We start from the raw sequence: 280,862 nt of genomic DNA on the forward strand, positions 1-280,862 counted from the left end.
CCTGGGTTCGATCCCTGGATAGGGAAGATCCCCTGGAGAAGGGCATGGTAACCCACTCCAGTATTCTTGCTTAGAGAATCCCCATGGACAGGGAAGCCTGGCATGCTACAGTCCATGGGGTTGCAGAGTTGGACACAGCTGAGCGACTGAACATAGCACAGCATGTCTTCTTAGTAGAAATGTCTATTTAAGTCCTCTGCCCATTTTTTGATTGGGTTGTTTTTCTGTTATTGAGTTATATGAGCTGTTTGCATATTTTGGAAATTAAGCCCTTGTCGATCACATTGTTTGCAAATATTTTCTCCCATTCTGTAGTTTATCTTTTTTTTAATGGCTTCCTTGGCTGTGCAAAAGCTTATAAGTTTGATTAGGCCCCATTGACTTATTTTTGCTTTCATTTCTATTGCTTTTGAGAGACTGATATAAAAAATATTGCTACTATCAAAATTAAGAAAACCATCCGGTCCCATCACTTCATGGCAAATAGATGGGGAAACAGTGGAAACAGTGACTGTTCTCTCTCTCAAAGAGAGAGAGAGTTTGGACCAGGAATACTTGCCAGCAGGATAAAGGCTCACAGGAGATCCTGTTCTTTATGGACAACTGGAGTTGATAATTCTGCTTTTCACATATGAAAATTTAGATTCAGACTAAACTGAGATATACTAATGTGGCTATTATGTTTATTGGAATAGATTATGATTGCTCATAAATGTATAATAATCCCATGAATTAAGTACTAATACCCTCATTTTGCTGATAAGGAAATAGAAGGTCACATACATTAGGTAACTTGACCAAGGTGACATGGTTGATAAGGAGAAGGTAAACAGTCTATTGTCATGTAAGGAGGATGGGCTATGGAGTCAGACAAATCTAAATTAGGATCTGGGCACTGCCATTTACTAGATCTTGATCTTTGGCCCAGGGACCAAATCCTTTAAATCTCAGTTTCCTCACCTGTAAAGTGGGGATTATAATACTATTGACCTCACCTGAATGCTATGAGGTTGAATCAAGACAGTACGTGTAAAGCAGAGTGCCTGGCACGTGGTAAGTGCTCCATAAGTCCTTAGGCACTGCTTGGTAAGTGCCCTGGGAACCCAGAGCCCATAGAGCTCACCCACAGTACTGCCTTAGGGGAAATCTGAATCATCCTCAAGCTCCTTTAGAACACTTCACTGGGCAGTCAAACTTTGGCCTGACAATTTTCTGGGCTATGATTCAAGATAAGAGTCCCAGAAAGGAAACGGAGCAGCCCAGTGCAGACCACCCACACCCTGCTCAACACAGCTGTTTGGGCCAGGACTGGGAATCTGACCCAAAGGCTAGCAACCAGCAGCCTATAAATGTTGCCTGGCTTCTAAAAAACGAGTTGGACAAATCAATATTTCTCTCTCAGGGATTCGAGTTGGGAAACATGAAGTGATTGAGGCCATTAACAGCAATAAAAATTATAACTAAAGAGAGAGGTCATGAGGTTAAGGGTAAGAGTAGGAGAAAATGGAGCCTGGGCTGTGACAAACTAAAGTGATGAGGAAGCAGAAAATACAAGTAAACAGAAGCTATGAAGTTGAAAAAGATATGTCTATTCAACAAATCTTTCTAGAGTTCCTTCTATGAACTAGGCACTGTGTAAGCTCTGAGTACACAAACGTGAGGTAGAAAACAATTTTTTACCAACTAGACACAGCCTTTGCCTTCACAGCACTTCACTTTAGTAGGGAAGAGAGACAAAACAAAATAAAACAAAATTTGTTTTACAAAATAAAACAAAACTTGTTTATTTACAAACAAATAAATAGTTACAAATTGTTTTAAGGGCTAAAAGAAAACAAGAATGGGGCTTCAATAGAACATAGCAGGGAAGGAGCTGTTTAAGAAATATCATGGTGAGGGAAATTCTCTCAGAACAGATCATTCAAGTGAGGTCTGTAGAATGAGAAGGAGCCAGAGAGAAGAGTGGTTGAGGCAGAGGATGCGTAATGCCTGCCAGTAAGAAAGGGCTTATGTTCAAGGAAGCTGGGAAACAACAGAACAAGCCAGGTTGCTGGAGGGAAGTGAAGGAAAGGCAAGCAGCCTGAGATGAGTTTGGAGGGGTAAACAGGAAGCAGGGCACAGGATCAGCAGACCCTGGAATGGAGTTGGGTATTTAGTCCCTGTGTAGAGAGAAGCCATGAAAGTATTTGAGGCTGGGTAGTAACATGACCCAGTAGAATGTTGTAGATAAGCATGACGACTGAAGATTCAGCCTGAGTCCAAGCCTAAGTTCTACTGTTTACCAGCTGTGTGACCTTGGGAAATTACTTAACCTCTCTGGGCTCCAGTTTCCTTTCCTATAGAATTGAGGTAAATTGGTTTTTATCTAATAGAGTGGTTGTAAGGACTAAACACATATGAAGTGCTTACAGCACTTCCTGGCACTTAAGAAACACCTAATAAATATAAACTTGTACTATTATTTTGTTTTTAAAAACATCATGGTAGCTGCTAAATGGAGAATGAATGTGTGGGGAACAAAAGAGAGGCCAATTATGAGACAGTTGAAGAGTCTGAGTGAGAGATGAGTGAAGTGGTGGAAGTAGAGACAGAAAAATGGACGAATTTGACTTATTCTTGGAGGTAAAATTTTCATATATTGTAGAGAGCTTGGACACTGTGGTTGAGGAAAATAGAGAAATCAAGAATGACTCCTAAGTTTCTGGCTAGAGCAGCCAACAGATGGAAGTGATATCTGCTGAAAGGGAGGAGCCTGGGGGAAGCAGTTTTGGCCAGGAAATGAGGAGTTCTATTTTAGACTTGTTAAACTGAAGATGTCAGTGAGATATCCAAGTAGATGTCAATTAGGCAGTTGGTTATAAGCTTGGAGACCAGGAGAGAGGTCTGGGATGAAAATATGAATTTAGAAGTCATTAGCATAATCAGCATTTGAAGGTTTAGAAATGATTGAGATCAGCTAGAAAGAGAATACACAGAGGGAAGTGAAGGGAGCCAAGGGGACTGAGGAGTAACACATTTTATTTAGGGTGGTTGAATAGACAATGGGAATGAGGAGAGGCCTACGAAAAGAAAGGAAAGCCAGAAGAGTAGGATAACAAAAACCAAGAGAAGAGACTGTTTCAAGAATATTGGCGAGGTTTACTTAGAGTGTGGAAAGTCCACTAAGATGAGGATAGAAAAATATTAGTCACTGATGACTTTGACAAGAGCAGTTTCAGTGAAGGATGTGTGTGTGGGTGAAGGGGGTCACACTTCAATAGCATAAAATAGGTTGAAAAATTAATTGGAGGTGTTCTTGCTTTGACAGCATGTATAGTAAGACTGGAACAATTCAGAGAAAATTGGTATAACTCCTACATACAGATGACACACAAATTCGTGAAGTGTTCTGTGTGTTTTGTGTTTGGATTTGACTTTTGGACAATGTCAGCTTTCACATATTCAAAAAAGAAAATTGAATCCACAAGGATGAAAGGGATCCTAAAACTGAACATAAACAGACAGAAATAAACTTAACTATATTTAAATAAGTAATATAACCACTCCGAGGGAAAATAAAAAACTAATCCAGATAACTTTTGAACACAGTATTTTGACTATATTCCTTCAGTCTAAAAACAAAACTGCAGACAAATATTGAGCCATATTTAATAGATTGTTGGGGTTTTTTCTTTAGTGGAACAAATATAGCAATTCTGAAACTATTTGGTGTGTATCACAACCCCGAACAAATGAAAAAAAAGACATCAGTGCTGTTGAGAGCCAGAGTTCTTAACTGTGGGAAAAGGGAGATGCAAATTAGGAATGGGAGAAAGAACCCTGTGGTGTTGTACTGGAGTTAGAGGTACCCAGTACTGAATTCATGATTAAAAATAGTTTAACTATTTTAAGTTACCTTTCCTCCTTGGCTCTGTTAACTTAAAGGGCCTAGAAGAAATTACTCCCCAGTAGCAATGGATACATCTGGTGCCCAGGTCTTGGCTTCTAAATACCATTCCCCACTAAAAGCAGTGCTGTTGCAGAGAGAGGAATGATTTCCAAGGCTAGACAGGGAAAATACAAGATGAATATGGAACACTGTACTGTATTATATCAGAAAGCTAGGAAAAGCTAAAAAGCGAAAAAATGAGCCTGTGTCAAAAGGACACAGAAGCTAGCTTAAAGGGGGTCTCAACAGCCAAATCTAGGACAAGTTGAACAATAAAATGAACAATGACAATAATGGATTAAATAACAATAATCTATTAAGTAAAATAAGAATTGATGAGGTTTTTTTTTTAAACTGATGATAATATATAAATAAATAAGAGATAAGGGAAAGATCTTGCTTACAGTAGAATACTAACTGAAAAAATGAAGATGAACTAATGGAGTTATAGAATCACATTTTTTTTTTTTTTTTTTGCTTAGTAGTTTGTGGATCTTAGTTCCCTGGCCCAGGGGAATGAAAGCATGTAGTTCTTACCACTAGACCACCAGGGAATTCCCTAGAATCACAATTTTGCAACTATCACAGTAATTGATTCAGGCAAGAATTATCAGTGAGTGTTGAAACCTCTGGCACAAGTTTTGAAGAGGAACAAGATATTTACACAGTCTCAGAGATGTTGTTCAGTCACTTAGTTGTGTCTGACTATTTTCAACCCCATGCCAGCCCTCCCTGTCCTTCACTATCTCCCGGAGTTTGCTTAAACTCATGTCCATTGAATTAGTGATGCCATCCAACAATCTCATCCTCTGTCACCCACTTCTCCTGCCCTCAATCTTTCCCAGCATTAGGGTCTTTTCCAATGAGTTGGGTCTTCACATCAGGTGGCTAAAGTATTGGAGCTTCAGCTTCAGCATCAATGAAGTATTCCAATGAATACTCAGGGTTGATTTCCTTTAGGATTGACTGGTTTGATTTCCCTGCAGTCCAAGGGGCTCTCAAGGGTTTTCTCCAGCACCACAATTTGAAAGCATCAATTCGTCGACACTCAGCCTTCTTTATGGTCCAGCTCTCACATCCAACTTGACTTCCGGAAAAACCATAGCTTTGACTGCACAGACCTCTGTCGGCAAAGTGATGTCTCTGCTTTTTTAATGCGCTGTTTAGGTTTGTCATAGCTTTTCTCCCTAGGAGCAAGCATCTTTTAATTTTGTGACTGCAATCACCATCTGCAGTGATTTTGGAGCCCAAGAAAATAAAAGCTGCCACAGTTTCCACTTTTTTCCCATTTATTTACTATGAAGTAATGGGACCAGATGCCATGATCTTAGTCTCAGAGTACCTCTCCACATATTACTCATTATTTATGTAGGAAAAAACCTGCTAACTTTACAGTGAAGACCTAGCAGATACCACTGATCAAAATGAATATCATCAATAATGGGACCAGGTAGCACCATATTTCTCCTCATGTGACACGCTAAGAATACAGCATCCTACAAGTAGTATTCCTGCCCACTCCAAAAAGAAGAAAAATATAAATCTCATCATAAGGAAATAGGACACAAACCCAAAGAGAGGGAAATTCTACAAAAGAGTGACCTGTACTTAAAAAAAAAAAAGTCAGTATCATGAATAGCAATCTATTTTAGATTAAAAGAAACTAAAGACTCATGAGAGTTAAATGCAGTACATGATTAGGGATCAAGACTGGATCAGAATCTGTATTGGAGAGACGACTGCTAGATAGGATATTACTAGGCCAATAAGTTAACTTCGAATGTGAACTATAAGTAAGGATTATATCAATGTTAAATTTCCTGAATTTAACCATCATACCGGGGTTGGGGGTAGGGAGAAAGGTATGTAGGTGTGTAAGATAATGACCTTGTTCTTTGAAAATACACACTGAAATATTTAGAGTGTTAGGTATGAAGGCTACAATTCAAATGGTTCAGAACTCCCCGCTCTATATAGAATATATAAACATCTATATATTTATGTGTGCATGTGTACACATAAACACACATACAGATAAAGAGACTGGCAAAATAATAACTCCTGGTGCACCTGGATGGAAAGTATATGGGAATTCTTTTCACCTCTTCTGAAAGTTTGGAATTACTTTACAGTGAAAAGTTTAAAAATGAGTTGGAGATGATTAAGGAGAAAAAGTATATAGATAACTCTTTTGAGAAATTTGGCTGTGAAGGGGAGTAGAGAAATAGACCCAGAGAGTCAGGGTTTTAAAATATCTCTTCAAAGACAGGAGAAACTAGAATAGGTTTGCATGGTGATGAGAACAATGATGGGCCTCAGCTCCTCCTTCTTAAGAAGAGGGATCTGATTAGATCCTTTCCTTAGGCCCTCTAAGACTCCCCTACCTTTATACAATGTGAGCTCCTCTGAAAATTCATTTTATTGCTTAAACTTCAACCAGGAAAAGGCGTTTGGGCCACCACTGGAGGGCAGTACAAAATGATGCTGCATGGCATTCTGGTGGTTTTATTGTTTTCAGCTGCTGGAACAAAACAAAGCCTTTTACATGATTTTCTCTCAAATGTGTTACATGAAGAAAAACACTACACAATTCATAACAGTAGCTTGGCAGGCAGAGCAAAGGGGTGAGAGGATCCCATGCTTGGAAAAATGCCTGCCACATAAGTTTAATAGTGAATAAATGATAACAAAAAAATCGGAGCATGTCAGAGTTGGAAGGGACCCTAGAGAAGGCTGACTGCAACCCCCTTTTTAAAGACAGCACCTTGGGTCCAGAAGAGAGGAGGGACTTGGCTAAAGCTGCAGTGGCAGATAGAGAACGTAATAGTTTCAACACTTAACTGGTAAGTCTGTGAAGACAGAGATTGTGGTATCTTCAAATCATATCATAAATATAGCTTGCAAAGAGACTGACCCCCATCGTTGGTACTGATACTGAGCTCCTAAAAAAAATTCTGACACCTCAGTTTCGAGGTTGTGCCCCTTTAATCTTCCTAAACTTGGGAAAATATGATTATTTAACCTTCCACTCTGCTGAAAAGTGTTAAAGTGTTAGTTGCTCAGTCATGTCTGCCTCTTTGTGACCCCATGGACTGTTGCCCACCAGGCTCCTCTGTCCATGATTGAATTCCTAGGTAAGAGTACTGGAGTGGGTAACCATTTCCTTCTCCAGGGAATCTTCTAGACCCAGGGATCTAACCCAGGTCTCCCGCACAGTAGGCAGATTCTTTACTGTCTGAGCTACCAGGGAAGGCCCTTATGAGCTGCAACCAGTCTTAATACTCCGGACAGCATAGTTATGATCATATTAAGCCCATTTCAGAGCTACAAGGGATCACGTTAAGCTTTCCTACTAACATTGGGGGTGGATTTGAAGGCCCTTCGAAAGAAAGTAAACGGGCATGTGGCAGTACATTGTTTGGGTAGAAACAGCAGTATCAACACAGTTGAGGGGAAGTGATCTTAAAAGGACAAACAGAAAATCCTAGTGAAATGTAAAAACTCTAAATATGACCTGTGTATATAATGGCTAAGAAAGACTTTAGACTGATCAATCTACAGAAACCAATATGACTTCATACCATGCTTTAAGTGGACTCAACTACATAGAAGGGCCCCTAAGCTCACATTTACCTACAGAAAATATTCAGGCGTTAGCTTGACATTTCAAAGATCTCCTAATCTGGCCCCAGTCTTCTATTTGGCCATAGCGCTCATCCCGCGCTCCAACCACTGTTTCCTGAACACTCGCTGCAGTGGTGCAACTGCTGTGATGTATCAGGCTACGCTCTGCACTTGCTCTATTTTGAGGTTCATCTCAAATGACACTTTTCTTTGCATGCATTCCTTTATCTGACCCTCACACTTACTTGAAATTCTTTTCGGCTACAGCCATTGAATGCATCTGTCGTTAGCATTCATTTCATTCTGCCTTGTCATCCCCACTTCATAGTGAGCACTTTGCTGTCTTACTGTACTATTATTTCAGAGGTTGTTTCCATTTATTAGTAATCTACCAAAAATCTTTCTTATCCTTATATCTCTCCAGTCTTTCCAACTCACTCACTCCAACGGATTTTTGGTTCCCCACCTTGACCCTACAATCCAATGATTCTAACACCTATTCACCATTCCTTACCTATTTCATGTTCTCTCATTTCTCTTTTTATCCACTTCAATTGCAAGTACCAACATTATTATCACTCCCTTGATATGTCCTAGTACCTCTCGTTTCCTCTTTGTTATTTTGCCTTACAAAATCCCTACCCTGGACAATCTAACTGTTCATTTACTCTCCACCTTTGGGAAAGTGGATGAAGAAAAACTTACAACTACATCAATTGACTTTTTAAAATTCATTTACACTAACCTCAAGTGGGCCCTTAGTGCTACCTGGGAATCATTTTATTTTAAAAGTCAATCCACATGATGTAAATCACAGCAAGATCCTCTATGACCCACCTCCTACAGTAATGCAAATAGAAACAAAAATAATCAAGTGGGACCTAATCAAACTTACAAACTTTCACCCAGCAAACTATAAATAAGGTGATACGACAACCCTCAGAATGGAAGAAAATAATAGCAAATGAAACAACTAACAGAGGATTAATCTCCAAAATATACAAGCAGCTCATGAAACTCAATACCAGAAAAACAAATAACCCAATCAAAAAGTGGGCAGAAGACCTAAACAGACATTTCTTCAAAGAAGACATACAGATGGCTAATAAACACATGAAAAGATGCTCATTACCAGAGAAATGCAAATCAAAATTACAATGAGATATCACCTCACACCAGTCAGAATGGACATCATCAAAAATATACAAACAATAAATGCTGGAGAGGGTGTGGGGAGAAAAGAGAACCCTCTTGCACTGTTGGTGGGAACATAAACTGATACAGCCACTATGGAGGACAGTATGGAGATACCTTAAAAAACTAAGAATAAAACTACCATATGACCCAGTAATCCCACTACTGGGCATATGTTCTGAGATAACCATAACTGAAAAAGACAAAAGTACCCCAGTGTTCATTCAGCACTATTTACAATAGCTAGGACATGGAAGCAACCTAGATGTCCATCAACAGATATGGATGGATAGAGAAGCTGGTATATATATATATATATATATATATATATATATATATATATATATATACACAATGGAATATTACTCAGCCATTAAAAGGAACACATTTGAGTCAATTCTAATGAGATGAATGAACCTAGAGCCTATTATACAGAGTGAAGTAAGTCAGAAAGAAAAAAACAAGTATCGTATATTAACACATATATATGGAATCTAGAAAGATTTGAACTGATTGCAGGGCAGCAGTGGAGACACAGACATAGAGAACAGACTTGTGGACACAGGATGGGAAGGAGAGGGTGGGACAAATGGAGCGAGCAGCATGGAAACATGTGTACCATCATATGTAAGATAGACAGGCAGTGGGAATGTGCCGTATGACTCCGCTCAAACAGGTGCTCTGTGACAACACTGTTTCGTGATGGGGCAGGAGGTGGGAGGGAGGCTCACGAGGGAGGGGACACATGTATATCTGTGGCTGATTCATATTGATGTACGGCAAAAACCAACACAATACTGCAAAGCAATTTTTCTTCAATTAAATAAATAAAAGTTCATCCACTTTCTCTAAAGATTATTTCATACATTTTCTCTCCATAAACCTCAACACCTTCCTCTTTCTTTTCCCTCTGACCAAATAGCTCACCCACCTGCATCTATACCCACATACTCAGTCCTCCCTTCAGCACTCAAAATCCTTTCCCCTATGTTCTTGCAACTCTGTCTCTTACCTATATAACCAATACTTCACATTCCAAAGGATCAACCCATCAGCTTAAAAAAGTGTTATGTCTCACTTTAAGATAAGAAGTCTCTCTTAACTTTGTATCCCCTTCTAGCTACCACACTATTTCTCTGCTCTCCATTTCAACTAAACATCTCTAAAGGATTATCAGTATTCCTTGACATCAAGTCCTCTCCTTTCATTCTCTCTTGAGCCCTCTTTAATCAGGCTTTATCCCTTTCCTTAACTGGAACTCTTCTTACCAAGGGCACCAAAGACCTTTGTGTTGATAAATCTGGAGGTTAATTCTCAATCCTCATCTAACTAGCTCTAGAATCAGGTTTGACACATCTGCTCACTCTTTCCTTCCTCATTTCTTCATAAAACACTTTTCTTGATTTGGCTCCAGAGTAGACACCATACTCACCTGGTTTTGCTCTAAGCACACTGCTGCTCCTTTTCAGTCTCCTTTGCTAATTCTTCTTCACTTCCCTGATCTGTAACACTGGAGTGGCCCAGGGCTCAGTAGTTGCACTTCGTGAATTAGTAGACATTTATTGTACAGATGGTCCCACTCAATCTCATGTCTTTAAATGCCACCGTATGCTAAGGAATATTCACTGGAAGCACTGATGCTGAAGCTGAAGCTCCAGTATTTTGGTCACCTCGTGTGAACAGACGACTCATTGGAAAAGTCCCTCATGCTTGGAAAGATCGAGGGCAGAAGGAGAAGAGGGTGTCAGGGGATGAGATGCCTGGACAGCATCACTGATACAATGAACATGAAATTGGGCAAACTCTGGGAGACGGTAAAGGATGCGGAGGCCTGGCATGCTGCAGTCCCTGGGGTTGCAAAGAGTCGGACGTGGCTGGGAGACTGAACAACAGCAACATGCTAATGATATCCAAATTTATATCTCTAACTCAGACCTCTCCCCTGAACTCCAGACTCTTATTCCAATTTCATCTTTGACATTTCAACTTGTATGTCTAGAAGGTATCTTAAACCAATTCCAAGACCAAATTCCTTATGTTTTCCCTGAGTTGGTTTCTTCCACAGTCTCCCCTATCTCAGTAAAAGGCAATTCCATCGCTCTAGCTGCTCAGGCAAAACCTGACATCATCTTTGACTCTTTCCTTCTTCTCATACCTCACAGTTAATTCTTTAGCAAATCCAGTGGGGCTACCTTCATGGGCTTCCCATGTAGTTCAGCTGGTAAAGAAACTCCCTTGCAATGCAGGAGACCCTGGTTCGATTCCTGGGTTGGGAAGATCCGCTGGAGAAGGAATAGGCTACCCACTCCAGTATTCTTGGGCTTCTCTTGTGGCTCAGCTGGTAGTCTGCCTGCAATGCGGGAGGCCTGGGAGTCGGGTTGGGAAGATCCCCTGGAGAAGGAAAAGGCTATCCATTCCAATATTCTGGCCTGGAGAATTCCACAGACTGTATAGTCCATGGGGTCGCAAGGAGTCAGATGCGGCTTTCACTTTTACTTTCTACCTTCAAAATATATACATATCTGACTACTTACCATCTCTTTCCCCAGTGCTACTACCCTGCCCCAATCATCACCTGGATTATTGCAACAATCTCACTTTTTTTTTAAACCAATTTCTCTCTTGTTTATCTATGAACTGTTTCCCACAGTAGTCCAAATAATCTTTTTTAAACCTAAGCTATATCATGTTCTTCCTCTGCTCAAAATTCTCCATCTCATTCAGAGTAAAAGGCAAAGTCTTTTTTTTTTTTTTGAAATGGAAAAGTTATTTAATTAGGTTCTTTGCAAGAAGTTCAGAATACTACTTTGTGAGGATAAATTCCATTTGTGAGAGCAAACACAGAGCAGAGGTAGCCCTGGAGCTGAGGGACAGCTTTGATTCTTCACAGAATTTATGAGTCCACAGCTTTCTGATCAACCTTGCGCTGCTCTGTGATCTCGTATCTCTCTCTGTGTGTTGAAGATCTCACCCTCCTGGTGTCTGGGCTTACAGCAGCTTCTTCTTCTTGAAGTAAGTGTCAGTGAGATGTTCTGGGATTTTCACACCACTGATACCGATTTTGGTGGAGGTGGCAATGACAAATTTCTGGTGTGTTCTATGTAGAGGAACTCAATTGAGGGATAGAGGCCCAGTCACAAGTAGCAAGCCACTGCCCAGCTGCTTCAGGAAAACAACCCTTTTGCCTCTGTGGTGCCCCATGAGGATTTTCAGAACGGCCCCAGGAGTGATGCTGGCACGCAGCTTCCTCACGTGCTTAATGAAGGGTTTCTTGCCGTGACTCAACAGTTTCCGAGGCACGTCTTCAGTAGGGTAATACCTAGGCATTTTGCGAAGTTTGACCACTCGGATACCACCATTCTTGTCGCCACCAACTGGTTTTGTGACAGTAGCAAGAACCCGGACTTTCTTTTTCTTTTCGACCTTTGATTTAGCTGCTGAATACTTTCTCTTGTACAGGGGCTTTCTGGCGTACATGGCTGATCGGGAATATCTGCCAATTCCTCTGACCAGGACAGGGTTTCGGCTACAGTGGGGCTTCCCCTTCTTAACTTTCTTCACCATTTTCACCTTTTTAGCCTTGTTGCCAGCATCAGCCTTTTTGGCTTCAGGTTTTTTCTCCTTAGTATCTGGCTTCTCAGCCTTTTCACCCGCCATCTTGCAAGATAGGAAAGAGCAGACAAAGTCTTTAAAATGACCATATCCCACTTGATATGGGACACCATACTCTCATTCACCCTTTCCCTTGCTCTGCTCCAGCTACATTGCCTTCCTTAATGTTTCTCAAACCATCAGGCATATCCCTGCCTTGTACCTGCTGTTTTTTTTCACCTTGATTGCTACCCATCCTAGATATACTCTTGGTCACTCTCTTAATTTTAAGTCTTTTCTCAAATGTTTACTTGTGAGGACTTTTCTGACCACCCTTAGACTCTCAACCTTTCCCCCTTTCATATAGATTCCCATCTGTTGTTCTTCCTTCCCTAATATACTTTTCTCCTTATCTACTTATGATTATATAGGTATAAATTTATATAATCATATGTATACATATATATGATATATATGTGATACAATGTATACATATATGTGATTGTATATATGTATATAAGTATACAATTGTAACTATATAAGGATAAAAATATATGATTTATGAATTATAAATATATTTTCCTTATGTACTTAGTATATATATTAGATACTGTTACTTATAATTATATGTATTATTATAAATATGAGCATTTATTATATTTATTATGTGTTGTTGTTGTTCAGTACCTCAGTAGTGTCCAATTCTTTGAGACCCCATGGACTGTAGCACACCAGGCTTCCCTGTCCTTCACCATCTCCCAGAGCCTGCTCGAACTCATGTCCATTGAGTTGGTGATGCCATCCAACCATCTTGTCCTCTGTCATCCTGATCTCCTCCTGCCTTCAATCTTTCCCAGCATCAGGGTCTTTTCTAATAAATTGGCTCTTTGCATCAGGTGGCCAAAGTACTGGAGCTTCAGCTTCAGCATCAGGCCTTCCAATGAATATTCAGGTTGATTTCCTTCAGGATTGACCGGTTTGATCTCATTGCAGTCCCAGGGACTCTCAAGAGTATTCTCCAACACCACAGTTCAAAAGCATCAATTCTTTGGCACTCAGTTTTCTTTATGGTCCAACCCTCACGTCCATACAAGACTACTGGAAAAACCATAGCTTTGACTAGATGGACCTTGTCAGCAAGGTAATGTCTCTGCTTTTTAATATGCTGTCTAGGTTGGTCATAGCTTTTCTTCCAAGGAGCAAGTGTCTTTTAATCTCATGGCTGCAGTCACCATCTGCAGTGATTTTGGAGCCCAAGAAAATAAAGTCAGTCACTTTTTCCATTGTTTCCCCATCTATTTGCCATGAAGTGATGGGACTGGATGCCATGAAGTGATGGGACTGGATGCCATGATCTTAGTTTTTTGAATGTTGAGTTTTAAGGCAGCTTTTTCACTCTTCTCTTTCACCTTCATCAAGAGGCTCTTTAGTGCCTCTTCACTTTCTGCCATAAGGGTGATATCATCTGCATATCTGAGGTTATTGATATTTCCCCTGGCAATCTTGATTCCAATTTGTGCTTCATCCAGCCCGGCATTTCGCAAGATGTACTCGGCATATGAGTTAAATAAGCAGGGTCATGATATACAGTCTTGACATACTCCTTTCCCAATTTTGAACCAGTCTGCTGTTCCATGTCCGATTCTAACTGTTGCTTCTTGACCTGCATACAGGTTTCTCAGGAGGCAGGTAAGGTGGTCTGATATTCCCATGATATTCAGATGATACAACTCAGAAGTGGCAGAGATGAGGTTGAAATTAAGGTACACTTTCCTTTAAAGACTACAACTTGGGAACTCCCTGTTGTACCAATGGTTAGGATTCTGCGCTTTCACTGCCAACCACACAAATTCAGTCCCTGGTCAGGGCACTAAGATCCTGCAAATCATGTAATAAGGCCAGTCAAATAAATAAATAAATAAAGCCCACAGCTTTAACCACTGTGGTAAAGTGCCTTCTCTATGTCCTTACAATCAATCTTCTTAAGTCCATCACCACTGCCTCTGCCTCTCTCCAAGAACTCTTACCAGGATCTCCAAAGCTTTTGTGACCCCCAACCCTAACTGCTCTATCCTTTACACAGAGCCAGAGTGACTTTTCTTTGTGTGTGTGTGTGTGTACAGTTAAATGGTTTTTTACTAACTCATAGAGTTGCACAACCATCAGTTCAATCACTCAGTCACGTCCAACTCTTTGCGACCCCATGGACTGCAGCATACCTGGCTTCCCTGTCCATCACCAACTCCCAGAGCCTACTCAAACTCATGTCCATCACATCAGTGATGCCATCCAACCATCTCATCCTCTGTTGTCCCCTTCTCCTCCCTCCTTCAATATTTCCCAGCGTCAAGGCCTTTTCCAAGAGTCGGTTCTTCGCATCAGGTGGCCAAAGTATCACCATTATCTAATTACAGCACATTTTCATCACCCTAGGAAGAAATCCTGTATCTACTAGCAGTCACTCTCCTTTTCCCCTTCCCCCAGGTCCGGGCAACTGCTAATATGCTTTCTGTCTCCATGGCTTGCCTTTTCTGGATATTTCAAATAAATGGAGTCTTAAAATATGTGTTCCTTTGTATCTGGCTTCTTTCACTAAGCATAATATCTTCAAGGTTCGTCCATGTTGCAGCATGTATCAGTACTTCATTCTTCTGCATGTGGCTATCCAGTTGTCCCAGTACCATTTGTTGAAAAGATTATTCTTCCTCCTATTTGAATTGTCTTGGCACTCTTGTGGAAAGTTCAACGGATCATAAATATATAAGCTTATTTTTGAAGTCCCAATTCTAGTCCAATATATGTCTCTCCTTATGCCAGTACCACGTTAACTTGATTATTGTACTTTTGTGGTAAGTTGGAAATCAGAAAGTATGAGCCTTCCAACTCTGCTCTTCATTTTCAAGATTGAAATTGAATTTTTCCTTGAAATTCCATAGAAATTTTAGAATTGTTAGTTTTTTCAAAAATGTTAGGTGGGATTCTGGTAGGAATTACCTTGAATCTATAGATCAGTTTGAGGAGTATTGCCATCTTATGTTTCCTAATCTGTGAATGTGAGTAGTGTTTCCATTTATTTAGGTCTTTTTTAATTTCTTTCAATGAGGTTTTGTAGTTTTCAATTATAAGTCTTATACTTCTTCTTTGGTTGAATATCAGCTGAAATCTTTGGCTTGCAATATAGAGACAATATTGAAAATAACAAAAAACCCACTGAGCACTGAGAGTGTATAATTACATTTATATACAGTTAAATGCAAACATGATGCTACCCTTCTATTTACATACTGATTTTCTGGACTGGGGGACAGAGTGGACAGTGTCTCCAGTGCAAGTATGTGCCTTTGTTGGTATCTCTTAATACCAACTGTTGCTGTTGTTTGAGACAGTTTCCTCAGATTTTTAAAATTTGACAGACTTGCTTCAGATCTCAGTCAGGGATGAACATGGGACTCTTATAAAGATAACCAAATCCTTAATCATCATTATCATAACCATAATGTGATCGTTCCCATTTGTTAGGCACTTATTCCCATTCCCATGTACTACACTGAAAAATGCTTTATAAGCATCAACTATTTATTTATTTTTTTATTAGTTGGAGGCTAATTACTTCACAACATTTCAGTGGGTTTTGTCATACATTGACATGAATTAGCCATGGAAGCATCAACTATTTAATTTTCTTAATACAGTTTGCATAAAACTGAGACTTGAAGACTTTAGATAACTTGTTCATGGTGTTATAATTTTTGCAGAGGACCTTGATTCAGTCTCAAATTTGTCTGATTCCAAAGTCCATCCTCTTAACTACTGTCCTGATGTCAGGGTTCCTGGCCTATAAACCTGAGTTCCTTCTGGAAGGATATAATAAGTTTCTGATTGTGCTTTTAAAAAATCAAGGCCACCAGATTTAAAAATCATGATCAACACAAAGCAGTAGTTTTCAGGACTTCTCTGGCAGTACAGTGATTAAGACTTTGCCTCCTAGTGCAGGAGGTACAGGTTTGACCTCTAGTCGGGGAGCTAAGATCCCACATGCCTGGAAGCAAAAAAACTAAATCACAATAAAAAGAAGCAATATTGTAACAAATTCAATAAAGACTTAAAAAAATCCCAACAATGACTGTCCCATTTGCTTCCACTGGTGATTTTGCATCTCTGGGAGTCTCCAGACAGACACATTACTTTAATTCTGGTCTAGCCATGACTCCCTCCAAGTATTTCCTAACATCCTTTCCTCTGTTTTCATCTGCTAGTTCCTCCCTCTTCCATTCCCAACATGCTCCAGCCCACCAAACATCTCCAGAACATGCTTGTTCTTCTGTGTTTGTTGCCACATACTTCACCTGGAACAACCTGGCCTTGTTCTAGGGCAGTGGTCAGGAGTTTGATGAGAAGTTCCTGGAGATTTTTAAACAGGGAAATGATAAGATCTAATGTACATTTTTAAAAGATCACTCTGCCTGTAAGGATAACAGATGTAGGTGCAAACATGAAATTCGAGAGATTAAGGAGATTTAGCAGTTGTCTAGGAAAAGGTGAAGTGAAGACACACCCAGTGAAGACAGGGAGAAATGGTCAGATATGGAATTTTGAAAATAGAATCGGAATTTCAGATATATACTGAGGGTTGAGCCAGCAAAAATTGCTGATAGTTTGGACTTGGGTTATGAAAGAAAGCATAGAATCAAGAAAGAAAAGCGATGAAGGCCTGAACAAGGCATCTTCTATTTGTGTTATGAGATGTTCAATACACAGTCATCGTTTTACACTGAGACACAACTGTGATTGTGGCTTACAACATCTTTGACTGAAAGAGTTGTCTGTTTGTCCTCATGTGTGCATTTGGGATATCTTAGCTTTCTTCATGTATTAATACATGAACCTTTGAAGTGCAGGATTCTGTGCTAGGTCCATCACAAAAGTTGTCACAAAAGTTTCCACAAATCCTTGGAAGTAGGAGTTAATATCCCTATTTTACAGAGAAGGAAACTAAGACAATTTATGATTTCACTGAGGGTACATATTTAGTAAGGGGCTGAGCTGAGATTTGAAGTCAAATTTTACTAAAAGCCCATGCTTATGTCACTGCAATAATTCAAAGGTACAGAATCAGAATTCCCCAAACTTTTCTCCTCATTAATTGAAGCCTCTGTTGACTCTCATGTGTCCTACTTTAGAGCCCAAGGCTGGCAAACAGGACAGCTTTGTTCTGTCTGTAGCCCATCTGCAGACTTGCCTTGTGATTTAGGGCAAGCTTCTTAATTTGATGGTGTCTCAGCATTCCCACATGTTAAGCAGGACTTGTAATTAGTGATGGAGACAATGCTTTGAAATCTGCAGATGAAAGGACCTGCAGCCTTGAGTGCAAATATTTTCTTTCCCATGGTGTTCGTTTCGTTTCTTATAGCTTCCAGGACCCTTGATAAGGAAAGGAACAAAAAAAGAAAGAAAGAAAAAAAAAAACAAAAGAAAGAAAGAAAGAAAAAGGAAACAGGGCAAATGTAAAACTGTACTTGCTTGCTTGCTAGAAGTCAGTGGAACTTCGGGGTCATTTATGTAGTAATCTCCTTTACTCTTCAGAACTCAATAAAAAAACTTTAAGGTAGACTTTTTTTTAATGTTCCATTTCCTTTAATAACCTCCATTGAAGATCTTCAAAAATGATTTCTATTTTGTTTCTGACTTCTTAAACCTATTCTCCAGGAGGAAGGAAAGGGAGCTAATAATTATCTAGTATTTGTTGTATGCCAGGTATCATGCTAACTGCTTTCACATGAAACCTTGTTTAATCATTATAATAGCACTATCAGATAGGTGCTATTGTTACCTTCAGTTTAAAGGAGAGGAAATGGTGGCTTGGTATGGTTCTTTGACTTGTCCAAGGTCACAAAATTAAGAAGTTGGACCAAGCTGGGTCTTCCCAGTTCTAAATTCAGCCTCTTCCCAGGACACCTCTTTGCCCTGAAAAATTAGCAATGACAATTTTGAACTGTCGCATCACACCCTGGGTGTGTGTGGCATTTGAAAATCTCTTACTGCTTGTTCTTTTCAGTCCCTGGCACAGGGACAGTTATTTGTACAACACAATTGTTATTATTGTGCAGCCTCACATATTTTTTCTGCCCTGGGCAAACATGAACAATAATGGACTATATTTATGAAACCAGCAGCTTGGAAGCATGAGCTCCAGATTACCATTACAATTGTAGTTTAATTTTTTTCTTTTTTGGTAGCTTAGCACCATTTATGTAGAAGGGCTTTCTCAAAGTCTCATGCCAATATTCTGGTTCTTTGTATATTCAGACAGCCCCTCACAGTTGTTTTTTTTTTCTCTCATAGTTACGATCAATCATCCTGCATTTCTAAAAGCTGACATCACAGATGTGCAGTGTTCACGAAGAGCTGATATGATAGTCACCTCCCAAAGTTGGAAAACAAAGAAATAAAAGCAGCAATCATTGGCTATCAGTATCCAAATGTAAGTAATAACACATAACTTTACCTAGGGAAACAAAGACAAGGATATGTGTGTTAGCTGTTCAAGGCACTCCTAATAGTTAACGTGGCTCAGAGAGTAAAGAGTCTGCCTGCAATGTGGAGACCGGGGTTCAGTCCCTGGCTCGGGAAGATCCCCTGGAGAAGGGAATGGCAACCCACTCCAGTATTCTTGCCTGAAAAATCCCAAGGATGGAGGAGCCTGGTGGGCCCCAATCCATGGGGTTACAAAGAGTCAGACACAACTGAGCGACTAACATACAATAGTTAATGTATCTGCAAAACTGGCTTAGTAATTGGAGGGTTGTTTGCTACTGCTGCTGCTAAGTTGCTTCAGTCATGTCCGACTCTGTGTGACCCCATAGATGGAAGCCCACCAGGCTCCCCCATCCCTGAGGTTCTCCAGGCAAGAACACTGGAGTGGGTTGCCATTTCCTTCTCCAATGCATGAAAGTGAAAAGTGAAAATGAAGTCGCTCAGTCATCTCCAACTCTTAGTGACCCTTGGATTGCAGCCTACCAGGCTCCTCTGTCCATGGGATTTTCCAGGCAAGAGTACTGGAGTCGGGTGCCATTGCCTTCTCCGGGAGGGTTGTTTGACAGAGGGTTAAAGGGTGATCTTGAAGAATGGCATTCTTAAGAGCTGCCACTTCAGGCCAGGTTCTTTAATAAGGCATTTATGCATAATTTCCAGTCCTTACAACATCTCTACACGGTAGGTATTATTGTCTCCAATGTACACATAAGGAATATGAAGGTTAAAGACCCAGAGACATTAAGTTGCCTTAAAAAAATAGGTAAGTCCTTTTTGTCTGCTCCATGAAATTCATTCTCTTTACAACAAATTAGATCATATCTTCCATTAGCTACATTTTATTCTCCTAAAATAGATTTGTGATATGACCCAGTGCTTTGATGAGATCTGGGACACGAATTTGCAAACTGTCACTGGTGTGTCATCTAAAAAAATCCAGTCCCGGAAGTTCTAGGCCTTTTTGGGAGTTTGGACCATCACTCCCACCCCCTACTTTGTCAAGTTTTTGATTTAAGCCAGAACCAATGGACAAAAAAGGAAGCCAGTGCAAATTATTGATGGTCTGGAAGGGAGCATGGGGGCAATTCTCATACAAGCAGTCTTCCCTTGCTTAGGGGTCTGATCATCACTATTACTGTTTTAACCAAGGTCCAGATCTGCTCTAACTAGTCCTTACTTAAACAAGTTATTTATAAAATATTTGTTTCTTGGTTTTTCTAATTTGTGAAATGGAGATAGAATGAGGATTCAAATATTAACTACACATGAGACTATGCATTCATTCAGTTCAACAAACTTCTACCACATACCAATTTGACTCTAGTTGTTAGATGCTATATATAAAAACATTCATAAACTGTGAAAAGCAATATTGTGCAAAGACAATATGCTGTTTTTGACTTAATATAAATCACACAATAATTATAACAATAAATAATTCCTTATATTTCCTCAACATTTTCCAAATCTATTTGCTCTTTTTTTTTTTTTAATATGTGGGAAATGGAGTCTCAAACAGGTTGAATGATTAGTCTGAGGTCACATATTGACTCGAATACTCTCCTTACTATCCCATGTTGAGTTCTAGGAAACTATACACCAGGGACTCCCAAGAGTCCCTGTCCCCCAAGAGTAATATCTTGTATCTCATATGGTTTGGTGGAGTCTTCTTGAATAGCAAGTGCATTTGTACTCTATGAAATTAAAAGACACTGACTTCTTGGAAGAAAAACTATGACAAACCTAAATAGTGTATTAAAAAGCAGAGACATCATTTTGCTGACAAAAGTCCATGTAGTCAAAGCCATGGTTTTTCCGGTAGTCTTGTGTGGATCTGAGAGCTGGACCATAAACAAGGCTGAGCGCTGAAGAATTAGTGCCTTTGAACTGTGGCGCTGGAGAAGACTCTTAAGAGTCCCTTGGACAGCAAGGAGATCAAACCAGTCAATCCTACAGGAAATCAACCCTGAATATTCATTGGAAGGACTGATGCTGAAGCTGAAGCTCCAATACTTTGGTCACATGTACTGCAGTTTCAGCTTCAGTGAGCCAGCTTATTAGAAAAGACCCTGATGCTGGGAAAGATTGAAGGCAAAAGGAGAAGGCGGCAGCAGAGGATGAGATGGTTAGAAAGCATCACCAACTCAATGGACATGAATTTGAGGAAACTCCAGGAGATAGTGGAGGATAGAGGAGCCTGGTGTGCTGCAGTCCATGGGGTCTCAAAGAGTTAGACATGACTTAGCTACTGAACAACAACAATTGTATTTCCCAATAGCAATTTATTCTATGACTTTAAGATTTCTTAACTAAATCTGTGTATCTACAACTTTAGATATTTCCATGTGTTATCTCATTCATCCTCACAATAACTCTAAGGTTGTACAAGTAATAAATAGTTGAGACAGGATTGGAATGTGGATGTTTCTCATGTCCAAGCCCTGTTTATTCCACTACGGTATACTGTTTTGGTTACTGGATGTATAACCTTGGGAAAAATCACTTAATATCTGTGACCTTCAGTTACCTCATCTGTAGAGTGGATATGATGATTACTACCTTTCAGAGTTGTTGAGTTCAAAAGTGATAATGTAAATTAGAAAATCAAAGTAGAAACATCAGTGGTGGTTACAGCTGATAAATATACCAGGTGGGAAAGGAGTAATTTAATACATTATCTCCCCTTCTCCCTCAAGTTAAAAAGAATAACAGCAGAAGGAGGTCAAAGGAGACTCTCTTGAATAAGTGGTTGCTCACCAGACTTGCATGGCTGGCTCTTCATTGCCTGGACTTTGTAAAAAGGGGTGTGAGAAGAGTCAGGAATTTCTGAGGGCATTTTGGGGATGGTTCGCCTGTGGTGGCAAAGGTCTAAAACCTTATGTGAGGTTAATTCCATTCTTGGCTTGTTCATTTGATTCTCCTTGTGTGTCAAATGGGGATTACTACGATAATGCTAAGAGTGTGTGGGTCTGATAGAGCTATGGTTCGTTGTTGTGGGAAGCCACCATGACTAAGAAAGGAAGACCAGTTCTAGGCAAAAACATTTATTGAGGTCTAGTCTGTGCTAGGCTAAACTGTGAGAGGGAGGTAGTTGTGAGACAGCCCTCTCTTCTCATGGATTTTGCAATCTGTTTGGGGTATAGAAAAAGTCCTCTAACTCCAAGGCAGAGGGTAGGGATAATATCAGAGCAACTAAAGGGTGGGGTGGGATTTCCTAGAAGGCTTCCTGAAGTAGATGGCATGTAAGCCAAGCCTTTAAAGATGAGGATTTCAAGTTACTGGTTATTTCAACTGAAGAAGGCAGCATGAGAAAGTATAGGCTGTGTTATGTTTAATTTGGCAGGAAGTAAGACCTTATACTAGTACAAAACACATTCCAGGATCTGAGGATATAGATATACATCAGAAAGAGTCCTTGCCATTGAGGAGCTCTCAGCCTAGAGGGTCGGTTCAGTTCAGTCGCTCAGTCGTGTCCAACTCTTTGTGACCCCATGGACTGCAGCACACCAGGTTTCCCTGTCCATCACCACCTCCTGGAGCTGGCTCAAACTCATGTCTATCGAGTTGGTGAGGCCATCCAACCATCTCATCTAGAGGGAAGACAGATGTAAAGAGCCATTAGGGTGATGATGACTTCATAAGGCAGAGAAGAAATGTAAAGATAAGTGTGTAAATCTGATTTGGGGAAGTCAGGAGATATTTTGTAAAGGCGGTGGTACTTTGGTGGTGTCTTGAGAGAGAGCAGGAGGAGTTTGCCAGGGGGACTAAGGAGGGAGTTAGGAGTGCTGCAGCCCCTGAGGAGGCCCCAGTGCTCTTTTACTGAACTGGGGTCTAAGTGTGGCAGGCAGCCAGTGAACCTGGAGAGTATTTATTTCCCTTCCTACCTAGAATTTGACTTAAGATAGTCTTTTCTTTTGACATCACCCCCTAATGTTGTTGTTCAATAGCTCAGTCACGTCTGACTCTTTGTGACCTCATGGACTGTAGCATGCCAGGCTTCCCTGTCCATTATCATCTCTTGGAGTTTGCTCAAACTCATGTCTATTGAGTCAGTGATGCCATTCAACCAAATCTTCTTTGTCCTTCCCCTCTCCTCCTGCCTTCAATCTTTTCCAGCATCAGGGTATTTTCTCATGAATTGGCTTTTTGCATCAGGTGGCCAAAGTATTGGAGCTTTAGCTTCAGCATCAGTCCTTCCAAAGAATATTCAGGGTTGATTTCCTTTAGGGTGGACTGGTTTGCTCTCCTTGGAGTCCAAGGGACTCTCAAGAGTCTTCTCCAGCACCACAGTTTGAAAGCATCAGTTCTTCAGGTGCTCACCCTAATCAGTTCAGTTCAGTTCAGTTCAGTCGCTCAGTTGTGTCCGACTCTTTGCGACCCCATGAACTGCAGCATGCCAGGCCTCCCTGTCTATCACCAACTGCTGGAGTCTACCCAAACCCATGTCCATTGAGTCAGTAATGCCATCCAGCCATCTCATCCTCTGTCCTCTCCTTCTCCTCCTGCCCTCAATCTTTCCCAGCATCAGGGTGTTTTCAAATGAGTCAGCTCTTCGCATTAGGTGGCCAAAGTATTGGAGTTTCACCCTACTAGCAGACGGCTAAATGAAAAGTTTTGGAGTCAGACTTGCATTCTAACCCACCAGCTATCTGATCAGTTGTAGGCCCTTACATATGACATTTATTTGTGTTTCAGTTTCATTTGTACAATTTATTTATGTCTCAGTTCCTTCATTTACACAATTTAAAAATAAAAGTGTCCAACATAGATTCTGGCATATAAAAAGTACCGTTATTATTTCCTATCATTATCTCACTTAATCCTCGCAAGCAACTTGGACTCTGGGTATAGTTCTTCCCATTTTTCAGAAGCAGAGGCTTAGCGTGGGTAGGTGATCCGCTGAAGTTCTCAGGACAATCTGGAGTTGCCTCTGTCTCCACAGCCCGTCCACCTTAATTACTTGTCCGAGCCGGGTTTTCTCAGGCGGCCCCGGGGCAGGCTCCGATCCGGCAGCAAAAACTCCGGCGCCAGGATTTGGGCGTCTCCGAGGCCTGTGCCGGGCGGGCGGGGCCAGGCGAGGCGGGGTGGACGAGAGGAGGGAAGTTGTCGAAGTTAGGGGAGACGCCCGCCAGCCCGCTCGGGCCTCGCCTCTGGCCGCTCCCTCCGCCTCCTCCCCGCCCCGAGCCCCCGTCCGCCCGTCCTTCCTTCCCCTCCCGTGCATGATGGAAACACCATGGCTGCGGCGGCCCAGCTCTCCCTGACACAGGTAACGCCGCCCGCCGGTCCGTCGGGCTCGGCGGCCGGTGTCCCCGGCCCCCTCCCCCACCGCCCTACGGTTCACCGACCCGGGCAGTTTCTCTCCGCCCCGGGCGGGGCGGCCGATACTGAGAGCGCGCGCGGGCGCGCCTGTGAATGTGTCTGTGAGTGTGACTGCGGGAGGACGCCATCCTGAGCCGGTACCTCCGCCGCTCGCGCTTCGGCCCCGCCCCACGCGGCGCCCCCTCCTCCCGACCCCTCGGTGCCCCAGCCCCGCCGGATGGGAGCCCGACCCTCTCCTGTCCGCCTTCACCCACCCGGGAAGTTTTCTCCTTCCAGGCCAGACGCACCCCAGGTGAGCTCCTGTTGAGCTCGCGCGGTTCAGCCCCACCGCCGGGTCAGCCCTCGCCCCGCACGAGGCTCACCCTCGGGACAGGCAGCGTCACCTTCCCGAGCCAGGCGCTCAGGGCCCCCTCCCAGCCAGGCTTTTTAAACCTCGCTAAACCGGCCTTTTCCCACTGGAGTCCGACGAAAGCCCTCCCTTTCCCAGCAGTTTCCTCCAGTCAGCCTGTCTTCCAAATAAGTCTCATCCTACCCGAGCGCATTCTTACCCCGCTAGCCCCTTCCTGGCTTCAGCCTCTTCTGCTGATCAGGTTTCCTGCTGGGTGAGATCCTCCGATTCAGTCTTTCCCTCCTCAGTTCTGCTACCACTCCTACTGGGTGGGCTGTCTATCGCTGTCCATGGGGATGGCGGGGAAACATCCTTTCACAGGTGTGATGGTTCCGCCCGTCTTGGTGCTGGGAAGGACCTAAGAGATCACTCGTCCTGGGGGAACCGTCACCAAAACCTGTGTGCTCTGTCTGTCTTGCCTTTCTGCTTCCTTCAGAGTCAGTCCTCGTGCTTCCCAGAAAACCGCTCAGCATCAGTCACCCTGGGAAGCTCGTTCCTCCCTCTCCGTTGGGAAAACCAATTGCAATCTTGCGGGGATGTCCTGGATGGAGAGGGGTTGTACACCTGTCAGTCCCTTGGCGCTTCTCTGACCAAATCTCACCCTAACCTCACCTTCTCAGCCTGTTCTCTCCAGAACCGGGGGCCACGGACCTTCCCCTTGGGGCCCACGCCAGCCTCCCTGCCACCTTGTATTCTCCTTGGCCTGGATTTCTCAGCGTTTCTGAGGCAAAACATTGGGATAGGTTATACATTTCGGCTGGAAAGTTTTCTGTCTGAGGAGGAAGAGACTTTGGGGGTGTTTCGCCTAGCATCCTAGGATAAACTGAGTGAAAAATGTTCCCCTCAGTAACCAGGAGTCACATATAAACATGTGCCTTAGGTAAAGTACCTTCAGCTTGTAGGAATTTTCAGCTTCGTAAGTGCGAAGTCTGTTATTTTCCAGTTTATTTAGTCTTGCTTATCCTGTTTTGACAAGCAGATAAATGGGGAGGAAGACTTGGAATGTGGTGATTGAGTCTTGGTAGTGAATCTCTTTGGAAGGGTCCTCCTGAAACTCAAACTTGAGGAATGGCAACATTGACTTATGCATGTTCACTCTTTAATAGTCTAGTTAGTGATATGCATTAAACAAGATCCTGTTGGCAAACTGTTGCTCTTCCGCTCAGCTGGCCAACTCCAGCGAGAGTTCTCCCCTTGAAGATTTTGCTCTCCTGAGAACTTCTACAAATTTGCTTCTTAGTTGTGTGCCCGTAGTTTATTTTCTTCCTGGATAAGGCTATGCTTTTAGTTTCTATTTACTGTCATTCCTCTCTGAATATTTTCTTCCGGCTCTGTCAGTTTTATAGATAGCTAAATAATTTAAATGTGTTCTTGTGGCTATATATTTAAATATTAACATGTACACAGAGTAAATACTGAATCAGGAGTATTATCATTCAGTGTTTCACATATGAGAGAACAAACATTGATGGTTCATTTATATTGAATATCCAGATAAGTCAAGTTAGAGCAATTTGATTTTAAGACGTTTTTGTTTAGTCGCTAAGTTGTGTCTGACTCTATTGCAACCCCGTGGACTGTTAGCTGGCCAGACTACTCTGTCCATGGGATTTCCCAGGCAAGAATACTGGAGCAGGCTGCCATTTCCTTCTCCAGAGGATCCTTCTCACCCAGGGATCAAACCTGCATCTCCTGCAGTGACAGGCAGGTTCTTTATTGCTGAGCCACCAGGGAAGCCCTTTAAGACATTAGGAGGCAATAAGATATATTGTAAAGGCACAGGAAAGAGAACATTCCCAAGTATTTAAATACCTAATGTGCCTCCTTGTTATTTTAAAATTTGGCTGATTTGTGTTTTTTAATTGACTTTTTAACTGCTTGAGGCAAATAAACTGAGATAACAATGCAGCCTGGTTTCATATTTATTATTGATCTGTTTATGTCACTATAACCCCCTCAAGACACACTCAGACATAGGCATACTCAAGTGAGATCCTGCACGGCAGGGACATCTTTCATCTCTTTCCCTCAGCACATGTCTGGAAGAAAGTTATTAATAATATTTGTCTTATGAATGACTCAAAATTCTGAAGAACTCTGTGACAGTTACAAAGATTAAACAGATGCTGAAGTTAGTTTCTGCCCCTGGTTATTAAATAGTAATAGTTTTGCAGTAGGTTGATTCATTCAGCCAGTATTTGTTAAGTACCTATTATGTGCCCTGCTCTATGCTGGAATTGTCTTGAGTAGAATTTTTGGCCTCTATCAATTAAGCAAAACTGACAGTTGGGAAAAACACCTGAAAACTAGGTTAATTTTCTCCTTCCGCTTTCTCCTGCCTGCCAGCAAACCCTCCAATTCCCCAACCACCAATATAAGTTATCTAAATTATCATAGTCTAGCCACTGATGCAAAGAGCTGACTCATTTGAAAAGACCCTGATTCTGGGAAAGATTGAGGGCAGAAGGAGAAGGGGATGACAGAGGATGAGATGGTTGGATGGCATCACCGACTCAATGGACATGGGTTTGGGTGAACTCTGGGAGTTGGTGATGGACAGGGAGGCCTGGCAGCATGCTGCGGTTCATGGGGTCGCAAAGACAGGACTGAGCAACTGAAATGAACTGAACTGAGCTTCTAAACAGGATAGAATGCTAGAATAGTAAAATGTTTCAGTTCCAGCTCTGCCGGGAGGTAACTGTCATTGAGTTAAATCTCCAGGTCTCAGTTTTCTTGCTTTTAATATTCATCCAACAAATATGTACTGATCATTTATTATGTACTAGGATTTATTCTAGGTGCTGAAGATATGCTTATGAACAAGATGACAATTCTTGGCACTCAGACAGAAGAAAGCATGGAGCTTAATTCTGGAGAGTTGGAGAGTTTGAATTAGATGATCTAAAGACCTTTCCAAAGAACATTTTTTTTAATAGATCATATTCTGTGATTTGGAGTTCTAGTGGTGACTTTCCTAGGGTACTTTATAGGCTTTATAGGCATCGTGTTTTCTGGTTTCAATTTTCTTTACCAGGTGTTCTATTTTCTTTTTGGCAATAAGAAGTAAAACTTGAATGAGAAAGATCTTGTGATTTTTGCTATGGTAGTAGATGACAAAAAGTTATTAATACTTCCTCTTTTTAAACTTTGCTGGTTGCTCATTTCTTCTTTAAGTCTGCATCTCTACTAATAATAATACTGTTAACTTCCCTTTAAGTGTTACTATATGCTAAGAATTTTACTTCACTTAACACTCCATTTTACAAATAAGGGAAATAATTTACATAAATTCGTAAGTAAGATCTAAGATTTGAACTGAAGTCTGTAGGACTTCAAAAGCTGTCTACTATACTTGTCTGTATACTAGATGCTTGGCATATCCATTGCTCCCTTGTATTTTTTTATTTTCTTTTTCAGTATTTGCCTTGTTTTCCTAGTTAGGTACTGAACTTCACAAGTATGGAAGCAATGTCCTTTGCCTCTGAATCTGTAGTTACCTTTAATGGTATCTTAATAATACAACTCTGGATGCACAAATAGTGCTTTTGATGATGAGAAAGGTTTTACTTTGTTGAAAGATGGCATAATGGGAGTATTTTAAATAATACTCTGTCAGTTCAGCTTTATGCTGAAGTTTTCTTGTTTTAATTTAGCAAGGATTTTTTTTTTAATACTAAAAAGACCCTTTAGAATGGGACTTAAAACAATCTTAATATATGGTCAAAAACAATAAATGCTATAAGGATACTTTTTCTTTTAATGCTTTTTTAAGATTGCAAGAGTGATATAACTGCATTATAGAAAATTTGAAAATTGGAGGGAAAAAAAAATCTCCCATAATTTCAGTTTTTGGTATTTATTTTCAATTTCATTTAAAAAGTAGGCAATATGTATTAATATGTGTATCCCCTTTGTGGTTTGGTATAACAATCATGATGGTAAATTACAGGGTAGAGTGTGAAAATTACATGTTCTCAGAAACAGAAAAGAAGTATTTATTCAGTATGACTTATTTGAGTTCCTACTATGGGAAAGGCACAATAATGATACTTTTGTCCAGTATACTCAGGAAATCTTTGCTTCCCTGAACAATATCAAACAGTTTTCAAAAATGGCTTGGAATGTTCAGCATTTGGGAGGAGCTGTCATAGTTAAAATTAATTAGGAACAGTTGGTTTAGAGTCTCCTAGGAATAACCTGAGTGTATTTTTTTGTTTTCACTGTTTGCAGACAGAACAATAATATTGTAGAAAACAATACATTTCTACAACAATAAATGTTGTAGAAAAAGATTGAGCATCTTTATTTAGTAACAAATCATAGTTCTGATTTCCCTTTCACTAATAATCTCAATTAAGGTCTCAATTTAGGGTGTTTTACTTGCTCTTCAATGGGCATGGCAACCCAGTCCAGTATTCTTGCCTGGAGAATCCCCATGGACAGAGGAACCTAGAGGGGTAGAATCCATGGGTTGCAAAGAGTGGGACATGACTGAGCGACTAAGCACAGCACTTGTTCTTCAAAGATTTATAAACATAGTTATATGCTTCTTTGTTTTGTGAATTTTAGACTTAATAAAATTGGATCTATGGAAGCCAAAATTAGGAAGATGCCTTGAGAGAGAGAAAGAGTGGGAGAAGAAGAGAGGGAGGGAGGGAGGAGGGGGAAATCATCATTGATCTGGATAATTTGGAGAATTGGTGGAAATAAATGAAAAAGTAATCCAGACAGAGTTCATTAGGTAAACCCATATATGGGAATTTCATTTTAAATAGTTGAACTCTCATCACCAAGATAAAATATGATTATCTTCATTAAAAATTATGTTTATTAGGAGCTTTTAATCTGAGGGATGTTATAATGTGAATGCTGTTTTACAGTAAAGTAGAAACATTTTATTTAAATTAATCTACTTAAGCATACATAGAAAAAAGACTGGAAGGAAAAAAAACCCAAATTTATGATAGCATGGTTATAATTTTTACTTTTTTTCAATAGTAAGCATGAATTTCTTCTGTAATAGCTGACTTAACATTTCTATATGACAATATTTTTGAAAATTTACCCTTTTACATTGATACCAGTAATTAATATTAATTACAACTATAGTTTAATTACAAAATAAATAGCTATATGGGAAGTAAAAATGTGTGTTCTAAGATAGCATCTGCATTTACATTCCATCTTAAACATTCCTATCTTCGGGTTTGGAGAAATTGGTTAGAATGATAATTATTATTATTATAGTTGGTTTGGAGAATTCAGTTAGAAGACTAATTTATAATTTTGTATGCTGCTTTATAATTTATGAAGCAATTTAAGCTCTCATTTGATCTTCACAATAACTAATAGCTAAGGCTGTTATTATCATTATTTCAAACTGGAGAATACCAAGGCTCATAATTTGTGACTTATGTATTATAGTCAGTAAATGAAAGAACCAGAATAAAGGTCTGTTTAAAAAAAAAAAAAACTCAGGGACTTCCTTGGTGGTCCAGTGGTTAAGAATCTGCCTTGCAGTGCTGGGAATGTGGGTTCGATCCCTGGTACGGGAACTGAGATCATACATGCTGTGAAGCAGCTAAGCTCATGGGATGCAGCTGTCGAACCTGTGTGCTCTGGAGTCCATGTGCCACATCTGGAGAGCCTGTGCACCACAACAGCTGAAGCCTACATGCTCTGCAGCCCAAGTGCTGCAACCAGAGAGTCTTTGCACCACAACAAAAGATCTTGCATGATGCAACTAAGACCCAATGCAGCAAATAAATAAATAAAAATAATAAAAGAAAAAAAATCCTCACACATACCAGTGAAAATCTCCATCATGCTCTTGGCCCTCTCCTAGGGCAATCATTCTTGCTGTTTCTTGTGTGTGTTTCCAGCAATAGTGTGTGCTAAGTCGCTTCAGTCGTGTCCACATCTTTGTGACCCTATGGACTTTAGCCTGCCAGGCTCTTTTGTCCATGGGATTCTCCATGTAAGAATACTGGAGTTGGATTGCCATGCCCTCCTCCTGGGGATCTTCCCAACCCAGGATTCGAACCCATATCTCTTACATCTCCTGCATTGACAGGTGGGTTCTTTACCACTAGCGCCACCTGGGATGCCCCAATTCTGTGTGATATGTATGCAAATATGTGTGTGTATGTTATACACCTGAGTATAACATATGTGATATATACTGTGTGTGTATATTTCTTTTGAATAAGCTGCATATTTTGTGACTTACTGTTATTTTTAGCTTAATTTATCTAGGAGATTGTTCTATACAAGCACATACAGATTCCCTCATTATTTCCAAAATTTGAGAATATTCTTTGATATGAATATACCCTGGTGGCTCAGACAGTAAAGCGTCTGCCTACAATGTGGGAGACCCAGGTTCAATCCCTGGGTCGGGAAGATCTCTTGGAGAAGGAAATGGCAACCCACTCCAGTATTCTTGCCTGGAAAACCCCATGGACGGAGGAGCCTGGTAGGCTACAGTCCATGGATCGCAAAGAGTCAGACAGAACTGAGCGACTTCACTTTCACTTTCCCTAAATAGCCACTTAATGATGGATTTCTGTATTGTTTCTAATCTTTTGTTGTTATAATACAGACAGTGCTGCAGGGAATATTCTTTCTCACATCTTCATATACGTGTTCACTTCAGTTCAGTCTCTCAGTCGTGTCTGACTCTTTGCGACCCCATGAACCGCAGCATGCCAGGCCTCCCTGTCCATCACCAACTCCGGGTGTCCACCCAAACCCATGTCCACTGAGTTGGTGATGCCATACAGCCATCTCATCCTCTGTCGTCTCCTTCTCCTCCTGCCCTCAATCTTTCCCAGCATCAGGGTCTTTTTCAATGAGTCAGCTCTTCGCATCAGGTGGCCAAGGTGTTGGAGTTTCAGCTTCAGCATCAGTCCTTCCAATGAACACCCAGGACTGATCTCCTTTAGGATGGACTGGTTGGATCTCCTTGCAATCGAAGGGACTCTCAAGAGTCTTCTCCAACACCACAGTTCAAAAGCATCAATTCTTCGGCGCTCAGCTTTCTTCACAGTCCAACTCTCACATCCATACATGACTACTGGAAAAACCATAGCCTTGACTAGACGGACCTTTGTTGACAAAGTAATGTCTCTGCTTTTTAGTATGCTATCTAGGTTGGTCATAACTTTCCTTCCAAGGAGTAAGCGTCTTTTCATTTCATGGCTGCAATCATCATCTGCAGTGATTTTGGAGCCCAAAAAAATAAAATCTGACACTGTTTCCACTATTTCCCCATCTATTTGCCATGAAGTGATGGGACCGGATGCCATGATCTTAGTTTTCTGGATGTTGAGCTTTAAGCCAACTTTTTCACTCTCCTCTTTTCACTTTCATCAAGAGGCTCTTTAGTTGTTCTTCATTTTCTGCCATAAGGGTGGTGTCATCTGCATATCTGAGCTTATTGATATTTCTCCCAGCAATCATTCCAGCTTGTGCTTCATTCAGCCCAGCGTTTCTCTTTTTTTTTTTCCAGCGTTTCTCTTGATGTACTCTGTATATAAGTGTGTTTGTGCATTAATTTTTAGTAGGTATAATTTAGGGCTAAGAGATATTTTTAATTTGGATAGATACTGCTAATTTGCATTCAGAAAGTTTATACCAGCAACAGTGTTTGTGCTTTTCCCCCGTCAACATAGTATATTATCAAATTTTGATTGTTGTTAACCTGGCATATAATAATGATATCTGTTGAAAGTTGGCCTCATGTACTGTGCTTCTGTATCACAAAAATGTGAGCTTTTTAATATTTTGTATGAAAGTAAGATAGAAGTGAGGTATAAGAAGCTTTGTAATAAAAAAAAAAGCTTTGTAATATAAATAATACTTTAACAAATCACCTGTTTAATTAAAAAATAATGGTTGGTACTACAGAGCTACAGTAATCAAAACAGTATGTACTGGCACAAAAACAGGCACACAGATCAATGGAACAGAATAGAAAGCCCAGAAATAAACCCATGCATTTATGGTCAATTAATCTGTGACAAAGGAGGCAAGAATATACAATGGATAAAAGATAGCTCTTTCAATAAATGGTGCTGGTAAAACTGGACAGCTACATGTAAAAGAATTAAACTAGAACATTCTCTAACATGATACACAAAAACTCAAAATGATTAAATACATATAGGATTAAAGACCTATATGTAAGACCTAAAACCAAAAGCTCCTAGAGGAAAACATAGGCAGAACACTGTTTGACATAAATCATAGCAACGTTTTTTAAAAATCCATCTCCTAAAGCAAAGGAAATAAAAGCAAAAATAAACAAATGGACCTAATTAAACGTAAAAGCTTTTGCACAGCAAAGAAGAACATCAACAAAACAAAAAGACAGCCTACTGAGTGTGAGAAGGTATTTGCAAATAATGACTGATAAGGTGTTAATATCCAAATATTTAGACAGCTTATACAACTCAACGTCAGAAAACCAAACAACCTGATTAAAAAATAGGCAGAAAAACGGAATACATTTTTCCAAAAAGGACATGCAGCTGCCCAACAGGCACATGAAAAGATGCTCAGTATTGCTAATCATCAGGGAAAGGCAAATCAAAACCATAATGAGATCACTCACCTGTCAGAATGACTGTCTTCAAGAAGAACACAAATGCTGAGGATGTGGAGAAAAGGGAACTCTTGTACACTGTTGGTGAGGTTGTAAATTGATGTTGCCATTGTGGAAAACAGTATGGAGGTCTCACAGAAAACTAAAAATAACACTACCATGTGACCCAGCAATTCCACTCCTGTGCATATAGCCAAAAAAGCAAAACAAAACAAAATACTAATTTTAAAAGATACATGTACCCCAGTGTTAATAGTAGCATTATTTACAGTTGTCAAGATACAGAAGCAACCTAAGTGTCCATCAACAGGTGAATGGATTAAGAAGATGTGGTGTATATGTGTATATATTAATACAATGGAAATGCTACTCAGCCCTAAAAAAAAATGACATTTTGCTATTTGTAGGAAGATGGATGGACTTGAAGAGTATTATGCTAAGAGAAATAAGTCAGAGAAAAACAAATACTATGTGATAGCACTTACACATGGAATCTAAAAAAATGTACCAAACTAGTAAATCTATAGTAAACTGGTAAATATATAGTAAACAAACTAGTCAATATATAAAAAATATAACAAACTAGTAAATCCCCATGGACAGAGGAGCCTGAGGTCCATGGGGTCACAAAGTCAGACACAACTGAGTGACTAAGCACAGCACAGTAAATATAAAAGAAGCAGAGTCACAGATGTAAAAATGAAACTAGTGGTTACCAGTGAGGAGAGGAAAGGGGGAGAGGCAACATAGTGGTAGAGGATTAACAGGAACAAACTATTATGTATTAATATAAAATATGCTACAAGAGTATATAACATGGGGAATATAGCCAACATTTTATAACTATAAATGGAGTGTAACCTTTAATTATGAATCACTATATTGTTCACCTTAACTATATAATATTGTACATCAGTTACAGTTCAATTAAAAAAAAAAGGTTGGAGCACTTTTAAAAATTTAAAGCACAACTATGCAAAGAAAGGTAAGCCTCACTTCCTCTTTAGACTGGGAATTTTGTAATGGGTATTTAGCAGTACTAGGAGTTTCCCATCTGAGATATTCAAGCTGCTTATTTCTTGTTATGTCTTCAATGAAAATTTGGCGAAGAACATACTTTTGGGGAGAAAGCTTCTATATTATAATACTTTGGTTTTTTAAAGATCATGGTTTCTCACTGTTGACATTTTGGGCCTGTTAATTCTATGGTGTGGACGGGGGCCTGTCTTTTGCATTGTGGGATGTTTTGCATCCTTATCCACAAGATGCTGGTAGCACTGTTCCCAGCTGGGGCAATCAAAAATACTTCCAGACATTGCCAGATATTTCCTGGGGGATGAAATTGCTTCAATTTGAGAATCGCTGATTTAAATATACTTTTTAAAGTTAGTGATCCACTAAGTCCTTTGGGAGTTAGAGAAGTATGTGTGTTCTTGGGATAGGGACAGAGGGAATGGTTTATCTTCATAGTTTAATTTCTAAATCTGCCACGAGCCCTGAATGCCTAATTGTGCATGGATATTGAACTTAAAAAACTTAAATGATAAGACAATTGAACATTGTGAGCTTAATTTTACGTGTGATTTCACTGCCTTTCTTATTGTGGTCTTACTTTAATTGTAGAACAATTCTGTCTAGTGGGCTAAATATTAATGCAAAGATCTTGGAAGGAAAACATTCTTATGCAGCCATTGAGAAGGAAGAAGACTGATGTTACTTAAACTCCTAATAAGCAGTAGGTATTTTTAGATGATTTACATATATTATTTCACTTAATATTCACAACCTCTCTACAAGTAGAAATTAATCTTCTGTATTATTTACTCAGGTTGTGTTGTAACAGACTTGAGATTCAAATCTGGGCACATCTGATCTAAAGCACATTTGCTATACGTTACTTCCTGCAGACAGTCATTGACAATATTTCAGACAAATTTTAGGGATAAAAATGAACATTCACGTGATATTGCATTCCTCTGTTGTTATGTAAACGGAACAAATCACTCAGAGTGGAATTTGTGTGTGCGCGCATGTGTGTGTGTGTGAGAGAGAGAGAGCGAGCAAGAGAAAGAGGTCAATTTGGGGAAAATAATCAGTTCAGTTACTCTGTCATGTCCAACTCTTTGCAACTGTAGTAATTATTAATACTTATTGAATACATGATTTATCAGGTATGATTTTTCAGTAATCCTTACAACCTGATAACCAGGTCATCCTTATTCCTGTTTTAGAAAGAGAAAACTCAGGCACAGAGGTGAAGTAACTTGTTCAAGATCAAACTACTGTTAAGTGGTAGAGCCAATGTTATAACTTAGGCAGTGTAAACAACTCATAAATTGAATGAGTCTGTATTTCTGAGTGCAAAATAGCTCTGACAGAACTAATTATAGTGCCATTCCTTGGTTATAACTGAACATATGTTCTAGGTGCAACATCTTATGTAAAAATCAACTTTTCGTTAAATAGACCACATCTCTAGAAAATAATTGTACCAAGTTATAGTGGAGGGTTTTGGTAGACATGATAGAATGTAGTTTTACATTTTGCAACCTCTAGGAATTTATTACTTATAAAACCTAAGCTTCTCTGGGTTAGTGTATGTCATGTCAGTATTTGCTTTTAAGCTAATATTTTCTTGAATGTGGTAATTTGGACTTGGAATTCCTTCAATATCTTATTACTGAAGATCATACTGTATATCAGAGAAAATTTTCCCTAAAAAGCAGACTATTTACTAAGAAAAACTTAAAGAACTGCTATGTGTAGAAATTTCTTATGCTCCAGATTTGAACATTGTCGAGAGCTAGGATGAAATACTGGGAGATCTTGGACTTTGCAGTCAGAATGTCTTAGGTTTAAATCTTTTGTTTGACTCTGTAACAAGTTTCTTAGTCTCTTTCTTTTTTAGCTTATAAAATGGAGAATAAACTTAACCTGCAGGATTTGTTGTGATGAATATGTGAAATAATGGTTATAAATGTCTGGGATCAGTTTAAATGGTGGTAGCTATTAATAACAACAATAACTATTACTACTGCCATCTCTAGCCAAATACTTAAAACAGCTAGATTTTATTATAGGGCTGTTAATTTTTATGAAATGTTACACTTTATTAAAATTTTCATAAATCACTGATACCAGGGATTATTGGTAACTTCTTTCCATCTTGTATTCACTACGTGCAACACATTTACATCATTATGCATATATTAAAAATATGAAGATTACATATACTAAAGGTGCTTCCTTTATTGCCATTCCATCCTCTTTTATTTCAGAAAACATTTGTTGAATGACTCCTGTGTCCCCCGCTATATTAGGCCTTGGACATACAAGGAGACTAAGACCTCGATTCATGCCCTAAAGTACCTTTTAGTCTTCTAGGGAGATACCTTCTAGTCTTCTGGGGTGATGAGTACTGTGATGCAGGATAAGAAGAAAGGCACTTGAGTGCTGTGGCGTGTCCTGTGATTATAATGGAATTTTTTGGTGGTAATTTAGTTCTTAAATTTTTTATTGTTTTACAGTGCCCAAGATTGATACTGTAGGTGACATTTTAAACTGTAATTAAAAGGATAACATAAAATCGTAGGAGTATTTGATCCAAGTTAAATAGTGTTTTGGTGCATTGGGTCCACATTGTGGGATATCATATCTGTTTTCTTACGATTTATTCCCTTTGTAATAAAGCAAGAATTTTTAACCTAGAGCACAAGGCATTAGGCAGGGGTTTCAAGGATAGGCTTAAAGGATCTTTGATCAGTTCTGAAATAGTATGTACAATAACGAGTATCACAATTTAGATAGTGGGAAGGACACTAAGTACAGACCAAATTGGATTTGAATTCTCCCTCTGCCACTTGTGCTCTCTCTGGGTGACCATGACAAGTTATTTAGACTCTCTGACTGCCTTTTGCTTGTGTATGATGTATACACATTGTTGCAATGTAAGAATCATTGAATCCCTTTGCCAGTTTCTACAAAGAACTAATTTGGAATTCTCATAGAGATTGAGTTGACTTTGTGGTTAGTGGGAGTGTTGCTGTTTAACAGTGTTAACCCTTCTGAATCCATGAACATGGGATTTTGCAACTTTCTTGAACTCAGTTAGTTATAATAGTTCTTTAGTAGACAGCTTGGGATTGTTTTTAATATTAGAGCATGTCATCTGTGAATAGTGATAGTTTTACCTCCTCTTTTTCCAGTCTGATGCTTTTTATTTATTTATTGCTCTTGTGTAATTTCCCTGGCTAGTCTCTAATACAGTGTTGGATAGAAGTGTTGAGAATGGACTCTTTTTCTTATCCCTTATATTTGGGGAAAAGCATGCATATATATATCCCTGGAGGAGGCCACAGCAACCCACTCCAGTATTCTTGCCTGGAGAATTCCATGGACAGAGGAGCCTGGGCGGGCTACAGCCATGGGGTTGCAAAGAGACACGAGTGAGTGATAACAGTAAGTATATGAAGCATGTAATATTCTAAAGACTGCTTATAATAGGTTTTTCTTTCCTTCCTCCCTCCCTCCCTCCCTCCCTCCTTCCTTCCTTCCATGAAAACAGCCCAGAGAGGTTGTCAGTTTCCTGTGTTTGGAGGCCAGTGGTCAAAAGAGTGAGCTCTGGCCTTGTACTGCATTGCTTGGAATTCTAGTTCTGCCATCTGCTAGCTTTGAGTTTGGGCAAGTCATTTACTCTTTTTGTGTTTTTCTTCATATGTAAGGTATGAGTAAGAGTATGTACTTTAAAGAGTTGTGAACGTTAGATGAGATTGTACAAGTAAAGTGCTGAGAATAAATAGTGCCTGGTCCATGGTAAATCCTTAATGAATATAAGTATTTGCTACTACAGCTATTATTGGTCAGGAGCACCCAGCCATCACCCGTTTCTCAAAATTTTGTGCTACAGATTTCTTGCTCTACCTGAAATTCATTGCTTCCCTTGGCTTCATTCAATTAATACTCGGTGCCTACTGTTTGCAAAGTACTGTATAATTAAAGACAACACATGGTGAGCAAGACAAGTCACAGGCCCCATGGGTTAATATTTCTAGTCAGGGAGACCAACAGAAATAAATAGATAATGAAAATTGGCTTTCATTGTGCTCAGATGGTAAAGAATCCACTTGCAACGTGGGAGCCCTGGGTTCGATCCCTGGATAGGGAAGATCCCCTGGAGGAGGGCATGGCAACCTACTCCGGTATTCTTGCCTGGAGAATCCCATGGACAGAGGAGCCTGGCGGGCTACAGTCCATGGGGTTGCAGAGAGTTGGACATGACTGAGCAACTAAGCACTGAGTACCCTGAGGTGTGAGATAGTGATAAGAGCTAGGAAGAACAATAGAACAGATTAGGTAAGAGTGCCATGAGGTGACACTTCAGATAGCGTGTCAGAAAGGCCTCTCTGAGGATGTTACATTTGATCGGAGATCTGAATGAAATAAAAAGTGAGCCATATGATTATCTGTGGAGATATTCCAGGTGGAGGCAACAGCAAGTACAGGAATCTTGAGATAGGAGTGCTCTTTGCAGTTGCTTGACTGGCTCCTTTGATTTAGTTTAGGTGTCACTTGTGTCTTCCTCAGCTTTTTCTTAGTTTCTTATGAAATAATTCAGACATGACTTTTATTGACTTTTCTGATTATGTCTCTCTTAGATATCACTGATCCCATGGCAATAGTGTTTGTTCCCTCTTGATGTACTTACTACAGTCAAGATATACTTATTACAATGGATTGTTGTTGCTGTCTTTTTCCCCCCACTGAACTGACTTCTCAATGTCAGGGACTATAGTTTCTTATTTATTTTATTATTCCCAGTATCTAGGCATATAGATGTACAGAGATGTCTAAATGAATCAATGTCTAAATGAATACAATGTCTAAACGAACACAAGAGATGTCTAAATGAGTAATGAATGAACAGCCAAGTTTTTTACTTTTTATTTCCTCAGTATATTTCTGTTTGTACTTGTTTCTGCCTGATATAATGATACTAAGTACAGTTTATTTGGATAATTTTTTGTCTGACAGTCAGCTTAGTGCATCAGATACATTTTTGTATTTGACCATTGTGTTATAATTTCTTTTTTTCCTCTATCTGAAGACTAAGGCCCAGGAGGGCAAAAACGTTGTTTTATTTGTTCGTCTCCGTCAGAAGTGCCTGGTATAACAACGTATCAGCAGTTGTTTGAATGGATGATACGTCAGTATGTTAACCTTGAGTCTTCTACTGAATCACATGGATGATACAGTGTAAACCATATTTGTATAATACTCTGATAGACCATGACCTAGGAGCTTTAAGCAAAACAGGTCATATTAGATGTTCTTACCCCCCTAACTGCTTTCCCTCAGCAGTACCACATCAAGTCTAATTTTCCTATAAGTGCTCTGACTAGAGCTACATTTTCTCAACTAGAGGCTGAGACATACGGCCTAATAATTACACTGAATACTTGAAATTCAGACTGGATAAGTATTATCTCTATACACATGTGCCAAAATTATCCCTTCCTCCAACTCCATAGTAGAAATTCTTATTCCTGCTATCTTCCAGCTAGATGTTAAGCAATTGCAAATCCTGGTCTAGATAATTCTCTACATAGTCTGCATGAATGATCAGTAGACAACCTCTAGAGCAATATTTGCATTTTTTTTTTTTAAATTGAAGGATAATTACTTTATGGTCTTCTCTTGTGGCTCAGTGGTAAAGAATCTGCTTGCCAATGCAGGATACACGGGTTCAGTTCCTAGGTCAGGAAGATCCTCTAGAGAGGGATATGGCAACCCACTGCAGTATTCTTTCCCGGGACATCCCATGGACAGAGGAGCCTGGTAGGCTACAGTCCATGGGGTCACAAAAGAGTCAGACACGACTTAATAACTAAACAACAACAACAATTACTTTATAATGTTGTATTGGTTTCTGCCAATATTTATACATTTTAAAAGAGAAGTTTGCTTTGTTGTTGTTTAGTTGTTCAGTTGTGTCCAACTCTTGCATCCCCATGGACTGTAGCCCTTAAGGCTCCAGTTTGCTAAGTAGGCCAAATAACAGATGGGTGGAATGTGTATGGTTGAAGGTAACATACTGCTACTATTTTACTAAACTATGGATTGAAAAGCAAGAAATCTTTTCATGATATGGTATAGGTAAGCTGACCATATTTTTCCAGTCAAAGATTCAGTTTGGCTGAAAAAGGATGCTTTGTATTTCCTGACTTTTCAGTTTATTTCCAGGAAAAGACAATGAAATAGTTGTCAGGATGGTTCATCATATGAAAGTCAGTCAATACAGCAGTTTAATAGAATGAAGGGAAAAAAATCTTGATAATCTTGATGCAGAAATGCACTGACAAAATTCAGCACTCCTTGATGAAAATACTTAGCAAACTAGAAATAGAAGGGAACATCCTCCACGTGATAAAGGTCACATGTGAAAAACCCACAGCTAGCATCATACTAAACAGTGAAAGACTAAAAGCTTTTACCCTGTGATCAGGAGCACAATGAGGATGCCTGCTTTTCCAACTTCTTTTCAGCGTGGTACTGGAAGTTCTAACCATAGCAGTTAGTCAAGGAAAAGAAACAAAAAACGTTCGCATTAGAAAGGGAAAAGTAAAATAGTGTGTTTGTAGATAACATGATTTAAAAAAAATATATCGTGGTAATAACATGAGATCTGTCTCCTTAACAAGATTTTAAGTGTGTGTTACAGTGTTGTTAACACACAATGTTGTATAGGAGATCTCTGGTATGTGGTTTCTTTGAAAACCCAATATCAATTCTTGTGGATAAACACCGAGAAGTGGGATTGATGGCTCATATGGCAGTTCTATTTTTAATTTTTGAGGACCCTCCATACTATTATGAATTTTTTTTTTTTATGAATTTTTTATATGTAGAAAATCCTGAAGATTCCATGAAAACATTCTTAGAGCTGATAGACAAATTTAGCAAAGTTGCAGAATACAAAATCAACACATAGCTGCATTTTTATACAGTAGCAGTAAACAATTCAGAAGGGAAATTAAGAAAACAATTCCAAGGACTTCTTTGGCAGTCTGTTGGTTAGAACTCCCTGCTTCCAGTGCTGGGGGCATGGGTTCAATCTCTGGTTGGGGAAGTAAGATCCCATATGCTGTATGGTACAATAAAAAAATAAAAATTAAAAAAAAAAAACAAGTACATTTATACTACCATCAAAAAGTATAAAATGCTTAGGAATAAATTTAACCAAGGAGGTGAAGGACTTGTACAGTGAAAACTGCAAAACACTGCTTTGACTTAATGTTTGTGATACTAGAGGGAAAATAGTGGATAAATATGTGCAATTGTAGATTCATAATAAAAATTGTTCTTTTAAGTTATCTTTATTTTGATATTAAGTTGTCTTAAAGCTTCCCTGGTGGCTCAGCTGGTGAAGAATCTGCCTACAATGTGGGAGACCTGGGTTCGATCCCTGGGTTGGGAAGATCTTTTGGAGAAGGGAAAGGCTACCCACTCCAGTATTCCGGCCTGGAGAATTCCATGGACTATACAGTCCATGGGGTCAAAAAAAGTCGGACAGGACTGCGTGACTTTCACTTTCACTTTGTCTTACATGGAAGGTGGGCCTTAAAACTAAAGGTGTCTTAGAATTGGAAAATACAGTAATACTACTCTGTTATGAAGATTCAAATTATAGAATGCATATGAAAGATGCTGTTAAATGATGGTAAAGATAATAACTTGATAATAGAGGCAACAGCCTAACAATTAAGGGTTAAAGTTCTGCAATCAGACTTCTTAGATTTGAATACTGGTGCTAACTCTTAAATAGATATGTGCCTTTGAGTCACTCAACTTATTAATGTCTCATTTTCCTCATCTGTAAAATGAATATAATTTTATGTGCCTTGTCAGTTTAAATGAACTCAGTGGGTAAAGTGGTTAAGACTACTACCTGATGTATAGGAAATGCTCAAAAAGGATTCAGTATATGTTATTTACTGTGAAGCTGTAAAACGACAATGTTTGTATATATATGATTTTAAAATGTTGTGTTTTTAAGTCTGTACTTTATAATTTAACTTGCCTTTTAAAAACATTTAATTTTATTATTTTTTGGCCACACTGCATGGCATGTGGGATCTCAGTTCCCTGACCAGGAATTGAACTCATGCCCCCTGCATTGGAAGTAAGTCCTAACCACTGGACTACCTGGGAAGTCCCTAACTTACCTTTTTTAAAAGCAGCATTTCATTGCTGATTCTTTTGGGTCTCTTGGGGTGCCATTAACTGTGAAAAATTTTTTTTGTCTCATTTGTGCAAAGCTTATATTTTTTTTCCCTATCTAATCTACTTTTCATTTGACTGTATTAAATTTTAGCATGCTTGTTTACCTTCAGCTTAGTACAGGTCAGTGTTACTAATCTAATCTATTAGTTCTGGCCTGTTAAATATCCCACCCAACTGGATCAACAGTAAACTCTTGAGAGTTTGCCCTCTCCTATTTTGTAAATTATTACATTGATGAAAATTCTTTTTTTTAAATTTTTTTAATTTTTTTATTAGTTGGAGGTGATGAAAATTCTTTTTACCAAATTCTTTGCTGTTTTGGAAATGAGAAATGAAACAACTAATAAACATGCAAAAAAATGTTTCTTAATTCATTTTAAGAAACTGATTTATTTAGCAAGTGGTGTTTATTTCAAATTATGCTTGAGATAAAAAAAAAAAAAGGCTGTGTGGATATATTTTTGAAAATGTTAGCTCTGTAATATGTAAGGAATTGACCAGCATTTCTGTTGGTTTATATTCTTTGGTTGAATCTCTGTGGGACCAAATACCAGTCAGGAAGTATAAAACTCACTTTATTAGCCAGTTTTATTCATTCTTACATCAGAATTCTTTTCGTGCAAGTGGCAATTGCATGGAATGGTAATTCTGTCTTAAGTGGGAAGGAAGTATGTTAGTTTATCTAATTGATAGGTCTAAGAGTAGAGCTGGCTTTAGATGTATTTGGGTCATAGTGATACCACTACTCAGTTTTTCCTTCATATCTTGTCTCCAGTCTTAGGTAGGCTTTCCCATTGTAGCACTAAAATAAGCACGAAAAGCTTCAGGTTTATACACTTTATAACTCCAAGTGTGGTGGAAAAGAGGGCCTCTCTTCTGGTAGCTCCCACAAAGGAACTGTGATTTTTTTCTGGTTGGAGTAAAGTCACATATCTTCTTGGAATAGTCATTATGGAAAGTGGGTTGAAGAGTATATTTGGCAGAAGAATTTGAGGTTACTAATTGTTGTGGGTTGAATTGTGTCCCCCTCCCCCAATTTATATGTTGAAATCCTAACCCCCCAATACTTCAGAAATATGACTTTACTTGGAAATAGAGTCATTATGAATGTAATTATTTAAGATGAGGTCATAAAGGAGTAGGGTGGGCTGCTGATCCAAAATCACTGACGTCTACATCAAAAGGAGAAATTTGGACACAGACACACATGCAGGCAGAATGTCATGTGGAGGTTGGACTTGAGCTGCCACATGCCAAGGAACTACCAGAAATAGAGAAGCCTAGAGCTGATCCTTCCCTAGTACCCTCAGAGGGAGTTTGGCCCTGCCAGTATCTTGTTTTGGACTTCTGGCTTCCAGACTGTGAGACAATAAATTTCTGTTCTCCAAAGCAACTCAGTTTTTGGTACTTCATTATGGCAGCCCTAGCAAATTAATACAGTGGTCATGAATTTATAGTTATACCAATCTGTCCTGTTGAGTGACTTTTTTAGGCTCAGCCTCAAAGAAAGAAGATAGTTGGGTTCATCCAGGTTTGGAGTTTTGCTGTACTTGTGTGTTCTAAAAGAGGAACAAGAGAATTTAAGATTAATGACAAGAGGATTATTGAAATGATGCACCACAGGCTATAAACTGAATGATGAGGGACATAAAGCAAAGAGATGGTCTGGTGATGTTCAGTTCAGTTCAGTTGCTCAGTCATGTCTGACTCCTTGCGACCCCATGCACTGCAGCACGCCAGGCCTCCCTGTCCATCACCAACCCCTGGAGTCCACCCAAACCCATGTCCATTGAGTCGGTGATGCCATACAACCATCTCATCCTCTGTCACCCCCTTCTCCTCCTGCCCTCAATCTTTCCCAGCATCAGGGTCTTTTCCAATGAGTCAGCTCTTCGCATCAGGTGGCCAAGGTATTGAGTTTCAGCTTCAGCATCAGTCCTTCCAATGAACACCCAGGACTGATCTCCTTTAGGATGGACTGGTTGGATCTCCTTGCAATCGAAGGGACTCTCAAGAGTCTTCTCCAACACCACAGTTCAAAAACATCAATTCTTCAGTGCTTAGCTTTCTTTATAGTCCAACTCTCACATCCATACATGACCACTGGAAAAACCATCGCCTTGACTAGACGGACCTTTGACTGATGGGTCACAGTCAAAATGAAAGGGTCCATGGATAAGAAGTCTTATAAAGGTCAAAGGAAGATCACTTGAAAGAGAAGGTTATGGTTGGAGAACAAGATGCTTGAAATAGTGGTTTGGGATATAGAGCAGTTTGGATAAAGGTAGAAGAGCCAGGAGTGAGGTTACTATGGGAGTAACAGGATGACTGGGCCGTAATATATCCACATTGGTGGTACCTTGTAAAACTCTGTTTTGAAGAGACCATTGGTGTTAAGGGCGTCAAGGAAGTAAAAATCCAGGTTGTTGGATGGGTTATCCAAGTCTATGTTGAAGTCATCCAGTTGATGGAGGTTTAGGGTGGAGAAGAATACAATGAGTCATGTGCCTTAGCCTTAGGTGAGTGAGGTGGAGGGAACCAGGAGGTTAAAATATAACAGTGATAAGGAAAGGGAGATAGTAATTTTGCTGAAAAGGAAACACCTCAAGAGAGCAGAGTTTTATTTTGCCTTTGTTTTAAAAACAAAGACAATGTGGACAAGCTTCACAGGGAAGCAGAGGGTTTTAATCCTGTTTCTGGAACCTGAGATAGTCAGGAAGTTAAAACTGGACAGCAGCCATTTGAGAGGGCTTCAAGGGAGGTTAAGAGATTGTTTCAATTAGAGCAGGGGGTTGGAGGTACCATTCTGAGAAAAGGCTGACTTTTCTCTTCAGGAGAGGGCCAGGTGTTATTTAGAGAGAACATTCTCAGAAGTTGAGGAAAAAGGGACTTGCTTACTTTTTTCTTTCTGTACTAGACTAGTAAAGCCCTTGAGAGCAAGGACTGTATAATTCATCATGGTGCCTGTCTCAATCTTTGGCAAGTATTAGGTTATGAATAAATGTGAAATTAATTTATACTCCCAGCAGTATTTGAGAATGTACTGCAAGAAGGAATTTCACTAATTCATTCACCTCATAAACTTATATTTTTTGAGGGCTTTCATATGTAGGTATTGTGGATTTGATGGTGAATAAGATAGACATGATTTTCTACTCTCATGGAGCAAATATTATAGTGAGGGCAAAAATAATGAAAAAGCAAACAGACAAAAACAATATGTAACAGGTCTCTGAAGGAAACAAGCAAAGCTGAAGTAGAAAATTTTAAAAAGGGCCTATTTTATGATGATCCAGAAAGGACTCTGAGTGGGTAACATTTAAGCTGAGTCCTAAAGAAAATGAAGACACCACCTATGTTTGCAGGAACAAAGAATGACATGTGGAAAGACTGAGTTGAGACAGAACTTGCTCTTTTAGAAGAACTGAAATATCAGTAAAGTTAGTGGCCCTAAGTGTATCTGGAGAGGTGAGCAGAAGCTGAATCATGCAGGGACTCAAAGCCCTGTCAAGGAGTTTAGATTTAACTTTTTGTCAAATGAGAAGCCATTGAGGGATTTAAACAGAAGAATGTTATGTGCTTATTTATATTTACATACACTCTGCAATCTGTGTGAAGAGAAGTAGATAATAAAAGCAGAGAGGATGGATTAAATGTTCTAATAGTCAAGTTGAGATATGAACTGCAGTACAGAGAGAGGTGAATGAGTTCAATGTATGTTCTGGAATTTGAGTTGATAGTATTTGCATATGATTGTAAAATTGAGAATGAGGGACATGCTGACAGATTATTTGGTTTGTGCATCAGTGGTTCGTGGTAGGAGAGGAATAGATTCTTGGAGAAAAAAAAAATATACAAGTTCTGTTATGTGTTTGGGAGACATCCAAGTGGAGATATAAAGTAGATGGTATATAAGTTTAGAGTTCAGAGATGAGATCAGAACTGAAGATAGGATGTTCACCAACTTGAGTGTCGTATTTGAACCGGGGGGATTGCTGTGATCGTCCGGTTGCCCAGATGTGTAGGAAAAGGACATGAGAGAGGAGGCTGTGCATGTCCTTTGTAGAAGGTGAAGTGCTGCACAAGTGCAGAAAGGGGTTGTTTTGTTCCACTTGTTCCTTATGTGAATTTTTATAAATCCACATACCATTCATGCTTAAAGATAACGCCTCTCCCAGTGATTTCTGTTTATTTGGGGCTGGCTAGCTAGAATAGGACTCACTGTCTTCTGATGAGAGACCCAAAACTGGTCTTTGTATTCATTCTTTGTCACTCTGCCACCCAGATTTTTTGGTCAGGTTGAATTGGATTTGTCAAAAGCTACTCCATTACTGGTTTGAGTTGCTGGTATGGTCTCTTTACATCCATTGTTTTTCAGTAGTATGTAGCTGTACTTCTTTTGAAATTCTTTTGTCTATTTAAAGTCCCTGTAATCTTTTATTTCTGATAACCTCCAAAGCAGATGTATTCTTGGATTCAGATTTTGAAAACTTTCTTTAGAATACTGTTCTTAGAGTGTTCCTAGGTCTTTGCTTGCTGACTCTTATCAATTTATAATGATTTGTTGTGGAACAAACATGAGATGTTTGCAGAAGAGAGCATTGCAGATTTTATTAGAATATAAGCAGTTTCGAGGGCAGAGGCCCTATATAATTTTTGTAACCCCAGGTACCTAAACCTATTGTTCTGTCTCTAAAAGGTCTCCAGTCCATGTGTATTAAATTATTAAATGAGTTACAAGTAACAGAATTGAGGGTTATACTGTATGTTCTCTAAGGGAACTGCTTGGATGGCGGCTTGTGTTTTCTTGGGCCCCGCCCCACCAGCTCTAAAGCGAGGACTGCTCAGATGACTTGCTTCTCTCTACCCTCTATACCCAGCTCCTTTTAAGTTTCTTTTTTACTGACTTGCTTTTGACTCTTCAGACAGCTTCTGATTGCTATTTCCTTTGTCAGTTTGGATTGCTGTTGATCACTACTGCTGTTTATTTTTTTTATTCTTGTCCTCTTCCTTTTACTGTTTGTTTCCAGCCTGTTTTCCTTTATATTGTGAAATGCATAAGTTTTTTTAAAAAGACATCGCGAACCTTCAGAAGGTTTTAGTCTGCTTCCCTGTGGGTCAGTCACATGTGAAGATAGGTGTGTAAAAGCACACACTCTTCTGGTTGTATTCATTTGGTACTTTGGTTGTAGGAGTTGCTGTTCCATTATTTGAGGGGTGGAGGTGGTGGTTGTGGTGGAGTAGTTAAAAGGATGTAGGGGTTAGTTCTTCTGGTTCCTCAGATCTCTTGAAAATGGAGTATTAATTAGATGGCTGAATTAAAAATAACTGAAATTTTTGGTGTTAATATGTCAAATATACTTGCATGGCAAGTTACTCAGAAAATCATGTGCTTTATCACACTTTTAGAAAATGTTCACGAGTGCTAAATTGTTAATCATTCCTTAAATTTTTATAGAGAATAAAAATAAAAAGATTTTGAATGGCACTTTGCCTGCAAGGGTCCGTATAGTCAAAGGTATGGTTTTTCCAGCAGTCATGTATGGATGTGAGAGTTGAACCATATAGAAGGCTGAGCACCGAAGAATTGGTGCTTTTGAACTGTAGTGTTGGAGAAGACTCTTGAGAGTCCCTTGAACTGCAAGGAGATCCAACCAGTCCATCCTAAAGGAAATTAGTCCTGAATGTTCATTGGAAGGACTGATGCTGAAGCTGATGCAAAGCTCCAATCCTTTGGCCACCTGATGCGAAGTACTGACTCATTGGAAAAGACCCTGATCCTGGGAAAGATTGAAGGCAAGGAGGAAAAGGAGACGAGAGAGGATGAGATGGTTGGATGGCATCACCAGTTCAATGGACATGAGTTTGAGCAAGCTCTGGGAGATGGTGAAGGACAGGGAGGCCTGGTGTGCTGCGGTCCATGGGGTTACAAAGAGTCGGATACGACTGAGCGACTGAACAACAACAAATTGGAAGGTTACAGGTTCCCTAAGTAGTCAGCTATGGTACTATTCCATGATTCTTTTTCATTTTAAGATCCAGGCCGAAGGAGTACCCCCTCTTTATGACTTACTGTTCTCTTGGCAAAGGGAAAAGAGCAAGAGCTGGTGGAAACACACAATAGCCCTTAAAACTTCATCTGTAACTGGAACTTCCTCATATTTCATCGGCCAAAGTAAGTCACATGGGCAAGTCAATAGTAGGGTATTCACAGAGAGGTGCTGTAAGTCACATGGCAACAGGCAGGCCTGTTAATATTCTTGTAAGAGGAGAATAAATGAGAATTATAATACAACCTACCATACGTTAGGATGATGTAACAGTTTTGTAACAACTTTTTTCTTAGTAAAATTTATTTTATTCAATTTTTCTGTAATAAAAATAGCAGCCACCTCCCCTTTTTTTGGTTTTCATTGCATTAGTTAGGATATTGGTTTAAGCCAAAATCTCAGTGGCTTAAACAGGAGAGAATTTACCTCTCTCAAGTAACTGTCCAAGTAAGATAAGTAATAGAGGGCTGATATGGCAGCTTCATGATAGTGTCAGAGACATAGACCCTTTTTCTCGATTGCTCTTTTATTTTCAACCATGTTTTCCATCTCACAGTCCGGGTAGGTCCTCCACGTTTCACAGCCATATCTACCTTCTGGAGAGCTGGAAGAAACAGCTGGGAGGTAGAAGACATTCTCCTTCCCTGTGGTGCACAGCCTGGGAGTTGGGCATGTTATTTCCTTTCACATTTCATTTAGAGAAACTGAGATTGCGAAAGATGAGAAATGTACATTTCGATAGGTGTCTGCATGTTCGAGTAAGGTTTAGGGGTTTTATTATTAAAGAAAGAAAAGATTAAAGGATATTAGGGAACAGTTAGCCATCTCTTTTTAATTCAGTTAGTTTAATTGGAAACCTATGAAGAATAGATATTATTAGCACTTTAAAGATAAGTGGACAGGCTTTTCAAAGAGGAAATAATTTGCTCATGATCTACCTAAGTATTGGTGGAATGGGCTTTGAATTTAGGCCTATCTGATACCAAAATGTGAGGTTTTTTTTTTTTTTTTTAATAACATTTTGTTGGCTTCCTAATGTCTTTATTTTCAAGCACTTACCATTTTTTTCAGAGTAGTAATAAATAGCTATTGACTCTTTAGAAGGGATTCTTCATATATTTATGAATATTTTACTTTGTGAAAAATGATGAGTGTTTATTAACTAGCCAATGAATAAATAATTGCTTCAAATGATAATAGTATTAGAAATTTTAACTCAGGTTTTGACTTTTGATAACTTTAGTTTAAAAAGTTTTCTTTTAGAAATTAGTTACTAAGTATTCATATATAATTTCTCATTCTGATGGCACAGTTTTGGATTTTACATTTTTTCCTAAGCTAAAAATATCTTAATTGTTTTGTTCTACAGAATTAGGGAAGTGCTTATTATAAAAAAATATTTTCAGAGAACACAGAGTAGTATAAAGAGGAGTATAAAAATCGTTTGTAATTCCATTATCCAGAGAGCATCACTGTTACCACTTTAGCTATGCCTTTCAAAATTTTTCGCTGTGCATTCATTATGTGTGTTATATCTATGTGACTTTTTTTTTAATCTAAAATGATCATATTTCAGTAAAAAAAAAAAAAGATGATTTTACCAAGATGCACCAAACACACTCTTTGATCATCTTACTTGATGAGTGAATTGGCAATTTGGATGACTTTTTTCCATTCTCACTTAGCTGTATTGTATTAGTATAGTTGATCAGCACAGGATATACTTAATCACTTACTGAGCTAATGCCTTCTCAAATGTATTTATGTAGTAACTAATGAAGCTGTTTTCTTTAGCAGAGTATTTATGCATTTCTTTGGGAGTAGGGTGAATATATAATTTTTTATTCATACTGGGACATGTTTGAGAATGAAAGGGACATTACAAGTATTTAAAGTTTTTTGAAAATTTTTTTGCCATCAAAGTGGTTTTATTATACTGAAATGTAATATAGATCAGTAAAATAGTTCTGTTTTCAAAAATAAAAGGTTATAAAACACTTGTTTTATAGTACAACAAAATAAAGTCTTTATCAGATACACAGATGACACCACCCTTATGGCAGAAAGCAAAGAACTAAAGAGCCTCTTGATGAAAGTGAAAGAGGAGAGTGAAAAAGTTGGCGTAGAACTCAACATTCAAAAAACTAAGATCGTGGCTTCCAGTCCCATCACTTCATGGCAAATAGATGGGGAAACAGTGGAATCAGTGACAGACTTTATTTTTGGGTGCTCCAAAATCACTGCAGGTGGTGACTGCAGCCATGAAATTAAAAGACGCTTGCTCCTTGGAAGAAAAGCTATGACAAACCTAGACAGCATATTAAAAAGCAGAGATATTACTTTGCGAACAAAGGTCTGTCTAGTCAAAGCTATGGTTTTTCCAGTAGTCATGTATGGATGTGAGAGTTGGACCAAAAAGAAAGCTGAGTGCTGAAGAATGATGCTTTTGAACTGTGGTGTTGGTAGAAGACTCTTCAGAGACCCTTGGACAGCAAGGAGATCCAACCTGTCCATCCTAAAGGAAATCAGTTCTGAGTATTCATTGGAAGAACGGATACTGAAGCTGAAACTCCAATACTTTGGCCACCTGATGTGAAGAATTGACCTAAGACCCTGATGCTGGGAAAGATTGAAGGCAGGAGGAGAAGGAGAGGACAGAGGATGAGATGGATGGATGGCATCACCAACTCGATGGCCATGAGTTTGAGCAAACTCCCTGAGTTGGTGATGGACAGGGAAACCTGGCGTGCTACAGTCCATGGGGTCACAAAGAGTTAGACATGACTGAGTGACTGAATTGAATTGACATTGATTATGAGAATATTTAGAAACAAAAGCAGGAAAGTTATTCTGGGTAATAGTGATATTTTTTGCCAGCTTCCTAGATGTGTCTGTCTCTAATATGTTGTTAGAAACAGATATATAACCATTATTCTACATGTTTCTCTAAATTTAGATGCTGTAAAATCATGCTCTCTCTTTAATTTCACTTCATTCCAGTACAGAATATAAATTTATATAGTTAAAAATAGGAAGACTTCTGATGGAACTTCTAGAATTCATTACTTTAATTAAATCTCATGTTCTGTTTGAACTCATTCAATTTGTTCAGTACTTAACATTGCTTTTGAGGGATGTTTCAGTGCCTTGGTAAATTTTCTTTCTGCTGCTGCTGCTAAGTTGCTTCAGTCATGTCCAACTTTGTGCGACCCCATAGACGGAAGCCAACCAGGCTCCTCCATCCCTGGGATTCTCTAGGCAAGAACACTGGAGTGGGTTGCTATTTCCTTCTCCAATGCATGAAAGTGAAAAGTGAAAGTGAAGTCGCTCAGCTGTGTCCCACTCTTAGCGATCCTTGGACTGCTGCCTACCAGACTCCGCCGTCCATGGGATTTTCCAGGCAAGAGTACTGGAGTGGGGTGCCATTGCCTTCTCTGAATTTTTCTTTCTAATAATTGCTATTTTCTAAAAGCTTCAATGGCTGAAGTTTTTTTTTTTTTATCTTTTTTCATTGAACTTTAGTCTTCGATTAAAGATTTCCCACTGATTTTGAACAATATGCAACCAATCATTAAAGGACTTGGCCTTCAAAAAGATTCAGTAGTGAGACACTTAGGTTGGGTTTATAAAGTCAGTCTGAAAGATTCCAGCCTTTAAAATCTGATGACAGGTTGCAAGTAGGGAACACATATTTCCACGTTTAAGTATATTTTTGTTTTGTTTTCAGTACCATTTTTATCCTTAAAATTTTAACTGTGGTTATATGTAAACATTTATAAGTTTTGGCAATTGCAGCTAACTCATTAATACTGATTCCACTAGAGTGCCATGATAAATAGAAGTAGCCTCAAAAGTTTTATGCAATTATCTATTTTCTAGAGAAATTTTAGTACGTAATTTTGTATTAAATGTATAATTTCTTCTCTTTAGCTCATTGTTCTTGAAAGGATTTATCGGGTGATAGTAAAGATTGTCAAGCAACAAAATAAACAGTTCTAAAATTATACCATACAATAAATGGCAAAACCACCTCGAGGTTTTAGACTATTGACTCCTCACACATACTTCATTTGCACCTCGCCTGTAGTTTCTCGCTTACTTCGCTGGCTAGTGGCCTGGTGCATGTTGCAGGCCATTGCACATCTCACTGTATCAACTGTGTCAGCAGGAGCACCAGCATTAAATATTCCTTCTACTGTCTCAAAAGGATATAAAGAGTTAGCTGTCCATGGTTGCTTGTGTCTGAGGATACTTTTCACTGTCTTCTGTATGATGTCCTTGAAAAGGTGTTATGTTTTATCTGTAAAGAGTTAGGGGAAAGATGGAATTATCACTGGTCTTTTTTACGATTTCATCACTTGTTCAAGTGGTTAGAACACTTAAGACACTGTTAGCTTGGCCAGAAAATAGGTGAATGCAGTAGAGGTGTTCTAAATTCATTTTGATTTATTTTAATGTGGTGATTAATGAAAAATACTTCATTCAAGGAAGTGAAAACTGTGAGACAAGTGGTAAACCACATGGGATGTTGAGACAAGAGATTGTACTGTCCTGAGCAAACCAGGGCATATGAGAAACAGCATGGTAATGTGGAAGAGTATGGAACTTAGAGTAGGACAGACCTGCATTCAAGTCCAGGCTCTGCCATTTAAAAGCTTGGACAAGGAACCTGTCTGAAACTTGGTGTATTAGGGTTCTCAGAGAAACAGAACCAGTAGGACAGCCACTCACACTGACCAATTTAAATTTTAAAGAATTGACTCATGTCTTTGTGGAGACTGGCAAGTCCTAAATCTGCAGGGCCTGTTGGGGACTGAGGGGAGAGTTGATGTTGCAGTCGAGCCTGAAGGTGATCTCGAGGCAGAATTACTTCTTCCTTTGGGGAGATCAGTCTCTCTTAGGACTTTCAACTGCTTGGATGAGACCTCCCCACATTACGGAGGATAATCTGCTTTATGGCTTTAAATGTTAATCACATCTAAAAAAAATACCTTTACAGTAACATGTAGACTGGTATTTGACCAAACAACGGGGTTCTATTGCTTCACCAATTGACAAGTGAAACTAACTTTCACATGACATTTCTTTATTTACTTATTGGTAAGATAATATATGACTCACAGGATTAAGTGTGGTAGTATTTATAAAGCACTTAGTATAATGTGTTCTCAGAATAGGCACTGAGTGCATGTTGGCCCATTAAGACTATAGGCCCAACTTTGATGCTTGAAGATCTTTTTCCCTGTTTATCTTCGTATTTCTTACTAAACTTCTCCTGTCTCTTCATCTACTTAATAAGTCTTGTCAAATCTGTCTTAAAAACTTTTTCTTCAAACCAAACCCTTCTTTTTCACCCTTGCCAGTGTTTAGGTCCTCTACAGGGCCATTAAAATTTTGTCCTAAGTAACCCTCTGCATGCCATCCTACTTTCCCTCTTCACGTACAAATAATCACTTAGTTAATTAGTATTAACTAATATTAGGCTCTTGAGTGTGTCCTCTTTTCCATCCTTATTTTCTTTACTTTTACCATGGGAGTTGAAGCCCTTCATCAGTTGTCTTTTGTAACAGCGGTCCCTAACCTTTTTGGCACCAGGGACCAGTTTCATGGAAGATAGTTTTTCCATGGACTGTGGGGTTGGGTGGAGGGGACAGTTTTGGGATGATTCAAGTACATTATATTTATTGTGAACTTTATTATTACTACATTGTGTTATATAATAAGGTAATAATACAACTCACCATAATGCCTAATTAGTAGGACCCTTGAGCTTGTTTTCCTGCAACTAGAGTGATTGTAAATACAGATGAAATTTCGCTCCCTTGCCTGCCCCTCACCACCTGCTGTGCAGCCTAGTTCGTAATAGGCCATGGACCAGAATGTGGTTGGGGACCCCTTATAATCTTATCTCTAATCCTTATCACCGTTTAGAACTCCTTACTATTCTCGACAAATGTAACTGAGATTTCTGTTGATTGCATTTATACCTTTGTGTGGAATCACTGTCTCCCCTACTCCCCTACACCTCAGATTTCTGCACTGGTGTCACCCTCATGAAACCTTCCTGTATTTCCTCCCAATTCCAGAACATTCTTACACATTCATGTACAATGAACCTGAGCCTTCAAACATTGATACTCCTTAGCTGCCTTTCAGATGAGACAATATATCTGTTCATCAGCTGACCTAGGAACCGTTTAGACTGTATTATGAATTGAATGGACTTCCCAGGTAGTGCAGTGGTAAAGAATCTGCCTGCCAGTATAAGAGATGCAGGTTCCATCCCTGGGTTGGGAAGATCCCCTGGAGGAGGAAATGGCAACCCACTCTAGTATTCTTGCCTGGAAAATTCCATGGATGGAGGAGCCTGGTGGGTACAGCCCATGGAGTTGAAAAGAGCCACACACACACGTGAATTGAACACCACTTCCTGCTACAAGCATTTCAGATCTGATATTAATATCATTTTTTGTTCATTAGTTTGTATATTCACTTGATTATTTTATTGAAGTGGTTTTTTAATTTTGTTCATAGGTACTTTGGGGACTTGGGTAGAGGATGAACTCTTAAGGTTTTGGGCTTCTCAGTTGCTTTTTAACCAAATCATTTCACCATAATTTGTTATATGTTGAGTTTCTGAGTAAAATTTTAGGAGAGGAAAAGAGTTCTGATATCAAAAACAATTTTAAAATTCCTGTTTTGTTTCTTGTCTACCTAATTCTTGGTAATCTACATGGCTGCTTTTATTTACTCTCCCTCCCCCCCGAAAGAAACAAAATTGAAAATTTTGAAATCGTGGATATATTAATTGTATTTATCTTCGTTTCAATTATCTGTTGAATGAATGTAATTATATTAATAAAAGTCATTGAATAGCATTTAATTTCTAATTATTTATTTATTTTAGTTATCAAGTGGAAATCCTCTTTATGAGAAATACTATAGACAGGTAAGATGATTGTTTCTTATAGAATATACTTTCAACTCCTGATTGTATTCAGCCAGCTGAATAAATTTGACATTTCTTGTTTTCATTTTCTTGTGCTTTAATCTCCTGCTTTGATTAATGTGTTTAACAAGTTTTCAGAAAAATTAAGGAAAGATAATTAAGCCCAAACACTTGTCTTAAATATCTGTCTTAAAAATCTATGTAGCATTGGATATATTCATCCAGATACAAACATTCAAATTAATTTAGAAGTTATTTAGAAATGACTTTTATGTTATTTTAAAGACGTTTTAAAGATTAATTTTCATCAAGTTGAAGCCATACACTCATATAAATATAAAATGAACATGTATCAAAGATTTTTCTTCAACTCATTAATTATTGAGAGAACCAGTGAGATATAAAAATGAGAATATGAGTTACAGAGATTTATATTCTCCATCAGAGAAAATTAATTTCATTGGTATGGATAGGAATCATTTGCATTACTATCAGTTTTATATAATTTAACCTCTTCCCCTACAGAGTATAAAATAAATAGCTTAGTTCATAGAAGTCAAAGGTGCAAACTATAGATCAGATAATCTTCTGAAAGCATAGACGGTATTATTTGCCCATTTCCAAATATCAGATCATTTTTATTTATAATTTCTTCACTTTCTGATCATGATTACTGAAAAGGCTGGTCTCATTATATTTGATCCTATTTTCTACATAATTGCAGCAAGTTTTAATGAACCACTGTAGGTCTTCTTGTGTGACTTACAAGCCTAAAGCCGTATACTTTTATATATATACATATATATATATACACACACATATACGTGTATTTAACAACTTCTAAGGCCAGGTAATTAGTTTCTGCTTAAAGCCTTTGTTATTTATACTTCTATTTTGAGGCTAGAATCCAAACTTTAGAAATTCACCTCTTCATATTTCACATGCAGTACATGTAAATTTGAGTGAATTTACCTCATCTTGGGATTTCCCATATTTGCTAAGGTTCCTGGCCTTCTGAGTAACCTTGCTTTAGTGCTTGAGACACTTGGGAGCTTACAAACCATAGCAGGCTGGTCTTCTTGTCGGGGCCTGGTAGACTGGCTCTACATAGAGTCAGCCCCTGATCCTTAATAGTGTCTTGTTCTATCTGAATGAAAGAGAATCATTTCAAATATGGTCTTGTTTTTGTACAATTGGTTTACTCAACTATATCCTGATAAAAAGGAGAATAAATTGTTATTTAGCTTGTAACTACATGGCCATAAAAGATAAGGATATTCATTAAAGGTTTTTGATTTCTGAAGGGTCAGTGCAAATCAGATACCGTTGAAAATTATTTCATTCGGTTTACCAAAGCAGCGCCTGCTAAATTGAGGGATAATTTAGTAAAAAAGGGCTTTTCCACAGATCCATTAGAAAATAGAATAGTAAAAATAATACCAGCAGTATTGCATGTAAAAAATCATAATTGAGTTTTCCTTAACACTTCATTCAGCTCTGTGTGATTAATTTGTGTTCTCCTGCATCTTGGGTCAGGAGTTTGCTTTTATGAGATACATCTACGTCCAGTATGCAGAGTCCTGGAATTTTGACTTGGTCTACTAGTATAGTCTGAAAGTTGTCTAAGTGATGTCAGCCTAGAAGTCTTTACCCAAAAGTCCATATTTTAAAGTGTTAATAGTTCAGAGTATGTGGTATTGTTCTTTCCGTGAGGCTCTGAGACTCTTCCTTTGTTGAAGAGGTGCCCTGTAGCTTATGCCAGAGCCTTTAGGCAGATACCAGAGTACAACAGAAACTGCCTGTAGATGACAAAGACTGAATGGCTGTGTTTGGTTATTATAGTAGCCAAAAGAATGGGAGATAGCAAAATTGTTTACTGGAATAGAGTGCATAACTATTTCTTCAGAGTTTGATCAGTGTTTCCCCTCAGTGCCTCTGTTTTTGGGCTGTCTGGGGAGAGAGATGATTCTTTTCTTCTTCAGCCCTTGTCAGGGAGTAGGCAAAGAAAAGGAGTTGTGGAGAATTCTAGAGGCTGATTTCCTAACCATTTTGTTCTTCCTTGTTACCCAAAATGTGGATTGGGCAATTCTTTCTTGTTTGCTGAGTGCCTGATTTATCCCATGTTCTAGCACTTGAAAGAAAGGATTTCTCTTTTGCTTCTTTGCCTGGTTTGGTCTGTCTGGAATGCTTTGTATATGTTTTAGTAAACTTAATCTTTTAAATAAAGTGGAAAAACAGCTAGCTCACAAATATCCTAGTATCATATTACTCTTCCCATGACTTTTTAAAATTTACTTTTCATTTTTTACAAATAGAACTTTACTTTAGGAAATCTCTACAGAAATGAGAGTCCTTTTTTTGTTGTTTTTCTGTTCTTCGTGACCTCATTCTGTCTTAAAGGAAAGTCCCCATCAGTTAAAATGATGTGTTTCCCTTAATGTGCTTTAGGAACTTAGCAGTTTTTTAAATGTTACTTAAAGTTTATAATAGAATCACTGCTAGTTTTAGAACTGATATTGCTTTGATTTTTTAATAAAGTGTTGCAGTTTCTTAAGAGTAAGTATAAAAGCAGAAGTTTATTATTTAAAGATATTAAAAAAAAAAAAAAAAAACCACCAGGTAACTGTGCAGCTATTCACGTTTATCAGAAGACCTCTTCAGAAATTATTGCTCTTTTTCTCTATTACCATTCAAGTTTATTGGAATTTAAATGGCACCTATAGAAGACTTGGAATTAGAAGAAATGTGTTAATATTATGACTCCACTAATTTTTTTTCTACATCCTCTGAGCTTCAGGGGTTTTTTTGTTGTTTTTGGTTTTGGTTTGGCCACACTGCATAGCTTGTGGGATCTTAGTTCCCTGACCAACATTGAACCCAGGCCCCAGAAATGAAAGCGCCAAGTCCTAGCCACTGGTTCGCCAGGGAATTCCCCGAGCTCCAGTTCTATCATTTGTGTAATGGACATGATAAAAAGCACATTGTAGATGGCCAGTGCTCTCTAGATGGTACTCTTCTCACATGGGTCTCCAGTATTACATTACACCTGATGCAAATATTACACCTGATGCGAAGAACTGACTCATTTGAAAAGACCCTGATGCTGGGAAAGATTGAAGGCAGGAGAAGGGGACAACAGAGGATGAAATAGTTGGATGGCATCACCGACTCAATGGACATGAGTTTGAGTAAACTGTGGGAATTGGTGATAGACAGGGAGGCCTGGCGTGCTACAGTCCATGGGGTCGCAAAGAGTTGGACACGACTGAGTGACTGAACTGAACTGAATATTACATGGCCTTTGTTAGTGAGAGGATTCCTGCTCTCTTTTTGAAAAACTCAGTTCTCAAATCATAGGGAGGAATGCAGGTAAATAATCATAATTTTATCTTTATGTTTTTTGTCAGCTTATGATTTGTATTTTTTCAGGTTGATACGGGCAATACTGGAAGGGTATTGGCTTCTGATGCTGCTGTATTCCTAAAAAAATCAGGACTTCCAGACCTGATACTTGGAAAGGTAGTATTTGTTCATTGTATCCATAACTAGATATAATGAATATTTATTAGTGTAGATAAATTGGATACAAATTCAAAAGACATCTTGAGAAACTTAGAACTGAGTCATGAAAGCAGTTTCAGTAATGCAATGGAGGGAATTTCTGGTGTAGTGATTTATCCTCTTGAAAAATACGGTATTTTTCAGATTTTTAGAAAACAAATTACTTTTTAGTAGAATGAAATGAGGAAGTAATAGTACATTTGAATGTTAGGGGAGAAACAGTGTAGACTGGGAACCTTGCCACTCACTCAGAATTGGCTGTTTCCCTGCTTCCTCTATTAGAACTGTCTCTTAACTGTATTTAGTATGTGGTAAATAGAGTAGGAGATGAGAGGCTTAGGAAAGAGCACAAAGAGGTGGAAAGTCCCTCTCTTGGCTTGATGTCCTTATAAATCCTTATGTATGGTATTGATATATATTCATCCCTGAAAAATAATCATTAATAATTTAATTATTCACAAATAAACATTAACTATTTCAGTTTACCCATAAGAAAGAATATCATCTTAATAAGGATCTAAAATCAAGGTAGCATGTTCTAGTAGAAAGAGCATTGGACTTAGAACCTGGCTTAATAAAAAAGTCATTGGACTGGAAGTTAGAACCTGGGCTTCAGTTCTTTCCCTGATGCCTTGGATGTTCATGAGTTAAGTCACTTAACCTCATTGGACCTTAATATCTTTGTGTAGGGTTACACTAAGTGATCGTCAAAGTTTCTTTCCGCTTTTAATTCTACAATTCTTAAATCTGACTACCAAAGAGCATGAGGTTGTCAGCTGCAGGAATTTTATTTTTCTGTAAGATGATTTTTGTTTTAAATATAGATTGATAACTTTTCTTTTCTTCTTAATTTCAGATCTGGGATTTAGCTGACACAGATGGGAAAGGTATCCTGAACAAACAAGTAAGATTCAGAGACTGACATGAACAACTTTTGAGTGATTCAGAATAAAAAATAGCCAGCAGTTTTTTGTATTTTTAAACTAAAAATTTGTTTTTGCAAAATTAGGGTTTTGTAAGGACAAGTGTCATAATAAGGAAAATACTTCCAATAACTAGACATTAAAGTACCTAATTCCCAAAGATTAGAGTTAGTTTGGTGACATTAGTTCTCCTAGAGTGTCAGTTTGGGCTGCTATAACAAAATACCACAAACAGCAGAAATTTTTTGCTCACAGTTCTGGAAGCTGGAAGTCTGAAATAAATTGCCAGCATGATTCTAGTGAGAGCTAGCTTCTGGATTGCAGAGTTTTTCTTTATCCTTACATGGCAGAATGTGCTAGTGATTTCTCTCAACTCTCTTCTGTAAGGCACTGGGCCCATTTATAAGGGCCCTATCCTAGTGGTCTAAGTACGTCCCAGAGGCTCTGCCATTGTTTTGGGGAGTTTAGCTTTCAATATATGGATTTTGGGGGATACATTCAAATAATAACATGGGACTTATTTTTCCTAGTTATTCAGGGAGACTTTACTCTTTGTATCTTACTCAGTTTCTTATGTGTTCAGGGTTATAAATAAATGTGGATTTTATTATTTATGTGTTTAGATGGTATTGCCTTGTACATTTGAAGGGAATCTCTTGGCTAATCAAATCTAAGTATGGTGTATTCTGGTCTAGGTTCTATTGCTAACATATAAACTAAAAAATGGTTTATAGTCCAGAAGTCAGTCTTGGGCCAGAAATATGTGAAGGGGTTGTGGGTATTAGACATCATTAGAGTACTTTAAAGTTTCACTTGTTGGAGATAGATTTCAGAGTTCTACAGGATTAAATTCAAAGCTTGCTACATGCTGATACATTGGCTGAGTATTACTACTCAAAGTTAATTCCCCCTATAGGGATACCTGAAGCTGACTGAGAAAAAGGATGGAAAAATTAGATGAGGGGTCAGAATACCCAGTCTCTTATTTAAGATTCCAAGGCTAGATTGTGGGTCCTCATTGGACCCCCTGGCCAGAAGAGCCAATTTGGTGCCTTGGAGACATTGGAAAACTAAATTCATGTGAGCATCCAGGGTGCTCTAGACTCAAGTCAGCAGATTATTTGTTGAGTACCTGTTTTGAGCCAGGCTTTGGAGATACAGAAGTAAAATGTGATGGAATGTGATCCCTGTCTTCAGGAACTTAACAGTAAAATAAATTCTTCACTGCTACTCCTAGTCTTTGGATGTTTAGTTTGAATTGCCTTTGTTATATCCAGGTGGTGGGATTTATGGATCTGCAGTTAAACTTTGATGTTTGCATTGAAGGAATAGATTTTTGAATTAACGTATGAAATTAAGGACATAAACCAATACTTACTGAGTTTTTATGAGCCAAAAATGATAGTGCTTTCTTCCTATAGTGTGGTTTTTAATTTTCTTCCTTACAGTACATTGTAAGAAATTAGCCCCCCTTTTAAAGAGGTGTTTTTTTTTTGTTTTTTTTTTTACTTGCCTAAGGCCTCATAATAAGTAGCAGAACTAGAATTCAGTGCAGTAGCATTTCACTTGAGAGCCCATCCATACTACCAGGGATGTGGACTTGATTATCTAAGAGAATTGAATCTCATGCAGAATGACAAGAGAAAAAGGGTTATTTATAGAGTTCAGCATTTAAAGGATGGGAGGAGACAAGACTCCAGAAGATACTTGGAAGGTCAGAGCAGAACTTGGACAGCTTTATGAAGCTGTGCTGGTAGAGGAGAGTTTCAGGGAGGGTCACACTGTCCAGGCCGCCAAAACAAGTAGGTTGAGGTGTTTTCTTTTTTTCTTTTTTTTAAGAGTCTGTTGTATTTTGTAGCTATGAATTTGTGACAGTTGTTTCTCTGGCTAATGGTGGGAGTTGAAGTCAAATTGCATAGAAGCTTGTGTGGTGAATGAAAAGAAAAGGCGAGATCTTGAAATAGCATTTTTTCAAGATATTTATTGGTGAAGGCGAAGTACTGTATAAACAGACAACCTGCAAGTTTCTAGGAGTAGATTACGAATTGAGTAAGAAAGTTGTAGGTGAGAACTGGAGATTTGAGAAAAGCAGTAAAGGGTGGATTGCATCAGCAGCTGTACCTAGAGTATCGGCAAGTTGTAAGTAATCCTGACTGGAGTAAAAAGCTTTTGTTATGCCTATTCTGAGACTTGATTTTAACTGAGAACAGCTGAAAACAAGTTGCTTCAGTGTCTTCCCCACTTACTAATTAAATTTTGAACTGAGGCTTCAAATGCCAAAAATCCAAGGACTTTTGGGAGAGAGAGTATTTTGAAGTCAAGAAGTTATATAATTGTTTCAGATGTTGCATAGTTATTCTTTTTAGCTTTTCTGGAATAACACTGACTGAGTCATTTGAATGATTGATCTAATGTCAAAATTTATAATCTTAAATCCAGATATGACTTTTGATAACCTTTTATTTATTTTCTTCTAGGTGTTATTTTCTTCTAGACTTTTTTCAAAGATTCTTTTTCTTAAGTGATAAAAATAATTTCTTACCATTATTAAATATTCTTTGGAACATGATTATTAATCTTGGTATATTTCCCATATCGTGTATATCAGTTTATTTTCTCATATATACTAATATTTTTTGCTGTTTATTATATCAAGAATATCTTTGTACATAGAGCTCTTCTTGTATTTAGAGCAAGTGTTTTTTAAAGCAAGTGTGCTATTGTATTCACTGAGACATAAAAATTTTGGAGTATTTGTGAATTGTTTTATATTTTCAGATTAAAGATATATGTGTAGATAGATGGATGGGTGGATGAATGGGTAGATGGATAATGCTCTTAACATTCATACTTTTCTTTCTCAGGAATTCTTTGTTGCTTTGCGTCTTGTGGCATGTGCCCAGAATGGATTGGAGGTTTCACTAAGTAGTTTGAACCTGGCTGTTCCTCCACCAAGATTTGTAAGAAATGCTTTTAAATTGTATTTTAAAAACTGATACCACATGATTAGAAAGTAGTATTTCCTTGCTTCTGTTTACTTTTATTTATTTAACTTCCTATTGATAGGCTTTTAGCTTGTTTCCAGTCTTTTATTATTTAAAAATTGCTGCAGTAAATAGAAACCTTGAATCTGTCACTTTGCATGTGCAGAAATATATGTATAAATTCTCAGATGTGGAATTGCTGTTTCAAAAGTTTGTGCGCTGTAATCTTCACTTACAGTAGCTTGTCTTCCACAGTGGTGGTTTTAGTTCATTGTCCCACCAGCAATTGGTTCAGTGTACTTTCGCTAGCTTATTGTGGTCAAACGTTTGTTTCTTGTCAGTTTGGTAGGTGACCAGTGGAATGTAAGTGTGGTCTTAATTTATCCTTTTGGTTTTATGAAGTGAAGTTGAGTAGTTTTTCTCATGCTTATGAGCCACTTACGTTGTCTTTATGTGAAATGTCTGTTAATAACTTTTGCCTATTTTTCTTTGGTTGTTCGTCTTTTTTTTATTGAATTCAAGAGGTTCTTAATATATTAGGGAAACCGTTGTTTGTCTATATGAATCGCAAATATTTTTTCCCAGTTTGCTATTTGTCTTTTGACTTTGTGGTGATTTGTTTTCCCATAAAGAAGGTATTGTATTTAATGTAAATGAATTATTTGAATTTAAGTTTTTTATGGTTTTTTGGTTCACATTGACATTAGTCCTCATGTAAGGTGTGTATGGATTCAAATTTATATTTCTTCAAGATGACTACCATGTTTATTGAATAATCAGTCTTTTCCATACTGATTTGAAATGCCACCTCAATCATGACATTCTCATATGTATTTATTTTTTCTGGATTTTTCTGTTTATATCCATTGATCTGTTTATCCATATGTTGATTTCACATTGTTTCAATGATCGTATTTGATAATTTATATCTGATAGGGCTAGTCCTCCCCATCTTACTGCTTTTTTCAGAAGTTTCATGGCTGTTCTTGTTTTTAAAATTCAGTATCTTAAAAGTATTTGGTCTAAGTATTATGAATTTAACTTCAGTTTTGAGAATTTCTATATTTCTGAGTTTAATTTTGGAGTCAGAGGGTTGATTTAGGGATTTATTGCCTAACTATATACTGTTAGTAAAAATTTTCAAATATATCTGTCCCTACAAGCAAATAAACATAATAACTTGGACGTGCTATTGGTAGGTTCCTATACTTGTCACTTAGAAATCTTAAGTTGTGCTTGTCCCTGTCTGCTTTCCTTAAATATTGTGGGGAAAAGTCATCAGTTAACAGGGCCATAAATATTTTTGTTACATTCAGATAACTGTATCTTCATTTTATTTTGATTTCAGGTGTAATAGGATTTATTCTGTAAGACTTAACATGTTTTAGTTAGTACTCCACAGTCGTTTATGCAGCTAACACAGCTAATTCAGTTTTTGTTTCATTTGTCCTTCAGTCAAAGTCTGAGTTAATGTTAAATAATGTCCTTTGTGTATTGAGATCCAGCATTTTGTCTGAGTGTTTAAATCCAAAGATGATTTCCTCTTCATTTTTTATTGATATGAGGATTTCAGCCCTTCGTGTGTTACATTTTCCTTTTTAGCATGATACCAGTAGTCCTTTGCTAATCAGTGGAACCTCTGCAGCTGAGCTCCCATGGGCTGTAAAAGTAAGTAAACTTTTTGACTGTTCTTTTACCACACTTTGCTTCTTACCTACATAATCCTCTCCGCCTTCTTTCAAAATATATTGCAGGGTGTTTTAGACTTTCATTTTTTACTGTGGAGGAAATGCTGGTACTAGAAATTGCTTGAGTCATGTTATTCTCTGTCAGTCATTTTTTGACCGTATTGGCTTAATCTCATTTCTGTTGTAGTGTAAACTAAAAATGGTGATATCATAATCTGGTATTAACTAAAATATTTGATGAATACGTAGCTTACCCCACTGGTATTATTTCTTATTTGAAAAGTTCTGCCTAACTAAATATTCTGTTCATGACTCTAAAACAATTCTTTATGAAATCTTTTTCTGAAATGGGTATTTTGCCTTATAGTTATTTAGAAGCACCAAAATGGTTATAGCTATCTTAGCAGGTTTTAAAAATTGTAATTTTAAAATCGAATGTAGCAGATCAAATAATCTGTAATAAATGTATAGTTTTGTCAGAAAACCATTTTGGTTTGTATGCCTTGTGTGCTATTGTGTAAGGATCTGGTCTTGGCAAATCATGAATGATAGTTTTTATGTTATACGGATACTTTCTAGGGATTTTAGGAAATACCTTGTTATTGATAAGAAAAAGAAATCTTGCTTTGGAAAAAATGAGGGAAATGATGTTTATTTCTTTGGCAAGGATTTCTTTTAAAAAAATAATAAATTGAGTTTGAAGTGTAATTAATGCCATGTTTAGAAAGTCATAGACACATAAACACATAGCTGTGTGTTCTTATAGAAGTTATTGCTTTGCTTTGGGTCTGTTTGAGAGGGTTGGACTAGGTTCTCTTCTCAGAGTCCTTCAATCCCTGAAATCTTTTGATTTTAAAATCCCTGACTTTAACTTAGCAGTAGAAAAAGCAAAGCCGATGTTTCAGTTACTAAAGGAATGGAAGGGATTCTAAACTTTTGAGTGGAATAACTTAAATTACTATTTACTACAATATATTTGGATGAAAGTGAAATATGTTTTTTAAATGATCATTTTAAAAATGTTGCCTAGTCTTTGAAGACTGTTTATAACTGCAGTTACGTTCCTTTCCCCATTATTTAACTTGCAATCTTTTTTTATATTATAGCCTGAAGATAAGGCCAAATATGATGCAATTTTTGATAGTTTATGCCCAGTGAATGGATTTCTGTCTGGTGATAAAGTGAAACCAGTGTTGCTCAACTCTAAGTTACCTGTGGATATTCTTGGAAGAGTAAGATACTAAATTCTAAGTGTAACTTTTATGTATTTTAATTTTACTTTAAATAGGAACAGTTTTAGTTCAGTTCAGTTGCTCAGTCGTGTCTGACTCTTTACGACCCCATGTTTAGCTCACTGTTAAAGAATACATAGATCCTATTTTGAAGTTGTGGTATTATAGAATTTTTTGTGCTCTCACTTAAAACTATTGCCAACTTCTTTCTTTCTTTGGTTATTCCCTCTAAAATATGAGTGTTTGAAATTATTTGTCATAATCCTCTAGGTAAGGCCTTTTGTCTTTGGGTTGTATGCTCTGACCTCCCAGTTCCTTGATTTAATTTCCAGAGACCATCACTATTCTACATCTCCCTTTACTCCACGACTATATCATGAGGCCTGGTTAAAGGAATAGTTTCATCTCTGAAATCATAAATTCTACTCTCTAAAGAGAACTTCTTGGCTTTCTAGATTTCTTTCCTAGATACTTGCAAGACTAATTCTTTGACATCATTAAGACCTTTATATCAGATTCTTATTTTCTCTGTCCTTTGAATTTACTTTTTCCTTCATCCATCTTGGATTCTTTTGGTTCACAGTTTCATGTCAGTATCCTTAGCTTTCTTTGTCGTGTTTTCTAATCTCTCTCCTGCCTGATGAAAATCTAACCTTACATGAAGTTAATTATTTGCCTTCTCTCTGGTTGCACTTGGACTATTGAGAAAGTCTCATGAGATCAGTATCCTCACAGTTTTGTGATCACCAGCTTCAGCGGGGCTTTCTTTACTGTAGGCTCTCTTGTGCTGTTTGCATAGTGACTTCTTAATACACCTCTTTATATTTCAGACCTCGTCTGCTCTCTTTAAACCTCTAGTCTTTTCTTTTATTTCTTACTTAGACTATATAGGGTTGAATCATAGCTACACCATTTCTTAACTGTGTGACCTTGGGCAGATCATTAGAAAACCATGTCTCAGTTTTCTGATCTTTAAAATTAACCTGTTTTCTAGGGATTCCCTGGTGGCTCAGATGGTAAAGAATCCACCTGCAGTGCAGGAGACCCCGGTTGGATTCCTGGGTTGGGAAGATCCCATGGAGAGGGGATAGGCTGCCTACTCCAGTATTCTTGGGCTTCTGAGGTGGCTCAGACAGTAAAGAATCCTCCTGCAATGAGGGAGACCTGGGTTTGATCCCTGGGTTGGGAAGATCTCCTGGAGAAGGGAATGGCTACCCACTCCAGTATTCTCACCTGGAGAATTCTGTGGACAGAGGAGCCTGGCAGCCTACAGTTCATGGGATCACAAAGAGTCAGACATGACTGAGTGACTTTCATATCACACCATCCTGTTTATAGGGTATACAAATTAAATGGGATAATGTATGTAAAGTACCTAGCACAGAGCCTGGTACATACTCTTTGAATGTTAGCTGCCATGATGATGATGATGACAACAACTTATCGTCACAACACCAGTACTACTGGATCAGTATTGTATAGTTTAGGTGCTAAACTAATTTTCTAGTCTTGTTTTCTACTAATTATTTTTATACTATATGATCAGTATTATATTTTTAAACTATAAATGTAATCTTGTTATTTTTTACTTGAAAGTTACCCTCTTAGGTAGCTTCCTATTGCATTTAGGATAAAGTCTAAACTTCAAGGCCCTCAGCAACCAGACACTTGCTTATATTCACTCCTGTCTCTCATCAGTATACCTTCTCTTTCTGCCCCAAATAAAATTTTGTTGACTAACTTAAATACCTTCATTTCAACAATTTTAAATAGTTTATAGCTGGTCTAAAGCTATGGAAGATACTCTAGTTTTAGACCAAATATACCAGGCCTTTAAGGTTTATCGGGCTTCCCTGGCGGCTCAATGGTAAAGCGTCTGCCCACAGTGCAGGAGACCTGGGTTTGATCCCTGGGTTGGGAAGATCCCCTGGAGAAGGAAATGGCAACCCACTCCAGTATTCTTGCCTGGAGAATTCCATGGACAGAGGAGCCTGGTAGGCTACAGTCCATGGGGTTGCAAAGAGTCGGACACGACTGAGCAACTTCACTTTCTTTCTTTTTTTCTTTCTTTAAGGTTTATTCTCTGTATGCTCTGGACATTAGTTGGCTAATGATTAATAATACAATGTTCATTGAATATCTATTTCAGTTGATTAGCGATTCTGTATTACAGGGAAAACAACTAATGGACTTGGTTGAAAGTCTTCAGATTGATGACTGATTCTGTTACTTAATAAGAGTTACCTGATCCTAGAAAAGTCATGTAGTCTCGGGTTTAAAATAGTTTTATAATACCACATGAAGTTGTTGCATGAAGTAACTGAGATGATGTGTTTTTCAAAAAAAGTAGTTGTTTAAAGTTGTTGTTCAGTGGCTCAGTTTTGTCCGACTCTTTGTGATCCCCATGGACTGTAGCACACCAGGCTTTCCTGTCCTTGACCATCTTCTGGAGCTTGCTTAAATTCATGTCCATTGAACTGGTGATACCATCCAACCATCTCATGTCTGTCGTCCCCTTCTCCTCCTGCCCTCATTCTTTCCGAGCATCAGGGTCTTTTCCAGTGAGTCAGCTCTTCGCATCAGGTGGCCAAAGTATTGGAGCTTCAACTTCAGCATCAGTCCTTCCGATGAATATTTAGGACTGATTTCCTTTAGGATTGACTGGTTTGATGTCCTTGCAGTCCAAGGGATTCTCAAGAGTCTTCTCTAACACCACAGTTCAAGCATCAAAAAGTTGTTTAAAGTACTGTGTTACATAATTGTTTTCTTAGTTGAGAGGAGCAAAATATTTTCTTTAAAAATTTGCAAAGTGATTTCTGTTTAAAACTACTTGGTATTAAGAATTATTATTAATTTTTTTTTTTACAGAAATTCTATTAGTGATGTAATAATATGCTCGGCATAATTGAAATTTCTCAGAAAAATAGATTTTATGTTTAGGAAAAACTTTTCCCTTCAAATGCATATTTGATATATACAATTAGCACATGAAATGATGTTAATCTTACCCAGTTCTTTTCTTTTTAAGGTTTGGGAATTGAGTGATATTGACCATGATGGAATGCTTGACAGAGATGAGTTTGCCGTTGTAAGTAATCTAAAGCTTTTGAAATTTTAAACATCTAAAAAAAAAAAAAAGAAATTTTAAACATCTTAATGGTTTTCTCAAGTGAAAATTTCCCCTTTTTGTTTATCTTTAGAGGAAAATTACATTTCTCTTAAAATTAATGGTATGACTATTTTTACTAGAATTTGTAGTCAATAAATATTATTAAGCAAATGGATAATGGAGAGTGAATGTTTTTGCCCTCTTCGTTTTATTTGACTTTAAGGTACCTAAGAATACATGCTTTGGATAATGCAGTCTAAAGATGCTGAGTATAATCTTTTGAATCCCATCTTGACCAGGCATCTTAGTGCCTACTTCTGCTGTGAAATGTCTTTATTTCAAATATACTCCCAAATTTTCACATCTGTTTCATTAAAGGAAAACATGAATAATACAACAGTTTCACCTCATTTATGAAAGCAGAGAAAGTTGAGACTTCTTATCCAAAGATATATTATCCTTAGTAAATGGATAGTTAATTCTTCAGAGAGCTGTTTTCATGTCTTCCTTAAGGGTTACATGAAATTCTGCTGTGAACTCATGAATGATAAATCTCTAATCCCCCTTTTAATCTCTTATTTGGAAATTAGTCTTTTCAAATTTTCTCTATTTTGCTAGGAAATTGTTTCTTTGACTTTCAGGTTTGCCACAAAATTGCACTATTCTTTATTCTCTTATGGGTTTGTGTTTGGGTGTCTTTCTCTTTCCAAATCTTACTTAGTTTTGCTTCTTGTTTTTTGTTTAACTGAATGTTTGTGTAGCCTATTAATCTTTTTAAAAAGAGTCATCTTTTCTGGTAGTGTCTTTAGGATTTTCTATGTATAGTATTATGTCATTTGCAAACAATGACAGTTTTATTTCTTTTCCAATTTGAATTCCTTTTCTTTTTCTTATTTCTATACTGAATAAAAGTGATGAGAGTGGACATCCTTGTCTTGTTCCTGATTTTAGAGGAAATGCTTTCAGCATTTTACTGTTATGTTACCTGTGAATTTGTTCTATATGGCCTTTATTATGTTGAGGTAGGTTCCTGCTGTGCCCACTTTTTGGATAGGTTTTGTCATAAATAGATGTTGAATCTTGTTAGAGCTATTTTGGCATCTATGAGCTGTTGAATTTTGTCAAGAGCTATTTTGGCATCTATGAGCTGATCATACAGTTCTTATTTTTTGTGTGTGGTGTCTTCATCTGATTTTGGGCTTCCCTGGTGGCTCAGATGGTAAAGAATCTGCAATGCTGGAGACCTGGGTTTGATACCTGGGTTGGGAAGGTCCCCTGGGGGAGGGCTTGGTAACCCACTCCAGTGTTGCCTGGAGAATCGCCATGGACTGAGGAGCCTGGCAGCTTACTTAGCCTGGCAGTCCATGGGTCACAAAGAGTCAGACACAACTGAGCAGCTAAGCACACAGCATCTGATTTTGGTATCAGGGTGATGGTGGCCTCATAGAATAAGTTTAGATGTATTCCTTCCTTTGCGATTTCTTTGAATAGTTTAAGAAGGATTGGTGTTACTTTTTTCTGAATTGTTGGTAGAATTTACAGGTAGAACCTGTAAAGCTATCTGATTCTGAATTTTTGTTTGTTGAGAGTTTTTAAATCACAGTTTCAAGTTCAGTACTTAAAATTGGTCTGTTCATATTTTCTATTTCTCCCTGGTTCAGTCTTGAGAGATTGTATTTTTCTAGTAATTTGTCCATTTCTTCGAGGTTGTACATTTTATTGCCATATAGTTGCTTGTAGTAGTCTTTTATGGTCCTTTAAGTCTCTTTCATTTATTTCTGCTTTGATCTTTATGATTTCTCTCCTCCTACTAACTTTGGGTTTTGTTTGTTCTTATTTCTCTAGTTGCTTTAGCTGTAATATTTGGTTGTTTATTTGAGATTTTTCTTGTTTCCTGAGGTAAGCTTGTGTTGCTATAGACTTCCTTCATAGAACTGCATTTGCTGCATTTGATAGTTTTTAGAGCGTCATGTTTTCATTTTCATTTGTCTCTAGATATTTTATTTCCTGTTTGTTTTCTTCAGTGACCCATTGGTTGTTTAGTAGCAGTGTTACCACGTGTTTGTGGGTTTTGCAGTTTTTTTTCTCTTAGTTGATTTCTAATCTCATAGCATTGTGGTTGGAAAACATACCTGATAAAATTGCAATTTTCTCAAATTTACTGAGGCTTACTTTATGGCTCAGCATGTGTTCTATCCTGGAGAATGTTCCATGTGCACTTGAAAAGAATGTTGTATTCTGCTGCTTTCAGATGGAATGCTCTATTAATATTAGTTCCATCTGTTCTAATGTGCCATTTAAGTCCTGTGTTTCCTTACTGATTTTTTGTCTGGATGATCTGTCCATTGATGTAAGTAGGGTGTTAAAATTCCCTACCATTACTGTGTTACTGTCAGTTTCTCCTTTTATGTCTGTTAACATTTACTATATATATTGACATGCTCCTATGTTGGGTGCATTTATATTTACAGTTGTATCTCCTTGATCCCTTGATCATTACGTAGTGTCCTTTGTTGTCTCTTATAACAGTCTTTATTTTGAAGTCTGTTTTATCTGATTTGAGTATTGGTACTGCAGCTTTCTTCTGATACCCATTTGGCATGGAAGACCTTTTTTCATTCTCTCACTTTCAGTCTGTATGTGTCTCTAGATCTGAAGCGAATCTCTTGTAGACAGCGTATATATGGATCTTGTTTTTGTATCCATTCAGTCAGTCTGTGTCTTTTGGATGGAACATTTAATCTATTTTCATTTAAGGTAATTATTGATATGTATGTTCTTATTGCTGTTTTATTAATTGTTTTGAATTTGTCTTTGTAGGTCTTTTTCTTCCTTTCCTCTTTTGTTCACTTGTGATTTGATGACTTTCTTTAGTGTTGTGTTTGGATTCCTTTTTTTGTTTGTGTATATATGTATTATAGATTTTTTGATTTGCAGTTCCCACAAGGTTTTGATACAGCAGTCTATATATATTTCCATGGTGGTTTTAAGTTGGTGATCTCTATAGTTCAAATGCATTTCAGATACCTTGCCTTTGTATTCTCATCCTGATTTTTGGTTTAGATACCATATTTGTGTGTGAATGATTTCCCACCTTTACTCTAGGTTTGCCTTTACCAGTGAGCTTTCCCATTTCGTAATTTTCTTGTTTCTCATTGTGGCCTTTTCTTATCCACCTAGAGAAGTTCCTTTAGCATTTGTCATAATGCTGGTTTGGTGGTACTGAATTCTTTTTTGCTTTTGCTTGTCTGTAAAGCTTTTGATTTCTCCATCAAATCTGAACAAGAGCCTTGCTGAGCAGAGTATTCTTGGTTGTAGGCTTTTCCCTTTTATCTTTAAATGTATCATGCCACTCTCTTCTGTCTGTAAAGTTTCTACTGAAAACTCAGCTGATAACTTTATGGAGATAGCTTGTATGTTATTTGTTGCTTTTCACCTGTTAGTTTTAATATTTTTTTCTTTCTCTTTAATTTTTGTCAGTTTGATTACTATGTCTCAGCATGTTCCTCCTTGGGTTGATGCGGTATGGTACTCTCTGTGCTTCCTGGACTTGGGTGACAGCTTCCTTTCCCATGTTAGGGGAGTTTTCAGCTGTCATCTCTGTAAGTATTATCTTCTCAGGCCCTTTCTCTCTCTTCTCCTTCTGGGACCCCTATAATGCAAAGTTGCTGTGATTGACATTGTCCCAGAGGTTTCTTAAACTGTCCTCTTTTCTTTTCCGTCTTTTTTTCTTTATTTTGTTCCATGGCAGTGATTTCCAGTACTCTTTCAGCTCCCTTATCCATTCTCATTTATTCTTATGTTGATTCCTTCTAGTTTATTTTTTATTTCAGTTATTGTATTCTTCAACTATCTTTGGTTGTTCTTCATTTTTTCTAATTATTTGTTAAAAACTTATTGTAACTTCTTGCTTTATGCTTGAATTCTTTTCCCAGGTTCTTGGATCATCTTTACGATCATTACTCTGAACTCTCTATTGGGTAGATTGCCTATCTCCATGTCACTTAGTTGTTTTTGTGGGGTTTTATCTTGTTCCTTTGTCTGGAACATAATCCTCTGCCATCTCCTTTTGTCTAAAATTCCATTTGTATTTTTATGTATGTGGAAAGTTAGTTATGTTTCTCGACATTGGAGACGTGGCCTTCTGTAGAGGATGTCCTTTGTGTACCAGCCGTATACTCCCCTCTCATCACCCAGTGACCAGGGATCAGTTGGTCCCAGGGTAAGTTCTGACCTGTGTTTGCAGACTCAGTTGTGTAGGCTGTGGCACTGTATATTTCTTGCTTCCGGTGTTTTCCCCCTGTTGGGTGAGGCTGGTCTAGCTTCCTGGTGGTTAGGGGCAGGTTTCTGCCCACTGATGGGTGGAATTGGATCTTGGTTCTTTGGTGTACAGTGCCATGCCAAGGAGTGTGTCTAGAGGTGGTTGTGGTCTCAGGAAGTCTTTAGGCAGCCTATCTTTTGATGGATGGGACTGTGTTCCTGCCCTGTTGGTTGTTTGGCCTGAGGTATCCCAACACTGGAGCCTACAGGCTATTGGCTCAGTCAGGTCTTGGTGCTAATGTCCCAAGCAAGATATCTTCTGGATGTATTTGAAACTAGCTTTTTCGTTCTAAGAGAGAGCCACACACACCCCCTACCTCGGTGGGAAACCCTCCAAGACCAACAGGTAGGTCTGGCCTAGGCTTCTATGAATTTACTGCTTTTCCTTGGTTCCTGGTGCACATGAGACCTTGGGTGCACCCTCTGAGAGTGTAGTCTGTGTTTCCCCCAGTCCTATAGAGTAAGATCACTGACCTTCTAAGTCAGGGGCTCTGGGGACTCTTGCTACTGATGCCAGACCCACAGACCAGGGATCTTGATGTGGGGCTCAGAGCTCTCTCTCTTTGGCAGATCTGCTATATGATTATATTCAGTTTGTGAGTCTCCCATCCAGAGGTGTGGGATTTGGTTATATAGCAGATGTGCCCCTCCTACTATCTTGTGATTTCCTTTTTGTCTTTGGATGTAGAATATTATTTTTGGTATGTTCCAGTCTTTTTTATTGATGATTGTTCATGTTGATATTCTTGTGGAGGAGTAAGCTCAAGCTCTTCTATTCCAACATCTTGTCTTCTCTTCCTCGCTGGGTGCCCAAGCAGGAACAGAGCACAGAGGTCCTGAGAGCCCTGTTACCAAGTCTTCCTAATGCAACCTAGACACAACTATCTTTGGCAAACCCTGGGAAAGTAGAGAGTAAACCACGTGAGAGTGTTCTGAAAAGGAAGGCTCTGTGCTGCTATTTAAGCAAAAACCATCCCAGATAAAAGTCTGCACGGCCCCTGCTCAGATGTAAGGGTGCAGACTGGAGTGCTTTTCTCCTACACGTGTGGCCACATGCAGGCAATTGTCCCAAAGCCAAAGTGTGTGTTTATTTTTTGAATGGGAAAATGAAGTTCATAAGAAATTCTGATTTGGTTTGTTGAATTACAATATGGATTTTTAAAAACAATAACTTCTTATTTCATTAATGAACCAAAATCTGGTTGAACCCGAGTCTTTATGTTCAAGACTTTAATCTTTAAAATTCTTAACCAAACCAAATTCTTTCTTTCCTTTTATAGCATAGGTGGGATTTTTGGGTTGGTTTACTTTTTTAATTAGAATAAATAAAGTTGAAGATAGTGAGATATTCTAACTTATAACTTCTGTTGTATATGAACCTTTAATCAACAGTACTTATTTCTTTTCAAATGTAAATGCTTTTCATATTCTCTGAAATCTAGTGCTTTAGTTAAAAACCCAGAATCTAGAGTATCTTGGTGGAGTTTTTCTTTTTTTATTTTAACTAAATTTGTAAAGATTAGGCCTTGGCATGCCTTGGGTGTTCTGGCCACAATTAAAATGACTTTGTAAACTACTTTCAGGGGTTATTTCTGTAGTTCATAAAATGACTTTTGAGATGGGTATGTACGTATTGTTGTTGTCGAGTTGCTAAATCATGTCTGATCCTTTGCAACCCCATGAACTACAGCACACCAGGCTTCCCTGTCCTTCACTATCTCCCAGAGTTTGTTCAGATTCATGTCCATTGAGTTGATGATGCTCTCTGGCCAGCTCATCCTCTACCGCCACCTTCTTTCGCCTTTAATCTTTCCCAGCAGCAGGATACTCTTCACATCAGGTGGCCCAAGTACTGTAGCTTCAGCTTCAGCACCCCCCAGTTCCTCTAGTGACTGTTGAGGCTTGATCCCCTTTAGGACGGGCTGGTGGGGTCCCCTTGCGGTCCCAGGGACTCTTGAGAGTCTTCTCCAGCACCACAGTTCGAAGGCATCAGTTCTTCAGTGCCTCGCCGTTTTTATGGACCAACTCTCACATCCATCGCTGACTACTAGAAAAACCACAGCTTTGACTATGTGGACCTTTGTCTGCAAAGTGATGTCTTTGCCTTTCAATACACTGTCTGGGTTTATCATAGCTTTCCTTCCACGGAGCAAGTGTCTCTTCATTTCATGGCTGAAGTGCCAGGCTGCAAGATAATTGCTGACGGTGACTGCAGTCATGTGTGTATGTATACACACAAAAATAAGATGGCAAAAAATAATTTCTACATCCTTGAATGAAAAATTTTTTTAATGTCCATGACTATTATCAGTATTCTGTTTGCTCATGAATGAATTATATGACTAGAGTATAAGGATATTGGAAGTACATCTTCCTGAGTTTTACTTCTGACTTACTTAGCTGATGAGAATATGTCTGATACGGCCTTAAGGGGACATTTTGTGAAAGAGTCAAATTTTCCTCTCTGGTATCTGTTTGAAAACTCAAAATACCATAATATATAAAGTTGTGGGAGCTTCCCTTGTGGTACAGAGAGTAAGAACCTGCCTGCCAATATAGGGGACAACACGTGTTTGATCCCTTGTCCAAGAAGATTCCACATGTCGCAGAGTAACTAAACCCAGGTGCTACAGTTGGGTCTTGCTACTGAGCCCACACTCTAGAACCCATGAGCTGCAACCACTGAGCCTGTGTGCCACAAATCCTGAAGTCCGTGTGCCCTAGAGCCCACATGCTGCACTTACTGAGCCCATGTGCTGCAAAAGATCCAGCCCAACCAAAAATAAATAAAAAATTATGATATTGGGAAATGGCTGATAATTATGTTAAAGTTTATTGTTCCCTTTGTTGGAATGAGTTCTATCAGTGCGCAGTCCTATTCTGTGAAATACTTCTTTGTTTTATTGAGTCTGAAACCATGGCTTTTAAATTTAAAGTGAAGACCCTTAAGTTTAATAATTTAATATTTGGTAAATGAGCTTATGCTTTATCATAGATTTTAGAGTTGAACAAGATCCTGTAAATTAGCGCCTTCAAGCAGATCGGTTAGTGACAGGGCCAGAGCTGAACCTGGGCCTTCTAGATCATGCTGATTTTGATTCTGTTTTTATGTTTGTTAAATTTTAGAATGGCTTTAAATTTATAGAAAAGTTGCAGATAATACAGAGAATTCCTCAATGTCCCTCACCTCACTTCTCTTATAATATTAACGTATTACACTGTCATGGTACTTATATCAAAACTAAAACCAACATTGGTACATTACTGTTAATTGAACTCTAGACTTTATTTGCATTTCACCAGTGTTTCCTTTCAGTCCTTGGATCCCGTCTAGGCTGCCACACTACATTTCATTGCCATATCTTCTCAGTCTCTCTGGTCTTTGATAGTTTATCAGTGTTTCCTTTTTTCCTATAACTTTTAACAGTATCTAAGTGTACTAGCTAGGTATCCTGTGGAATGTCTTCCAACCTAGAAATATGTGTTTTTCTCATAATTAGCCTGAGGGTATGAGTTTTTGAAAAGAATACCACAGATGTAGAATACCTTTCTCATCACTTTTATTGGCAAGTGGGGCATGGGGTACATGATGTCCACATAACATCACTGGTAATATTAACCTTCATCACTTGGTTAAGGCTGTGTTTGTCAAGTTTCTCTACTGTAATTTCCCCCTTATCCTTCTCTCCTCCTTGGAGAGAGAGACTCATGACCCTTTTATCTTATATTCTGTCTTCCTATCTGTTTATTCATTTTTACATTCTTAAAGCCTTAAATTTTTCTGTTAGATAAGTTCTTAGACTGCAAGTGGTGAAATTTTTGTCCGTGTTATTTGTTGGATTATATGAAGTTTTTGGGACTTAGAGAGTTATTAAGAATCTTTCTCAACTTGTTCACATTGCATTGAAATTTACTTTTCACATGTTTGCTCCTTCTTCTGTTGGATTGTTAAAATGAGAGATCCCTTCACTTTTGTATTTGTAATGCCTAGCACAGTGTCTGGTGGCAAGAAATTTTTCAGTAAATGATTTATTGAACTAAATTGATGAGGGAAGCATGTATTACTTGGAAGACATTAAAAAACACCTGACGTTTTCATCCTAGATTGCTGTTATTAGATGTTGGCAGTTCAGCTGATTGAGTAAACCAATGAACAAACAGAACTCCTCAGGAAACTCCTAAAATACTGATTCTCAAAGTATGGTCTCCCATAAAAAACATGTGTCACCAGTAAAATTACTAGAAATGCAAATTCTCAGGTGTTAACCTCAGACTAATTGAATAAGAATCACTGGGGTTGGTTTGAAAAACCTGTGTTTTAACAAACGCTCCAGGTGTGTTTCTGATGGCCACTAAAATTTGAGAAATACCCCCTAAAAGCATAGAGGATGAAAAAAATCAAAGAAAGTGAGCCACTAGTGGTAATTGACTGCAGCAGTGAAACAAAGTACCCTCTTTTCCTGTTGTCTATATCTCTGAGTAAGCTTAGGTTTATTTTTGATGCTTTTACCTTGAAATCATCAAAAAGATGTTTGAAATGCTTCTTAGTTGTCCATCTCTAGCTGTGCAAATGCATTTGCTAGTACCAAGAACTTTTCAGTTTAAAAATTAGTTGCTGGCCAGATTTTGGGGAAAGGAGGTTTTGTTTTTTTGTGTGTGTGGGGTTTTTTGTTTTTGACAAGTGTACATCATTTGATTCAGTTGCCGTGTTTGTTTCAATGATACACTTTGATTAAGATAAAGTACGATATAATAGAAAATCAAACATAATCATAACAGCATACTGTTCACTTTTTCTATTTGGTGGAAAAATTTTTTACTTTAGTTGTCAGGAAAACTATTTTCAAGGCAACATGAACTTAGCAATACTTTTTTTAACTTTAAAAAAATGTGTTGTCTATTGGCAGCAGATGGCTGACGTAAGCTTTTTTGCTTCAAGTGTCCACTTTTCCAGGAAATGACTCCCATCTGTACAAGAGGAATGCTGACCTTTAATGTGCATGTTATTCACTTCTTTTAACTCAGTGCCAAGCTAATATATTCACATATATTGTGAATTTGGTTGGAAGTATGTGCTAGCCAGATTGTTTTGTTTCTGGCGTTTTAAGCTTTTGAAAATAGAAAGTTTGTGGGTTTTTTTTTAATTTTATAATTAAAAATAACTTTTAATAGGTAAAATATTTCATGGTTCATAAATCCATTCAATATAAAAGGATATTCAGTGGAAAAAATCAGTCTCATCCTTGCCCTCAACTGTTCCATTTACACCTACTCTATATATTCTTATTTATCCTGCCTTTGTTGATCCCCCTAGAATTTCTTAATGCAAACTGAGACAAATTTGAGTAACTATTATCCTGTTACTGCAAAGATTATACACTATTATACATACCCACTGTTCAACACTATACTTTTTTTCATGTTAGCATTGTATTTTGGATATCTTTTCACACAGAGTGCTCCATGATTCTTTTTTTCTGATCAGCTTTATTGAGGACTACTTTACGTACAATGAATTGCATTCAATTTAAATATACAATTTGATGAGTTTTGACAATTGTATATTTTTGTGAAGGTACCACTGCAGTTAAGATACAGAATATTTCCCAGGGGTTTGGTGTTTTTTGTTTTTTTAGGGTTTGTTTGATAGTATTTCATTGTATGGATATACCAGTCTTTTAAACCAGTCTTCTGTTTAAGTATTTAAGTGCTGATACAAACAGTTCTTTAATTAATAGCCTGTTTGATACAGCCTTTCCTGTGAAGATAAGTAGAGAATATGTAAGGATAGATTCCCAGATACCAGATTGCTGAGCCAAAAGGGAAGTCAGTATTTTGGTAGATGTTGCCAAAATGCCTTACAGTAGACTTCGTACTAGTGTGAGCTTTCACTAGCCATGTACGAGAGTGTCTGTTTGCCCATTGTAGCTAACAAAATTGTGTTATGATTTTGCTGATAGATGGGAAAGGGTGTTTTCATATAGTTTTAACTTTCTGTTTTCTTGTGAATGAAAGTGAGCGTATTTTTATAAGTTAAAGGATGGGCCATTTGTAGTATTTACTTTTCTATGAAGTATCTGTTAATCCTGTTAATCCGTTTTCCTATTGGATTTTATGGTTTTTTTCTGTTAATTTGTAGGAATTCTTTATATATTGAGAAGTTAGTTCTTTCTTTGCAAATATTTTTTTCCCCAGGTTGTTTTCATTTGACATTACAAGACTTTTAGTTGAAGGGGGTGTGTCTGAGTTTTTACTGCTTAGAATATCTTCCTAAAAGTTGCTTAGTTTTAATTTATTTCCTTTTATCCCTCCTTCCTTTCATCTCTCCCTTTTTTCCTCTTTCTTTCCTTCCCAGCTTAATTTCTTAATAAAAGGATTTGAGGCAGCTTGAAGATGCTTTTTTGTTGAACAGAAATTAATTCGTGGGTGGATTTTGTTAAGTGATTTTAATATATATGACTCTGGTTCATCTGTTTTGAAGGCCATGTTTTTGGTATACTGCGCACTGGAGAAAGAACCTGTGCCAATGTCCTTGCCTCCAGCCTTGGTGCCACCTTCTAAGAGGAAAACGGTCAGTATATCAGGCCCTATGCGGTTGATCCCCTCTTCAGCATCAGCCAAGGAACCTTACCACTCCTTCCCACCAGTAGGCATTTTACCTACCAAAGCACCGTTAAGACAGGTATAGATTTATCATTGTTAAAGGACTTTTTTAAAAAAACAAAGTGCATGGCATTTAACAACTGATCGCTTGATGAAGATAGGAGGAACAATCAAAGGGATCAAACTTCAGGGCTCCCTCCTTTGAGCTTGTCTAATGTGATGTCCTAGAGAAGACAGATAATCCTCTCCTGTATGGCCTTACTTAAGTCATATGGATGTTTCGTTGGCTTTGCCTTGATCTACCTGGAATTCAAGTTGGAGATAGAAGATACACTGTGTTAATCTGGCATGCTTGCCCTGGCATAGTTAATAGATGTTTTGTTTGTTTAATCTCAAGTTAACTCTTGATTCTTTGGGGTCAAATTATCCAATTTTGTGTTGTCCAAGGCCTTTTCCTGTAACCAGCTTCTTATTAGGTTGAGTGAAGGAAAATAATGACAGAATATGCAAATCAGCCCCCTGATTCTTAACTGTTTGGCTACAGTTAAGAATTCAGAATGTAACTGTAAAAAAATGGAGATTTAGAATTTTCTGAGTCTTTTATTTATACAGACTCTCCCAGTTACGTCTATTAATGTGGTCATTCATAAGTCAAGAGTTAACTGTGCTTGAATTCACACATTATTTAAAAAAAATAAAATGGGCATCTGTAAATATAGGCCCTGTAGCTAACCTATATTTTTTTTCTGTAATTTTCTCTTCATCACAGCATTTCAGTTGGGGTGTGATGGAAGTGACACACTGTTGCTATAGTTAGTGGGATAGAGTTGCTGAGAATTTGTGACAGATACTGTCATGACTTGAAAGGGGACACTTGAAAGTTTGTTTCATTTTGGCAGAAATATATATATATATGTATTTTTTTTTTCCTGTAGTGGATTGTATCCCCTGCAGAAAAAGCTAAATATGATGAAATCTTCTTGAAAACTGATAAAGATATGGATGGATTTGTGTCAGGATTGGAAGTCCGTGAAATCTTCCTGAAGACAGGCTTACCTTCTGCCTTACTTGCCCATATTTGGTAAGAGTTTAAGCTGATTTAAAAAACAAATAATGGTTTTGTATCAGCTCTACTTTTGTAATATTTTTAGGCATTAGTAAGTAGGACAGTTTTTGTTTTAGAACTTTATAGTGAAACTTTTGTCTGATGATTTTTTTATTAATAAATTTATTTTTTAATTGGAGAATTGCTTTACAGTGTTGTATTGGTTTCTGCTGTAGGACAATGCAAATCAGCCATAATTATACATATATCCCCTCCCTCTTGATGATTTCTTCTGAGCAGTGGACAAAAACTTGCGGATAGGTTACCTATAATTTTATTAGGTTGACAGTGTCAGTTATTAGAATGTTAAAATCCAGCATTGATTTATATCAACTATTAAACTTCAGCTTTTAAAGGAGAATCCAAAATTCTGAAATTTAAACAGTATTAAAAAGCAGAATCTTGAAAGCATTATTGTATAATTCTGTAGGGTATATGTATACTTATACCTTTACATGGGAACTGCACACTTGGTCCTTAAAAGTGACAAACTTTAGCGTCTTTAGTGAATTTCACATTAAGTGAGGTAATATATAATGAAAATGCTTTATAGTGTGCCTGCCTGCTAATCTGTCTCATTATACTGAGGTTAGTTATCATGAGGTTTCAAGGGGCAGACATCAAAAATGGTACCACATAGCTGCAAAGAGGAACACAGAAAAGAACAAAGGACTGTAGATCTGCCTTAAAAGAATAAGAACTCAAGACTGGAAAAGATTAAATATATGTATAACTAATGGTAGCTTCCACTTTCTAGTGCCTAGGCTAGGCACTATACGGAATAAATGGCAGCTGTCATGGGTTTCCCATTTTGCCCAAACTTCTTATGTATTTTGTCTTTAATTCTCACAGTAACTTTGCAAGATGGATGTTATCTCCACTTTGTAGGTGAAGAAACTTAGACTTCGAGAGGTTAAAAAATACAGCCAATGTCACAAGAAGAAATAGTAGAAAAGTGGAATTCAAGGTTTCTTTGACACCGTAGTCTGTAGTCTTTTTGTCAGGCCACATTGGTTTTCGGTGAATCTCTCAGGTCAGAACTTTAGAAAGCTGAGTTTAAAAAAATAGAAAAAGGAGAAAGCAAATAGAATAAAACATTGCTGTTTCTCTTCAAGTGATTTTGTAAAGGTTTCCAGATTGCTGCTTCCTTTCCACACGTGATCTCCATTTGCAGCTGTTGTTTTTCTTTGACTTGGGGATCCTTATATCCTCCTACTTCAAAAGTTGCAGGAAACAAGCTGACACAGGGTATTCTGCTTGTTTTATAATCATTCTAATGCCATGAACGAACCAAATTTGTCGAAACTTGAGGTTTCATTTGACATCTTTTAATGTTTAAAATGTTGGGAGCAGAGAATATTGGCGCACCACAACTTTTACTCTGTAGTGATTCTGGAAATCAGTAAGAAAGCACAGAGCAAACCCGAATTATAGATCCCCCCCCGCTCAGCACCAGGGTGAATGGTTCTCTTTTTCTTACCATTTTATTAACAGCTAGTATCTCTCTTCTAACATGTTAGTGAGTTTGGGGCTAGCCATGAGTTGGTGTGACTTTCTTTTTTAATTCAAATGATGATGATTTTAGAGCTACATAGTCATATTAATTTTCCCCTGGATTTTTAGAATGTTAGTTGTGGCATTTATATACTGTTCATTTTGTTTATTTGCACAGGGCATTATGTGACACAAAGAACTGTGGGAAGCTTTCAAAAGATCAATTTGCCTTGGCTTTTCACTTAATCAATCAGAAGTTAATAAAGGGCATTGATCCTCCTCACATTCTTACTCCTGAGATGATCCCACCATCAGATAGGGCCACTTTACAAAAGGTAAGACAACGTAAAACCTTAATACAGTTAATAGAAAGAAGCAAATGCTGTGTCAGATGACAAACTCAGTTTGTATGGAATAGTGGAGAAAATGTATCTGGCTAGAAACAGAGCGGTATAGTGTTTGTAGTTTAATTTGTACCTATAAATATGTTCAGTGCCTTGTATGATACCCTTGGGCTATAGCTCATTTTTCCCGCCATTCATTACACGTATTGCAAACTATGTTTTCCAGTCTGAAAATTGGAAAAATTTGATCTTGTTTTTCCCCTTGTGGATTTGTGAATTAATTTTTATTAATAGAGTGTTGATTTTAAATGAAATCTATAAGAATTAAATTATTATGTTTCATTTGATAATTCACACTTGGAGAAAGCAATACAAAGTTGAAAACAAAACCTAAGAGATTATGATTACTTGTTGATTTTACATAAAAAGAAAAGAAAAACTTTTTGAGGAAAAACCTGTGTGGCTTTTGCCATATGGATGACCTCTGTTCCTGAACATACAACCACATTTCATATCTGAACAGTTAGAAACAGGTTTTAGGTACTTTTGGTTCTGGCCAGCAGTGGGGATTTTCAGAACTACATGTTTTAGTAATATTGTATCTTGATTTTTCTTTTCTCATCTAGAAACACTTCCTAATATTGTGGTTTATAATACCTTGGCCTTGTAATAGAGCTTTAAAAGAGCCTGCCTACTCTAGTGGCTATTTGCCTTAAAACTATGTACTTCGTATCTTTAAATTTCTTGTGACCTACAAAGTAACCATGACTGTGGTGATTCTTATTTAAAGTTATATATATAAGGAGTTGTCACGTATTTGATATGAGGAGAGTTCTCTTTAAAATGTCAGTAGACTATTTTGGTTTTGCATTAATTTTGTTGCATAGGTTAAAAAATCCCATTTTAACAAATTGATTAAGTCAAAATTGGATTATTTTCTCTAACTCAACTAAACAGAAATTTATAGCCACTCAGTATAGAAGTTATGTGTAAGAATTTTTATTCTTATTTTCAAGTAAAGTAACTATTTGATAATCTGCTTTGTCAGTGTTTGGGGAGGAGCATTTTGTGAATTTTTGAGATTCATTTTCATGTAGGACATGGATTCCCTAAATTGTAGAGAAGGCTAAAAGTGATGCCACCTGGAAAGATAAAGATTACACACTTGTATTTATGCCCCCTGCTATAACTATACCTCAGTTATGGAATGTTGTGTTGTTTCATCTTCTTTCACCTATAGAGACTGTTTTTTTCCCTTGCCCCCTTCATTTTATACCCACTGAATCTACCACCAACACAAAAAACACATACAGCAGAACTTTCTGAAGCAAATTATGTTTGTTCATCAAAGGCTCTAATTAGTAGACACTTTGAGTTGTGTCTGCTGTACAGAATTTTCAGTTTAGTAGATTTAGTAAAGTCCATTCACTAGAGCATAGGTACTTCTATGTGAGATATCAGTATTCATTAAAATGGGATTTTATCACTGTTGTCTTACCTATAACCAGTAATTTTAACCTTAAAAATTAAAATTTGCATTTGTTTTGTCGTTCAAATAATCTATTTTCTCTTTATAATCTAATTTTTTTAGAACTGCATTTTTGCAGCTTTGACTAATCCTTTTTTGAACGTTGCTTTCCTTTCTGTGTTTTTTCTAGTTTGGACTATTTTTTCCATTCTGCAGCACTCTGCTTTTCGCCTTTCTTGTACTGTCAGTTTCTTAACTCTACTCTCTCAAGGTTAGAGCTTTACTTTATGCCTTTTTTAGCATTACAGTTTTTGGTTTACAAGATACATTTTGAAATTAGAGGTTTTTTTATGCAGCTAAGTTGATGCAGAGAAAATACCTAAACAGCATGCTTTTGTCACGTGTCTATCACTTGGTCCTTGTGTGTGTTTTAACTTGCCTTCCTTAGGCTTTCTGATCCACTTAGAATCACCAAAGTGGAACTTTTCTGTAATGCAGAAAACAGGGTGAGAGAAAGTATTCTGTGACTAGGGAACATAAAAAAGTACGTTTTTCTTCCTGTGCCTTATATGCTGTTAGCTGTACCTTTCCATGCTTCCTGATTGAATGTCATTTTATTGCTCTGGAATGGGAGTTTAATTTTTGTGTCAGTAATTGAGGCACACAAGCACACTAATCTGTGCCAACTAAGTACAGTAATCTTCATTCTGGAGTCATCTGTGGTATCACTTTATAACTTGCTTGACGTTAAACTTACTTATCTCACTCTGATGATATTTTTAATAGTGAAAGACTGTCAAATGTGAGTCACTTTTTTGAGTTAGAGTGACAAGAAGAGGTGTGGGAGTCATGAGTTTCTTGGTTTGCTTGCACCTCTGATAGCAAAGTTCTCAGTAGCTTTTAGGTGATGTATAAGTTACTCTTGGTGATGAAAGTGAGACTAAGTGCTTATTTTTCATTTTGTTCACCTTTTAAATTGTCTGGCCAGGCTTAGCTCATAAGTTAAAATTCTGGTAAATACTTGTCACATTTGGAAACTCACTTTAAAATTTCTAATTTAATATGGAATGATAAGGGTCTGTGTATTAGTGAAACATGTAGTAAAACATTGTAAGAGGCATATTTGGTATAGATCTGTAATTAATATAAAATTGAGACTAGCATTAATTGAATCCTAATTGATCCTAATTTTGGTGTTGATAATCAAAACAAAGCACATGAGGACTGTTATGCAGTGTAGCGTAAAGAAGTATAGAAATGATTATTTGCCACATTTTATGGATGTATCTGTTCATTGAGTTGGCTTTTAGGGTAATAGTTTTATTTAAATGGTCTTAGTTTGCAGGTGCTGAGGGGCATAATGTGAAATAGCACTTGAATTTAATTAGAAGTCTCCTGACAATATTGCCTTATTAGCTGGGCTCAACTTTAAGCAAGTCCTTTAGTATGTTTCCTTAATTCTAAAATGAGATTTATAATAATACCTGCCTCACCTACAGCGCTACTGTTTTCAGATTAATACCTAAGTTATTTGTAAACCTTTATAATTATGAGCAGATAGGATATTGTGAACTTCCAGATTTCTTCTTCTGTTGTGCAAGTTGGTGACATACATTATGTTCATAGCAGCATAAGTATAATAGTTCACCTTTTAGAACATAATTTTATCTTCTGCTAATAAGGTCCTCAATATATCTTAGTTCTACCTGTTTAAATCTTGGTTTTAACATTTCCTAATGGTGATCATCCCGTTATTTGTCAATCTGCTTGTAGCACAGGGTGTAGGTCAAGTGTTTGAAGGAACAATTATCTTTTTTCCCTGACTTCAGCCGGTTATGTAAGGCGACAAAAATGTGGTTCACAAAGGAAATTCAGCCAGAGTGGAAGCAAGTCATTGCAAGGCTTTCTCTCTAAAGAGAGAAATTTAAAGAGCATTTTCTGTTGAGGAAGTTAATTATAATAGCTTATATTTATAAAATATCATGAAGTTTGTAGAGTTACTTCATATGCAATATTTAATTTTTGAAGTGGGCAGGCGAGAGATTATTTCCCTGTTTCACAGTGAAATCATGCAGCTAGTAAAATAGCAGGACCCAGAATAAATCAGCTGGGTTTTCTAAATACAAATACCATTCAGAGACTAATTCTGATATCTTCATTATCAAAAGAAAATCTTATGTAAATGATATCATATGAAGATAGTTTCATGTATGGTGATATTAATATTTACTGTGGAATATGCTGGGTGGTTGGCTTTAGTTTAAATAGAGGAGACACTGAAAGTATTTAATGAAAGTAAATATTTGTTTAATTAAATAAAATCAACCATCATTTATTTGATACAAATAAATCACCATTCATCTCCCCAAGAAATTTATGCTTCAGTGGAGGAATTAGTTTATAAATCTGTTATCTTCTTTATTGCAGTGTTCTAGACAGGCTAAGATCAAGTGATGAAGACATTGAGATCTCAAGTGGTGGTATATATTTAGAACAACAGCTTTTAGAGAGTTTAAGGGAATATATCTTAGTATATAACTCTGTATGTATGTGTGTGAAATTACACTAGATAGTGATAGTTTTCTTAAGTGAATTAAAAGTGTTAGTAATACCATAAAACATGTATCCATATAGTACTTTTAAAGATTTTTAATGCTTTTCCACATGCAATTTTATAGTAATAATGTTGTAATTGTGAACTCTTTGTTTTTAGAACATCATAGGATCAAGTCCTGTTGCAGATTTCTCTGCTATTAAGGAGCTAGATACCCTTAACAATGAAATAGTTGACCTACAGAGGTACGTAAAGTAAAATTATACCTGACTATATAAGTACACACACACTCTTTTCTGTTTCTAATGTAAATCTTGGTAAATACTAATTTATTTGGTTAAGTACTATAGTTCTTAAAATGGGAATCAGTGTACCTTATTAAATCTAAGGCAACCTTTAATTTCAGGATGTACTATTTTCTTGTGTAGCACTGAATAAAGAAAGTCACTTCCAAATAAATAATGGCCTTCCATCAACTATAAGGTACTATTTGATTATGGACAGTGAAATAAGTATATCCTAAAAATTTATTTGTTTTTTTTTTTAAAGTATGGTGGTTGATTTACAATGTTGTATTAGTTTGAGGTGTATAGCAAAATGATTCCTTTTATATATATATATATATATATATTCCTTTTTTATGGAGAAGGAAATGGCAACCCACTCCAGTACTCTTGCCTGGAAAATTCCATGGACGGAGGAGCCTGGAAGGCTACTGTAGTCTCTGGGGTTGCAGAATCGTACACTACTGAGCAACTTCACTTTCACTGTCTTTCCTTTTATATATATATATATTCCTTTTATATATACACACACATATATATACACATACATACACTTGTTCTTTTTCAAATTCTTTTCCCTTATAGGTTATTACAAAATATTGAGTATAGTTTCCTATGCTATACAGTAGGTCCTTGTTGTTTTTCTATTTTAAGTATAGTAGTGTGTATATGTTAATCTCAACCTCCTAACTTTGTCCCTCCGTTTCCCCGAAATAATTTTCCCTCGAACTTTAGGTATTTGAATAACACGTTAGGAAAACATTATTTAATATATTTTATTGAAGGAATTTTGTATGTAGACATCATGCCAAGAGCTTTTATAACTGTTGCCCCATTTGGTCCTCACAGAAACTTTGTAACGAGATAGATATTACTGTTTTACAGGTACAGAGTTAAGATGCTTAGGTTATTTGACTGAAAGTCATACAAACCTATAAGCGGTAGAATTAATACCTGATTTCAAGACTACTTGATTTGGAGTTGAATTTTCTTTCATATGTACTGTGTTGAATTTTCTTTCTACACATGTACTGTGTAGAAATGGACTTGAATACAGTTAGATTTGAATCTAAATATAGCAGGTACTCTTGGTATTTCCTAATCTCCTTGTCCCTAGAAACTTTTATAGTAATGCATATTGTAAAAATGACTTCCTAAAATTTCTTTTTAAAAAGTGAGTGCTTTCCTGGTGGCTCGTTGGTAAAGAATCTGCCTGCTAATGCAGGAAACATGGGTTCAATCCCTGATCTGGAAAGACCTCCACATGCCGCAAAGCAACAAAACCCATGTGCCACAACTTTAGAGCCTGTGCTTTACACCCTGGGAGCTACGACTACTGAGCCCATGGGCTGCAACTCCTGAAGCCCCCCTTACCCTAGAGCTTTTGCTCAACAGCAAGAGATGCCACCTAAATGAGAATCCCATGCACTGCAACTAGAGACCGGCTCCTGCTTGCCTCAACTAAAGAAAAGCCCGCGCAACAACAAAAGATCCATCATAGCCCAAAATAAAAAATAAATAAATAAAATTATAATTTTTTAAAAAGTGAGACCACTTTTCCATCTATAGGGCGTTGGATTTAAATGTCATTTTACTTACACAAACTTTTTTTCAACCTTCACAACACTTTAAAGCAGATAATGACTGATACTTTTATCTTGATGATACTGAGACATAAGGGAATTAAATGATGCAGCCGGGCTATATGGCAAGAACTTGGGAAAGATCTTTCCTCATCCATGAGACTACATTGAGATTATTGTAGAGAAAGTTATGATTCTTTTCAGTTGCAAGAAAGAATTCAACCCAGGCTGAATAAGTGAGAGTGAATTTATTCACTAAGGCCTCTTAGAGGTAGGGATAGCTTCAGTTCAGTTCAGTTCAGTCATTCAGTCGTGTCTGACTCTTTGTGACCCCATGAATCGCAGCACATCAGGCCTCCCTGTCCGTCACCAACCCCCGGAGTTTACTCAAACTCAGGTCCATTGAGTTGGTGATGTGATCCAGCTATCTCATCCTCTGTCGTCCCCTTCTTCTCCTGCCCCCAATCCCTCCCAGCATCAGGGTCTTTTCCAATGAGTCAACTCTTTGCTTGAGGTGGCCAAGTATTGGAGTTTCAGCTTCAGCATCAGTCTTTCCAATGAACACCCAGGACTGATCTCCTTTAGGATGGACTGGTTGGATCTCCTTGCAGTCCAAGGAACTCTCAAGAGTCTTCTCCAACACTACAGTTCAAAAGCATCCATTCTTCGGTGCTCAGCTTTCTTCACAGTCCAACTCTCATACCCATACATGACCACTGGAAAAACCGTAGCCTTGACTAGATGGACTTTTGTTGGCAAAGTAATGTCTCTGCTTTTTAATATGCTATCTAGGTTGGTCATAACTTTCCTTCCAAGGAGTAAGCGTAGCTTAAAGCATAGCTTTGCACTGGGGCTAAAATGATGTAATCAGTTCTCTTGCTCTCTCCATTTCCTGTTTCCACCTCCACTAGGTGGTTCCATTCTCAGGTAGACTTTCCTATTATCCTGTCAGGGGGGTTATTGCACATCTGAGTTTCATGTACCTATTATTTCAAATCTAGTGGGGTTACTGTCTTCTGGCAGTTCCTGCAAAAGCCCTCAGAGTCGATCTGATTGGACTGGTGTAGGATTATACTGAAACAGTCAGTGGCCAGGGACATACTGCTTGCTGATGTGTCGTGAACTGTCTCCTGGACAGGTGGGGGTAGTTTGCCACTGAGGCCAAATGGAGGAGGGCGTATCCCCAGACGAAAATTCTGCTAGAAGGAGGGGTGAATTCAGGGAGTGAATGTCTATAGAAGGCAGCATAGCTTCAAATCCACAGTAATGTCAATGATTGCCCTTAGTATCATCTACCTCTTTGAACAGTACGTCTTGACATTTTATAAACTTAGTGTGGGTACTGTCTTAAAAAATGTTTTCTATTTGATAAATAATTGTTTTAATTGATGAAAATAATTATATTTTAAAAGCATTGGTTTTTCAAATGCATAGCAAATACTCAGCATAATACTAAATAAAAACAGTATTTTTCCATTCAGTTTTATCTTTTATAAATTTTTAAAAAATTTTTAAATGGAGAATAATTGCTTTACAGTGTTGTGTTGGTTTCTGCCATACGTCAACATGAATCAGCCATAGATATACATATGTTCCCTCCCTCTTAGACCTCCCTCCCACCTTCAACCCTATCCCACCCCTCTAGGTTGTCACAGAGCACTGGGAGGAGCTCCCTGTGTCATAGAGCAAATTTCCACTGGCTGTCTGTTTTACATTTGTTAATGTATATCTTTCAATGTTATTCTCTCAATTTGTCCCACCCTCTTCTTCCCCTACTGTGTCCACAAGTCTGTTCTCTGTGTTTGCATCTCTGTTGTTGGTCTGCAAATAGGTTTGTCAGTACTGTTTCTAGAGTCCATATATATACTATAATATATGGTATTTGTCTTCCTTTTTCTGACTTAACTTCACTTTGTATAACAGGCTCTAGGTTCATCCACCTCATTAGAACTGACTTTAACGCATTCCTTTTTATGGCTAATATTCCATTATATATCTATGTACCACAGCTTCTTTATCCATTCATCTGTCAATGGACATCTGGGTTGCTTCCATGTCCTAGCTATTGTAAATAGTACTGCAGTGAACATTGGGGTAAATGTGTCTTTTAGAATTATGGTTTTCTGAGGGTATATGCCCAGTAAGTGGGATTGCTGGGTCCTATGGTAGTTTTATTCCTAGTTTCTTGAGAAACCTCCATGCTGTTCTCCATAGTGGCTGTATCAGTTTATATTCCCACCACTGTGCAAGAGGGTTCCCTGTTCTCCACATCCTCTCTAGCATTTATTTTTTGCAGATATTTTGATGATGGCAATTCTGACCAGAGTGAGGTGATACCTCATTGTAGTTTTGACTTGGCATTTCTCTAATAATAAACAATTTTGAATATCTTTTCAAGTGTCTATTAGCCATCTGCATGTCTTCTTTGGAGCAATGTCTGTTTAGGTCTTCCTCCCATTTTTTGATTGGGTTGTTTGATTTTCTGACATTGAGCTTCATGAGCTGCTTGTATATTTTGGAGATTAATCCTTTGTCACTTGCTTCATTTGCAGTTCTCCCATTCTGAGTTGTCTTTTCATCTTATTTATGGTTTTCTTTGTTGTGCAGAAGCTTTTAAGTTTAGTTAGGTCCCACTTATTTATATTTGTTGTTATTTACATTACTCTAGGAGGTGGGTCACAGAGGATCTTGCTATGATTTATGACATAGAGTCTTTTGCCTATGTTTTCCTCTAAGAGTTTTATAGTTTTTGGTCTTAAATTTAGGTCTTTAATCCATTTTGAGTTTAGCTTTGTGTATGGTGTTAGGAAGTATTCTGATTTCATTCTTTTACATGTAGCTGCCAGTTTTCTTAGCACCACTTACTGAAGAGACTTGTGTTCTCCATTGTATATTCTTGCCTCCTTTGTCAAAAATAAGGTGTCCATAGACGCATGGGTTTATTTCTGGGCTTTCTGTCTTGTTCCATTGGTCTATATTTCTGTTTTTGTGCCAGTACCATACTGTCTTGATGGCTGTAGCTTTGTAGTATAGTCTGAAGTCAGGAAAGTCTATTCCACCAGCTCCTCTTTCTTTCTCAAGATCGCTTTGACCTGTTTTGGGGACAGCTCAGACTCTAATCTGGCCCTGCTCCTGTGTGTTCTTGCCTCCAGTGTCCACAGCTGCTAGAGCTAGGCGTTTTCTTTTGTGGGAACACTCATTGTCCTTTTATATATGCCATAGACACAGAGTCTACGCAGTTGATCGTGTGGACTTATCTGCAGTTTATACTGCTGGTGGAAAGGTTTTTGATCCTCTTTAGCCATTCTGGTCCTGGAGCTCAATTGTGGTTTTTTTTTTTTTTTTTTATTAGTTGGAGGCTAATTACTTCACAACATTTCAGTGGGTTTTGTCATACATTGATATGAATCAGCCATAGATTTACACGTATTCCCCATCCCGATCCCCCCTCCCACCTCCCTCTCCACCCGATTCCTCTGGGTCTTCCCAGTGCACCAGGCCCGAGCACTTGTCTCATGCATCCCACCTGGGCTGGTGATCTGTTTCACCATAGATAGTATGGTGATACTATCAATTGTGGTTTTATCCTTACTTCTGCATGTGGGTCATCCATGGGAGTTTGCTCCTGAGGCATCCCTGGAGGACTCGGGTCTGCCCCAGTGAGGAATGGGCATGGAGATGTCATGGCTGTTTGGATCACAGGAACCCTGGCAGCTCATGGACACCAGTAGCCACGGGCTCAAGAGATATGGCACTGTTAGGGTGTTTTCCTAGCATCTGGCTACTCTGCCCCAGTGAGGACCGAATGTGGAGGTGGCACGGCTGCTTGGATTGCAGGGACCCTAGTGGTGCCAGGTGTGCAGTGAAGCCAGTTGGCCACAGGCATGGAAAATATGCTGCTCATAGAATCCTTTTCTAACCTCTGCCAGCTGGTGTTCGAAGGCCTCTCTGGCTGGTCCTTCTCTATGGCTCCGTGTGTCTGTCACTGTTAGGACCACCGTCTCTGGGGTCTGTCTCTATTGGTCAGCTGCCGGTGTTTGCATGTGGAGAGAGAGAGGCTACAGTGATGGGCTCCATCCCCTCCCTGTGACTCAGCAGTAGCATCATGCCCCCTCCATGGCTTCCTGGCTTTCCTCCAAAGACATTCCCTGCCACACTCTCCTCTTCCTCATCTCCTCAGGCCATCTCCCTGTGGTCAACAGCAGTGCTTGTCCTGGAATTGCTGTCCCATCTCTATTCTCCATCTCCCAGTCACCATGCATTCTGGTGGACGTGCATCCCCATCCAGGGTATGTAGGGCCATGGCACAGATTGTCTGTGTCATTCTCACTCCATTCAGACGGTTACAGATCACCTTCCCTGTCCAACAGCCTCAAATGCTTCCCTTCTGTCCCAACCACTTGCCCTGATGTGGGGATCTCAACCCTGGTTCAGCTCCCCAGCCCCCCAGGTACAGATTGGTCCTGTTCATTATCTTCCTCTGTTTCCCTTCCGTCCTTCATTCTACCATGTTTTGCATGGATCTGTGTATTCCTTTCCGATGGTCAGGGACTCCTGCTAGCTCTCAGCTGATTGCTCTGCAAGATCTTCTGCATCTGAAGATGTATTCCTGATGCATCCATGGAGAGAGATGTACTCCACTCCACCTACTTCTCTGCCTTGTCTCCCTTGGGCACTTTTTTTAAATGTGAGTGTTTAGTTTTGACATATCTGCCTTCTACTGAATTCTATCAGATTCTCATTTCCAGCTCAAAAAAGTGAGCCTTTGCCTATTACATAAAGCTTCTACTGTTGGAATCCTAGAAAGTAAAACACAAATAAAAACAAACCCTTGGAGATTACATAATCCAATTTCTTTCTTACTCTTTGGGAAAAAAAGTCATACATCAGGTCAGCAACAGTGCTGACTGGCACCCAAACCTGGTTGTATAAGTTCTAGTTCTGCATTTTTCCTCTTATATAATATAGCTTTTCATTAAGATTTAGAACATTTTTACTTCGGTTTGAAAAAAATAAACATTGGATTAGTCTTACTGGTGTATAGACTGCATTTTCATATGGTCTATAAGTGGCCCATTAGCATTTTTGCTTGTGTTATGAGAAATGTGCATTGAATGGTAGCTAGATTTGAAAATACTTGTCATCTATGCCTCTCAAGCCTGTGAAAATAGACACATAACCCAATATTCTAGGGCTTGCTCGGTTTCAACAGTAGTTATTTTACATATGGAAAATCTTTGTAGTGAGTTTTAATAGGAAGTAGAGCATTGTACATTAAATGTTCTTGCTAGTACAAACTTTTGTAATATTAATTACATTTTGATAAACTGAGCTTTCACTACTTCTAGTTACCATAATGTTAAGTTGTACTGTCAGTCTTGTATGGTGAATTACAGCTAATCACAAAAAAGAACATACGTAACATTTTATGACTGTCTTATTAAGAAAATCATAGAGCCTCAAAACCATATTAAGTTTTAAATTATAGTCACATTTTATAAATCTGAAATACATTTATACTTGATTTGACACTTGGGAAAATATTTTCCCTAGGCTTTTACTTTAGGTGAGAACTACAGTGTAGGCAAACTTCCATCATCTGTCAACTTCAGTAATGTCATAATAAGAGCCATTTACCCCTGCTGAAATTACACTTGTTAAAATTCAGTTTGGTAAATGGTATTAGGTCACTTCCACCAAACCTTTGAGATATTACATTATAAAGCTTGGCTTCTGTTACTGTGAATAACAGTTCTTTCTGTGCAGTGGTATTACTCTATAGCCTTTGAATCAAATCTTTTATTAATATGTCAGACTGTGATGTGTATAACTACTAAACAGGAAAAAAGAATTTAAACAGATTTTGTTGTGACTTTTACTAAATTGTTATGTGACAAGAGATTTGCCTTCTTATTTATTTGGTTTTCAGATGAAGATACTTAATTTTAGTCCAGGGACCAAATCTGCAAATAAACAACATACATAATATGAAATTGTAATGAGTGTGTAATGAATACGTTGCTTTAAAAGATTTTTTTCCCCAGTGGTGGTTATAATACATAGTCATTAAAATTTGGAAAATATAGAAAAGCGTAATGAAGAAAGAAATATGTTTCTTAGAATAATAATTTGTTTTGAGCATTGAAAATCAATGGAGATGTAAAAAACTATTAATTTATATAACCTCAAGAGTTGGTTAGGTAAAGAATGTTCTTTGATATCAGTCAGAAAATGAGATGTTGTTTTCTTCTCTAGTTCACCAAATTGTTTCTAGTTGAAAATATAGGACATTGGTAGCTTGAAGCAGTATGACTTTTTGTCAGCTGTTTCTTCACATTTTTTATACAATTCCTTCAGCACTTGCTGTATTGGAATTTAATTATATCAATCAGCTTAAATTAGTATAATATTTTTAACTTATGGGAAAGCAGTTGTCACAGTAATCTAATACCTGGATCTCTCACCTGAACTGAACACCTGTGTTTTTCATTACCCAACTAGTATTTTCATCTGATCATTCAGTAGGACATAACTTCATAAGCTTGCCCTGACCACTGTGCTAGTGTCTTTTATTTCCCTTTCTCAGTGACATCACCACTTCCTGTAACTCAAGCTAGAAACCCGAGATTTATCTTCTCATTTTTCTTCTTTTATTTTTGAAATGTTTCTTGAGACCTTTCCTACCTTTTCTTGTCCTTTGCCTGATCAACTCCTCCTCATCCTTCAGATCTTACCTTAGATAACATTTTCACTGGAAGGGAAAGCCATCTCTTGACTACTTTACCTCTCAACCCCTATACCTACCAAATCTTACTTAAGAGCTTATCTTACATAGTTTTAAAATTTACACTTGTCATAGCATTTACCATGCTTCATTATAACTGTCTGTTTTATTTGGATACCTCACTAGAGTGTGTGCTTCTTAATCGTAGGGACTGTGTGCTTGTTCACTGTTAACCCCTGCTGCTTAGCTTATATGACTGAACTGGGAGTGGATGCTTAGTCATGTTCAACTCTTTGCAACCCCATGGACTGTAGCCTGCCAGCCTCCTCTGACCTTGAGATTTCCAGACAAGAGTACAGGAATGGGTTGCTATTTCCTTCTCCAGGGGATCTTCCCAACCCAGGGATCGAACCCCCTTTTCCAGCACTTTACCACTGAGCTACTGGGTATGTAATAGATACCATGTATATCAATAAAATAGGTACCATATATATATGTGTGTGTGTGCATTAGTTGCTCAGTCATGTTTGACTTTGTAAACCCCATGGGCTATATGTAGCCTGCCAGGTTCCTCCGTCCATGAGATTTCCAGACGAGAATACTGGAGTGGGTTGCCATTCCCTTCTCCAGGGAATCTTCCTGACCCAGGGATCGAACCTGTGTTTTCATACATTGTGGGCGGGCTCTACCATCTGAGCCACCAAGGAAGCCCATATGTGTGTGTGTATATATATATATGTATATACATATAGAGAGACGTAGCTTATTGATAAGTATATAGAGAAAATAATTTGTTCAGTATTGTTAAAATCAGTCCTGTCCTTTCTGCTTTTTCTGTGTTAGAATTAGCCTTTACCTCTTAACCTGGATCATTGCTATAACCTCCTAATCAACTGTGTGCTTTGAGTCTCTCCTTCATTCCTTGAGACTGTCCTTCTTCCACCTGATACAGAAAGTACAACCAGGATCCCTTAGTGACTCCAACTCCCCAGCATGATCCATCTCACTTTTCTGAGTATGGCATAAAGTCTTTTCCTTTGTGGTGTTCTTTTGGCATCCTGACCATTCTTTTGTCTTCACTACTTCCACAGTAAACCTCCTAGAACAGATATTGTGTGTTTGCTCTTGGCCCCTCTCTCAGTGGTCAACATAATGCTTTAATCTGCCATTTCAGTTTCATTCCTCTTCTCGAGCCATATGGTGGGTGGGCTTATTACCTCTCAGTTCAACATGCCACCAGTTTTTATTCTTCTGTGCCTGTGACGTTACTGTTTCCCTTTGTCGGAGCACACCTTTACCTTGTAAACTTTATTCCCGCTTTAAGGCAGGCCCAGCTTAAATATCATCTTTGTCAAACCCTTCCTGAAACCTTGATTGCTAGTTCTTTTTTCCTTTCTACTTAGAGAGTCTTCATTCTTTTAGAATAGTACTCACCACATTTTAATGTGATCTTTTTTTTAATATATCCTTTTTTAAAAAAATTTGAACTCCTTCAGGGTAGGGGTCTGTGTCTTATTCATTTGGATATGTCTAGAAATTAATGCACACAGTGCCCGACACTGCAAAATTTTGGTACAGGTTGAATAAATCAAAGAATATTATAAATATTAAGTAATTTCCGGACTTAATTCCTGAAAAGCTTATGGCAGGCTAGAAACCATCCCTAAAAGATGAAATAAAGCAAAGGATCTTCTGAATAATAGTTTATTTTGAAGACTATAAAAGAAGATTTTATAGACAAAAGGGATTTTAATTTTCACAGGAACATTAAGGTTAATAGACTGTTTTTTTCCTATTTGCCAATCTGTTGTGTTAGGGATTTCCTTTGAGAATCTGAAGAAGGCTGTTAGACTCTACCTCCAGAAAAAAAAGAACATATTTATCCATGCACACCATCTTGCATTTGTTTCAGGAGTTCCTAGACCCTTAAAAGCTATCCATGAACCAATTTTTAAGAACCCTTGCTCTGAAAGTAAAGTGGCTCAAATGTAGAAGGTCTTGGCAATGAAAGGTGAAACATACCAAGAAATTGTTTCAGTCACTTAGTGTGGTGGTGGTGGATTATGCTGAGGCAAGAGTTAATATTTATTTGTCTTCTCCCAGCTTTTACTTCCTTCCTGTCTCTGTCTTTTTAGCAAGAACATCAGGAAGTAGAAGCTACATCCTGTCAGGCCAGTTTGTTGATCTCCGGCCAGTAAACAGGATAGATGATTACAATAGTAGTTATTAGGCATTGTGCTACGCCTGCTTAAGTTCTCCTATTTCATTCTTGCAACATCACTGAAGGGTGAGCAGTCTTATCCTGATTTTTCAGATGAGGAATGCACAGCTTTTCTAAGAAGTTTTCCTTGATATCCGCTTCAGGCCAGAGAATACTTAATATCCTTCTCTCAGAATACTTTGGATACCGAATTATATGTCTTTCCCCAGTAGTCTCTGAGCTCTGTGTGACAGTACCAACTATCTCTTATAATTTCTAATTAGTCAATATAGTGTATATTTCAGAACATGGGTGTTCTAACCAGGTTGCCTGGGTTGATTCCTGACATGACTTAGACAAGTTACTTAACTATCTGTGCCTCAGTTTCTTCATCTGTAAAATGAAAATATGAATAATACCATGTAAAATGCCTAGTACAGTTCCTGGAACATGGTAAATTCTCAGTGCTTGTTAGTAATCGTCATCATCATCATCCCCAAAACCTAGCTCGGTGCCTAGAGCACAGCATTCACTGAAAGGTGCTAGGCAGACGTTGGTTGGAGTGATGGAATGAGCAGTTGCTTCCCTAGTTGGAGAGAAACAGTGTAGCTGGGCAGCCAGAATCTGTGTCCCTAAATGTATAGATCTCTGCCTCAATCATACATAGGAGCTGATTTTTTAAAAGTATTTTGGGCACTATTAGCATGTGGCTTGACTTTTTAAAAAAATTATGTTTTTGGTTTAGTTCAGTTTAAATACTGTGAGAAAACATTAGCTCTGGAGAGAGCATTGCTTATATTATTGAATCTGGAATTCTTTTGCTTGTAAAATCCAATCTGATCTGTTTCTGGCCCCGTGGTACTGTTACTAGAAGGTCTCAGTTGTGACTACCTCAACAGTCCATTAGTGATTGAGTCATCACTAATGTTGTAGCATCTAAGTTGTAGCGTTTGTTTGTTTGGCAGTAAGGAGAGGCACCTTAATTTGTATTCACATAAAGTATATGGCTCATCATTTAAAACCTCTGCCTAGGGAAACTTCTCTTTTTTGAAACCCTTCTTGCTCAAGTCTGAGTCTGTGTTAATATGGCAGCCACGAGCTGCATGTGGCTATTGAGCCCTTGAAATATGGGTAATCCAAATTAAGATGTGCTATTAGTATCAAATATACTGGATTTCAAAAGAAGAATGTGAATTTTTTTATATCTTGGATTAAATAAAACATATTAAAATAAATTTCACTTGTTTCTTTTTACTTTTTAATATAGAGCTATTAGACCATTTAAAATTACGTGTGTGGCTTATATTTCTCTTGGACCTCTGCTCTGAACCTGTTGTTTGCTATAGAAATGACATTTTACTTGCTTGCATTATTTTCTGAAACTGATAGCTTATTAAGGGGAAGTTAGGTCTTTTAAGAGCAGCACATTTTAGAAAATATGTTTCAGTTTGTTTTGGGGAAATGAAAATGTCTACCAAGAAATTTCAGATCCTGAAGGATTTAGGAGTCAGTCTCTACCAACATATTTAAGTTCTAACTACCATCACTCTGGATGCTTGATTCAATTCAGTTCAGTCACTCAGTCGTGTCTGACTCTTTGCGACCCTATGGACTGCAGCACAACAGGCCTGTTCATCACCAGCTCCTGGAGCTTGCTCAAACTCATGAACATTGAGTTGGTGATGCCATCCAACCAACTCATCCTCTGTTTCCCCTTCTCCTCCTACCTTCAGTCTTTCCCAGCATCAGGGTCTTTTCCACTGAGTCAGTTCTTTGCATCAGGTAGCCAAAGTATTGGAGCTTCAGCTTCAGCATCAGTCCTTCCAGTGAATACCCAGGACTGATCTCCTTTAGGATGGACTGGTTGGATCTCCTTGCAGTCCAAGGGACTCTCAAGAGTCTTCTCCAACACCACATTTCAAAAGCATCAATTCTTTGGCACTTAGCCTTCTTTATGGTTGAAGTCTCACATCCATACATGACTACTGGAAAAACTGTAGCTTTGACTAGACGGACCTTTGTCGGCAAAGTAATGTCTCTGCTTTTTAATATGCTGTCTAGGTTGATCATGGTTTTTCTTCCAAGGAGCAGGCATCTTTTAATTTCATGGCTTCAGTCACCATCTGCAGTGATTTTAGAACCCAAGAAAATAAAGTCTGTCACTGTTTCCATTGTTTCCCCATCTGTTTGCCGTGAAGTGATTAGGTGCTTGATTAGAACTTTCCAAAAAGCCAGTAAATTTTATGCTCTTATGCTAGTAAATTGGATGATGATGATGATTGCTGGCGTTTACTAAGCACGTATTGTGTACTAAGCATTGTGCTGAAGTACTTCTAGGTGGAATATAAATTAATAATCTCATCAACTTTATTATCCATTGTTCTCTTTAAGAAAATTAAGTCCTAGTCTTACATTTCTTTTCTTTGAGTTTTTTCATCTCATTTTATCCTGCTAGGCAAGTAGAATAAATTAATTATTTGGACTTTGCAAAATAAACTTTCTTTTCTCCTTTAAAAGAATATGAATCATCTAGATTTGGAATCTTTCACTGACAGGGCAGTGGTCATGTGAGCCACACTCCAAAGTTTGTGTTTTTTCCTGTCTCCAGTTGGCCTTTCCTTTCAACAGTCTTTGTCAATGAATACATTTGGACTTACTTTTCAAAACTAAAACTCATTTAAAAAAGCCAGCCTCTTAAAACTAGGAAGTTTTGTTTTTTCCCCATAGGATCAAATGCACTTAAGTTTTTATAACAATTATCTTAACAGTTTTATCATTAATGGCTATTTTTGTTTTCCCAGCAAACTATAAGTAGGGGGCCAAGTTTAATCTTGTTTGGTATATAGTAGATACTCAGTGGGCTTCCCTGGTGGCTCAGCTGGTCAAACAGGAGACCCCTGTTTGATTCCTGGGTTGGGAAGTTCCCCTGGAGAGGGGCTAGGCTATCCACTCCAGTATTCTGGCTTCTCTGGTGGCGCAGACAGTAAAGAATCCGCCTGCAATACGGGAGACCTGGGTTCTGTCCCTGGGTTGAGAAGATCCCCTGAAAGAGGGCATGGCAACCCACCCCAGTATTCTTGCCTGGAGAATCCCCATGGACAGAGGAGCCTGCAAGACTGCAGTCCATGGGGTTGCAAAGAGTCGGACACGACTGAGCGACTAAGCACAATATAGCACAGATACTCAATAGCTGTTTGTTGAAAGAATTAAAATAATACATAGTTGTATAGTGATTATATATTTAAGGCAAAGAGAAATTAACAATTTAAGGTACAAATCATTGTCTTTAGTCTCAAACTTTAAGTTTTTATCAACTAGATATGAATTCTTAGAGTCTTAACTTTCAGAGTGGTTTGAATTACAAGCCAAGACTTTCTTATCAACTGTCTGCAGTTGTTACTCTAATCCAGCTCAAGACTTCTGACAGTTCCCAAGATAAGCAGAGTCAGAGTGTTCTGTTGCCTTTCTAGCAACTGTCATCAGCTTTCTCAATAATAAGAGCCTCTGCTTCCTCTCTTTCCCAATAGAGCAGAAACCAGCAGAGAAAGAAGAGCTATGTTGTTTAATGCCATTCAGGAGTTCAGAAAAGCACAACACAGATCTTTGGGGACTCACTTTGTCTGCCTATATTAAAAATCTGTGTGTCTTTACCTAGTACTGAAGTTTTTTTATAATCATAACCTGATCTACCATTACAGCTTTATTTACCGCACATAACCCTCCATCTTAGATTAATTAATCTGTTATCTAGAGTTTTCTCATCTCTGTGCTTTCCTTTTTATTAACCTTTTTTATTGTGGTAAAATATGCATAGCAAAAAGTTAACCGTTTTAAAGCCATTTTCAGGCGTACAGACCAGTGGTATGGATGTGTTTGCACTGTTATGCGGCTGTCACCACTGTGTGTATTTATCATTTGGTATTTCACCAGGAACTATGCCAGCCTGGGAATCTCCAATACTTTATCACCCAAACTGAATGGTTTAATTGGACTTGATACCAACTTAACTTCAATTGTATACAAAATCCTGCTTCTGTAAAATCTAATTCATGTTGTTGTTTTCTATTAATTCCAAATAAAGGCATCTTAGATAAAGTTTGTAACTACCTTGGCTTTGATCAGGGGCCCTATCTTGAGGTAATTCCTGTGATTATGAGGTGGGAAGCTATGATTGGTTGAGCTTTGGTTGGAAACTAATCACTGGCTAATTATTATTCAGAGAGGTTAAAAAGATGAAAAAGATGATATGTTCTGTTGGAACTGTACGGGTAGAAAGATAATAGGGAGAGAGGAGCAGTCTCCTAAGATCGCTGAGTCCTCGAAGAAGGGCAGGTCAGCTAGAACAAGGAGCTGTTACTTCAGTGGTTTAACAAGGATGACTATGATGGAGCCAGTATTTGAATTTTGGACTATTTTACTCCAAGTCTTATGCTTTGAAAACCATATAATGAGTTTCTAAATGTAGACAGTAGTTATTTTGAGTATTTAGACAACATCAGTGTTTTATAAACTTTCTGGTATCCCATGATTCTGTTTAACAAATTTAAAAATTACTCCATCTATATTATTTAAAATTCTAAGTAATATTAATATTATAGATAAAACCAAATCAGCATAGGCTCAGTGCCTACTTTTTTCTTAATTACATGCTATCTTGTGCATTTCACTGTACAGATCTTAAGATGGTAGAGATATCAGCATCTGCAGAGTGAAAAATAATACTGAAGCTCTGAATAGTTGTATGACCTAATCAGAGTCAGAAAAACCATTTCGTGGCAGAGCCAGATTAGAATCCAAGCCTCCAGTCCTTGGACGGATGTTTGACTACTTGATCATAAGTTTATGCAGTTATAAACTTCAGATTCTGAAAGCTTAGCTTGTATTTTGCTTTTCTTGCTGGTTCAGATTCCAGGTTCCGTCAACCTTTGAAACACTAGGAAGCTCTTTTTCTGGCCTTTCTTTACAGCTTTGATATTTGTGGATTCTTCAAGATGTGCTATAATCTTGGGAGTAAATAGGGCCAGAGAGATAGTCTAAAATGGAGGGTGTGTAGGATCGTTTCCCTTTTTCAGAAGTTGCTAAGGTGAAGGCAGTAGCTTTTCCCGACGTCTAAGATAAGCCACAAGATACTCACACACCTGTCTTTGAGATATGTATGTCTTATCCACATGTATTGATGGACTCCTTAGGAAACTGCATCTAAACATCTTTTTATTGTGGCACAGAGTCTTAAAAATAATTAAAATTTTAAATTACTAGTGTTAAACAGAATGCTTGGATGTTCTTGTATTGACTATGTATTCATCACCTTTAGAAAAATACACCTGTTGTTTGAGAGGAGAATGTAAGGAATATGGCCTGCCATCGTTAGTGTATCTAAAGTGTGTTTACATATTTTTAGTTGCCTGAAATGAGAAAGATAGTTATAGAGGTTAAATGCCTGTGGAATACCACAGAATAACAATTTGGTATCTCTGAAATTATCATCTAAATTAATGAGAAAATTATTTGATTTTCAGTCTGGTTTTAGGAAAGATTTTCATTCATTAATTTTTAAAAAATTTATTTAGTTTTAATTGAAGGGTAATTACTTTACAGTATTGTGTTGGTTTCTACCAAACATCAACATGAATCAGTCATAGGTTTGGTATAGAAAGTACTGTAACTGGTCATTTTATTCTTTTTAAAGTTTTCTGTTCAGTAATTATACTACTTGATTTCGATAATAAAATGAGTTATATTATGAGACCAGAATTTGACTAGATAAATATGGACTGAAAGTTAAATTTAATTGATCTCAGAATAAAGAGAAATTTTTAATCCCTAAAAATTCCTATATTTTTATTTAGTTGGGAATGGTCTTCAGGGTGTTTGATATCACCACCACTCCCCACCCCTCCCACACCCAAAATCATGAATTTGTACTTTACGTTCTTCTTCCATTTTACCCAAACATCAACGTTGTTTGCTGGTTAGAGCTGAGAGTACTTTGTAATCTGTTTTCCTTTTTCACTGAGTGAGCTTCCTTCTTTTGCTCTCCCATTCTTGTGTCTTAGTTGTGTTAAAGCAGTTCACTGCCTTCTTGCACCCTGTTTTCTTTCATGCACACTTGATCTGAGCAGACATGGTCAGTATCAGCAATTAACAGCAGAGCAAGAAAAGATTAAATACAGACATGCATATTAGTGTGTGCACGTTTGGTTTGTGATACTATGTTGCATTTTCTGTTTTTGTTATTATCTACTGTCAGAAACAAGGAACTGAGTTGGTACTGACCTTGTGTGGAATGCCTCTGAGGATTTGGGATGAAGGGAGGAAGCTGGTGTTTCATGTGACTGATTTTTGACATGCTGCAGCAGGACTGGAAACACTCCTCTGCTCACATAAGGTGGAAAGAAAAAATTTCTAAGATTGAACTTGCAGAATTTGTGGAGTATATTTAAATTTTTCTTCCTGGGTTTTTTTTTTTGGTTTTCAATTTTACCTAATTTTTTAAGGACTGGAAGTAAGGGATGACCTTTGCTTAATAAGTAGTTTGAGGTATGGGAGTAATGGGCTGCCACAGTGATTCGTATGATAAGAGAATGTTTAAAAACCTCCACTACATCTTGAATCATATTTTGACCCATCTGACAAACAGTTAGTGAGCTCCTTGGTCATCTTTGGTATTTAAAAGCAGCATTACACAAATAGCTTTATTATTGTACTTTTCCCCCCTCATACAAATCTTAAGAGCATTGCACCTATGTATCCAAAACAGTTGATTTTTATCTACCCTGGTGAGAAATTTAAAAGTGGCATGTAGGTCCCTTAAGTATCTCCTGTGGTAAAATTTTCTCACTTTATTTTATGCCTCAGCTTAATGGAGCCTGAGCCTCTGTTTGGTTTATGTCTTAAGCTGAAACTGAAATACAGTCATGAAGCTCTAAGAAAAAACTCTGCAGTGCTAATTTGAAGGACTTCTTGAATGGCATCCTCCCTTCTTCTTGTTGGTCTTCATTACCTTCGCCTCACCCCAAAAGTGTATTCTTGCAGAATTCTGTGGCTTTTTCTTTTCATTTTGTGGAAAAAGAAAGTGAAGGGAGCAGTGGGGAGGGGAGAGATTTCAGTACAACCAGGCATTTAAATTTGTTACTTTAAAAAAAAAAAACCTCTGTTTTGTAATTCCGAATCTAAGATTGCTTAAGAGTCCCTTATTAGGAATCCAGTTTTGATGGAAGCATATAAGAATTTAGAAAATGATATTTCAATGTAAATGTGGATCCTAACATGTATGACCTGAAGAGTAGAAAGAGATAAATGCTAATGTGATTCTTTTTTTCACTCAGTGCACACTATCTTATATATTTGATCAATTGATATTGAAAGGTGGTCCTAAAATAGCTTTTGAGCAGATGCAGTATTGAATAGATCAGATGACCTGTGTATTGGCAGTCTTTTCTATTTTCTCTGTTGTGTCATTCTAAAATTGGTGCACACAAGGGATTTAAGAGGTAATTAGCACTTAAGTAATGTCCTTTTCCTTAATATTGTTGACTGTTTCTCTTAGCCATTTTCATTTTATTTAACAGTGGTATTTAAGGGTTAAGCTCACAGAGCTGATGCAACCCCTCCTTGTTTTTCACCAGTAATTTTCATTGGACAGCATTTCCATAGCAACAGTGAGATCAGTGAAACCTTAATGTTTCATTGATTATTTTTCTCCTCTTCCTTTTTTAATCTATTCTCTTTTCACCACATTTTAGTGAGAAAGCGATTTTTTTTTTTTACTAATAGAGCTTATATTGATTTCTATTCCATAAATAATTAAAAGAGGGTAGAAAAAGCTGCCCTTCATTTAAAAATTGAATGTTTCACCATGTATTTAAAAAGCGATTCAGGATTAGGAGGATGGATAACCATACCGGCTGTAGCTGATGTTCTCAAATATTCTTGCATTGTTTGCTGGTCTTCTAGGGAAAAGAATAATGTGGAACAGGACCTTAAGGAGAAAGAAGATGCTGTTAAACAGAGAACAAGCGAGGTTCAGGTATGTGAACTGTCAAATTCAGTATTCCATTTCTGATTTAGGAGGATTCATTTTAAATGTAGAGAGGCATTTACAGTGTGATGGTTGTGGTATTGGTGAGTAGGTAAAGGGAATCCCTGTTATTTATGTGATATGAATCCTTATCTTTGACAAAATTATTATTTTTCTCCTCACTCTGGCCTGCAAAGATTACACTACAATGATAAAGCAGTATTTTTCAGCATAAATTTCTCATTTTAAAAGTATTTTTAAGGTGATATTTATCTGCATATTATAGCCTTAAAGGTAAGTTTGAATGACTTGTCATATAAATATTATTGCGCCAATAAAACTGAATGAATGAGAGCATCATCATCATGAAAACGCACATTGGTTTTTCATGGGTGTGAGATTTTTTTAGCTAGGAGACCTAACATTTTAAAGGACTGTCTCAATACTAGTAGGGTAGGAAATGATAGGGAACAATTCAAAATAGCATTTTACAAGTTGCTTAGTAGCCAGGATATCTTAAACTTTGGCATAAAGAGATTTAATTCATTTTTACTAAGTGCTGTGTTAAGTAGTTTCATTTTACAAATAGAAAAGACAAAAAGACCTCCATTTCTGATTGGGAATGACACAAAAGAGGTATTTCAAACGTTAAAATATAGAAAATTGGGCAGTGTTGCATTTAGAGCCATAAGCAATAACCGTGTTCTTGGGACATCATTTCTTAAATGCTGCACCAGCACACAGGGTGTTGGATGCAGAAGCACTGGAGCAGTCGCCAGTAAGAGCTCAGGCGTGGACATTTCTTAACCTGAACAGTCCTGTGTTGGATTTCCTTGTCTTAGTAGTTTTAAATGGGCAAAAGCTCTAAAGCTGTTAGATCCAGTATTTTGTTTTGATGTAGCACTTTCACCAGAGATGGTATGATAGGTGGACCATGCTAGGGTGGGGAGAATGATTTATTGAGGGGTTGAAGAAGAAGCCAGAGAGAGAGACTTCTTGTTAGAAGTTGATTCTATTATTGTACTTATTATATATACTGGAATTTTCCTAAAGGTGATACAGAGTCAATGGATTGTCACTAATATATTTCTCTTTGTGATAGTGAAATATGGAATGATATCCTCAATTACTTTATTTTTGTGCAATTTTTGAGCTTAAGAAATGCAGGAGTCATAGACTTTAAGCAGTTACTGCTGAAAATAGCTTAAGAATGGAAGATAAGATGATCTACAAAAGTTTTCTCAATCTGAAGAGGTAGAGGTAGTTACTGATATAATATTGGACAACTTCTAAATTTAGCCAGATATGTTTCAAAGTACCAAGGTTTTTGCAGTAGACACTATTTTTTTTTTGTGTGTATATATCTATCTGTGGTTTTTCACTACTGCATCTTTTGAGATTGTGAATTTTAAATAGCTGCTTTGGGAGAACACTAAAATTTACACTTTTCTTTTCAAACTAAATCAGCTATCCTTAAATATTTGATTTGTTATATTTATAGAAGTTTTGTTGTCAGTCAACATTTGTTATATGCTAGCCCTTCTTTTACCTAGTGTTGATGGTAAGGAACATGTTAAACCTTCAAGTTTGCTGAATCCAAAATGTGTGCTTGGCTGAGGAAGTCTAAATAGTTGAATTTTTTTTTTTTTTTGCATAAGGTGCTGTAAATAAAAGGTATTTTAGAGCATGGTGAGTGTAGGCCACGTTGTAATGGTTGAACATGTAGGTTCATTGAAAAAAAACATAGAATTAAAGCTTTTTGCATTAGTAGATTCATTACTCATTCCATGTCAGTACAGGTATTTTTATATTGTTTATGGTAATGAGATACTAGACTAAGAATGACATGGATAGTTGACATCTACAAGTAATTAAAGCTTTCATTTTAGTGATTATTTTTGATTTTCTGAAACAAGACCACTTACCTGAAAGTGATAATATATTGTATTACCTATTGAGTTAACTCTGAATTAGCCATTGGTAATGAGGCACAGACTAGGAATAACATGAATAATTAAGATCTGTAACTAACTTGAATTTTTAGTGCTTGTTTTCTCATTTCTCTGCCAAAAGGCATTGTACTACCGCTTTCCTGCTTCCTTCTGACCCCATCTAATGTAGGTGCTAATGAAAAATGCCAAAATGAAGGCATCAAGGGAGAAGTAAGAGAATTTTGACTCATCAATAAATGTTTTCCTGCCTCAATCATATATGGCTTTTCTGCATATTCTTGCTTTTCTCTGTATTTCTAAAGTTACAGTTTGTGATAATATGAGCTCATATCTCAAGTACAGAAACCAGACTTCAAAGCCTCTTTAGATTTGATCAAAGTGCCAAAAGACTAGTTCTTTTTTTTTTTTTTTTTTTAGCATTTATATAGTCTTTCTAATTCAGGTAAATTAGAAGGTCTGCTACGTAATTAATTTTCTACATGTTTGTTTCCTGTCTGTGTTCTGATATATTACCATCTTGAAAACTCACAGTTCATGATTTTTTTTTTGAAGAACAAACCAACAATTAACTTCATATTTTATGTCATGAGATGATCACTGTTAACTCATATGAGGTACACTGCTAGTTTGTCAAGTTCTGTGGAGAAATTAGATCCAAAATGATGCAAAGGGGGGAAACTGTAAAAGGCTGTTCTATCTCAAATGTTTATGGTTTGAGTTTCTTGTTGTTACAGGAAGAAGGTAGACCCACATTCTTTCCTACCTTAAACTGCATATGCACAATTTTATTAAAATTTTTCTTCAAATATAACCTTATAGCTCCATTTGTAAAAACAAAAACCTTTGTGAAAACCAGCCAACATCCTTGCAACAAATTTTTGCTGCCACGTTCACTAGAATTTCAAAAAAATGTAGTTTCATCTTTGTACATCTGCAGGGATGTGCTCTGAGATCACACTCGCCTCCTGCGATCCCCACCCCTTTAAAGAAATATGTATTTTTATCTAGAATGATCTTTAATTAGTGTCTGCATATTTTCCAAAAGTGCTAGAGACATTATATGTACACCATTACAGAAGTATTATGAGGCCTGTATATTCTGTTGTTTACTATTGCATTAACCAACACAAAGTCTATGCATTTTTTATGCATTTGTCACTTCTTTCAAGTCAGATTTTCTTGTGAGCTAACATTTCCTCAGTGGTTTCTTCTCTTCTCCCTCCCTGCCATTCTTCTTCTTTTCTTTTCTTTTTTTTCCTTTCTTTTTCACTTCTCTTTTTCTTTCTTTTTCAGAAACCACCTTATCTATTTTTAAACATTTCGAATTCCTAAAAAAAAAACAAAACTGTTAAGCGATCTGCCATTTCGCCCTAAAACGACTCAGCTTTCACAGCCTGTTTTTATCTGTACTGTATGATTTTATTTTATCAGAACTTCATGTATTGGACAGTAATAACACAGAATCTTTAAAAAAAAAAAACTGTCCTTCAAGGTAATCAACAAATATTTAGGAATTCATCCTCATGTATGCTTTCTTCAATTTTGCATAGAAGTTTATAGGAATGACTTGGTATCAGGGAACCTTGAATTCGGTTCCTAATTCTGGCTCTTCTGAAGTTTGAGATCCTAAGGAACATATTTAACCACTCTACACATTAGTTTTCACTTCTGTAACATGAGATAACAGAGTTTTGCTGTTAGAATAAAATGACATATTGTTGGTAAAGTGCCTCAGATAAGTTGCTTCAGTGTGTGCGACTCTTTGCGACCCTGTGAATTGTAGCCCGCCAGGCTCTTCTGTCCATGGGATTCCCCAGGCAAGAGTACTGGATGTTGGCCATTCCCTCCTCCAGGGGATCTTCCTGACCCTGGGGTCTAACTTCTGTCTCTTGTGTCTCCTACATTGGCAGGTGTCTCCTACATTTACCACTAGCACCACCTGGGGAGCCCTATCTCCATATAGGGCTAATCAGTATTTTTTCCCCTGTTGCTGTCACTTTAACTGCCAGGCTATTTTTCTCTATTTTTGTTGCTTTGTGTGACCCTTTCCCCCACCCTCCCTCCCCCTTCCTAGCTTTTCAGTAATCTTGCTTAATTTCCTGTTCATCCATACCTTTGTGCTTAATTTATCTCCCCAAGACCAAGAATAATCTTAAAGCCAAATCCATGGGTTCTTCCTGCATTGGTTACTGATTTCTTGGGTTGCTTTCTCCTGAATATTCGTAGCCCTACTTCTTTGACCTTTTGCTTCTGTTGCCTTTGCCCAGGACTGATGGACACACTCTGACCCCCTCTTTCCTCCCTTTTCCCTACCCTCTGTCATCCACATACCATATACTGATGATTCCCAAACATCTGTCAAGCCCTCAACTTTCTTGAGTGCAAGTCTCACATCTCCAGTTAGGCATTTTGAGGTTTATCATTTCAAATCCAGTGTATCTAAAATGAGTCTCACCTTGCTGAAAAAAATTGACTTCAAGTTTTGAACTTTTCTGTCTGTTTTTCTTTCTCACTACTGCCACCCCTGTTACCTAACATCTGAAATTTTTAAGTCAGGTATAAGTGCTTACTCCATCCTCCTCCTTGCTTTCTACCCAAACCAGTTTTAGTAATTATGACTCTCATATGTGAAAATCTTTACTGCTGCCCACTGCCATTGTTAGTAGTGGGAGAATGTCATCCTTATGGGTATATTGGAAGTAGAAAAAAAAGATTATAGGCCATCCTCTTGTACTACTTATTTTTTGATTGCCTGCTTCTGAACTGTGTGGCATTCACTTGTTCTGTTATTTCCACTCTTATAACTTTTGTTGCTGCAATCTAGAATGTTCCCTATCTTCCTATTTGTGTGAATTCCACCCATGTCTTAAAATCCAACTGAGACTCATCAGTTTTCTAAATTTTCCCTTCTTTGTCCCTTCAGTTTGCTTGTTTTTCTTGTGTTGGAACTTCCAGAGGAATGTGTATACACTTGCATGGCATACCAGTATGTTATCTTATGTACTCACTTAATGTGTGTGTATATAGATTCCAATATCTTACAGCCTATATTGTGAGCTCCCTAAGCTCAAAAATTGTACCTTGGATCATATCTTATACTGTAGATGGTAATATATTCTTAGATGGAGGTAAATTTAAGGAAGCTATTGACAGTAGAAACGAATAAACTTCCATTTTGTGCATGAAATTAAAAATGGGACAAGAGACACCCAGAAACCACAGGCAGAAAGGATTGGGAGCACAGGTGGTATCATAAAGAGTCAGACTTTTCCATATTGTTCATACTACCTTCATGAGAGAGAAGCTCACAGTTATTTAAACTTTATCAATAAAGATTTAGTAGCTTATAGTAATTGCCCATTTTTTTCCCCCTAGATGAAGAAAGATGACTTATTTTGGGTGGAAATAAAATTAGATACATGAGCTCAACATTCTTTTCCTGGCGATAATGCTCTTAGAACATGCTGAGAAGCATATGATTGAGAAATAGAGGCAGGCTGTTAGTGAGGTTTTCTAACATCTACCCTAGTTTAATAGGCTCCCTTTCTGGTCTTTGACTTAAAAAACATCTTGCTTTATAGTTGATACTTTTTTATGTTAAGAATATTCCTGTAACTTCTATTTTGAGAATTAGGCCAACATAATGAATGTACCTGATTATTTTTAGTTCTGGATTAATCTGTAGAGTTTTTTTAATCAACTAAATAGCATTTTCTGTAAGATTACCAAAATACTTAAAATTTCCTTTATTTTCTATAATAACTTTTCAAGTATAGATATACCGTATGTATGCTTTGAGTTTTTTTTTTTTAAGTGTTTTATTTATAAATTAGTATCCTTTTTGTTTATTTTTTACTCTGTATTTATATGAAATAGATCTAAATGTATTCATGTTTCATAGATTTAACTACTTTGATTGTACAGCCAATTTGGGTTGTTAAAATGAATTATCTTATTCTTGAATATAGCTGAGAGCTTTTATATATTTGTTTAAATTTAATTTCCACTACCCTCCGTAGCACTTCAGAGGATATGGCGGGATGGGGACAAGTTTATCATTTTCTTTATCTTCTGTGATTTCTAGAAAATAGGATATTTTCCTTGAAATTTAGTTTTAAATAAAGCCAAGATTGCAGATCAAGGATCCTTTCACTCCTCGATAAAGAATCTTGAATGTGGCTTGCTTTGGTATTTTTCTAAAGCAAACCTTGGCAGTGCATTACAGTAGTCTTGTCACTTTATCCTTGCCATTTCCTAATTGCTGCTACCCTCTTTTCTTTTGTTGTTGATGGCACAGGTGAGCAAGTAGAGCGTGATGATGGAAGATAGAGCGTAACTAGGAAGGCATCTGCAAGTGTCTAGTCACTTCCTTGATGAGTTGGCATTTGATAGTAACTGAGGTTGTATCCTAATCCAGGAGAGAATTTCCCCAAAGGGCTACTTTAAGATTAAGAGAAAATTATCCTAGTTTAGTAGAAGATGGTGTTTGCTAAGAGAAGCTGCCACTGTCCTAGTCAAGGGTGGGCATGGAGAGAGATGTACATCCGTTGACTTCACTTAGTCTCAGGATAAACCATTCTGTGCCAAAATAAAATAGCCAAGTAGATATGGATATTGAAATTGTTGTGAAAATTACATTACAGTGGTGGCAGCCTTACCAAGTAATTTTGTAGTGAAATTTGGTTCTTTTTCTTCCTAGTGTTTGTGTTTGCAATCTGTTCATTTTGCTTTTGTGCAGTTTAATAATTTTAAGTTTGCTTACTGAAAAAGAAGACATTTGTGTGCATGGATTAGTGTTGGAATTTTTTTAGAGAAGATCTTTTTTCATATTTGAAATAGACATGGAGAGGCTTTAATTTGAATATGGACCTCTGTCCAGCTTAAAGTATGTCACCAATGTGAGGTATTTTTTCAATAACCTTTCCCTCAAGGCCCATACTTTTGTGTTACTATGTGGATTTTTACTGTAGCATAAAAGTGAGGTTGGGAAATTTGAGGGAATATGTTTGCTCTTTGGAAGAGAAAGGGCAAGAATGAATAAATGTTACATTGATTTGTTTATTCCCTTTCCTCTTACATAAACCTTTCTTCTAGGGATGTGTTTAAAGTGGCTCACTAAAAAATACAAGTTTTGAAATTTGGTTCATTTTGTTAAAGGAAACCAGCATTGATCCTACTATTGGTAGTTGTTACGTTAAAAATTCAGTTACATCAGAATATTTTTATATTGGTATGAAACCATATGATATGTGATACTTAAAAACTGCAGACTTGACATTTTCTGATTATAAAAGTAATATGAGTCCATATTAATCTTTTAAAATAAAGGAAAGTGTAAAAAGAAAAAAACTCTACAATTTCACATTTCAGGGAGAGTCATGGTTAACATTTTGCTATATTTTCTGAGTATATGTGCATGGCTTTATATTCATTTACAGTCATACTGTATATGCCTTTGTATTCAACTTTTAAAAATTAGCATTATGTCCTAGTCATTTTTTTTTAATTATGTGGCCCTTTTAAGGCAAATTTCATTTTTCTTAATTGGATTTAGAATGAAAGTAGAGACATCAAAATTACATGTGTTTATAAAGACTAGATATTATTAGAGATGTGAAGTCTAAGATTTATGGGGGAGATTGGGGAGAGGGTAGGAAATTAGAGTAGAATTTTTGAAAATTGGAATAAGTAACATTTTTCCTATTCCTGTTAAGCATTTCTTTAAAAATGCCTTTTGGGTCGGCATATTGTTATGTGTAAACCATATAATAATTTTATAACAGAGTATTGACAATGGATTATTTTCCCAAAAATAAAAATCACTTTAGATCTGCAAATGGCGTGCTTTCAAAATATTTTGTAATTACAAGAAGTTTTCAAGCCACTGTAGGTTTTCAAGGTACTAGGTTAAAGTGAAGCTGTTATTTTGTCTTCCTAAAGAGTAATAGTATATAATACAAGGTAAAAAAAGAAAGAAAGATATATGCCACAGTGACATGCTAAAGCAGGAAAGATTATTTCCATATAATGGAAATTTAAAATGTCAACTCATTCTTGGTCTACAGTCTATACAAATGTTGAATCAGTATAGAAATTTAGATACTATTTTAATTTAACAAAACGCGTTTGCTGTATGTCAATTAGAGGCTAGTTTTAATATTTTGCTAGAGTTTAAATGTAGAGTTAAGCTTTCTGTAGTATGTTGAAAGAATATGAAGTTGTTTCTGTCAGCTTCAGGCACATTCCCCAATAGTTTCTCCCAGATAGTAGAATTCTTGTGATAGTTACAAATCATTGCCTGATTAATTGCCTGGAATGTGCAAGACATTGTACTAGGTTGTGGAACCTCTAAGAAAGATGAGGCATTGGCTGTCTATCAGGAGTTTATTATTTAAAGGTAACTCTAGTACACTGTTTTTTACATTGTGTTTCCCTGGTGGCTCAGATGGTCAATAATCTGCCTGCAATGCAGGAGACCCAAGTTTAGTCCCTGAGTCAGGAAGATCCCCTGGAGAAGGGAATGGCTACCTACTCCATTATTCTTGCCTGGAGGATTCTATGTACAGAGGAGCTTCGTGGGCTGCAGTCCGTGGGGTCACAGAGAGTTGGGCACAAATGAGCAGCTAATACACACATATCATGCATTGTAGTGAGTATGATAATAGAGGTTAGGTACTAACTGCTCTAAGAGCACAGGTAAGGGAAACTCAGGGTGGGTCATACTAAATGTGGCTGGGTCTTGAAGAACGAAAAGTGAGCTTCCAGATAGGGATGGTGTAGAAGGGCATTCAAGACAGAGCAGATGGTATGGGAAAAGCATAGGGAATTTGAAGTACACTGTCTATTGGAGAAAAAAGAAGATCTGTTGAGGATGGGGCACAGGTGAACATGAGGACCATAAATGAAGGTTCTAAGGTATCTTGTCATCTGTTTTACTTTATACTGTAGATAAGAGGGAACCACCATATTTTTAAAATTAATTTTTATTGGAGTATAGTTGCTTTACTATGTTGTGTTACTTTCCGCTGTACAACAACAGAGTGAATCAGCTAAATGTATACATAGATTGGGCTTCCCTGGTGGCTCAGAATCCACCTGCAATGTGGGAGACCTGGGTTTGATCCCTGGGTTGGGAAGATCCCCTGGAGGAGGGCATGGCAACCCCCTCCAGTGTTCTTGCCTTGAGAATCCCCATGGACAGAGGAGCCTGGCAGGCTACTGTCTGTAGTGTAAGAGTCAGACACGACTGAGTGACTCAGCACACAGCCCCCATACATACGTCTCCTCTTTTTTGGGTTTTCTCCCCATTTAGGTCACCACAGAGCACTGAGTAGAGTTTCCTGTACTATAACAGTAGGAAGCCAACATAAATTTTTGAAATCTTCTATGCAGTGAATTGTTTTTTTGTTTTTTTTTTTTTTAAAGACAGTTGGACATTTGAAATAGGAAGAAGCAAAGGCAAACAAAAATTATGAATCAGGGGAGGGACAGTTAAACTACCATGTGTTTGTTAAGAGCCAATGTATGTCCATTTTGAGTATGGATCTGTTAACAGTGTAAGCAAGGTTAAAAATTTAGGCATGAAAAAAATTTAGGCATGCTGGTAAGTTTATGATAAATACTAGTGGAGCTCACCGTTGTGAATCTGCAATCACCTAGACCCATGGAATGTTAGCCCAAGAAGAGTCATGATCGTCCATTGTGTTGGCTATTTTAAGGGGATTTTTTTAAGGAAAGCAGCATGGTAGTAGTTGCACTTTTCAATTAATTGGTTGATTGAGAAAATATAAGATAAAAAGCAGTTGTTAAAAGCCTTGTTCAGCGTCTTATTTAACGATAATTCAGAGACCTTTTTTTGATAAGTGTTTCCTCTGTTGTTCTTAGATTCTTATTCTGATGAATGATCATTGTGTTCTTTGAATAGTATGTTATTTAAAATTGCTGTTACTTTTAGAAATTTGTGTTCACAATTTTACTTCACCCTGTTCAAGATCTCTGCTCACCTCCCACAGACACATGCCTTAGAGTTATCAACCCATTCCTCATTGTCACCTGTGGTTCCTGGAAAGCATCAAGTCCTAATTCCTTGTGGAATCCTTTATATATAATGAATTAACCTCTCTCCTGTGCATCTGCCACGGAAGTATTAATTTACCATTCTTCCGAGAATTAGGAAAATAGTCACTCAAGTGATTTTCTCTGGTTCGGATGAGGAACCCCAATTGTCAGAGGATTTGTAAATTAGGCCATCCTGGGTGCTGTGTTTCCTGATAAATAATGAGAATGGCAAGGTTGCTTTCATCTGTCTCCCAAATCTCCCTTGTATTTTTTTAAAAATAGACTTTATTATTTACAGAGCTTTAGGTCCACAGAAAAGCAGAAGGTACAAAGATTTCCTATTGTATTTTTTAAAATCTCTGTATCCTTTATCATTAAGCATAAAGTCTGGCACATTGATGAATAAATAAATATGTCATTTTAAAATGGTTTATCTTTTTTTGTTTTAAGAAGTTCTTTCCTACACTGAGATCTTTATTTTTCTTCTTCATATTTAAAGTTTTGTTTTTCATCTTAGGTTTGCAATATACTTGAAATTTATTTTTCTGTTTGATATGTTTAGAGATGTTATAATTTTTTTTTCTTTTTGCCATATGGGTACATCCAGCATCATTTACTCATTAGTTAGCTTTCTTTTCCTCCATTTGGCTTTAATGTCATGTCTTCTCATCATTTTTTCTGTGTATGTCTAAATTCTAATTTAAATCTGTGTCTGAATTCTGTTTTTTTCTTCCTTTATCCTTGCATCAGACAAGACTGTTTTTAACTATTTAAGCTTTCCAGTAATTCATAATATTGGATAGGGTAAGTCCTTTTACATTTTATAATGCTGTTTTAGGTTTTTTTCCTTTGTTCTTCCAAATATGTTTCAGAAGCAGCTTGTCAGTCTCCTTGGAAAATCTTGTTAGGATTGTCTTTGAAGTATATAGGTTAATTAGGTGAGAATTGACATCTTTATGATGTTACTCATCATTCAATGAGTATTTCTTGTATACTAGGAACTGGGAATATAGTAGTGAATGAAATTTGCAAATATCCCTGGACTCATGGAGTTTATGGTCTAATAGAAGGAAATATATTCTATTACTCATAATAGCCAAAAACTGGGATTAGTCTAGATGTCCATCCAGTATATCCATACAGTGGAATACTACTCAGCAATAAAAAGGAGCAAACTACTTATACATGCAGAACATGGGTGAATCTTGAAATATTATACTAGGTATAAGAATATGGTAGACTATATATTTCAGTAGACTACATATTATATGATTCTATTTATGTAGACTGTCTAAGGTAAAAATATAGTAACACAAAGCAGATCATTGGTTGCCTGTTGCTTGAAAAGAGAATGAGAATTGATTCCAAAATGGTATGAAGAAACTTTTTAGGTGATGGAAGTGTTATGAAACTGGATTGTGGTGATTTTTGCACAATTGTATATATTTACCAAACCTTACTGAATTGTAAACTTTAAGTGGGCAGTTTTTATGATATGTATAAATTATATCTTCTAAAGCTATTTAATTATATTATTTTGTGCCAACACAGATGTAACTCGAAAACATTAAAAGTCACGAAAGAAGTCAGTCACAAAAATCCAGATGTATGATTCCTTTCATATAAAAATGTCTAGAGTTGACAAAGCTATAGAGAGAAAAAATTAGATTGACAGTTACCTAGGGTCAGGGTGATTGGGAGGGAAATAGAGAGTAACTCATTAATGGGTATGGGGTTTCTTTTTATAGTGACAAAACTGTTCTAAAACTGTTTTGGTCATGGTTGCACAACTCTAAATATACTAGAGACCATTGACTTGTACACTTTAAATGGGTGAATTGTATAGTGTGCCCTCTCTCTCTCTAGTTGCTAAGTTGTGTCCGACTCTTGCAACCTCATGGACTGTAGCCTGCCAGGCTCCTCTGTCCATGGGATTCTCCAGGCAGTAATCCTGGAGGGGGTTGCCATTTCCTTCTCCAGGGGGTCTTCCCAACCCAGGGATCAAACCCGGGTCTCCTGCACTGCAGGCAGATTCTTCACCGACTGAGCTATGAGGAAAGCCTGTATAGTGTGCAAATTATCCCAGTAGAGCTGTTAGAGAAAATAAATAAAATTATATGCTATATATGAAGGAGAATCAGTGGAGGGAGATGGTGATGGGTGATGGTGAGGGAGGCCTCACTGAGAAGGTAACAGTTGAGCAGAGACTTCAAGGAGATGAGGGATTAAGGCATGTGGGTAATTTGGGGAGGAATTTTCTAGGAAGAGAGGATAATCAGTGAAAGATCTGAGAAGGAAGCATATCTGACATGTTTGAGAAGCATCAGAAAGGCCAGTGTGGGTGAAATAAGAGTGAGCACAGGAGAGAGCAGTAGAAATGAAGCTGGGAGATGGGACCACATAGGGCCACTGTAAGGACTTGGGTTTTTATGGTGAGGGAGATGGGGAGTCAGTGCAGAGTTTTGAGCAGAGGAGTGCCATCCTCTGATGTAGGTTTTTAACAGTGACTACTGTGCTGTAAATAAACTGAAAGGTAGCATGGGTGGATGAAGGGAAACCAGTTAGAAGGCAGCAATCCAGGAGAGAGAGAAAAACGACTTGGGCTGAGGTTGAAGAAAAACATGGCCGGATTTTTAAAATATGTTTTGAAGGAAGGAACAGCAAGATTTGCTGACAGATTGGAGATGATATGTGAGAGAAAGAGAAGAGTCGGAGGAGATGCTGTATTTTTTGGCCAGAGAAACTGAGAGGGGGCAGATGGAGGATAAAGCAGATGTTGTGGAGTGAGGGGGAGGAAATGCCAGGAGTTCTGTTCTTGTTATGCTAGAGAAGTCCATCAGACATCCAAGGATGGATCTGAGTAAGCAAATTGAATGTCTAAATCTGGAATCTAGGAAAGCTGTCCTCAAGTAAAGATTGTATTTAAAGCTATGAGTCCTCCAATCCACCAACACAGTATACGTAATAAGATGAGACTTTACCTTCCCTTATGATAGACTTTTTTTTTTATGATAGACTTTTAAAAATTGTTAACCTTCTCTTGCCTCCAATAAATAATGTTAATATTCCTGTATTTCAGGATCTTCAAGATGAAGTGCAAAGGGAGAATACTAATCTGCAAAAACTACAGGCCCAGAAACAGCAAGTACAGGAACTCCTTGATGGGCTGGATGAGCAGAAAGCCCAGCTGGAGGAGCAACTGCAGGAAGTCAGAAAGAAGTGTGCTGAGGAGGCCCAGCTGGTAAGGCCTGGCGGCTTACCACTGCCCGTGTCTTTACCTTAGGTGCTTTTGCTGGCTTAAGATAGAAACCCTCTTTGCTCGTTGTTGTTGTTGTTGCTATTGTTAGGTGCCAATCTAGTCAATGTGAAGTTTGGGAACATGAAGGAGATGGGGCATGTTTCATCTAGAAATTACAGGGGAAATGGGACACTGCATTTTTTTTTTCCCTAAAATTTAGTTGGAAGTATGGTACCTATGTCTTCCACTCTCCTCTGTCAGTCCCTGATTGCCTTTTCTATAGAAAATATACATCAAAAACACCAAAATAGTAAACTAAAATAAATATTGCGTTATAGAACATTTTAATGACATCTCTTTTTTTAATCCCCTGGTTGTCTCATTCACCTCATGTTGTAGATCTCATCCCTGAAAGCTGAACTAACTAGTCAAGAATCACAGATCTCCACTTATGAAGAAGAGCTGGCCAAAGCTAGGGAAGAACTGAGTCGCCTACAGCAAGAAACAGCAGAGTTGGAAGAGAGTGTGGAGTCAGGGAAGGCTCAGCTGGGACCTCTCCAGCAGCACCTGCAAGATTCACAGCAGGAAATCAGTTCAGTAAGTCTTTATGGGAGTGAAAAATACACTCAAGTGGGCACTCACGTATCCTTTTAGTACATAGTATTTTCTCCACTTCTACTGCTTCTTCTTCTGTCCAGCTTATTATTCATTTTCTGTCATTTTATACGAATAGGCTTCTTGTCACCTGTCATAAATTAAAACTGTTGTGAGTCTTACACATCGGATGATTATCACTGAAATCTTGTTGAGTGTGCAGGCTTTGTAGTTAGAAGAGTTGAATTTAAAGGCTTGCTCTGCTGCTTTCTGCCTGAATCATCTCAGTGTTAGATTCCTCAGCTTGGAGAACTGGGAATTCCCTGGTGGCTCAGCAGTAAAGAATCCACCTGCCAATACAGGAGACATGAGTTCAATCCCTGAATCAGGGAGATCCCCTGGAGAAGGAAATGGCAGCTCACTCCAGTATTCTTGCCTGGAAAATCCCATGGAGAGGAGACTGGCGAGCTACAGTCTATGGTGTCGCAAGAGAGTTGGACGTGACTTAGTAACCAAACAACAATAACCACCAGAGATTAGGATTTTGCCCTTTTCACTGCTGAGGACATGGATTCAATTCCTGATTGGGGAACTGACATTTAAGATCATGCAAGCTGCACAGCACGGCCAAATTTTTAAAAATAAATAAATAAAATAAAATTGGAGAATTAACAATATGCCTACCTCCTTTAGCTGCTTTTAAAGTTTAAATAGGGCAAAACCAGTGAGACATTTGAGCATACGGTTTGGTAAGTAAGTGCTCAGTTAACTGTTGCTTATTTTTATAAATGATAACCTGGTGTCTTGCCTTTTGGGGATTCTAATCTTAAAATCAGTTTTGCTCATTTAGAAACCTTTATTTTTTTGAAATTAGGAGATTTTTTCTTTATATAGATAAATATAACTGTTGTGGTAGGTCCAGAATATCGATCCTTTCCTTTGCTGTTTCTTGGCTTCCCTAAATGGGGAATAATATTTTATAGAATGATGGTAGGATGGTTGGATGTGTGTAGAGACTGCATAGCCCATTCCTTTCCATTTGAATTTGAACAAACTGGGAAGGTTAAGGAACTTGCTTATGGTTATGTAGCCTTCAGAAGAGCCATAGCCTAGAATTCAGATCTTCTGAAACCTGGTCAGTTAATTATTATATATAATGAACTCCTTCTCCTTGATATGCTTCCTTCCCCTCTCTTGTCTGGCAGATGAATACCTGCTCACCCATCTTGCAAGCCATGGCTGAACCTCTTCTTTCTTTGTGGCATCTTCTGAATCCTGCCTTTTTTGGACACTGTACTTCTGTTACAGTAATTATAACATTTTCTCCTGCACATTTGTTTATGTATCTACCTCTCTCAGTAGATGGAGCTTTTTGGTCTAGAAACATACATATTTATCCAAGCATTTAGCACAGTTCTTGTCTCAGTGTAGGTACTCAGTTAACATGTAGTAAACCCAAAAGAATTTTATACTAGTGGGAACGATACCAGATAAATGGACAGTCTTTAAAATAGTTTTATTTGAGTTTTTAAAATATTTTTAATGTTATTTATAGACTGTAAAATTAACCCATTTTAATGGTACAATCCATGATTTTCAGTAAATTTGATGTTTGAGAGTTGCTCAAACATCACAATCCAGTTTTAGAATTATTTCCCTTACTTCCAAAAGACCCTTGTGCCATTTATCATCAAGTCCCACCCTTACCCCTGGGTAACTACTTTCTGTGTCTGTAGATTTGCCTTTTCTGAGCATTTCACATAGAAGAACTGAACACTCTGGTCTTTCTCTTGTGGTTTCTTTCACTTAGTGTAATGTTTTTGAGACCCATCCATATTGTAGCATGTAACAAAATTATAGTTCATTTTATAAGGTGTGTTTATTTATTCACCAATTAATGGGCATTTGGATTCTTTCTTCCTGTTGACTATTATGAATAATGATGCTGTGAATTGTGCTCGCTTCGGCAGCACATATACTGAAAAATGATGCTGTGAATTTTCTGTTTGCATACAATTCTTTATGTAGACATGTGTTTTCATTTCTCCTGGATATAAAATAGTTGGCTATATTGTAAAGTTATGTTAAGCTTTTTTTTTAACTTTAATTTGCCAAACTTTTCCAAAGTGGCTGTACCATTTTAATACTTGCCCTAGCAATATGTAAGAGTTCCAATTTCTCCACATTTTTACCAACACTTTATTGTCTTTTTGATTACAGACGTTCTTGTAGATGTAAAGTGGTACTTCATAGTTTTTAATTTGCAGTTCTCTATGACTAGAGATGTTGATCATCTTTTCGTATGCCTGTGAGCCATTTGTACATCCTCTTGGATGAAATGTCTGTTTAAAGTCTTTTGCCTGGACTTCCCTGGTGGCTCAGATGGTAAAGTCTTTTGCCTGTTTTGGATTGTCTTATTACACAAGTTTTTAAAAATATATATATGTATATTCTGGAGATAAGTCCTTTATCAGATATTTGATTTACAAATAATTTTTCCAGTCTCTGGCTTGTTTTTTAATTTTCTTTTCTTTGACTTTTTTGAAAGGGGATTTCTTTCAAAGGAAAGAGCATAAATTAGAAAAATAGAAATGACTCCGGATATTATAAATTATCAGAGAGAAAATAAAGCCATGTTTTTGAGCATGGAAGATAGTGTCAGCAGGATGTACTACCAAGTGTTTCAGATATTTGTAGAAGGGATTAGATCTTTGTGTCTGATCTCCAAATCTTAAGAATAAACATACCAAATTCTTACACTTGACTCAGGTACTGTGTGTCTTTCCCACAGAGGGCAGCATATTCCCATGGGCCTATAAAAAAGAAATTTGGTTGTAAATTAGCCTGATACCTTTATTGCTCTCTAAAACTTAGCTATAGCTTTTTTGGAAAAAGGGATAACTAAAGAGAGATTTTGTGACTTGCTGAATTTTTATTTTCATTTCTTACCTCGTACAAATTTTCTAGAAAACAAAAAACCTTTGACCTTTACTCTGTGTAACTTGCTTGCACAATGTATACTATTTATCCAAGTATTTCTGGCAGTTTAAATGTTTGTTGTACTTTTCTTGCACAGTTTGCAGAGAGCTTGTGTTAGTTGTGTGATGATTTTTTTCTATATCCTCCAAGTTTACCTAGAGAGTGAGGGAGAACACAGGCTTAAATGACAGGTGCCTGGGAGACTCAGACACAGGAAGGCCAGGTTGTATTCATGATTCTGTTGCTTGTCTCAGGAATAAGTAAGGAACAAACTGTCCTACATAGAACTCTCTGGTAGGCAGGCATTTCACCCGACTGCTTCATCTATATGGTGAGTAATGGTTTAAATTTTTAGACTACAAGGTAGTAGCATTAAAATTGATTTAATGATCATGATAAATTATTTAATGAAATGAGAGAATAGGAAATAACAGCATACATTACACATAGTAAGGATGAGTATTACTTCATGAAACTTGTTTCACCCCTGTGTATGTGTGTAAATGTATAGTTATATGTATGATATATGCATCTGTATGTATGTTTTATGTATATATACACACAGAGAGACATATGTACATATATATTTACTGGGTTGAAGTGTAAACTCTATTTCTTTCTGTAGATTAAAAGTAAGTTTATAAACCACTGCTCTATAGCACTAGGAATATACAAGGCATATGCTTTGTGTTATAAATGTGTAGTATTTTTGATTGTTATTTTAAATCCTAAATGAAATGCAATTTGTGTGTATATATACACAATATATATACACACAAAATGAGATGTGTATATATATATATATACATACACACACACACACACCCACACACACACATACTGATGCCCACTGTTTAAATATATAAGCATAATACTTGTGTTTTTGAGTGAACATTTATTAAGCACCTATAGTATGCATCATTGTGCTAGATGTTAGAGATACAAAGTTAATAACAAAAATTTGGTCTCTATCCTCAAAAGGCTCTAGTCTTTAACATTTTAAAAATAGAGTAGTAGAAAAGGAACAGGAAATTTTAATTGTTATAGTAGTGAGATATGTAGTATGCTAGGTACTTTTACACACACTGTCCTTCATTTACATAGGCCTTTACATTTTACAGAGTTCTTTTAAATATATTTTTTACTTCACATAAAAATCTTCTATGAAGATAGCTCTTACTACCTCTGTGGATTAAAAAATGGAAGCTTGGAGAGGGTACTTTGACTAAGATAACCTAATAATTAGAAAGTGATAGAGCTAGATGTACATCTGTCTGCTTATCCAATATAGTGTTCTTTTTCCAGGCTATGAACCTCACTTCTCCTTTGGTAAATTTATAGATTCCAAATTGAGCAACTTAAAAACTTTATGGGAAATATTAGGGGAATAAGATTAGGGAACAGAGATTTACAGAATGTCAATAGGTAATTTTTATATTTGCTAGAAACAAAAAATATATATAACATGCTAATAAATAGAGGACGCCAATGTAATTAAAATATATATATATTTTATGAAAATGATACTATGCAGTAAAATTCTGTTTATTGTTTTTTTCACTAGAAACATTTTTTTTATTCTGTTGTCTCAGTTTCTTTGAAATATATGTAAATGTGTTTTTATTGTAGATATTGGTATAAATAAGCATTCTTTTCCTTCTAGTTCCCCACATTTTTCTTTTTATATATATTACAATTTATTGCATTGTCCCAGGTGTAGAAAGTCAATGGATATTGAAATTTAAAAAAACTTTGTCCTTCATTTAACCTGTTTGGTATATTTTAGATTTAGACACTACTTCTTAAGGTTCTAGCCCATTAATAAATAATGCCAGGGGATAGGACACTAGCTCATTGCACCTTTGTTTTCACTTCTCTTCTTCCCAATAGGAATATGAATGGCTCCAAAGTCTTATGTACTCTTCCTCTATTTCCTCTTCTTCTCCTAAAGTGTCATCACAAAATTTGCCTTGCACTACTGCTTTGCCATCTTTTTCCCAATACTCTGACACTTTTTCTAGTTAAATTCTAAAGGACTGCCAATTAGCAGATATTTGAATTAAAATTCTTGGATCTTTCAAAAGATGTACAAAAGCAAATCCATATATACTGTAATTTCAGGAGGAGAACTTACTGGGATGGATTACTGAAATCCTCTCTAAGTCATGCTGCATTCCTTAATGGAAGCAGATTTATCCTTGATCAAGTCTAAGCATATAGTTACTATTATATCACAAGTCTTTCTAGTAATTTTGTCTAGTTGTTGTCTAAAAATGTCTTTCTAGTAAATTCTGTTTTGTATTTCTTCTTTGTGTTGACAGATGCAAATGAAACTTGTGGAAATGAAAGAGCTGGAAAACCATAGTAATCAGTTAAATTGGTGCAGTAGTCCACACAGCATTCTTGTAAATGGTGCTACAGATTATTGCAGCCTCAGTACCAGCAGCAGTGAAACAGCCAATCTTAATGAGCACACTGAAGGCCAGAGCAACCCAGAGTCTGAGCCCATACACCAGGAGTCTCCAGTGAGTCTCAATAGTTCCTTTAATTCCATAACCAACTTCAGAAGGAAAAAAAACTGATTCAGATGAAAGTTCTATTGACATCATACCTAATATAAATATGTGGCCTTGCCTCATCTGAGACAATTGGGAAAGGAAGAGTGGGTTCTAACAGTTTTAACTAGTGCAAAATGTAATTTTAACTGATCTATTTGTTATAGAGGCGTGTTTTCAAAGTTGTGGTTCTGTAGGTAGTAACTTTTGAAAGTAGTATTTATTTTTAAGTAATCTCATCCAAAGCTGAAAGTAATTATTTCATAATATTGAAGACATTTATTTACTTTTTTTTTTTTGAGAATATCAGCTAATGCAAGAGTGCTGCTCTTCTGAATGAGAGCTACAGAGACAAAAAACCATTAACCCCGTCTTCCAGCTGCATGCAGTCTAGTCGTGTAACACTATGTTAAAAGGCTGTGATAAAGTAAATAGGGTATTCAGGTAGGACAACTTGGAGGAGGCTCAGAGATGATGTCATAGGGAAGCTTTACAAGTGACCACTGAAGTGAGAAGAGGTTAAGCAAAGGAGAAGGTGGTACATTTCTGGCAGAGGAAACAGCATTAGCATAAGTATGTATTGGGAGAAAACATGCTGCACGGGACCATGAGAAGTTTTCCGAGGTTGTTTTGTGATGGTGAGGAATGTATTGGTAGGAGATGAGGCTGTCTGCTATGGGTTACCTGCATTGCCTCTGGTACTTCTTATCAAGATAGAGATATCTGTGCCCCATTCCAAACTTGTTGAACTAGAGTTTCTGGGTTGGGCCCAGGTACATATGTTTTAAAAAACAAACTCCTAGGTGATTATGTTATGTGCCTAGATAAAAATGACCACTTTCAGGTCAGAAAGGACCAGAGAGTAAGAAATTTCTATTCATCTTGCAGCACTGGGGAATTTGCCTTACTACAGCGAGTAGCCATTGAAGAATTTTTAAGCAAGAAGTGACAGGATTGAGTTTACCTTTTAGAAAATCTGGATAAGGCATTCCCTGGCAGTCCAGTGGCTAGGACTTGGTCAGTGCTTTTATTGCTGTAGCCTGGGTTCAATTTCTGGTCAGGGAACTAAGATCCCACAAGCTGTAGGGTGCCACCAAAAAATTTTTTTTACATTGGATTGTAGATTGGAGAATAGGACTAGACATACTGAGATATGGTGAGAGACTATTGGGGTAGTCTATGTGAGAATTGTTTTAACCTGGATCTAACCAGTAGCAGGAGGGATGATGAGAAGAATACAAATTTGATAGATACTAAGGATTTAAAATTAATAGATTTAATGTTATTTGTACAGTGCAGTCTTGAATTGCACAATATTCTTTTAAGCACAAAATGCAAATTGCTAGGTTATCCTTCAAAGACATAGGATGGTATGAAATAGAAGTTGGTTTTGCCACTTCTTAAGACTTATTATCTACTGATCTAAATGCAGAAAGCAATGACATCATTGAAGGACTTCTAACCAGAAGATCATGATTAGATTCATGTTTCAGATCTATTACTTTGGCTGCCCTGAGAAGGATAGATGTGGAGGACAAATATTGGAGGCAGGAAGACAGTTGGAATATTATTACTACAGTAATATGTACCAGAAATGATGATGCTATAAATTAATGGTAGTGACAGTCAGGATGGAGAAGAATGGAAGGATTTGAGAACTAGATGAGAAGTAGACTCCGTAAGACTTGGAATCTAGCTGGGGGATGACCAGAGAGATGTAGTTAAGGAAGAACTGGGGTTTTCTGGCCTTGAGTGGTTTTGAGGCTTGATGATATCATTTTCCTAAGAAATATAGAGGTCATCCAATGAATATATTTTGCTTATCTTTTAAAAATTTTAGTAGTTTTTGACTCTTCTTTGTCAGTTTCCTCTGCCAAGTAGAAAATATATTGTGAAGAATTAATATTTTGAAGGATTAATATTTTGTAGGCAAGAAGTAGTCCTGAAATACTGCCTTCTGGTGTGACTGATGAAAATGAAGAGGTGACTGTAGCTGTTAATGAAAAAGTTTGTCCTGAATTTAATAGTGACAGACATTCAAAAGAGGTAAAATAATTCTATATTAATATGTAAATGTTCTTATTCTCTTCTCAACATGGGTTATATACTATTTAATGCTAAAGAAAGAGAAAAATGTGTTAAATGGACTTTATGACCACAAAAATATTTGTTATGTTACCATCAGTTGATTTTTCAAACATGCTGTTTTATTTTAAGATGTTACCTTTTAAAACTTTTGGTTTCTAAAACCTTTTTTTAAAATTTTAAATTATTTTTAGGAAGATCCATTTAATGTAGAAACAAGTTCACTGACAAATCCAGTTGCAGATTCAAACTTGGATTTTTTCCAGTCTGATCCTTTTGTTGGCAGTAAGTATTCTTATTATTTACATTACAAATTTATCAAAAAGGACCATATAAGAATTTGGGCTTCAGTTTTGAGAGCCTACTTGTTATAGCAAAAGTAGAAAAGAGAATGATGTTTTTATATGGTCGGACTTTAGTATTTGTCCTCTCCAGGCAACTAAATTCTGGAACTAAGCATTTGATTATGCCTTAGGAACCCCTGATTAAGAGTATGTTTCTCCTTCAGAATAGAGACCCAAAGAAAGAGAAGAGATTGGGCCGTCTTAAGTCAACCAGCAATTATTTACCAAAAGTGCCAACACCATGCTTTTACAACAACAGAAACTATAGTAGTTAGTAGTTTGATCCCTGCCTATAGTAGTTAGTAGCTCCCTAAGTCTTATTGAAGAATCATAAGTTCAATAAATTAAAATACCTGATGTCATCATAAGCTGTGTTAAATACCACTTATGTTAAACTTCTTTTTATTTATTTCCAAACTCACCTTGTGAAACTGATAGGTCAGTTTTTTACCAGTTTTAAAGATGGGAAACTAAGATACATAAATGGAATAATTTGCTCAGAGGCGTGGCCAAAATGAGCCTAGAAATTAGAACTCTTCTAAGAAAGCTTCTTTATTAATATATATATATATATGTAGTGTTAAAAGATATGTAAATTGAGCATTTAAAGTATACAATTAAATGGTTTGAGTACATTTACGTAGTTGTATAATCCTCACTAAAATCTAGTTTTGAAACAAATTTTATTACCCCATAGAGCAACTCCATACCCAGTGTAAGTCATTGCCTGTTCCCCTAACCCTCAATTCGCCCAACCACTAATCTATTTTCTGTCTCTGTAGATGTGCATACTTACAGAATTATACAATATATGCTTTTTAATATCTGGCTTCATTCATTTAGCCTAATATTTTTAAGGATTACTTACATTTTAGTATGTTTCAATATTTCTTTCTGTTTTATTGATGAATATTATTATATGGATGTACTGCATTTTACTTATTCATTGGTTGAAGGACTGTTGGGTTGTTTACACTTTTTTGGCTGTTTTGAGTAATGCTGTTGTGAACACTTATGTACAAGTTTTTGTGTGAATATATGTTTACTTTTCTCTGGGGTATATATCAGATCATAGTACTCTGTTGAATCATTTGAGGAGCTGCCAAACTGTTTTCCAAAGTGTCTGTACCATTTTATATATATATATTTATATATATTCCCACCGGTAGTATATGTGACTTGCAGTTTCTCCATATCTTTGCCAACACTTGTGACTCTCTATCCTTTTGATTATAGCCATCATAGTGAGTGTGAAGTGGTATCTTATTTGGGTTTGATTTGTATTTCCTTAATGACTAATATTGTTGAACATCTTTCTCTGTGGTTATCGGCCATCCTTATATCTTCTTTGGAGAAATGTTTATTCTAATCATTTGCCCTTTTTTAAATTGATTGTTTGTCTTTTAATTATTGATTTGTAGGAGTTCTTTACATATTCTGAATATAAGTCCCTTATCAAACATATGATTTGCAACTATATTCTTGTGTTCAATGTTGTCTTAATTTTGATGGAGTCTAATTTTTTTTTTTAATGTTTTCTCTTGTGTCTTTGATTTCATGGTGTGAGATAGGGGTCCAACTTTATTCTCTTCCAGGTGGATATCCAGTTGTCCCAGTACCATTTGTTGAAAAGACTATTCTTTCCCCCATTGAATTGTCTTAGCACTCTTGTCAAAAATCAAATGATGATAAATGTGTAAGGATTTATTTCTAGACCCTCCAATTCTTTAAGCATTTTTTTTTGTACTTCAGTGAAGCCTGGTATCTTTGTTTCTGAAGTGTTGATGGTAATACCCATCCAGGAATACTGTGAAAAGTAGACATTTTGTTAGTAAAATTCTTGCCCTCAAGCCTGTGTTTTCCCCTCCATGTAATCTGACCTTGTGGTCAGGAGGTAAGTATAGTTGGCTCTGATTCAAATTTGCCTCTTTTATGAGGTATATTGATGTTCTTCCCTTATTAAAATAGTGATACTTATTAGCATTTTAAATATTTCCTAAAGGTGGACAGCATTCATTGTCTTACCTACTTTGAGGTAGAGTTAATGAAACAAACGTTGCTTTTGTTTAGAAGTTACCCTTTAAGTAATGGTGCCACAACAGTAAATATTGTGATTTTGATTTCTGCATATTTCTTTTATCACAGGTGATCCTTTCAAGGATGATCCTTTTGGAAAAATTGGTTAGTGTTTTATTGAAGTCCTTCTTAACTTTAATTTAATTCTTCTTAATTATAAGCTTTTGTTATATTTATGAATGAGAGATCACAGTTGGGTAGTTTTAGGAATGGACTTCCTTTTTATTCAGTTTTAAAATTGACCTAAGGCGTCACTAAGAAGTTGTATGTGCCTGGCATTTTCAGAGAAAAAGTGACAGATACTTGTGAATTTGCTTAGTAAACTGTTAGCTATACTTTATAAAAAATAACATTAGTGCTTATACTTTGATGTTTTTAATACATCAAATGATTCTTTGATGCTTTTAATACACTGGTTTCTTGTTATTAGCCAAGGATTAGATAAATAAAATGATCTACATTACTATAGGGTTTAGGACTTTTTTTTCCCATTCAATTATAGCCTATTACAGATCTTAAATAATTACTGTGTCAGGCTTTTTAAGATTCTTTCTCTGGGATTTTCACAAATCTGGTGTGCCATTTAGTTATGCTTCCCAAACCTGTTCCAAACTGTTGGCTGTTATCATTGAGCCCAGAAAGAGAAATACATTTAGAAATTTTTGTTGTTTCTTTGCTTCCCTGGTGGCTCAGATGGTAAAGAATCTGCCTGCAGTGCGGGAGAACTGGGTTCAATCCCCGGGTCAGGAAGCTTTGTGGAGAAGGGAATGGCAACCCCCTCCAGTATTCTTGCCTGGAGAATCCCACGGACAGAGGAGCCTGGCGGGCTGAAGTCCATGGGGTCGCAGAAAGTCAGACACGACTGAGTGACTAACACTTTCACTTAACATTCCTATGTGTTCTTTTTTTCTTTCTTCTTAGTTATAATAGCATAGAATAAGGGTCTTTAAAGTGGGATCACTTGATATTATGTGCTAATTAAAAAAATCAGTTTATTGGGTGAAAAGCTCTTTTATCAAAACCACAAAGAAAACTGTGATCCTTTCCCCACCCCCAAAATTAGAATCACCAGGTTAGAGGAAAGTATTTAAACCTAGCGTATAGGCAACATTGTGTAATAAGTGTTGGAGTTATTGACTTGCTTTGAATGAATAATGAACAAGTAGGAAAGAATGTTAATTAAAACTGCTTAACTAGATCTAACTGTCTATACATTTTTATGACCCAGATAAGTAGTCATAAAGTACCTGACTTAGACTCTACAGGAGTTCAAAATGCCTTTTAATTAAGGCAGTTGTCATCAGAGACAGGAAATTTACAGTAATAATTTTTAATCTCTCATATTTGTGTTTTTTTTTAGATCCATTTGGTGGTGATCCTTTCAAAGGGTCAGATCCATTTGCATCTGACTGCTTCTTCAAGCAGTCTTCTACTGATCCTTTTGCCACTTCAAGTACTGACCCTTTTAGTGCAGCCGGCAATAGCAGTAATACATCGGTAAGTGGGGTTTAAAAAATGTTAAATGGACCACAGATGTTCTAAGTGAGTTTCTTTTTTTCTTTTTAAGAGCAGACAGTTTGTTGTCTGGTGAAATAACAAAATCATTAATCATTGCTAGATAGTAAATTTCTTGACGGTAGGAACTATATCTTACAAAAAATTTAGTACACATGCCCTGCCTGTACTTTGGTTCAGTGATCAGTAAATATATGTTAACTTCTGCTTAATGGTCAGAGAATAGGTAGGGAAAGAGACAAATGTAGGAAAAAAAGCAATTTACCAGTAGTAAAATCATACACTATTTGAGTCGTCTTTCAAATCCAAAAGATAGAAATAATTCAGTAAGTACTCACTCTAGACAAGAAAATTGTTTGCCAAACTGCCACTAACTCCTGGGAATGAGACTCATACCTTTACCTTTCTTGTAAATCCTGTTCCTTCCAAGTGGCAATATAAGGCATATAGATAACAAGCAAAGGACTTATTGGCCTATTATATTTTGTCTTTAAGAAAATGAGTATACAGTGGATCTTTTGTATTCTGTCTACAAATAGATGAGTTAGGTGAGTTTCTTGAAATACACAGTGATGAAAGAATTCTCTTATAGATTACTTCTGACGGGTGATATAAAAATTTCAGTCTCGTCGAACCTATCTAGTTTTTGGTTCAGACTGGCATTTCACACTGTGAGCACCCACTGAAATTGACAGAATACTCATGTCATCCAAATATCAAGTCTACCCTTCAAAGGAAAAAATACTATCCCATTGGCGGTTTTAAAAATAAATGATTAAAAGTCCATAAGCCAGTCTTCAGTAAAGCTTTTTGGAAATATTTGGTATGCGTTATTGAAATAATGAAATCAGTTTAAAAAGAACAGCATTGATCTTTTTAAAAAAAAAATCATTTCTGTTATTTTGTGTACTTATCTATAGAGTGTTATTCTTGCAAAGAGGTATTAATTCCCACTAAATGTCAGACTCTCTTGATAATATACATAGTACAACAATGACTATTTAATAACCACCCACTATAATCCAAGTACTGTTGTGGGCTTTATATTCACAGTTTCTAATCTTCACATCAGTCTTACAAAGTAGGTGTTGGTGTCCCTATTTTAACAATAAGAGCACTGGAACTCAGAAAAATTAACTAAGGTCAGGCAACCAAGTCTGGAGGCTTTGAAAACAAAATCTTTATATTAGGATATTTAAACACTTGCAAAATAGAGTAACATAATGAAGTATTTTAACCTCTGTGTATCTATAGCCCAATTTCAATAATTATCAATGGTTTTGGAGAGGTTTTTACTTTTTTTTCCTTGTTTGGTTTTTTTAAGTTTTTATTTGAAGTCTTATTTTTTGAGACAGGATATTTCACACCTGTAAGTAAACGAGATCTAGAGAGGAGCAGTTGATTGACAAACACGTGAAGCAGAAATTTTGTCTTTTAATACTCTTAGATTAAGAGAACTTCCTTAAAAGCATAATTGATTATTTTAAAGGTAATAAACTTTGGTATTCTTGAATTGCTTCCTTACTGTATTTAGTAATGAACTACTTGGCCAGCAACTGGTTTTTTCCACTGTTGTAAAACTAAGCAGATGCCTCTGTAATTGAATATTTGTGGTTTCCACAGGCTACTGGATACTTTGTGTTCCTGCAACACTCAGTTTGTAGTGTGGACCCATTTGCCAAATTCTTCTCGAATTGCCCGCAACCTGAATTCTTTCCCTCTCACCTTCTTTTAGCCTCTTGTTATCTACTCTTATTGTTTAAAAAGCAAGAGGCCAAAGCAGCTCATCCTAATTTAAAAATAAACATGTTTCTTCTCCTCTCCCCTGGTGAAATTTTTCTACCATTCATTCTACTACTTTTTCTCCTTTCTGCCTGGTTTTTGAAAGCAGCAGTGCCCTTGCTGACAGTTCTTAATTTCTCCATTCAAAACTGTAAACTAAACACCAAATTGGCAATATAATAATAGTTACATTTATCTGATCTCTTCTTAGCCAGGCATGGTGCTAAGTTCTTTTCATGTGTTACCTCATTTAAGCATCACAGTAATCCTGTGAGGCTCATGTATCATCCTCATTTTAAAGATAAAGTAAATGAGAGGTTATTACATGTAAGTAAGTTAGTAAGTGACAGAACTAAATTCAGACTCTATCTGACCAAAATCTAAGGTCTTCACCACTGTAGTCTAAGATTCAAACGCATTTTTTCCTAACTACAAACCCCTGCTTTTGGTCATCTTTCTTCTTTTCAAACAGGCCTCTGTTGATGCTTTAAGATACGAGTCTTTCCCCACAAGTCTTTTCTGTTCCTTCAATGGTGGTCTCTTTTCTCAGAGGGACATAATTTTAAAAAACAAACCAAAACAACAAGTGCCATTTCCTACTATCCTAGCTAGCATATGGTAGCTACTATGTACATGCTAAGTCATACTGTGAAAGGAGGAAATGGATGGCCGATGTAGAGAAGAGAGAATTTCAGTGATAGATTAGGTTAGGTGACCTTATAAGAGGATTTGGAACATTAATTCTATAAAATCATACCATCTGAATTTTAGTCATGAAAATTACTTTCGTATACTAAATTGCCTAATTACCAAACTGAACATAACACAGAGAGTTTTGTGGGTACTTACTCCTCCATGGGCTGCACGGTCCATCCTGCGCCTCTTGCTGTCTCAGTGCCCTTTAGGGTAAGTGTGTGGGCTTGCCAGGTGGCACTAGTGGTAACGAACCTGCCTGCCAATGCAGGAGACATGAGAGACCCAGGTTTGATCCCTTGGTCAGGAAGATCCCCTGGAGGAGGGCATGGCGACCCACTCCAGTATCCCTGCCTGGAGAATCCCATAGACAGAGGACCCTGGCAGGTTACAGTCCATGGGGTCACAAAGAGTCAGACACGACTGAAGCAATTTAGCACGCGTGCACAGTGTATGATGAATAGAATTATATATGACACACATGTAGGCCTACTTTTTCTATTCTCTCTGTGACGGTAAATAAAATCTACAAGCTATTTAAAACCAGGTCTGTTAGTTTTTCCTTCTCTCACAGTTGAGAGAAGCATTAATAGTTGGTGGCTTGTGTTATCATGTCAGTGACTCTTGTCTCACATTGGTATTTTAACTATCATATTAGGAACCATGGAGAGTTACTTTGCTATACAGACCAGCTTGATTGTTTTCCCCTTTATTGCTGTTTATTCATTTAGCAGATAATCAGAGTACAAGCTAGTGTGTTCATTTTATAAAAGGTGTAAGTTAAGATAAGCATCAGTTAAAATTTTCAGTTCTAAAAACATCACTATTCTTTCTGCAAGTAGTTTTGTTTTAATGGGTCCTGTTTTATAAAAAGAAAATATATGGTAAGTCTCAGTGAGAGTTGTTTCTCTCTTATCAAATACATCTGTTTCACTTGAGCTCTGTAATATCCTTTTACGTTCAGTTGTAATACCTAAGTTCTTGATGATTAGAAGTAGATCATGTAATACAGATGACATTGATAGTCATGAGTCAGAGTAGGAGATAAATATTCCAAAACTCTTTTTGTGCCCCTTTTATCTAATTGTATGCCAAGACTTTTAGCTGGCCTCTTAAAAAGAACCTGATGCCAGAAAGAGAAAGTTCAGTTACCTTCCTAGATATACATTTTGTTTGGCTATGATTTAAAACCAAGCTGAAGTAGGAAGATAGTTCGGTAGTCAGAATCTCTGGCTTCTGTAAAACATTTACAAAGTCCTTACTCTTTGTAGCCATTCACGCTTATCATTTGATCCAGATTTTTTACATGACTTATTATTGAAAGTGGCTAAAGTTTTTTTTTTAATAGAAAGCATTCTCTCTCTCTCTCTCTCTCACACACACACACACACACACACACACACACACACACACACACACACACACACACACACACATACACACACTGACATTAGAGGAAGTTGGGTGAAGGGCATATAAGAGGTCTCTGTGTTATCTTTACAGCTGTTCTAGAAATCTACAGTTATTTCAAAATGAAAATTAAAGAATAGTGTGCATCTAAATAAGTAGCAAAATTATGAAGGAAAGAAATGGGTACCACCAATGCCAGGGTAATAATGATCTTTACAGAGGGGAGGGATGGGATTGTGATTAGAGCAGGCACATGAAGACTTTTGAGATTTTGGCAGTTTCATAGATGTTCACTTGATACCTTTTATTAAATGGTTCATAATGTTCCATACACTTTTCTGAATGTATGTTTTACAGTAAAAGATTAGAAAATGATATGAATCATTTCATTTTAATAAGATTGCAAATCAGTAGGGGTAAACACTTGTTCCTAATGCCTTGTATTTCTTAATTAGTTTAGAGTTTGTGAAGAATATTTTCTTTGGTGTGGCAATAAAGTTTCAGCTATGAAAAGTTTCCTCTCTCAATCATGACTTTGTGTAATTTGTTTAGGTAGAAACGTTAAAGCACAATGATCCTTTTGCTCCTGGTGGAACAGTTGTTGTTGCAGCAAGCGATTCAGGTAAGGAAATAATTTTCTTTGAACAGTAAACATCACCCTTTCTTTCAACTTCTTTTTTTTGGTCTTCATCAATTATATTCTCCTATTTACTTGCTTATGGCTTTAAGATTATTGCATAGTTATTAGATTGGTACAGAAGTAATTGTGCTTTCAGACCCTGAATTTTAAATCATTTTAACTAGGGTCAAAGCTATGGTTTTTCCAGGAGTCATGTTTGGATGTGAGAGTTGGACCTTAGTGCTGAAGAATTACTGCTTTTGAACTGTGGTGTTGGAGAAGACTCTTGGGAGTCCTTTGGAATACACGGAGATCAAAACAGTCAAACCTAAAGGAAATCAACCCTGGATATTCATTGGAAGGATTGAAGCTGAAGCTGAAGCTCCAATACTTTGGCCACCTGATACGAAGAGCTGACTCGTGGGAAAAGACCCTGATGCTGGGAAAGATTGAAGGCGGGAGGAGAGGGGGCAACAGTGGACAAGATGGTCCGATGGCATCACCGACTCATTAGACATGAGTCTGAGCAAACTCCAGGAGATGGTGAAGGACAGGGAAGCCTGGTGTGCTGCAGCCCATGAGGTCTCAAAGAGTCAGACACAAATGAACGACTGAACAATGACAGTAATGGGGTCAAACACATCTGTATTAATGAAAATAGAAGCTTTTAAAGTCAACACATTTTTGCCAATGAGAAATAAATTTTATTCCTGTAGCATAAAAATCTGTGCTTCAGGATTTGACAAACTCTTGGAAAGCATTTTCTGTGTCCTGATGGTTGTGGAAGCATTTTCCCTGTAAAAAGTTGTTGAGATACTTGAAGAAGAAGTGTTAGTCAGTTGGTGAGAGGTCAGGTGAATATGGCAGATGAGCCAAAACTTCATTGCCCAATTTGTTCAATTTTTGAAGTGTCAGTTGTGTGACATGGGGTTGGGCGTTGTCTCAGAAAAGAATTGGATCAGCTGTTAGTGTTGCAGTTTTCCATTCATCTCATCGATTTACTGGGCATATTTCTCAGATGTAATGGTTCTGCTGTGATTCAGAAAGCTGTAGTGGATCAGACCACCAGCAGACCACCAAAGAGTGACCATGACCCTTTTTTTGGTGCAAGTTTGGCTTTGGGAAGTGCTTTGGAGCTTCTTCTCTGTCCAACCACTGACCTATTTGTCACTGGTTGTCACATAAAAATCCACTTTTCATCGCACCTCACAATCAAGTTGAGAAATGATTCATTGTTGCATAGAATAAGAAAAGACAACACTTAAAAGTGACGATTTTTTTGATTTGTGGTCAGTTCTTGAGGCACTCACTTCTTGAACTTTTTCACCTTTCCAGTTTGCTTCAAATCCCAAATGACTGTAGAATGGTCAACGAGTTCTTAGGCAACTTCTTGTGTAGTTGTAAGATGATCAGCTTCAATGATTGCTCTCAATTGGTTGTTGTCAACTTCCGATGGCTGGCCACTTTTCTCGTCACCTTCAAGACTCTTGTCTCCTTTGCAAAACTTCTTAAACTACCAGTGCACTGTATGTTTGTTAGCAGTTTCTGGGCCAAATGCGTTGTTGATTTTGTGAGTCGTCTCTGCTGCTTTGACCCATTTTTGAACTTAAATATGAAGACTGCTCTAATTTGCTTTTTGTCTAACAATCATTTTCATAGTCTGCAATGCATATAAAATAAACAGCAAGTAAAACTTAATAGCAAAAAGTATAAAACAAGAAAGGCACATCAAAATGATATATAACATAATCACTTTTATTTAAGAATGTATTCCAATATCAAATGAAAAATTTCAACAATATTAAACCGCAATTACTTTTGCACCAACCTAAATGTATCCTATTACATTCTACCAATAATAATAATGGTGTTTGTGTATTACTTTCTACTTTTCTTAACATTATCTCATTTACTGTTCATGTTAAAGAGCTTAATATATACTCTAGCAAATGTCAGTAAAACCAATAAAAATGTCTTTTTGCTTTATAAAAGACAGTGTTCTTGGCACTTTCAAAGTCAGCATTGATTCTTATGGATCGTGACCTAAATTTAAAAATTAGTGGCTTCCCATATTAGCAAAACTCCCTTGGGATTTCCCATGTTTCTCCAACAAAAATATTATAGGGAAAAAAAAGAGAAGGGGGAAGAAACTTAAAAGTAAAAACAAATTTAAGGAGCGTATCACGTAAATAATACGTGTAGATCTTGCTTGTACTTGATTTGAATAAATCAACTAAAAAAAGATTTATGAGATGAAAGAAATTTGGACAAGTTGACATTAAGAAATTTTTTTATTTTTTAAGATGATATGAAAATGCTATTATAGTTTTGTCTTTTAAAAAACAGTCTTCAAAGTTCCCTGTCAGTGCAGTGGTTAAGACTCTGCACTTCCGCTACATGGAGCACAGGTTCAATCCCTGGTCAGGGAACTAAGATCACACATGCCACATAGTATGGCCAAAACCAGAGAAACAAAACAAGTCTTTATCTTAGAGATACATTATGTCAGATTTAGAGATGAAGTGATTAAGTTGGGGTTTGTATCAAAATAATCTTGTAGAGTGGTTAAACTGGAGTGTGTATAGGAAATAAAGTTGCTAAGTACTAAAGCTAAGCAATAAATACATAAGGGTTCATTATATTAGCTTTGTATTTTTATCTGTTTTGAATTTGTCATAAGAAAAGTTTTTAAAAATAAAATCAATAAAAAATAAAAATCAATGGCTTCCCATAGGTAATGTAATAACTTTACAAATAGTACATAGATTCTGTTAATAATACAGAGAAAAGCTAAATGTTATTCTGGCATACTGTCTTCATGCTTTACTTATGGAATCTAATTTTCCATTTATCCTAAACCTTTTAAGTATTATTCCCACTTTATTTTATTATTATTTTTAGAGTCTTGGCCTTTTCACACACTCCAAGTATGTCATACTTTTATTTATTTATTTAGGCTGCACCTTGCAGCATGTGGAACTTCCCAGATCAAAGGTTGCACTGGTACCCCCTGTAGTGGAAGTGCACAGTCTTAACCACTGAACCACCAAATAAATCCCATATTCCCACTTTAAAGGTCAGGAAACTGAAGATACAAACATTAAGTAACTTGGTCAAGATTTACAGTTTTATTAGATTTGACCAATAAAGCCAACATTCAAACCTATGGCTGATAGAGTCTAAAAGCTTTTTCAACTAAGTAACTATTTCTCTCTATTCATTTATTGTCGAGGAGAGCAGGGAATTAGAAGTAGACTCAAACATGTAAATACTTCAGTATCATGCTAAAAATAGGGTGCCTTATTTTTCCAGATGAAAATAGAGTGAGTTATTCAGTGTAGAAATTTGCTGATTGTGACAAATTCAGGATTATGAGTGTAGAGAAAGATTAGTAGAGAAATGCCTTCACAATTTGAATTTCTTGGGCAAATATCAAGATGAAATTCAACAGTGTGCATTATTTGTTTTCAGCTTGAAGATTAACATCCAACATAAGTAATAAAGAATGTAAAAAAGCAGATATGTAGAAAAAAAGATTTAATGTAGTGCTGGGTTTGGATTTAACCTAAAATTTAGAACTACAGCAAATAAGATTTCTAAAAAGCTTATTGTAATAAAAGTGGTCAAATTGTATCTTTTTAAAATACATGAGCTCTTTTAGAGTCTCATTATTGAACTGATGAATTAATGTATTGATAGGGATATTATATGATAAGAAAGGATAAAGAGATAAGAGAATAAAATGAAAGGTTAATACATTTTAATTAACTCTTGATTGCCCACACTGAGGAATGGTAAGTACAATGAGAATTCATTAATGCTGCAAGCATTTAAAGAAAAGGGAGATGGCCTCCCTTTAGGGCAACTCATGAATGATTTCAGAGCAGAAGGTGGCTTTTGTGGTATGCCTTGAAAGAATGGCCTACATAAGTAGATATGGGAAGCGTAGTTAAAGCAAAGAGAGCAAGGACATATAGTGCATGTTTGAAGAAAAGCAGATATTTTGGTAAAGCTTACTTATAGATAGAGAAATAGTCAGGTTAAGTAAGGCTAAAATGGTAGATTGTGATCTCAGTGTAGGTTTCTGTTGCCTTTGTTGGTCTTCTCTTTCAGTTCCAGTTCCTAGCTCATTTCCTGTAAAGTGGTAGATGACTATAGTAGACTGGAAGTGGGCTAATGTTTATTGTTGTTATCATCATAGTAATAGATACCATTTACTGAGCACTTGCTTAGTTCCAGCACTGCATGTGCTATTTTCTCATATTTGGTCTTGTTTAATTCTCACAGCAACTACCTGAGAAAATTGCTGTTACGTTTATTGTACAGACAAGGAAAACCAAGAAATGGAGAGATGAAGCCATTTCACAAGGTTAAGGAAGTAGTAATAGATGGACTCACATTCAGATGATGTCTCTAGTTTTCCACCAGCCTCTTTGGTCCTTCTTTCTCTGTCTCTTTGCTAATTCTTTCTCTTTTCCCAAACTTCTTTATGTTATGTTGCTCTAGGTCTTAGACTCTGAGCTTGTCTTCTCTGTCTCTGTTCCTTGGGGTTCTCATCTGGTTTTATGGTTTTACATACTCTCTCCATGTTGATTTCTAACTCCATGAACTCCAGACACCTGTATCCAATTATCTACTGACATCTCCACTCAGACATCTCATAGAGATGTCTAACACAACATGTCTAACACCACACACCTAATCTTCCTTCCCAAACCTGCTTCTCTTGAATCTTTCCCCATCTTTTTTTTTTTTCTCAAATCAAAAGACTTTTTATTGCCTCTTTAAAATATCACAGTTGCATCCATAGAACCATCTGGCATCTTGCTGTTTCTGCAGCCGGACCACTCAGATCTTATTCATCAGCCTGCTGAACTGTTACTTTTTCAGAAACATAGATATCATCCAAAAACTTTGATATCCTTGTCTTTAACTATGGTGGCTTGCTGAATCAAAGCAGCCAAATTTGACACAAGTTCATTATCATTTGCTTCGAGAATCATCTCATCTTTCTCGGTTTGACATACTGAACAAGCAGCCCCTGGCCTCATCCGAACCCTGTGGATGTATTTTTCATCCAGAAAATTTCAAATTTCAGCAATAGAACTAGTCTCCTCAATAACAACATTGATGGGGAAGTGGACATACACAGACCTCCTCTTGTAACAGAAGCCCAATGTAACACCCTTGATCATGCTCTGACTACAAATCCTGTGAACAGTTGCCAGTTCCTTTCTGTTTCCCCACCATATGTCAGCCCAGAGCCTCTTCTTTTTCTTTCCAAGGAGACGGAGTTCTACATTGATGTGATTGAAGGGTACCTCTTGGGCCCTTCACAATAACTGTCTGTCCTTTCAGAGTAATGTCAGGAATTTTTCTGGAATGTTGACAGTCTGCTGAGAATGGTCTTCATTCTCACAGTAAATGTAGCAAAGACCTTTCCCCATCCTAACCCATGGTAATTTCATCTTTAACGTTGCTAAGACCTAAAATCTTAGAATCATCCTTGGTTCTTTTCTCTTACTCTGTCTCTAATGTATCAATAAATGTTACTGATTCTACCTTCAAATTATATACAGTCAAAGCCTTACAATGGCCTAAAGCTTTCTAATAATATCTCATTGTTATTACCTGTGCTCACTCTGCTCCAATCACACTGACTTTACTGTTGCTCAAGAAACAGACTCAGCTCTTAGCTGTTCCCCATTCCAATCATCCATAGGATGATTTTTCTCCGTATATCCACAGGATGACCTCTGTTATCTCTAACAAATCTTGGCCAAAATGTCACCTTATCATCTAGCCCAGCACTCCCACCATAATGTTTTCTACTCCTTCTTACTGTATTTTGGTTTATTAATACATAGTGTACTATGTAAATTTCTGTGTTTTTCTCTTATTTGTCTCCTCTTCCTTCTACTAGATTTTGGCATCCACAGGAACTTGAATCTTTTTATTCACTGATATCTCCCAAGAACCTTAAACCATACCTGGGGACGTAATATTACTGAATGAATGGGTGAATCAATTACTGTTCTCACAGAGCATGTGAAAGGAGCCCAGTGGATGAGAATTTTTATTTGGGGAAGGGGGGCATATTGTTCGGTTTTTTCCTGATAAGTGGGTATTTTAACATTGTGGTGGAAAATACATGATATAAAATTGACCATTTTAGCCACTTTTAGGTATACAGTTAGTGATATTAAATACCTTCACGTTATTGTGCAACCGTCACATCCATCTATCTACAAAATTTTTTTCATCTCCTAAAACTGAAACTGTACCAGTTAAACAAGAACTCCCCATTTCCCCTTCTTACCAGGCCCTGGCAAACACCATTTACTTACTGTGTTTATGAATTTGACTACTCTAGGTCCCTTATAAAAGTGGAATCCTATCGTATTTGTCTTTTTGTGTCTTGGGCTTATTTCATTTGTCATAATTTCCTCAAGGTTCATCCATGTTGTAGCATGTATCAGCGTGTATCCTTCTTTAAGACTAAATGATATTCTGTTGTATGAATATGCCACTTTTTGCTTATATATTCCTCCATCAATAGACATTTGGTTTGCATCCACATTTTGACTTGCATTCACGACATTTATGTTGTGAATGATGCTCCTATTCATATGAGTTTACAAATACTTAATCAAGTCCTTGGTTTCAGTTCTTTTAGGTATTTAGAATTTCTCAATCATATAGTAACTCTGTTTTTAATTTTTTGAGAAGCCATCATACTGTTTTCCATGCCTTACTATTTTACATTCCCATCAGTAGTGCACAAGGATTCCAGTTTCTCTACATCCTTGCCAACACATACTATTTTTTTAAAATAATAACCATATTAATGGTGTGACGGGGGCAGCTCATTGATTTGATTTGCATTTCTCTAGTGAATAATGATGCATATTGGCCATTTGTATATCTTTGTAGCATCTATTCAGGTGCTTTGCCCATTTTAAAAAATCAGTTGTTTGCTTTTTTGTTGTTGCAGTGTAGAAGTTCCTTATATTTTGTGGATATTAAACCCTTATGAGATACAATTTGCAAATATTTTCTCCCATATCATAGGTTGCCTTTTCATTCTGTTGATGTCTCTCAGTGCACAGAACTTTTAAATTTTGATGTTGTCCAGTTTATGTACTTTTTCTTTTGTTGCCTATGCTTTTAGTGTCCTATCCAAGAAAATATTGCTAAATCCAATGTTGTGAAGTTTTCATTTACTTTTTCTTCTAAGAGTTTTTAGTTGTAGGTCTTACATTTAGGTCTTTGATCCATTTTGAGTTAATTTTACTTCATTCTTTTTCATATGGATATCCCATTTTCCCAAAACTACTTGTCCTTTCCCATTGAGTGGTTTTAACATCCTTGCAGAAAATCATTTGACTCCACGTGTAAGGGTTTATTTCTGGGCTCTCTATTCTGTTCCATTGATCAAAGTGTCTTAAGACCAGAACTGTTTTGATTACAATAGCTTTGTAATAAGTTTTGAAATCAAGAAGTTTGAGACCTGTAACTCTATCAGTTTTTCAAGATTGTTTTTGCTATTCAGGGTCCCTTGAGATTCCATATGAATTTTAGGGTAAATTTTCTGTTTCTGCAAAACAGTGTATTGGGATTTTGACAGTGATTACATTGAATCTGTAGAGTGCTTTGGATGATATTAACATCTTAACAATACTGAGTCTTCCAGTTCATGAATGTTGTCTGTTTTTCTCTTTATCTCTATCTACTTTCTTTCAGAATGTTTTATAGTTGTCAGTATACAAGTCTTCCTTGGTTAAGTTAATTCCTAAGTATTTTGTTCTTTTTGATGCTATTGTAAATGTCATTGTTTTCTTAATTTCCTTTGCAGATTGCCCAGAGTATCAATATATGGAAATGCTATTGATTTCTGTGCATTGATTTTGTATCCTGCTACTTTGCTGAATTCATTTATTCTAAAGTTTGGTTTTTTTTAGGGTTTTCTGCATGTAAGATTGTGTCATCTGAAAACAGATAATTTTACCTCTTCCTTTTCAGTTTGGATGCCTTTTTTGTTCCTCCTTGCCTAATTGCTCTGGCTAGGATTTCTGTGTTGAATAGAAGTGGTGAAGGTGAGCATCCTTGTCTTGTTACAGATTTTAGAGAAAAAGCTTTCAGTATTTCACCATTGGTATGATGTTCACTGTTGGCTTTTCATATGTGGTTTTTATTATGTTGAAGTAGTTTCCTTCTTTTCCTAGTTTGTTCAGTGTTATCATGAAAGGATTTTTAATTTTGTCAAATATATGCTTTTTCTGCATCAATTGAGATGATCATCTGTTTTTTCCTTCATTCTGTTAATGTAGTGTATTACGTTAATTGATTTTCCTGTGTTGAACCATCTTTACATATAAAATGAGAGTCTGTATCTTCGTCATCTGCAGTCTAGCTGACATCTTGATTTGAATAAGAATCTAAGAATTAAAACTGTTTAGAGTTGACTGGGCAATATGTTAGTTGCGTATGGGGCTGAGTTACACAGACTTTCCACAGACGTAAGACACATCAGTGGTCTGAATGTCCTTTTTCTTTTTTCTTTCTTTCCACAGCCATATAGGTCATTCAAACTTTGTTTTTGCATTTTTATCATTTAATCTTTATAATGATTATATGGGAGGTGCTATTCTTTCTCTCTTTAATAGTTTGCCCTGGGTCACAATAACTGCCTCAGTTTCTAACCCATGTCTTACTTCAGAGCTCATGCTATTAATCATTTTGTTACCGTGCCTCTGCCTTATATCTTCTCATCCAGTTCTGACAATACAAAAATTGGAGTAGGGTGATGCCACCGATTTTTTTTTCTCTCTCAAACTTACATTACTGCCTTTGTTAGAGCTGAAGGAACCATAGACATGCTCTAGACCAGAGTTCTCACATTATTTTTCATGAAACTAGCTTCCAGAGGGGCCTTTAGGGGGTTGGCCAAGTCTAGTTTCATTATTTTTTAAGTGTCTCTGAATTTTTAAAAACTGAAGTTCAATTAGGTATATGCATTCAGATCTATTACAAACAAGATTTTAACATTGGAGTGCACTGTAATATCAAGTTATGTGGGTTTTGTCTAAACCTATAAATAAACATTTATTTAAATCACTATGAGATTACAAGACTCTTGTTCAGAAATAAGTTGCTTTCTTGGATGAATAATGTTTTTCAAATAGAGCGAACAAAGCCAAGTACAGAAATAAGTTTGATCCCTGACTTGAAACATTTGTGTTAATCAAAATTGCTTCGTTGTTCTCATTGTCACTGTGATAAGTAAATGTTATAAATTTGAACTTAAAAAGAATTTAAGAGTGAATTCTTAAAATCCATCTTACTTGTTTCATATATTGGAATTCCATTTAAGATTTGAGAATTATTATCTGGTCTGATTGCTTAGTATATGAAGAGAAGCTGAGCCCCAGGACTACTTACTAGTTTACTTCTAAATCCCTGTCCATTGATCTTTCTGCTGTGTTATCCTGCCTCTTATTTACTAAATAATAAAAATGAAAAATTAAGATGTCTTTGGAACCCAGAATTTGATGAAGGGTCCTGAGAGCAAATGAAAAAATGTTAGGTAAAAAAAATGAAAGAATTTTATAAGAATCTTATAAAAGGTCTAAAGACTTTGGGGTTGAGGGAAAATAATTCACACTTCACCCTTACTGGGCTCTTATTTCAACAATGATAACAAAAACTAATTAGGAAAGAAGTGGGTTATTTGAAGCAAACATAGGCAGTGACTTTGGAGATTATCAAGCTTTTTGGTCTCAGGATCCTTTTTAAAATGAATGAAGATCCTCAAAGAACTTTTGTTTTGGGGGTCTTATTTATCAGTATTTACTGTTAGAAATTAAAACTGAGAAATTAAAAATTTTAAATTCATTTAAAAACAAAAATGATAAACCCATTACATAGTAACATAAATACCATATTTTTAAACAAAAGTAATAACTCCAGACCAAAAAAGAAAAATATTGTGAGAAGAGTAGCATTGTTTATATATTTTTGCAAAGCTCTTTAAATGTGCAGCTTTTGCTGGATCTTTGTATCTACTTCTGCATTCAGTGTGCTACACTATGTGTCTTGCTTGAAATGTATGAAATGAAGATCTGCCTCACACAGTTGGAAAAAGGGAGGATTATTTTAATAGACTTTTTAGATAATTGTGGATATTTTTCTTAGTTGTTATTTGTTGTTCAGTCACTAAGTTGTGTCTGACTCTTTGCAAGCCCATGGACTGCAGCATGCCAGGCTTCCCTGTCCTCCACTATCTCCTGGAGTTTGCTACTATACCAAAAATCAATAAATTTTAGTTTCTTCAAAGTTAGTTACACACACACACACACACAGACACACACACACACACATACAGTTAGTTAAAATTAGGAATATGAAACTGTATCAATGAACTTTTCATATTCTGTTGCATTAAACTCCATTAGTCTTTCTTGCACAATGAATCAATCTTGTGCCCCATATATGGCTTTGTAACGTGCATTGATCATTTGGAACATATTGGTTCACTCAGTTATATGTGTCTTCCAAATGTTAGCACATTTCATTATAAATAGTTTTTTAAATCACATTTATTGATATCACCCTCCATCTCATGAGAGTCTTTTAATTAAATATTGGTATAATGTTAAGCTTACGAGGCAGATAAACCTTTCCAAGATTCTAATTTTTACTTGATAGCTTGTAATTTTTATCATCTGCATAGAATACTTTCAGTTGTTTCCCTTTAAGTGACAGATTCACTTTATTTAGGAAAGTGAAAGAAAGTGAAGTTGCTCACTTGTATCCGACTCTTTGCGACCCCATGGACTATAGTCTACCAGGCTCCTCCGTCCATGGGATTTTCAAGGCCAGAGTACTGGAGTGGGTTGCCATTTCCTTCTCCAGGGGATCTTCCTGACCCAGGGATTGAACCCAGGTCTCTTGCATTGCAGGCAGATGCTTTACCCTCTAAGCCACCAGGGAAGCCCTTTATTTAGGAAGATACCTGAAATACTTAAAACCGAATAACCATCATTTACTTGTCTCTTCTTTTAAGTAAAAATGGTATTCCAAGAAAAAAGCAGCTAGTTCACTTTGTTTCTCAGACCATCATGTAAGTGCTTTTCCTTCAGATAGCCATTATGCTTTGGTACTCAGCAGAAATGTTTTGTGTGTGTTTCTCATTTTGTCTTTCATAATTTTTAGATGTGTACCTAAGGGTCACAACTTATTTAAAATTAATAGTTTTTATTGATTCATCAAGGACAGACATTGATAAGTACACCTGGCCTTTTTCCCTCCGTGATTCCCCTCCGTGAGTTTGTGGAGGCGAAGAATGCAGCCAGTACAATTTGGTGTCACTGCCTTGATTCCTACTAAGGCCCCCACCACTTTTTTTTTTTACCCACCACTGGTTTTGCAACTCTGTTGCAATTAATACAATGAGAAAGATAATATCATCTTCATATCTTGAAGATAATTTTGACCTTACAGACCTCCCTAAAGAGGTCTTGGACTTGTGGGATACATGGACCACACTTTGAGAACTGCTGATCTAATATGTTCTAGAAAATTTTCCTGTTGCCCTGTATTGTGCTGGTCTCTGTTCCCTCAGGCCAGTTTGCTCCCAGGAGGTATCTGGGACAGATGTCTTTTATTCAGAACAAGAGCAAGAAAATAATCTCAGTGTCCTAGAGAAAAAGCTGAAGAGTGAGGCTATCTTTCTGTTCTATATTTAGTCTGGTGCTTCTGTTCTTCTCTCAGTACACACTTCCTGTGATGGTGTTGTCCAGTTCTGTGCTTTCGGCTATAGCCTGTTCCCTGATGACTCCTAGATTTTGCTTTCTATGCCTGATCTCTCTCCTGAGCCTTCAAGTTACCAGCTGGATATATCTCCTTAGGTGTCAACTCAACAGTGCTTAGAATTAATTGTCATCTTTTCCAGTTAGTCTCTCCTTCGAAGTATAATATAAGCAATTACAAAGAGTAAAGCTTTACCTCCTTCTACATTCCAGTTTTATACTAGTTACACTGTTATTGGTCCTCAGCCAGTCATCCTAGACTTCTCTTTCCTTCTCATCTCGAATAAATTGCCATGTCTTGTTGTTTTACCCACAATTGGACTCTGTCTATTCCTCCTTATACTCAGCTTTGGTTGGGTCCTCATCATGTTTTACCTGGACTGTGATACTAAACTGCCCCCAGTCTCTTCACCTGCTGATCTGTCGCCTGCATCACTGCTAGAATTGTCTTTGTTAATATTTGATCTTACTCAGTTCAGTTCAGTCGCTCAGTCCTGTCTGACTCTTTGCAACCCCGTGTACTGCAGCACACCAGGCCTCCCTGTCCATCACCAGCTCCCGGAGTTTATTCAAACTCACGTCCATTGAGTCAGTGATGCCATCCAACCATCTCATCCTCTGTCGTCGCCTTTTTTTCCCGCCTTCAATTTTTCCCAGCATCAGGGTCTTTTCAACTGAGTCAGTTTTTCGCATCAGGTAGCCCACCTTCAGCATTAGTCCTTCCAATGAATATTCAGAACTGATTTCCTTCAGGATGGACTGATTGGATCTCCTTGCAGTCCAAGGGACTCTCAAGAATCTTCTCTTGACACCACAGTTCAAAAACATCATCAATTCTTCGGCGCTCAGCTTTCTTTACTAACCACAAATCTAAGTCACTAGCCCTGTGTTCCAAATAAATGTGTGTGTGTGTTTATAATAAGAGGGCTTCCCTGGTGACTCAGAAGATAATAAAGAATCTGCCTGCAATGTGAGAGACCCGGTTTGATCCCTGGGTCTGGAAAATCCCCGGGAGAAGGGAATGGCTACCCACTCACAGATACATGTCTGAAAGAAGTTGTCCACTCTGAAATGTAAAATAGTACTGAGCATCTTCTGGATATCTCATCTCCGCTAATAGCATTACCATCTTATTCAGTTGCCCAAGCACAGATCTGTGAGTCATCTTCTGTTCCAGCCCTACTGTCCCATCCTAGTGCTTCCGGGACTTAGCAGAATGAAAAACTTGACTGCTAAAAAAATGAATAAATATCTGTCTCAAATCTGCTACATTGTCGTAAAATTTTGAATTCAATAGAAACCTAAACAGTCTAGAAAGAGATTGTCATCAGTAGGACATAAATGCTTGAGTCCAGTTGCCTGAGCTTAACTCAGATACATTGCTAGTTGTATAGGTTTTTCTAAGTCTTAGTTTCCTAAACTATAGAGTGAGGTTAATAATTACATTTCGGGCTTTGTGGGGTAGATTACATGAGATAATGTATGTTAAAGGATTTATTGTAGTTCCTATCATAGTAGATGGTAGTTGTTGTTACTACTGCTACTACTTTTTAATGGCTTGCAAATGCAGACTAATGTCACTTGTAATATACTCTTGGCTAGTTCCAAGTGAGATCTGGCAGTGAAGAGTGTCTATATATGTTGTCAACTCTTTCCTGGAAAGGATTCTTTTAGTCTATAGTTGTTTTCTCTTCTCTTTTGTTTTTAAAATTCTTTTGTTTGAGAAATGAAAGATGGACTTTTTTTTTAATGTTTAAGTTGGTAAATCTGTGTTTTCCTCCAACTTACAAATATATGTAGGTTCTTAATATATTTATTTAGTTTACTTGTTCATAAACTCTTGCCATCTAGAAACCACTGAGACTCAGATACGTGGCATTATAGAACCAAAGTCACAAACACAGGATGTTTACCTTCCTTACTCACCGGGAAATTTAGTGTTTACTCAGCAAAAAGATTAATCCCACAGAACAGAATTGTAAGCTTTCAAAATAAATTAAAAACATAGGTAAATTTTTGTTGCTAAAAATTAAATGATAAATCACTGTACCTCTAAAATTTAGTAGTTATGGCAGTGATAGAAGGACCTTAAATAGTTTTAATATTTTTGTCTCACATTGGGTTGTTGTTGTTTTTTGTTTTAGCATTTGCTCCTGGTGATAGACACCGTGTAAATTAAGAAAGAAAACTAAAGAAAGCAAATTCAGGTTACTCAGTTTCTATGTGTTTTTTTTTTGACTTGTAAACATTCTTTTTACAATTTGTTAAAAGAGTTGGACATGCCTGATCGACTGAACTGAACTGAACTAATAAATGAGATTAGTTCAGGTGCCAGAAAACTTTTTGCATGGAATATTTTACTGACTTCTAATGAGAAAATGCATCATCTTTCCAATTCTTAATTAAAACTTTATAACATTCTGAGGTTATAGAAGAGCTATCGGGATGTCCCCACAGCATCTTTGACACCAGCATTAGGAAAATGTCTAGTAGGTCTGTGTTTTTATAGGAAATGACTCAGACTAAGCATGCATATGTTCATATATTTTATAATTCTTAGCCTCTGCTTTCTTTCATGTTTTTTTCTCTAATTTTCTCCATTTCCACAAACCACAGGCCAATCATGTCTCTTCATGGCCACTTAATTTTTGAATGAAAAGATATGTGTGTATGAACGGGTATATATTTGTGTGTAGTGAGTGTGCATCTCTCTTCTCCCACCTCCTTTCTGTCTACAAGTAAAAGAGAGTGAGAGCTTTTTGTAAAGTCTTTTTTCCCCTTTCCACATAAATCTAGTTGTTATTTCTCCTTTGCTCTATTTCAACTTTAACACTTTCTGTGTAGCAGTTGTGTACAAGTATATCACTCAGTTAAATCATGAGTTCCTTGAAGATAAATGTGTCTTCTGGCCCTCTAAATCCCTGGTACCTAGGCTTGAGCATGATAGATGCTTAGTAAATGTGAGTGGATTATTGGGTGAGTGAGTGAGTGAGTGAACTCTTTGGAGACCAGCTTGAGAAAGATCCTTTGCTGATGACTATAATTCACAAGTATCTCTTGAAGGTTTTCTATGAGTTTGAGCTTAATTATCTTATGGATTTTGCGCATTCATGGAGGTAAAAAAGGTTTCTCCCTCGTCCCAAGATTCTCTGGTTAGACAGCTGTTCTGTGGGGATTATTTGTGAGCTTTGAAGTTTCCCTTATTCCTTGTTGGTCAGCTGGTTGTACTGAGAAATGTTATGGCATCTGTTTGGAAGATTCTTAGTAATGAGATGTTTTTTTTCTTTCAGTATTTTCAAGAAAAATAAGTGTCTCATCTTTGCCAGACCTTGCTTTAGGCCTTGAGGATATAATAGTGAACAAAACAAAGTCCCTGTCTTTATAGAGCTAATGTGGCAACCCAGTTCAGTATTCTTGCCTGGAGAATTGCTTGGACAGAGGAGGCTGGTGGGCTATAGCCCATGGGGTCACAATGAGTTCGACACAACTGAGTGACTAAGCACAGCACAATAAACAAATATATAACATGTCAAGTATGATGATTGCTATGAATTAAATTAGGTTAAAGGGTTAAAAGGGGCTTCCCTGGTAGCTCAGCTGGTGAAGAACCTGCCTGTAATGCAGGAGACCCCAGTTTGATTCCTGGGTCGGGAAGTTCCCCTGGAAAATGGATAGGTTACCCACTCCAGTATTCTTGGGCTTCCCTGGTGGCTTAGACGGTAAAGAATTCGCCTGCAATATGGGAGACCTGGGTTCAGTCCCTGGGTTGGGACGATCCCCTGGAGGAGGGTGTGGCTTGCCTGGAGAATTCCATGGACAGAGGAGCCTGGTGGGCTATGTCCATGGGGTCATAAAGAGTCGAACACGGCTGAGCTTAGACTAAGTGCAGCACAAAGGGGTAAAATATGCCTAAATGTAGCTTTATTATTTACACCTCAGAAAAAAGCATTCAGCATAGTATGATCTCAAATATATAAGGACAAAATACCAGGAAAAAAAGCTGTTAAAGAAGTATGCTAAAACATTGGTAAGGATTCTTTCTTTTAAATAATTGTATAATAGACATACATTATGTTAGTTTCAGGTGAACAACATAATGATTCAACATTTGTGTGCATTACAAAATGATCATCTCAATAAGTCTGTTTAGCACCTATCACCATACAAAGTTGCAGTTCTTTTTCTAGTGATAAGAACTTTTGAGAGTTACTTTCTTAGCAACTTTCAAATTTGCAATACAATGTTACTAACTTTAGTCCCCATGCTATACATTACATCTCCATGACTTATTTGTTTTATGACTGGCAGTTTGTATCTCCTGATCCTCTTCACCCATGTTGCCCATTCCTCAACTCTTCTCCTCAGGATTATTTCTGCTGATGAGACTATAGATGGTTTTTGAAATGATGCTTCTGTGTATTTCTCCAAATGATCCTTACCTTGATTCTTGGCGAGAAGAGGGTGCTAATCGGATCACAGTTGCATTCAAAGCCTCATTCTGCTGATAGTGTCTTTCACAGTGTGCACTTCGTAATATTTCAGTCAAACCTGACCTAACTCTGCACTATTGCCACATGTATAGTGACTGTTTTTAAAAGCTATGGGACAGTGCAGAGCAAAAGCATGAAGCAGATTTTTCAGTTCCCTCCACTGAAATGAGGAGAAGGCAATGGCAACCCACCCTGGTACTCTTGCCTGGAAAATCCCATGGACGGAGGAGCCTGGTAGGCTGCAGTCCATGGGGTCGCTAAGAGTTGGATGTGTCTGAGTGACTTCACTTTCACTTTTCACTTTCATGCATTGGAGAAGGAAATGGCAACCCACTCCAGTGTTCTTGCCTGGAGAATCCCAGGGACGGGGGAGCCTGGTGGGCTGCTGTCTATGGGGTCGCACAGAGTCGGACACAACTGAAGTGACTTAGCAGCAGCAGCAGCCACTGAAATGAGGCCAACTCCTTTTCCATCATTAACCTTCTACCAGTCAGGAGAGTGTTGCATCCTGCTCAGTCTGTAGCTCAGCTGCCACTGCATCAGGAATCACAGGAAGAAGAGAAAGAAGGGAAAGCCATGACCAGGCTGGGCCTCAGGCCTGGGACTCAGCAGATACATAGTAATACAAAAGCATCCTTTATGACTAAAGCTGTAGGATTTCCTGTAACTCTGGACTTTCAAAATCCTCCTCATGTTCAGAATTGTTGGTGTATCCCTAAAAGACTGATTTTCTCTATGCTTCTGCCCACCCTGTGACTGTCTTGGTGACAAGACAAAGATAATGTAGATCTTCCTTGCCCCTCTTTTGTTTATGTCCATGGTGTGCTTATTGTTAGAGATAAAGGCACACTTTATACATTTACATGAGTGGGTGAGTACACTTTTGTCCTAAAACTGATATGATGTAAACATGAAGAATTGAGGAATAACAAGAACATTTTTTCTGTGCCCATTTGCTCTGTCTTACCCTCTCTTTTGAGATTCTCTTCTCCTTCCTTTGTTTCTTTCTACTTTCCTATATCAAGTTGCAATTCCTGTAAACATTCTTTGACTTTACTGGTAACGTTTATGCCTAAATAGGCAAAACCTATCACAAAGTAAGTCAGTTTGTGCCAGCTGAAAATGTTAGTCTGTTTGTTAAGTACACTATGATGGAACAGATAACTTCTCATGCCTGTGAAGCAGTGATTAAATATTGCTTTTGCAGTTTCTGTTCCTTCTGCCTGTAATAGGTTTCTCTCCCCCACCTGCATTTATTCAGCATGGTCCCTTCTTTATCTGAGAGACCTAGCTCAAATGTAATGGCTTCTTCAGTAATTTTCTTGATTCTCCTAGGCAGTGGCTTCTACTCCAGGTTTTTCATACCTCTCTACTAGTTCATTTAAGATTATTTTATTATTATTTGTATGTTTCTTACTATACTGTGAGTTCTTTGGATGTTAGAAACTGTGTCTTCTTGTTTTCTTAAATTTTGTATGTATGGCCAGTGAATGTTTTTTGACCATTCATTCTTCACTGGATAAATGTTATTCCTTGTTTCTAAGGACCTCACTAATCTACTAAGAGTGATGTATCAGTCCCAGATAACCATAATTCAGTCAGTGCCACAAAGAAAGAAGAAATCACTTTTGCTCTGTAAACTGGAGACACCTAGGATATTCCAGGCTTTGTGGATATGGTAGCAGGTGAAATGGCCTTGAAGGATGTGTGTGAAATGTGAAATAGTGGGGTTTTTTTGTTTTTGTTTTTTACTTTTTGATGTCTTTATTAGAAATAGTTTAAGCATACAGGACCTATATTATTTGATGTATATTCCAAAGCCTTAAACACTTTACCTACAGTTAGTTCATATATTTTTGATTCTTAAATCATTCATCAGTTGATTTATACAAAGGTATATCTCTTGTGGGGATATCAGTGTGTTCATCTGTCTTTGTGGACTGAAATCATAAATTCAGGGACTCATATTTGGGAGTAGATATTTTCATATGTGTGAATGTTACTCACCAAAAGAGAACATGCAATATGATGTTCTTCTGTCCTGTTGCATTGATTTTCTTTATTCATTTTAGCCACAGACCCCTTTGCTTCTGTTTTTGGAAGTGAATCATTTGAAGATGGATTTGCTGACTTCAGCACGTTGTCAAAGGTAATTTGCAGTAATTAGTGGGAGGGTAAAATATACTGTGTTTCCACCAAAGGAGCAATTTTTCCTTTTGATTTTATAACCTTTCATAAACATTGCAACTTGATTTCAATAAGTTACAGCAAATGTGGATTTCAGACAAATGAAATACAAGATATAATCAAAGTAGACATTTCTGTGCACAAAAACAATGGTGATGGGACAGATAATTTTCTCATTACAGGCTTGCCCAACAACTTTAAGAGTTTTCTTTCTTTTAGATTTATTTATGTTTTATTTTTATTTGTGTATAGTTGATTTTAGGGCTTCCCTGGTGCTCATTCAGTAAAAAAATACACCTGCAATGCAAGAGACTGCTTGCAATGCAGGAGACCCAGATTTAGTCCGTGGGTTGGGAAGATCCCCTGGAGAAAGAAATGGCAGTCCACTCCAGTATTCTTGCCTGGGAAATTCCATGGCCAGAGGAGCCTGGCGGGCTACAGTCCATGGGATCACAAGAGTCGGACACGACTGAGTGACTAAACCGCCACCATAGCTGATTTACAGCGTTGTGTTAGTTTCTGCTGTATAGCAAACAAATAAATTATGTGTACATACATATATCCACTCTTTTTAGATTCTTTCCCATATAGGCCATTGCAGAGTACTGAGGAGAGTTCCCTGTGCTATACAGTAGATCCTTATTACCTATTTTATATATAGTAGTGAGTGAATGTCAGTTCCAGTCCCCCAATTTGTCCCTCCTCCCCCCTTTTCCCCACTGGTAGCCAAAAGTTTGTTTTCTATGTCTGTGACTAAGAATCTTCTGTCTTATTAAGCATGTTTCTTTCAATTAACTACATTTTCCCCCTGTAGACTGTCTGGGTCAATGGCTATAAAATCTGAGCATTCATTCCATCTTCTCTGCACTGGTTCCTTGACTTTATGTTCTGAGGCTGTTAAGGTTAGTATTAAGATAACAGCCTAGCAGTATATGTCCACTGCCTATTTTCCAGTGTAACCCTATGATCAATTCAGGCCAAAAAAGTAAAATTAGAGTGTGTGTCAAATTGTCTCTATCATTGATTCTCAACTGGGTGTTATTCCCCACACCCATACCCCTCCCCCAGGAAACATTTAGCAAGGTATGCTGGGGAAAATTGAAGGCAAAAGGAGAAGGGGGTGGCAGAGTATGTGATGGTTAGATAGCATCACTGACTTAATGGACATGAATTTAAGCAAACTCCAGGAGATAGTGGAGGACAGAGGAGCCTGGCATGCAACAACAGTTCAGTGGTATCAGAAAGAGTTGGATGCGACTTAACAACTGAACAATGGAGACGTTTTTGGTTGTCACAGCTGAGGAGGAGGATATTCATATCCAGTGTATAAAAGCAGGGATGCTTTTAAACCTCCTGCAACCCACTGTCCAGCCCCCACATCACAGAACTATGTCCAGCCCAAAATATCAGTAGTGCTACTTTAGAGAAACACTAACCTAAATTGTAATACCCCATTCATTATAGAAAAATGAATCTTTGGGGACTTCCCCGATGGTCCAGTGGTGAAGAACCTGCCTTGCAATGCAAGGGATGCAGTTTCGATCCCTGGTCAGGGAACTAAGATCCCACATGCCACAAAACAGATAAGCCTGCATGCCACAAAACAGATAAGCCTGCATGCCCCAACTACTGAGCCCACACACCACAACTAGAGAGTTTGTGCATCACAACGAAAGATCCCACATGACGCAGCAAAGATCCTGCATGCAGTGACTAAGGCCATATAAATAAATACATGCATGTTTTAAAGTGAATCTTTCATTACTCCATGTGTTAGAAAAGCCAGGTCTTCAGACCCTCAATAAGGCTTACCATTCTATGGGATCAGTTTGCTTTAAGAAAAAGTTGACTTTTCATTTTTTAAAGTTGTCTTTAATGTTTTTCAAGATGCCATTTTCTTTGATATTAGTATTAAATCTTTTCTAGTTTAAGTGCATTGGAAAGTGTGGAATCAGTGTTTTTTTTCTTTATCATTTGGATCAGATATTCACTTGAGGAAAGATACATTAGTCCCTTTAAAATGGGCCTCAGTGGTGTTGTATTACCTGAATCTTGACAAATCTTTAACCCAGAGTTGGTTTGTTTTGGTATGATCTGTTGTTCTTAATAAGTAGTGGTGGTATAATCACTACTCATATAGAATAATTAAAAATTCTTTTTCCATTTTGGTTCTGAATGCAAAGGTTGAAATGTTAGTGCTCTCAGAATTGAAACAAATAAAGCTGCATAAAATTGAAGATCACTCTTCCAAATGCAATATAACCATGAACAGTTTGGTTGGCATATTATATATAACTGTGAGTAAATATTTCTTTTCAAACAAAGGTTAACAGTGAAGATATTTCTTTCCAAACAAAGGTCAACAATGAAGATCCTTTTAGTTCAGCCACTTCAAGCTCCATCAGCAATGTGGCCATGACAAAAAATATGCTTGAGGAAACATCTGTCAAAAATGAAGATGTACCCCCAGCACTGCCACCAAAGATTGGAACTCCAACAAGACCCTGCCCACCACCACCTGGTATGAGAGTTGGTACCTTTCCTAAATCAACTACTTTCTTTTTCTATCCAAGAAGTGTTGTGTGGGCCTTACTTATAGATGTTATATAAAGGGCCTTAAACAGAACAAGTCAGAAAGCATGGCAGAAGCCTGCTGTTATTATCTGTTATGACCTCAATGCAGAATTACAGACTTGTACCTAAGAAGCCAACCTGTGTAACTGTCAGGAACTACCTTTCTGGCAAAGGTAATTTATTTTTAAATCATTTAGAGAGGCAGTCAATGAAATCTCTTGCTTTTTGAAAGCTAATGAGCTTCCAGTTGAACAGAGTTTCCTGCACCGTGGTATTTTAATAAATTTCTATAAGCGAAGGTTAATAATCCAAAGTCCCTTTCTTTTTCCTACTAAGTGTGAAGTCTTCTTTAAGTCCTTCAATATGAGAATATATGGCTGTTTTGGTATTCAGAATTCAGCATTTTGGTATCAGAATTTTGAAAGAAAGTATTGTTTTTCTTGAAGGGAAATATTATTTACCTCACTTAATAAGAGATCCCTTTATTTTAAAAAAGTGGTGTTTTTGGTCAAAAAACAGATTCTTTTTTGTTTCTGTTTTGTTTAGTACTATACCAAAGAAAGGGGTTTTGTTTGACTTTAATTAATGAAAATAATAAAGTTTGTGAAAAGTGGTAAAAAGGCAATCCCCTGAGTAGTAGTGCCGCTAGATTGTTTTGTGAGAAGACACATCTGGTGCATTATTGTTTTAACCATATATCCTTGGTAAATTTTCAGCCGCAGTAGTTCTAGATTTTTATTCTTGCCTTTTTATAATAGCCTGCCTGTGGTATTTCTTGGGCAGATTTTTTTTTTCTTCTTTGATTTAAAGAATTGTGAATAAAATTATTAATACCCAACTACCTATTGAAAGGGGCTTCCCTGGTGGCTCAGAGGATAAAGCGTCTGCCTGCAATGCGGGAGATCCGGGTTCGATCCCTGGGTTGGGAAGATCCCCTGGAGAAGGAAATGGCAACCCACTCCAGTACTCTTGCCTGGAGAATCCCATGGACAGAGGAGCCTGGCTGGCTACAGTCCACAGGGTCGCAAAGAGTCGGACACGACTGAGCGACTTCAATTTCAATTTCAATTTCAAAATTGAAGAACCACTGATCTAGTTTAACTACCTCATGGTGAGGACTGAGCGACTTCACTCACCTCTTAAAAAATCAAGTGAAGAAGTGATTTCTATCTTTTAGGGAAGAATAGCCTATATCATTTAATTGCTCGAGGGTAAATTTGTCAGAATATATTAAAAGACAAGTGACAGTTAATTTGCTCATTTAAGTTTTATACCTTTAAGAGGTCAGTAGTGAGGTGATTTTTAAAATCCTCAATAAACTAATATACTAGTGCTGTAACTAAATCTGAGAAGTCACCAAACTGAGTATATATCACTGTAGAAAAATCAAGGAAAGAAGAATGAGGACTTCCCTGGTGGTTTAGGGGTTAAGACTTTGCCTTCCAATGCAGAGGGTGCGAGTTCAGTCCCTGGTTGGGAAGCTAAGATCCCACATGTCTTGAGTCCAAAAAAACATAAAATAGAGGCAATATTGTAGCAAATTCAGTAAAGATAAAAATGGTCCACATTAAAAAAAAAAAAAAGTTTAAAAAGGGGGGGATGGTTTGTTGAACTGGGAGATTAAAGATCTGAATTCTCATTCTGAATATCCTCTGATGTCCTCTGTGATCTTGATTGTATAACTTCCTGTGTCTGAGCCCCAGCTCTCTGAGCTGTTAGATGGTGGCATTAGTTCTCATGCTGCCCACCTTCACAGAATTGCTGGAAGAATCCTTTAAGATATGAGATGTGAAAACCTTCTGTAAGCTGTGACGGAAAGACTCTGTTGTTATGATTGCTGTTACCTGATTAACACATCTTTAGGAATATATATATATTTGAAGATATTTTAACACCTATTCTTATTATCCTTTCTTCAGCAAGTACTAAGTTTAAGTCTTGAAAATGAGAAAATTTGTTTGAAAATGGTGATTAATTAATGAGCAACAACAGTATGCTGTTGTTTGGTCAAAGGTTAGTTTATCAGTAACCACAGAAATTTAGGCCCTGGGCTTTAAAACATTCTCTTTGTCCTTCAGTTTGAAATATTGTAGATGACAAGGAGTAGGTGGGCTTTACCAAAGTAGTTTTTAATTTCATGCTCCCAGGTGTTACATATAGATCCAGAGAAAAATCAGAAGAATATTAGCATTTTTCATCTTTTGCTTTTACTGCCACTAGTGGAGAATAATGTATTAGGCAGAGGTTATCACAGCAGAGGCCATTTTTGTCACTATTTGTTGTTTTCCTCCTGTTTTATCCATTCTTCTCTCTCTTCTTGGGAGCATGCTACTTTGGAGAAGAAGTTAACTCTCTGGCCTGTTGCCTGCCCCTTGGCTGTTTTCCCATTTAGCCACATGGAACTGCAGTCTGGTTTAGGGGTTGTGTGTGAAAATTTTGAGGACAGACTGTTGGTTGTGGTCATTTAAGACCATATTAAGAATGTGTTTTAGGTTCCCCACCCCCACTTCTTTAATGCTCCCTGTGTTCATGTTGTTGTGTGTTTGTGTTTGCCATACTTACTGGTTGAGTTAATTGTAATGATTTTGATCCAGGGAAAAGACCCATCAACAAAATGGATTCTTCTGATCCCTTTAAACTGAATGATCCATTTCAGCCTTTCCCAGGCAATGATAGCCCCAAAGAAAAAGATCCTGATATGTTTTGCGATCCATTCACTTCTACTACTACCACTACCAATAAAGAGGCTGACCCAAGCAATTTTGCTAACTTCAGTGCTGTAAGTACTGTGAATGGGCTGTTTGGGGGAAAATCTTTCCATTTACAGTTTAAAGAGCTTTCAAAGATTATTTTGGAGTCTGCCAAATTTACATTATTTCAACTAAATTTACCAACATGTTAAAAATGATCTTTATTCTTCCCCCAACCAAGAAAACCTCTGTTTGATTCTGTTTACTGGTTCTGAAATTATTGCATTGCTCAGATGATTTTAGTAGTCTTAGTTCTTGGGATATATACCAGTTGCTTTGCAAAACCTTGACAGTTATTATTTTGCAAATTGTTATAGACAGTGGGCCATTAGAGAGTCATTTGCTGTCTGCCCTCTGGATAAATAATGCCAATAATAAGTTTGTGTTATTTGTAACTGTGTATGTGTGTTTGTGTATAAAACCTTGACAATTTCTGGAGACCAGTCAGCAATTACTGTATTATGTAAGAAGATCGGGCCAGAAATTCTTTGAATAGAAAATAAAACTCTGGTTTCACACAAAAATGTTCTTAAAATATGTCAGTTTTATTAAATAAATATGATTGTTAAGAGCTAAACAGTCTTTAATTATTTGAGGACTCTGATTCACTAGCTTTCCATATCTACTCCGCTTTCTCCCAAAGCGTCCCTGATAGCTCAGTTGGTAGAGAATCTACATGCAATGCTTGAGACCTGGGTTTGATCCCTGGGATGGGAAGATCTTCTGGAGAAGGAAAAGGCCACCCACTCCAGTATTCTGGCCTAGAGAATTCCATGGACTATATAGTCCATGAGGTTGCAAAGAGTTGGACATGACTGAGTGACTTTGATGCACTCACTCACTCAGTTCACCAGCATTCCATATCTACTCTGCTGACTAAAGTAGGCCAATAAAGACAATAGAATGATGTGGTGGTAAGAGTTTAGGCGGGTCCTATAAGATTATAGAAGTGGGGCAGCCAGCTGGAAATATCACCCTGGTGGGGCATTAAGCAATGACATGTGTATCATCATTATGTAGATAAATGTAAGTTTTTGTTTTGTTTTTAATTCTTAGAGTAACTAACTGTTTCATTTCCCAGGTTGCTTTTTTTTTTTTAGATAAAAATGACCTTCCTTATCACTCTCTATTTTATAATAAAACATTTTTCCTCTACTTAATACCTCAAGCCTTTGAGATGATTTTAGAAATAAGAGATCTAGTGGCCAGCCGACTGTGACCACAGTCTGCCTAATGTCTCGCTCAGTGTAGCTTAGAGTCACTCTTCCAGTCACTTTATTCCTGCAGCCATTTCTAGTTAGTAAAGGAGATAGGCAGAATTAGACTGGGCTGTTTAGCTTTTGAATCTGTACTCTTAAGTTTCAGGGGCTTCTTCCGAATGTGAAGAAGCAGAACAGGAATCGATATTGGAAAACAGAGACTGTCAGAATTATACTGACTTTTGTTAGATGGAATTTGAGTTGTTTCAAGGAGAGATCCCAGAATTGCTCTTCTTACTATAATACTCTTAATATAAAATAACCTTCTGGCAGTTTGTGGCACTTAATATCTTAAATATGATTTCAGCAAGTCAAAACCTGGTTGGAATGAGTCTTGAACAAAAGCATTTTGTTTTTATCATACTCCAGAATCTCAGTATAGTATAATATTAAGCACCTAATAATAAAACTGTCTTCTTTAAATGAAAGATTTGTTAAATATTAAAAGTTTCAAAGATCTTATAATTCCCTATAAAGAAAGCTACCATTTTCAAAAAAGCCTGACAGTTTCTTTCTCCTCATCCTGTTTGTTATGATATTCATCCCATTATGGTGTTCTTCTATATGACAGGACTTGAGACCAAGTAGAATTTATTTAGTATCTGCCACGGTTGCTATTTGGGGTGGATAAATATATTTCCTTGACTTATTAATTAGCAGCATTAAGGACTTATTTGGAATGGGTCAAGTTCTCAATACCTTCTAAAATCATGATAATGCATTAAAAAAATTGATTAGGCCCACATCTTGCTTGGTATATACCCAGTACTCTTGTTTTATATATAACAAAATTTATGTATAGTATATTCTTTGCTTCATAATTTTCCTGTACCTGAAGGGCTTCAATAAGATAGGAAATTGCCAGTGAGATTAAGTTAAAAGTGATGTATCATGTGAGGATGCTCACTGAAGTTGAAGTAGTAAATGTTTTACATTAGATAAACATGTATTTACCTCTCTCCTGTTTTTAAATCTCCTGATCTACCTTAAGAATATCCATTTTTTAAAAATGATGTTTTAATGTTCAGTTTTATAGACTGTCGATCTGTAGATGGCATTACTTTTTAAGATTAAATCATATTTTGATTTAATATTTAATTTTAAGTTTAGTTTTAAGTTTAAACTAATTAAACTTGTTTTTGAAAAAAATAACAAGACTTTTTCCAGAGCCCTTCAGATGAAACACGTAGTTAAATATCCTTTTGTGAAAGCTGTTTTTCCTTCTTTTCTTTGTACTTGTTCTACTCATGAATGTATTCATTTGTTTGTTCATTTGTCTTTTAAATGGCAGTATCCCTCTGAGGAAGATATGATTGAGTGGGCCAAGAGAGAAAGTGAGAGAGAGGAAGAGCAGAGACTTGCCCGACTGAATCAGCAAGAGCAAGAAGACTTAGAACTGGCTATTGCACTCAGCAAATCTGAAATATCAGAAGCATGAAGAAATCTCCTGTTCTTCGTCAACCACACATCACTCTCCTTGAATACTGAAGCTATTTACAATGTGTATCAAACCTACCTGTGAGCATGGGAATACAAAAGGTTTGAGATTCCTGTAAATGTGACAAAAGTTTTGGCTTTTTAAACTCCATTTCCGATTTGTCTTTTTTCCCCCTGTAAAAGTGGTAACCCAGATGACGCGACCTCGGCCCCTGTTCTGGTGCATTTAGTGTGAGCTTTCGCCTGCCTGTGCTACTCTCACTTGTAGAGCTAGAGCGCCCAAGTTTCTGCCTTCTGGAAATAGAGAAGTAGTTTCACCCCTGTGCTGCCCTTATGCTGTAGTTACTCTAATGATAGCCAGTGGGGTTCTTCAAGTTGGCAGTATACTCCCCTAATTTAAATGGTTGAAAGAGGGGAAGGGAAAGAACATCCTATTTCTTTTATGATAGAGCAAATTGGCCAGTTTAAAGTACATGTTTGTATTTCCTTTTAATCAAAATACTGTTCAATTTGTTTTTTATAGACAAGAAAAAATATTTTGCATAAATTGATTCCCACTGTTGAAAACGGGATGTTTTAGATGGAACCATTAGTGCTTCAGACTCAATCTTTTCCTAAATAAAAACATTAAAGCCTCATGTCTGAAATATATTAAAAAAATTTTTTTCTGGATTTAAAGAATTTTAGATAAACAGATACCTCTCTGTGATTTTAAGCACTTAGAGAGTAGAGAAAAATTATCACCTAAAATATATTCATCAATATAAGATAAGCAAAAATCTTAACCTGGCAGCCATTCTGCCATTGCTATGGCACTGTCCTCTTTAGTTCATGGTAGGTTTATTTTTTTACTTTTGCAGAAGAGACTTTAGTAAGCTAGAACTGGAAGGTACTTTAACTTTGTGTATATATATATTTTTGTTTTCCTTAATGAAGGCTCAATTACTTGAAATGTAAAAACATTCTCTGAATACAAATGAAAAACGTGACATGTATTAAATCATTATTGCTTTGTGTCCATCTTTGTGGATTAAAATAGTCTTATTTTCTTTGTACTTTTCACCTACAAAATTGGCAGGCTAGCAAAAATTTTTTTGTTTTTTTAAATTGGGAGAGAGGAGACCTGCCTAGTTATCAAATCTCTTTATGTGTTAAAAGCCTATCTTCTGCAAAACTGACCTAGCAGACAAGCTGAATTTAAAATGGACTATGAAGTAGGCTGTAAATTGTAGAGGAATCTAAATTTTTTTAACATCAGTCACTGACTTAAATAATGTGTTAAAAACCAAGATAAAGGAAAATGCACCTAAAAACTAATTAAATGTGTCTTTGGTCACCAAGTCAAGGTGGTATTGATCTGTGTTAATCAGAGTAACTTATTGCCTAGCTTACGAATAAATTCCATAATATCCAATTATTTTATTTTGAAATGGTGCTTTTTTTCTCTCCACACACAATTGGATTACTGCAGTTCAAAATGAATTTAAACTACTTTCTTGCATTGCTAACTTTTTTCTACTTTTATAAATTAAAGCATTTCAGCATGAAAGTCACACAGACAAAGCAAGGGCTGAATCATAATCACAAGGCTTTAATTTTGATAAACTAATCCATTTATAAGGATATACTGCAAAAGTTGATTGAAATGGTAGTGTTGGGAGTTGTAAATGGTAGTGGGGTTTGGGTTTTTTTTTCTTCCCCTTACACTTTAGGAAAAAGGTAAGTTGACCTGAACAACTTTCTTTTGCACTGGGAAAATGAGCAGATGTTTCAAATGGTTTTAAAATATTTTTTTTTAATTAAAAGAACAGTCTGGAAAGCACTAAATATCTGTTAACTTATAAACACCAACTTTCAGTGTAATAAGTGTACCTTAATCTTACGTGTGTTTAACTAGATTACATAGATTCTTATCTTTTGTTAAAATATGTATACTCAGTGGACCAATATATTAAAGTATGTATATATTATATAAATATATATATATATATCTAAACCTCCATGCTCACTTGTGTAGGATGAATGTCTTAGAGTCATTTATGATTATATTTTATGTTGTTGACTCTGGCTCCAGAGCCTGTGATGGAAAAGGACAGATGAGTATTTCTGAGAGCGAAGTAGCACTTATTACAAGGTTTTAACCATCTTCTACCCACTTATTTAGATTTATTTGAGTTCTCTTTATAGAATTTTCTCTTATGTTTCAAACTTCTAAACTGTAGCCTGTAATTATGAGAACAATAAACTTTAAGTAATAATAAACCATAGTATCCATACATCCTATCTGACATGGAATTTTGCACGATTCTGTGTTATGTTCTTGCTGTGTCCATGGAAGGGTAGATCTGCAATCAGCACAGATGAATTATGTGTAAAGCGCTTGAGACACAGTACCTGGTATAGAATACCCAATAAATGTTAACTTGTTTTTAGTTAACACCTATTTTGTGAAAGAAAGATAGGAAATGTATGCATAGAGACAATGTCCAAAACATAGGTGGTTTGTGTATGATTCGTTGAATGAGGATTTGTGACTCTTGGAGGGCACTGTGGTGTCAAAAATTCATACAACCCTGGTCTGCCATTTTTAGGAAAGAAGACTTTGACAAAGATATTTAGCCTCCCTGAGCTTTAGCCACCTGATGCGAGGAACTGACTCATTTGAAAAGAACCTGATGCTGGGAAAGATTGAAGGCGGGAGGAGAAGGGGACAGAGGATGAGATGGTTGGATGGCATCTCTGACTCAATGGACATGAGTTTGAGTAAACTCCGGGAGTTAGTGATGGACAGGGAGGCCTGGTGTGCTGCAGTCCATGGGGTCGCAAAGAGTCGGACTCGACTGAGCAGCTGAACTGAACTGAGCCTCATTTTCCTCTTCCAGTGAGCATCATAATACCCAGTTCACAGGATTGTTCTGAATGATTTGACAGCTTTTAATATTATTTTAATTAAACAAATTCAGCCATGTTATTATTAATAGTGAAAATAAGTATTGGTTATTGAATGCACTACAGTAAGCACTTTATGTGTGTGTGTTTAGTCGCTCGGTCGTGTCCTACTTGTTGCAACCCCATGGACTATAGCCCGCCAGACTCCTCTGTCCATGTTGTTTAATCTTCACAACAGCCCTAAGTAGGACTGTTATTAGCATCTGTGTTTTTTCAGTATTTATTTATTTACTTAGCTTCACTGGGTCTTAGTTGTGGCATGCTGGATCTTCAGATCTTTGTTGTGGCAGGCAGGATCTTTTAGTTGGGCATGTGGGATCTAATTCCCTGACCAGGGATCAGATCTGGGCCCTCTGCATTGGGAGCACGGAGTTTCAGCCACTGGACCACCAGGGAAGTCCTCAGCATCTATTTTAAAAATAGGAAAAATGAGGCTCAAAAAATTTACCATAATGTGATTCAGATGATACAGCTAATAAGTAGATGAGCCAGGAATTGAACTTTAGCCTCTCTGATTCTAAAACATGACACTCTTTCCAGTTTACTGTGCTTTGTCTCATTTTTGTATGAAAAAAATTGCCTATAGGACATTCTAGGAACAGAGCATGATAAATAATACCAGATAACATGTGTTGAGCTTCAGGCAGAATCCTTAGTGCTTTACATATATTATTTCATATAATCCTTTAAAAAGTAACCTTGTAATGTATAGGTACTGTTTGTGTCTCCGTTTTCCAGAGGAGGTTGCCCTAACTAGGCCACCGTTATGTAGTTAGTAAGTGATAGAGCTGGAATTTGAACCCAGTAGACTGGCTGTACTGTTTCAGCCACTGCTCTCTATTCCTGTTAAAGGTGAGAATTCAGAGGAGAAATATCATAAATAGAATAAATTCATGTAATCTCTGCTCTTGAGGATTAATGAAATAAACCTACTATATACCACATGGCATCTTATAAAACATTTCCCAGTTCATTTTTATATTTAATCTTTACCAGGGTTTAGAATAGTTTTTGACACATGAAAGCACTCAACAATTTTTAGCTATCCGTATGACAAATGATAAATATGAACACAGGGACGAGAGCAGCCTTTCTTTTATTAAAAAAGTACAAATTTCAAAGCCATGAAACTGGTAAAAACAAAAATTGATTTCTTGGTGCTGGCAAAGCTCTGCATTAAAGAATGCATTAAAAGGTAGGCTAAGGCAGTAGATTTTGGAGAGTTGGCCACACAGATGAAGGGACAGGCATTCTAGGCAGAGGCCACAGTTGTGTAAAGTGTGCCAGCAAACAGCACATGTTGAAGTCTACTTCAGTCTGGGTTGAGTAGGTTTGTGGCCAAAAGTGAAGTGTTTGTGTGTAGAAAGAATTCATCGGTGGTGATCTGGAGGATTACTTTAGGAGGCAACCAGGTAAGGCAGGGAGAGCAGGTGAAGGCTATTGGAGTCATTCACATGAGATGATAAGTACCTAAAATATGACTGTGGCTGAGACCTGAGAGAAGGGGGCTTATTTAAGAGAACAAACGGGCCTACAGGTGGTGCTAGTGGTAAACAACCCGCCTGCCAGTGCAGGAGGTAAAAGCAACACTGGTTTGATCCCTGGGTCAGGAAGATCCCCTGGAGGAGGGCATGGCAACCCACTCCAGTATTCTTGCCTGGAGAATCCCATGGACAGAGGAGCCTGGCGGGCTACAGTCCATAGGGTCACAAAGAGTCAGACACAACTGAAGCGACTTAGCATGCACGCAGAGTTTGATTAGATGTGGGTGGTGAGGGAACAGGAGTGGATGTAAACTTTAGCAAGCATCAGCCCTTGTTCAAGTACAGATTATGGACCCCATCCACAAGCTTGTGATTTCAGTAGGTCTAGAGTGGGACCTAAGAATCTGAATTTCTGAGAAGTTCTCAGATAAACCTAGAGTTGCTGGCCCAGGGACCTCACTTTGAGAACCACTAGAATAGAGGCTGCGGAGAAGGTAATGGCACCCCACCCCAGTACTCTTGCCTGGAAAATCCCATGGACGGAGGAGCCTGGTAGGCTGCAGTCCATGAGGTCGCGAAGAGTCGGACACGACTGAGCAGCCTCACTTTCACTTTTCACTGTCATGCACTGGAGAAGGAAATGGCAACCCACTCCAGTGTTCTTGCCTGGAGAATCCCAGGGATGGGGGAGCCTGGTGGGCTGCTGTCTATGGGGTCTCACAGAGTCGGACACGACTGAAGTGACAGCAGCAGCAGCAGCAGAATAGAGGCTGACTTCCAGGTCTCTTTGTCCAAATACTTGTCTTGTTATTAATAGATCTACTCACTGAGTTTGTAGTGCTGTTGCACCTAGTCACTCTGTTCTTGACCTGTGCCTTCTGCTTCATTGTGTGAAGTACCTCTGATCTTTCTTGTGCATAGAGTTTTTAAAAATAATAATTGCAAGCTCACAGCACTTATTATATGCCAGTACTATTTGAAGCACTTTAATATACAGACAGTCCCCAGCTTATGCTGGTTCAACTTACAATTTTTCTACTTTAAGATGGTGCAAAAGTAATACATATTCAGTAGGAATCATACCTTGAATTCTGAATTTTTACCTTTACCCAGACTAGTGATGTGCTATATGATCCCCTCTCATGTTGCTGGGCAGCAGCCCACCTCCCAGTCCACTTCACAGTCACAAGGGTGAACAACCAATATACTTAAGACCATGGAGTATCCTGACAGACATTCTGTTTTTCACTTTCACTACAATATTCAATAAGTTACATGAGATATTCAGTGCTTCATTATAAATAGGTTTTGTGTTAGACAAGTTTGCCCAACTGTAGGTAAATATAAGTGTTCTTACATTACATTAACATTACATTAAGTGTTCTGAGCATGTTTAAGGTAGACTAGGCCAAGCTCTGATGTTCGGTGTATTAAATGCATTTTTGACTTACGTATTTCCAATTTATGATGGGTTTATGGGAATATAACCCCATTACAAGTCGAGGAATGTCTGTTTACTGACTCATGTTAATCTCCATAACACTCCTTTAAGTTAGGTGCTGTTATTTGCAGTTTACAGATGAGAAAGCTAAGGTACAAATGATTAAACAACTTGCCCAAATCACAGAGCTAAAAAGTGTCAGAACTAGGCTTAAAGCCCAGGCAGTCTAGCTCCAGAATCCATGTTCAATCCCTGGGGTCTGCTGAACAAAACTTACATTAAAACACTTCTGATGTACGGCTCAGTAGTGTACCTCTCACTGCCATAAAGCCCCTCGTTATCTGAGTTTTGGCAATGTACAGCGAGAAGATCATTATCATTTCATTCACCTTTGCTAAGGTGTACTGTGTTCTGGGTATTGTGTTGGGTCACAGCCTTGCCCTCAGGGTGCAACACGTCTGTAGGGGAGACAGATGTTACTTAGAGTTAAATTCACGGCACTCTTTGCACAGTGAAGATTACGATAGAAGTGTTGGGACACCCAGAGGAAGGAGAGAATATTTCTGACAGGATTGGGAAAGACTCCCCAGACGGGGTATCCCTAGGACACAGTATTTAGTAAAAGCATAGATGGCAACTGTCAAAATTTAACAACAGCAAACAATGCAGCTTTAACAAGGCCACATCATTTTGATGGCAGAGCTCTGCTGATTGTAAAAGACTGGCAGACAGTCTCCTGGAAAGCCTCATTTAAGGGACGTTCATTACTTTGTGAATTCAACCTTATCCAAGGTCTGACCTTCAAGTTTAGAAACCTGATTTTCATCAGTAAAAGAGACAGAGCTCATATTAAGCAAGTTCTCGGGGACTGCTGTAAAGACCAAAATGTCAGTTTCCAGTAAACGTTGCCCTAGGGCTTGTGGCGCCCACACTTAGTTGAATAAGACTCCTCTCTGCCCGTGCTTGAATGCCTCCTGCCTGTGAGGCTCCTCATTCTGCAGCCTCCTTGGATGAGCATGTTCTTAAGACTAATGTCTTTAATCAGGCTACAGCCTGGTTTGGCTGGTTGGGTAGCTATAAAGTCTCTTTGGGGTGACTTGGCATTTCCTGCTTTCATCACATATATAGACTATATATTTAGCTCCTCCTAGGGCTGACTTTCCCCAGTTTCTGAGTTCTTAGGAAACATCTCACTCCCTGGGCTCTGACCTCACCCTCTCTTTGATCATATCATTTATTGAATGTATACGTGCCAGGCTTTCTCCTTGACTCGTCCTCCTCCAAACCATCCTCACAACTCAGCTCAGGTCTCCATCATCTCTCTTCAGGTTTTTGCTTAAGCTTCCAAATCTCCTTGCCACCAATCTCGGTTTTTTTCTCTGCTTCCAGACCATCCTCCATGTGGCAGTCAGATTCTTATAGACTCGAAATCTGCCCTATCACCCTGTAATAAAACATCCACTGATCCCCGGCATATTAAGGTTCGTAGCCTAACCCCTTGAAGGCTTTTCCTTAATAACTTTTATGTTCTGACTGGTACTGAATCAGTAATAGTTTGACCATATAAGATGTGTTTTCTTTACTCCCTTTAAACAAATCTTGAGAAAATGCCACTTGAAGGAAACACAGCCACTCTAATATGATTATAGTATATAGAATCCTTTTATAGAGTGTGCATAATTTTATTCTCTAACTTGATGTTTTTCAACAGGTAGGTTGTAATTTCTTAGTTGGGTTGTGAAGTCGGTTTAGTGCAGCCAGCAGCGTGGAGAAAATGGAAACAGAGCAGTAAGGCACTTGGTTCCAGACCACGTAAAGTGAATATCACAATAAAGTAAATCACGTGTATATAAAAGTTGTGTTTCTACTACATTGTAGTTTATTTTTAAAGTGTGCAATAGCATTATATCTAAGAAAACAATGTACCTACCCTAATTTAAAAATACTTCATTGCTAAGAAATGCCAAAACAATTTACAATCGTCACATCAAAGATCACAGATCACCATAACAAGTATAATAGTAATGATAAAGTTTGAAATATTGCAAGAATTGCCAGACTGTGACACAGAGACACAAAGTGAGCAAATGCTGTAGAGAAATTGAGCCCATGGACTTGCTCCACGCAGGGTTGCTGCAGACCTTTAATTTGTAAAAAGCATAATATCTGCAAAGTACAATACAGCAGAGAACCGTAAAATGAGGTATGCCTGTAAATTAGAATGAATACCCATGTACCAATAATCAGCTTCAATGAATACCAGTTCATGTCCAATCTTATTTTATGTATATTCCTACCCAGTTCCCTTTCAGATTATGTTGAAGCAAACCTTATATTACACTTGTAGATTTTTTAGTATGTTAATAATCAGCATTTTAAAAAATGTGAAATAGAATTTGTTATTAATATATACCAGGTCACAAGATAAAATGAAAGTCATTTTTTTAAGTGTCTCTTTTCAAGTAAGAAATGTGGGTCCTAATGTATATACAGGTTAATAATGTAAAGGATTATCTTATGGAGGGAAGGTGTGTCTTTGCTGAAAGACCCGACTTATTTTTCTTCTCCTCTGCAGTACGTGTACAGAATGTGTTCAGCTGTCCAAGACCTGAGAGATTAATTTCAGCCTCTCCTTTCTATTTCCTCTGGAGTCAAAACTTGAGAGGACTGAGTTATTTTGTAAAAAGGAAAAGAGACAAGGAAAAGTAGCTGACATTAAGGACCATCTCTGAGCCTGTCTCTAAGGCATTTAGTATGCATTACCCTACTTAATGCTCACAACACTGTCACAGATAGAAAACATGATGTATAGAGAGATGGAAATGACTTAGCCAATACCCTAGCTCAGGTGCATTGACTTTGAGACCTGCTCTTGCAGCACACCAGGCTGCCTTTTGCATCTTTGGCCTTCTAATGCCCTTTGAGCCTGAGTGTCAACAGATACCACACGCAGCAGCCCTGGGCCCTAAGCAAGAACTAATATTCTCAAAGAAGACCCCGAGCAGCTCAGCCTCCTGAGAAGGTTCCTGGCCTTACTGTTTGCTAGCTGTGTGACTTTGGGTAAATCTCTTTAACTTCTCTGGTCTTCAGTGGGGATTACAGTTACTTCACAGGCTTGTTGTGAAGATTAAAGATGATGAATATAAAGTCTTCATTCCTGCTACATGGCAGATATTCACCAAGTAAGAGCCGTCATGTCTGTGTTTTAAGAAGACAGAAAAAAATATTTTAGGAAAATGTCTGTATATGATTAAGGGAATAAAGTTGTTGAAATAAAGTTGTTATCTTGAAAGTTTATTGATACTAAATGTTCCCCACTGGTTCTGGATAAAACTATCCCACATTGTCCAGCATTATTCTCTTTTGTTTGCATCAATTCATGTAGTCCTCACAACACTTGTGGTAGGTGTTGTTATCCTCATTTTACTGATGAGAAAACTGGAGCACAGAGAGGTTAAGTAATTTGCCTGAAGTCAAAAGCAGTTGTCAAGTGGTTAGGCCAAGATTCTAACCCAGGCAATCTGGCTTCAGAGCACGGGAAAGAATATTAATAAAACCTGCTATACCTTGAGGGGTGGGGGGTGGGGACGTGAGATTCAAGATAAACTTTGGGAAGGTGGTTCATAAATACTACGTGTATTCTAAGATCTTGGGCGGCAGGCAGACTGGGACTGGGGTTAAGATACAGACTCTAGTCTGGCTGCTTGGGTTGAGTCCTAGCTCCGCCACTTAACTAGCCTTTGTTATCTTCAGCGGATGGCTTAATCCTCTGCTTCATTTTCTCAACTATAGAAATTGACATTGTAAAAGGACATACCTGATAGGATTATTTTGAGGATGAAATGAGTTGATACATAAGAAGGTTTTAGAATAATGCCTAACAAAGTTCTAAGCAAATGATGGTGATGAAAATAATATGATGATGAAGCTGTCCAGATGTCAAAGAAGAACAGGAAACAAGCCGTGAAGTTTGAGAACCCTTGGATTGAATCCCAGTTCCGCGCCCCCCCCCACCCCCCGCCTTCGGCCACCCTACTCAGCTTGCAGGAATCTTTAGCCTTGACCAGGAATTGAACCCTCCCTCATCAGTGAAAGTTACGAGGCCTAACCACTGAACCTCCAGAGAATTCCCCCCAGTTCCTAATTTGATCTCAGGAACATTTCTAAACTGACTCAAATATTCTCAAAGCAGAGTTGCCCAGAATAGAGGTAGTGTATGTAAATGCCTTCAGCATAATGTCTGCCACTGAATAGAAACTTGATAAATATTAGGTCCCTCATTCTCTCAGTAATGAGCATCTAGTATGTGTAACAATGGTATTAGGCTCCGTGGAAGATGCAAATGCAAGACATTCTCAGTACCTTCAGATAGAAATCTGAAGAGTGGGACTAATATGGTAAGGATTAAAAATATATATAGTGCTAAATGCTCTGAGAGAAAATTAATCTCTGAAGAGGGAGCTAGTCCTCCACTGGGAGATACAGGAAGGCTTCCGATAGGAAGTAGTGGTGGTTGTGGGCTTGGAGGCTGGGTGGGACTTCAGTCCCACTCAGGATTAGATGGCTTGGTGCCTATAGGAGACCAGGCCATCTGAGCTCCTGTGGTGTTCATGCCTGCGAGCCCAGGAGGAAGTTGGCTATCTGCAGTGCCCAGTGCTGACAGACTGGGCAAAGCTATGTGAGCTGAGGGGTTTGGGTTCCTGAGTACACTGTAACTGGAATTTCCAGATCTGGAAGCTCTAGCTTTGTGGTCAAATAGGCAGCATTCTCGGGCCCTTGTTGATCTGCCAAGACCATGACATGAGTGCTCAGAGAAAAGGGAAAAGGTTGTATTTTCTCTGCTGCTTATTAAGGAAAAGTGAGAGAAACTGCCCAGGTGAGCCTTGAGGCTTCTGCCCTCTGCTTTGACCAGGACTCCCACTCCGTGCCCTGCCCACCTGGAGGCCACAGGCAGGGTTGAGGGGAGCACCAGATGAAGCAGACAGATCTGGTTGTAAGGCTTGGTCTCGGGGAAGTCAGCGAACCATTCTGAACCTCAGTTTCATCAACTGAAATGGGGGTGAGTATTTAATAAGATGAAATTAAATGAGAATCTGTGTAAGACACCTGGCTTAGGGTTTGGCACATTACAGTCAGTCACCATTTGATGCATCAGTTGTGTTGCTCAAGACGTAGGATACAGACCCAGCCCAAAAGGAGACAGATTGCCACCTCCCCTCCCCACCCAACTCCCTCACAGAAGTCTCCAGGGACCCCTGAATCCATCCTACACACTCCACCTTGGAGTGATCCTTCTCGAATACCTCCTCAAGCTGCTCCCCTGCTCCTCACCCTTAGTCGAGTTCCCACCCTCCCCACCCCCATGCAACCTGCTGGGCTGCACTGCCAGGGGCTCACTTGCTCCAGAGCTGATTCTTCTATTTATTACTGTTTTTAAATAAAAAGTGAAAATGTACATTACCTAAGACAAACTATGGGGTTCCAAAGAAAGTTTGTGCTGGAGACAGGTTCATTCTCCTCTGTCTCCCACCTCCCACAGGGGCTGGGAACCAGAAGTCTGTGAGCAGGGCGGTGTCCCAGTGCTCCGCCCGCAGCCTGCACTCCCACACTCCAGCAGCTCCTCTCCTCCTGTCCGCTCCTTGCCCGCCCCTCCTGCTCTGTGCCCGCGCACTTTGAGGGCAGCCCCAAGCCCCTGACCCCATTCAGGTACAGCCCTGGCAAGGCGGGTTCTGCACTTAGGCAGGTGGGAAAGGCATTGGTGACGCCATCACCCCTCGATACGGAGTACGGGCTCAATACTGGGAGTGGAGGGGCCTGGGGTAGGTCCTGGCGCTGCCACTGGCTCTCTGTGTGACCTTGGACAAATCCCTGGGGTGGGGGACCGTGGACGGGAGTGGTCTCGCCCTGGGACCGCAGGTCGGCTCTTGGACATCAATGCCCCTGTTAGGCAGGGAGGCGCCCGGCCGGGCGGGGAGGAGCCGCGGGGCCCGCCCCGCCCACCCCGTCCAGGTGCGGCCACCAGAGCCGCCGCTACTGCAGCCGCCGCCGCGAGGGGCCGCCCGTGCCCCCTCCGAGTCGGGCCCGCGTCCATGGCCTTCCTGACCGCCTGGAAGGGGGCGGCCTCCGGGAAAAGCGACTACAGGTACCAGGCGGGGTGGGGACTCGGCGGGAGGCGCGGGTGAGACTGCCGGACGGCAGCCGACCGAGGGACAACTGAGGGGACGCAGCTGGAGACGGCAGCGTGCGGGTTGCTGGGCGCGGGGTAACGGCCGGAGGGCCCCGGGAGGGGCAGCCCACTGCCTCTCACCACCGCCCGCCCCACGTGTCGCTTGCTCGCTTGTTAGGGCCCCCTGCAGGGCTGGGCTTGGGAGTGAAGAGATACCACCCATCACCCCAAGCCCCGCTTCCGGTGCTTCACCTGTGAGGGCAACTCAGGTGAGCTGGACCTGGGCCGGACTGGGAGTCAGGTGTGGGCAGCTGCGCCTCTCCTCCAGCAGGGCTGCTCACAGCCCTCACCCTCCACATCTGGGGCAGCAGTGTGGAGGGAAATCCTATGCCCCAGTGGGCATCCTTGCACACCACAGCCCTTCCCAGTCAGCCCTTCAGGGGTGTGTCATCACCTCTGGGTGTCACCCCCAACTCCTGGGTGAGTTGGTATCTCCAGACGTGTTCTCATGAGAAGGGGGAGAGGGGACAGCCCTGGCCTCTCTTCTGAGCTTTGACCCCTAATTCCTTTCCTTTGTATATTGAAAGCTCACCCTCCTACGCCCTGGAGAAGGGCAACCTAACTGCCCTCCCAACACCTCCATCTGACTGTCCTGTTGGCACATCAAACTCGGAAAGCCCCAAATCAGACTTCACATCCCACCCTCAAACCTGTTCCTCCTGTGTTCCCATCTCAATGAAGGGCATAGTCATCCACTCAGTTGCCCAAGCCTGGAATCTGGGAGTCATCTCTGTCACCTCCCTCCCTCACCTCCACCCTGGTCTCCAAGTTCTGCTGATTTTAGCTTCTTGATGACTCTCGAAGCTGTTCATTCCCCTTGGACTATTGCAACAGCCCCTAACTTTTCCATTTCCTGACCATCCTTCAGACTGGTCTTTTCTAAATCAAAAACCAGACCATGTCATTTTTCTGTTTTAAAACTCTTCTGTGGCTTTCTATCACTTAGTGGTGAAAGGTCAAGACTCTCCAGCGGAGGGGCTGTGACCTGCCCAGGCCCACTTCCTATCACTCCCTGACCCTCATTCTGGTCCAGCCACAATGGCTGGCTTTGTAGGACTCTCACAACTGTGCTGAGCTGCTCAGGGCTACCTCTGCCTGGAATGCCATCTACCACTCCTGACAGTCACCCCGTAAGATTCAACTTTAGATGATCTCTTTTCTTTAAATATATATATATACATATATATATATGTATATATATATATATATTTTTTTTTTTTAACTCTTAAACTTTTAATTCAAGGGTAGCATACATACAGAAAAATGCACACACTTTAAGTGTACAGAGCTCAATGACTCTTCACAAGGTAACCAGTACCCATGTAACCAGCACCCAGATTAGGACACAGACCATTACCAGCCCTCAGTGTCTCCCTTGTGCCCCTCCCAGGGGCAGGCCCACAAAGGTAACTACTATCCTGACTTTTAATACCATAGCTTTGATTTTTCTGGGTATTTTTATTTGTGTGTTTGTTTCAATTGAAGTAGAGTTGATTTACAATGTTGTATTTAGTTTCTGGTGTACACAAAGTGATTCAGCCATGAGGAAATGGCAAACCACTCCAGTATTCTTGCTGGGATAATCCTGTGAACATAATTCTGGAGGGCTACAGTCCATGGGGTTAGAGAGTCAGACATGACTGAGCACAAACACATGCACACACACACGTATATGTGGCTTAAAATAGAGCAATGTGATGGACAGTAAAATCCATTATGCCCAAAGCATTTCCATCAGTGAGGATATTTCCTGTCAAAGCCTCAGATGTGTCTGAAGAGCAGAGAGGTGTGTGTGTCATTGAGGATCCAGGAGGCAGGCTACCCAGAAGAGGGCAGAGTTTGGATTTTATTGTGTATTGGGAGCCACTAGAGGGCGTTAGGGAGGGGATTTACATATTTAAAGCTGACCCTGCTGCTGGTGGAGAAAGGATATTGCTGAGAAGACAGACTATTTTAACACTGCTCATGATCACCCCCTTCTGTCTCCCCTCTACATATGAAAAGGGGACAGGGTTCATCTACCCCCACGTCCTTGAAGCCCAGCACAGTATGCTTGGGTTTTGATGAGAACATGGGAGAATGATTTCTGAGGAGGGTGAGATCGCTTGGTTGAGAGGGTGAGGAGCCCGGTCCACGTGGCTTTCTTGCCCACCTGCCCTCCTGTAAGACCCCAGTTGTGCTCCGTCTTGTAGCCCCCTGTGTGAGGAGTGTAGGTGAGGACCTGAACACTCCTGGCTTTCTACCTCAGCTGGAACTTGCTGGACACAAATACCCAGAGAATTCTGACTCCCAGATGCCCTTACAGAGTCTCTCACCTGAGGCAACAAACCAGATCTCCATTCTCTCAGCTCAGGACCTGTGACTTCTTCACCCTCGGCCCTCACCCACCACACTGCATTGTCTCCCACAGCCTGGCCAAAGGGTGAAGGACTTGGGAAGGTGCTCAGCCCCCACTTTACCATACATACTGGCTCTATGACCCTGATTCAGCTGCCTGACCCATGTGAGCCTCAGTTTACTCATCTGTAAAACAACAGCTGCTCACTGAGCCGTGGGAAAACCTGGTGAAGCCACGTTGGTAAAGGACCTGACAGCCAACCACTGGGGCAGATTTGGTGATCAGTAAATGTGAGTTCACCGCTACAAGGGGATCCTCCATCTATGGTATTTGCATTGAGCAGAAGGGATTCAGAAAGGTTTAGGGGCTGGTGATCTAGTGGTTAAGAATCTGCCCGCTAATGTAGGGGACAAAGTTTGACCCCTGATCCAGGAAGATCCCACATGCCACAACTACTAAAGCCTGTGTGTCTAGAGCCCGTGCTCCACAACAAGAGAAGCCACTGCAATGAGAAGCCATCACAACGAAGAGGTGCCCCGCTCACCACAACTAGAGAAAGCCTGTGTGCAGCAACAAAGACCCGGCACAGTCTAAAATAAATAAATAAATAAATGAATCTTTAAAAAAAGAAAAAAAAAAAAAAAAAGGAAGGTTTGGGAGCCAATGGTGTGATTGCAGGCACGAGAACTGGGAAGCCAGGAGCTGTGAGAAGAGGGAAGTGATGCCTGAGCATCTTAATGTAGTGACGGCCACCTACTTGGCCTATAAACAGGGTCCCTTACCAGTCATGCCAGTACACGCCCCCCACCGTGGCTGCTCCTGTAGGAGAGGAAGTGCAGGCAGGCAGGATGCTTTTAAGAGAGTAATTCAGTGGCAGAGCTGCTGTGGGAGAGAGGGCTGCCCCAGGAATGGAGGGACCTTTCCGAAAAGGCCAGGGGCCTGCTGCGGCTGCCGTTGACAGGTTTCCTGCTCTCAGTTTGAGCCTGAGTTCAAGGAGCTCTAAGATGCCTCCAGATAGGGAGTGTCAAATTTTATGACTGGAATCCTTGGGCTGTTAAGGGGTCCCTTCCTTGGCTCTGGATCTGGACTCAAGGCCCGTGCTGAATTTTCACCTATGGGATTCTCAGATCCTGTGAGTTGAGGCATCTGTGATTATCAGACTGATGATTTAAAATGCCAAGTTTTACGATGTTGAAGCTACTGACCCCAGGATTCTGATTTACCTCTGTGGCCAAGGGCAGATGCACGGGGTGGGAGAGGGCTCTGATGTGGGAGGCGCCATGTGGCCCCTCCGATTCTGGTGAGGATACCATGGCCCAAGGGGGTAGCATGCCTGACATATTTGGAGAAGAACAAGGAGGCCAGTGTGGCTGAATCAGAGAATAAAGGAAGATGACGCCAGAGAGAGAGAGAGACGGCAGGGCAGGAGGGCTGGTGAAGACTTTAACTTTTGCACGGAGCACCATGGGGAGCCAGTGCCCAGGTGTGAACAGAAGAGTGATATGATCTGATCAAGTAGGGCTGGGGCTGTGTGGAGAGTAGACAATAAAGGGACATGGGTAAGAGCAGAGAAAACAGGGGACAATGCAGTCATCCAGGCAAATAAATTCTCTATAAATTCAGTATCTGCAGAATAGTTCAGTATAATTCATTGAACAATTCCTTATTTATGGGCATTTAAATGATTTCCAGCTATATCTTTATTATGAGAAACACTATGATGAACATCCATGTACCATAAATCTTTGTGTCTGTGATTATTTCTTAAGATATGATTGCTGCCCAGGTGTTACTGGTCATCTTTCTAAGGCTCTCAGCCCATAATTCCAGTTACCCTTCAGAAAGATAGTGCCGCCTTCTACTCCCACCAGCAGTGAGTGAGGTGGCACGTTTGCCCTGAGGGAGGTATCAGATGTCCAGTGGGTGTTGCCCTTGTGGTCCTGGCCAGGTCTGGGTGCATGTCATAGGGGAAGTCCCTGTTCTCTGGCTAGCCTTGCAGGTTTTAAAACTCTTTCAGGTCCATTTGCTTATTTTATTGCTCAAATCAGTCTTGTTATCCCTGGTTTATGAGTGAGGAAACCAAAGCTCAAAGAATAACGACCAGGCCCATTCTAAGAGTTTACGTCTATTATCTCATTTAATCCTTACAACAACCCAGTGAGGTTGGTGCCGTCAACATCCCCATTTCAAAGATGAAATCACTGGTCAAGGGTGTCAGAGGTGGGGTAAAAGCCCCAGCTTGCAAACCTGCTCTCTGAAACACTCCCTCCCTGCCCTGACTGAAGCCTGTAGGGTGACTTGCTTGGGGACTACACAACTAGGACATGGTGGGGCTGGGAGTCTAGCCGGATCTTCCTGATTCTGCAGCTCTGACCTCTGACAGGATGCCACTCAATGCCAGAAACCCCTCATTAGCATTCTGCATCTTTTTTTCATTCAAAATTGTTCTTGGTTTTTGTGCCTGATGGGGTGTCCCTTTCTTAGACCCACCCTTGGTAGCTCTGGGGGACCAGCCTTTTGAAAAAGAGCTCAGATCCCAGAAACCAAGAACATCAGAGCAAGGAGGACCCTTGACCTCCTGGTCCAACCTTCTCTTCCTTTTATATTTGGTGGGGAGAGAGAAAATAAGGGCCAGAGTAAGGCAGTAACTTGTCCAAGATTACACAGCTAGTAAGGACCAGAGTCCATGGGGAGGAAGGGGGGCAGCCCAAGGAGCAGGCCTGGTCCTCCCTAAGGGCCCCTCTCCAGGGAATATTGAAGAACTGTGACTGGTTTGGCTCTCTTCCAGGGCCCTTTGTGGATGAGCCTGTTTACTTGTGAATTATTAACGAGCTCAAGCCTGTAACCTGCTGGGTGGAGCTCACTCACTCACTTTAAGGAAAACCAGCTTTACAGTCACCAGCTCAGCGGGTTAGGAGGGCTGTAGGGTCTGAGGGGGTAGTTCTGGGTTTTAGAGACAGTGGAGGTGGGGTGCTTCATGTAAGGGAGAGGCCTGGAGAAAGGCACTGAGAAGGCAGCTGTGAAGAGGGAAGGGGATCAGGGGTCACCTGTGTAATGCTTGGTAAGCTTATGAGCATCCCTGAGAGGTTGGCACTGTTACCGCAGGTTTACAGATGGGAAGATTGAGATTCAGAGAGGCAGAGGCAAAGCTGACTTCACAGCTTAAGCTTCTTTTATACAATGGCATCACTTTTCACATGCTCAGACCCCTATTTGTGTGACATCTCCCCCACCCATTTCCACACATTTTCTCTATAGGATAGAGTTGAGATTTGGTTTAAGACATGTCTAGACCTGAGTGGAGAAGGAAATGGCAACCCACTCCAGTGTTCTTGCCTGGAGAATCCCAGGGACGGGGGAGCCTAGTGGGCTGCCGTTTATGGGGTCGTACAGAGTCGGACACGACTGAAGCGACTTAGCAGCAGCAGCAGCAGACCTGAGTCCAAGTCATACTTGGTTCAATCCTCAGTTTTCTCATCTGTAGGATGGGAAATAAAGCTACTGTGGAACTTTCTAGAGCATTCTGAGGAGGTTAGTTATTGAAGGCTTTTTTTTTTTTTTGGTCACACTATGCAGCTTGCAGGATATTAGTCAGATAGCATCACCTCCTTGATGGACATGAATTTGAGCAATCTCCAGGAGATAGTGGAGGACAGAGGAGACTAGAATGCTGCACTCCATGGGGTCACAAAGAGTCGGACACAACTTAGCAACTGAAAAACAAGTTCCCTGATCGGGGACTGAACCCAAACCCCAGCAGTGAAAATGCTGAGTCCTAACCACTAGACCACCAGGGAATTCCCTGAAGGTCTTCTTAAGCTGAGAGATGGTATCAGTGAAATCAGTCTATATGAGGCTTCTCAGGGCCACTGAGAAGTGCAGTGAGCCCAGTTGTTTGCTTTTGCTGGTTGGGGAGAAAATGAGAGAGGAAAGCAGGCCCACCGTTTCCTAGGCACAAAGCAGCAGAAAAAAGTTCCCTTGGCAAGGGAGGAAGGAACCCCGGACTCAAGATGCTCTCCTGGTCTCCTGGGAATAAGTAGGTGACCTGAGCAAGGTCACCTAGGTTGGGAGATGGAAATAATGGTGACTCATGGGCTCCCCAGGTCTGGGGCTGAGCCAGAGCTCCTGGGGGCTGGGAACTGCCTGGGTGGAACCCTCCTGAAGGGTAGGCCACTCTGATACTCTGATTCACCAGGTGAGTGACTCCAGCATCGCTGCTACTATTGTGGTGTGGACAGAGTTCCAGCTCTGAAGGCAGAGCTGAGCCTCAGTTTTCATCTGTACAAGGTGGAGAATAATAGCATCTACCTTGGCCCCACCACCACCAGCATCAGAGCACTTAAATAGCACTGAAGGCACATGCCAGGCACTATCCCGGCCATTTTACACAGAGGAATTCTTAATCTTCAAGATGACCCTGTGAAGCAGGCAGAATTTCCATTTTACTGAGGAAGAAACTGAGGCTCCAAGAGGTAGTTAAATGTGTACATTAAAATAAGATAATCCACTTTATATACTTAACATACGCAGCACATATTAAGCCGGTGATGAATGTCAGTCATTACCTCAGAGGAAAATGGTAAAGTGCTAGGCCCAAGTTTCAAGGTTTTGGTGGTTAGTTGGGCACTGACACAGAGACGTCTGACCAGACGCAGAGGCTTCCAGTCTGATGGCAGAGACAGTCACATACAAACCTCACTCGACCCCTACCACACAGATGCTGTTCGCCCCAGGTCATAGGGGAGGTCAGAATGGGTTAGAGCAGTGTGTGCCCAGGAAGCTACTGCCCCCATTAGGGAGGAAGGGCTTCCTGGAAGAGGAGGCATCTGAACTGAAACTTTCAGGGTGAGTAGGAGCTTTCACACATGGCAGGTTTTTAATAAATGTTGGTCAAATACAACTAAAGATTTACCTTGAAGCTAAAGTAGCATAAAGCTTCAGAACACCTCACTTACCTGGCCCCTTCCAAAGCTCTGGGAGGACACTCTAAATTTTATACTGATAAATTTGTATTCTTTTTTTTTTTAAAGAAGCCTTTTAATTATATGCTTTTGGATTGTCCCTTGGTTAAACAAATGAATAATACATAACAAGGAAGAATGTGTGTTCCAGGCAGAGGGAACTGCATGTGCCAATGCCTAGAGACCTGAAAGTGCGCGGCATGTGACAAGACACTCCCCACCCCCTATCCCCATCTGAGTCTCCTCCACCTGCCTCCTCACCCAGGCTCCTCTTTAACACATTGCTGGGCTTCTCACCAGCTTCACAAACTCCAGCTGTCATCAGTGTGCTTTTGCCACTTCCACGCTCTTTGATCCATGTACCCATCTGGTACATCCTTTCTACAACTTCCTTGTGTATAAACAATACAAACTTCAAAACTCAACTCTATGTCCACCTTCTCTAGTAAGCCTCCAGACTCCTCCAGCTTCTGTAGCATTCTCCCTTACCCAGACTTCTAGAGATGATGGTGGATGTTATCATAGTCTGCTCCTTGTAGTTAAATGGCTTTTCCATGCCTATGTCAGAATCCCAGAGGTGTGATGGCCCTTGCTTGTGAGCATCTGGCCTCTGCTCACATATGGACAGGATAAAAACCCACTACCTTTCCAGGCAACCTGCTTAGATTCAAACAGTTGTCCCCAAAGCCTCTCCCCTCCTGCCACCGGGCCCAATCTGCCTGGCTCCTCCAGGACCTAGTCCAAGCCCTCTTTCTAACATGGCTGCTTCTACAGGCTCCTCCTCTTTCCTTTTCTGACATCCTGGAGCTCAGGGCTGATCCAGGGGTGCTGGAGCCCCTCCTCCCTCTGTCCCCTGCCTTTGTGAAGGGACAGCTCTAATGGCAGCCACGTGCTCTGATGAGTCATGATCAACAGCATCTGGAGCCTGGAGGTGGCCGCTGGTTAACTCTTCATGGGCCAGTGGCTCTTCTGCCAGGAGGCCTGGTCGGCTTTAACTTAACTCTGGTCCTAGACATATACCTGAGGCCTGGGCACACAGTAGGCATCTGAAGTGTAATGGGTGACCCCACATAGGCCCTGGGGATTCAGGGGAGAGGAGACCAAGAAGGCAAGAGTGTGTGGAGCCAGGAGGGTTGAGTTCCAATCACTACTTGCCATTTTTTAGGTGAGTGGCCTTGAGCAAGTCACAGGAACTCTGTGCCTCAGTTTCCCCATCTGTAAAATGGCAGTTATGAGGATTCTTTGGGGAGGCAAGTGTGAACTGCTGGCTGGCAGTGAGTACTAAATGGCATGATTTTCTGCCTTCTGGTCTCCTGCAAGCACAGCCAAGCTGTGGGCAAGTGGGTGGGATTAAAATTCAGGTCTTTCTCTGCATGACTGCCCCCCACCAATGCAGTAGGATGATGAAGGGCTCATATCAGGGGCGCTGAGAAGGGGGCGCTGTGGGGATGGGAGAGTGGCAGGGAGGTGGACCTCAGGTCTAGGAGGACTTTCTGGGCCCAGATTGGTGGGGCTCCGTGAGGAAGGCGTGAGCCCCCCTCCCGCGGGCTGAGCGCAAAGGGTTCTCGGTCATGGGCAGGGCAGACCTTGGGCGCCCCGGCTCTCACTGTCAGAGCGGGAATGGGGGCTATGGAGGGCGCCCTTCGCCGGCCCCAGGCAGCCCTCCCACCCGCGCCCGCTGCAGGGCCCGCGTCTGCGGTCGGCCGCGGGCGGGCGGCGGCCTGGCCCCACTGCGCGGGTGGGCAGACCGAGGCCCGGCCCGGCCCCGCCGCCTTCCCCGCCCCCGGCGCGCCCCTCCCCGGGCGCCGCGTCCGCGGCTCGGCCGCACAGCGCCCGCTCGGGGTTCCGGCGGCAGCACCTGGGCCGCGGCTGGCGTCCGCGGGGGCACGCTGCCCGCCCCCCTCGGCGATGACCACGGCCAGCGCCCCGGGCGCCCTACCTGCGGGGTAAGTGCGCGGCGGGGCGGCTCGAGGGGGCACGGGCCGGGCCGGGTCGGGACGGGGGGCGGCGCCGGGCCCGGTCTCCCCAGCGGCCCGCACTGCGGCTTCCAGCCCCTGCCTCCGGGCGCCGCCGCCGCAGCCGGGGAGCGGGAAGGGGGCTGCGCGGGGAGGGTGGAGGCCCCGGGGACCCTGGGTCGGTCACTCCCCTCTGGGTCCCAACTTTGTCGGAAGCTGTGGCCACAGCCACGTCAGAGCCTCCTCCCTCCCTGCTGGCGTTTACACCTGAGCCCACCGTCATCACCTCCATTACAGGTGAGGGACCTTAGCCAGTAGCTCTTAGATGACTTGTCTTAGGTCTCCCAGGAGGTGAGAAGTGGGCCTGAGATTTGAAACCAGCAGGGTCTGATGCCAGGCACTACTTCATCTTCAGGGATATTCGAAGGAGTTAAAAGGCTAAGCTAGGACGCGGCTGGGCCCCCTGGGCACGACAGGAACAGCGGGAGTAAAGGTGGCCGTTGTCACTTTCAACGTGGCACTTGTGTCCATCGCCACTGCCCCCGCCGAGGAACCGGTGGGGCCCTACACTGCCCGCAGCAGTGAGCAGCTCTTGGCCATTCGTGGGCCCCGCTGCTAGGGGTTGGGAGCCAGAGCTCCTAGGAAGTCTTTGGGTGGAGATCCGGCCCAGGTGAGCTGGGAGGGGTGCCATTCTGCCTGGAGCCTGGCCAACAGGACCGTATTTGCGTAGGGCCTCAGGACTAACACACGAATAGGGTGGTGACAAGGCTGGTGCCGCCTGTCAGCTGGCAGCCTCCACAGGGCCCTTGTGTGTTCCAGACTGAGGGCTTGGAAGTTGGGTGGCCGGGGGACTCCCTGTCCTAGGGGAGGGTTGCCTGGTAAGTCAGGCAACGTTTTGTGTGACTTTGACCAAGTCCTTTATCCTCTCTAGACTTCTGGTCCCTCCTTTGGAAAATACAGAGAGGCTGGGCTGGCTGCTCCCTTCCTTCTCTGGGCTGGTCTCCGTAAATCTGGAAGCTAGTTAAGTCTGTCTGCCCAGCCCTGAGCATCACCCCCACTGGGCCAAGAAAATTGATTTTCAGGAGAAAAGGCAGGTGTGGAGCAAGGGCACCTATCAAAGAATCCTGAACCCCCAGACTAGAACCCTCATTCATCCTCTTCCTTGCACCCTCACATCCCTGCCTGAGTCCTCTCTACAACTCTAGGCTCCTGTGGCCCCTCCTTGGGCCTTCAGGGCAATGAGCTTGCCCTTCTGCACTGGCAGGTCACCCTTCTACTAAACCATACCTGCCCGTTTGCGTGCCCTCAAGTTCCATCTGGTCCCAGTCAGTGCCTTCTGGTGGCGTCTGAGCAGAGCAGGGGCAAAGCAGTTCCTTCACCACAGACACTCATTCAGTCACTCAACAAACTCCCAGGCCTACTCAGCCCAGCTCCATGTGTGAGGGTCAGTGGTGAACAAACCAACATTTACATCTCCATCACTTCAAAAATTATGAAATATTTTCAACCTTTGGAATAGTATAGCCAATAATAAAATGAACTCTATGCCCTTGCCAGCAAGCTTTTTCAGATGTTAATATTGTGCCCCATTTATTTCATATTCTTTTTAAGAAATAAACCATGGCAAAGATGGTCAAAGCCCCTGTGGACCACCTCTACCCTTCCCTCTACAGAGACAGTCACAATTTTTTTCTGAATTTTTTTCTGGTTTTATCATTTTTCTGTCTTTTTATTCTTTTACTGAGTATGTTTAACCCTAAAAGTTATGTAGTTCTTTAAATTTTTTCTGTAAATGGAGTCATACAGCATAAATCATTCTGCAACTTGCTTTTTACCCATTCACCTTCAGGTTTCTGAGATCAAGGTCTCTTGATCCTTGAAACCCTGGTCTGCACTTGCCTTCCAATGTATGGTACGCCACCTGTTGTAGAGACTGTTATTTATTTATTTATCCAGCCTTCCTGAGGTGGAAGGAAGGTCCACTTGAACCTGAGATGGTTCCCAGGGTCTTGTTATTCAAACAATATTCTCAAGTGATTGTCTTGCACATATATGAGTGTTCTTCCAGGTTCCCAGGTAGGAGTGGAATTGCCCAGTAGTAGGACATGTGCATTCAATTTTTAAAGTTACTTAGTTTCATTATAAAAGTGGTGCTGCTCTGTAAAAGAAATGATGGAAACATCTTAGGGAAAAAAATTGCTAACATTTCCTGAGTACTTTTTATTGTGCTTTACACTGTCTCAGTCATTCTTACCAGCAACACGGGGAGGTAGCTACTGCCATTCCCATTTCATTGATGAGGAAACTGAGGCTCATAGAGGTTAAAGAACTTTCTCAAGTTTTTCCAACAAGTGATTGTTAAGCTGCCTCTATAGTCCAGGGTTGTCTGCTTTCAAAGCTCCACACTACCTAGGCCACACCACATCACTCCCTGCCACGTGGTACTGGCTTTATGCGCAGCTAAGGGTGACTCTGGAAGCAGAGTCCCAATCATATTTGCAGTTTAGAAAGGTCATTGTGGAAGCGACAGGTCCCCTACAGATGTGTTCCCCTGAGCCAGAGTTCCCCCTGAATGCTGGAGCAGGAAGCAGAGGCCAGCTCTGACATCTGAGAGGCTCTGAGTGGCCGCCTTGCCCTGCCTCCACCCACCTCACCCTGACTGAGGGCTGGGTAGGAGGGTTTTCTGTTTTCAGCAGGTGTGACGGTGCCCCAGCTCTGCCCATCACACACTAAGGTAGGGATTTCCAGGCAGACTGAAGTGGAGGGGTGGGAAGGAAGGGGAGAGAGGGATGGCTCCAGGCTGGACACCCCCCTCCCACCCTTCAGCTCTCTTCTCACTTTGACTTCAAGCCCCCTCCCCACTATGCTAAAGATCCTGGTGTTCGTTGTCACTAGCCATGCTCCAGACTCCATCCAGCTCGACATCCCTGCCCACCCACCCCCACCTGCAGCACAGAAGAGACCACCATCACCACGTGGGAGCCCAGGAATATTTTGGCCTGGGCCCCAGCAGGGAGCTTGGAGCAGAAAGGCCTTAAGAACATGGGGACAGCCTACAGAGAAGTGGGGACCTCAGTCACAGCCAGGGGAAGGGAAAGGTTTGGCAGGTTGCTTTTGCAGAAAGTATTTCTGTCTTCTCCCAGGTTCCTGGGAGCAGGAAACCAGGTTCCTCTTTTCACCGTCTTCACTTCTTTATCTGTCAAACGCAGATAAGAACTTGTGGCTCTTGGAGCTGGTAGGAGGATTGAGTGAAATAATGCAGGCATCAATTTAGATAACTTGAAGTGATATTCTCCTGGCAGTGACGGGTATTTGTTAGTGCTATTATTAAGTCCAGTGGGGCTGATGTCTCCAACCCGCCTGAGCTCCCCAGCCAGCTGGGATGCCCCCACCTCACTCTTCCACTTATAGGCCTTGCCAAGCCTGTCTTCCATACTTGCCCCATGGTGGCTGGCGCCCCCTCCTCACTATGGTGCCATGCCTCCAGCCTTTGCTCACACTCTGTTCCCCTTCTGGGACTGCTTTCTCCATCTAGTCCTCGCTTCAGGGCCATTGCACCCAGAAAACTTCCTTGATTGCCCCACCCTCACTTCCTGGTCTCTTCAGCCCTCGGTGATGCCCGTGAGCGCAGCCCTGGAGGCTCTGGTTGTCCATGTCTCTGCCTCCTGTAGCCCTCAGGGCAGGCCCCGGTCTGGGTCCAGTCTCTTTTCCCCAGGGTCCAGCCCCAGCTCTGGAGAGGTCACCGCAGACCCGCCTCACCACAGTTAAGGGGAAGAGGTGCTGAGGCTGCCAGAGAAGGGAATATGTGCCTCTGTGTTGTCTGTCTGTCTGTGTGTCTTTCTCTCCAGGTAGACTGATGCAGTAGACTGCATCTTTCTTGATGCAGGTGGAGGCGGTGGTGGGAGTGACAGTGGGGTGTGTATAGAAGGGGAATGTAGGCTCTTGTCTCTGAAGTTGTTTAGAGCTGGACAGAAGCCAGGACAATGGACTTGACTCCCTGGGGCTGAGCTGGTGGGCACTGGCTTAGGCAGAAACTTGGGTTAGAAGCTATGCTCAGGCACGTGACCTTGGCCAAGTCACCTCTCTGTGTGCCTTAGTCTCCTCTTCTGAAGTGAGAGAATAATCCCACTTCACAAAGCTTTGTGAGCGCTCAAGGAGAGGACGCCAGTCAAGTGCCTGGGGCAGCAGGTACTCATTGCCTTCTGACTGATTCACCAGCAGAGATGAATGGACTGAACCCCACTCATTAGGCTAAGCCTTGGGCGCAAAGGAAGATACTCTTGGCTTTATCCCAAGAGTGAAGACAGTGAAGGCTTTCAAGCCTGGAAATGACATGATCAGATTTGGGTTTTAAAAAGATACCTTTGGCTATTACATTATCCCTTAGTAAAACTACCCAGAGGCTGGATGAGTTACAATATTCATCCTTTAACATACATTCCTGAGAGTCTGCTGAAGTAACAAATCCCTCAAGCCAAGGGAGCTGAAATCAGGCTGGTAAATAAGATGAAGCCATGGCAACCTGGTGGCATTTACAAGTTACAGAAACCGAGAATCTTGAGTTTTAATGACACTTAAGGAATGGACTTCCCTGGTAGCTCAGTGGTAAAAGAATCCACTTGCCAGTGCAGGAGATGAGGAAATGAAGGTTCGATCCCTGGGTCGGGAAGGTCCCCTGAAGAAGGAAATGCAACCCACTCCAGTTTTCTCGCCTGAGAAATCCCATGGACAAAGGAGCCTGGTGGGCTCCAGTCCATAGCGTGGCAAAAGAGTCAGACATGACATAGTGACTAAACAACAACAACAAGGAATGGGAAACAAGGACTTGGGGCTATCCAACAGTGTGAGGAGTCGGAACTTATCCTCCCTACCACCTACCACCCTACCTCCCTACCTCCCTCCCTACCTCCCTACCACCCTACCACCCTACCACTGCATAAACGTGCCACCCTCAAGGGTGTCTTCAGCAAGTAAGGATATTGACTAGGAAAAAAATACCCACACACCACAAAGGGAGACAGCAGTTCTGGTGGGGACAAAGGGGCTCCCTAGAAAATTATGCATACCAGTCAGCTCTCACACAAATTTCAGGTTTGAATATATACTACCTCTATGGTCCTGAAAATGCTAAACTAAAAAAGTAACATAAGTGGTCTTAGGGTGGTAGCACCACAGGGAACTTGGCTGAAGTGAATGAAAATGCTCTCTGAAGAAGTGGGTTCTCATTTCAAAATCCCTTTGGGATCAGTCAGACAGGAGCTTGTGGTAAAATTATGAAACATACAAGGAAATGAGGCGCTGTGAGCAATAGATACCAGAAGCAAGAAATAGCAGAATTAGAGTCTACGATCCTAGAGTGATGAGACACTGTGACTGTGTTTAAAATGTGGAAAGAAATCAAAGATGTACTTGCACCAATAAGCAGAGAACAAAATACTGCCAAAAATGACCAAGCAGATTTGAAAAAGAACCAAGTAGAATTTATGAAGATGAAAAATAAAATCATTGAAATTAAAAAAAAACTCAGTGGACAGGATAAGCAGCAGATGAGACATACTTAAAGAGAATTAGTGAAATGAAAGATCTAAAGAAATTACTCTAAATCTAATAGAGTGAGTGAAAGAGATGGCCAAGAAGAGAAAGGAAGAGAAAGGAAGCACAGAATAAAATGAGGTAACAGAAGAGTTAGGCATGGACAGGAGTAGAAGGTGGAGTCTCCCATCAGACCTAGGTAGAGATGGTAGTGGCCTGGACTGGATGCCCCTGGGTATAGAAGGAGGTGAATTAAGAGATTTTCAGGAGGTAGAACTGATAGGAATCACTGATGGAGCAGATGACGGAGGCCAGCAGGAGGATGTGTCAAGGATGACTACTAATATTTCTGGCTTGGGAAACTTGATAGAGGGGTATTGTTTAATTGAGATGAGAAATCTGGAGAACAGATTTGGGAGAAGAAACAGTTTTGACCAAAAAGCATACTTCATTTTGCCTGGGAGGTTCTGCTGATGCATCACACAGACCTTAGATCTGGGCCTTACGATAGGTGTAGGACTTTATCTGGTGGAGAATGAACTTTAACTTTTGAGGATCTTTTTTCAGTAAGATCATCAAGACTCTTTTTGGAATCTACTCTACGTAAAAGAGACCCCCCCCTTGAGAAGAAACATTCACAAGAAATCAGACAGGACTTTGGGGATCATCTCTCATCTTTCAGATAGGAAACAGGTTCAGAAAGATAAGGAATTTGCTCTCAGAACCCAGGGTTCTTCACTTATTCATTCATTTGTTTGTTCATTCATTCATTCACTAACCTACATTTCTCAAAAGCCCATTTTGTACCAGATACTAGACGCTGGTGATACAGTAGTGAACAAAATGAAGATTCCCACCCTCAGGAAGCTTATATTTTAGTGGAGGGAGACAGATAATAAACCCAAAAATAAGTTAAAAAAAAAAAAAGGTCACAGAGTGATAAGAGCTATAAAGAGGTGTAAGGGGGACTTCCTGGTAGTCCAGTGGTTAAGACTCTGTGCTCCCAATGCAGGGTGCTGGGGTTCAACCCCTGGTCAGGGAACTAGATCCCGTATGCCACAATTAAGGGTTCGCATGCCACAACCAAAGATCTCTCACTCTACAACAAAGATTGAAGATCCCGCATACTGCAAATAAGACCTGTGCAGGCAAATAAAAGTGAATAAATATTTTTTAAAAAAAGGTGTAAAGACTGGGAGGAGGCCAGGTATACTAAAGATGCTGTTGGGAAGGTGGCTCTTGAACGTAAAGCCCCCTGGATAGCTATTACAGGGTGGCTGCCCATTCCAACCCGTTGTGACAGAGCCTGTGGGATTCTAGAGTGCAGGTCAGAGGAAGCCACGAGAAGGCCTAGAGAAGGAGGAAGAAAAGGACTGAAGTGGGCCTGTGGGTGGGCTACGCCCCCCAAGTGGGGGCAGAGAAGTCCAATGGGTCAAAAGGGGCACAGAGTCTCCTTTTACTCTCATGGAAGGTAAGATAAATTTATTCCTGAGGCTTCCTTGCACCAATCCCCAACACCCTATCCTCATCCCCTTCCCAATCCCCCCACTGGATCTCAGATGACGTTTCCCTTCCACTCCCGCCTCCCACCTTTGGGAATACTCAGAGGTAGGTTCAGATTGTCCTGTGTCCTAGTACAGAGGCGGCAGCCTGGAGGAGCTCATGACAGGCATCCAAGGATCACCAGGGAGGTCAAACGGGCGCTGGGAGGCTCTGATTCAGCCTGGACGGGTGAACCCTCCACCAAGGCTCGTTGAGAGCTTCTGGGTCATGCTCGTGTCTTTCCCACCAGGACTCCTGTGAGCAGCCTCCATGAGGCCCTGGACCAGTGCATGACCGCCCTTGACCTCTTCCTCACCAACCAGTTCTCAGAAGCACTCAACTACCTCAAGCCCAGGTGAGGCTTAAGCCCAGATTGGGGGTGGAGCATGTGTGTGTGTGTGTGTGTGTGTGTGTGTGTGTGTGTGTGTGTGTGTACATGCACATATGTGAGTGTAGGGGTGGGGGTGTCAGATGGAGAACCAGAAGTCTTACGTGAGAGGAACCCCATGTAGCTAAGTGCCTTTGGCCTTCTAGGTCACTCTGACCTCTGAGAATTCCGTAAAAATGGCTCAGGATCCCCATTCCACAGCCATGAACAGCCAAGCCCTCCTCAAGGTCACTGTGACTTCCTTCTCCTCAGGTTCTTGTGGCTTCTTCCACTTTGATTTTTTGTTCCCACAGAATCCAGCTCTAAAACAGCCCCTTTTAGTTATTTTCCTCCAGAGTACTAAAGACTTGAATTGCTCTCACTGAAGCCTCTAGGGCAATGATGACAGTTAGTAGTTTAGCCATTTCCTCTAGTGTCGACTGCCTTATTTCTAAATGATACACTTGGACTCTTCTTTCTTTACTTACCTCTTTTTTCAATTTCTTTTAAAAACTGAAATTAAGTTGAGATATAATTCACATACCATAAAATTTACTCCTGTTACTTTTTACTTTTACATATCATCTAATGGTTGCAAGGGGCTTCCCAGGTGGCTCAGTGGTAAAGAATCCCTCTGGAAGGCAGGAGACACGGGTTCATTCGCTGGGTCGGGAAGAGCCCCTGGAGAAGGAAATGGCAACCCACTCCAGTATTCTTGTCTGGGAAATCGCATGGACAGAGGAGCCTAGCAGGCTACAGTCCACAGCGCTGCAAAAGAATCAGATAGGACTTAACAACTGAACAACAAATGGTTGACAAGAATTTAGCTTTCTTAAACCCCTGCCCCACCTCCCTTTCTTCCTCCTCCTCCTATCATTATATCACAATATCTGGCTAAATTAGTAATCAGTGTTTTCTTTATTATAACTGTGTAATTATGCTCATCGCAGAGATAAGCCTTACACTGTAAGATTACATTTTCTTTTTGGAGTTAGTAATTGTCTCGTTTTTTTCATTTGCCTAATTTGCTATATGTTTATCCTGAGCTCTTTAAAACTACTCCATGAAGTCATGAGGTTTTCTCTAAATACTCACATATATCAGGGAAACCCTCAGTCCCTCCTTTTTCTGGAAACCTGTCCCCTGGGGGACAGGCCTGTTTACTGGCCACCTTCCAGCCGGCTCCTGGAATCCCCTTTACTTCTCTCCAGTTTGCTTGGCCTGGCTTTTTCTCTCTCACATCCATATCCTCCCTCCTTTGGTTAGAGCACATCCTCTAGAAGTTTCCTAAGAGAGAGTTGCGTGAATATAAGCTTTCCTGCTCAGAATTTTGAAGTCATTGTTTTCTGCCCTGTTTCCTGGAGGTACTGTAGCTGGGAGAATCCTAATTCTTCTTTCATGGCATGGGATCTTTGTTCCTTCTCCAGACATGTTTAGGATCTTCTCTCTTATTCCTGCAAATCTGAAATTTCACAATGATGTGCTGGAATGTAGGTCTGTTTAATTGGTATTTTTTTACTTGAAAACTCAGTTCTAGGAGATTCTCTCGTTTGATCCTTCCATATTCTGTTTCTCTTTCCTGGACTTTCTTTACATCAACCACTAGGCTTCCTGGTCCAGTCCTCTTCTGAGCTATTTATCTGTTCCCTCCCCACCCCTGCATTTCTTTATCTTTTTTCCCCCTGATTTTTGGGAGAGTTCCTCAGCCTTATCATTAAATCCATTGACTTTTCTTTTTTGTGTGTAATCATATGATTAATTCCCTAGTACTCCTCCATGTTTTCTCAATGTTCTTTTTTTCCCTAAAGCATCTTATTCTTGGTTTATGGGTGCACTCTGTTCTTTATATCTATATTTAAAATATGAGTGTCCTGAGGATGGGGCCTGGCATGTAGTAAGCATTCTAATGAGTACTTATTGCTGTTATTATTATCACAGAATAATTATCTCTTAAAAATATTTTATTTTTTTCCTACATAATCTTGGCTTTCTCTGTGTTTCTTTTTTCTTTAACAGGGAGAATCCTCTCCCCGTGGTGGGGAGGGGCTTTCCTGAAACACCCATGGTCCCTGGCTATCTGTCTGGCCATATTTAAGAGCAAGTTCACTCAAAATCCAATGGGAAGGTCTGGCCAGAGTAGCCTTGTGATTGGCGGGATCAGCTTTTGGATGAGCTGGCAGAGAGTGGGCCCCAGATGTTAGCATTTCAGGAAAAGAACACTGCCGCCCCAATCCCCCCACCTTCCTCCACGTGGGCAGAGAGCCCTGGCAGCCTGGGTCCTGGGGTTGAGATGGGGTTGGGGTGTAATCACGTCTGCCGCCTGCTGGCCTAATCCCCTCTTTTCAGCTCCAGGTTGTCCTCTGCCACAGCTGGCTCCGCCAGAACCACCTTCCCCCAATCTCCTCCAGGAAGCGGAGTGCTGGGGCAGGGCTACTGCTTTCCTCATGCCAGTCCTGTTCAGTTTCTCTAGACCTGACTGACCCATCGTTCTCCTGTCTGGGGTCAGCGGCCCAGCTTCTGAGGGGGCACTTCCGGGGATTGGTGGGCATGAGTCGTGGAGTGGTCCATCTGGTAGCAGCCCCCACACCTCAGCCCACCCTCTGAGAGGATCTGGCTTGAGGTGGGGCAGGACCAGTTCTGCTCAAGAGTGTGGCCACCGTCTGAGGCAGGCCAGGCTCCATCCTGCCCCATCACTGAGTACCTTCCAGTACTTCTGGAAGGCGCCCTGGCTCCCCTTCCCTCCTGGTCACTACTTGTCCCTAAGCAGCTCCTCTCTGCCACTTCACCCCCAAAGCCCTCTTCCCTCCCGAAGCCCCCTCCTCGAGGGGCTGCCTCACCCTCCCTCACCTCAGGAGGGTGCTCTCCTAGGGAGTCCTGAACTCAGGCCCCTAGAGGCAGCAGAGAGAACAGTCTTCCTGTGAGGCCACCTTTACCTCCTTCGTGAGACACTGTAGCCTCTGTTTATCTCAGCACCTGCCCCATTCTAAAAAAAGGTCTTTCCTTTCTTTCTGCGTTTAAGAGCCTCCCCCTCCACCAAACGGTGCTCGTCATTAGCATACACCCCACCCCTTCTTGTGACTCCTAAATAATGTTTCCAGAAGGGAGGTGTGGGGAGGTATAATAAATATCTTTCTCTATCACTATTAAGAACCATGGGTCTAGAAAATAATTCTTGCTAAAATATGACCTGCCCTGCCCAGTCGTAGCCACTGAAGCTGTGAAAGATGTTGGGGGTCCGTTTCATTCCCTGTTCCTATTGCACACACAGTGTCTCATTTACTGTTATCCGTACTTTGCCCTCGGGGAGTAACTGGGCTCACCAGGCTTCCCACTCCAACCCCTACCCCCCAGTTTTTGCTTTCCCTTTGTCACGTTTTTGAGTAGCTTCTAGTTTATTTTACTTCACTCCATGTCTGCCTCTGAGCACTGTCTCTGGGACATGGTCACTACTCCACTCATTTGATGAAAAAATTGGTCATGGCTGATAACTAGCAGAACCACAATTGAAATCTAGTCCCCCTCAGCTCCACAAGCCACACTCTGCCTCCTGGGCCATTTGGATCTCAAGCAGGTGGAGGAGTTTATCTGGCACAGAGGCCTCATGCCTGCCTCCTCTTCCAGGTGGGAAGGAAGGAGGTAGAATAGGGGTGTGCCTGTCGGGGAGAGGGTGGTGTGCCCTGTCCTGGGATTCCTTTTCTTGAATGTTTACATCTGATCTTAGTTGCGGCACGTGGGATCTCTTGTGGCAGCTTGAGAACTCTCTAGTCGTGGTGCAGGAGCTTCAGCAGTTGCAGTGCCGAGGCTTAGTTGCTCCAGGGTATTGTGGTCGCCGACCAGGGATTGAACCCACGTCCCCTGCATTGCAAGGCAGATACCTAACTCCTGGACCACCAGGGGAGTCCCCTAGGATTCATTTGAGAGGGGAAGCCAAGTCCCCTGCTGAGAGTAAGGGCCCAGACTGGTGGTGGGGTGTAGGGGCTGACAGGGATTGAGGAAAAGTTGATGAGCACTGTGATGGGCTGAGGTTGGTGATCCAGCTCAGGATGTGCCTGTCCGTGTGGTGGCGGCTTCCTCCCTTATTGCTCAGTGGCAGCATTGTGGAGAGAGTAGGCAGTTTCTTGTTTTCTGGGCCTGGGCTCCTAACCAGTGCTGTAGAGGGCTAGAAGGCTCAGCAGTGAGGGTTTTGACAAGAGAGTGGGTGAAGTGAGGAAGCTTGAGGGGTCAGGCTGGAGGATCGGGCAGTGGGAGTGATGAGAGAGAGTGCAGAGGTGGGGAGTTTGTGGTTGGGAAGGTGGGTGTATCATGCAGGACTCCAGAAGCAGAGCTGTTCTGTGGCTTGACGATGAGGTCAGGGTATCACCCTTGGGATGTGGCAGTTGGGCACCCATGACCATTTTAACTTGGCAGCACCTCATGAGTAACCTCATGTGCATGGCAACGTGTGGGGTGCTGAACAAGGTATGGGCTGTTCTCAGAGCTCCTCAGGGAACCAGTGAAAAACAGTAAAGGGTGGTGCTGAGAGTTGTATGAGGACCCCAACTTGTGTGGGAAGGGGCTAGTCAGGAAGGCTTTAGGTCCAGCCCCATAACTTCCACGGTACATTGCAACATGAAAATGTAGAATCCTTTGTTCAAAAATTATTAAGGATTTCAAAACGATGACAGCAGAGCATTAAACCAAGCGTGGACCCCTGTGTGGCTGCACAGATGGCACACCTGTGAAGCCAGCCCTGGAAGTCTTCCCGGAGGAAGTGACATTTAAGCGAGATAGGCTGGATGAGAAGGAGTCAGCCAGATGGAGAGGGCATTTCCAGGCAGAGAAACAGCCTGTGCAAAAGCCAGGCAGAGAACGAGGGCCTAGTGTATTTGAAGAACAGAGACACTCAGCCTGGCAGGGGTGGGGAGAGCTGGAGTAGGTCCCAGAAGCGTGAGGGCAGAGTAATGGAAGGTGGACTGGGGGTACAGCTGCCCCTGGAGGTGAGCGGGCCGGAGAGGAGGGCAGCACGGTGGGGCTGAGAGGCGCTGGGGGGCTTTCGTGAAGACGAAGGAAAGTGGCTTGGAGGCAGGGGTGGGGGTCTGTCTGCCTTCCAGCCTAGAGCAGCCTCACCCAGAGAGGTCCTCTGGAAGTCAGGGTTTAGACTGGGACTGCAGGGGGGTCCCCAGAAAGAGCAGTGGGGGTGGGATCAGAGTCAGCCTGTTGGTGAGGACAAAGATGGCTGACAAGTAGCTGACAAGGGCCCGAGTCATGGCTACTGGCAGGAGGAGGGAAGGGCTGGAGGCCACTGGGCTTAGTGGACCTCCAGGTGGCCGAGGAGTCCCCGATCCCAACGTACGGCTCTTCAATGCTCTCCTTCTCTCAACAGCTGGTCTAGGCCTGGCAGAGACCCCGTGGGCATTGTGTCCTAGAGCTGGGTCTAGCTCACAGGGAAGGGGATCATTGCTTCCAGCAGTCCAGTCACCATAGGCACGGATAAGAACTTTGTGGAATGCAAACTAAACTTGGGGTGCCTGAGGTCTTGGGGGGCTGTCTTATACCTCTGTGCCCTGAATCCCAGTCCAGAGTACAGACTTGAAATTCCACTTTGCCTGCCAACTGCCCAGGCAGGGTCCCTCCTACTGGGCTGGGCAAGTGGAGCTGAGTCCTGAGTAAGTCTGAGTAAGTCTCCTTACCTGAGGGTAAGGAGAGTGAGAGTTAGAGAAGCCTGAGGAGGGGAGTTATCTGGGATGTGGGTCTTTGTGCTGCCAGGGAAACCCTTCCTAAAGGAGAAAGTTGTTATGCAGGGCAATGACCCTTGACCCTGGCAGGACACAGAGGGACTTAGGCTCATATTTATTGAGCATTAGCATTGTGGCCCCAGCCTGGATACCCAGAAGTCCTGGGAGAGAATTATTGTGTCCATTTTACAGAGGAGAAACCTGAGGCTCAGAGATGCCTACAGAACTCACCAGGATCACACAGCTGGTAACTAATGCCTGTGTCTGAGATATTCTGAAGCTTGAGTTCTGTCCCCACAACAGGCTGTGACTTCCTTTCCACAAGCCACTGCCTTCCAACAAGCAGTTCTAGGAAAGATCTGGGAGGTGTCCTGACAGCTACTAGGACTGGTTCTCCTCATAAACCTTTGACTTCTGGGGATATCACCTGAGAATCACCCAGAAGTAGAAAAGCAACTTAATTTACAGAGGTGTTTTATGAATGAGAATGGCAGGAAAATGTGTGAAGTCGTATAATCTATAACAGTCTATAAACAGCCTGTAAACCTTAGTCATTTCTGTCTCCTGTGAAGTTCTCAGCATAAGCCTGGCACTGAGGAGTTTGGAAAATAATTAACAAGGAAGTGTAGGGAAGGGAGTGGAGACTGTTGCAGCATCTACTGTGTGCCAGGCTAGGGTAATCCCTAGCCAGTCCCGTGGGGACTCTGGTGGAGCAGCATTATTGTCCCCATTTTGCAGAACCATAAATTAAGGCCCAGATGTGTTGTGACTTCCCCAGGTACAGGGAGGGACTGGGTCCCATCCTTCCTTGCCGGTTGCTCTCTGCATGTGTTAGACTAAATGCCATCCCTCTCCCTCCAACACCCTTTAGATGAGAGGTCTAGGGCCATGGAGGAGCAGGAAGAGAGGAGAGGGAGGCTTCCTGAACCCAGCTTGCACTGTCAGATTGGTGCTCAGACAGAGGTAGACCCACACAACTCTGTCCTAGAGGTGCCCACCGTCTGGGAGAGAGCTGAGCGTCTGCTGATGTAAACTCAGCATGGCCCGTACCTCAGGCACAGATGCATGCTCCCTGGAATGGGAGCCCCAGTGGCCCTTGAGGCATTTGAGCACCTTTACAGATGAATCAGGGGGCGCGGGGGTAGGGAACGGGCATTTCATGCTTTGCCCTTCATAACAGCAAAGGCAAAGGCCTGCAGGAGGGAAAGATGGAATTTTCTTGAGGTAAGTGTGTATGGTATGGTTCAGTGTGGGTAGACTTGAATGTGAGCAGATGTTGAGGCAGGAGCAGAAGTGTTAGGAGAACTGGGCTGGAGAGGTGGGCAGGGCCTCAACCCCCAGAGTTATCTCATGGAAGGTGGAAACCCCGGGTGGACTCAAGCAGAGAGCAGTGTGATCAGGTGACGGGATGGGGAGAGGCAGGAGGTAATGAGGCCAGGGCAGTCCAGGCACAAAGATGGGTAAGCCTGGGGTGGGGTTTGAGGGTAAAGGAGACCCTGCAGACAGGACTTGGGCTTGGCCTGTGGTGGGTAGGGGAGAAGGCAAGAGACGGCCCTGGCGCAGGGAAGTACCGCCTCAGGTCAGCATGCTGCTGCTGCCGTCTGTATAGAATGAATGAGAAACTGAAGCTCAGATTTGGAGGGTCACTTAGGGCCATGCAGCAGGAAGAAGAGGAGCTGGGATCCAAGGCCGCCGGAGCAGCAGTGGAAGGGTCAGCTGTTGGGCGAGTCCATTCCGCTCTCTGGACCTGTGTTCCCCCCATGCACGATGGGGGCGGGATGGTGAATGATGACATGGGGTCAGCTGTCTTGAAGTTCTAGGGGTTGATGCTTTTATGTCCCTTCTCTCTGGCAGAACCAAGGAAAGCATGTACCACTCACTGACTTATGCCACCATCCTGGAGATGCAGGCTATGATGACCTTTGACCCCCAGGACATCCTACTTGCTGGCAACATGATGAAGGAGGCGCAGTCGCTCTGTCAGAGGTCAGGTCCATGGGGCCGGCAGGGATGAGGGGTTGTGAATCATCCTTTTGTCACTTTGGCCTATCCCAGTGCCTAAAATGCCACTATTATTCCTGTTCCTTTTGGCTCAAAAGTGTGTCCCCAAGTGCTCAAAGTTGTCCCTGTTGGCACTGCCTCAGGAGCCACGTTGTCTAAGCCGGTCACTGAGGGCTTCCAGGGCCAGACTGGATTGGGAGGAGATGAATCCTGGCTTTGGTCACCTAATAATTCTCTGACCTTGGGCAAGTCCCTCTCTGGACTCAACTTTCCTCATCTGTAAAATGGGTGTGATGATAGAGTTGTTGTGGGAACTGCACAGTTGGTGTTCAGTGCACATTAACTGCTTGAATGCGTGAACAAACAGACCCTCCGTGTTTGTGCACAGGTAGAGTCATCATTCCCTGGGACACACTCCAGGCTGACGTAGGCCAGTCCCTGTGCTGGGCTCTGTTCACCCAGATAATCATCAGATCCTGGCCCCTCTGATGCCCAAACGGCATGATCAGGGAGACACAGGCACAGTGACAGCTCAGCATGATGCAGGGCAGCTCATGGGGTCGTGGGGGTCCAGCCTGAGGAGCAGGAAAGGCTTCCTGGAGGAGGTGACATCAGAGCTGGGTCCTGTGGGGTAACCAGGAACAGGTCAGGTTAGAGGAGGCAGGGGAGGGGGCTCCATGCAGAGGCAGCAGCAGGGGCAAGGGCATGAGAAAGCCTGGATTTGGGGGAGTTGCCAGGAGCTAAGTGTGTGGGGTCCTCTGGGAGGGGCAGGGGATGCTGTTGGAGGTGCCTGGGCGCCCTGCTCACTTCCCTGAATGACATGAGGCCCTGTTTTTCTCTGCAGGCACCGGAAGAAGTCCTCCGTAACAGATTCCTTCAGCAGCCTGGTGCACCGTCCCACTATGGACCAGTTCACAGAAGGTGTGACATCTAGGGCGTCCTCTCAGTCTGCTGACGCCAGGCCGCCTGGTTCTAGGCCCGGGAAGGGGCGGGAAGGGGCAGTTATCCTCCTCGTGTTCACCCAGGGGGCCAGGCCCTGGCCCAGGCACTGAGACACTGATGGGTCAGACCTGGGGCCTTTTGAGGACTGGTCTCATGTGTGGGGGTGGGTGGGGAGCAGGTAAGACTCAGTTACCTTACGGCATTACCTGCTGAGGCCTGCAAATTGAGGAAAGAAAATGCTGTCAAAGGAGCTATCACTTTGCTCCTCAGGCTAGGATGGACTTAGGGCTGTGTGTGCAGTTAGTTTTAATGGTTTAAAGACCGTAGTGATCTCAGGTGTCCCAGAGGGGACTGTGGTTTTAGTCTGACACCCTGTGATGAAACAGCTCGGGGGAGTAGCAGAGAAGGTCTGGGCTGCAGAGCCACATCGCACCTTTGTGCCATGACCACATGAGGCAGTCCTAGAGGCAGCAGCAGCCAACCATAAGCACTTGGGGACCCTTTAGTGGGGGCAGGGGGCAAATGGCCATCCCCACCTCGAGAGCCCTCGACGTTTCCAGCACAAAACATTGCCCTCGATGGTGTATCTCTCCTTCAAACTTTCCATGGCTCCGTGCTGCCCACAGGACCAAATCTGTAAGTCTCCACCAGTGTGTAAGGCCCTTTCAGCCCGACTTCTGTCCCTCATTTTCCTTGTCCCCTCAGTCTCTCCCCGCTTCACCCCATTTCAACCTTCTGTGGCTCAGCTGTCCCCAAGCATCTGAGTTGTTTGACTTTCCTGGGCCTCTGGCAAGAAAGCTCTTCCTGCCTCATGCTTCCATCCCATTTTCAACTCAGATATCCTTCTCCTGGAAGTCTTTCCTGACTCCTCCGGCTGCGTCAGTTCTCCTTCCTTGCTCCCACAGCCCGTGGCTTCCCTGGTTTCATCCGGTCATCCCAGTGCCCTGGGAGTGTTGGTGCACCGCACCTACAGTGATGCCTGGAGGGCAGGAGAAGAAGGCCCAGGGCCCTGCGCTGACTTCTCGGGGGATGCGGGTGTGGGGAATGTAAGCTAACTGGGGACAGTGTGGAGTGCCGTGTGTGAAGGAACCTGGTGATGGGACTCAGGAGGCACTGGGCAGGTGCTGCCTTTGCCTTTTGGGAAATGGGATGAGGAGCTGACCCAGGTCTCCTGCCAAGAGTCCCAGGAGGCCATGGGGCTTTGGTTTTCTCCCCGCAGAGGAAATCCACGCTGAGGTCTGCTATGCAGAATGCCTGCTGCAGAGAGCGGCCCTGACCTTCCTACAGGTAGGAACAAGCAGCCTGGGGGTTTCAGAGGGTGGAGCACCACATCTTAGCCTGAAGGATCTAGAGAAGCCATGACCTGTGGTTGATGCGAGGACCAAGGCACAGTTGCCCCAGCACTCCTGGCCCTGGGCAGGCTCGGTGGCAGAGGTGACGGGCTTTCCCCCTCCACAAGGGGCACACGTGTTCCCACCCACTGACAGGGTGCACGTCCACCTCGTGACTGCTGTTTCCTGCTGTTTTTGTGTCACGGGGGCGACAAACATTGTCACAAAGGCTGCTTCACATTTGATTCATTCAACAGACAAGTCGGAATGAATCAAACTTGATTCATTCGAGAACTTGACTTGTAGCACCTGCAACACACCATACTTTGTATATACATTGCAGGGTTGTTGTTTTTACATACCTTATACACAGTGCAGATTTGTTTCTACCTACATTTGCATATTTTATTTAACCATCACCTCAGGCCTGTGAAGGGGAGAGTTAGGGGGAAGGACCCACCTCCTCAGAGTCATATGGCTAACACATGGCAGAGTTGGGGTTTAAACCAGGTCTGGCTGACTCAGCCTAGAGTAGGAAATGGCAGCCACTCTAGTATTCTTGCCTGGAGAATCCCAGGGACAGAGGAGCCTGGTGGGCTAAAGTTCACGGGGTCACAAAGTGTTGGACACGACTGAGCGCATGCCTTCTGGCTGACTCAGAGCCTGTGCTCTTCACCATAGTGGAAACTGTGAGACTCATGACCCCTTGGTTTTACCAAAAAGCCTGGAGTATAATTATAAATATATGTGCGTATGTATTCAGTCTCTTCAGTTGTGTCCAGCTCTTTGCAAGTCCAGGACAGCAGCCTGCCAGACTCCTCTGTCCATGGGATTCTCCAGGCAAGAACACTGGAGTGGATTGCCGTGCCCTCTTTCAAGACATCTTCCCCACCTGGGGATCGAACCCACATCTCCTGCATTGCAGGCAATCATCACATAAATAGGTGTATTGGGGTGGGAGAGGCACATATACATTTTATTGTTGGGGTGTTCTTTATTTTCGTTAGTGATATTTCTATCTTTTTGGACCTCATGATTAGAATTGGATTAATCTTAGTTCTTCATCAGGATCACAATGAATGGGCTTTTATTTCCTTTGTGTACTCTATTATTATACATAATAAATAAATACCCATGAACCACCCCCCACCCCCACCCCATCAGAGAACAGAACCCTGCTGGCCAGCCTCCTTGCCTCCTTCCACCCTTTCCCCCGGGGAGACCACTACCTGGAGTTTTGTATGTATCATCCCCACCCTATTTTTTCTTTTCTTTTTTTTTTTTTCCCCCACCCTATTTTTGAAAAAAATGATTTCTCAGCTTCCTATTCATGTCTGAACACCAAATTGCTATGTTTTGGTTGCCTTTGAGTTTCTTAAGGCCTCAAACTGTGTGGGACTTGCTTTTTTTTTAACTTAATCACACGAAGCTGTGTTTAATACTCCCTGCTGTGAACATGCCGGTTTGTTTATCCATTCTCCGGCTAAAGGACATCTGGGTTGTTTTGGTTCTTGGCTACTGTGAACAGTGGTGCTGTGAGCCTTCTTGAAATACATCCATTCTTGTTGGGTGTATACCTGGGAGCGGAACTGCCAGGTGGGCTGTAGGCATTGGTGCTTCTTTTTCTTTTTTTCCTGCATCGTGTGGCATGTGGAATCTCAGTTCCCCAGCCAGGGATCAAACCCATGCCCCCTGCAGTGAAAGTGTGGAGTCTTAATCACTGGGCTGGACCGCCGGGAAAGTCCCCAGGTATTGGTGTTTTAAATTACAAATGTGATAAATACCTGCTTGTGAAAAAACACAATCCAAAACCGAAAGTCTCCCTTACTTCCCCACAGTTCCTCTACCTGGAGGAGACACAGTTAACTGGTGGGAGCATCTCCTCCAGGCCTTTCTCCAAGCACATAGAACATGTACATGTGAGCCTGGTAAAGGGGGTTGTGGTCCAGCCCTGGGCATTTTGAAAGGCTTGTTTGGCAAGCAAGACCCTCGTCTTAAGTCCCCAGGGTAGAGTGGGGAGGTCTAGTTTAGCTGACCTCGGACCCCTACCCGTGCAGGCCCCCTCATAAAGCGAGGCCCAGGGAGAGCCAGGAAGGATCTGGAGCCTTGATGATTCTCTCAAGCCTGTGGCTAACCACCCAGGCCTGGCTCTCAGCAAGTCTCCCTCCTGCAGGATGAGAACATGGTGAGCTTCATCAAGGGCGGCATCAAAGTTCGAAACAGCTACCAGACCTACAAGTGAGTGGGACTGGCCTGGGGGGGTGGGGTGGACGTGGGGGTCGGGGGGCACAGCAGAGCGCAGCACCTACTGTCCTGTGCCCCTCAGGCTGCGCTGTGGGAGGCAGAGGGCACTGGCTGGAGGCTGGAAACCTAGAAGGCTGTGTGACCTCACATTTCTGCAACCTCAGGACCTCAGTGTTCTGGAATATTATTCCCCTGGTTTTCTGGGTATATCTGTTCATTCGGTCCCCCCAAGTGCTATCTTTGTGCCTAACTCTGAACTAGGGAAAAATAAGACATATTCTATACAAGCAGCTCTGTCTGGTTAGGGTAGGAGAAAGATGCAGAAACAAGCATTTTGAGAACAGCAATAGAATTCCTACACATCCGTTAAGGCCCCATCCAAATGCCACTTTCCCCATGAAGCCTTCCTTGAACCCTCCAATACATAGAAACGGTGCTTATATACATTCATCCCCCTCCCCAGACTGGGAGCTCCTCAAGGGCCAGATAGGTTATTTCCGTGCTGGCTCAGCACTGGGCCACGCATAGGGCCGTGTTTATGGAGCAAAGAGTGAAGACTTAATCTAGAGCACTTCTGCCCAACATGGTCCTGCAGTCCTTGTCTGTAATTCCCAGACCAGGAAAGCTCTGAAAGTAATTAACCCTCCCTCCTGCCCCCAGTTTGGCGTTGAAACTCCTTTTCCATTAAAAATTGACTTGAATTGACTTGAGACTGTCGTCATTACTTTGCACACTTAATGTGACAGTTTCCCTGTGGAGACACTGTGAGGTTGATTTCAAGGTATTACTGGGGTGTAACACACCATGCAGTATACGGATACCATGCTCCTTTGTGTGGTCTCTGCTGGAATTGCTCAAGGAAACCAACGTGTGTTCTGGCCCTTCCAGTCTCCCTACCTGCTGCCAGAGTGATGTTTTCAAAGCACAGACCTTGTCAGATCACTCCCTGCCAACTCCCAAGACCCCTCTTGCTCTTAGAATAAAGGCCCAGGTCTTTGCCGAGTCACTCCTGGGAGCTCTGTTTGTTTTGTAACCACACCTCCTGCCCCGCTCCGCCTCAGACATTTGGGCCTTCCCTCGGTTCTTCAAACATGCCAGCTCATTCCTACCTCAGGGCCTTTGGACGTGCTGTTCTCTCTGCCAGGAACACTCTGTGCAGGCCAGCTCCTTGTTCCTCAGGTTTCAGCTCAGATGTCAGCCCCTTGAGGAAACCTTCCCAGCGCCCCAAGTGAGGTCAGGTTCCAGGGTTCCTCCCTTCCTCTCAGTGACTCGATGGGGGTCCGTCCCTGAGAGGGGAGAGTTGTGAAGGTAGCAGCTTGACGGCTTTGTGCCCTGCCGTCCAGAGAAGCTCAGTCGGTGTTTGCTGAGTGAATGCTCTCAAGATGCTCATGGCCTGGGAAGGAGGCAGGTACCTCTTTAATTTCCCTGTCCTGCCCCAGGCAGACTGGCAAAATAATGTGCTCAGAGCTATGGGTGACCAGAAGTAAGAGGGTTGGATTCCAACCAAGAAATTCCAGGAAGACTTCCTTAAGGAGGTGCTGTTGGAGTTAGCCCAGTGTTTCTCAACTGGGGCCAGTTTCCCCCCACCCCCACAAGGCATTTGGCAATGTCCAGAAACATTTTGCTTGTCATACTAGGGGAGGCTGCTCCTGACAGCTAGTGAGTAGTGGTCAGGAATGCTGCTAAACTTCCTAGGACGTGCAAGACAGCCTCCCTCCCCCTGAGTCTGAACAAAGAATTGTCCAGTTATCCAGCCTAAACTATCAGTAGTACCGAGGTTGAGAAGCTGCTCTAGCTAGAATGCAGAGCACAAGCCAATGCCTAGAGGTCGGACGAGGGGGGGTGTGCGAGAGCTGACAGAACTGAAATTCAAGAGCAAAGGGTGTGTCATTATGGTGGGAGATGGGGCTAGAGGGTCCTCGAATATCAGCTCTCTGGATTGCCAGACAGTTACACATCCACCACCAGGGAGTTCTGAGAACAGTAAGAAGTGGGGGCCACTTGGCCCCAGCTGGAAGGGGACCCTGCCCTCCAGATGTGGCTGAAACAGGCTTTGCCTCCCTCTGCAGGGAGCTGGACAGCCTGGTGCAGTCCTCACAGTACTGCAAGGGGGAGAACCACAGGCACTTTGAAGGAGGGGTGAAGCTCGGCGTGGGAGCCTTCAACCTGGTGAGTGGGCAGGCCCTCCCCTTGTCCAGCATCTGGGTTCAAGATTAATCTCCCCTGCACATGACTGCCTTACTCTGGGTCTCTGCTGGGCTACTGTCCCAGGCCCCAGAGATGAAGCAGACACACTGCCAGCCTAGGGGCAGCTCACAGCTGGGGAAGGGGTGGGGGCTGGCCGTGGCTCCACGGTCCCTTCTGTACGTTTCTTCCCAAGGCAAGTTGAAGCTTGAAATCAACTATGACGACAGTATTTATAGCACCAGAAATTGACAAACACAAGACATCAGGGCCTTTTCCTCCCCCAGAAAGCTGGTAGTTAAACATTGACCAGTGGCCAGGAAGGAAACAGACCTGGAAATAACTGGTGACCCATGGGGAACAGAAAGCCAGGACTTCCTTCTGGGGGAGCTGGGGAAGGTTCCGGGGAGCGGAGAGTATTTGAGCTGGATCTTGAAGGATCCACAGGCAAGGGAAGTTTTCCAGGCGGAACGAGCATTCTAGGCAGAGGAAACAGCATGAGCTGAGTCAGGGAGGCTCAGAAGAGGTGTGCCTGCTCCTGGGAGGAGGAGCTGCTCTCAGATGATTCGGACTCCTGGCCCTGGGTGACCAGGGACTTAACCCAGAGTGTGTGTGGTGGGCGGTGGCTCCTCCCCTATAGGGATCCCTGCCCCTCTCTGGGTTTCAGATTCCTCATTTGTAAGATGGGAGCAGTGATCCTGGTCCAAGTGCTGAGAAATACAAGCTGCACAGTGCATCAGATCCTTTAGCAGGTTGTAGCTGGACTGTCTTGGGTCCAAGAAGTGGCTCCACTTCTGATCTGTGGAGCCTTGGGCATATTCTGTCACTTACCTTATGCCTCTGTTTCTCCCTCTGTCAAACATAGCAGTAAATCCCTTCTTTGCAAGACTGTTCTGAGATTCAATGCAATGACAGAGATCCTGGTACAAAGCAGGGATTAAGTGTAATAACAATAGCTAACTGCTAGGTGCAACCTCTGGTATGTGCTTCATGTGTATTAATGTGGTCCGTCCGGTAGGGGCTATTTTTATTTCCATTTTACAGATGAGGAAACTGAGGCAGAGAGAGGTGACCGAGCTGGGAGTGGTGAGACTAGGATCGAGACGCAGTCTGTTCCTTATTGTTACGCTGTAGTGCTTCTCTCCGTCAGGAGGAGCTGGGGGCGGCCTCATGGGCATTCCAGAGATGGGCCTGCACCTCAGGGATCACCCCCAGGACTGTGGAGGTCTGCAGTTGGTGGGGCAGCCCCCGCCCCTCATGGGTCTGCTGCCTCTCTCTTCAGACGCTGTCCATGCTTCCTACCAGGATCCTGCGGCTGCTCGAGTTCGTAGGGTTTTCAGGAAACAAGGTAACCACCTCCCTCCTGGGGCGCCCAGTCCTCTCAGCCCCAGGGCCGGAGCTCAGCTGGTAGGGTGTGGCTGAGGGGCTGTGGGGCCTTAGTGCCAGCCTTGGCTCAGCACCCCCCAGTGTGAGACCCTGGACAAGGCTCAGGCCTCTCTAGGCCTCAGACTGCGCTCCTGCAAATGGGACCAGTGATTGCTACCAGGCTCTTCTCAGGGTGGAGAGGCTCTAGGGTGAGGGTGGGCATGAAGAGCAGCTCCTGGGGTCCTTTAGGGGCCTGGGGTCATCTGGCAGGTGTTAGGAACCTGGTCCTTCTCCCCTCAGATAGCCTTGAGCAAGTCCCTCCCCTGGAGACCATGTTTTTTGTCTGGCAGATGCCCTTGGGGAGCCCTGCTGCGCACTGGGCCTTGAGGTGGAAACCAGAGTACTCAAGAACCCAGAGGCTTTACTGAGGGCAGGAACCTGAGTGCCAGGTAGCAGATCAGGGAGGGCTCCCTGGTGGAGGAGACCCAGAATGGTACAAGGAGCTTTAACCTGGAAGTCAGGAGCCCTGGGTCTGTCCAGCCTCATCCCCTTCTTCCTGTGACTCTGAGCAAGGACCACTGACTGCCCTCTCCACTGATCAAGTTAGTGTTTCCCCAGCTTAGACTTTCTCCAGCCTTTCCTGATTTTTGCCATGTGCACAAATCTCTATATTATTATTTATGTATTATTTTTCTCAAATGTGGTTCTTATTTTTGTTAACTTAAATTTATTTGAAGGGAACATTACTACACAGAGAACCCATATTATGTGGCGTGGTAAGAGCACAATCATAACAATAAATACTACAGGACCAAGCAGTCTTCCTTGGTCCACCAGATTGTGTAGCCTGTTTCTCTTTGAGTGAAAGACAGCTTAGAACAGGGCGCTGCTGCATGCTCCAGCACCACACGGAGGCTTTCTCTTGTGCCCTGAGGACAGACGAGCGCTGGGAAGGGCCGCTCCTCACCCGGGACCCTGCGCTTCTCGCCTGTCCCAGGACGTGTGCAGGCTTGGCTGCCGTCTGTGGTCTGTGGCCTGGGCCCAGGGAAACACTCGTTAGAGGCTCTGAAAGTCCCTCTCAGTTTTGTTTGTTTTTTTTTTATATATAAGAAGGCCCTTGGGTCCTGAGTAGGATCTCAGGATGATGATGGAAGAACATGAGAAAGTCTGAGAGGTGGGACAGGGTGGCCTGGCCAGGAAGAGAGGGTGGCAAGGCCGGAGCAAGAGGAACCTCCTGCACCCACCAGCTCTGGCTTCGTCTTTATCCCAAAGTCAAGGGGGCTGTGGAGGGTTTGCAGCAGGGGTGAGGCAAATCAGATGTGTCTATTAGAAAGATCAGGAACGCACTCTAGGATAGGCAGTGGGGCAGAAACTGCCGGGGGTGATACAAGCGTAGTCTGGCTTCTTGCTCCTCCCCAGGCAGGCTCTGGAGCCTTCTCCTCCTGGGAGCCTTCCCAGCCTGCAGTTGCTATGGCCCTGTCTGTGTCCCGAGCCTGTGGTTAGGATTATCTGCCTCTTTGTCGTTTCTAGTCCCCCACCAGACTTGGGGCTGCTCAGGGCCTTGGCGCCCACCCTGGGGGCTGAGCAGGTGGCTGTCGGGAGGAATGGGGAAGGGGCTATGAGGGAGGTAGGGGACACCCTCGCCTTTGCCCTGGCTGTGGCAGGTGTCCTCTGCCCCCAGCAAGAGAGGGACAGCCTCTCGCTCCTGGTTGCAAGCCTGGGAGCAGCTGGCCCAGCCTCCAGGGCTCCGGACTCGGAGCCCAGCGCCCTCCGGCCCCTTCCGCAGCAGCGCGCCCTCACAGCTGTCCAGGGACCTCCCCGCCCCTCCCCTGCCCCAGACCCCGGGGCAGCGCTGGGGGAGCCCAGGCCTGGCTGGCCTCAGCAGTCCCCGTCTTTCCGCCAGGACTATGGGCTGCTGCAGCTGCAGGAGGGGGCGTCGGGGCACAGCCTCCGCGCCGCGCTCTGCGTCATGCTGCTGCTCTGCTACCACACGTTCCTCACCTTCGTGCTCGGTAGGCGCGCCCTCCCCGTGAGCCCCGGGGCCCCTGGGCTTCGACTGTCTCTGAGGGCAGGGGGCTGCTGGGCCCCCAGGACTGGGGAGGGGGCCCTGAAACCAGAAACGGCAGAGCCGCAACTGTCCAGGGGCCTGGCCAGTGGACCCCTTACTTCTTTACAGTGTGACTGGGTTCTTCCAGACTCGATTTTCTCATCTGTGAAATGGGGGTGGGTCCTGCCCACCTTGTAGAGGGCATGAGGATGCTGTTGGCCCTAGCGTCTTACTCAGTCCTCACATCACCCTGGAGACGGAAGAGTTATCGTCCGCATTTCACAGAGCAGAAGTGGAGACCCTGAGAAGCCCCTGGTAGGTTTCCGGGAGGATCACCAGGGAGGATGGTGATGTGTCCTGTGATGTGTCCCCACCTCCTTCAGGCACCGGCAACGTCAACATCGAGGAGGCAGAGAAGCTCTTGAGACCCTACCTGAAGCGATACCCTAAGGTGAGCCTCACCTCCTGGCAGACACCTCCAGCTCACGTGTGCCCTGTGGACCCCCCACAAACCCAAATACGTGTCCTTGTAGGGCGCCATCTTCCTGTTCTTTGCGGGGCGGATTGAAGTCATTAAAGGCAATGTTGATGCGGTAAGTAACGGGGGTCTGAGCCAGTGCTGGAGGCCCCTCAGGTCTCCCAGGTCAGTAGGGCTGCAGACACACAGACAAATAACAGGCAGACCGGGAGGGGGCCCTGAGAGAAGACCCACAAAGGGAGCGGGCCCAGAAGAGGCGCTGCCAACGACGGGACAGTCTGGGAGGGCGAGGGAAGAGGTGGCGGTGGCAGTGAGTGGGATTTGAAAGGGAGAGGGAGGAATCCAGCACCCTTGGGTAAGGCAGAGAGGTGGGAGGATCTGCTGTCCGGGGCAGGGTGACAGGCTGGAACCTGCTGCCGGGGGTGAAGCAGACACCTGGAGGGCCTGACTAAGGGTCTGGGCTCCGAGGTGGGAGGGAGCCGTGGGAGGGGTGAGAGGGGGGAGGCTCATCACCCTGGCAGAATCCCCTGCACTAAGCCAAGGCCCAGGACAGACTCCGTGACTCGGAGTTCTGGCGCCTCCCGCTGGTCCTGGCTGTGGCTCCTCAGGCCGAAGGACAGATGCCCCGGGGCCAGGTCACTTTGTGGAAGCTGCTGGAACCTTTGGAGTTTGCTCTCAGGCAGAGACATCATTATGTCACTTTAACACTTCCCACTGCCTATTACGCCTCTGTTATAGCTCTGTCCCACACACTTTGGCTTTGTGCCGAAAGACTGGAGTCCCTCGGGGGGTTGGTAACTGGGCCCAAGGTCATGTGAGACTTTGAGGGTAACTGGGCCCAAGGTCATGTAAGACTTTGAGGGTAGAACCGGGGCTGGAGGCCACACCTGCTGTCTCCCCGATGCAGCCTGGCATGGGGCTTGGGCTGCTGTGGAGCTGGGGTTGGGGGGACGGAGGGCATGGTGGGGGGTTGGGGCAGATGGCTGGGGCTGGGGGATGCTGGCAGAGGCTCAGTGGCAGGTACCCACAGGCCATCCGGCGGTTCGAGGAGTGCTGTGAGGCCCAGCAGCACTGGAAGCAGTTCCACCACATGTGCTACTGGGAGCTGATGTGGTGCTTCACCTACAAGGGCCAGTGGAAGATGGCTTACTTCTACGCAGACCTGCTCAGCAAGGAGAACTCCTGGTCCAAGGTGGGCTGACACCATGTGTTGGGGGAACAGGGAGACCAGAAGACCAGCTTAGATTGGCCATGAGCCCCCAGGCCAGGACCACACCCCTAACTGAACACGACATCTCAGCTAAAATTTAAGCAAAACCACAAATTCTATTAGACCTCAGGGTTGGAAGGAACTAAAGACCACAGAAAACAGGGGACCTTTAGAACTACAAGGTGTAGAGATTTTTAGCCACAAGGGATAGAAGTGTCACTCACATGGTCTGCGTGAGTGTTGCCCAGCAGAACTTTCTGTTTCTGTGAAAACATTCTATGCTGTCCAGTGTGGGAGCCCCTATTCACATGTGCACGCCAAGCTCTTGAAATGTGCCTGCTGCAACTGGGAAACTGGATGTTTTCAATTTTATTCTATTTTAATTAATTTAAATGTAAAAAGTCACATGGAGCTAGTGGACATGTTACCTGACTATGCAGGTGTAAACACAAAGGCTTATTGGTTCATATAACTGTAAATTCTAGGCACATCTAATTTCAGGTTGGGCTGAATCCAGGAATTCTAATTCTGTCATTTGGGTTTATTTTTTCCGGCCGGGACTATGCTCTTCTCTGTGACTTCTTCATTGCACAGGCAGAATCTATGTGCCAGCAGGGTGGCTATGGGCTGCCTGCTGCTATATCATCTCTCCCATTTGGTTTCAACCAAAGTCCCATGACAGAGCCTCATTGGTCTGCATAGATCACAGGCCAGTGCCTGGAAACAGGGGTGGGAAGACCCCTCATGGATTAGAAGTAGGAGAAGGGTGATTCCCCAGAAGAAAAATGAGGTGATGCCCCAGAATAAGTGTTGTTGGGAGTGAGCATTAAGGAGATGCCATGGAGGCAAAACAAAACAGATGCTCAGCATAAATGCTTATCATGGTTCAATTCAGTTCAGTCGCTCAGTTGTGTCTGACTCTTTGCAACCCCATGGACCGCAGTACGCCAGGCTTCCCTGTCCATCACCACCAACTCCTGGTAGCTTGCTCAAACTCATGTCCATCGAGTTGGTGATGCCATCCAACCATCTCATCCTCTGTCGTCCCCTTCTCCTGCCTTCAATCTTTCCCAGCATCAGGGTCTTTTTCAACGAGTGAGTTCTTCACATCAGGTGGCCAAAGTATTATCATGGTAAGTGGTGAAATAAGTATAAGCCATTATCATCATAGAGTAATGATAGCACAGAATTCTGAACTAAGAGTCTTAGAATCATCTAGATCATCAGAGAACATCCTCTATTGTGAAATCCATAGCACGTATGTCTCAGTGACCCTGATTTTCTCATCTTTTGCCCACCTCTGCATGAAAGCCCCTATTCAGTCACCCTGCCTAGGGCCCAAACTGAAAGGGACTCTCGGGCTCAGGGCTGGCTTCCCTGGTGGCTCAGATGGTAAAGAATCTGCCTGCCAGTGCAGGAGACCTGGATTCAATTCCTGGGTTGGGAAGATCCCCTAGAGAAGGGAATGCCAACCCACTCCAGTATTCTTGCCTGGAGAATTCCATGGACAGAGGAGCCTCGTGGACTACAGTCCGTGGGGTTACAAAGAGTCGGACACAACAGAGTGACTTTCACCTTCACTGGCTCAGGACAGGCAGGCCCGGGAGGAGGAGTGGGCTTTCACTGAGCCCTGACTATGTGCCCAGTGCTTGTCCTTTCCTCCACATTACGCCCAGCGAGGTAGATGTTATCTGCATCAGGCACATGAGAGACACCGAGGCTGAGAGAGGCTGAGAGACTTCCCTGGGCCACACAGCAGTTGGTGACACACACAGGATCTGAAGACAGCTTTGTGTGACTCCAAGGCCTCTGCTTTTCCCTTGCTCCTCAATTCCCCTGAGTGGGCCCTGCTTGCCCCAAGACCCCCTTGCTGTTGAAGGCACTTCCTCAGGCCCAGCCTCTGTGGGCCCAGCATTCGTCCCTCATCGCTCGCCCTCCTAACAAAGCCTCCGGGAACCTTTTTAAATTAAAGTGATCCGGAAGCCTTCTTGTGAAGTGGGGCACAAGGAAGAAGAGACCTAAGGTGGCCACACAGCTGCTGTGAGGAGCAGAGCGAGGGCCAGGCCTCCACATGTCAGCAAGTCTGGCTGTGAGTTGGCTCAGTCTTCAGCTCTGTGGCTTTGCAGTGGTCAGCCCCCCTCCCTCCGCAATGCTTTTCTCCAAAGGGTTTCCTGTGAAAGTAGGTAGGGGTTGTGGCACCTCGAGTTCTGGGGCCTCATTTATCCCTAATTCCAGCACTTGGCTACTAAAGTCCACCAGCTTCCAGCTCTGGGGAGTTGGCCTGCGGCCGCCGCCCTACATGCCGGCCCTCCGCGGTGTCTGCCTGTGCTAAGCCGGCTCATCCCTGTGAGCCCGTCCCCTAGCGCTTGCAGCCAGAAAGCAGGTGGTGACAACAGTGTGCTCAGTGCTGTAATGGGGGAATCTAGGGGGAGCTCAGAGGCAGCCCTGAGCAGCCCAGCCAAGAGAACAGGGAAGGCTTCTGAAAAAGGAGTTGTCTGAACTGAGAGTCTTGAAGGATGAGGAATTAGGGCGGCAGAAGGACACCCCAGGCCAGGAGAACTGCAGGGGCACAGGCTGGGAAGCTAGGGGGCTGCCAGGAGGTCCTGTTTCACCAGGTGACGGGCTCGTGGGTGGAAATGTAGGGGGACTGTGGAGGGATCGTCCCCCTTTAAGCCACACACTGGAAGCTTCTTGGGGACAAGGACTGTCTGCCTGCACAGAAGCCAGTAGAACAATCCAGCAAAAATAAATATGTGGAATCAATAGGCAAACAGGTAACTCTGGGAGACAGGACTCCCCCTCAGGCAGGGTGGTTGTGGCTCTCCAGCAGCATGGCCCCATAACACCCCTTAGTGACTTGGATGCCCGTGGCTCTCACCACGCTAGGTCACTGCATCCATCCTAATTCTTGTTGACTCAGTCCGGGCAGGGGGCAGGGCTGGGGCAGAAGCTCTGGGAGGAAGCCCGCAGATAAGCCTGGCAGAGAAGGGACAGTGGGGTCCCAGGCAGCAGGACAGCACAGGCAGGGGCCTGAGGTGAGCTTAGGGAGTGATGGGGAAGAGTGGCCCGGAGGAGGAGCCAGAGAAGCAGGTCTCCAGGGCCCTGAGTGGCTGTTTGGGCTTTTGCCTGACAGTCGGGGAGCCCTTGTTGCTTGTGGCTTGTATTTGTGCTTGTAGAAATCTGTCCTGCAGCCACGGGGCACCCTCACATGCCAGTCCTATTCTAGGGCAGGTCATCTACAACTGAACAAAGCAAAGACCTCGAGGCTCGTGTTCTAGTGGGGAGAGAGACAGGAAACATAGATGATGTGCAGTGTAAGAGAACATCAGGTTCTGGTTAAGTGCGATAACGAAAAATCAGGCAAGTTGTGGGTGCAGGATGTGGAGAACAGTGTGGTCAGGAGGGGCCTGCCTGAGAAGACATCAGAATGCAGTGAAGGAGCAAGCCAGGCTGACATCTCCCTGAAGAATGTTCCAGGCCTGGTAGATGTTAGGACAGGTGTAAAAGGAAGCTGAAGCCATGAGTTGATATATTCTGCAAACAGCTCAGAGGAGGCCAGTGTGGCTAGAGTGAGGGGGCACCAGTGGAGAAGAAGCTGGAGGGGAAATTGAGGGGAGGCTGCATCGGGCCTCGCAGGTCATGACGGGGAATGTGGACGTTCTCCCTAAGTGTGATGGGCTATCGTGAGTCAAAGAGGTTCTGCTGTGACCTCATTTTAAAAGGTCTGCATGGCAGTGGTGTGGAGTAATGGCTGGCGGGGGGCAGGAGTGGGAACAGGACATCAGTGAGGAGACCACATGGACTAGGGCAGTAGGAAGACCACCCTGGAGGCCCGGAGCGGGGAGACGGTGTGGCGTGATAGCGCCAGGCCAGTGGGATTCAAGAGCTCTGTGGGAGGTAAAGTCCTGAGGGCTTGGTGCCTCAGTACTGGGCCGGGGAGAGGGAGCAGGCACAGGTGATACCAAGAGGCTAAAGACGGGGTGGGGAACGGATATCACTGAGGGAGCATCTTCTTAGCACACCCCACAAAGACCAGGTTTTCCTCATGTTGTGAAGGGCAGACTGGAACTGGGAGCAGCCCTGAGTTTCAGCGTGGGTGGGGCTCCCAGGTGGAGGTTGCTTTCCACCTTCTCCTAAGACTAGACTCCTTTCCCTCCTCTACCCGCTACACTTTGCTGGGTAGCAGCCCCAGGTGGCAGGAGCTGTGCTTCAAGACTTGACCACTGGAGGGTAGCACAGAGCCAGGCTCCTCTGGCATTGAACTTCAGGCAAAGGGGAGCGGCTTTCAGGGATAGATCTCTGAGATGGGGCTGAGGTTGGGGCTCTGCAAACCACCCCTTTCTTGTCAGTGGATCCAGTGGGTAGGCCCTTGAAGCCACACAAACCTGGGGCCCCTCCCAGCTCTGCCCCTAGCAGCCCTGTGGTCCCAGGAAGCATTGTCTTTGCGATCAAGTGACATTTGTAAAGTGCCTGGTACACAGCAAGGGACCCTGAGCTGAGCCCCAACCCAGGTCTCTGCCCTTCCTGGCCTCACACATTGTGTGTATTCCATGCTTTATGCTACCCACCCGTTTGTATCCTGCTTACACGCATCTCTGCCCTCCCTTTGATCAGGATGTTCCCCTTGCCTGGAAGGTCCTTTTTCTCTTTCTGTGAATCTTCCCATTGGCCTTCAAGGGCCCGGTGTGAAGTGGCTGCTTCCCTTTGATCTTCCTGAAACCCCTGCTGCCCCGTCTTTGCGTCTCCACCCTGTCCTCAGCATCGCCTGCTTGAGTCTGCCCAGTTGCTTCAAAGTGGAGAGGTCAGGTGCTTAGACATGGCCCTTCATGGATTTAACTCCTAGGTCATGTCCTCAAGTTGCTTCAGCTTCCTCACCCAGTTTCTCCCCTGGGGGTTGGGGATAATATAATACTATGCTGGTCCGTAGTGAGGTTCCAGTGAGGTATTTGTGCCAGTTTAGGACTGTGATTTGGAGGGCAGGTTGCTCACACCTGACTATTGCTCTGCCTTTACATAGGCCACCTACATCTACATGAAGGCCGCCTACCTCAGCATGTTTGGGAAGGAGGACTACAAACCGTTCGGAGATGACGAAGTGGAGTTGTTTAGGTGGGTCCAGCCATTGCACTCCATTGTCGGTCTCAGCCAGGCTCTGCCCACAGCCACCCTGAGCAGCGGGAGATGAGGGGGTTGTCATCCCCTGGGCCCTGAACCCTCAGCCCTCCCCAGTCCTCCCCCCACCCCACGCCTGTCGTCGTCTCCCACCCCCACCTGCTCTTGCTGCTGTTAGAGCCCTTTGCATCTGCTCAGAGGTTTTCTTTCACAAATGTGGTTTTGTCAGCATCATTCCCACTGTGCCTCTTTCATCCAGAGTGTAGCACAGATGTGGACACAGGTCCAGAGAGGTTTCTTCTGCCGAGTTAACCTGATTACACTCAGAAAAGCAGAGTTGGAATCACGTAAGCAGGATTAAGTCTAGTCTATGCCATTTGTTCCTGTCATCTGGGACAGTTTCAGCATCTATAAAATGGGAATAACAAACTCGGCTGTGCAGGGTTGTTTTGCAAATCAAATAGAGAACAGATTTAAAGAGTCTGCAGTAGGGCCTGGAGCCAATCAATGGTGGCTGTTTTTATTCTTCCCTGCACTGCTGTGTTTGCCTTCAGCGAAGGGCCTAGAGCAGGACTCAGCCATGGCAGGCTGAGGAGGGAGCCCCGGGCTTTCCCCCAGGAGCCCCGGGCTTTCCCCCAGTCACAGTGAGGGTTGGCCCCCACTTGCAGATATGGAAGTGAGTGTGACCATTGCTTCCTGGGCCGTCAGTCACAGGATGCTGTGTGACTTTACTGAGTGACTTAGTCTCTGCATCTTACGTAACTTTTCTAGATCTGTGAGGGGAAGAGTCTGTGGGGAAATAAGAGTTATTTTCCCTCCATCCTTCTAGATTCTCGGCTGAGACCCACATAATAAGATTAATGGAAAAGCAAACAGAAATTTAATAACTCCTGTATGGGAGGGGCCCAGGAAAACTGAGTTGACTCTCTGAAATGGCCCAAGCTGTTACCTTAAGTGCCATCTCTGGCTAAAGCAAAAAAGAAGATTTAGTTGGATGGGGAGCCAGTTATGGGAGGTTTTCAGGTAAAAGAGAGGGTATATGGTTGTTATGCAGATTTTAGTCTCCGCCTTCTTCATTGATAAGTTTTTAGAGATTTAGTCTTCCTCCTCTTCCTGGTCCAGAGAAAGACATCCTTACACATGGACATTTCCATTGTAAATGTCTCTTACCAAAAGGTTAAATTCTACTAGATTTTCAGAGCATTTTGTGTGTTTGCTGTTTTCTTAAAAATAATCAGCCTAAAATAACGCTTATGCCAAAGATGCATATTTGGGGGTAGCAACTTCTCCTTTTCATATCGTTGTCTCCATTTTAGGGATGAGAAAGTAGGCCCAGATAGGTTCCACAGTGAATAAGTGGCAGAGGTGCTTGGTGGGGACCTCACAACTAGGTCCAGCTGTTTCCTGGGCCTGGATGGCTCAGGTCACAGCCATACCCCCATGATTGTGGCAGAAGTTCAGGGCAAGGCAGGGCTGGGTGGATGGGGCTCCAGATGCAGTCTTGCTCAGCTGCATACCACATTTCACTCTACCCTGGGAAACAGCTGAGGAGGCCGCAACTCACATGGCCAGAGTTTATGAAAGGTTTGTGCTGTGTGGTCTTGGGCAGGTCCTTCCCTTTATGAGTTTTAATCTCCTCTGTGAAACTAGGGTCAGACTTCTGCTGGGCCCTCAGGAAATGGGGGCTGGGAGTAGAGAGGGACGATTGCAAGGTGGAGCAGCCCTGAGGGGTGGTGGTCATGTACAGCCTCCCCTCCAGCTACTGGTGCAGAGGAGTCTGCCGAGCCACAGGAAGTGGTCAGATCTTGTGGCAGGGCGTATGACATTAGGCCGTAGCCGCAGGCTATGAATCCAACACTCTCATCATATAGATGGGGAAAATAAGGTCCAGAGAGGGGTCAAGCAGAGGCTGGGTAGGTTGGGGACTCAGTTCTAGCATTTTCTTGCCCTCTCTCCACCCTCCTTATCTCTTCCACAGAGCTGTGCCAGGCCTGAAACTCAAGATTGCTGGGAAATCTCTACCCACAGAGAAGTTTGCCATCCGGAAGTCCAGACGCTACCTCTCCCCTAAACCTATCTCATTGCCCATCCCTGCTCTGGTCAGTAGGAGGGTCTTGACTGGTCCTGAGCTCGTTTGGGATTGTGGGGATTAGCTGAGGGTCAGGGATATAGCCAGTGACCCTGGAGGGCGTGGACGGAGGACAGAGACCTTCACGACCCCAGAGCCTGAAGAGGAGTTTATAAATCACCTGGCCCTGGGTGAGGGACACGAGAGTTTGAGCCTGCCTCAACCTCTGAGAAAGCACTGGTCTACTAGGGATGGGCTGGGAAGACAGGTGAGGAGGCTGCAGATGCCTGAAAGCAGAAAACGCAGCTCTCCTAGATAGGCATCTTTCAGCTGTTTGTGTTGCCATCCTGTCTATGTCTCTCTTGTCACATGATTTTAATTATTGTTTATACTGTTCCCCCATCACTGCCCCAAGCTTTTCTGAGGCTGGGACCCATGTTACAATTGACTCTGAAATAACAGTAATTGCTGACATTGTTGCTGGGCACCTGCTGTGTTCAGAACTCGTTACACCCATTGCCTGTTGCCTCATCTGATCTTCATAAGAACCCTCTTAGGTGCTGGTGGCATCTCCATTTTACAGAAGGGGATAATAAGGCCTAACAGATAAGCAGGAAGATAAAATATAGATAAGATATAAGTAGAAAGATGAAATAACTTGTCCAGGTCCCATAGCTGATGAGTTAGAATCTGAACCCAGGCAGTCTGGTTCCGGAGCCCATATTCTGAATCACAGTTATGATGACAATTCCATGCATGATCTGAGCAGGCATCAGAGCAGGTTCTAGTTTGTTAAGAGTCCTTGTTATTCAAATAATAAGGCAGCCAGAAAGGTTGGAAGGGTGCTGCTTCAGAGACCTGGCTCTGCTGTTCACTGTGTGACCTTGCATATAGGGTCCCCTTTCCCTTAAATGTAAATATCTTCCTAGCCCATTTCATAAAGCAGGGATGAAAATCTGCTGATAAAACTTATTAAATACTGCAGAAATTAAAAAGTTCAATATTTGAGCTTATATCCTGAATATCTTTAAATAAATTTTGAACTATTTTACAGTTCAAAATATACAATAAAGCTGTCATCAAATGGGGGCATATGTTGTAAGGAGGGGCAGGAAAAGCAACTAACCAGATATTTAGGGGAAAATTTCCAAAACTGTAACCTTCAAGATGCTCTGTGTGCATAAAATTATTTCTGTAATTAAATATGTTTAGGGAAGACAGCCTGAACAAAGTTTACATACTGTAGACCTTCTTGGAGCCTTTATATGCTCATCTGCACGGTAGGTCTCCGAGAAGAAGCTTAAGGATGCAGATTTTCCCTGTTATTTAGCCACAGAACTCTTTTAGACCATGTAATGATTTAATAAGTACTTGTCAAAACTTAAAGTTCCTCCCTAGAACATAACAAAAACTATAAAAAGTCTTTCTAGAAGTTTATGTATACAAGTCACTGTCATGTCCATTGCTTGGTTTGATAGTTTAGGAAATGCTAATCTAAGCTAACAGAATTACTAGAATGAAAATTTAGTATTCTGAGCTTCCTGGCAGTTAAGGCAAAGAAAGAAATCATATGTTTCATACATAGAAACTCAGGCCCACTGCCTTAGTGAAATAGGAGAGAAGGTAACTTGGTCTTAAGCCCCTGAAGAGCTTACGTCAACTATGATTCCTCTGGTACAGGAGGCCCTGTTAGCTGGAGCAAGGAAGACAACTCCCTGGAGAGTGTGGGGCATGACCTTGTTCTCAAAGGATGGGAAATTTGGAAAGAGAGATTGGGAGAGTGCAGACTAGTGCCCTAGGGATCCAGGAACAGAAACGTAATTGAAAACTATATGAGGAGAAGAGTGAGAATACGGGTCCATCTTAAATTCTCACAGGGGTAAGGAGAGATCTCTATAAGTAAGAGATAAGAATCCCAATCACTCCCTCAAGCCTACAGCTTCAAAGGCTGGGCTGAGACTTGTCATGGAAGATTACAGCTAGGACGGCCTTCAGTGATCTTCATCTGCACTACACATTTTATAGATGGAGAAACTTAAGGCCCCACTGGGGAGGAAACCCAGGACTGACTTGCTCCCCTGCCCCTAGGAAATGATGTACATTTGGAATGGCTATGCTGTGATTGGGAAGCAGCCGGAACTCACAGACGGGATCCTTGAGATTATCATCAAGGCTGAAGAGATGCTGGAAAAGGGCCCAGGTGACTACCCCCACGCCCTTGAACTGGCCCGGCTGGGTCTGACCACAGGTCTTTACAGTTGAAGGTTCCCTCTACCAAAATGTCCTTCCTCACTTCTCCACCCTGGTAATTGTCCTCTGCCTTCCTAGGCTGAGTTCCAGTGACAGCTTCTCCAAGAAGCTGTCCCTTGTCCCCCAGGGAACATCAGGGCCTCTGCTGGGCTCCCACAAGCCCTGAGCTTCCTTCAGTCGGTCCTGATTTCACTGTATTGTCATCGTCTCAGTATCTGTCTTTCCTCCCCTGATGTGAGCTCCCTGAGGACGGGGACCATGTGTGAGTCATCTCTGTGTCCCCAGGGCCCAGCACAGAGTAGGGGCTCCATGAGTAACTGTTGAGAAAATGAACAAAGCTGTCTTCCCTCACTCCCCTATTCTCAGAGAATGAGTACTCAGCGGATGATGAGTGCTTGGTGAAGCTGCTGAAAGGCCTGTGTCTGAAATATCTGGGCCGTGTCCAGGAGGCTGAGGAGAATTTCAGGAGCATCTCTGCCAAGTAAGTGCCTCTGGCTGCTCTCGCTCCAGATGGCCTACTACTGGGCCCGGGGCTTCAGGGTAGCATTTTCTGGGTTTCTCTTTCCATATGCACACATGCACAGTGTCGACTCTGGCCGACTCCTACTTGCTTCACAGGTACTGGTTTCTGTTGTGTGCGAGGACCCTTCTAGGCCCAGATCATTCAGACCTTGTCCTCCAGGGCCACCAGACTGTCCAGCGACAGGAGCCTGTCTGCAGTGTTTCCTGTGAATGGTGCCCCCTGGAGTTTGTAACTTAGGATCTCTGTCCTTGGGGAGTACAGATATTAGAGAGACAGCTATGGGTAACTTAATCTGGTATGGTGAGGGCTAGAGGAAAGCAGAGAGGCCAGCAGGTGCCAGGAGGAGGGACCTAAACCTAATGCTAGACACCAGGAAAGGCTTTCCAGCAATGGCACTTCAGTTGGCAAGTTTATCAGGCAGAGGAAGAAAGGAAAGAGGAGTTTTAAGTGGAGCAGGGAGAGCGTGTGCTAATGCCTGGACACGGGAAACACCTGAGGTTGGGTGACAGCGGTCAGTCCTTCCCTGCTTAGGTGAAGTCGTAGAGGGAAAGGGTTGCCGATGAAATAGAGGGCGGCGATGGGGGCCGGGGTTGGGACTGAGGTGGAGGTGGGCCTAGGACATGACGTGAACCATAGGTTGTCAGGGACTTGGGGCCCAGGGTGCAGAGGACTGGAAGGCTTTGCTGTGGTTCTTAAGTCTTTCTAGGGCTAAATAGTGGGAACCTTCCAAGTTGGAATTCAGGTCAGAAAACCCCATGAGAACATGAGTTGGACCCTCCCATTTGGGAGATGCTCAGGAGGAGTCTGGCAGATGTGCCCAAAGGATGGCTCAAGAGCAGAGACTGTAAGCCGTGTTTTCTTCTGTCCTACAGTGAAAAGAGGATTAAATATGACCACTACTTGATCCCAAATGCCCTGCTGGAGCTGGCCCTGCTGTCTATGGAGCAAGGCAGAAATGAAGAGGCTGTCAAACTCTTGGAAACTGCCAAGTAAGGCATGATTTGCCTTGGTCTGGCCTTTGTTCCCCATGAGCTCAGGGGAGGCAGAGGTGCCAGGCAGCAGTGTGAGAGGGTGCTGGCAAAGGCAGTGTAGGCAGCCCAGAGGCTGGGCCCAGGTCCCAGGTGAACCCAGCTCTCACCTGGAGTAGGGAGGCTTCTTCCTTAATTTACCAAAGAGGAACTGAAATCCCAGACTCAATGACTGAGTTATCTGGGGTCACACCGCAAGCTTCAGGGCTGGTGTGAAGATGCAGTTCTCCTGCCTTCTAGCCCACGGATCTTGAAATTATTCCTTCACACTGGGCCCCAAAGGACCAAGAGTGGTTCCAGAGGGCATGATAACAGGTAATTCCTATTAAATTTAAGCCCAACTCTTTCTTTAAACAGAGATAGGGATTAGCCTTTAAAAGTGTTCCTTGGCTAGTGGGTTCCCACAGCTCAGACTAAGGGAAAAATCACAACCGGAGCAGCTTCACGTATCTGATTCTCTGGTCTCTTCCAGGCAAAACTATAAGAATTATTCCATGGAGTCAAGGACACATTTTCGAATCCAGGCAGCCACACTCCAAGCCAAGTCTTCCCTAGAAAAAGGCAACAGATCTATGGTCTCATCAGTGTCCTTGTAGTTTCGTGCAGCAGTCCCAGGCTGGAAGGCAGAATCAGCTGGACAGAGCTCCTGGAAACATTTCAGAAAGAACCCCGCCCCCTGCCCTGCCTTTGGGGTCCACCGGTGCTCCAGTGGGACAGCACAACCTAGGTGTCTGTGCGAAAGTGAAGCCAGCATGCTCACCAGTGCGGCCAAGGGCTTCTGTCAAGGCCAGAGCAAGTGGAGCTCCCTGCCTTGCCCTGTCACACATACGGGTACTTGTTTTTCACTGTGATGTTAACAGAATGTATGAACAGTTTACATTTTCCTTAGAAATACACTGATGGAATCAAAGTTGGCTTTGGGGGAAGAAAAAACACCAACCAACCACCTGTATGTAAATCATTGTTAGACTTCAGCGAGGTCTCAGCTTCCAGGGCTGGAAGGACCCAAAAGAGGATCTGGATCTCAGGCTTCAAGATTTCTGAGGGCTAAACACAGAGGTTTCACACAATCCCACTACCTTACTTCTTACAGCCCCTTTGTAATTCTGCAATTGAAAAAAAAAACAAAACATGTCTTTTTAGTGAGATAATCTTGAGTCCATTTGTAGGAAAAAAAACATCAATTCCTACTACCACAGAATGGTGATATCGAGGCCTGAAGGAAGGGGAGCCCTTTCTGTGCCAAAGCCAAGAAATTTGGCAGGTAAAGTTTCTCAGACACTGGTCTGCTATACGCCAAACTGACACCACTGGGAATGATTTATGAAAGATAAAAAATCTTCTATACTTCAGTACATTTATTTACTGATAGCATTTTTCTTAGGAACAGAATGGTTATTCTTAGCCTGTTTATGTATGTTTTAGATTTTTCAGTTAAGAGAAAAGCTATATTTCAGTAATAAAACTTATACACTTCAGAGATCATGCAACATCTATTTCAGTAAAATACTTTGTTGCTTGAATTCTTGGGCAGGGCAGAAAGTTTCAATCAGAAGCCATATGGCCCAAGCATGTTTTATTTAGACAACTTAATGTTTTAAAATTTTCAGAATAAGTTAACAAACATTTAAAAATGGGGAGACTTCACAAATAAATCTGGTTTCTGGCTTCTTACTTTAAAAATCTGGCAATACTGGGCCTCATTCTCACAAGGCAACAATCAGTTGGAGCTGAGTAGAAACTCTTTTCAACGTTTATCCTTCTGGCCCCTAAAGGTGTCTGACTAACTCAAACACACAAATGCAGTTTCTGTAAGGGAAGGACCACAGACGACTTTTCCAGTCTTCCAGCCTGCTGTATTTAGCGAACACTTTTAAGCATATGCTAGGGACAGGGTGGTTTAATCTATTAATATACAGCCAAGTTTCCTGTGACTGATATTGAATGGAGTTATAGGTTTTAGGTAAAGCATGTTCTCATTAGGAAAAGACAGTCCAAAGATCCTCTTCTGCACTTAGTGTACTGTCAGAAAGAAATGCAACCAAAAGAAAGATCTATCTTGTCAGAACTAGACAAAAGGATGCTTTCCACAAAGGGCAAGCTCTCTCTCTTCCACAGCCTGGGTGCTGGGAGCCCAGCCCAGCAGGGCAGGTGAAAGGGTTGAACTAGAGCTAGGCTGCTGAACAGGGTGGCCTCTTGGCCCCCTCACATATCAGAATGCTACCCATTACAGTATAAAAGCAGTACTGGTCACTGCATACCAAACATAAAATTGCCGTTTACAAAAACCTTTCTTTCATTTCAGTGTTCATTTTAGGTGTTTTTAAACTTTTTATGCCAGGGTGATTTCCTAGTTGTTGCTATTTCCTTCTGGGCTTCACGCATTAGCCCTCCAGCACCTTAATGTCTGTCTGCTGCCCTGGCTGCAGTCTTGCTATCAGTTTTGTCTCCTTTTATCCTACCTGCATGCAGCTTGAGCTCCTCCCTCAAAAACATGCTTGTGAAGGGAGGTCCCTGGTGGTCCAGTGGTTAGAACCTGGTGCTTTCACGGATGTGGCTGGGCTTCAATCCCTGGTCAGGGAGCGAAGATCCTGCAAGCTGAATGGCCAAAAACAAACATGTATGTGAAGGAAGGTGGAAAGGCTGGGTGTCTGACGCCGCCGTATCCTTGTGCAGAGGCCTCTGAAGGTGAAAATGCTGTCTTGGGCTTCTCACTGTGTCTTGAGCCATTTCTGATCATTGCTTCTCAAACACTGCACCTTCCTAGCACATCTGCCCTAGAAAGGCAGCTGATCAGGGGAGGAGAGTTCTGGCCTCCAAGTAAGGAGACCTAATTCCAGCCCCTGCTTTGCTACTACTGCTTTTTCTGCATGACCCTGGGAATCATGGAGCCTCTAAAATTTAGTAATTTGAACTAGATTAAGACTCTCTCCTGCTGTCAACAGTTCTAATTCTGTTCAAGTCTTGTTTCTGGGCTTTCATCTCCAAAAAGAGGCAACTGATCTATGCCTCCCTACCTTTTGTCAAAGGCTTTGTCCCCAGGTGGCTTACCAGAAGTGATGATAGACTCCCTCAATCAGGGGCCTCTACAGTGGTCCAGGACACCCAGAGAGCAATTAATCCTCATTTGCAGAAAGTCTGAATCCTTGCCACACAGAGGAACTCGGTTGTTAGGGAGCAGCAACTGTGTAACATGCTCTGAACAGGCTCTTGGCAATAAAGTCTACTCTGCCTCTCACTGGTCCCAGGCCTTGAACTGGCAGGGTAGCTTCCAGCAGTGTGCTGTGTCCCTATCAGCTCTCCCATATGTTGGCAGGATTCCCTATTCCTTATCTCTCAAGTCAGAATAGGAGCGCTTCCAAGACAGCTGTCGTCATTCACAGCAAAAAAGCCATGACTTGACAGTGAAGCCAGGACTCTAAAAGGCCAGCGCCAACCAAACACTTGGCTCAGGTCCGAGTGGGAGATTCCCAGCAACTGAAGGGAGCACTGGGGGATTTTAGAAAGCCCCAGCCTGCTGAGTGCCTGAATCATTCAACAAGGGAATAAAATCCAAAGATGCTTTTCTCTGGAGTGACTCCCAAGTTCATTTCTTCTAAGATGGTGAGTGGAAAACAGTCTTCCTCTTTGCTTCAAATTTAGTCCAACAGTGTGCCTTCTCAACAGTTCTTTTATGTCCTTAGCACCATCACACTAATTCACTAATAAATGTGAGGTGTCCGGATTCTGAAAACCAAGCAGCAAATGGGAACTTCTCACCCTCACCCTCAGATGCAGTTTTCCAAGGCAGGAAAGTGCCTTTCTGCTTGAGTTAGCATAGTTCTGTGGAAATCTGGTGCAAAGTTCATCACTGTCTGACAGGGTGAAGTAAATCCACAAACAAGGAGCCTCAGGGCCTTAAAAATCCATTTCGAAGTAAGCAGTCTATGAGTTGCTTCCAGTGTTTACTTAGCTCTTAAAATGACAAAATATAATAGAGCCCTTACCTTTGGTAAGATAACAGAATTACAGAAGATTGCTGTGGACGTCTAAATATTAAGTGCTACTTACCAGTTGTGAGTCTGAGTAGTCTGCAAGTATCTAATCCTCAAAAACCACTCTATGAAGTAGGGCTATTATTGCCATTTTTCAGATGAGAAAACTGAGACACAGGTTGAACAACTTGCCTAAGATCACACAGCTATTACGCATCAGAAATATTTGAAGCCAAGCAGTTGAACTCTAAAGCTCATGCTTTGCTAAACTACTGGTCAAGCTTTCCAATTATCAGCTTCAAGTTGGATCTGATTTAATTGACTCTTGGGCCACTGTTAAGTAAGGAAAAGGTACTGGCTAACAGCTCAAACACTAGAAACCCTTGGCTTGGAGTGCATGGAATTATGTCTGTGTGGCATGGTTCCCCACATGGCACTTGGCATCATGAGGTAGGGGCAGGGTCTAAGCTGGACAAAGGCAGTTCTTAAGCAACCATATCTGCTCATAAAATTAAGGATGTTGGAGGAAAATGTATGAGCTAATCCCAGTTAAAGAGGTAGAGTTCCAGCCAGCTACTCCAGAGATGGAAAGTGAACTGATGCAGAGGCTCAGGCCTGGACTGTGGCTTGAGTCCAAACTATATACTAGAAGAGATTTGGTATAAGACACTAAGAGGCAGAAACACTGGCAAACTTAGAAGCATATGATGCTGAAAACACTCTTAGAATTTAAGTTTTTAAGTGCTTAAGAGTGCTGGCTGGCCAAACATTTCACATCTGTGGGTCAAAGTGGTTCATGGCCCAGAAATCTGTTGCCCTTGGGCTAGAGGTGACTTTCTGACATCTATCTATGGAAAAGAGGTAGTGAGCAAATTCGTAAGAGAAGAGCCTGATCTACTAAAAATGGCAACTTTAAATTCTATTAACTACATGGGATAGTGGCTATAAGTACAGCTTGAATTCAAATTATTTTACTGCTTTGAGAATCAGTTCACTGCTATAAAATAGGGCTAATGTCAACTGCTTCACAGGCCTGCTTAAGATAAAAAGAAATCAACTAAATAAATAGCCTAACTAAACAAACAGCCCCTAGTATATTAAGGTACATGTATTGGCCCACATGAACCGTGGGAAGGCAGTGGTGAGTTTGGCCTGGGGATGACTGAATCAATGGTTCAAGTGCATCTATTAGGCCTTTTCCAACCCTTCACTTTGTTCTTGTGTTAGATTCTCTCAAACTGACTCTTCTGCATGGTGGTTCAGACCTTATATCCATATAGCTTTGTAACCAGAAGGAAAGGGCTCCTTGCCCTACCCCAAATAAGGACTCTTGATTAGTCTGACTTGGCTCAAATGTCCTTCCCTCAGGCTGGTGGCTTCCCAGCATTAGATATCTGAGAATTTGTTAGAAATGCAAATGACCAAGTCCCCTCCTTTCAATGTAGGGGTGAGGTTGAACAACTGCAGTCCTCCAGGTGGATCTGATGCACACTGAAGTGTGAGAACTACCTTGGAAAGGGCGTGAGGTAATACAATTGGTCCATCTTGGGTTACACACTTGGTTGGGAGTTGTTACTAAAAAACATGGGGCACTTGGCAGACAAAAACAACATGTATCCACTATACGCCCTTTCTTTCAAAAGTTGGTTCCCAGGTGAAGGGGCAGTACTGATTAGAGACAAGGCTTATCAGCAAGCTGCCCACTCAGGAGGAGCTTTGCCTTTGTCCTTCTTGCTACCCTCAAAAATCTCTGTGAGATCCCTACTTTCCAATGGGGACCTCCTTGATGGTGGCTTCCACTCCATCAGAAATGCTCAGACTCCCTGCTTTCTCCTTCCCTTCACTTAATAAATATCTGCTGAGAACCTAAATGTCCTGCTCTCATAGAAACAAATGAAAGTAAACAAATTAGAGCCATGGAATAAACAGGGACTGTTGGTACAGAGGATAAGAAGCCAGCCATCAAACAATCTGGGGAAGTGAACCACAGGACAGAAACTACAACAGACCTGAGGCAGGAAAGAGTTAGGCATTTTAAAAAGCACAAAAAGTCTAAAAAGTGGAGTACTACGAAAGGAGAGAGGCAGAAAATCTACTATCTCCGTTAAGCAGCTTGGATTTTACTCTCCACACAATAGAAAGCAATTAAAAGCTCTAAGCAGATGAACGACATCATCCAATTTACTCAACTATTTTAACTGCTGTGTGAAGAATGTACCATTTAAGGTTAAACATGGAAGTTGGGAAGCCAATGCCGTGCCAAATGCCACCACCACCAATTGCTCCTGCTTCGTGTGAACTGCCATTAAAACACCTCATCTTCTCTTCATCAGCTATGACACTTAGCGGGGAGAAAAACACTTTCAACATGCTAAGTGATAATCAGGCTCTAAGCGTCCATGGGAGTTGGCATTTCATGTTCTCTACTCTTCATGAGAAATCAGCAATGCAGTTTATTGAAATCCAAACCCATAAATGTGATTTCTTAAAGATACCTTCAATCTGAAAATGCCCAGCTAGCATCCATCTCACTACTTAGAATGGTATTATTCTTCATATCAAAATAACATTATAGTGATTGTCAAGGGCCATGAGGGAAAATAGTTTATGAAAAACAACTTCCCTTCAGCGCATACTCTAAAATTGTAGCAATTAACTTATCTGTGCTTGAGTTCAGCTACCTTCACGGAAAGAGGATCACTATTCTGCACTATTTCAAAGGTGAGACTGGCTTTGATTCTGGAATTGGCAGAATGTAGCTTATTCCCATACCTCTGGTATGGATAGTGCTGGGAAGCCAATCTCAATATCTTTCTGCTAAGATAGCCCAGGCTTCCCAATTCACATAATGCCTACAACCTGCTTTCAGATCCAAAATGACTAGATTAACTACTATATGGCTCCCAGAGAAAAGGGCCCAGCACTTGCTTAGCCAACCAAATTTTCCCATAATCATTCACAGTTCACTACTATGACCAGACTCCTGAAGTTGCGTTTTTCAACTTCTTTTTCTCAGCACCAAGAAACACAGTCAATAAGCACTGCTTAGAATGTGTTCAAGGCAAACAGGCACTGCTTATCATTTGATCACAATCAGTTTTAGATGCCTAAAATCTGTTCCTTATTAATAATGCTGCTTCATTCACTATGCAGACAAAAACAAATTTCCTGTGGAAAGCATCCAAGATGACTAAGTCTTCCAGTGGACAGTAACTTTTCTCAAAAAAACAAAACTGGAGAAGTTAGTACCTCTTAAAGTTTCCTTAAACTCTTTTCAGTCTATCAGTAACATTAATTAGATGTATCCAGTTCCTGTCCTGGGCTAATGTACATTGCTCAGGGTGATAACGTAACGAAGAACAATGTGGACAATTAAAAGGTGCCTAAGTCCAAACCCCTTTTGTAAAATTTTACTGAAGCCTCTTAACAAAAGGTTTATGGATCAAGAAATGGGTTGTAAAGGAATTTATCTGCATTTTTTGTTTCCGTGCAAGAAAATGAAGGATAAATGGAAAACCAAAGTCTGGATACCTGTTACTGGGACAATCAATATCTGAATAAACAATCACCCAGGACTGCTGCTTTCAGACCCAGAGGCTCTCAGAAAAGGCATTACAAAGTACATTTAAGTTAATATTCCCAAATATATGTGCCTCATTCATACTAACTTCTATATGGCATTTTAAAGCAAATGTTACTGTGTTATAATGTAACTCTTAGAGCCTAAAAAATCATGTTTTCTCAAGTTAAAAACAATAATTTATGTGAAGAGAGAACAAACAGTCCATCTAACTTTCCCTAAATACTGAAGTGGACTTGCTACCTCTTTCAAACCACTCAGAAAAAGTACCATTTTAAGGTGTTTTATATAATGTAATCAAGCAGTTAACAGTCATTCCCATTAAATGCTTATGTTTCACTTGAAATTTCTACAAACTAAAGCGCTGTCTAAATCTGAATTATGAGCATCAATTAAACTACTGCCTGGCCATAAGCAAGTGTCTATTCTGACAATACAGAACTGAGGAAAAATTCGCAGGCCATTTCTTGATAGCTCTTAGGTCAGTCACCTAACAGGGGGTCAATTAGTAATGACATTTAATGCAAAGATGAAATTTTGTAGCTGGACATTTTTACTCCACACTTTTTAATTTAATGATGGCAAAATACTTACGAAGTGGGACCAGGAGGAAGAAATTAGAAGGAATTAAACTATGTCCTCAAAAGGAGTAACAGAAGGCTGTCAGAATAAGAATGAATAGGACACCGAGGGCTCTCATGGCCATCCTCACATGATGGACCAACCCGAACCAAGCCTGAGTCTTAGGGAAGCCCAGCTGAGTGTCAGACTAGAAAAGGGGAGTGACACAGGGGACAGAGGGAGAGGTTACAAACTATCTGACTTCTTCCCTACCCAGTAAAAGAACAGATGATCTTTAAATTCAGGTGCGTAAATTTAGTATAACTTCAGGAGATACTAACCAAAAATCCACTTTTTCTCATGTCCACCGATTTCAAACTTAAAGGCTTAAAAAATTAGCTGATTAGCTATGACGCACTTAACATGCAAGTGTCAAGTGTCCTCAGCTGACTGTGAGAAACTGATCTGCTAGCCAATGCCTTTGTAAGCAAACACGGGCCACCAACTGTTTACATTTATGAATTATGCCAAAAAACTTACCTTTTCTGTTTGCCATTTTCAGTCTAAGGACCACAGGCAGCTTTACTTTGTACTCCTTTATTGTTAATCCTTTTTAAAAATGTATGCTTCCCTAAAAAGGAGCTTTGCACATAGAGAATTTGTTACCTCGATGCTCACTATATTCTATGTCATACAGACACCGAAAATAGTTTGGAGAGTCAATACCTGTTATAAGAGATGTCTTATAAAAAATAGGCATAGCATTTAAAAAGTTTGTGTGAACCAAACTCCAAGTATCTGAAAGTATTTTAACTTCTTTGGTTTACATTTAAAAGAGTAAGATTATTTTTTCCTGGTCAGGCTTTTCAGACATTTCAAATCCTACAGCCAAGCCTGAATACATCTTACCCAATCCCAATTATGCTGGATAACAGGGTAATGTGCCTCTTATTTGCTTTAGAAAATTTAGAAGCTACCAAGCTTCTAAACTTATGACTAGATGATAGTAAATGCCAGGCCATAAAAAATACTTCCCCCAAAGTTTATATATATACCTGGAAAACTAAAGGCAATTAATTAAATTTATACATGTGTGTTCTGAAGAAAGGATTAGATAACTTGGGAGAATTGATTCTTATGTAATCAATTCTAACTTTAGCCCTTTACAACTGTATTATAACTTTATTTAACTTGGTAAAAGCCAAAATTGATGGTTCTTAACATGGTATGTGGAGATCAAAATTAAAGAATACAAAGTACCTTATTAAAAAAAAAATTTCAGTTCAATCCTGGTTCCCTCAATATTACTGCCAAACTTCTGTAAAAGAAACCTTGTTAATAAAGAAAGACTAACAGCAACATAGAAGATGATTAAAAAAAATGTTCATTTACCAATTTTGACAATCTAGAAAAAAAGAAAGTCTGACTATAATACTTGATGACAGACATTATGTTTAAGTAGAAAACACAAAGATAAAAAAGTAATATCACTGAAAATATTGCACAACTTCAGGTGTTTCCTCCAAATTTGCTTTATGTAATTGGATATAAATTAATGAACAAAAACTTAAGCAAGATACATGTAACAATTTAACAGAACCTGATAATCTATAATTTCTTTCAATTTTTCTCAAACTCATCATGGGGCTCATAAGAAAATTAACCAACATGGATACTGCTACAGTTGAATGTCAAATCTTTAAGTGCTTATGACATACTAAATTCTTCTATAATACAATTATGAAGAACCCTTCAAGAGACTTGACTTGTGTTTTGTATGTAGAAAAGTGTTAAAGAGTCAAATATTCAACTCAATACAAAATAATAAGAAACATTTCTGATTTGTTAAGGTTGAGATTGCTTCTCCTTTCGCTAATGAATGATTTTTTAGTTGTAATTATCACTGAGCCAAACAAACATGTCACCTTCTAGTACATAACAAAAAATAAACACATGCTAAATGGATAAGACATTACAAACTACATCTTTGCTAGACCATCTCTACCTCTAACACTTCAGAAGCTTAGAGTTTCAGAGAATTCCTACATTAACTGCAAGAAAAAGATAAAGGAGAAAGTCCTTTTTTTGAGATCACAACTATGATGTCATGTGGTTATACAAATTCTGCGTTTGTGTGCAAAACATTAGTTAAACACATTTATCTTAATTCTCCCTGCTTAGAATTGTCAGTCAACTAGCAGGACTTTCCTTCTAAGAAACAGAGACTGAGATGTGTTTTATGTAACTTCAATAACCTCAGCAATACAATAAGAGATGCAGTATCCTTTTGCTATGGTTCAAGACAACAGGGTCACAGGAAAGAAAAAATCAAAATTGTTACAACTGAGAAACTTTCTCAGTTTAACCATGTTGCCACTTTCATTTTTACATAAGCATGGTGGCATAATTCAAGCTCAATAAATCAGAATTCCTAATATTTAAAATTTACCTTGACTTTTAATTATCACCATATTAACAACCAAAATAATTATCACCATATTAACAACCAAAATAATTAGATGAAACACATAAGAAAGGCTAATATTAAACCTGACTTGACTAGAGTTGGTTTCTTGACACATTAACTGATTTTTATTTTAATAGAAAAGGGATAGTGCATCTCAGTTTGCTTACAAGCTAGGAGATCACTTTGAATTCTGCATTTCCTAACTGCAAACAGATATAGCACTTATAACAGGTTATAAATAAACTGGTTTTCAAGCATAGAGCCAGCCCCAACGATAATAATACACTATTTAAAAAAGACCTAAGGCAATGAATTCCATTTCCAATGGAAAAAAAGAACTGTGCAAACAAGCTTAAAACTACTTTTTTTGTGCCAGTGTTATAAAATGTAGCTTTTAATAAAACCTTGACCCAAATGCCAGCAACTTCAGAAAAGAATTTGGGTGGGGGAGAAGAAGAAAGTTATTTCATTTAGGAAAAAACAACCACTATCTTTTTCCTAATCTTTGACACACACAATTGAAACATATACAGCTGCTGTAACACTTTACACAATTCCTATGTACTGGAGCAGTAACAAGATCTAAATACAATTATATTTTTAAACACTGGGTCAAGGCTTTACATAAAAATACCATCCTACTTTTCCCCCTAAGTTTCTAAAATATCACGTACTTTTCCCCAACATCTGCAGCCATTCAGGAAATTTCAGGAAACTTTTGTGCATGATCTTAATTCCTAATCCCTGGCTCTTTGGGCTCAGTGACAAAAGATCAAAACCACCAAAAATGATGGTTCACTTGAAGTCAGATGAGAGACCCGGGCTCAATTAGTCTCGTAGGACGAAAGCAGTGCTGCATCAACTGGCTCCATGCAGGAGGGGCACGTGAAGGATCTCATCAACCAGTCATCTATACAGTCCAGGTGATAGATGTGCATGCACGGCAGAAATCGAATTGGGTCCCCATAAACAAAGTCCATCATACAGATCACACACCTGTTGGGGTGAGGGAGAGAAATGAGAAAGCATTTTTAGACAAGTCATCTATCTAGAATACTCTTTAAAATCCCTATTACAAAGACAGTGTTAATATGAACAGACAAAAATGGCTTCCTGTCATTCTATCACCTAAGCATCCAGACGGAATTTTTTCCTAGTGTTATCCTGCTACAATCTCTTATTTCAATCACCTGGGAATTTGAAGAGTTTGAGAGCAATCAACAAAGAGAAAGGTATCAGGTAGGAAATCAAGTCCACTACTAGAACTGTGCTTGTAAAACAGCTGCATATTACAGAAGAAACCTTAAGGAGGATGTGAAGCTTTAGTAGACAAGAAAACATGTTAGATTCATATTATTTGAACTGAGTTTTCAGTGTAAGCCCAGACAGCTTTCACTTTAATAACTACATGTAAATACAGAACCACTAACCCTAAATGGTGCTACAGCTCAAACAGCCAAGCACAGCATAATAAATTACTTTATGTCTGCATTGGTGAAGATCATTCTTAACCTACAAGGAAAAGAGCTGTTCTCAGGGATTCTCAAACAATAACAAACTCTGAAGGAAAAATCTCCCTTAAGTAAAATTTTATATTTAACTCATCAGACTTAGTACAATTATTCTATAAGTTAAGAAATAGATAAGATTTTCCTCATATTACTAAAATCCTTAGCAAACAATTTTAACCTCTATATAACCTACCAAAGTGTTCCTCTATTATTGTTTTTCACTAAAACTATGGTAACTATCTCTGTGCATAAACTCTGGGAGCTGAAGTGAGGTACATATTCTAGGATAATAGATCTTTAGAATTAACTGTCTCAAAGGGTTTAGATCTAAAGGTCTGTGAAATATTGCCAAACGGCTTTACCAATTGATTAGGCCACCAACAATGCTGGTACTGGTTCACACTTATTACACAGGTAAATAATTTTTAACTGACATTAACTGTCATCCAAATGGACACAGACAACCTATAAAATGGTCAGAATTTGTACCATCATTTCTTATTTTTATATGAAAATTCTTAATTTCCACATCCAAACAAATTTTTGTCCAGAATTCATTAAATATGTGACTTTCAAAATGCAACAGAATATTTTTAAAAAACAGATCTCTGAAAACAGACCTCTGAAACATGTATAAATTAAAACTTACTCCCGGATCTTTTTTTCTGATCCATCTCTTCCAGGGTCATAAACTCCTTTAGGCAGATGCTGTATAAGGCCTATTCTTTGAGCTATCCTAATTTGTTCCTCTTCAGTCAGCTGAGTTGCTAGGCGAGTCTGGCTAGGTGTTGGATGATAGACCGGAACTGGAACTTGTTCCTAAATTTTTTAAAATGGAGAAAATAATTAATTTTTTTTTTAAAATCTGTTTTCTAGGGTAATGTTTTCCTTCTGTTTCTTCCTTTTTTGGCTGAGGAGGGGACCTTGGGAGAGGGAGGAGATTGGACAAATGTTACTGGCATGAAATTCTGTTTTACCCTGTGTTAACTTTAGCATATCTGACCTACTTTTAAAGGATATAAAAACAAGCTGTACAGTAAAACTGGCATGGAATGTTACTTGAAGTATTTCTATGGGAAAACCATATAACACAGACATATTCATTCCTGATACACAAATAGATAAATCAATGTAATTAATTAATTAACCAAATGGACTGTATTCAATATTCTGTAGGCCACAATGGGAGTTTTGTGGTCTTGGTATGTATCATTATTTACATTAGAATTGGCCATTACAGATTCTTATTTGCAAACTTGTTATTTTTTTCCATATAGACAACAATCTTAAAATTAATTTTTATTTGGAAAGATGAGACATTATCACAATAAATTCCTGTAAAATTCCTTTTAGGCTTTTGGATATATATTTGGATATGATTATCCACTGAGCCAAATGAGGCCACCTTTCTTCCAAATGGAATACACATTCGAGGACTCAACCATGAATCATGCAGTCCTGTAGTACATATTGGCTGGAAAAAAAAAAACCCATGTATAAGTGGACCTGTGCCCAGTTTAAACCTATGTAGTTCAAGGGTCAACTTTATTCAAGCCAACTGTGTTGCTTTATTTTTCTACTTGCTGTGCTGTGCTTAGCTGCTCAGTCGTTTCCGACTCTTTGAGACCCTGTGGACTGTCGTCTGCCAGGCTCCTCTGTCTATGGGATTCTCCAGGCAAGAATACTGGAGTAGGTTGCCATGCCCTCCTCCAGGGGATCGTCTCAACCCAGGGATTGAACCCAAGTTTCCCACATTGCTGGTGGATTCCTGTCTGAGCCATCAGAGAAGTCTCACATTTATGAGATAATTTTATTCACACTCTTTATACATTGTTTCAACAGATACCTGAGTATCTATTATGTATTAAGTGATGGGGAGTGAAGTGTAAACAAAATAAAGTTCCTGATTGATGGAGAAAGCTACCTTATTAGATAAGATACTCAGAAAAACCTCTGATGAGACATCTGGGAAAAGATCTCAAATTGATGGATACAATGAAGACAGTTCCTCTCTGACCTAAGGATTTCTTTGTGGCTAAAACGATTTTTGAGCCACCTAATATGGTGTTTCAGATAACCTCTCTACTGAATAAACTGACTGAGACATAACAGTTTCAATCTATGTATAACGTCTTCATGGGAAAACTTACATTAAATCACAACTATCTATTCACATTAACAGAAAATGTTATTTTTATTCATCCTGTAGGATTACTCATAGGCATTTGTTTACAATGATAGCCAACATATGCAAGTAGGAGATTATGCCTTCAGGATGTTGACACAACCTTTTTAACAATTTGAAAAAACTGTTTAACAACTTAAAAAAAATCTGTGAAATAACCTCCCTAAGTATTCAGAACTAGCATCAGCTGAGGCTGTTTTTAGTCAATGGTTTCTGGGGTTCAAAAGAAAATAACAGAGAACACCCATAATGAGACTTTGTAAGGGCTCAAGTATAAATACGCTTTTCAAAGAGAAATTTTAGGGGCAAGTCTCAGATACACATACATTAGGCTCAAATACTGAAATATTTAATTCAAGGAAAAAGACATTTCATCACAATGTCTCTTAAAGATATGATTATGTTCCTTTAAATCAGCCCTATTCTTATAAACCCATTTTCTGACTAGTTATTATTGAGTTTCTGGTCAAAGGCAATTCAACTCAAGCCTATTTCTTTTGAGATTCAGAACGAATCTGTGATTAAAGATCTCAAAAAAAGATAAATTCTTATCAAATAATGAAAGTTATATTCTCTGACACAAGTAAAATGCCAGTAGTTCAAAGTTTCATGTTTTATAAATTCCCACATAAAATCAATAATGATTAATACTTCTAGCTCATCATCTAGATAATAACTAAGCATATGGATACTTATCAGAACTACATGCTTCAACCAAATATTTAGTTCATTTCACATGCAAAGAATATATTTTATTATCATCAAGTATGGTTTTTGGATCCAGATAACCTTGGATTCCTGTCAAAGTTACTTTTCTGCCACTAGAGTGACCATGTTGAAGAGATTTAACCTATGTGGATTACCCTAGCTTATACGGTTGCTGTTAAAACTTAAATGAGAAAGATGGTGAAACTTACAATGGCAGGAACTCACTAAACAGTGGCTTTTATAACTATCAATATTGCTTTTGAAGAGCTCTACCTATTACTTCAGCCCAATTAGCTGTTTCCTAAAAGTTTCAAGCTTGTCTATCTTACTGCCTTTGTTCTTACAATTCCCTCTACTTTCCCCTGCAGGTCCACTGGTTCAAAGTATATTAATACCTTGTCAATGTAAAACTTTACCCAATCCTCCTCCTTGCCACCCAATATTGATAAGACACTGCCTTTAGCCTCATCTTAATTACATGTGTCTGTCTATAAGAGAATTAAGATTAAACAGAATACAGTGAAACTTCAGTTAACAAATACAGTCATTAAGCAAGAAGAGGCTGTCAATTCTAGCTTTCAAAGAGGAAGTGAGGTACAAAACTGCATTTCTTTACCACAGCATGAACGCTTTCCTTCAGTCCTATAAAACTTACATGACCCTTCTGTTATTAAAGATCATAAAAATGGCTGTTGCACCTCTGGTTTAGATATTCACCTATTAAAGATTTTATACCTAGTGGGCAATTTTTTTTTTTTTTTTCCTGAGCGCAAGCCATTTTATGGTTTGAGGGGCTTCAGGGAAGGTCAAAAAGCTGGGAGGACAATGAGATTCAATGTCCTTCTCCGAACCATCTGCCCAGCTTCTACTAGGATTACTGAACATATAAAAGTTCATTAAATAAATGTTAGCTACTATTATTGTGGCTCCACTATTATGTGACAGCATTCCAACATTTACTTTAAGAAATGGACTGAATTTTCAATTTTGTATTTCAACTATACCTCAATAAAGCTGAAAATGAAATAAAACAATTTTTTTTTTTAAAAAGAAGAAATGGACCAGACTATGACAGAAGGAAGTAAAACATTTCAAAAAAGAATCTTTAAGGACAACTTTCTCATTTCACAGGCCCAAGCTTGCCTACAGTTACATCTGATCTGGTAGACAGAATGCCCAAAGAACTATGGACAGAGATTCCTAACACTGTATAGGAAGCAGTAACCAAAACCATCCCAGAGAAAAAGAAATAAGAGAAGGCAAAGTGGTTGTTTGAGGAGGGTTTACAAAAAGCTGAGAAAAGAAGTGAAAGGCAAAGGAGAAAGGGAAAGATATATCCATCTGAATGCAGAGTTACAGAGAATAGCAAGGAAAGATAGAAGAAAGTCGTCTTAAGTGAACAAGGCAAAGAAACAGAGGAAAAAATAGAGTGAGAAAGACTGTAAGATCTCTTCAAGAAAACTGGAGATATCAAGGGAACATTTCATGCAAAGACAGGCACAATAAAGGACAGAAACAGCAAGGTCCTAAAAGCAGAAGAGATTACGAAGAGGTGGCAAGAATACACAGAAGAACTATCCAAAAAGGTTTTAATGACCTGGATAACCACAATGGTGTGGTCTCTCACCTAGAGCCAGACATCCTGAAGTGTGAAGTCAAGTGGGCCTTAGGAAACATTACTACAAGCAAAGCTAGTGGAGGTGATGTCATTCCAGCTGAGCTATTTTAAATCCTAAAAGAGGATGCTGTTAACGTGCTTCACTCAATATGTCAGCAAATTTGGAAAATTCAGCAGTGGTCACAGGACTGCAAAAGATCAGTTTTCATGCCAATCCTAAATAAAGAAGGACAATGCCAAAAATTGTTCAAACTACAATACAATTGTGCTCATTTCACATGCAAGCAAGGTAATGGTCAAAATCCCTCAAGCTAAGCTTCAATTATATGTGAACTGAGAACTTTCAGATGTACAAGCTGGATTTAGAAAAGGTAGAGAAACCAGGGATCAAATTGCCAACATCTGTTGGATTACAGAGAAAGCAAGGGAATTCCAGAAAAGCATCTACTTCCACTTCACTGATTATGCTAGAGCCTTTGGTGGTGTGGATCACAACAAACTGTGGAAAATTCTTAGAGATGGGAATACTAGACCACCTTATCTGTCTCCCAAGAAACCTGTATCCAGGTCAAGAAGCAACAGTTAGAATGGGACACAGAACAATGGACTGGTTCCAAATTGGGAAAGGAGTACGTTAAGGCTGTATTCTGTCACCCTGCTTATTTAATTTATATGCAGAGTACATCATATGAAATGCCAGGCTGGATGAAGCACAAGCTGGAATCAAGATTACTGGGAGAAATATCAATAACCTTAGATACGCAGACGATACCACTCCGACGACAGAAAGTGAAGAGGAACTAAACAGCCTCTTGCTAAGGGTGAAAGAGGAGAGTGAAAAAAGGCTGGCTTAAAGCTTAACATTCAAAAAACTAAGATCATAGCATCCAGTCACATCACTTCACGGCAAATAGACGGGGAAAATGTAGAAACAGTGACTGCAGTCATGAAATTAGAAGACACTTGCTACTTGGAAGAAAAGCTATGAAAAACTCAGCATATTAAAAAGCGGAGACATCACTTTGCCAAAAAAGGTCTGTATAGTCAAAGCAATGGTTTTTTCAGTAGTCATGTATGAATATGAGAGCTGGACCATTAAGAAGGCTGAGCATCACAGAACTGATACTTTCAAATTGTGCTGCTGGAGAAGACTCTTTGAGAGCCCCCTGCACAGCAAGGAGATGGAACCAGTCAATCCTAAAGGAAATTAACTCTGAATATTCATTGGAAGGACTGATGCTAAAGCTCCAATACTTTGGCCATCTGATGCAAAGAGCTAACTCACTGGCAAAGACCCTGCTGCTGGGAAAGATCGAGGTAAAAGAAAAGGGCAACAGAGGATGAGATGGTTAGACAGCATCACTGACTCAGTGGACATGAATCTGAGCCAACTCCCGGAAATAGTGAAGGACAGGGAAACCTGGCATGCTGCAGTTCATTGGGTCGCGGATTCGAACATGATGATACACGTTGGTGCAGGTCTTTTTTTCTTATCCTATTGAGCCTTTGGCAGGCTCTTTTAATCAGGTGTTGTGTCCTTCAGTTTTTGAAAATTTTTTTTAGGAAATTGATTTAAAAAATATATTTGACTGCATCAGGTGTTAGTTGTAGTAACAGCTGCCAAATAATTACTGACAATACTGGAATTAGAATTCCGGTCTCTCTTTTAAGCTGGTAATTCCCACTACATCATGCTTGGTTGCTGGACTGCAAGGAGATTTCTCTCAGTTAAATGATTTGGATTTTGTCTGTTTGCATTACACTGAAATGACATTTTAAGAAAGCCATCATTTTATAGAAAACAATAAAATCCTGTAAAGCAATTATCCTTCAATTTAAAAATAAATTTAAAAAAATGAGGAAGCTAAAGCCTAGAAAAACTTAATTCCAGTTCCAGGTCCAACAACTAGTTACTGGCAAAATCTAGTCTAGAAATACAATTATCATTTCTCTGTTTTTAACAAAGAGAAAAAGTATAGTACTAGTATTTATTTTTGATTTAGCAATGTCAACCAGGAAGTGAATAATAAAAGGAATATGGATTTGTGCAACTAAGCTCTAGGTTCGTTCATAAAACCTTTTCAGATTGTATTGGTTAAGGTGTACTCTATATTGACTATGATTTGGCCTCAGAGTAGGTAACTACTTTTTGTTTTGGATGTTAACTGTAGATGACTCATAATGTTAAAAGTACATCCAAATAAAATGTTTTTGATTAAGAGTATCTGCTGATTATGATGGATGTCAACATGTTTTATTGTAAATTCATTTGAAAAAGTATGCAAATACTGTTTAAAAAAAAGAAAGCATGTTAGCTTTCTCCTGGCTTTGAAGCAAAAGAAATACACATAAGTTCCCCCAGCCCTCCCCAAAAACAACAAAAAAGTTATGTTTTTTAAGGTAGCTACTGAACTCTTAAAAATAAATTTAAATGTTTTATTTTTTAAAAAGCCATCAAAGTAGGAATTTCTAATAAAGTTATAAATTTTTTTCATCTGCAATAAAGGTTTTGTAATTTCAACAAGTTTCAGAATTTAGAATTTCAAAAAATATCAACTCTATCATGAAACTGTCTCATAAAATAGATTCTACTGCTGATAAAAAATAAAATAAAATCCTGCATCCCCACCCCCTTCCTATCTAGGGTACCTTTGCAGAATCCTAGGAATCAATGAAACAGTTTTTAAAATACTGCCATTTATGAATATGGGATTTTCAGTCTGAAAAATTTGAGTCTCTGATACTTTCTGCAGTGAATAAGTTATTTGAACCCTTTGCTTTCTCCCCATCATCAAATGCCTGTGGTTTGCACACTTTAGGCTAACTGCAATTGCCCCTGGCTTTGGTCTTAGCTTTCTGGCTTGTCTCTGAATACAAGCAACTCTTGGCCTCTGTTGTAATCCCTGCCAGCTAAGATTTTCAACCCCTGAATTATGACTTCCAATTTAGACTATTTTTCTTATTCTCAGTCCCAGATCAACTGACCGCCATCCACATCAAGATATGACTAATTTGAAAGTCAGTGGAACAAATAGTGTAAGACCGTGGTAGTATAAGACTCCTTAATCCTTGAACATACCTACTATTAGTACAAACAAAAAGACCTATACTACAAACCAAAACACCTTAACTGTCTCTTAAGCATGTGCTTATAAAAGGCTCAATTTCTTTGGTTCACATATGGGTACAGAGAACACAGAAAGCAGAACAGAAAAGGAAAGCTCTACTTTATGAAGAAGCATATTAATAGACACAAAACCAAAACTCCAATCTCTTATTCATGTTATGGATGTATTTTCTTTTTTGGTATTTTTGTTAAACCAAAGGAACCCTCTAGAAATTTTAAATGATTCACCATTCTAATTTCAGTTTACATGCAACTTTTCAGAAACCCTCTACAGAGAAGGAAATGACTAAGAACTCCTAATATTTTAAAGATGGCCTCTCTCTTCTTACCACACACACCTAGTTTTATTCCCATCATACTTACTAAAACTGACCTTAAGGATGAGTTATTAATTGTTAAGTAACTAGAGAGCCAATGGTATTTTCTAAGTGGCAAAAGAGAATATTGTTTCTCATGTCAGCTGGAAGACTAGAATGGAAGATTGGACAGGGATATAAAAACGGCAATTTTTAAAAGGCTGGATTCTGGGACATTCCCTAATTGATGGCTTACTGTGCCTAAACTCTTTGTGTGAACAATATGATTTATGCCGAACATGTTTTCCCTCTGGGAGTCTAGAATTTTGGTGTATGCTAGGCCGTGACTGTCTATTCAGTACTTTGGGCTTCCCTGGTAGTTAACACTTCACACATGTTGGCACAATTCTGTCTGACTCCACCAGGAGAAAACTCTTAGAAGCCTGTGCCTTTCCTATAGACATATGCGCCTTTTTTCATCAACTGACTTGTGTTCTCCTGCAATAACAAATCATAACTGTGATTACAATTGTATGCTAAGAACTATGAGTCCTCCAATGGAACTGAAGATCTAGATGGTGAGAGTGACGGAAGGACCCCCTGGCAGCCCAGTGGTTAGGGCTCCGTGCTTCCCTGCAGGGGCACAGGCTTGGCACGCCCTGTCCCACTCCCCAAGGAGAGTGATGGGCAAGTGCCGCACTGACACTTCTGTCTTCCAATAGTTTACTTGGTGATGTTCTTAGGCATGCTTCTTTATGGACCTCCCTGGTGGTCCAGGGGTTAAGACTCTCATGCTTCCACTGCCGGGAGCATGTATTTGATCCCTGGTCGTGAGAACTAAGATCCTGCCTGTTTTGAGGAGCAGCCCCTCCCCGCAAGAAGAGAAATGCTCCTTTGTGAAAAACATGTTTTAACAATGACAGTTACATAGTACTTGCGTTTTATTCCTGTTTTTCAAAATAAGTTCAAAGGAACTAATATTCTGAAGTTATTATTAATCACAGAGAAAAACATCTGTGACATAGAAGTGTTACATGCTGAACTGCATCCCCCAAAATTCTTATGTTGAAATCCTAACCCCCAGAACCTCATGATATGATTGCATCTGGAGTCACAAATGTGACTTTTTGTCCTGGTCTGTTCTCCAGCCCTATACTCTTCCCTAATAACTATGTCCATGTTGACAGCTAAAACTACTACCTAGATATAAATGATTCACAAATTTATATTCCAGTCTAGATCTCACTTTTAAACTCCAGCCTATACTTTGACAGTTCTAATTCGATGTCCAAAAATGAACTGCCCTCCAAAACCTGTTCCTCTTCCCTATCTCAGTTAATGACATGACTACCTTTCTAGTTCTGGAAGACAGAAACATCCTTGGCACCTTCCCCTCCCTTAACTACTGAAATGCTGATGGAAGTCTCTTGATTTCTTTCCATGTCTACTGCCAAAACTTCAGTCTAAGTTCCCATTTCTTTCCTGATATACAACATTAGCTAGCAACACCTCAATTTGTTTTCTACCTAGAAGTTAGAGCTATCTTCAAAAACAAATCCAACGCTATGCTCTCCTCAACATACGTTAAGACTCCCTTCAATAGTTTCCCACTGCTCTTAGGATGAAGTCCAAAGTCCTTAACAAGACCACCAACGCCTTGCATAAGTCTACCCATCACTCATCTTCTCCTTCTTCATCTAACAACTCACTCACTGCTTTCTAGTCTTACTGGCCTTCTTTCAGATCCTTTAAAGAAGCATGATCTCTTCTATGTGAAGTCAGAGTACCTGTTGTATTTGCATACAACACTCTCTTCCACCATTACTCTTGCTTGGTGGTGGTTTAGTCACCAAGTTGTGTCTGACCCTCAAGACCTCATGGATTACAGCTCACCAGGCTCCTCTGTCCATGAGATTTTCCAGGCAAGAAGACTGGAGTGGGTTGCCATTTCCTTCTCCAGGGGTTCTTTCTGACCCAGGGATCAAACCCTGGTCTCCTGCATTGCAGGCAGATTCTTTGCTGACTGAGCTACCAGGGAAGCTGACTCTTGCTTAGATACTTCTTTTTTCTTCCTTCAGAGCTCAGGTTAACTTCCATTTTTTCAGATATTTTCCCTAACCATTCTTTTCTATTATAGGCTCTTATTTTTTTTTTAATTAAAAATTGTTCTTTTTTTTTTTCATTTATTTTTATTAGTTGGAGGCTAATTACTTTACAATATTGTAGTGCGTTTTGTCATACATTGACATGAATCAGCCATGGAGTTACATGTATTCCCCATCCCGATCCCCCCTCCCACCTCCCTCTCCACCCGATTCCTCTGGGTCTTCTCAGTGCACCAGGCCCGAGCACTTGTCTCATGCATCCAACCTGGGCTGGTGATCTGTTTCACCATAGATAATATACATGTTTCGATGCTGTTCTCTCGAAACATCCCACCCTCGCCTTCTCCCACAGAGTCCAAAAGTCTGTTCTGTACATCTGTGTCTTTCTTTTTTTTCCCCTTTATTTATTTATTTATTTTTCAGTGGGTTTTGTCATACATTGATATGAATCAGCCATACATTTACACGTATTCCCCATCCCAATCCCCCCTCCCACCTCCCTCTCCACCCGATTCCTCTGGGTCTTCCCAGTGCACCAGGCCCGAGCACTTGTCTCATGCATCCCACCTGGGCTGGTGATCTGTTTCACCATAGATAATATACATGCTGTTCTTTTGAAACATCCCACCCTCACCTTCTCCCACAGAGTTCAAAAGTCTGTTCTGTACTTCTGTGTCTCTTTTTCTGTTTTGCATATAGGGTTGTCGTTACCATCTTTCTAAATTCCATATATACGTGTTAGTATGCTTTAATGTTCTTTATCTTTCTGGCTTACTTCACTCTGTATAATGGGCTCCAGTTTCATCCATCTCATTCGAATTGATTCAAATGAATTCTTTTTAATGGCTGAGTAATATTCCATGGTGTATATGTACCACAGTTTCCTTATCCATTTGTCTGCTGATGGGCATCTAGGTTGCTTCCATATCCTGGCTATTATAAACAGTGCTGCGATGAACATTGGGGTGCACGTGTCTCTTTCAGATCTGGTTTCCTCAGTGTGTATGCCCAGAAGTGGGATTGCTGGGTCATATGGCAGTTCTATTCCAGTTTTTTAAGGAATCTCCACACTGTTCTCCATAGTGGCTGTACTAGTTTGCATTCCCACCAACAGTGTAAGAGGGTTCCCTTTTCTCCACACCCTCTCTAGCATTTATTGCTTGTAGACTTTTGGATAGCAGCCATCCTGACTGGCGTGTAATGGTACCTCATTGAGGTTTTGATTTGCATTTCTCTGATAATGAGTGATGTTGAGTATCTTTTCATGTGTTTGTTAGCCATCTGTATGTCTTCTTTGGAGAAATGTCTGTTTAGTTCTTTGGCCCATTTTTTGATTGGGTCATTTATTTTTCTGGAATTGAGCTGCAGGAGTTGCTTGTATATTTTTGAGATTAATCCTTTGTCTGTTTCTTCATTTGCTATTATTTCTCCCAATCTGAGGGCTGTCTTTTCACCTTACTTATAGTTTCCTTTGTAGTGCAAAAGCTTTTAAGTTTCATTAGGTCCCATTTGTTTAGTTTTGCTTTTATTTCCAATATTCTGGGAGGTGGGTCATAGAGGATCTTGCTGTGATTTATGTCGGGGAGTGTTTTGCCTATGTTCTCCTCTAGGAGTTTTATAGTTTCTGGTCTTACATTTAGATCTTTAATCCATTTTGAGTTTATTTTTGTGTATGGTGTTAGAGAGTGTTCTAGTTTCATTCTTTTACAAGTGGTTGACCAGTTTTCCCAGCACCACTTGTTAAAGAGGTTGTCTTTTTTTCCATTGTATATCCTTGCCTCCTTTGTCAAAGATAAGGTGTCCATAGGTTCGTGGATTTATCTCTGGGCTTTCTATTCTGTTCCAATGATCTATATTTCTGTCTTTGTGCCAGTACCATACTGTCTTGATGACTGTGGCTTTGTAGTAGAGTCTGAAGTCAGGCAGGTTGATTCCTCCAGTTCCATTCTTCTTTCTCAAGATTACTTTGGCTATTCGAGGTTTTTTGTATTTCCATACAAATTGTGAAATTATTTGTTCTAGTTCTGTGAAAAATACCATTGGTAGCTTAATAGTATTATAGGTTCTTATACACCAAGTAACTTCCCTTCACAGCATTTGTCATAGTTGTAATTTTATATTTAGTTATACGTTAACTTGAATGTTGTCTTTCCCACCAGACTGTAAGATCCATGTTAAGAACTGTGTCTGCTTTTGCTCCTCACTGGATGGATAGATGAATAAATGACCTACTAAAAATGTTACCTACTAATAGCTAAAAATAGTCAACCATTAACTGACTGCAGTGTTCCTTCACATTTTAGTTTTTTCCTTTAGATTTTTAGGAACCTGTAGTCAACGGTCAAATAATTATTAGAGTTAGTATACATATGCTATAATCCTGGGATTACAGAGCTGCTTTGGCTTTACTAAGTATATTCTTTAAAAATGACTAATAATAATATGTCCACCACTTCCCTTCCAAAAGTGAGCCCTAAATATGATTTCAAAAATCCGTGGAAAATGTTTACAAATTAATCACTGACAATGTGAGTCACTCAGTGTGTCTGTCTCTTTGCGACCCTTTGGACTGTAGCCCACCACATTCCTCTGTCTATGGGATTCTCCAAGTAAGAATATTGGAGTGAGTTGCGATTTCCTTCTCCAGGGGCTCTTCCCACTTAAAATGTACAAGGGTACTTAGTACAAAATGAATGGATTTATGAAAATCTAAATCACCAATGTAGTAAACTGCTAATTGATATAGATGCTGGGAACCTTTGAGGGTGGTTCACTTGACTGTCCTCACCTCTCTATGAAAATGATTCAAGTAGTATTTTATGCCTGGGCTGAAAAGGTGATTATCTGACTAATGTATTCCCTCATCACTTCATAAGCTTAACAAAGGCAGAGATTATATCCATTTTGCTCACCAATATATACTGTTCACCTAGCACAGTGTATCACTCACATAGTAGAGATTCAAACATTACTGGATAATTGAATGATTTAAATGAAAGCACTCATGTTCCTGAAATCCATGTTATATATTCACATCAGGATTTTGTAAACATGTTATGAAAATTTTTCTAAGGATCTGGATTATGCCACAATAAAACCAAAAAGGAAAACTTAATATAAATTATAACCAACATTCCTTCTCCAAGAGATGATCTGGTTTGTTGCCTCTGATACTTTTACCTATCTTTTTGTCCCACTGAAACTTCAATTTAAAATTTATCCAAAATGAAACTAATGATCTCCTACCCCCATAATTTTTCTTAAACTCAGAATTTCTATGTCCACTATCTAGGTTAATGATAGAGAAGTACAGTGGAAGGAACAGATATATCATAGAATTTCAGCCTCTGGCACTTATTAGGTATGTGACCATAGGCAAGTTACTTAATACCTCTAAGTCTAAGGTTTCTCATCAGAAAAATGTATAGAATACCCATCTTAAAAGAGTGCTATAAGGAATAACTAAGAAAATGTACGAACCACAGTTTAGTCGCTCAGTTGTGTCCGACTCTCTGCGACCCCATGAATCGCAGCACTCCAGGCCTCCCTGTCCACCACCAATTCCCAGAGTCCACTCAAACTCATGTCCATCAAGTTGGCAATGCCATCCAGCCATCTCATCCTCTGTCATCCCCTTCTCCTCCTGTCCCCAATCCCTCCCAGCATCAGGGTCTTTTCCAATAAGTCAACTCTTCGCATGAGGTGGCCAAAGAATTGGAGTTTCAGCTTCAGCATCAGTCCTTCCACTGAACACCCAGGACTGATTTCTTTTAGGATGGACTGGTTAGATCTCCGTGCAGTCCAAGGGACTCTCAAGAGTCCTCTCCAACACCCCAGTTCAAAAGCATCAATTTTTCGGCGCTCAGCCCTCTTCACAGTCCAACTCTCACATCCATACATGACCACTGGAAAAACCATAGCCTTGACTAGACGGACCTTTGTTGGCAAAGCAATGTCTCTGCTTTTTAATATACTATCTAGGGGCTCAAATAGCTGGGCCTTCCTATACTGACATCAAGAGTCATCCAAGGTAGACATCTCTTCCCCCCGCCTTTACTTTGGCCCTATCATATACTTAAAATGTCTTTTGTGCTGTACTAAATCGCCTCAGTTGTGTCTGACTCTGTGACCCCATGGACTGTAGCCCACCAGGCTCCTCTGTTCATGGGATTCTCCAGGCAAAAATATTGGAGAGGATTGCCAAGCCCTCCTCCAGGCGATCTTCCAGACTGGTGGATCAAACCCATGTTTCTTGTGGCTCCTGCACTGCAGGCGGATTCTTTACCACAGAGACACCAGGGAAGCCCAGTGGCTCAGTGGTAAATGTCTTATAATCTTTATCTAACTACCATTTCCTCAATGCCAATAGGAGACATACAAGTACTTGCCCTGTGAGTTTAAATCTTGTGAAAGAGGGAATTCACTGTAAGAGAAGCAAACGTATTCAAATAAATTTAAATATTTTTTGCCTCCTTAATGCTTTCAGTTCAGTTCAGTCGCTTGTCATGTCCAACTATTTGCGACCCCCTTGGACTGCAGCATGCCAGGCTTCCCTGTCCATCACCAATTCCCGGAGCTTGCTCAAACTCATGTCCATTGAGTTAGTGATGCCATCCAACCATCTTATCCTCTGTCGTCCCCTTCTCCTCCTGCCTCAATCCTTCCCAGCATCAGTGTCTTTTCAAATGAGTCAATTCCTTACATGAGGTGGCCAAAGCACTGGAGTTTCAGCTTCAGCATCAGTCCTTCCAATGAATATTCAGGACTGATTGCCTTTAGGATTGACTGGTTTGATCTCCTTGCAATGAGGGACTCTCAAGAGTCCTCTCTACACCACAGTTCAGAAGCTTTTCTTTGGTTTTCATCAGTTTGGTTGCATCAATTCTTCTGCATTCAGCTTTCTTTATAGTCCAACTCTCACATCCATACACGACTACTGGAAAAACCACAGCTTTGACTAGACAGACCTTTGTCGCCATAGTAATGTCTCTGCTGACAAGACGTGGTCCACTGGAGAAGGGAATGGCAAAGCACTTAAGTATTCTTGCCTTGAGAACCCCATAAACAGTAATAAAAGACAAAAAGATGACACTGAAAGATGAACTCCACAGGTTGGTAGGTGCCCAATATGCTTCTGGAGAAGGGTGGAGAAATAACTCCAGAAAGAATGAAGAGACAGAGCCAAAGCGAAAACAGCACCCAGTTATGGATGTGACTGGTGATGGAAGCCCGATGCTGTAAAGAACAATACTGTACAGGTGCCTGGAATGTTAGGTCCATGAATCAACATAAATTGGAAGTGGTCAAAAAGGAGATGGCAAGAGTGAACACTGACATTTTAATAATCAGTGAAGTGAAATGGACTGGAATGGGAGAATTTAATTCAGATGACCATTATATCTACTACTGTGAAGAATCCCTTAGCAGAAGTGGAGGAGCCTTCATAGTCAACAAAAATGCAGTACTTGGGCGCAATCTCAAAAACAACAGAATGATTTCTGTTCATTAATGCTTTAATTCTCCACATAAGTCTTCATGCAAAAACCAAACAAAAAATCCCACACAAAAACAACAAAAAGCCAAAAAGAATCCAAGCAAAAGTATTTGCCTTAAAGAAAGGGAGTAATTTAAATTAAAAATGTGTTCGGGAAAGAAATGCAGCATCATGGAAAGGGGTAGAATAGAAAAAGAACAAAGGATTACAAGATGTGCTGAGGCAGGGCAAACAGAAAAGACAGGGTCAGTCACACAAAAAAGCAAGGTCTGACTTTCTGATGAGGAAAACCTCTGAAGTGTTCCAGTTGTTTGTTAATAAATAATGAAGCTATCTATAAAATTATGAAAGTTGTGAAAAATAAAATAGGCTCTAATTTCAGGGAGTTTAAAAGTCAAGAAAGACAGAAACAGATCAAAGTCTAAATACGTCTATCTGAAAGGCACTATATTAAAAACTGGACCCAGTTTAGGGAATTATGATATAATTTCAGAAACTAAATAAAACAATGCAGTGGGGAAGTGCCTAAATAATGTGCTGAGGCTGGAAATAGTACAAGTCTGGTCTGTGGTAAAGGAAAAATAAAGTCACTGCTAAAGAATGCAGCTTGTCACCAAAATCTGTATCCTTTCCTCCAGAAGAGTTAGTTCTTCTGATTTTCTCCTCACAGCCGTACAAGCTGCTGCTGGCACCACCCCCTCCCCAGCTGCAGTCTCCTACTGGGAATGTTTTTCTGCATTTTGCCAGACTGAAACAAGGCCATAAAATGGAGGATTTGGAATAAATTATCTCAATGCATATTCTAACTCTGATGTTCAATGACTCCTGACCAAAAAAACTCAAACCAAACAAACGAAACCCCAAAGACTAGCATTAATGCAATTCCTGAACCATAAAGGATAGCAATTATACATTGAGGGGAAAAAAAAACCAGCATCCCATCAATGACACTGACAAATTATATGTTTTGTTTACGCAAAAGTATACAAACCAAAGTGATCTACATGGAAAAGGAGCACGGCTTCCAGGGAGGCAGTTTGCATTTGTTTGCTTGTTTTTTATAGAAATGAAAAAGTTGGCTTATTTCGTTCACTATATAAATATTCACTGAGCACAGTATCCTAATTGGTAGACGGCTGGTAGGCATTATTACTACAGGCACTCAGCAATAGCAAGTCATTAGATAAATCCATCTAAAGCTCAAGACAACTGAAATCAAGGTCACATTTGGAGACGAGGCACAAATTACAATATTTCTTAAATACTCAACCACATTTCAGATGCTATTTTAGGCAAAGGAGATATAGTGGTGACAAAGATAGATGAGGCCTGTCCTTATAAAGCTCAAATCCCCTATAAGTAAGGGGATACAGAAATAGCAAACAAGATGATTACCACACCAATGGCTCCTATCTCTAAATTGTCCATGACCTGGCAATTCTTGGGACAGGCATACATTTCACTGGACCCACAGGCTAGTCAACATTTGATGAGTTGCACATACTGACTAGTGAAGAGAGGATGAACCAAGAGACTGTCTTCTCTTAGAACTGGAACACTGAATTAATTGACCTGAAAGGTACTGAGTAGCAAATAAGAGATTTGTAAACTGAGGTTTTGAGGAAACTGATGGTATTAAAGACAGATTAGAAATGCTGAGTAAAGCAGATATTAGGAAAGCCCACAAATGAAAAACCTTGAAGCCCTGGGTAAAAGAACTGGAAGACACTGGCTGCCTTGGTTCCCTTAGTTTTCTGATTCTAACCCATGTGTATATCATTAAAATAAAGCACCTTTCCTCTGAGTTAATTTTTGTCTAAAGTAAAGAGTCTTGTAAGCACCACCACGGTTTTCTTTGCTAAATGAGACCTAAATTAGCCTACCTTTTCCTTTTCACCAAGCAAACTGGTTTCCAGAGGGAAAATGGTACCAAATGACTGACGAAGAATTGCTTACCAGTGGAGCTGATTTCCAGGGTAGTTGTAGGCGAAGAGATATTCCTTTGACTTACTGCATAATTATTGCTGGAACCACTTCTTTGCTACAGGCAAAAAATTACTGGAATTTTTCTCATTTAAGCATCCTACCAGCTTAAAGAATATACATTTCAATAATTATCTTTCATCCTTAAACATAAGATGCAAATGTATGACTACCTGAAAGCTAACAGTAATAAGCCCTAGAGTTCTCTGCAAAACCAGAGCTAGAATATACACAGCCTTTAAAGAGTTAAAAGATGAAAGCTTAAAAAAGGTATTAATTCCAAAAAGAATGTTTGTAGCAGCCAAGGGTTGGCTTTGGATTCTCAGGAAGTCTGTTATTGCATTTACTGCACTAAGTTCTCTAACAGATACCTTCCCCCCCTCTTTTTTAAAAGTTAATTTTTGAAGGACCAGGGCTAACATCACCAAAAAAAACTAATTCCCTCTAAAAACCGGTGTACTTCATTTGTAAGAATTCTACAAAACTCTTTAGGAGGCAACTTTTTGGATTCTAACAGCTTTTTCCATTGCTGTTGAAGCATAGTTGATTCACAGTATTATACTAGGTTCAGGTATACAGCAGAGTCATTCAATATTTTTATAAACTACACTCCATTTAAACCTACCACAACAATGCCTAGGTTTCCCTGTGCTGTACAATATATCCTTGTTTATCTATTTTATACACAGTAGTTCTTTGGTGACCTACAACTTAGCATATTTTATCCATGTTGTAGCATGTATCAAATTCTCACTCCTTTTTATTGCTGAATAATACTGCATTGCATGTATGTACCACACTTTGCTTAGCCATTCATTAGCTGATGGACATTTGGGTTATTTCCACTCCTTAGCTATTATGAATACACTGCTATGAGCATTTGTGTACAAGCTTCTGTATGGGGATGTTTTCATTTATCTTGGGTATACACTTAGGAGCAGAATTGCTGGGTCATATGATAATTAAGTTTAATCTTTTGAACAACTGCCAAACTGTTTTCCAAAGCACTTGCACCATTTTACGTTTCCACCAGAACTGTATGAGGGTTATTTCCTATTTCATCACATCACTGCCAAATCTTATTTTCTTTTCTGTTTTGTTTGTATATGGTGATCCTTTCTTAAGACACAGATATCTTGGATCTCAATGTTGTGACTGTATTAAATAAATACTGAGATGCTAATACTTTTCTACTACACTGCTCAGATTATGCCAAATATTAGCACCTACAAGTCTTAAACTAGAAAATGAGGTTGAATCTTTAGATTCTTCAAGCTGAATTCCAGGGATCAGGTCATCAGGAAATTTCTAACCAGTAAGCAGAATACAGAATACAGAGTTCTTAAGTCCTTTTGCTAATGAACCTCAAAAGCAAAAAAAAAAAAAGCTTCCTAATACAAATATAAGTAAAATAAAAATTAAGATTACTAGAGAGTTACTAATCTTAGTATCCAAATGTAAAAGTTGCCCTAAGCAAGGCTATTTACAAGCCAGCTATTTACAAGTTATTTTCAAACTGAAACTGTCAGCACACTACTTTTTCATAAAAGCTCCCTGGTACAATTTCTACATGAGAAACACATCTCACCATCTCCTCCACTCCTACCACCATCAGGAATCAAGAAACTTATCCTACAATATCAAGAAACACCCTGAATGTACAGGAGCATAATATAGACTTAATGGGTTTATAGATTTAATGGCTCTTAAAAATTGGAACTTTCAAGACTGCAGCAACATGAGAAAATATGTAAATGGCATTAAGTAAAAACTAAAAGTATGCAAAAATATGAGGGTAATACTATATTTAAAAATATTTACACTTGGGAAAAATCATAAAACTCTGTACCCTTTAGGTAGTTACCACCCATTCCTCCTTCTCCCCAGACTGTTTCTATGGATTTACCTATTCTAGACATTTCATATAAATGGAGCCACATCTATGTGGGAAAAATCATAAAACTCTGTACCCTTTAGGTAGTTACCACCCATTCCTCCTCCTCCCCAGCCTGTTTCTATGGATTTACCTATTCTAGACATTTCATATAAATGGAGCCACATCTATGTGTATGGTGTCTAGCTTCTTTTTTTTTTTTTTTGGTGTCTAGCTTCTGCCACTGAACATTATATATTTGAGCTTCATCCATGTTGTGGCATGTTATCAACTCCATTTTTAAGATATAGTGAATCAGTCATATAAAATTATTTTGAGACTTTCTTGTATATAGGATACTATTAGTTAAATAATATTTTGTTTCAACAATGTTATTTTGGAGTGCAAATGTATACAAATCAGTGGAAATTTTTGTTTATACTTAAAACTGTAAAACTACAAAAAAAGAATAAATTTCAAAATATCTTTTAAAAGTATATAAAACCACTTCTAGTTTAGAATTATGTAATGAAATCCAACAAGACATACTGTGTACCACAAATCAGGAAAATGTGGCTCAGGGTGGTGTTACAAAATAGCTGTGTGACCCTGTCACACCCATTAATATTTCCAAGAGTATAGGACATCAAATGTTCTGAAATTTTTGTTCTTTATATTAAATAGCAGGCACGGAGGAACCACTGTTAACAGGAGACCTGGCAGCAGCAGACAAGGTATACTGAAGAAAGCAATGCAAGAAAGTAAGAACAGAAGTTTGAGATGATAGACCAGAGATTGTTAATTGAGACCTGGGCTGAAGTGGGTACATAAATTCTTTCAAATTGCATACCAAATTCTGTGCACCTGCCCAGGAAGAGGATTTATGGATTTCAGCTTCTCAAGAGTTATGAAATAATGAAAGGGTTAAGAGACACTTGTGTGAAATTGGATGGTTGCCAGGGAAACACAAAAACCAGTTGAAGGAATATAAGTTAAAAATTCAAAGAGAGGAAATCTTGGCTGTTGATAACCTGAACATCCAGTCCTTCAACAAGCCCTCTCACAACTATAACCAAAGTTAGCTGTCCCACTGCAAGTCTTCCCTAGCACCTGCCACCCACGACTTTGTACTGTTTCAAGTCTGATCTTATCCTTGGTCCGTGGTACCTAATAGTAAGAGTGACTTCCTAGACCCACCCAAAGTTATCTGAAAAAATTATAACCACTTGCAAGTACCTTAAATCACTGCAAACAAATTTATAATTTGGGCTTAATCAGTTTTTCTATTTTAGCTTAAAATTATACATTCTATAACTGAAAAACAGTAGAAAATGGAAATTTTTGGAAATTAAGCAGTAATGTCTTTTCATAGGGCTTCTGAACCTGAAACACACTCTTTGCCCTAAAAAGGGATCCTTGACCTTCAGACAAGCTAGATCCATTTAACCTTGAATGGAGGGTCCTGATTTAGGCTACCCAAAAATAGTCTTAATTTTTCTCCATCAAAAGGGGATTCTAAAAGTGACTTCTGACAGACAAACATGTAGTTTAATTAAGAGTTTTCCTGGTATTGACTCCAACTTTGGTCCAGTGACTCCCTTACCTCCATCTGGTTTATTGACCTGGCCAGATTTCCCTAGGTGAGGCATTTAAATTCCTGCTTATTTGACCAAGTAACTCCCCACACATCAGCTCATTTAACCTAAATATTAAAGTTCAATCTGCTGGTCCAAAAATGGACCACCTAGTTCTCTGTACTCAGATCATTTGGACCACTTAACTTCTACAGTCAAACTTACAGTCCTGCCCATTTGTGCACCTATCTCCAGTTAGTCTTTTTGACTTGTTAAAACAGAGGTATTATCCAAAGAATAGTACTGACCCAAATGTCCACCAAATACAGAACTGGTTAAATAAATAACAGTATACACAACAATACTATGCAGCCCTAAAGAATGAAGCTTTTATGTACAGATAGGGAAAGAGCTTTAAGATATAGTGGAAGAAAAAGCAACATGCAAAATTGTGTGTACAGTGGGCTACATTTTGTGTAAAGGGATGAGGTAGGACTACTAGTATTTGTTTGCATGTGTATAAAACTTCTTGAAGGATATAAAAAAATATTAACATTAGTTGCCTAGTGGATGTGGAACTGAGTGGCTGAAGAAAAGTAAGATTTCTCACCTGTACTTCTGTCCATGTGAATTTGACCACATAAGTGTATTATTTAATATTATTAAAAACTAAAGATTGTTTTCTTTTGTATAGGCCAATCCCACTTCCTCTGTTTGGATTCCATCTGCTTCCACTTTCTCAGAAACTTTATACTACATCTTTCTCATTAAAATCTATCCACCTTCCATTCCACATCCCATTATTGCCTATTCCTATACCACCCTCTTCCTTCAGAGCTGATCTCCTCCCAAAATATGTTCTTGATATTTCTATTCTTGGGAAAAATTCTTACCATATAATCCATTACTGAGTTCTGCTGTTTATTTCTCTCAAATAATAAGAGAATTCATCTATAACTCTTCTTCTCTACTGACAACACCCCATGTAACAATATCTGCTAATGCAGTGGCTTCCTAAATAGAATATATAATTTGTTCTCAGAGATCTCCGTCAAAACTTTAATTTACATAATACTTCTCCAACCCTACCTAAAATCCTTTCACTGGCTGCTGCTGCTAAGTCACTTCAGTCGTGTCCAACTCTGTGTGACCCCATAGACAGTGGCCCACCAGGCTCCCCTGTCCCTGGGATTCTCCAGGCAAGAACACTGGAGTGGGTTGCCATTTCCTTCTCCAATGCATGACAGTGAAAAGTGAAAGTGAAGTCGCTCAGTCGTGTCTGACTTTTAGCGACCCCATGGACTGCAGCCTACCAGGCTCCTCCGTCCATGGGATTTTCCAGGCAAGAGTATACTGGAGTGGGTTGTCATTGCCTTCTCCCTTCACTGGCTATCTTTCCCCTTTTCTAGGATAAAATTCAGAATCTTTAATAAAGATAATAAATGTAAAGGACGTGGCACAAGCATCTTAATGACAACTCCCAGGTCACAAACATGTACCCTCTTCTCTAAAATGTTCTTTTTAGAGAGACAACTTTGTTCCTAAGAGATTCTGTTTGAAATGACAGACACAAAAAAGTATTTTAAAGGTATTTCGTAATCTTATCTTTGTGGTGCTATATCTTGGAGTCTTTCTGGGCTACAGGTCATAACCATTGTGGGTTGTGAGATCAGTTTTAGAGGGTCAAAGTTAGGACTTTTCAGGAAAAGAAACAATATACAGAATACATAATGGTAAGCATCAATACTGTTTATGAAACTTGTTTCCATTTTTATAAACTGAAATCTGGTATAAAATGTATTTTTTTCTATCATGAGTTGTCAAAAAAAAATCTGAACGCCACAGTCTAAGCAATTTGAAACTATGATGCTACTGTATTGCTATGATACAATTTTTTCATCTATGACTGAGAAATTATATCTCAAGTTTAATTTTCAATAGATTTCAGAATTTCAGTCATTTAAAAATGGCTCCATTTCATGTTACCCAATCTTAAATGAGGTCTTAAATGACAATTTACTTAACAGTGTTGCAACAGCAAAATTTAACTGAATACCTATATCACACAACTATCAGAACTCTGTGGTTCAAACCCCCAAGGCTTTGCCGCTTCTGGCAGCAGAGATATGAGCTCATGATCTGCAACTCAGAGACTGCCTCTCAGGGATTCTTAACCTTCTCTGTGGCATGGAAACCTTTACCAAACTGATGAAAAGTCATGGTTCCCTTCTCAGACACTGCTTTTGAATGGATATGTAAGATTACCAAGGAAATTAGTTATACCGAAATGCAGTTCTATTCTTGACCCCAAAGGGATCTGTGGATTTAAAGGTCAGTATTTATCAAGCTAAACAATTACAGTGAGTTTAAGAATTTATACATAAGGAGTCTTGGGTAACTAAAGTACATTTTAAGAAACACAAAGCATTTTGAGAAACAATATCTAGGGACAAGAGAAAATTCCAGATAATGAAACAGTGAGGAATGGGAGGTATATTTGAAAAATGAAATACTGATAAGCTTACCTCAATATTAAAGGTTTCTTCCCTTTCTCTATTTCTCTACTCTCACATGTATATGGACTTCCTGCTAAAATCAACTTAAGCAAACTTGTGCCAAGGAAACTAAATTTTTGACCCCTCCCCACAAAAATTATAAAATGCAGCTACAAGAATTAAAAGCAGAATAGATTTCACTCAGTAACACAAATATTCCCGCATAATTGAAGACTCTGGGCATCATTCTATTCCTTAGAGAGTATCATAAACTCATCTTTCTAATAATTTTGAATCAGTAAAATGAGATGAAAATCTGCTCTGAAGTCAGTATTTCAGTGATTTATGGTATGGGGGAAGGAATAAGAATTAAGAGGGTGGGTTTCGAAGTTTGACTCAGCTGAGAATCAGTCTTAGAAAGACATTGTTACCAAAGATAGTGTACTGGAATAAAAAAATGTTAAAAAGGTAAAATATATTTTAGAAGGTTTTCTATCCCAAACTTATCCAAAATAAATTGTTTGAATTGGAAAATTTCACTTAAATCTAATTGCAGTTAGATTTTCTACACTTGGATCCACTCCTGTGTGATTTCAGTACCCCATCTTTTAAAAATTTTTTAAATTTTTAATTGGAGGATAATTGCTTCACCAATGTTGTATTGGTTTCTGCTAAACAACAAGAAGAACCAGCTCTAAGTATATGTATGTCCTCTCCCTCTTGAACTTCCTTCCCACCCCCAATCCCATCCCACCCCTCTAGGCTGAATACTTCATCTTTTCAAGTCTTGTTTTTTTAAGTTTCTTTGCTCCTTCATTACCCTGAATAGACTACCTATCAGTTCCTACGGCTTCAGGGCCCTTTTAAACTTCAAATCTACTTTTATTACTTCAACATTTAAAAAATATCACAATAAAAAGCAAGAAACTAGGATACAAATGACCAGTGGAGATAATGCTAAGTAAAACACATTCACACTATACTATGCATGCTACGTGCGTGCTAAGGTGCTTCAGTGTCTGACTCTGTGCGACCCTATGGTCTGTAGCCCGCCAGGCTCCTCTGTCCATGGGGATTCTTCAGGCAAGAATACTGGAGTAGGTGGCCGTGCCTCCTCCAGGGGATCTTCCTGACCCAGGGATTGAGCTATACTATACTATAATTAGGAGAAGGAAGTGGCAACCCACTCCAGTACTCTTGCCTGGAAAATCCCATGGACGGAGGAGCCTGGTAGGCTACAGTCCATGGGGTCTCAAAGAGTCGGACACAACTGAGTGACTTAACTTTCACTTCACTTTCATGCATTGGAGAAGGAAATGGCAACCCACTCCAGTACTCTTGCCTGGAGAATCCCAGGGACAGAGGAGCCTGGTGGGCTGCTATCTATGGGGTCGCACAAAGTCGGACATGACTGAAGCAACTTAGCAGCAGCAGCAGCATACTATAATTAACTTTAATCAGGAATTGGTGCCTTAATATCAATTAATGGCAAATGTATCATCTCTTATTTTGATTTGGGAGAGAAAGGTTAGACAGGGACCCCAGATCACTTATAGGAGAAAAGAAAGATGAAAGGGGAATCACCAATTGAGGATAGAAGAGAGGACACTAGAACAAAAAAAAAAAAAATACTTTGCTAACTTTAGCATTTTGCTGAGTGGCAGTGCTGTTTATTTTCAAATGACAAAACAGATGTTACACAAAGGGACATTTCTGTTAATTTAGCACAATCCTGCTGTGTTATACAAAACCTACCTTTATATGACTTATGAGATATTTTTAGAAGACCCACTTTATTATAAAGGAGCCTCATTACCTCAATTATATCACTGTATAACCCACTTCATTCCAGTATCCCATTCTTCTGACAGATTCACTCTACTGGAAAGGACTCCCAGGTTCCCATGACTGCCTTTGAGCCAAATCTAGTGTATTATATCTATTTTGATTCTTCTGCTATTCCACTGCCATACTGTGCAATTACTTCTGCCATCTAAAACTCAATTCTCATATAGCTGACTAACTCTATAGCTAACTAAGCTGTTTCTTCATCTATAAAATAAGAATAACATTCACTGTCAAATAATTATTATGAAAATTAAGAACTTCCAGTTTCTGATCTAGCATGCAAGTAGAACCAGTGCTAGGGTAGAAAAACCTAAACTATAATTCTGCTGGGAGCTGTATGATTGCTGGGGGTTCAGTATGAACTAGCCTGAGTTATAAACTCCAGGGGAACCCCACACTAAATCTGTAAGTTTTACTTCCATGAGCTATACCAGGTCCTCACAGTAATTATTAGAATCACTTATTATTAGGTTATTAATTATTATTATATTACTAGATTATTTAAAAAGTCCCCTCATGCTTGCAAGAGGAGGAGGAGGAAAGGAACTATTTTGATATATGTCAGAGCATTCTATTTTTCTTCACCTTAAGGGGCAGAGGTGGACACAATAAGAACTAGGAATTGCAAATTAAAACAAGTAAACAAAAATATCACTACAAACCTATTAGAATGGTGAAAACCTAAAACACTAGACAATATCAAATGCTGGTGAGGATATGGATGGAACAACAAGAAATCTCCTTCACTGCTGGTGGGAATGCAAATGGTACAGCCACTCTGAGAGACAGTTTGGTGGCCTCTTACAAAACTAAACATACTCTTATACAATCCAGCAATTGTGCTCCTTTGGTATTTATCTAAAGGAGTTGAAAACTTAACATCCACCCAAAAAACCTACACATGGATTTAACAGCAGCTTTAATCGTAATTGCCAAAACTTGGAAACAACCTTTATGTAAATAAACTGTAATACATCAAGGCAATGGAATACTATTCAGAGCTAAAAAGAAATGATTAACTAAGCCATGGATAGACATGGAGGAACCTTGACTGCATATGACTAAATGTAAAAAGTCAATGTGAAACGGCTACATTCTATTTGATTCTAAATATAAGACATTCTTGAAAAGACAAAAAAACTGTGGAGACAGTAAAGGATCAGTGGTTGCCAGGGGTTAGAAGGAAGGGATGACTATGTGAAACAGAGGATTTTTTTAGGCAGGACAAATATCTTGTATGATACTATAATGAAAGAGCCATGTCACTGTACATTTGTCCAAACTCATGCAATGTACAACACCAAGAGTGAACCTTCATGTACACTATGGATTTTGGATAATAATGATGTTTTAGGGTAGGTTCATTAAGGAAAAAAAAAATTAAATGTGGCCCAATCAAACTCCCAGCTGACTTATTTTCAGAAATTGACAGTGATCCTAAAATTCATATAGAACTACAAAGGACTAAGAATAGCCAAAACAATGTTGAATAATAAGAACAAAATTTGAAGATTCACATTTTCTGATTTCAAAATTTACTGCAAAACTAGTGTACGCCTAGCATTAAGAACAGACATGTAAAATCAATGGACATAACAGAAGAGTCCAGAAATAAACCCTTAACACTTATAGACAATTTGGGGCACAACAATGAGGAAGCAGTATTCAAAAAGTGGTGCTCTAACAGGATAGTCCATGCAAAGTAATAAATTTGGGCTTTCTTTACACTCTACACAAAAACTGACTCTTAGAAGAAAACACAGGAATAAATCTTTGTGAACCTGAGTTAAGCAAAACTTGCTCAGACACAACACCGAAAGCTCAAGTGACAAAAGAAAAAATAAACTGGACTTTATCAGAATTAGCAATTTTTGTGCTCAAGTAATGCCATCAAGAAAGTAAAAAGACCACAGCAAAGGAAACGATAAACAAAATGAAAAGATAACCTACAGAAAGGGAGAAAATATTTGGAAATGAAGCAACCAACAAGGGATTAATTTCCAAAATATATATATACAAACAGCTCATGCAGTTCAATAAATTAAAAAAATTAAAAAAAATAGGCATAGATTCAAATAGACATTTCTCCAAAGAAGACATACGGATGGAAAAAAGCACATGAAAATATGCTCAACACCTCTATTAGAGAAATGCAAATCAAAACTTCAATGAGGTATCACCTCACATCGATCAGAATGGACATCATCAAAAAACCCTACAAATGATAAGTTCCAGAGTGAGTATGGAGAAAAGGGAGCCTCCTACACTGTTGGTGGGAATGTACATTGATAAAGTCACTGTGGACAACTGAATAAGGTTCCTTGACTAAAAAACAGCTACCATATGATCCCACAATCATATAGTGTATATCTGGAGAAATCATAGTTTGGGAAGATACATGCACCCCAACGTTTACTGTAGCACTACTTACATAACCAGGACATGGAAGCAAACTAAATGTCTATGGACAAAAGAATGGATAAAGAAGTGGTATATGCATACCATGGAATATTACTCAGTCATAAAGAATGAAAATCATGCCACTGCAGCAACATGGATGGACCCAGAGATGGTCATACTAAGTAAAGGAAGACAAATAGCATGTGATATTGCTTATATGTGGAATATAAAAATAACATGGTACAAATGGACTTATTCACAAAACAGAAACAGACGCACAGATATAAAAAAACAAACTTATGGCTACCAGGGGAGAAGTGGGGGAGGGATAAACTTGGAAATTGGAATTGACATATACACACTACTATACATAAAACAGATAATTAACAAGGACCTACTGTACAGCACAGAGAACTCTACTCAACACTCTACAACCACCTCTATGGGAAAAGTACCTACAAAGGAGTGATGTGTGTACATGTATGACTGATTCACTCTGCTGTACAGCAGAAACGGACACAACATTGTAAATCGACTCCACTCCAATAAACATTAATTTTAAAAAAGTGAAAAGACAATCCACAAAACAGGATAAAACCTGCAATCTCATATCTGACAAGGGATCAGAATATACAAAGAACTCTTGACAACTGAATAATAAAAAGACAATCTGATTAAAAGTGGATAAAAGATCTGAATAGACATTTCTCCAAAGATACACAAATGGCCTAGAAGCATACAAAAAGACGCTCAACATTAGCTTTTACAGAAATGCAAGCAAAACCACAACGAGATATCACTTCATAGTCATTAGACTGGCCATTTAAAAACAAAGCAAAAAGCAGATAACAAGTTTTGGTGCTGATGTGCAGAAATTGGAACCCTTGTGTACTGCTGGTGGGAATGTAAAACTATACTACAAGTGTTCAGGAAAAGTCTGGCAGTCCCTCAAAAAGTTAAACATGGAATTATATGACACAGCAATTCTACTAGGAAGTGTATAAACCAAGAGATAAAAAGACATAAAAACTTTAATTCAAACATTTATAAAGGCATGGCTGATTCATATCAATGTATGGCAAAAACCACTAAAATATTGTAAAGTAATTAGCCTCCAACTAATATAAATAAATGAAGAAAAAAAAAAAAAAAGCATTCGTAAGAGCCAAAAAATGGAAGTGCAAACATTCATCAATGATGAACGGCTAACAAAATGTGGTTGATCCATGCAATGAAATACTTCACAATAAAAAGGAATGAAGTCCTGATATATACCACAGATTCATATAGATGAATCTTGAGAACAGTAAGTAAGAGGCCAGCAACAAAAGACCATATATTAATATTGGTATGCACTTCTCATGTTTTTAGGTGCTAAGTCATGTTTGACTCTTTGGAACCCCACAGACTCTAGCTCTCCAGACTCCTCTGTCCCTGCAGGATTTCCCAGGCAAGAATACTGGAGTAGGTCGCCATTTCCTTCTCCAGGGGATCTTCCTGACCCAGGGAATCTTCCTGACCCAGGGAAGACATGCATTGGCAGGTGAATTCTTTACCACTGAGCCACCAGGGAAGCCTGCACTTCTTATTGGGGAAATACAAATTAAAACTACAATGAAACACTTCTACAGACTTATTAACTCCAAAAGAAAAGCTTGACTGACAATACCAAGTGCTGGTAAGGATACAGAGCAAATAGAACTCTCATACACAGTTGATAGGAGTGTAAACTGGTGAAACCACTCTGGCAACTGTTCCATTACCCAACATTTCTACTCCTGAATATACACAAATAGGTATTTATGTATATTTTTAAAAAATGTTCATAGCACATTCATACAGCCAAAAACTAACACAACCCAAATACACATCAAATAGTAACATGGATTTTAAAAGTATATTTGGGGACTTCCCTGGTGGCTCAGCTGGTAAAAAATCTGCCTGCAATGTGGGAGATCTGGGTTCGATCCCTGGGTTGGGAAGATCCTCTGGAGCAGGGAAAGGCTACCCACTCCAGTATTCTGGTCTAGAGAATTCCATGGACCGTAAAGTCCATGGGGTCACGAAGAGTCAGACACAACTGAGCGACTTTCACTTTCTGGTGGTCCAATGGTTAAGACTTTACCTTCCAAAGGGTTCAATGCCCGGTCAGGGAGCTATAATCCCACGTGCCTTGGGGCCAAAAAACCGAAATATAAAAAAACAGAAGCAATATTGTAACAAATTCAATGCAGATTTAAAAAAAAATGATCTACATTTTAAAAAGTGTATTTATTCAGCTGAATCCTGTACAGCAACGAAAAATAATGAGCTGCTCCCACCAATATGAAACAACATAACTGAATTTCACAAACAATGCTGAACCAATTATTTAAGTTCAAAATTGGGTAAAAACAAGATAAGGTGTTAAGAGGTCAGAATAGTGGCTACCTTTGGAGAAGGGGCATTGTATGTTGGAGGGATATGAGGGAGCCTTTTGAGGGGTTGGATATTGGCTATATACTGATGGTGGTTATAATATGTAAGGGCTTCCCTGGTGGCTCAGATGGTGAGGAATCTGCCTGCAATGCAGGTTCACTAGGTTATGTAGCTAAGGGATTGTTATTTATACTATTAAAGATATAGTCTTTATTGTATTATATATAAACAATAAAAAGGTTTTACACACACATATTATACTTTAACTGTACAAGACTATACAACTCCCTCTAAATTCATGCTCACCACCTACTGATTATGCTTCTGGCTTCAAGCTCCCCAACTCATAGTTTAATCAGGGCAGTTCTTCTCTTTTATTCCTTTTTTATACTGATGCTCATCATTTGATATCTTCAGAAGCTAAAGAGTTATTTTGTGATTCACTGCCCTATATTATAAATCGATCCTCCAACTTAAGAAGTCTGAAACAATTTAATATTTGATTATACTGTTTCACACTGAATAAATGCTTCATGTATATACATTAATCTTGTCTCCTTAAAGTAGTAGCTCTTTAGGGATAAAGAACTCATTTTTCCTTTTGTCTTGGTGCCCAACACATACCTACTGATTGGTAGAAGAAATGAGGTATCAAGTGTCTTGGTTTTTAACCTTAAAGCCTTATGGTAAACTACTTTTTTCCACAAATATAATAATTAAATTGTTATACAAAATTATGTGCAATTTTAACTAACTGGGACAATTATAAAAGTCTCATTCTCCTTAAAGTCAGTTAGCTCTATAAGAATTCAAAAAGTTTTAATAAATTTAGGAACTACTATGTCTGAAGGATTGCTTTCTTCGTTTCCATACTTTCAGATCCCTTATTTACCTTATTGTACACTCTCTGGATTAAGTAACAAGATAATTGCTCAACTGCCCCTGGGAGCACACTCCAGGTTTGCTATTTAATTAAAAGATAGGTATATGTACATTCACATTAAAATGAGCTCAAAATATTTTTAATTGGTTACAAAAAGGAACTCTTCAAAGACTTCAAAAGCAACATACCACAAAGTCAAATACAAAACCAAAAGGTCAGCCAGATTCCCCAAGAGCAGAAAATATATTTAGTTCTCCCTTATCACTTTACTTTTCAGTTGCATGTAGCAATCTCTTCTGCCATTAAAACACATACACTTTGCCTATCTATATGCTTGCTTTTCTTTACATCTTGCACTTATATTTCCATTCTGAGTCTTTGGTATTTTTACCATCTCACTCTTAATTTCATTTATATCACAAGTGCAAAAATCCTGAATATTGAGCAGGTTAACAATATCATAAGTACTTGTTAAATTCAATATTAAAAGTTACTGACAAGTAATCAACCCCTGGGAATTTGTTACAGTCTTTAAAATAATCTATGATACAGGACAGAAACACAGCACCCCTAACTCTTTATATCATCCCTAACTCTTTGCTTGAAGAAAGGTAATACATAGAAGATAATTATATTCAGAAATGGCTTGGGGCAAGATGACAAAGAAATATAACATCTAATTTAAATTGTATTTATTTACATCATCCTCTTTCCACTCCCTTCTTCATTTCCACAAGTTCTGAAGTTGGCTGAGACAGTGAAGACAAAAAGTAGTGGTGTAAGTTGAAGAAAAAAGTCAGGGAGAACCTAGAGTAGCCAGTCTGTGTAATCTATCTTAAGTATTAAGACTTTTTAAAAGATCAAAATTTTACAAAAATATGTACCAGAAAGTACTAACTAAAAAATATTTTAAGAAAATCAAGTTCTCAGATCTTCTGTACCGAGTACTCATTACCCCTATCTTTTCAAGTTACCCTATAGTTAGAATTAAACTCTAACATAAACTGCCCTAATCTTAAAGGTGCTCATACATTCTTAATGGCAAAGCATCAGCCTTAATTAAAGGACATCCAGAGTGGGAGATCATGCACAGACAAAATTCCTGCAACAACGGTTACAAATAAACTGCTTATTTAAAAAAAAGAAAGATGAGGCAAGCTGAACACAGACCAAACTCAAATGAAAATAAAAGTAAAGAGATTAACTTTGCCAAAGCTTATGCACTTTATAAATTAGAAGTGATGGGACAAAACTGAATATAGTCAGATAAAATAGTTAACATGGAAGAGAAAAATAGCAGAACCCTCTAAAGTACAAAAGCCAAACACTAAAGCACAGGATTCTGGGAACAATTTACACAGAAGTCAACAACCATAAAACTTCACACTCACATAAAAACACAGTAACTGATTTTCACATTTATTCAAGTATTTGAGTGTCTGCTATGTAAAAATAGTTCTAGCAATGCAAAGATGAATCATCAGACTTGGATTCTGGTAGGGGAGATGTAACATTGTTATAAAGAATTAAAATCAAATAGGAAAGGTAAAGTGTCCTAAGAAAGGTAAACAAGTGCTAACTGAGTTCAGATTAAGAAGCTATTCATGTTGGGGGAGATCAAAAAAGGACTCCTAACATTTGAGCTGGACACTGCAAACTAAAATTTACACTGGGAATGATTAAGAGGGGTATTCTGGGCAATGAGCAAAGGCAGAGGCTGGGTACCAGAAGGCATACATATATACTGAGTTGGCCAAAAAGTTCATTCACATTTCTCTGTAACATCATTCAAAAACCCGAACGAATTTTTTGACCAACCCAAATTATAGAGCAAATGTCAGTCTGACTACAGTACAGATTTTATGTGCATATGTGTGTGTGTTCAGTCGCTCAGCTGTGTCCGACTCTTTGAAGACTCCATGGACTGTAGCCCACCAGGCTCCTCTGTCCATAGAATTTTCCAGCAAGAGATTAGAGAGAGTGTGTGTGTGTGTGTGTGTGTGTGTGTGTGTGTTGGGGGGGGGGGGGCAGTTGGCCTTTGGACAGATGTCTGCCACCCTACCTCCCCAGATACCAGCATCTGAAAAAAAGCAAACTTTCCTTTCCAAAAAAGAAAAAAACCGTAGTGAGTTGCCATTTCCTTCTCCAGGTGATCTTCCCGACCCAGGGATTGAACCCTCATCTCTGGCATCTCCTGCATTGGCAGGCAGTTTCTTTGCCACTGTGCCACCTGTAATTTCATATGAGACTACAAAAAGCTGGGAAAGTATAAAAGAAGTCAGATTATAACTCTGAATGCTAAGATAGGTCTTCAGCGATGAGTCATGAAGAATCCTTAAGGATTAAGAGGCAAGGGAATCTGATTTGGACAGAATCTACTGAACAACAAGGGATGAAATGAATGGGGAGAAGAGGAGACATTAAACAGTAAATTGTGAGAGGTCATGAAGACCTCAGTTGCAGTGGTGATGGTGTAAGAGGGAGAAGGCAGAGTTCTAGGTCTATAATGTGTAAGGTGCCATTCCACTCTACTGAGAAACTTTTAAAATCTGAACACATCATTCTTACTTTTAAGAAAACTGTGATCTGGAAAAATAATAAATGTTAAAGCATCAAGAACTAATTAAGAAGGTAATATATGATTTCCAGATAAATATTACACAGAAAAAGTACTGTACTTGAAGAAATCAGGAGAGGGGGAAAAAGTGGAAGCTTTATTAAAGAGGTTGGAGTTGATCTGCACCTCAATGAAAAGGTAGAACTTTAAGAGAGGAGGGATAAAATCTCACAAACAATTCGATTAATAAGAGTAAGATATGTTAAACAATTTGTTTATTAAGAGTAAGATATGTGAGATACATTGAGGTAATTTTCAGCAAAATGGTAAACAAAACACTAATACATTAAAAATAATAATACAAAAAAACCCCTCAAAACCTCAATTACTTGAATTTCATAAAGATATAAAAAAAAAAGGTATTATTTATTACAGGTTTGAAAGCTTAAAAATAAGTATTTTCTTAGTCTAGATTTATAAAAGAGAGAGTGTTCTAAAGGAGAGACCACGCCTTAAAAAAACAACTTTCAGGCAGTTTGAAATATCCAAAATGTTTTGTTATTTGTGAAAGAAGTTCCTCCAGACATAACATAATCTGATAAACCCTCTTCATATTCTACATGTAAGTAACAACCACGATATGTACTCAGACCCATTTGACTCCAAAACCAGAGCTACAATTGCACTCAGTGCTATATTATAATTTTTCTTCTGATTTCAAAATCTCAAATGTATTAATCACAAAGCGCAGGGCAGAAGTAAAAGATCAGTAAATCTCAAACTACTGAACATACAACTGCTGCAAAACTGAGAGATACCACTTTGTGCAAATATATACCTACTCAGATAAAAATACTGTAAAGAGCTTTTTTGCAGTCATTGAATATTAACTTTTTAACAGAGTGAATTAACCTATGAGGAATGGGGGTCTTAGAGTGACTAGTGGTTTTTCAATTAGTTCACTTACACCTTCCAAGGCTGGGCTATCTTACCTGGCCCTTTCCTCAGACTTTCATGACTTATCTTCCCTCTAACAACCCTTCTAAGACTGTCCTTGATGGGTAGATGTCCTTTGTATTCTTTTAAAAAATTCCTTCCCTAAAGAGTAGATGGTATGTCAAATTTCTTCTTTTTTTATTTTCTAATTCAAGAAAAGCTCTAACCTCTTATCTCAGATTTCTTTAAGGACAAGGATTCACATTCTTTCTCATACAATAAACATTTTGTTAAGATTACAAAGGGTTGAAAAGAATTACACTATTTTATCAATGATTATTTTAAACCAATGACTATATTTAGTATTATTGGGACTAGATTTTTAGGATTGATTTCTTAAAAATGATCCACAATAAAGGAAAAAGGCACTAGGAATATGCATAATTTTTATAAGACATTCAACTGCACTTGCCTTGCCTCAAAATAAATACATTAATTCGTTTAAAGGAAATCCAGTCTTCAACCAGTAACTGAGTGCCTATTAAGTCCCGGCACTGTTCTAGACACTTGGGAAACCACAATTTTTTTTTTTTAAACTCCCTTTCTTCATGGAGTTTACCACCAGTGGGAGATAATAAATAATGTTAGAAAATGATAAATGCTATGGGGAAATAACAGAACAGGGTAAGCTTAGCAGAGTGCTAAAGTAAGTGCAATTTTAAATAGGGTGGTCACAGCAATCCCACTCCTGGGCATACACACCGAGGAAACCAGATCTGAAAGAGACACATGCACCCCAATGTTCATCGCAGCACTGTTTATAATAGCCAGGACATGGAAGCAACCTAGATGCCCATCAGCAGATGAATGGATAAGGAAGCTGTGGTACATATACACCATGGAATATTACTCAGCCATTAAAAAGAATTCATTTGAATCAGTTCTAATGAGATGGATGAAACTGGAGCCCATTATACAGAGTGAAGTAAGCCAGAAAGATAAAGACCAATACAGTATACTAACGCATATATATGGAATTTAAAAAGATGGTAACGATAACCCTATATGCAAAACAGAAAAAGAGACACAGATGTACAGAAGAGACTTTTGGACTCTGTGGGAGAAGGCGAGGGTGGGATGTTCTGAGAGAATAGCACTGAAACAAGTATACTATCAAGGGTGAAACAGATCACCAGCCCAGGTTGGATGCATGAGACAAGTGCTCAGGGTTGGTGCACTGGGAAGACCCAGAGGGATGGGATGGAGAGGGAGGCGGGAGAGGGGATCGGGATGGGGAACACATGTAAATCCATGGCTGATTCATGTCAATGTATGGCAAAACCCACTACAATACTGTAAAGTAATTAGCCTCCAACTAATAAAAATAAATGAAAAAATAAAATAAAATAAATAGGGTGGTCAGAGAGGATTTAAGAAAGTGTCACAATTTGAGTAAAAACTTGAAGGAAGGGAGTCAGCCATGATGATACTTGGGGGGAAAGTACTAAAGGCCCAGAATCAACCAGGGCAAAGGTTCTGGTGTATCCTAGAACAAAGAGGCCAGAGAGGTTAAAGAGAAGCCAGCAAAGGGCAGAGTAGTAGTAGGTATAAAGAGAACTATGTTTGCGGGCAGAGAGTACAGATCATGTAGGGTTTATGGGACACTAAGGAATCTGGATTTTACTTTGAATGAAATGAGGATTCACAGAAAGTTTGGTAGAGTGTCATGATCTGTTTCACCAGAAACAATCTGGATGATAGATTAAACATGGATTAAAGGGAAAGCAAGGGTGAAAGCAGGGAGACCAGTGAGGAGGCTACAAAAGAAACCCAGGAGAGAAATATGTATTTTCCATAAACTTGACCACAATTTGTTTATGCTTACTTTCAAGCATAAATAGATAAAACAAATCTCAGATCCTGCTAACAGGAAATTACTGGATCTTATTGAAGTTTATTATAGAGCTCTTGGCATATACATGTACACACATCTTTTAACTACTCACTGCAGAATACCAAATGTGTTCCTTTACAATCAGTTATTCTCTGAATTTTTAAAATATCCTTTTGTAGCTGAAACTATTCTTTAAAGAAATAAGTCAGTATTTCTATAGCTGTCAATTATATACTATATTTGAAGAAAAAATAAGTTACTTCTGTTCATTATATTTATAAAAGTATAAATTATTTATTTATCTTGGATTGGTGTTTCTCAGACGATCTGAATTTTACATTCCTAACACATTTCACATTCCTAAAACATTTCAGTTCCTTCAGGTAAGACAAATTTCTACAAAAGCTTCTCTTTTTATACTTCTATCTTTAAAGAAATTACTTTCTTTAAATTGATACCAAAGTTGCCTAGCAGTATCTGGGTTTTCATTTCAGGAAAGGGCAACCATGAAAAACTCCCACTGTCACAAATAACATGTCCCAAAAAACACTTCTACATGATACCAAAAAAACTATTATCTTAATCCTCCTGGAAAAGGCAAATATTGAATACAATCTCCATAAATTCTGAAGAAGTTATTCTTAACAATGTATAAGATATACATGTATATAAGAGAAAGAGTACAGTAAGTTGAAGGTATTTTAATTGCTTAGAAGAGGACTAAGGAATATAGGAGATTTTGAAATAAAAACTCATACCTCTAAAAAATTTTTTTCATGAAATGGAAATAAGCACACTGTCCTATAACATTTATGAAGGAAATCAAGAGTGAAATTTGAAGGAAAGTAAGAGTGAAACAATTTACTTGCTTCAAAGACTCAGGAAAGCACTTAGATTTGGCTTGGATTTTTAGAGACTTCTCCTATGACAATTTTTTGGAAGAAATGGGTGTATAAACTTACACAGCAATACTCAATTCAAATTCATTAATTCACTCAACATTTAAGTGTTTATGTGCCAGAAACTGCACTAAGCACTGGGGGTAGTCCCTGTTCTCAAGGGCTTCGAGTTTTCCCTTCTTCCAGTTACTGAGCAACTACTATGAAGCCAGATGTTGTGGATACAACAAACAGGAAACAGAGTTCCTACCTGCATATACTGGAGAAGGAGGGAAATGCCTCAAGAATGAGACACACATCTAACTTAACAAGGACAACGTGTAAGTGTTATATGTGTTGCTTTTGAAAGTGCGGACACTTCCTTCATGGGGGACACAAAGCAGGGAGTGATGGATTCAGGGAGAGAGGGAGGGGAATTTAGGAACTTCAGATACAGCTCAGCTGAGTCCTCAAAGAGGATTACACGCTCACCTGCTGACCTTGGGGGAAGGGTTCCAGAGAAAGCAACTGGAGCTAAGGAAGAGAGGTGAGAATAAGCTGTTGTGTTTGACAGGCCTGGAATATGAATGTGAGGGATAAATCACAGAGTCTTCCGTATGCCACATGAAAAGATGCGACTTCACCAGCATATATCAAAGGCCCCTGATGGGTTTTACTCAGAAAACTAGCATTTGTGATCAGGTTTTTCTGGTGTGGTGAGACACTGATTTACATAGGAATGAGAAAGGAATAACACTAGATAATGATGTCACCACATGAAACAACAAAGGAGACTGCCCAGTTAGAAAATTAAACCCCAATCAGGAAAAAAAATTAAGCCACTTAACTATCCAAGTCCTTCTGGTGAAGTTTTTAATCAACATCTTGAAAAAGTAGAGGAAAGGTTTATATATATATTATGGATTATAACATCTACATATCTATTTTGAGTTTTCTAAAGAGGTCCTCAGCTCTTTACAAATTATGTAAAGACAGCTGGAGCTGCTGATTGCTGTACAAAAAGCAGTGAAGCTATTTAGAAGACAAGTCTTTGATACATAGGGAGAACCATGAGTAACAGAAGGTATTTCTCAAGTAAGGTTTAAAGGTTTCCAAAGTTCAAGATAATCAAGTTCTCTTAAACCAGCGCGTTTAAAAGGTGTGTCACAGGGGTGGAGCAAAAAGAGGAGGGGTTCAGAATTAATACGGTTGTTGTTGCTGTTCAGTCTCTAAGCTGAGTCCTACAATTAACATAAACACACACACACACACATATATATAAAGAAGCAACTCCATGTTGTTGGAACCAAAATCACTACTTGAAAATCTCCCAAGCACAGGAAGAAATGAACGCCTACTAAATTCAATGAATACAAACAGACGAGAGGGAGGAGAGGAGGATCACACTTGAAAGTATAAATGGGGTGTATGTGTGGCGGCGGGTGGGGGCGGGGGGAGGTTAACCACTTATCCAGAACCCATAATCCAGCCGGTGATGAGGAAATCATCTTCGAATCTCACAATTCAAATATAAAGGCAAGAAAACATCACTTCCGAACTCCACAATCTAGCCACCAGTCACTGGTCAAGGGGATATAATCACACACTCGAATCCCAGAACTCAAGGACACAAGTACCATCCCCACACTGCTCGAAAGAAGGTGAAGGATTCCCCCTAAACTGACGATGGGAGCAATCACACTTAAACCCAGCCCTAAGGGGGGGTCAGTGCCTCCCAGGCCAGGTGTTGCCGAGGCCAGGGACAGTGACAGACAGCCCCCAAGCCCCCACAATCTCCGCCAGAGCCGCCTCTACTCCTCGCACCCCCCCTTCCCCAACACACACCCTCCCCTACCTGATATGGCGGCGGCGGCTCCTGATCCGGCTCCGTCCCCTCGCCAAAGCTGGCCCGGTCGGACTGAGACTCGTGAAGCAGGGAGATGTCATCCGAAGTGGGGGACTTGAGGCAGTTCCCCATCTTCTGGGGCTGGGGTGTGTGATCTGGGGAAGGAAAAAAGCAGTGGCGGGGTCGTTCGCACGCTCCGCGGTCAGCCTCGGTCAGCGAGGTGGGGTCGGGCGGCAGGCCGGGGTTCAGGCGGTAGCGGCTCCCCCGGCCCCCGGCGCCGCCGAAGGGCAGCTCATGCCAGTCCCTGGGGCTGGGGGTTTAAGGCTGGGCCGCGGGTTTCCCGGGGTCGCGGCGGTTGCCTCCTCTGAGGCGGCGGCAGTGGCGGGGGGGGGGGGGGGGGAGACGAAGCACTTCCCCACCCCGCCCCCCCGCGGGGCGGCGGCGGCCACGGAGCTGCTGGGCCTAATCCAGGTCAGGAGGGGGGGGCGCGGCCGTCGCGGCTCCCTCAGCTGCTGCCTCAGCTGCTGCTGCTGGCCCCGCCGACGCCGGAGCCGCAGCCGCGGGCCTCATCCTACTCCGCTTCGCAGCGGCGGCGGCGGCCAGAACGAGGCCAGCTGCGGGCGTGCGTCACGCCGCCGTGCGTGCCCTGGTCCCGCCCCCGGCGCTGGGAGGCGTGGGTAGCTCCTGCTGCGCTCCCGGCTCCTTTGCCACCCCCCGCCCCTCCCCCGTCCCCAAGCAGCTGTTTCTGGGGCTGCGTCAGTTTCTGCTTCTCTGACTGCCTGGGACGCGATTCCGATACCTCTTTCGGGTCTTCGGTTCCTTCCCACGCCAACTGCTCCCTCTTCGCTTGTCTCAGCTCTTACCTGTGCGTTGTTTTGACAGTCTTCTCACCACCTGCCAAGTAATCTATTTTTAAACCCATATCTGAATGGATCACTCCCATGATTAAAATATTAAAGGGTCTATCCCTTCAGAAGAAAAGTCCAGACTCACCACCTCCCCAATCACTTCCCAATCCTCCTACATCACAGTCACAAGAATTCTTCTACCGATTATTCTATTTATTTCTATTCTCACCACCATAGTACAAGCTACCGTCATTTCTCCGCTGTAATACTTTGAACTATTTCCCCTGCGTTCACCATTGTCCCCATTCAATTTACTATTTGTACAGTTACCTTTTTAAAATGTAAATCTGATCATGTCATTCCTGTAGGAGGAATTTAAGCGTTTTAAAGCATTCATTAAAAACTTCCCAATACTTTTATGACTGAAGTATTAATTCTTAAATGGTTTACAAATCTGGCTACCTCCCCAGTCTCATTTGTGGCCTTGTTTCCTCACATATTCTAAACTCTAGGATGTCTAGTTTTCAGTTATCTAGAAGACTATTCCCTCTAGCTGAGGCCTTTACCCATAATGTTTCTCTGACATAAACTCACTTCTCCCCGCTCCTGACCTTACACCTTCCATCAAACTATATTCCCACTTGTCCTTCCTGGACTCAACTTTGATTCCGCTGGGAAGCCTGTCCTCTAACTCTCCAGTCTGGGTTAGTTGCCTTCTCTGTGCTGTCAGTCCCTGAGTCCCTGTGAGTCTCTGGCACAGCCAGATCAAGCTGAATAGCCTGCCCCTCCTCTGTGCAAGGCCTGGCACCTTGCCGGAGGCAGAATAGGCTTTCTTCTTAACTGAAATAACAAAGAGCTCAAGAGGCAATGTATGTAAAGGGAGGAAATGAGAAAGATGAGGATGTTCTAATATTCATTCATTCAACCAGAGGAAAAGAGGGTCTTGACTGTCTTTTTTTCATTTTTCATTTACTAATTTTTTTTCCCCCACCAGACTTTATATTAGGCACTAAGGAAATCTGGCTTATTCTTGATGGAGCCCAGAATCCCAGCTAGGAAGATATGTAAACAGTGAGGTCTTCTGCCACCCCCACAACAGGTTTCTAGAGGGCAGAGGAGGGAGTAATTAGAGCATTGGGTGAGGATCAGAAAGGTTTCTTTTTTTTTTTTTTTAATTTATTTTTTATTTTTTTATTTTTTATTAGTTGGAGGCTAATTACTTCACAACATTTCAGTGGGTTTTGTCATACATTGATATGAATCAGCCATAGAGTTACACGTATTCCCCATCCCGATCCCCCCTCCCACCTCCCTCTCCACCCGATTCCTCTGGGTCTTCCCAGTGCACCAGGCCTGAGCACTTGTCTCTTGGAAGCAGAACTGTGTTAAAATGGCATGTCCTAAGTGCTGTAACTTTGAAGTCCCTGTTCTGTAAAATCACATATTTTATTTGAATACACTCATATCACACATTAAATGTAACCATTTTGCTATTTTTCCTGTTTTCCAAGACTTGCCTTTCTTCCTGTTAATGGCTTACACCTGAATAGGTGTATCTGTAATGCCATGTTTGTTATCAGGATCTTTCACACATCCCCAAGAATCATCGCTTAATTCTCTGGCTTGGACAAATAAAATTATTGGATCATTTGGAAGGAAAATTTCAGGTATTTTCCTCTTTTCTCTTATTGCCATTTTCCTGGTCCCCTCTGAACTGTTGTGACAAATTCTTAATGAAGCCCTTGCCTCTGCACCATCAATACATTCTCCACACTGCTGCCATGAAAAATGTAATCAGAGAGCATTCATAGACTTGCGGTTCAGAAATTTAGCATGACGTTAAGGCCTTGAACCATTTGATCCCATCCTGATCTCTGATGTGGCTTTTTTTATTTTAAATTTATTTTTTAATTGAAGGATAACTGCTTTATAGAATTGTGTTGGTTTCTGCCAAACATCAACATGAATCAGCCATAGGTGTATATAAGTCACCTCCCTCTTGGGACTCCCTCCCACCTCCTTCCCCATCCCACCTATATGACTCTTGACTCCAACCAGGCATCCTATACTCCAGCCACATCACAATACTTACCATGCCCTCAGTTTTCACTATGCTTTTCCACTTTTGATCCCTTGCCATGTTGTTCCCTTTTGTTGAAATCCAACTATCTTTTAAGACTGTCCTGAGATGCTACTTTCTTCATATAGCTATGCTTGATTTCATTTAGTTGGAATATATGTAACAATATAAAATAAATGGGACCCATTACTATTATATATATCTATTTATGTGAATAGTTTAACATAATTTCTATGTATATACATAGATGTGTGTATATCTTAATATATATGTAAGAATGAATGAAATCACAACTTCCTTTTATCAGCCTGAGTCTTGAAAGGTTGATGTTAACATTCCTGTTTTACAGGAATAGAAATATGGCTTCACATGGCTACTCAGCGGGTAAAGCCAGTACTTAAATTATATACCACTTACCTCTATTAGGTTGGGAGAGGGAACTACGTCATTTTTCGTTCTGATAGTTTTTCTCAGTGTATGAAAACAAGAGAATGGGATAAGACTTATCTTCAATGCCTTTAGTATCCATGTGTACTTTTGTAAGGAAGTAGCTATTCAATGATCTTTCTTCCTAATCTAGTTTTAGAAGGGAACACTTGGGAAGTGTCCTGTACACCAGAAAGGGTGATCTAATCACAAAACAATTTTAAATAAAAAAAGTAACCAGCACTATTGAAGTGACAAAGACTCTTCTAGGCCCAACTCTACTCAGGCTCCTCTAAGCCCTCAAGGCTCTAACTTTGGGCTTTGTGCTTGACCTACTTATTTCAGTTTTAGCAAGAATCTAGTTGAATTAGTTTAGCCAGAGTCCCCCTCCCTTAGTATCTGACCACCTTGGCCTGCCTTTAGCAGAAATCCTATCAATGTTTTTAGCCAGAATTCCCTTTTATTCCTGATGTTTCCTCTATGTAATTTTCCATCCACTATTTCCCACCCTGTTCCTTGCCTATAACTTCCCACTTGTCCTTTTTGTATAATACAGAGTGAAGTCCAATTCTAAACTGAGTCTCTTGTCTCCTATTGCAATAGGTACTGAATAAAATATGCCTTCACTGCTTTGTCTGATTCTTACTTTCTCTGACTTCAGGATATCTAATGCAGAAACAGATATGAAAATCTAATATCTTCTGTTGAGCCAGATTTTTTTTAAATACACTTTTTTTTAGAACAGCTTTAGTTTCATATCAAAAAACTGAGCAGAAGGTACAAAGATTTACCATATACCCCTGCCTCCATACGTGCATAGCCTCCCCCATTATCAACACTCTGCACCAGACCAGCTTATTTGTTTATTTTTGGCTGTGCTGAGTCTTCATTGCTGCGAGTGTGCTTTCTCTAGTTGGGGCGAGTGGGGTCTTTCTAGTTATGGTGTACGGGCTTCTCCTTGCAGTGGTTTCTGTTGCTACACAGCACAAGCTCTAGGCGCATGGGCTGAGTAGCTGTGGACCATGGGCTTAGTTACTCTGCAGCATGTGAATCTTCCCAGACCAGGGATTGAACCCATGTTCCCTGCACTGGTGGGCAGATTCTTAACCACTGGACCACCAGGGAAGTCCCAAACATTTGGTAAACTGGTAAGCTATCACACAAAATGTTTGTTTATGTTAGGGTTCACTCATGGTGTTGTACATTCTATGGGTTTAGACAAATATATAATTATGTGTATATATCATTATAGCATGATACAGAATACTTTCGCTGCCCTAAATCTCTTCTGGACTCAGCCTATTCATTCCTCCTTTGGCAACCACTGATGTCTTAGCAGTCTCCATGGTTTGATTTTTTCCAAAATGTCATATATTTAGAATCTTACAGCATGTAGTCTTTTCACATTGGCTTCTTTCACTTAAGTGAAAACTAAGATTCCTCTGTTTCTATTCATGCCTTGATGATTTCTTTTTATCACTGAATAATATTCTACTCTGTAGCTATCCCATAGTTTATTTGTTCATTTATCCACTGAAGGACATTTTAGTTGCTTCCAAGTTTTGGCAATTATAGATAAATCTACTACAAACACCTGCGTATAGGGGTATTTTTCCTAATTATTTTTATTTGTAGTAAAATATACAACATAAAATTTACCACCTTAACCATTTTAAGTGTAAAGTTCAATGTTAAATATGTTCATAATATTTTGCAACCATCACCAGCATCCACCTCCAGAACACTTTTCATCTTGTAAAACCAAAACTATCCATTAAACAATAATTCTTATTTTTCCCCTTCCCTCAGCTACTGACAACCACCATCCTACTTTCTGTCTCTGATTTTGACCGCTGTAAGTATTTTATAGAAGTGTAATCACACAGCATTTGTACTTTGTGACTGGGTTATTTCACTTAGCATAATGTCTTCAAGGTTCATCCTGGTATAGCGTATTATAGAAATTCCTTCCTTTTTAAAGCTGAATAATATTACATTGTATGTATGCACCACATTTTGCTTATCCATTCATTCATTGGTGGACAATTGGGTTGCTTCCACATTTTAGCTGCTATGATCCTGCTATGAACATGGATGTACAAATATCTTTTCAAGACTCTCATTTTAATTATTTGATTATACACCAAGAGTGAAATTGCTGGATCATATGGTAATTCTATGTTTAATTTTTTTAGTAACTCAGACTGTTTTTCCACAGTAGTTGTACCATTTTACATTCCCTCAAACAATATGTTTGCAGGTTTTTATGTGAACTTGTTTTCAAGTAATTTGGCTAATATCAAGGAGCACAATTGCTGGATTGTATGGTAAAATATGTTCAGTTTGTAAGAAACTACCAAACTGTCTTCCAAAGTGGCTGTACCACCAGCAAAGAAGGAGTATTCCTATTGTTCCATATCCTCACCAGTTTTTGGTGTTGACAGTGTTTGGGTTTGGGTTTTGGCCATTTTAATAGGTATGTAGTAGTATCTCATTGTTTAATTTCCATCTCCCTGAAATTTTCCTTTCATGTGCTTATTTGCCATCTGTACATTTTAACTGGTGAGGTGTTTGGCCCATTTTTTAAAAAAAGGGGTCTTTTGCTGCTTCATAAAAATTTTAGAATCAGTTTGCTAATAACCTCAAAATAACTTGCTGGAATTTTGATTGGGATTCATTGAATCTACAGATCAACTTGAGAAGAACTGACATCTGGACAATATTGAGTCTTCCTTTTTTTTTTTTTTTTCATTTAAAGGATTTTATTTTATTTCTCCAGACAGAAAGGCTACAGTTAAAAACTTAATAACCAAAATTTAATATAATACTTCATTCTTCAAAAGAGCCACAAGCTTTTCACCTCTGGACACTCAGGTTACACAACAACCCAAACCTTTATGCTCTCAGAAGTAAACGTACATCTTTCTTAAGAGGCCTTGCATGACTCCACAGCTGAAATTCCTGTTACAAAACTGAAACAAACTGAAATCAGGCCGCCATCAACCTACGTAGGGCCCTGATGTACACAGGACTCTGGCCCTGTAGGAAAGTAAGAGGAAGCAAAGATAAATGACTTGAATGATGCCGGGGAGGAAATCATAGGGCAAGCCCAATTCCCACTTAAAAAAAAAAAACACACCCCACACAGAAAATGGTAAGCAGAAAACAAATAGAAATTATCTTTGAGGCCAACGAATATTGAGTCTTCCTATCCATGAATGTGGATATCTATCTCTCTATTTACTTAGATTTCATTATTCAGAATTTCATGGTTTTTCTCATATAGATCTTGTACATATTCTATTAGATATATATCTAAGTATTTTGGTAAATACTTAGTGACTTTGTACAGGAGACAGGGATCAAGACCATCCCCAAGAAAAAGGAATGCAAAAAAGCAAAATGGCTATCTGAGGAAGCCTTACAAGTAGCTGTGAAAAGAAGAGAAGCAAAAAGCAAAGGAGAAAAGGAAAGATATTCCCATTTGAATGCAGAGTTCCAAAGAATAGCCAGGAGAGATAAGAAAGCCTTCCTCAGTGATCAATGCAAAGAAATAGAGGAAAACAATAGAATGGGAAAGACTAGAGATCTCTTCAAGAAAATTAGAGATACCAAGGGAACATTTCATGCAAAGATGGGCTCAATAAAGGACAGAAATGGTATGGACCTAACAGAAGATGATATTAAGAAGAGGTGGCAAGAATACATAGAAGAACTACACAAAAAAGATCTTCACGACCCAGATAATCACAATGGTGTGATCACTCACCTAGAGCCAAACATCCTGGAATGTGAAGTCAAGAGGGCCTTAGGAAGCAAGATTGCCGGGAGAAATATCAATAACCTAGATATGCAGATGACACCACCCTTACGGCAGAAAGTGAAGAAGAAGAACTAAAGAGCCTCTTGATGAAAGTGAAAGAGGAGAGTAAAAAACTTGGCTTAAAGCTCAACATTCAGAAAACTAAGATCATGGCATCCGGTCCTGTCACTTCATGGCAAATAGATGGGGAAACAGTGGAAACAGTGGCAGACTTTTGTTTTCTGGGGCTCCCAAATCACTGCAGATAGTGATTGCAGCCATGAAATTAAAAGACGCTTACTCCCTGGAAGGAAAGTTACGACCAACCTAGATAGCATATTAAGAAACAGAGACATTACTTTGTCAACAAAGGTCTGTCTAGTCAAGACTATGGTTTTTCCAGTAGTCATGTATGGATGTGAGAGTTGGACTATAAAGAAAGCTGAGTGCCGAAAAATTGATGCTTTTGAACTGTGGTGTTGGAGAAGACTCTTGAGAGTCCCTTGGACTGCAGGGAGATCCAACCAGTCCATCCTAAAGGAGATCAGTCCTGGGTGTTCATTGGAAGGACTGATGCTGAAGCTGAAACTCCAATACTTTGGCCACCTGATGCGAAGAGCTGACTTGTTTGAAAAGACCCTGATGCTGGGGAAGATTGAGGGCAGGAGGAGAGGGGATGACAGAGGATGAGATGGTTGAGTGGCATCACCAACTCAATGGATGAGAGTTTGGGTAAACTCCAGGAGCTGGTGATGAACAGGGAGACCTGGCATGCTGCGGTTCATGGGGTCGCAAAGAGTCGGACAGGACTGAGTGACTGAACTGAAGTATTTTATTTTGAGGAGTGCTAATGTAAGTGATATTGCGTTTTTAATTTCAAACTCCACTTGTTCATTGCTGGTTATATAGAAAAGTAATTTATTCTTGTATATTAACACTGTATCCTCCAATCTTACTCCAGGAGCAGTCAGTCTTACTATAATCACTTAATAGCTCCAGGAGGGATTTTTGTTTTTTCTGTTGATTCTTTTAGATTTTCTATAGAGATGATCATGTCTTCTATTAACAAAGTCATCTTGATTTACTCTTTCTCAACCTAAATAGCTTTGATTTTCTTTTCTTGTCTTACTGCATTAACTAGG

General features: G+C 40.1%; 3 protein-coding genes, 1 non-coding gene and 2 pseudogenes across 13 annotated transcripts; 3 read left to right on the top strand and 3 right to left on the bottom strand.

Moving 5' to 3' along the window:
• The first annotated feature begins 3,295 nt into the window (after positions 1-3,295).
• LOC122437483 lies at positions 3,296-3,398 on the top strand. Its single transcript, XR_006268303.1, has one exon. It is a non-coding gene; the product is annotated as a U6 spliceosomal RNA (small nuclear RNA).
• Positions 3,399-11,486: 8,088 nt separating this feature from the next.
• Positions 11,487-19,782, bottom strand: LOC122427982 (annotated as a pseudogene).
• A 4,186-nt stretch (positions 19,783-23,968) lies between these two features.
• On the top strand, positions 23,969-163,478 carry EPS15 (epidermal growth factor receptor pathway substrate 15). Of its 8 annotated transcripts, none has more exons than XM_043461355.1 (25): positions 23,969-24,134; positions 55,417-55,458; positions 58,888-58,977; positions 59,876-59,923; positions 62,807-62,902; positions 64,529-64,594; positions 65,721-65,846; positions 68,875-68,934; positions 79,757-79,957; positions 80,814-80,959; positions 82,656-82,812; positions 87,003-87,088; positions 105,591-105,663; positions 118,744-118,905; positions 119,302-119,499; positions 124,797-125,000; positions 126,960-127,076; positions 127,310-127,400; positions 129,605-129,640; positions 130,896-131,032; positions 135,488-135,557; positions 153,927-154,003; positions 156,367-156,562; positions 159,210-159,394; positions 161,916-163,478. In XM_043461355.1, exons 1-25 carry the CDS (start codon positions 24,102-24,104, stop codon positions 162,060-162,062), a joined length of 2,844 nt encoding a protein of 947 aa, XP_043317290.1. In that variant the 5' UTR covers positions 23,969-24,101; the 3' UTR covers positions 162,063-163,478. The 8 variants fall into 8 exon arrangements, with proteins under 8 accessions (XP_043317290.1, XP_043317293.1, XP_043317294.1 ...); XM_043461358.1 differs by having other exon boundaries at positions 23,970-24,134; positions 79,757-79,846; XM_043461359.1 differs by having other exon boundaries at positions 23,971-24,134; positions 79,757-79,846; positions 156,400-156,562.
• On the bottom strand, positions 140,410-141,001 carry LOC122437368 (annotated as a pseudogene).
• A 9,497-nt stretch (positions 163,479-172,975) lies between the features above and the next one.
• Positions 172,976-222,838, top strand: TTC39A (tetratricopeptide repeat domain 39A). Of its 3 annotated transcripts, none has more exons than XM_043461363.1 (18): positions 172,976-172,994; positions 190,740-190,844; positions 198,425-198,556; positions 199,416-199,492; positions 200,733-200,800; positions 203,018-203,082; positions 205,158-205,257; positions 206,555-206,620; positions 208,541-208,649; positions 209,068-209,135; positions 209,218-209,277; positions 210,193-210,354; positions 215,390-215,481; positions 217,463-217,583; positions 219,641-219,752; positions 220,169-220,283; positions 221,198-221,314; positions 221,826-222,838. In XM_043461363.1, exons 2-18 carry the CDS (start codon positions 190,780-190,782, stop codon positions 221,947-221,949), a joined length of 1,653 nt encoding a protein of 550 aa, XP_043317298.1. In that variant the 5' UTR covers positions 172,976-172,994; positions 190,740-190,779; the 3' UTR covers positions 221,950-222,838. The 3 variants fall into 3 exon arrangements, with proteins under 3 accessions (XP_043317298.1, XP_043317297.1, XP_043317296.1); XM_043461362.1 differs by lacking the exon at positions 172,976-172,994 and adding an exon at positions 173,960-174,077; XM_043461361.1 differs by lacking the exon at positions 172,976-172,994 and adding an exon at positions 183,082-183,406.
• A 7,996-nt stretch (positions 222,839-230,834) lies between these two features.
• On the bottom strand, positions 230,835-272,964 carry RNF11 (ring finger protein 11). The gene is made up of 3 exons (XM_043461364.1): positions 272,574-272,964; positions 234,096-234,265; positions 230,835-232,931 (listed from the first exon to the last, which is right to left on the bottom strand). The coding sequence occupies exons 1-3, from the start codon at positions 272,694-272,696 to the stop codon at positions 232,760-232,762; spliced, it is 465 nt and encodes a 154-aa protein (XP_043317299.1). The 5' UTR covers positions 272,697-272,964; the 3' UTR covers positions 230,835-232,759.
• Positions 272,965-280,862: the final 7,898 nt, after the last annotated feature.

Source organism: Cervus canadensis, chromosome 2, assembly GCF_019320065.1.
Source record: "Cervus canadensis isolate Bull #8, Minnesota chromosome 2, ASM1932006v1, whole genome shotgun sequence".
Taxonomy (NCBI): Eukaryota; Metazoa; Chordata; class Mammalia; order Artiodactyla; family Cervidae; genus Cervus; species Cervus canadensis.

Bases quoted from the DNA above. Each gene is read 5' to 3' on its own strand.
- EPS15 (XM_043461353.1), top strand. From the start codon at position 24,405: ATGGGAGCCCGACCCTCTCCTGTCCGCCTTCACCCACCCGGGAAGTTT. The intron at 127,401-129,604 runs GTAAGTATTCTT...CTTTTATCACAG, and splicing joins GTCTGATCCTTTTGTTGGCA to GTGATCCTTTCAAGGATGAT. The intron at 135,558-153,926 runs GTAAGGAAATAA...TATTCATTTTAG, and splicing joins TGTTGCAGCAAGCGATTCAG to CCACAGACCCCTTTGCTTCT.
- TTC39A (XM_043461361.1), top strand. From the start codon at position 183,090: ATGGAGGGCGCCCTTCGCCGGCCCCAGGCAGCCCTCCCACCCGCGCCC. The intron at 183,407-190,739 runs GTAAGTGCGCGG...CTTTCCCACCAG, and splicing joins CCGGGCGCCCTACCTGCGGG to GACTCCTGTGAGCAGCCTCC. The intron at 220,284-221,197 runs GTAAGTGCCTCT...TCTGTCCTACAG, and splicing joins TTCAGGAGCATCTCTGCCAA to TGAAAAGAGGATTAAATATG.
- RNF11 (XM_043461364.1), bottom strand. From the start codon at position 272,696: ATGGGGAACTGCCTCAAGTCCCCCACTTCGGATGACATCTCCCTGCTT. The intron at 234,266-272,573 runs GTAGGGGAGGGT...TAAAAAATTTAG, and splicing joins AGCCGCCGCCGCCATATCAG to GAACAAGTTCCAGTTCCGGT. The intron at 232,932-234,095 runs GTAAGTTTTAAT...TCACCCCAACAG, and splicing joins TCAGAAAAAAAGATCCGGGA to GTGTGTGATCTGTATGATGG.